The sequence below is a fragment of the Narcine bancroftii genome, chromosome 3, assembly GCF_036971445.1.
Source record: "Narcine bancroftii isolate sNarBan1 chromosome 3, sNarBan1.hap1, whole genome shotgun sequence".
Classification (NCBI taxonomy): Eukaryota; Metazoa; Chordata; class Chondrichthyes; order Torpediniformes; family Narcinidae; genus Narcine; species Narcine bancroftii.
The window spans coordinates 313390704-313650443 of NC_091471.1; the positions used below are offsets into that span (position 1 = coordinate 313390704).

Here is a 259740-nt window from a genome sequence, read left to right on the forward strand (position 1 = left end):
GCGCTATTTGCCTTGGCGAGTCGGTTGTCTATCTCATTGTCGATCCTTGCATCTGATGAAATGGTGCAGCCGAGATAGGTAAACTGGTTGACCGTTTTGAGTTTTGTGTGCCCGATGGAGATGTGGGGGGGCTGGTAGTCATGGTGGGGAGCTGGCTGATGGAGGACCTCAGTTTTCTTCAGGCTGACTTCCAGGCCAAACATTTTGGCAGTTTCCGCAAAGCAGGACGTCAAGCGCTGAAGAGCTGGCTCTGAATGGGCAACTCCAAAAACTGTACAAAGAACCAAAATGGCTAAATGGAGGTTAGACTCCATGAAAGATTTGAATTTGATGGGAATCTGGAGGACATTAAATCTGACAGAAAAAGACTTTTTTTTCACCCAGACATGATCCTTTTTCTAGAATCGACTTTTGCTTAACGTCAGCCCAATTACAGGGTAGATTTATACATGCAGAGTATAAGAGCAGGATTTTGTCTGATCATTCCTCATTGTTAAGTAGAACTACACAATCCTTCGTATCGACATCTAAAATCCGGAAAGCTCCAAACACCAGCAAGTGGGGAGTGAGATGGAAGCGCGAGTCAGGCGGGCGAGGGATGGGGGGAAAATGGCAGCATGACTGGAAGGGAGTAGGGGTGGATACAGCAGCACAATTTGGGTGGGCGTAAATCTGGCTTTCCGAAATCCAGAAAAATCTGAAATTCGAAACACAGTGAAACCCCCCCGCCCCCCCCCCCCACCCTCCCCACAAGGGTTCTGGATAAAGGATTGTATACCTGCATATCTTCTGGTTTGCATAATGTAGAGACCCCTTATCGGTGAACATTTAATGGGATGTTATTGAAGCAACCAATGTTGGAAATGCTCAAAGAAGCTGTTGGCCTGAAACGCTTAGCTGTAATTCAGGTCGTGCCCAGAGGATCAGTGAGAGCTCAGACCAATGCTGACTCAAACTGAGACCCTCGAGCTATTGTAATAGTGCCTGGACACCAAAAGATGGAATCCAATGATCCACAAAAGCCCAAGGAATTGTCACTGCAGAGATACCAATGATAGAAATTTCATCCTGTCACCTGGTAGTTCAGTCCTCACACGTGAGCAGATAAGTACATTGTCAAGATGGCGGAAGTGGACCTTCCAAGCCACAAGGTCCACGTGCTGGAAATGGGAATCCAAAACAACAAAATCCCCCAGATTGAATTTCATGTGCCTGGAGACTTTAAGGCTTTGACCCAGCAAGCGAGTCTTTGCCCATAATCCAACATTCTGTTTAACACGAAGCCAGCTAAAATGTTCCTTAACCAGTTTGATTGATGCTCTTTTCAAGAAAGAGATAGATTGTGAAGAGAAAATTTCCTACCTCACAGCCACCCACACAAACGGCCTAGTCCTTCCTGTTGGGGGAAAAAAAAATCACAGACCAACTTTTCACCCAGTTCATCCAGGGTCCCATCTTGAAGATGGAGACCAGAGTTGATCTGGTTACACCAGATGAAATCAGGATCAGTGTGTCGTGCATGAGCCATGGCAGTGAAATCGATGGCAGGAGTTGCATGTAATGTCACAACTGGATAGGGCAACAGCGACAGCATTTGCCTTTCCTCAGATGTGTGTGTGTCCAATGAAAATTGTAGGATGAAGTCCAAGCGCTGAATCTCTCTGGGCAAGTAGAGATGTGTGCTTGCACTTGCAGTATGGAGAAGAGGATGGTGCTCTGTACAAATGGTCAAAGGATGACCTTCCAATAAAAAGATAAAATTTTGGATGGAGATTGGGATTCATGAGGGAATTACAAAGAAACTTATTTCCAAATTGTATCTTCGACATCAAGAGGAATCTCCAAATCCAGACTTGAATAAATCAAAAGAAAGATGGGAATTAGATTTGGGAACTGAAATTGACCCATTTTGCTGGTCTGACATTTGTTGGGACAGTAATTAATGTTTTCGATAGATTAGTTAATGATAAATTTCTTCATCAATTATATTTAATGCCACATCAATTAATTTATTCCAAATATTTCACATTTATGTTTTAAATGTGGCACAGACATTGGTACGTTTATAGATTCTCTGTGATCATGTCTCAAGGTGACATCATTTTGGAAAGATGTGGGCAATTTTTTGGAACAAATTATAAAACTGTTTACCATTAACACCCGAGCTTTTACTTTTGGGAAATGTATATGATTCGGAAGCCTAATTCAAGTTCTCAAAAAACCAATTAATTATTTTAATAAATCGCATTGGCAGGGCCAGGAGATAAAAAGCAATTCCATGGAAATCTGAATCCCATCTTAAAATTGACTGTGGGGAAATGCAAACTTGTATTTCCTTAGCAAAGGTGACTTATAATATTAGAACTGGGAACGATACATACTTCAAACTATGGAAACCATATTTAGATATGGGTTTGGATATCTAATGTTTTCACTTCTCCACCCCACCACCACTTTTCATTAATCTTAATGGTTGAACCTTATCATGTTGGTTTAATTCTACTATTTTATTAATATCCTGCCTTTCGTTTTGGGAGGGAATAGTTATCACAGTAGCTTTGCACCTAGATGTGTATTTTTTTTAACTTTTTACTCTTCTCACTTTTATGTACAGTACAATATTTATTTTTTGATCAATGTAAGTATCATTTGGATACAATTATATTATTATATTGTACCATATACAAAACTATAAATATTTTTTTAAACTGAAATGTTTCACTGCGAGATAGATAGCTAAGAGTTCTTGCCCAAATATTCTATACTTTACCAGTTTCCATTTGCCCACAGACTAGTTGTTTTAACACTGCTCCAACAGCACTGACAGATGCATCTGTGGTAAGAGAGCAAGGCCTTGGGCATTTGATGTACAAGCTTAGTGGCATTTGGAAAGCATACACAGCATCGTCTCCCAAAGTTAAGGTATTTTTGGAAAAAGACATCAGATCCTTTGAGTCGTTCAGCAAGAGGTAATAGAGATGCTGCGGCATTCACCAGGAAACAGCAATAAAAATTCCTCATGCCTAAAAACCATCACAACTGGCCAAACATAATGGGGGGAGGAAATTCTCAAATTCCACATACTTTACATTCATCAGGCAAAATACCATGTTGCATAAATCTCAGTCCCAAAAATACAAGATCAGTAGCACCAGAAACACTTTCCTGGGATTGATCATGATGCCACATTCCTCAAGCCTCGGAAACAATGAGATAAGGTGGCTCTTGTGCTCCTCTTCAACCACACTTACAACCAGAATCTCCTCGATCAACACAAGCACCAAAAAAACCCAAGGCCAGTGAGTTCGTGATCCATGAACCACTGGAATGTCTGAGCTGCATTCCATAGACCGAATGGTATTCTCAGAAACTCAAACATTCTGAACGGGAGCATCTCCGGTGAGTCTGGAGACTCAAATGGAATCTAATAGTGAGCACGTACTAGATCTATTTTGGAAAATGCATATTGGCCGTGGAGGTTTGCTGAGAAGTCTTGTAAATTTGGAATATTCTATCAGTAAGGCATGGTGGAATTGTTCAGGGCACGATCATCTCTGCAACGCCGCCAATCCCTAGTTTTTTTCAGAACCATATATAACCGTGAAGCCGAGCAGCTTTCAGATCTATGGACTACGCACAACTCTGGCCATTCCAATTTTGCGATTTTAAGATAATCCAGGTGTATTACGAGCCTGCGTCTCATAGACACTGTCTTTATATGGTGGCTTATTGTCACCGTTATGATGTGGTCACGAGGTGAGGGAACACTTGAGCAAGGCTTGGAAAGGGCAGGACCCAGCTTGAAGGCTCGTCAGGCAGCAGATGGCATTGGAAGGACAACAAATGAAGTTCACTTGCATTCAAGAGCTGCAGTCCACACAACATCATTTTTTTTCCAAATACATCACTGAAAAATGTGACAAGAAACCACTCCCAAAATGGAATTTGCCACATTTACAACTGAAAAACCACTAAAAACGATTGTGAGACTGAAATGAAATACGAGTGACCTCTGGCCATGTTTGAATAAGAGAATCATTTGTAGCTGAAAGAACACATGACATATTAGAAAGTCTATGTTCCTCAGGCATTAGAGGGACCAGCACCGCTCCAAAGTGACAGATAGTTTTGGAGTTTTACATAGAGATGCCAAACTAATAACCTACTCTAACAACCGCCTAGAATTTTTACATTTTTCTCAGTTGCCTTCAATAATGTCTCTCAAATGAGAACAAGATCACAGACAAAGGACAGAACCAGGCCACTAGGCCCATCGAGTCTGCTCCATAAACTGACACTAAGCTACTCTACACTCCTTCCAATTTCCAGCCTTTTCCCCATATCCCTTCATGCCCTCGCTAACGACAAACTTGTCTATTTCTTGTTTAAATACTCCCAATGATCTGGCATCCACTGCTGTATGCGGCAGCGAGTTCCACAGGTCCATGACCCTCTGGCTAAAGAAGTTCTTCCTAATCTCTGTTTCATATGATTAACCTCTAATTTTCTTGTCCTCGATTCACCCACCAAGGGAGACATCCATGCCCCATAGAGCCCTCATCAACACCTCTTTACTCTTGTACACTACTCCTCTTGAAATGAATGCCAACATAGCATTCGCTTTCTTCATTACCAATATCACCTGGTCATTCACTTTTAGGTTTCCTTGCACAAGGACACCCAGGTCCCTTTGCACATCCAAGGTCTGAATTTTCATCCCATCCAAATAGTATGCTTCCTGTTTATTTCCACTGCCAAAGGTGTTCAATCTCATCTGCCATAATTTTGCCCAGTTTCCTAATCTGTCTGTATCTTTCTGCAACTTTACGGTTTCTACATTTCCTACTCTGTCATCTATCTTGGTGACCTTTGAAAATTTGGCCACAAAACCATTTAAACCACAATCCAAATCATTCATTTCTTTTTCCTTGGAATATATCTATCCTTCATTCCTTTTATTCCTGCCACATGACATTCCAGAATCGATCATTTCTGAACCTAAACATGTTTATTGTGATGAACGTCTTCTAATAAATGTTCTGGGTTTAATTTTTAAAAATCTTGTTGTCGTTCCTTTTCATCACCTCTTTGCAAGTTGAATTCACAAAATGTTCCAAATATTTTTTTCAGAAATAATTCTGTGGTACAGAGGATTACTAATCTTTCCTAGAGGTTAAAAGCTGCATTTTGTTTTTCTGGTCTCAATTGAACATTGTCCAAGGTGAAGGCTGATTAAAATGGATTCAGTAATGATGGCCTTCAAATTTTGCATTATTGTTGTGGCTACACAGCTTGAATTATAAATTGCTGTTTCTACAGGGAATTAACTAATGGAAATGTTCTAAATACATTCATTGGAGATAGATCTCTGTGAAAAGTTTACTGCCCATCGGCAACAATCCTTGAAAACAGGTGAATCATCCCACAACAGTGGAGCTCAGGAATAGGCCATTTGGCAAACATTGTCTGTGGTGAACAAGAAGCACATTTAAATTAATCCCATCTGTCAGCACATGGTCCATAAACATCACCCATTCCCTCTTGTTCATGTGCCCAACCAAATGCCTCTTAAATCGTGGCGATTTCACCATTATCCTGGCAGCGTGGGCCAGACCCCCACCGCACTGTACAAAAACCTGCCTCACTTCTCTCCTTTACCCCTCTCAAGTTCAATATAGACTTCGTAGTATTTTTACATTTCCCATGGGGGCAGGGGAAGAAGACATCGACCATCTCCAGGACTACAATAATTGTATAAATTTCAACCAAGTCATCTCTCAGCCTCCAATCCTCCAGAGAAAACTATCCAAATTTGTCCAACCTCTCCTCAGAGCCAATGCTCTAACCCAAGCAACCTCCTGATAAACTCCTTTTGGCATACAGCAACTAGAATTGCAGAAAACACTTGAAATGTGGCCTAACTACATTTATACTTCATGCCCTGCTCAATGAAGAATACTTTCTTTAACACCCTACACTTGTGTTGCCACTTTCAAGGAGCTAGCGCTTGCACCCCAAGATCCCTCTTTGCAACACGACTACAAGTCCTCTCAAAGTGCAAGACACTTGTCCAGATTAAACTCCATCTGCCATTTCTTTGCCCACATTTATAAGTCATCTGGTTTGGAAGGGAGAATACGAGGGGAACTGGGTGAATCAGCAGGAGAGAGAGTGAAACCTGGTTGGGGGGGTGGGGGGTGATGGTCAGGTTACAAGAACTTGGAAAATTCCATATTCATACCATCGAGTATTAAACTACAGAAATGCAATAAGAGATGGTTCCTCTGGATTTGACCTCACCCTGACAATGGAGGAGGCAGAAGACAAGGGTCAGTGTAGGAATGGAATGGAACTTAAAACGGCTTGTCACCATGAGCCAAGATGGCCATTGTGATTAACGTCCAGGTGCTCAGCCAATCTGTCATTTACTCTGCATTGGGTTTCCTGCCATAGGGGGTACGGACATGGTTGGAGGAGGGGCATGTGAAACTTTACCCTGCATGAAAATGGCTGTTTAGGTCCCTGGATGGAGGTGACTGATGCAAATTGCAGGAGAAAATCCCCGAGGACAGGGAGGAATGTGTGGGGAGAGATGAGTGAACTAGAACGTCAGGATGAAAGCAGTTCCTGGCAAAAGTAGAAAATGGGGAGGGGAAGGTGGGACTTGTTGGAATCTAGGGGTTAAAACATTATGAAAGAAATGATTAATTAATAAGTTTATATTTACTGCTTGGTTCAGGGAAAAAGAGGAATGTGATTAAGTGGCAATCACAGCATGGAGCAAAGTTGGCTGAGCAAAATGGTCTGCTCCCAAATACAGGGAGAGGAAATGCATAAAACGATTTAGGAGGAATGCTCAAACTGAAGGAGGTGGTGAGTAGCACAGGAGACACAGGCCAGACCAGAACAAAGAATGGCCTGCAAGAAACAAAGGGAATGGAAAACCAGTCTAGGAGGAAGATTAAGGCATGAGGAGGTGTTAAAGAGAACAGCAGAAATTGGCCAGACAAGAACAGAATGGTGATTAGAAATATCTGGGGATGAATTAATTTCTGATCAACACAAACAACAGGATAGTCTGGCCTGGAGGATTAAGATGGGAGTGCTACACCCCAGATATCTGCAAAACAGGAGATGACTTGTGATAACCCTTATGCAAAAAGATCTAGCAAAGGAAGACAACTTTTGTTCTGTATGATAATGAAATCTAGCAAAGGAAGCCAACTTTTGTTCTGTATGATAAGGTTGACCTATATAAACTGAACCAACTGGACAATAGGGGTCAGTCTTGGGGAGTAGCTCACTGTGCAGGTGACCTATGAACTAATGAGTGACCCAGAGCTCTGTTAAGTTTTATTCTTGTGCTGTGTAATAAATTGACTGTTGAACCGAATACCTTCTCCTATCACTTCATTCAAAGAACACGCTGGACTCAGACTACACATAGACTAAATTAAGAGTAAGGTAAAGCCAGAGTCCGACAGACTCCATCATGTCGAAGGTGGGAGAAATGATAAAGTTACTGGGGATTGCATGTGGTAATTAGGAGTCTGTCATTAGTTGAAAGATCTTACTGCAAAATTCATCACCAACGAGTAGGAAAGCAGCTTCAGTCTATTCTCCCTCTCAGAAAAATTTAGTTAATAAACAAAACAATCTTTTAGCACAGCCAGGGGAAAAAGGGCTCTTAATTTAGTTTTACAATCAATAGACTGAAGTTACCCACCATAAATGACACAAAATTCAATTCTAGATTCACGTCTGGTGGAAGTATAAGAGCCAGTGGCTTACCTAATCAGATTAGCCTTATTCTGAGTATCCATATCAACTTTCACACCATCAATCGCAAGCCCCAGTTGTTGATCCCCAACTATTTTCTATCCTTACCCACTTTGCAACCACACCTACCTGAAATTGGAACAAACAACAGCTAATTTGTCCATGTATAAATCATATACAAAATAATTTACCCACATTTTCACATCACTGTAGCCACTGAGGGATAACTTCTTCCCATCAGGAAACTGCACCAGCCACTACAGGGTGCTATTTACCTTGGTGTTACTGACTCTTTCCAATGTTACTTGCAGACATAATGACATATTTAACATGCACGATACTTCTTTTCTTACTGACCAGAACAATAAAGCATTGTGTACAAAAGAGAAAAGCTCAAGTCAACCAGGAGATACAAACTCCTGACTGCAATGTTGCTGTGCTCATTATTGAAGTCTCACACTGCTTACTACAGATATTCAAAGTCAAGAAATGACAGAATATTACAGCACGGTACAAGCCCTTTGGCCCACGATGTTATGTTGATCTAGATATTTCTGACAAAAAAATAATACCGTGTAGCAGCTACTGCTGTAGATGCTACTAAATAAAGGCAAACACACACAAAGGTAGTCAACTTAATAGTACTTTATTGCAGACATGCACAGACCTTTTATACCCTGCCTGTTAATGAGCTCGTTAGTGAACACCTTCCGGTCCACAGAACCAGCAGGTTAAAGCTACGAGCCATTAGCGCCCTGAGCCTTTAGGCAGGTGCTTCATCTGATCCACTCGCTGTACTTTGGTGCCCAGCACTGTTAGCCCGCGATGTGTCAAGTAAGTCTGTGAACTGACGGACGCGGTTTATAATACCGCACTGTGCGCCTGCTACAACCTTGTTTTTCTTTCACCCATGTATGCCTGTCTAGGAGTCTCTTAAATGCTCCTTACGTGATATTGTAATGGATAAATATATTTGGAGAATTTGGTAAGATTTGAAATTTAGTGTAGGTTACATACATACACACACATTTTAAAACAGATCTTATTTGAAAGACTGAAGAAAGATTGAAGCTCTCTGGAGAATATTATGCACATTCACAAGTAGGTGTTAATCGAACTGATGTCATAAAATGAATGACCATTGTTTGGAAATGGAGCCAGGATGACCACAAGTACCTTTCTGCAGGGTGCTTACAGGAAAGTCACACCCCGGTTCTGTTTATCTAACAGCTTGAGCAGAAGAAAGAACTCCTGTTGTTTGGAGTAAGAGGAATGGGACTCTGTGGTAGCTTGAAGAAAGAAGTTACCATCTGGAAAACCCTGACGGGGCAAGTTTCATCAGTGAGATATTGAGGTGACTAATGGTGGTACCTCAGTTGTGGAGATCCTGGAACAACAAATCTCTCTCTAAAATCCCTACAAGAACCGTCCTGAGTGGTAAACATTTACCTTTCAAGCACCAAAGCCTGGTGAAATTTATATACAACATAAGAATTGCGTGCATCCAGAGAACTTGGAAGAAGGAGAAGTGAGATTGAACTGTGAACCAAAGAAGGCAAATACGATACACTCAAGGAGTGATTAACCCCCATCTTTGGGTTCCCACGGACAGAGTCCCATCCACCCTCCTGAGCCAAATGGTCGCCCTTGCCGAGGGACACAGGCCTTGTCTGCACAATGACAGGCTGCAGACATTGCATGAGTCCCTCTGCCATTCGGGTGTCACCAGGTTGTACTATGTCATTAAGTCCCAGAACCTGCCATATACCATCAGGGACGTCAGGGACATGACTGAGTCGTGCTGGGTCTGCATGGAGTATCAAACCCATTTCTTCTGTATGCCACAGGCCCATGTTGTATAGGGCACTCGGCCCTTTGAGCATCTTGGCATGGACTTCAAAAGGCCCCTGCCTTCCAGGAACCGAAACGTCTACTTCCTCACGGTAGTGAACGAGTACTCAGGCTTCACTTTCGCTATCCCTTGAACAGACACCTCTACGGCCACCGTCAGCAGGGCCCTGGGGCAGATCTTCACCATGTTTGGCTACACCGCTTTCATCCACAGTGACTGGGGGTCTAGTTTCATGAGTGACGAGCTGCGAAAGTACCTGACAGCGAAGGGTATCGCGACCAGACGCATGACAAGTTATAACCTAAGAGGTAATGGGCAAGTTGAACACAAAAATGGGATGCTCTGGAAGGAAATCCTCCTGGCTCTCGTCGAAAGGGTGGGCCATTGAGTACTGTCAGGATGCCCAGACTGAGATGCCCCACATAATTCGGTCGATGCTGTGTACGGCTACCAATGAGACCCCTCATGAACCCCTCTCCATTACAAACACACACATGTGAATACACAAAAGTGCACACACATACAATCACACAGATGTAAACATGCATACATGCACACACTCACCCACTCGTGCACACACTCGCACACAGGCATGCCGGCTTATTGCACACATGCACCCACATGCACACATGCACACGCACGTTCATGTGCACACACAAATGGACATACACACACACACACACACACACACACACACACACACACACACACACACACACATGAACGTACGCCTGCATCCTCATGAACTCGTGCACAAACACATGTTTGCATGCACATGTACTCACTAATGCATTCACAGACTCTCACACACAATTGCAAAACCAAGATGAAAGTGGGAAAATGTTTTGGGCAGAAAAATAGATCAAAATGATTGGAAAATATTATATAAAGATAATGGTAGCCCACAAGTGCGGAGATCAGGCCAGCACAACACGCAGTAATAAACAGCGGCATAACTCACTAACGTGATCCCCAGCATTGGGAACCAGCGCGGTTGGAAGCTGGGGCAGTGCAAGACCGGCAGCCCTAAAATGGGGCTGGCCAGGCTGCCCAGCTAACAAAGCAACACCAGGCTGGGGAAGAAGGGGAGTCATATGCAAGAATGTTCCCGCGGGCGGGAATCCCATTTAAGTTATTATGCGGGAACTCCAACTGTATAAAAGTAGCCTTTCCAGCCTCAATAAAGGCAGAGGAGACTCTACAATCACCTATGTGAGTTGGGCCTTACAATCAACCTGGCCAAATGGTAGTTTGGACTGAGCACGATTGACTTCCTGGGTCACAGGATTACCAAAGACGGGGCCACAACACTATTCAGCAAGGTGGAGGCCATCCGCAAATCCCCGAGGCTCAGTATGACCAGAGGACTGCAGGAGTTCATGGGGATGGTGAACTTTTCTCAGAGGTTCATCCCTGCAGCTGTTCGAGTGATACGCCCACTTTTCACCCTGATGACTGGCAAGGCGAAAGACTTGACCTGGGACGACTCTGCACGAGTATTCGTGGAAGCTGCGCTCCAGTCCACCCAGGCCAAATGCACCCACAGCCCTCACAGTTGATACCTCAGGAACAGTGATTGGTGGAGTTCTGGAGCAGCAGATTGAAGGAAGTTCACGGGGATGGTGAACCTTTACAATCGTTTCATCTCTGGAGTCGCGCGCACTATGTTCAAATAGTTTAAAATTGACTTGGTTGAAACGCAACCAGCTGCCCTAAAACGATACCCAAGAGTCAGATAATCTCCTTCCAATGGAAACACTGTAGGTAATCTCAGCATAAGCCCTTGGCGCCATATGCGCTGTCTTGGATTCTTTGCCTGGTTCTTTTTCTCTCGGCAGGGACCCAGATCATCCTCGTATGAGGGACCACAATGGGAAAGAGTTCGGGCTCAAGGGTCCCAAGGTGCACTGGTGCTCCGTCCGATGTCCCAGTGACCTTGTGGCCACTTACACCATACATAGTGATCTTCCCAGTGAGAGATTACCGACTCCGCCAATGTTACACTTTAGTCCTGTCAAGGTACAAGAAGTCCAACCAAACCACAAAGTCCAACACACAGAGAATTGATTCGAGTCCTACTAGTGGGAATGAGCAGTAATTAGGGTTGGGTCGACAAGGTCACCTCCCCAGTACTGTTGAACCTCATTCAAAGTACAAGGTTACTGAATACAATATTGAAGACATTTTGGTGCATTTGATTAAGTGACCATTTCTTCGAGGGGATTGTTTCAAGCTGAGGTGTTACAGTGTTTTCTTATTTCTAAAGACAGGAAAATGGTTATCATAGAATTGGCTTTCTAGAATGAAAAGATATGGATTTGTGGCAGATATGATCAAAAGGGGCCTTTAAGACAGTGTGAGCTTAGCACTTGGCACATGTCAATGTTGCTTCCCCAGTGATCATGATTTTGAACAGGGTTAGTTAAATTAAAGACACTGGAGCAAAGTCATTAGGGCCTTTGCTCTGCTCCCTCTGCAGGCTTTTGATGTTTCCACATTCTCTTTGACAAGCTTGTTGTGCCATCAGTTGTTTTTGGGTGGGAACCCGTTTATGAATGGGCTGCGTCTGACAGCTGGTTATGTGTAACAGCAGGGAATAGTGTTATTTGTGCAGAAGACCAGGGGCTGGCTTTATTTATGGAAGAGGTGATAATCATTTAAAAGTCTGCTCTATCTTTCAGAATAGGGTTATCATAACATCTTAACTCTTCTACCCAGCACATTCACTTCATTACATTGTCAACCAATACCACAGATCGGGTGGACAGTCAGAACCTTTGTCCTCACAATAATGAGGTTCCATTCTAGAGGGCACAGCATGAAGATGAGAGAGGGGGAGAGGATGGAAAGTTTAAAAGAGATGTGCAGGCAGAGTTTTGATTTTGCGCAGAGCATGAACTACCAGACATAGAGGTAAAAGCAGATATGACACCTGCACTCGGTTTTATAAAGTTAACATTCCATATTTTATTAAAAATAGGCATTTTAGACAATTATACACTTTCTATGCAGAGATGATGGGCACCATAATGTTGATGTTCTCGGGCAGGCGATGGAGATGCCCAAGGATGGGGCATTGGAGATGCCCAAGGATGGTTCTTCATTGAAGACAGCAGCACATTCTCCAGGTCACTGCCACCCGGTTCAAGATGTTTCTAAGGAGGATCCGCCATGGTCTTATCGGCGTATCCTCCTCCCATGCAATGCGAACTGGATGTTCTCTGGGGTGACAGTGACCTGAACTCCCTGAGTCTTTCAGGACGATTGTGAAATCTTCGTCGTCTTCTTCTATTATCGTATCCATTTTTCTAGTGGGGTGGTGAGATGGGAAATATATTGGGGTAATTTTATTTTTTTGAAGCATAATTAGATGCGAGAGTCGTTGAATATAGCTGAAAATCAATCAGATAATCCGATCACTTGCCCACTGCATGATGTTTATATAGTGAATGGGGATTGTGATGTCACTCAAACCAACCAATGAAAACCCAAAGAAAATCTCCTTTTAAGTTGTAAAAGCTGCCTGATGTTGATCTATTATTAATTATATGATTATAAGTTGAGGAAACCCCCAAAGAAAATCTCCTTTTAAGGTGTAAAAGCTGCCTGACCTTACAGTTCTACACGACAAGTTACTAGACTTTAGACATGGTACAGATATTCAAAGATGCACCATTCCTAGAACCATCTCACAATGACACACTGAAGCAGGCAGCCTGGCCCTTCTAGTCCAGGCTGAACACTTTCTCTCTTTCTTAATATTTATTTAAAATCCCAGAACAGAACATGAATTACTCCATGTGTGGTTCCGCTGTTTAAGAAAGGGTCCAAATGTAATCCTGGGAATTATAGGCCCGTGAGTCTGACGTCTGTGGTGGGCAAGTTGATGGAAAGTGTTCTGAGTGTTAGAAATAGAAGTACCTTTAAAAAAATTGCTCGAGACAAAAATTGAGAACAAAGAACATTTATTTTACAACAATGCAAAGTTGGGTGCTTCCCCTTACCCTGGGAATACACACATACACTGGGGCTCACCCAACTTTTATACAGTTTATTTCAGTATAGGAATACCCTCTCCCTTACATTCTTCTGCCTCCTGCTGGAGAGGTTTGGCATTAGGCAATCCTTCCTGCCTACGTGCAGTTTCAGTATACTTGGAGGACCAGGGTGTTAGAAATTAAAGTACCTTTAAAGAAATTGCTCGAGACAAAAATTGAGAACAAAGAACATTTATTTTACAACAATGCAAAGTTGGGTGCTTCCCCTTACCCTGGGAATACACACATACACTGGGGCTCACCCAACTTTTATACAGTTGATTTCAGTACAGGAATACCCTCCCCCTTACATTCTTCTGCCTCCTGCTGGAGAGGTTTGGCATTAGGCAATCCTGCCTGCCTACGTGCAATTTCAGTATACTTGGAGAACCAGGGGGGGTATCCTGTCGGTGCCCCTTCATGTTATTGTCCTTATTCACACCTTCCTGATTCTCGGGGCTACAGTCTCTTGATATGCAGAGTTGACTCATCCTGTCTAGGGTTGGCTAATTTAACATGTATAAATCTGTGTAAGGTTAGCTAATTAGATATGTAGGACTTGGTACTTCTGTCCAGGGCTAGGAGACCCTTATCTGATCCAGACTACCTCAACTTCCTACATTCTATTGTACCTTACCATTCCTTATCTTAGTCTTATGGTCTTGTCACAAAGACTAGAAGATTCTTATGTTAATCGTGCTGACTCTGCTTTCCTGCATCCTAAGCCCCAAGCTTATCCTGTTTGTACTGGTTACAGCCATTTACTGATGGACTTTAGTTTCTTCCATGTTCATAATTTTAGATCAATTTTCCCATCTCTCACAATCCTCACTTTTCTTTTAGATCAGTAATACTAATAAGGTGTTGTTTTACCCAGCTGGTCAATAACCGAAATGTAACACCTGTGTAAAGTCTTTAGGTAGGGGAGCACCATGAAGGTCAGAGTAGCGAGTCCAGCTGCTTATTAGGGTTGCGAGTATCAGGCTCCAGTTCTCAGTAAAGAGTCTAGCCATCCCACATCAGTCCGAAGTTGCCACGTCTGAACATGGGCATGGGCAGATTCACGTTGAAACATTGAAGCAGTGTCTTTTAACCACCCGACTTTTGTAAGCATTGTCCTGACGAAGTCTGTGAGAGACACTGCCTTCAGCAGCGAACAAGTAGCAGTAGTCAGGCGGTTCCGTTGAATTGTGGCTAGTATCTGATGTCCTCTTCAGCCCCGAACCCTAGGGCCACCGATCTCCGAAGGCTGTTTGGAGCCTGATATTAAAGTGTCAAGCAGCTCACGTTGTTGGAAACTGGTGCTCCCCTTCACGGGGTGATGAAAAGAGACCAAGCTGGGGGGGATTGTTTCTTGTGATTTAACTGTGTGTTGCAGCTTGTCTGCTAACATTAGCAGATGTATCATTGAACTTGTGAGTTGCAGCCTGTCTGTGTACATTAGTATATGTATTAACTCTCTCTCTCTGCTACATGTACAATCCTGACTACCATTCTGTCTGTCTTTGTCCCACCATGTCCTTTGTGCTATCGCCTCAAAACTCCTGTCTTTAATACCTGTGTAGGCTAAGATACAAATTAGATGTACTCCACTAAAGCTGTTCAGTTCCCCTGGTCTGTATTGGAATCCCTTGTTAACCCATATCCCACTATGACTATACATTAAATCCATGCCCTGTCTACATTCTAAAGGAGCACAATTGTAACCTCTGCTGCCCCTATTCCAGGGGGACTTAAAACATAGCGAGTAATGAAGTGACATAAACAGTTAACAAACAATACCCCAATAAATGAATAAACAGTTAAAAAAAATAAACAGTTAAAAATACAACAATAAATGTATAAACAGTTAAAAAAATACAACAATAAATGTAACATTACGGCACTTTGTCACGGCGCAGTGTAAGTTTCAGGTCTGAAGGATGAGGAACTGCACGCCAGGTTGAGGGTTGAATCTGTGTGTCGTGATGTTGTGGTTCAGAAGCTGGTTTAATTCTTTGAATGTGGGTCCAGCCTTTCTCTCTTGTTCTTACTGCGGTGTCTGTAATTAAAAGTACACAGAAGGGACCATCCCAGGCAGGTTTTAGTTGATCCTCTTGCCATGCTTTTACATATAACCAATCACTAGATTTTAATAAAATGAATAACAATCTGACTTTCCTTTGTGTTAGTGTAAAAATTGTAAAATGAAACACAAACCATATTTGCATGGGTTTTGAATATGTTAGACCTTATTAAAATGCAGTTGGAGCTGCTTGTCTGTATGGGGCACAACCCTCCAATTTGTTAGAGTGAGTACATAACAGACATTGCAGCACAAGAGCCCCTGCAAGAGAACTTGAAACATATTCAACCTTTAGTTCTGCCTTAAGTAAAATGCCTTGTGCCACAGCTCACAGGAGCTGGCCTTATTTAAAACAGTCTGTAAAACAGGCACCAAAAAAAGTTAAAAGATGTTCTTATGAAGATTGCACACACAATCATTTAAGTACAGGCTAGTTTCTATTATATTCCACTTAAAAGTTCTGCTGCATGAATCCTGGAGCTTGTGGAGTCATTATTGAATCAAGAAATATTGGTGCCATGCCAATCTCATTCTAACATGCCAATTTCTCCAGTCCTTAAGTCAAGATGTACTGAATAGCATCTGGTACAAGATCTGTGAGTTCTTAATGATATTATTATTCTTATGCACCCAATTGTTCTGAACGATGCCACCAATTTAAATCATATTCCACCTATTGCAGTACTCACACAGCACCATAGACCAGTTCGCAGGTTTATTTCTCCATTAAGCATGATGCTGAACCAAGCCACGAAAGACCCCAACAATGAAGACGCTGTTTACATCCGGTACCGCACGGATGGCAGTCTCTTCAATCTGAGGCGCCTGCAAGCTCACACCAAGACACAAGAGAAACTTGTCCGTGAACTACTCTTTGCAGATGATGCCGCTTTAGTTGCCCATTCAGAGCCAGCTCTTCAGCGCTTGACGTCCTGCTTTGCGGAAACTGCCAAAATGTTTGGCCTGGAAGTCAGCCTGAAGAAAACTGAGGTCCTCCATCAGCCAGCTCCCCACCATGACTACCAGCCCCCCCACATCTCCATCGGGCACACAAAACTCAAAACGGTCAACCAGTTTACCTATCTCGGCTGCACCATTTCATCAGATGCAAGGATCGACAATGAGATAGACAACAGACTCGCCAAGGCAAATAGCGCCTTTGGAAGACTACACAAAAGAGTCTTGAAAAACAACCAACTGAAAAACCTCATAAAGATAAGCGTATACAGAGCCGTTGTCATACCTACACTCCTGTTCGGCTCCGAATCATGGGTCCTCTACCAGCACCACCTACGGCTCCTAGAACGCTTCCACCAGCGTTGTCTCCGCTCCATCCTCAACATCCATTGGAGCGCTTACACCCCTAATGTTGAAGTACTCGAGATGGCAGAGGTCGACAGCATCGAGTCCACACTGCTGAAGATCCAGCTGCTCTGGATGGGTCACGTCTCCAGAATGGAGGACCATCGCCTTCCCAAGATCGTGTTATATGGCGAGCTCTCCACTGGCCACCGTGACAGAGGTGCACCAAAGAAAAGGTACAAGGACTGCCTAAAGAAATCTCTTGGTGCCTGCCACATTGACCACCGCCAGTGGGCTAATAACGCCTCAAACCGTGCATCTTGGCGCCTCACAGTTTGGCGGGCAGCAACCTCCTTTGAAGAAGACCGCAGAGCCCACCTCACTGACAAAAGGCAAAGGAGGAAAAACCCAACACCCAACCCCAACCAACCAATTTTCCCTTGCAACCGCTGCAATCGTGTCTGCCTGTCCCGCATCGGACTTGTCAGCCACAAACGAGCCTGCAGCTGACGTGGACTTTTTACCCCCTCCATAAATCTTCGTCCGCGAAGCCAAGCCAAAGAAAAAAAAAGCTGAATCCAGTTGCGCAGGGTTTACCTCCGTGATTATTTACAATGTAACTTCCGCACTACCGGATTTAAATATAAACCTGATGAATGGGGGAAAGTTATCATGAATTAAATAACAGCGGCAATACAGAGAAATTGTGCCGAGGCATTAATTTCACTCCGGAGGAAAATGCACCAGAGAAATGAATGATTAAACTTATAGGAATCCCCATAGGAATCCCCAGAGGTATCTTTATTCTCCAGAGGTGGGTGATCTTTCAAATCACGGACCTTGACTGCTGAATGTGTAGAAGAAATACCTCTAACTGCAAGACAAGAGCCTGAAGCCTCAATTTCAAGTGCCACAGTGCACTTAAAGGGACATGCACACTCCCCTTTCAACTGGCTGATCCAGCCACTTTACACATCAGATCCTTTCTTTATCTCACATACACTTAAAGTTAAGATGTATAGAACTCACCCTATTTGCGCAAACATTTCTCCCTGCAAATGTTATAACATCACTCAACTCTCAGGTACTCCCTGTGCAAAATCACATTTGAATACAATTTATTTCATAAATTGGAATTAACTGGTAGTTAAATTCGCTAATTCTACAGTATTGAAAAACGATCATTTATGACATTTAATTTTTAGCATGAATTTTAATCAATATTGGTCAGTGACTGAAGTGGGAAGTCATGATTTATGAAATTATCTCTGGTCTCTTCTCTCCCACTCCCGACGCTTCTCCCAACATTCAGGAGCTGGCACACAGTCCCTGCCTTTTCCATGTTACTCATCTACTATTCCTTTAACTGCTTGCATCAAAATGTTAGCCTTTGCTTTCTGCTTATCCTCAGATGTCTGGACAAATGCTTTTTGTGTGATCTGTAGAAGCTGGGTTATTCCCTGCTCATGCCAATTTTCTGTCTTTTGTAATTTTCTCCTAATGTCTGGGGCTGAGTTGGTAACAAAACCTGTTAGTACCAATTGTTCCCCTGCTGGGGATTCTATGTCGAGACCCCCATATTGTATATATATTTGGTCCCAAAAATTGGTCTAACTGTTCGGCACATCCCTGGGGATCTTCTATCAGGGAGGTCAGTTCTTTCTTAAAGTTACGCACTTCAGTACTGGTCAGGGGCACATTTACGAAACCGAGACCCTCTCCCATGGGAACTTCCCGCCGTGGTCTCATCCAATTGGTTTCTGGCTTATTAGGTCTGGGTTCCTGCTCCCTGGGAAATGAATCAAAGGGTTCTGCCCTTTCTTCCTGAAGAGTCTCACGCTGTTCTGAATTAAAGTTACCTCTCTCTCCTGCCAACAGAGGTGGTAATCGAGTGCTTTGTGAGCAAGTTATCATACCACTCCTGCTCTCTTCTCTCTTCTCTAGTGGTGGGGGAGGTGGGGAAGGTGCAGAAGGGTAGGTCATAGGAGGGGAAGGAAAGATAGGAGCCGGCATAGGAGGAACATAGGGTGGAGGGAGGGAATGTAACACATCCCAACCCTGTGATTCAGGGACAAGAGGTTCCTCCTCTCTCTTATCCCTGAATTCTTTCTCATTCAAAACCAGCTGTTCAATGGATCCCTTGAGCCAGCAGGCTGCATATTCCCTGCTCTCAACATTGTCTTTCTGGTTTTGATAGAGCCATAGGTTCAAAGCTTTACACATCCATTCATCCTCGGATCCGAATTTTGGCCAGTACACGGAGCTCCCTTTAACCAGGTATTTAACCCATTCAATACAACAATACCTGACCATCGTCAGTTTCTCTTTACCACGGGTCTTTCCTGTGCCCCACTCAGATAACATCAACCCAAGCGGGCTGTACGTAGCTATCTGGTGTTCACATCCTGTACCAGGACTCTCCTCTTTGCTACCCATTATTCCCATGCTTATAAACAAGTAAAATACTCTTACCGAGTTCTAGTAGTACTGCTCTAGTGCGCTTCCTTCCATCGTTTGTTCTCAATGCCTCTTCTCGGATATCACTCGCTTCTTCCACTGACCAGCCACCCGTCGCCCGTGAGTCCAGCTGAATCAGCCGGGGTGCACCTACTCTCGTCGTCGGGGCACTCTGTCAGTGGAGGGAGTGTGATCCCGGACGAACCCCCATTTGTTAGAAATTAAAGTACCTTTAAAGAAATTGCTCGAGACAAAAATTGAGAACAAAGAACATTTATTACTACAACAATGCAAAGTTGGGTGCTTCCCCTTACCCTGGGAATACACACATACACTGGGGCTCACCCAACTTTTATACAGTCAATTTCAGTATCAGAGTGCCCTCCCCCTTACATTCTTCTGCCCCCTGGATGGGTTTGGCATAGGCAATCCTTCCTGCCTACGTGCAGTTTCAGTACACTTGGAGGACCAGGGGGTATCCTGTGGGTGCCCCATCATGTCATTGTCCTTATTCACACCTTCCTGATTCTCTGGGCTACAGTCTCTTGATATGCAGAGTTGACTCATTCTATCTAGGGTTGGCTAATTTCATATGTATAAATCTGTGTAAGGTTAGCTAATTAGAAATGTATGACTTGGTACTTCTGTCCAGGGCTAGGAGACCCTTATCTGATCCAGACTACCTCAACTTCCTACATTCTATTGTACCTTACCATTCCTTATCTTAGTCCTATGGTCTTGTCACAAAGACTAGAAGATTCTTATGTTAATTGTGCTGACTCTGCTTTCCTGCATCCTAAGCCCCAAGCTTATCCTGTTTGAACTGGTTACAGCCATTTACTGATGAACTTTAGTTTCTTCCATGTTCATAATTTTAGATCAATTTTCCCATCTCTCACACTCTGGTGAGTGGAGTGTGTAATAGTTTGAAACTTGAACCTCTCTATTTCAGAAGACAATTTACTGTCATGTAATTAAAAGGTGTCATATCACACAAAATTGCTTTTTTCCTGCTGAGAGGCAGACAGATTCGCCATTGGCAGAAATTGCCTGAAATGCCTCTTGCACTCAGAGAAAGAAGCAAGAGTCGTCTTCTCCCCCCAACCTCCACCCTGAAACCTGGGCCAAGACACTGAGGGTTTGTGGATTCTCTTTCAATGCTCACAGACCAATCCAAGTCATTGGCAATGTGAGCTCCTGTTTTTAACCTCTGACATGATTAGGAACCATTTAACATCCAATAGTATCCCGTCTGATACCTGATACCCTTTTAGCCAGTTTGGAACCAGCCTCTAGCAATCCATGACCTAATGTGAGTCCCATGACTGCTTTCTCCAGAAGCTCAAAGCCTGCGTGGGTTCCTCTCCTCAAATTACCAACAGCCTGTCACCTATGTGGGACCTTCAGCTGCAGAAACCCTCAATGGTCTGCTTCCATGGACCTTGACCATTGGATTGAATCCTCTGCTTCTCAGTTGTTGATGGTGTGTGGTCTTCCTGTTTTCTGATGCCCTGTGTTAGACCTCCGCTTCCCCAGAGATCGTGGTGGTGAGGAAATCTAACACATCTAAATAAAAATGTTACAACTTAGAGGAGAATCTCGCATGTGTAGAAGGACGGAAAGAGCATTATTACAAATTGAAGCCTAATATTTGAATATTCAGGTGTCAAATTTGCAAAAGCATAGAGTATATATTTCTCAAGCTATATGTAATTTTTTTCAAAAGGAATATAACTTTAAATTTTTGCATGTCATCTTGGCATCCCAAAAAATATATCTGATTTCCAAATAAGTGCAATATATTTCCTCATCTCCGCTAACACTTATTTAACAAATTTCAATTGATATATTAATAGTTTTAATTTGGGCCTTGTTCCTTCAATATTTCCCAATAAAATTAAGGTTGAATTTTGCGAAAAAATAACTCCTGTAACTTGTTCCAAAAAATTTGTAATTCTCCCCAAAAAGATCTTGCATTAGGACAAAGCTAAATTGAATGCAAGAAAAACATTGATTTGATAATTCTGATTTTATTCTATTCAATTTCTCTAGTGTAAGAAGTAACTGTAGAAGAAAAACCAGTTGTGAATTCCTTCCTCACTGCTGCAGTGTGGAACTCTGGTCAATGGATCCAAAATGCTGAGTTGAAGAAAATTAATACAACTCCCCAATATCATGTGATCTCTTGCCAAATCAGCTTCTTGTAGAGCTTTTCAAATCCAACTGCTTGAGTCACCTGACTCCAGGTGCAGCTTTCAGATAAAATCCTTGCTGACATCTGCTACATGACTGATGTAAAAATAATTATACTGAACTAATTTATATCTTACATTGAGATCCTTATATGGATCTGCCCATATTTGCCAATCGATTACAATGTTCAGATCCATTTCCCACCTTTGTCTCGACTTAAGAATTCCTCATTTAAAAGTTCCTACTTGTAATAAAGAGGACATCATGGAAGTAAATTTTTTAACAATTCCTCTTTGTAAGGAATTTCTATTTCAGTACAACATGGTTGTTCCTAACTTATCCTTCAAATATGCTCTTCATTGGAAATACCAAAAAAGATTGCTATGAGTTATATGATATTTATTTCTCAGTTGCTCAAAGGACATTAATTGGCCCCTTTCATAACAATCTTCAACATTCATAATCCCCTTACAAAACTAGATATCCAGAAATTGACGCTCCTTTGAAAATGATCCGAGGATTTTAAATCAAAGTTATTCTGGGTGATGTACATCCACTTACACCAAATTCATCATTTATTTTATTCCATATATGTTTCAAAAATGGTGTATCTCTACCACCAACCATTAATTTCAATTCCCACTTGTATATAAATTCTTCTACTTTTCTCTCTCTTATTTTATGGTAATTTTTCCCTTTCAAAGTAAGAAGCAAGATATCTCATTTGAGCTGCTCGATAACAATTTTTTTTAAATTAGGAAGCTGTGGTCCTTTCAAGGCAGAATTTTCACTGGGTCACATAACATGGGATTCAATTGGAAATTAATGGAGAAAATTCTTAGAGATAGTACTTATAAACATCTGGATAGATAGGGTCTGATCAGGAGCACTCAACATGGATTTGTGGGAGGAAGGTCATGTTTGACCAATCTGATTGAATTTTTTGAAGAGGTGACTAGGAATGTGGATGAGGGTAGCGCAGTGGATGTTGTCTATATGGACTTCAGTAAGGCCTTCGATAAGGTACCACATGGAAGGTTAGTTAGGAAGGTGCAGTCTTTAGGTATAAATTTTAAGATAGTCAAATGGATTGAACATTGGCTGAAAGGGAGAGGCCAGAGAGTGGTAGTGGATAATTGTCTGTCAGGTTGGAGGCCGGTGACCAGTGGTGTGCCTCAAGGATCTGTATTGGGCCCATTGTTGTTCGTTATATACATTAATGATCTAGATGATGGGGTGGTAAATTGGATTAGTAAATATGCAGACGATACTAAGATAGGTGGAATAGTGGATAATGAAGAAGGTTTTCAAGGATTGCAGAGGGATTTGGGCTGCTTAGAAAAGTGGGCTGAAAAATGGCAGATGGAATTTAATGCTGATAAGTGTGAGGTGCTTCATTTTGGTAAGAAGAATCAGAATAGGACATACGTGGTAAATGGGAGAACATTGAGGAATACAGAAGAGCAGAAAGATTTAGGAGTAACGGTACATCGTTCCCTGAAGGTAGAAACTCACGTGAATAGGGTGGTGAAGAAGGCTTTTAGTATGCTGGTATTTATCAATCATTGCATGGAATATAGGAGTTGGGAGGTGATGTTGAGATTGTATAAGACGTTGGTGCGGCCTAATTTGGAGTTCTGTGTGCAGTTCTGGTCGCCTAATTATAGGAAGGATATAAACAGAGTGGAGAGAGTGCAGAGAAGGTTTACCAGAATGTTACCTGGGTTTAAGCATCTAGAGTATAGGGAGAGATTGGACTATTTAGGTCTTTATTTTTTGGAGTGTAGAAGGTTGAGAGGGGATTTGATAGAAGTATTTAAGATTATGAAAGGGATAGACAGAGTGGATGTGGATAGACTATTTCCGTTAAGAGGAGGAAAGATTAAAACAAGAGGACATGAGTTAAGAATTAAGGGGCAGAGGTTTAGAGGTAACATGAGGGGGAACTTCTTTACTCAGAGAGTGGTAGCCGTGTGGAATGATCTTCCGGGAGAAATAGTGGCGGAGGAGTCAATTGTATTATTTAAGAAAAGGTTGGACAGGTATATGGATGAGAAGAAGATGGAGGGTTATGGGCATTGTGCAGGGAGGTGGGACTAGAAAGGGGTGTTTGGTTCGGTGCGGACTAGAAGGGCCTAATGGCCTGTTTCCGTGCTGTAGTTGTTATGTTTTATGTTAGTACGTCCCACAGTGTAAACTTGTTGTGTGAGTAAATTATACAGTGTGACCTTGTTTTGTGAGTGATTCCCACCATGTAAACTTGTTATGTGTCTGAGTTTCACAGTGTAACCTTGTAATTTTGCTAAATTCGATATTATAAAAGTTATATTAGTGAGTTCCTCAGTGCAAATTTTTTAGGTGAGTGTGTTCCACAGTGTGAGTGAGTCCCACCATTTGAGCTTGTAATATATGAGTTTCAAAGTGTGATGTTGTAATGGAAGTGAATTCCACTGTGTCAACCCGTCTAGTTAGTGAACCTCAGAGTGTAACAATGGTATAGAGTGAGTTTGACAGTGTGACATTGTTATGTGTTAGATTCCCACCATGTAAACTTGTTATGTAGTAAGTGAGTTTCACAGTGTTACCTTTTAACTTCGCTAAATTCGATACTGAAAATGTTATGTTAGTGAGATCTTCAGTGTAACCTATTTAGGTGAGTGAGTTCCACAGTATAACCGTGTTATGTGAGTGAGTTCCACAGTGTAAACGTCATGTGAGTGAGTTCCACAGTATAATCTTGTTTAGTTAGTGAAACCCATATTCTAAACTATATGTTAGTGTGTCCCACAGTGTAAACATGTTGTGTGAGTAATTTACACAGTGTGACCTTGTTTTGTGAGCGATTCCCACCATGTAAACTTGTTATTTGTCTGAGTTTCACAGTGTAACCTTGTAATTTTGCTAAATTCGATATTGAACATGTTATGTTAGTGAGTTCCTCAATGAAACATGTTTAGGTGAGTGTGTTCCACAGTGTAACCGTGTTATTTTGGAGAGTTCCACAGTATAATTTTGGGTACTTAGGGCATCCCATATTGTAAACTTTATGTTAGTGAGTCCCACAGTGTAAATTTGTTATGTGAGTAATTTTCACAGTGTGACCTTATTATGTGCGTCCCACAAATTGACCTTATTATGTGAGAAATTCCCACAGAGTAAACTTGTAATGTCAGTGAGTTTGAAAGTGTGACATTGTTATGGAAGAGATTTCCACAGTGTCAACCTTTCTACTTAGTGAGTCTCAGGGTGTAACATTGGTATGGAGTGTGTTCGACAGTGTGACATTTTATGTGTGAGATTCCCAAGGTGTAAATTTATTATGTGGGTGAGTTTCACGGTGTAACCTTGTAATTTTGCTAAATTCAGTATTGAAAATGTTATGTTAGTGAGTTCCTCAGTGCAACTTTTTTAGGTGAGTGTGTTCAACAGTGTGAGTGAGACTCACCATTTGACCTTGTAGTGTCAGTGAGTTTGAAAGTGTGACATTGTTATGGAAGTGAATTCCACAGTGTCAACCTGTCTAGTTAGTGGGCCTCAGAGTGTAACATTGGTATAGAGTGAGTTTGACAGTGTGACATTGTTATGTGTGAGAGTCCCACCATGTAAACTTGTTATGTATCTGAGTTTCACAGTGTTACCTTTTAATTTCGCTAAATTCGATTTTGAAAATGTGATGTTAATGAGTTCCTCAGTGTAACCTTTTTAGGTGAGTGAGTCCCACGGTATAAACTTGTTATGGGAGTCACTTACACAGTGTGACCTTATTATGTGCGTCCCACAAATTCACCTTATTATGTGAGAGATTCCCATAGTGCAAACTTGTTATGTGAGTGAGTTTGAAAGTGTAACATTGTTATCGAAGTGATTTCCATAGTGTCAACCTTTCTACTTAGTGAGTATCAGGGTGTAACATTGGTATGGAGTGTGTTCGACAGTGTGACATTGTTATATGTGAGATTCCCACCGTGTAAACTTGTTATGTGTGTGAGTTTCACAGTGTTACCTTGTATTTCGCTAAATTCGACATTGAAAATGATATGTTAGTGAATTCCTCAGTGTAACCTTTTTAGGTGAGTGAGTCCCACACTGTAAACTCTCCGCTGTAGCATTTCACATCTGGCATCTGGCACGAATTCCATTCCACATCTGGTATCTGTCCAGAAGATCATTCTACTCTGGCATCTCGCCGCTGTACCATTACACATCCAGCATCTATCATGAAGTCCATTCCACATCCGGATTCTCACAGAAGGACCATTCCACCTCCGGCATCTGGCAGGTGGACCATTCCACATCTGGCATCTGGCAGGTGGACCATTCCACATATGGCATCTGGCAGGCAGACCATGCCACATTTGGGCTTTTGCAGGTGGACAATTCCACCTCCGGGATCTGGCAAGCATACAATTCCACATTTGGCATCTGGCACGAATTATATTGTACATCCAGAGTCTCACATGAGGAACATTCCACCTCCGGCATCTGGCATATGTACCATTCCACATCCGGAATGTGTCAGAGGAACATTCCACATCCAGCATCTTCCAGGTGGACAATTCCACATCCATCATCTGTTAGGCTGAGCAGTCCAATTCAAGCAAATGGCAGGTAGATGATACCAGATTCAGCATCTTACAGGCAGACCATTCCACATCCAGCATCTGGAAGGTAGTCAATTCTAAATGCGACATCTCGCTGGCAGACCAGTCCACATCTGGCATCTATCAGGCAGACTAGTCAATATCTGGTATCAAGTGGGTGGGCAATGCCACATCTGGCATCTGGCAGGCTGACCACTCCACATCGTGCATCTGGGAAAAAAAAGAAAACCATTCTACATCTGGCATCTGGCAGCAAACCATTCCCCATCCTGCAACTGGCAGGTGGTCTATCACACTCCAGCATCAGCCAGGCAGACCATTCCATATCCAGCATCTGGCAGAGGACCATTCCACATCCTGCAACTGACAAGCATACCATTTCACATCCGGCATCTGGCACGAATTTCATTCCATATCCGGCATCCGTCCAAAAGATCATTCTACATCCGGCATCTCGCCGCTGTACCTTTACACGTCCGGCATCTGGTACAAAGTCCATTCCACATCCGGATTCTCACAGAAGGACCATTCCACCTTCGGCATCTCGCAGGTGGAACATTCCACATCTGGCGTCTCGCAGGTGGACAATTATACCTCCGACATCTTGCAGGTGGACAATTCCACATCTAGCATCTGGCACGAATTATATTGTACATCCACATTCTCACATGAGGACCATCTGGCAGATGTACCATTCCACATCCGGAATATGTCAGAGGAACATTCCACATCCAGCATCTTCCAGATGGACAATTCCACATCCATCATCTGTTAGGCTGAGCAGTCCATGTCCAGTAAATGGCAGGAAGATGATACCAGATTCAGCATCTTACTGGCAGACCATTCCACATCTAGCATCTGGCAGGTAGTCAATTCTAAATCCGGCATCTCACTGGCAGACCAGTCCAAATCTGGCATCTGGCAGGCCAACCACTCCACATTCAGTATCTGGCAGGAGTACCATTCCACATCTGGCATTTGGCAGCAAAAAAATCCACATCCGGCGATTGACAGTATAAATTTGTTATGTGAGTGAGTTCCACAGTGTAAACTTGTCATATGAGAGAGTTGCACAGTATAATTTTGTTTACTTAGTGTAACCATTTTTCCAAACTATATGTTAGTGTGTCCCACAGTGTAAAATTCTGTGAGTAATTTACATAGTGTGAGCTTGTTATGTGAGTGATTCCCACCATGTAAACTTGTTATGTGTCTGATTTTCACAGTGTAACCTTGTAATTTCGCAAAATTCGACATTGAAAATGTGATGTTAGTGAGTTCTTCAGTGTAACCTTTTTAGGTGAGTGAGTTCCACAGTATAACCTTGTTATGTGAGTGAGTTCCACAGTGTAACCGTGTTATGTGATTCAGTTCCACACTGTAAATTTGTCATGTGAGAGAGTTTCACAGTCCAATTTTGTTCACTTAGGGAATCCCATATTGTAAACTTCATGTAAGTGAGTCCCACAGTGTTAACTTGATTTGTGAATCATTTACACAGTGTGACCTTATTGTGAGTGATTCCCACCATGCAAACTTGTTATGTGTCTGAGTTTCACAGTGTAACCTTGTAATTTTGCTAAATTCGATATTGAAAAAGTTATGTTAGTGAGTCCCACAGTGTAAATTTGTTGTGTGAGTAATTTACACAGTGTGACCTTATTATGTGAGTCCCACAAATTGACCTTATTATGTGAGAGATTCCTAGAGTGTAAACTTGTTATGTGAGTGAGTTTGAAAGTGTGACATTGTTATCGAAGTGATTTCCATAGTGTCAACCTTTCTACTTTGTGAGTCTCAGGGTCTAACATTGGTATAGAGTGTGTTCGACAGTGTGACATTGTTATATGTGCAATGCCCACCGTGTAAACTTGTTATGTGTGTGAGTTTCACAGTGTTACCTTGTATTTCGCTAAATTCGACATTGAAAATGTAATGTTAGCGAATTCCTCAGTGTAACCTTTTTAGGTGAGTGAGTCGCACACTGTAAACTCGCCGCTGTACCTTTACACATCCAGCATCTGTCATGAAGTCCATTCCACATCCGGATTCTCACAGAAGGACCATTCCACCTCCGGCATCTGGCAGGTGGACCATTCCACATCTGGCATCTGGCAGGTGGACCATTCCACATCTGGCAGCTGGCAGGCAGACCATTCCAGATTTGGGCTTTTGCAGGTGGACAATTCCACCTCCGGGATCCGGCAAGCATACAATTCCACATCTGGCATCTGGCACGAATTATATTGTACATCCAGAGTCTCACGTGTGGAACATTCCACCTCCGTCATCTGGCAGATGTACCATTCCACATCCGGAATGTGTCAGAGGAACATTCCACATCCAGCATCTTCCAGGTAGACAATTCCACATCCATCATCTATTAGGCTGAGCAGTCCAATTCCAGCAAATGGCAGGAAGATGATACCAGATTCAGCATCTTACAGGCAGACCATTCCAAATCCAGCATCTGGAAGGTAGTCAAATCTAAATGAGGCATCTGGCTGGCAGACCAGTCCACATCTGGCATCTATCAGGCAGACTAGTCAATAACTGGCATCAAGTGTGTGGACAATGCTAGATCATGCATCTGGCAGGCCGACCACTCCACATCCTGCATCTGGGAAAAAAAAACCATACCACATCTGGCATCTGGCAGCAAACCATTCCGCATCGTGCAACTGGCAGGTGGTCTATTCCACTCCAGCATCAGCCAGGCAGACCATTCCATATCCAGCATCTGGCAGAGGACCATTCCACATCCTGCAACTGACAAGCATACCATTTCACATCTGGCATCTGGCACGAATTTCATTCCACATCCGGCATCTGTCCAGAAGATCATTCTACATCCGGCATCTCGCCGCTGTACCATTACACGTCCGGCATCTGGTACAAAGTCCATTCCACATCCGGATTCTCACAGAAGGGCCATTCCACCTCCGGCATCTGGCAGGTGTACAATTCAACATCTGGCTTCTCGCAGGTGGACAATTATACCTCCGACATCTTGCAGGTGCACAATTCCACATCTAGCAACTAGCATGAATTATATTGTACTACCACATTCTCACATGAGGACCATCTGTCAGATTAACCATTACACATCCGGAATGTGTCAGAGGAACATTCCACATCCAGCATCTTCCATATGGAAATTCCACATCTGGCATCTGTTAGGCTGAGCAGTCCATGTCCAGCAAATGGCAGGAAGATGATACCAGATTCAGCATCTTACAGGCAGACCATTCCATATCCAGCATCTGGCAGAGGACCATTCCACATCCTGCAACTGACAAGCATACCATTTCACATCTGGCATCAGGCACGAATTTCATTCCACATCCGGCATCTGTCCAGAAGATCATTCTACATCCGGCATCTCGCCGCTGTACCATTACACGTCCGGCATCTGGTACAAAGTCCATTCCACATCCGAATTCTCACAGAAGGACCATTCTACCTACGGCATCTAGCATTTGGACCATTCCACATCTGGCGTCTCGCAGGTGGACAATTATACCTCTGACATCTTGCAGGTGGACAATTCCACATCTGGCATCTGGCATGAATTATATTGCACTTCCACATTCTCACATGAGGACCATCTGGCAGATGTACCATTCCACATCCGGAACGTGTCAGAGGAAAATTCCACATCCAGCATCTACCAGATGGACAATTCCACATCTGGCATCTGTTAGGCTGAGCAGTCCATGTCCAGCAAATGGCAGGAAGATGATACCAGATTCAGCATCTTACAGGCAGACCATTCCACATCTGGCATTTGGCTGCAAACAAATCCACATCCGGCGATTGACAGTATAAATTTGTTATGTGAGTGAGTTCCACAGTGTCAACCTGTCTAGTTAGTGAGCCTCAGAGTGTAACATTGGTATAGAGTGAGTATAACTGTGTGACATTGTTATGTGTGAGATTCCCACAGTGTAAACTTGTTATGTGGGTGAGTTTCACAGTGTTACCTTGTAATTTTGCTAAATTCGATATTGAACATGTTATGTTAGTGAGTTCCTCAATGAAACATGTTTAGGTGAGTGTGTTCCACAGTGTAACCGTGTTATTTTGGAGAGTTCCACAGTGTAAATTTGTTATGTGAGTAATTTTCACAGTGTGACCTTATTATGTGAGTCCCACAAATTGACCTTATTATGTGAGAAATTCCCACAGAGTAAACTTGTAATGTCAGTGAGTTTGAAAGTGTGACATTGTTATGGAAGTGATTTCCACAGTGTCAATCTTTCTACTTAGTGAGTCTCAGGGTGTAACATTGGTATGGAGTGCGTTCGACAGTGTGACATTTTATGTGTGAGATTCCCAAGGTGTAAATTTGTTATGTGGGTGAATTTCACAGTGTAACCTTGTAATTTTGCTAAATTCAGTATTGAAAATGTTATGTTAGTGAGTTCCTCAGTGCAACTTTTTTAGGTGAGTGTGTTCCACAGTGTGAGTGAGTCTCACCATTTGACCTTGTAATATGAGAGAGTTTCAAAGTGTGACGATGTTATGGAAGTGAATTCCACAGTGTCAGCCTGTCTAGTTAGTGGGCCTCAGAGTGTAACATTGGTATAGAGTGAGTTTGACAGTGTGACATTGTTATGTGTGAGAGTCCCACCATGTAAACTTGTTATGTGTCTGAGGTTCACAGTGTTACCTTTTAATTTTGCTAAATTCGATATTGAAAATGTGATGTTAATGAGTACCTCAGTGTAACCTTTTTAGGTGAGTGAGTCCCACGGAATAAACTTGTTATGGGAGTCACTTACACAGTGTGACCTTATTATGTGAGTCCCAAAATTTGACCTTGTTGTGTGAGAGATTCCCACCATGTAAACTTGTTATGTGTCTGCGTTTCACAGTGTAACCTTGTAATTTTGCTAAAATCGATATTGAAAATGTTATGTTAGTGAATTCCTCAGTGTAACCTTTTTAGGTGAGTGAATCCCACAATGTAAACTCGGCGCTGTACAATTTCACATCTGGCATCTGGCACGAATTCCATTCCACATCCGGTATCTGTCCAGAAGATCATTCTACTCTGGCATCTCGCCGCTGTACCATTACACATCCAGCATCTGTCATGAAGTCCATTCCACATCCGGATTCTCACAGAAGGACTATTCTACCTCTGGCATCTGGCAGGTGCACCATTCCACATCTGGCATCTGGCAGGTGCACCATTCCACATCTGGCATCTGGCAGGCAGACCATTCCACATTTGGGCTTTTGCAGGTGGACAATTCAACCTCAGGGATCTGGCAAGCATACAATTCCACATCTGGCATCTGGCACGAATTATATTGTACATCCAGAGTCTCACATGAGGAACATTCCACCTCCGGCTTCTGGCAGATGTACCATTCCACATCCGGAATGTGTCAGAGGAACATTCCACATCCAGCATCTTCCAGGTGGACAATTCCACATCCATCATCTGTTAGGCAGAGCAGTCCAATTCCAGCAAATGGCAATAAGATGATACCAGATTCAGCATCTTACAGGCAGACCATTCCACATCCAGCATTTGGCAGGTAGTCAATTCTAAATGCGACATCTCGCTGGCAGACCAGTCCACATCTGGCATCCCTCAGGCAGACTAGTCAATATCTGGTATCAAGTGGGTGGACAATGCCACATCTGGCATCTGGCAGGCCGACCACTCCACATCCTGCATCTGGAAAAAAAACCATTCTACATCTGGCATCTGGCAGCAAACCATTCCCCATCCTGCAACTGGCAGGTGGTCTATTCCACTCCAGCATCAGCCAGGCAGACCATTCCATATCCAGAATCTGGCAGAGGACCATTCCACATCCTGCAACTGACAAGCATACCATTTCACATCTGGCGTCTGCCACGAATTTCATTCCACATGCGGCATCAGTCCAGAAGATCATTCTACATCCGGCATCTCGCCGCTGTACCATTACACGTCCGGCATCTGGTACAAAGACCATTCCACATCCAGATTCTCACAGAAGGAACATTCCACCTCCGGCATCTAGCATTTGGACCATTCCACATCTGGCATCTCGCAGGTGGACAATTATACCTCCGACATCTTGCAGGTGGACAATTCCACATCTAGCATCTGGCACGAATTATATTGTACTACCACATTCTCACATGAGGACCATCTGTCAGATTAACCATTACACATCCGGAATGTGTCAGAGGAACATTCCACATCCAGCATCTTCCATATGGAAATTCCACATCTGGCATCTGTTAGGCTGAGCAGTCCATGTCCAGCAAATGGCAGGAAGATGATACCAGATTCAGCATCTTACAGGCAGACCATTCCATATCCAGCATCTGGCAGAGGACCATTCCACATCCTGCAACTGACAAGCATACCATTTCACATCTGGCATCAGGCACGAATTTCATTCCACATCCGGCATCTGTCCAGAAGATCATTCTACATCCGGCATCTCGCCGCTGTACCATTACACGTCCGGCATCTGGTACAAAGTCCATTCCACATCCGAATTCTCACAGAAGGACCATTCTACCTACGGCATCTAGCATTTGGACCATTCCACATCTGGCGTCTCGCAGGTGGACAATTATACCTCTGACATCTTGCAGGTGGACAATTCCACATCTGGCATCTGGCATGAATTATATTGCACTTCCACATTCTCACATGAGGACCATCTGGCAGATGTACCATTCCACATCCGGAACGTGTCAGAGGAAAATTCCACATCCAGCATCTACCAGATGGACAATTCCACATCTGGCATCTGTTAGGCTGAGCAGTCCATGTCCAGCAAATGGCAGGAAGATGATACCAGATTCAGCATCTTACAGGCAGACCATTCCACATCTGGCATTTGGCTGCAAACAAATCCACATCCGGCGATTGACAGTATAAATTTGTTATGTGAGTGAGTTCCACAGTGTCAACCTGTCTAGTTAGTGAGCCTCAGAGTGTAACATTGGTATAGAGTGAGTATAACTGTGTGACATTGTTATGTGTGAGATTCCCACAGTGTAAACTTGTTATGTGGGTGAGTTTCACAGTGTTACCTTGTAATTTTGCTAAATTCGATATTGAACATGTTATGTTAGTGAGTTCCTCAATGAAACATGTTTAGGTGAGTGTGTTCCACAGTGTAACCGTGTTATTTTGGAGAGTTCCACAGTGTAAATTTGTTATGTGAGTAATTTTCACAGTGTGACCTTATTATGTGAGTCCCACAAATTGACCTTATTATGTGAGAAATTCCCACAGAGTAAACTTGTAATGTCAGTGAGTTTGAAAGTGTGACATTGTTATGGAAGTGATTTCCACAGTGTCAATCTTTCTACTTAGTGAGTCTCAGGGTGTAACATTGGTATGGAGTGCGTTCGACAGTGTGACATTTTATGTGTGAGATTCCCAAGGTGTAAATTTGTTATGTGGGTGAATTTCACAGTGTAACCTTGTAATTTTGCTAAATTCAGTATTGAAAATGTTATGTTAGTGAGTTCCTCAGTGCAACTTTTTTAGGTGAGTGTGTTCCACAGTGTGAGTGAGTCTCACCATTTGACCTTGTAATATGAGAGAGTTTCAAAGTGTGACGATGTTATGGAAGTGAATTCCACAGTGTCAGCCTGTCTAGTTAGTGGGCCTCAGAGTGTAACATTGGTATAGAGTGAGTTTGACAGTGTGACATTGTTATGTGTGAGAGTCCCACCATGTAAACTTGTTATGTGTCTGAGGTTCACAGTGTTACCTTTTAATTTTGCTAAATTCGATATTGAAAATGTGATGTTAATGAGTACCTCAGTGTAACCTTTTTAGGTGAGTGAGTCCCACGGAATAAACTTGTTATGGGAGTCACTTACACAGTGTGACCTTATTATGTGAGTCCCAAAATTTGACCTTGTTGTGTGAGAGATTCCCACCATGTAAACTTGTTATGTGTCTGCGTTTCACAGTGTAACCTTGTAATTTTGCTAAAATCGATATTGAAAATGTTATGTTAGTGAATTCCTCAGTGTAACCTTTTTAGGTGAGTGAATCCCACAATGTAAACTCGGCGCTGTACAATTTCACATCTGGCATCTGGCACGAATTCCATTCCACATCCGGTATCTGTCCAGAAGATCATTCTACTCTGGCATCTCGCCGCTGTACCATTACACATCCAGCATCTGTCATGAAGTCCATTCCACATCCGGATTCTCACAGAAGGACTATTCTACCTCTGGCATCTGGCAGGTGCACCATTCCACATCTGGCATCTGGCAGGTGCACCATTCCACATCTGGCATCTGGCAGGCAGACCATTCCACATTTGGGCTTTTGCAGGTGGACAATTCAACCTCAGGGATCTGGCAAGCATACAATTCCACATCTGGCATCTGGCACGAATTATATTGTACATCCAGAGTCTCACATGAGGAACATTCCACCTCCGGCTTCTGGCAGATGTACCATTCCACATCCGGAATGTGTCAGAGGAACATTCCACATCCAGCATCTTCCAGGTGGACAATTCCACATCCATCATCTGTTAGGCAGAGCAGTCCAATTCCAGCAAATGGCAATAAGATGATACCAGATTCAGCATCTTACAGGCAGACCATTCCACATCCAGCATTTGGCAGGTAGTCAATTCTAAATGCGACATCTCGCTGGCAGACCAGTCCACATCTGGCATCCCTCAGGCAGACTAGTCAATATCTGGTATCAAGTGGGTGGACAATGCCACATCTGGCATCTGGCAGGCCGACCACTCCACATCCTGCATCTGGAAAAAAAACCATTCTACATCTGGCATCTGGCAGCAAACCATTCCCCATCCTGCAACTGGCAGGTGGTCTATTCCACTCCAGCATCAGCCAGGCAGACCATTCCATATCCAGAATCTGGCAGAGGACCATTCCACATCCTGCAACTGACAAGCATACCATTTCACATCTGGCGTCTGCCACGAATTTCATTCCACATGCGGCATCAGTCCAGAAGATCATTCTACATCCGGCATCTCGCCGCTGTACCATTACACGTCCGGCATCTGGTACAAAGACCATTCCACATCCAGATTCTCACAGAAGGAACATTCCACCTCCGGCATCTAGCATTTGGACCATTCCACATCTGGCATCTCGCAGGTGGACAATTATACCTCCGACATCTTGCAGGTGGACAATTCCACATCTAGCATCTGGCACGAATTATATTGTACATCCACATTCTCACAGGAGGCCCATCTGGCAGATGTACCATTCCAAATCCGGAATGTGTCAGAGGAACATTCGACATCCAGCATCTTCCAGATGGACAATTCCACCTCCGGCATCTGTTAGGCAGAGCAGTCCATGTCCAGCAAATGGCAGGAAGATGATACCAGATTCAGCATCTTACAGGCAGACCATTCCACATCTAGCATCTGACAGGTAGTCTATTCTAAATCCGGCATCTCACTGGCAGACCAGTCCATATCTGGCATCTTGCAGGCCAACCACTCCACATTCAGTATCTGGCAGGAGTACCATTCCACATCTGGCATTTGGCAGCAAACAAATCCACATGCGGCGATTGACAGTATAAATTTGTTATGTGAGTGAGTTCCACAGTAACCGTGTTATGTGAGTCAGTTCCACAGTGTAAAAGTCATGTGAGAGAGTTTCACAGTACAATTTTGTTTACTTAGTGCAACCTATATTCCAAAATATGTTAGTGTGTCCCACAGTGTAAACTTGTTGTGTGAGTAATTTAGACAGTGTGACCTTATTATGTGAGTGATTCCCACCATGTAAACTTGTTATGTGTCTGAGTTTCACAGTCTAACCTTGTAATTTTGCTAAATTCGATATTGAAAATGTGATGTTAATGAGTTCCTCAGTGTAACCTTTTTAGGTGAGTGAGTTCTACAGTGTGAGTGTGTCCCACCATTTGACCTTGTTATATGAGAGAGTTTCAAAGTGTGACGATGTTATGGAAGTGAATTCCACAGTGTCAGCCTGTCTAGTTAGTGTGCCTCAGAGTGTAACATTGGAATAGAGTGAGTTTGACAGTGTGACATTGTTAAGTGTGAGAGTCCCACCGTGTAAACTTGTTATTTGTCTGAGTTTCACAGTGTTACCTTTTAATTTCGCTAAATTCGATATTGAAAATGTGATGTTAATGAGTTCCTCAGTGTAACCTTTTTAGGTGAATGAGTTCCACACTGTAAACTTGTCATGTGAGAGAGTTTCACAGTACAATTTTGTTCACTTAGGGAATCCCATATTGTAAATTTCATGTAAGTGAATCCCACAGTGTTAACTTGATTTGTGAATCATTTACACAGTGTGACCTTATTGTAAGTGATTCCCACCATGTAAACAGGTTATGTTTCTGAGTTTCACAGTGTAACCTTGTAATTTTGCTAAATTCGATATTGAAAAAGTTATGTTAGTGAGTTCCTCAGTGCAACGTTTTTAGGTGAGTCATTTCCACAGTGTAAAGGTCATGTGAGAGATTTGCACAGTATAATTTTGTTTACTTTGTGAAACCCATATTCTAAACTATATGTTAGTGTGTCCCACAGTGTAAACTTGTTATGTAATTTACAAAGTGTGACCTTGTTATGTCAGTGATTCCCACCATGTAAACTTGTTATGTGTCTGAGTTTCACAGTGTAACCTTGTAATTTTGCTAAATTCGATATTGAAAAAGTTATGTTAGTGAGTTCCTCAGTGCAACGTTTTTAGGTGAGTCATTTCCAGAGTGTAAACGTCATGTGAGAGATTTGCACAGTATAATTTTGTTTACTTTGTGAAACCCATATTTTAAACTATATGTTAGTGTGTCCCACAGTGTAAACTTGTTATGTAATTTACAAAATGTGACCTTGTTATGTGAGTGAGACCACCGTTTGACCTAGTTATATGAGAGAGTTTGAAACTGTGACGTTGTTATGGAAGTGAATTCCACAGTGTCAACCTGTCTAGTTAGTGAGCCTCAGAGTGTAACATTGGTACAGAGTGAGTATGACAGTGTGACATTGTTATGTGTGAGATTCCCACCGTGTAAACTTGTTATGTAAGTGAGTTTCACAGTGTTACCTTTTAATTTCGCTAAATTGTATATTGAAAATGTGATGTTAGTAAGTTCCTCAGTGCAACTTTTTTGGGTGAGTGAGTTCCACCGTGTAAACTTGTCAAGTGAGAGAGTTGCACAGTATAATTTTGGGTACTTAGTGAATCCCATATTGTAAACTTTATGTTAGTGAGTCCCACAGTGTAAATGTGTTATGTGAGTGAGTTTGAAAGTGTGACATTGTTATGGAAGTAAATTCCACTGTGTCAACCTGTCTAGTTAGTGAGCCTCAGAGTGTAACATAGATGTGGTGTGAGTTTGACTGTGTGACATTGTTATGTGTGAGAGTCCCACCGTGTAAACTTGTTATGTGTCTGAGTTTCATAGTGTAACCTTGTAATTTTGCTAAATTTGATCTTGAAAATGTTATGTTAGTGCGTTCCTCAGTGCAACCTTGTTATGTGAGTGAGTTCCACAGTGTAACTATGTCATGTGAGAGAGTTGCACAGTATAATTTTGTTAACTTAGTGAAATCCATATTCTAAATTATATGTTAGTGTGTCCCACAGTGTAAACTTGTGTGAGTAATTTACACAGTGTGACCTTGTTATGTCAGTGATTCTCACCATGTAAACTTGCTATGTGTCTGAGTTTCACAGTGTAACCTTGTAATTTTGCTAAATTCGATATTGTAAATCTTATGTTAGTGAGTTCCTCAGTGCAACTTTTTTAGGTGAGTGTGTTCCACAGTGTGAATGAGTCCCACCATTTGAACTTGTTATATGAGAGAGTTTGAAAGTGTGACATTGTTATGGAAGTAAATTCCACTGTGTCAACCTGTCTAGTTAGTGAGCCTCAGAGTGTAACATAGGTATGGAGTGAGTTTGACTGTTTGACATTGTTATGTGTGAGATTCCCACCGTGTAAACTTGTTATGTGTCTGAGTTTCACAGTGTTACCTTTTAATTTCGCTAAATTCGATATTGAAAATGTGATGTTAATGAGTTCCTCAGTGTAACCTTTTTAGGTGAATGAGTTCCACACTGTATACTTGTCATGTGAGAGAGTTTCACAGTACAATTTTGTTCACTTAGGGAATCCCATATTGTAAATTTCATGTAAGTGAATCCCACAGTGTTAACTTGTTGTGCGAGTAATTTACACAGTGTGACCTTGTTATGTCAGTGATTCTCACCATGTAAATTTGTTATGTTTCTGAGTTTCACAGTGTAACCTTGTAATTTTGCTAAATTCGATATTGAAAAAGTTATGTGAGTGAGTTCCTCAGTGCAACTTTTTTAGGTGAGTGTGTTCCACAGTGTGAATGAGTCCCACCATTTGAACTTGTTATATGAGAGAGTTTGAAACTGTGACATTGTTATGGAAGTAAATTCCACTGTGTCAATCTGTCTAGTTAGTGAGCCTCAGAGTGTAACATAGGTATGGAGTGAGTTTGACTGTGTGACAATGTTATGTGTGAGATTCCCACCGTGTAAACTTATGTGTCTGAGTTTCACAGTGTAACCTTGTAATTTTGCTAAATTCGATATTGTAAATCTTATGTTGGTGAGTTCCTCAGTCCAACTTTTTTAGGTGAGTGTGTTCCACAGTGTGAGTGAGTCCCACCATTTGAACTTGTTATATGAGAGAGTTTGAAAGTGTGACATTGTTATGGAAGTAAATTCCACTGTGTCATCCTGTCTAGTTAGTGAGGCTCAGAGTGTAACATCGATATGGAGTGAGTTTGACTGTGTGACATTGTTATGTGTGAGATTCCCACCATGTAAACTTGTTATGTGTCTGAGTTTTACAGTGTAACCTTGTAATTTTGCTAAATTTGATCTTGAAAATTTTATGTTAGTGCGTTACTCAGTGCAACCTTGTTATGTGAGTGAGTTCCACAGTGTAACTATGTCATGTGAGAGAGTTGCACAGTACAATTTTGTTCACTTAGGGAATCCCATATTCTAAACTATATGTTAGTGTATCCCACAGTGCAAACTTGTGTGAGTAATTTATACTGTGTGACCTTGTTATGTGAGTGATTCCCACCATGTAAACCGTTTATATGTCTGAGTTTCACAGTGTAACCTTGTAATTTTGCTAAATTCGATATTGTAAATCTTATGTTAGTGAGTTCCTCAGTGCTACTTTTTTATGTGAGTGTGTTCCACAGTGTGAGTGAGTCCCACCATTTAAACTTGTTATATGAGAGAGTTTGAAAGTGTGACATTGTTATGGAAGTAAATTCCACTGTGTCAACCTGTCTAGTTAGTGAGCCTCAGAGTGTAAAATAGATATGGAGTGAGTTTGACTGTGTGACATTGTTATGTGTGAGATTCCCACCGTGTAAACTGGTTATGTGTCTGAGTTTCATAGTGTAACCTTGTAATTTTGCTAAATTTTATATTGTAAATGTTATGTTAGTGCGTTCCTCAGTGCAACCTTGTTATGTGAGTGAGTTCCACAGTGTAACTATGTCATGTGAGAGAGTTGCACAGAATAATTTTGTTAACTTAGTGAAATCCATTTTCTAAATTATATGTTAGTGTGTCCCACAGCGTAAACTTGATGTGTGAGTAATTTAAACAGTTTGACCTTGTTATGTGAGTGATTCGCACCATGTAAACTGTTTATATGTCTGAGTTTCACAGTGTAACCTTGTAATTTTGCTAAATTCGATATTGTAAATCTTATGTTAGTGAGTTCCTCAGTCCAACTTTTTTAGGTTAGTGTGTTCCACAGTGTGAGTGAGTCCCACCATTTGAACTTGTTATATGAGAGAGTTTGAAAGTGTGACATTGTTATGGAAGTAAATTCCACTGTGTCAACCTGTCTAGTTAGTGAGGCTCAGAGTGTAACATCGATATGGAGTGAGTTTGACTGTGTGACATTGTTATGTGTGAGATTCCCACCGTCTAAACTTGTTATGTGTCTGAGTTTCACAGTGTAACCTTGTAATTCTGCTAAATTAGATCTTGAAAATGTTATGTTAGTGCGTTCCTAAGTACAAACTTGTTATGTGAGTGAGTTCCACAGTACAATTTTGTTCACTTAGGGAATCCCATATTCTAAACTATATGTTAGTGTATCCCACAGTGTAAACTTGTGTGAGTAATTTATACTGTGTGACCTTGTTATGTGAGTGATTCCCACCATGTAAACTGTTTATGTGTCTGAGTTTCACAGTGTAACGTTGTAATTTTGCTAAATTCGATATTGTAAATCTTATGTTAGTGAGTTCCTCAGTGCAACTTTTTTAGGTGAGTGTGTTCCACAGTGTGAGTGAGTACCACAATCTGAACTTGTTATATGAGAGTGTTTGAAAGTGTGACATTGTTATGGAAGTAAATTCCACTGAGTCAACCTGTCTAGTTAGTGAGCCTCAGAGTGTAAAATAGATATGGAGTGAGTTTGACTGTGTGACATTGTTATGTGTGAGATTCCCACCGTGTAAACTTGTTATGTGTCTGAGTTTCACAGTGTAACCTTGTAATTTTGCTTAATTTGATATTTAAAATGTTATGTTAGTGCGTTCCTCAGTGCAACCTTGTTATGTGAGTGAGTTCCACAGTGTAACTATGTCATGTGAGAGAGTTGCACAGTATAATTTTGTTAACTGAGTGAAATCCATATTCTAAATTATATGTTAGTGTGTCCCACAGCGTAAACTTGATGTGAGAGTAATTTAAACAGTTTGACCTTGTTATGTGAGTGATTCGCACCATGTAAACTTGTTGTGTCTGAGTTTCACAGTGTAACCTTGTAATTTTACTAAATTCGATATTGAAACAGTTATTTTAGTGAGTTCCTCAGTGCAACTTTTTTGGTGAGTGTGTATCACAGTGTGAGTGAATCCCACCATTTGAACTTGTTATATGAGAGAGTTTGAAAGTGTGACGTTGTTATGGAAGTGAATTCCACCGTGTCAACCTGTCTAGTTCGTCAGCCTCAGAGTGTGACATTGGTATAGCGTGAGGTTGACGGTGTGACATTGTTATGTGTGAGATTCCCACCGTATAAACTTGTTATGTAAGTGAGTTTCACAGTACAACCTTGTAATTTCGCTAAATTCGATATTGAAAATGTGACGTCAGTGAGTTCCTCAGTGCAACTTATTTAGGTGAGTGTGTTCCACAGTGTAACCGTGTTATTTTGGAGAGTTCCACAGTGTAAATTTGTTATGTGAGTAATTTTCACAGTGTGACCTTATTATGTGAGTCCCACAAATTGACCTTATTATGTGAGAAATTCCCACAGAGTAAACTTGTAATGTCAGTGAGTTTGAAAGTGTTACATTGTTATGGAAGTGATTTCCACAGTGTCAACCTTTCTACTTAGTGAGTCTCAGGGTGTAACATTGGTATGGAGTGCGTTCGACAGTGTGACATTTTATGTGTGAGATTCCCAAGGTGTAAATTTGTTATGTGGGTGAATTTCACAGTGTAACCTTGTAATTTTGCTAAATTCAGTATTGAAAATGTTATGTTAGTGAGTTCCTCAGTGCAACTTTTTTAGGTGAGTGTGTTCCACAGTGTGAGTGAGTCTCACCATTTGACCTTGTAATATGAGAGAGTTTCAAAGTGTGACGATGTTATGGAAGTGAATTCCACAGTGTCAGCCTGTCTAGTTAGTGGGCCTCAGAGTGTAACATTGGTATAGAGTGAGTTTGACAGTGTGACATTGTTATGTGTGAGAGTCCCACCATGTAAACTTGTTATGTGTCTGAGTTTCACAGTGTTACCTTTTAATTTTGCTAAATTCGATATTGAAAATGTGATGTTAATGAGTACCTCAGTGTAACCTTTTTAGGTGAGTGAGTCCCACGGAATAAACTTGTTATGGGAGTCACTTACACAGTGTGACCTTATTATGTGAGTCCCAAAATTTGACCTTGTTGTGTGAGAGATTCCCACCATGTAAACTTGTTATGTGTCTGAGTTTCACAGTGTAACCTTGTAATTTTGCTAAAATCGATATTGAAAATGTTATGTTAGTGAATTCCTCAGTGTAACCTTTTTAGGTGAGTGAATCCCACAATGTAAACTCGGCGCTGTACAATTTCACATCTGGCATCTGGCACGAATTCCATTCCACATCCGGTATCTGTCCAGAAGATCATTCTACTCTGGCATCTCGCCGCTGTACCATTACACATCCAGCATCTGTCATGAAGTCCATTCCACATCCGGATTCTCACAGAAGGACTATTCTACCTCTGGCATCTGGCAGGTGCACCATTCCACATCTGGCATCTGGCAGGTGGACCATTCCACATCTGGCATCTGGCAGGCAGACCATTCCACATTTGGGCTTTTGCAGGTGGACAATTCAACCTCAGGGATCTGGCAAGCATACAATTCCACATCTGGCATCTGGCACGAATTATATTGTACATCCAGAGTCTCACATGAGGAACATTCCACCTCCGGCTTCTGGCAGATGTACCATTCCACATCCGGAATGTGTCAGAGGAACATTCCACATCCAGCATCTTCCAGGTGGACAATTCCACATCCATCATCTGTTAGGCAGAGCAGTCCAATTCCAGCAAATGGCAATAAGATGATACCAGATTCAGCATCTTACAGGCAGACCATTCCACATCCAGCATTTGGCAGGTAGTCAATTCTAAATGCGACATCTCGCTGGCAGACCAGTCCACATCTGGCATCCCTCAGGCAGACTAGTCAATATCTGGTATCAAGTGGGTGGACAATGCCACATCTGGCATCTGGCAGGCCGACCACTCCACATCCTGCATCTGGAAAAAAAAACCATTCTACATCTGGCATCTGGCAGCAAACCATTCCCCATCCTGCAACTGGCAGGTGGTCTATTCCACTCCAGCATCAGCCAGGCAGACCATTCCATATCCAGAATCTGGCAGAGGACCATTCCACATCCTGCAACTGACAAGCATACCATTTCACATCTGGCGTCTGCCACGAATTTCATTCCACATGCGGCATCAGTCCAGAAGATCATTCTACATCCGGCATCTCGCCGCTGTACCATTACACGTCCGGCATCTGGTACAAAGACCATTCCACATCCAGATTCTCACAGAAGGAACATTCCACCTCCGGCATCTAGCATTTGGACCATTCCACATCTGGCATCTCGCAGGTGGACAATTATACCTCCGACATCTTGCAGGTGGACAATTCCACATCTAGCATCTGGCACGAATTATATTGTACATCCACATTCTCACAGGAGGCCCATCTGGCAGATGTACCATTCCAAATCCGGAATGTGTCAGAGGAACATTCGACATCCAGCATCTTCCAGATGGACAATTCCACCTCCGGCATCTGTTAGGCAGAGCAGTCCATGTCCAGCAAATGGCAGGAAGATGATACCAGATTCAGCATCTTACAGGCAGACCATTCCACATCTAGCATCTGACAGGTAGTCTATTCTAAATCCGGCATGTCACTGGCAGACCAGTCCATATCTGGCATCTGGCAGGCCAACCACTCCACATTCAGTATCTGGCAGGAGTACCATTCCACATCTGGCATTTGGCAGCAAACATATCCACATGCGGCGATTGACAGTATAAATTTGTTATGTGAGTGAGTTCCACAGTAACCGTGTTATGTGAGTCAGTTCCACAGTGTAAAAGTCATGTGAGAGAGTTTCACAGTACAATTTTGTTTACTTAGTGCAACCTATATTCCAAAATATGTTAGTGTGTCCCACAGTGTAAACTTGTTGTGTGAGTAATTTAGACAGTGTGACCTTATTATGTGAGTGATTCCCACCATGTAAACTTGTTATGTGTCTGAGTTTCACAGTCTAACCTTGTAATTTTGCTAAATTCGATATTGAAAATGTGATGTTAATGAGTTCCTCAGTGTAACCTTTTTAGGTGAGTGAGTTCTACAGTGTGAGTGTGTCCCACCATTTGACCTTGTTATATGAGAGAGTTTCAAAGTGTGACGATGTTATGGAAGTGAATGCCACAGTGTCAGCCTGTCTAGTTAGTGTGCCTCAGAGTGTAACATTGGAATAGAGTGAGTTTGACAGTGTGACATTGTTATGTGTGAGAGTCCCACCGTGTAAACTTGTTATTTGTCTGAGTTTCACAGTGTTACCTTTTAATTTCGCTAAATTCGATATTGAAAATGTGATGTTAATGAGTTCCTCAGTGTAACCTTTTTAGGTGAATGAGTTCCACACTGTAAACTTGTCATGTGAGAGAGTTTCACAGTACAATTTTGTTCACTTAGGGAATCCCATATTGTAAATTTCATGTAAGTGAATCCCACAGTGTTAACTTGATTTGTGAATCATTTACACAGTGTGACCTTATTGTAAGTGATTCCGACCATGTAAACAGGTTATGTTTCTGAGTTTCACAGTGTAACCTTGTAATTTTGCTAAATTCGATATTGAAAAAGTTATGTTAGTGAGTTCCTCAGTGCAACGTTTTTAGGTGAGTCATTTCCAGAGTGTAAACGTCATGTGAGAGATTTGCACAGTATAATTTTGTTTACTTTGTGAAACCCATATTCTAAACTATATGTTAGTGTGTCCCACAGTGTAAACTTGTTATGTAATTTACAAAGTGTGACCTTGTTATGTCAGTGATTCCCACCATGTAAACTTGTTATGTGTCTGAGTTTCACAGTGTAACCTTGTAATTTTGCTAAATTCGATATTGAAAAAGTTGTTAGTGAGTTCCTCAGTGCAACGTTTTTAGGTGAGTCATTTCCAGAGTGTAAACGTCATGTGAGAGATTTGCACAGTATAATTTTGTTTACTTTATGAAACCCATATTCTAAACTATATGTTAGTGTGTCCCACAGTGTAAACTTGTTATGTAATTTACAAAATGTGACCTTGTTATGTGAGTGAGACCACCGTTTGACCTAGTTATATGAGAGAGTTTGAAACTGTGACGTTGTTATGGAAGTGAATTCCACAGTGTCAACCTGTCTAGTTAGTGAGCCTCAGAGTGTAACATTGGTACAGAGTGAGTATGACAGTGTGACATTGTTATGTGTGAGATTCCCACCGTGTAAACTTGTTATGTAAGTGAGTTTCACAGTGTTACCTTTTAATTTCACTAAATTGTATATTGAAAATGTGATGTTAGTAAGTTCCTCAGTGCAACTTTTTTGGGTGAGTGAGTTCCACCGTGTAAACTTGTCAAGTGAGAGAGTTGCACAGTATAATTTTGGGTACTTAGTGAATCCCATATTGTAAACTTTATGTTAGTGAGTCCCACAGTGTAAATGTGTTATGTGAGTGAGTTTGAAAGTGTGACATTGTTATGGAAGTAAATTCCACTGTGTCAACCTGTCTAGTTAGTGAGCCTCAGAGTGTAACATAGATGTGGTGTGAGTTTGACTGTGTGACATTGTTATGTGTGAGAGTCCCACCGTGTAAACTTGTTATGTGTCTGAGTTTCATAGTGTAACCTTGTAATTTTGCTAAATTTGATCTTGAAAATGTTATGTTAGTGCGTTCCTCAGTGCAACCTTGTTATGTGAGTGAGTTCCACAGTGTAACTATGTCATGTGAGAGAGTTGCACAGTATAATTTTGTTAACTTAGTGAAATCCATATTCTAAATTATATGTTAGTGTGTCCCACAGTGTAAACTTGTTGTGTGAGTAATTTACACAGTGTGACCTTGTTATGTCAGTGATTCTCACCATGTAAACTTGCTATGTGTCTGAGTTTCACAGTGTAACCTTGTAATTTTGCTAAATTCGATATTGTAAATCTTATGTTAGTGAGTTCCTCAGTGCAACTTTTTTAGGTGAGTGTGTTCCACAGTGTGAGTGAGTCCCACCATTTGAACTTGTTATATGAGAGAGTTTGAAAGTGTGACATTGTTATGGAAGTAAATTCCACTGTGTCAACCTGTCTAGTTAGTGAGCCTCAGAGTGTAACATAGGTATGGAGTGAGTTTGACTGTTTGACATTGTTATGTGTGAGATTCCCACCGTGTAAACTTGTTATGTGTCTGAGTTTCACAGTGTTACCTTTTAATTTCGCTAAATTCGATATTGAAAATGTGATGTTAATGAGTTCCTCAGTGTAACCTTTTTAGGTGAATGAGTTCCACACTGTATACTTGTCATGTGAGAGAGTTTCACAGTACAATTTTGTTCACTTAGGGAATCCCATATTGTAAATTTCATGTAAGTGAATCCCACAGTGTTAACTTGTTGTGCGAGTAATTTACACAGTGTGACCTTGTTATGTCAGTGATTCTCACCATGTAAATTTGTTATGTTTCTGAGTTTCACAGTGTAACCTTGTAATTTTGCTAAATTCGATATTGAAAAAGTTATGTGAGTGAGTTCCTCAGTGCAACTTTTTTAGGTGAGTGTGTTCCACAGTGTGAATGAGTCCCACCATTTGAACTTGTTATATGAGAGAGTTTGAAACTGTGACATTGTTATGGAAGTAAATTCCACTGTGTCAATCTGTCTAGTTAGTGAGCCTCAGAGTGTAACATAGGTATGGAGTGAGTTTGACTGTGTGACATTGTTATGTGTGAGATTCCCACCGTGTAAACTTATGTGTCTGAGTTTCACAGTGTAACCTTGTAATTTTGCTAAATTCGATATTGTAAATCTTATGTTGGTGAGTTCCTCAGTCCAACTTTTTTAGGTGAGTGTGTTCCACAGTGTGAGTGAGTCCCACCATTTGAACTTGTTATATGAGAGAGTTTGAAAGTGTGACATTGTTATGGAAGTAAATTCCACTGTGTCATCCTGTCTAGTTAGTGAGGCTCAGAGTGTAACATCGATATGGAGTGAGTTTGACTGTGTGACATTGTTATGTGTGAGATTCCCACCATGTAAACTTGTTATGTGTCTGAGTTTTACAGTGTAACCTTGTAATTTTGCTAAATTTGATCTTGAAAATTTTATGTTAGTGCGTTACTCAGTGCAACCTTGTTATGTGAGTGAGTTCCACAGTGTAACTATGTCATGTGAGAGAGTTGCACAGTACAATTTTGTTCACTTAGGGAATCCCATATTCTAAACTATATGTTAGTGTATCCCACAGTGCAAACTTGTGTGAGTAATTTATACTGTGTGACCTTGTTATGTGAGTGATTCCCACCATGTAAACCGTTTATATGTCTGAGTTTCACAGTGTAACCTTGTAATTTTGCTAAATTCGATATTGTAAATCTTATGTTAGTGAGTTCCTCAGTGCTACTTTTTTATGTGAGTGTGTTCCACAGTGTGAGTGAGTCCCACCATTTGAACTTGTTATATGAGAGAGTTTGAAAGTGTGACATGGTTATGGAAGTAAATTCCACTGTGTCAACCTGTCTAGTTAGTGAGCCTCAGAGTGTAAAATAGATATGGAGTGAGTTTGACTGTGTGACATTGTTATGTGTGAGATTCCCACCGTGTAAACTGGTTATGTGTCTGAGTTTCATAGTGTAACCTTGTAATTTTGCTAAATTTGATATTGTAAATGTTATGTTAGTGCGTTCCTCAGTGCAACCTTGTTATGTGAGTGAGTTCCACAGTGTAACTATGTCATGTGAGAGAGTTGCACAGAATAATTTTGTTAACTTAGTGAAATCCATTTTCTAAATTATATGTTAGTGTGTCCCACAGCGTAAACTTGATGTGTGAGTAATTTAAACAGTTTGACCTTGTTATGTGAGTGATTCGCACCATGTAAACTGTTTATATGTCTGAGTTTCACAGTGTAACCTTGTAATTTTGCTAAATTCGATATTGTAAATCTTATGTTAGTGAGTTCCTCAGTCCAACTTTTTTAGGTTAGTGTGTTCCACAGTGTGAGTGAGTCCCACCATTTGAACTTGTTATATGAGAGAGTTTGAAAGTGTGACATTGTTATGGAAGTAAATTCCACTGTGTCAACCTGTCTAGTTAGTGAGGCTCAGAGTGTAACATCGATATGGAGTGAGTTTGACTGTGTGACATTGTTATGTGTGAGATTCCCACCGTCTAAACTTGTTATGTGTCTGAGTTTCACAGTGTAACCTTGTAATTCTGCTAAATTAGATCTTGAAAATGTTATGTTAGTGCGTTCCTAAGTACAAACTTGTTATGTGAGTGAGTTCCACAGTATAATTTTGTTCACTTAGGGAATCCCATATTCTAAACTATATGTTAGTGTATCCCACAGTGTAAACTTGTGTGAGTAATTTATACTGTGTGACCTTGTTATGTGAGTGATTCCCACCATGTAAACTGTTTATGTGTCTGAGTTTCACAGTGTAACGTTGTAATTTTGCTAAATTCGATATTGTAAATCTTATGTTAGTGAGTTCCTCAGTGCAACTTTTTTAGGTGAGTGTGTTCCACAGTGTGAGTGAGTACCACAATCTGAACTTGTTATATGAGAGTGTTTGAAAGTGTGACATTGTTATGGAAGTAAATTCCACTGAGTCAACCTGTCTAGTTAGTGAGCCTCAGAGTGTAAAATAGATATGGAGTGAGTTTGACTGTGTGACATTGTTATGTGTGAGATTCCCACCGTGTAAACTTGTTATGTGTCTGAGTTTCACAGTGTAACCTTGTAATTTTGCTTAATTTGATATTTAAAATGTTATGTTAGTGCGTTCCTCAGTGCAACCTTGTTATGTGAGTGAGTTCCACAGTGTAACTATGTCATGTGAGAGAGTTGCACAGTATAATTTTGTTAACTGAGTGAAATCCATATTCTAAATTATATGTTAGTGTGTCCCACAGCGTAAACTTGATGTGAGAGTAATTTAAACAGTTTGACCTTGTTATGTGAGTGATTCGCACCATGTAAACTTGTTGTGTCTGAGTTTCACAGTGTAACCTTGTAATTTTACTAAATTCGATATTGAAAAAGTTATTTTAGTGAGTTCCTCAGTGCAACTTTTTTGGTGAGTGTGTATCACAGTGTGAGTGAATCCCACCATTTGAACTTGTTATATGAGAGAGTTTGAAAGTGTGACGTTGTTATGGAAGTGAATTCCACCGTGTCAACCTGTCTAGTTCGTCAGCCTCAGAGTGTGACATTGGTATAGCGTGAGGTTGACGGTGTGACATTGTTATGTGTGAGATTCCCACCGTATAAACTTGTTATGTAAGTGAGTTTCACAGTACAACCTTGTAATTTCGCTAAATTCGATATTGAAAATGTGACGTCAGTGAGTTCCTCAGTGCAACTTATTTAGGTGAGTGAGTTCCACAGTGTAAACTTGTTATCTGAGTCATTTATACAGTGTAACCTTATTATGTGAGTCCCAAAATTTGTCCTTGTCATGCAAGAGATTCCCACCGTATAAAATTGTTATGTGTCTGAGTATCACAGGGTAACCTGGTAATTTTGCTAAATTCGATATTGAAAATGTATGTCAGTGAGTTCCTCAGTGTAACCTTTTTAGGTGAGTGTGTTACACAGTATAACCGTGTTATGTGATTGAGTTCCACAGTTTAACCATGTTATGTGAGTCAGTTCCACAGTGTAAACTCTCATGCGAGAGAGTTGCACAGTATACTTCTGTTTACTTAGTGAAACCCTTATTCTAAACTATATGTTAGTGTGTCCCACAGTGTAAACTTGTTGTGTGTGTAATTTAAACAGTGTGACCTTGTTATGTCAGTGATTCCCACCATGTAAACTTGTTATGTGTCTGAGTTTCACAGTGTAACCTTGTAATTTTGCTAAATTCGATATTGAAAATGTTATGTTAGTGAGTTCCTCAGTGCAACTTTTTTAGGTGAGTGAGTCCCACAGTGTGAGTGAGTCCCACCATTTGAACTTGTTATATGAGAGAGTTTGAAAGTGTGACATTGTTATGGAAGTAAATTCCACTGTGTCAACCTGTCTAGTTAGTGAGCCTCAGAGTGTAACATAGATGTGGTGTGAGTTTGACTGTGTGACATTGTTATGTGTGAGAGTCCCACCGTGTAAACTTGTTATGTGTCTGAGTTTCATAGTGTAACCTTGTAATTTTGCTAAATTTGATGTTGAAAATGTTATGTTAGTGCGTTCCTCAGTGCAACCTTGTTATGTGAGTGAGTTCCACAGTGTAACTATGTCATGTGAGAGAGTTGCACAGTATAATTTTGTTAACTTAGTGAAAACCATATTCTAAATTATATGTTAGTGTGTCCCACAGTGTAAACTTGTTGTGTGAGTAATTTACACAGTGTAACCTTGTTATGTCAGTGATTCCCACCATGTAAACTTGTTATGTGTCTCAGTTTCACAGTGTAACCTTGTAATTTTGCTAAATTTGATATTGTAAATCTTATGTCAGTGAGTTCCTCAGTGTAACCTTTTTAGGTGAGTGTGTTACACAGTATAACCTTGTTATGTGATTGAGTTCCACAGTTTAAGCATGTTATGTGAGTCAGTTCCACAGTGTAAACTCTCGTGAGAGAGTTGCACAGTATACTTCTGTTTACTTAGTGAAACCCTTATTCTAAACTATATGTTAGTGTGTCCCACAGTGTAAACTTCTTGTGCGAGTAATTAACATAATGTGTCCTTGTTATGTGAGTGATTTCCACCATGTATACTTGTTATGTTTCTGAGTTTCACAGTGTAACCTTGTAATTTTGCTAAATTCGACATTGAAAATGTTATATTAATGAGTCCCTCAGTGCAACTTTTTTAGGTGAGTGATTTCCACAGTGTAAACTTGATTTGTGCGTCATTTGCACAGTGTGACCTTATTATGTGAGTCCCAAAATTTAACCTTATTTCCTTAGTTAAACACATATTCTAAACTATATGTGAGTGTGTCCCACAGTGTAAACTTCTTGTGTGATTAATTTACACAGTGTGATCTTGTTTTGAGAGTGATTCCCACCATGTAAACTTGTTATGTGTCTGAGTTTCACAGTGTAACCTTGTAATTTTGCGAAATTCGATATTATAAAAGTTATGTTAGTGAGTTCCTCAGTGCAAATTTTTTAGGTGAGTGTGTTCCACAGTGTGAGTGTGTCCCTCCATTTGACCTTGTAATATGAGAGAGTTTTAAAGTGTGACGATGTTATGGAAGTGAATTCCACAGTGTCAGCCTGTCTAGTTAGTGAGCCTCAGAGTGTAACATTGGTATAGAGTGAGTTTGACAGTGTGACATTGTTATGTGTGAGATTCCCACCGTGTAAATTTGTTATTTGTCTGAGTTTCACAGTATAACCTTGTAATTTTGCGAAATTCGATATTATAAAAGTTATGTTAGTGAGTTCCTCAGTGCAAATTTTTTAGGTGAGTGTGTTCCACAGTGTGAGTGTGTCCCTCCATTTGACCTTGTAATATGAGAGAGTTTCAAAGTGTGACGATGTTATGAAAGTGAATTCCACAATGTCAGCCTGTCTAGTTAGTGAGCCTCAGAGTGTAACATTGGTATAGAGTGAGTTTGACAGTGTGACATTGTTATGTGTGAGATTCCCACCGTGTAAATTTGTTATTTGTCTGAGTTTCACAGTGTAACCTTGTAATTTTGCTAAATTCGATATTGAAAATGTTATATTAATGAGTCCATCAGTGCAACTTTTTTAGGTGAGTGAGTTCCACAGTGTAAACTTGATTTGTGCGTCATTTACGCAGTGTGACCTTATTATGTGATTCCCAAAAATTAACCTTGTTTTCTTAGTTAAACACATATTCTAAACTATATGTGAGTGTGTCCCACAGTTTAAACTTATGTGAGTAATTTACACAGTGTGACCTTGTTATGTCAGTGATTCCCACCATATGAACTTGTTATGTGTCTGAGTTTCACTGTGTAACCTTGTAATTTTGCTAAATTCGATATTGAAAATGTTATGTCAGTGAGTTCCTCAGTGAAACTTTTTTAGGTGAGAGTGATCCACAGTGTGAGTGAGTCCCACCATTTGACCTTGTTATATGAGAGAATTTGAAATTGTGACGTTGTTATGTAAGTGAATTTCACAGTGTCAACCCGTCTAGTTAGTGAGCCTCAGGGTGTAACAATGGTATAGAGTGAGTTTGACAGGGTGACATTGTTATGTGTGAGATTCCCACTGTGTCAACTTGTTATGTAGTAAGTGAGTTTCAGAGTGTTACCTTTTAATTTCGCTAAATTTGATATTGAAAATGTTATGTTAGTGAGTTCTTCAGTGCAACTTTTTTAGGTGAGTGAATTCCACAGTGTAAACTTGTCATGTAAGAGAGATGCACAGTATAATTTTGTTCACTTAGTGAATCCCATATTGTAAACTTCATGTTAGTGAGTCCCACAGTGTAAACTTGTTTTGTTAGTAAATTCCACAGTGTGACCTTGTTTTGTGAGTGATTCCCACCATGTAAATTTGTTATGTGTCTGAGTTTCACAGTGTAACCTTGTAATTTTGCTATATTCGATGTTGAAAATGTCATGTTAGTGAGTTCCTCAGTGTAACCTTTTTAGGTGAGTGAGTTCCATAGTGTAAACGTCTTGTTAGAGAGTTGCATAGTATAATTTTGTTTACTTTGTGAAACCCAAATTCTAAAGTACATGTTAGTGTGTCCCACAGTGTAAACTTGTAGTGTGAGTAATTTACACAGTGTAACCTTGTTATGTGAGTGATTTCCACCATTTAAACTTGTCATGTGTCTGAGTTTTACAGTGTAACCTTGTAATTTTGCTAAATTCGATATTGAAAATGTTATATTAATGAGTCCCTCAGTGCAACTTTTTTAGGTGAGTGAGTTCCACAGTGTAAACTTGATTTGTGCGTCATTTACACAGTGTGACCTTATTATGTGAGTCCCAAAATTTAACCTTGCTTCCTTAGTTAAACACATATTCTAAACTATATGTGTGTGTGTCCCACAGAGTAAACTTGTTGTGTGAGTAATTTACACAGTGTGACCTTGTTTTGAGAGTGATTCCCACCATGTAAACTTGTTATGTGTCTGAGTTTCACAGTGTAACCTTATAATTTTGCTAAATTCGATATTATAAAAGTTATGTTAGTGTGTTCCTCAGTGCAAATATTTTAGGTGAGTGTGTTCCACAGTGTGAGTATGTCCCACGATTTGACCTTGTAATATGAGAGAGTTTCAAATTGTGATGATGTTATGGAAGTGAATTCCACAGTGTCAGCCTATCTAGTTACTGAGCCTCAGAGTGTAACATTGGTCTAGAGTGAGTTTGACAGTGTGACATTGTATTGTGTGAGATTCCCACCATGTAAACCTGTTCTGTCGTAAGTGAGTTTCACAGTGTTACCTTTTAATTTCGCTAAATTCGATATTGAAAATGTGATGTTCCTCAGTGTAATCTTTTTAGGTGAGTGAGTCCCACAGTGTGACCTTATTATGTGAGTCAGTTCCACAGTGTAAACTTGTCAAGTGAGAGAGTTGCACAGTATAATTTTGGGTACTTAGGGAATCCCATATTGTAAAGTTTATGTTAGTGAGTCCCACAGTGGAAATTTGTTATGCGAGTAATTTACACAGTGTGACCTTGTTGTGTGAGAGATTCCCACCGTGTAAACTTGTTATGTGTCTGAGTTTCACAGTGTAACCTTGTAATTTTCCTAAATTCGATGTTGAAAAAGTTATGTGAGTTCCTCATTACAACTTTTTTAAGTGAGTGAGTTCCACAGTGTAAACTTGTTATGTGAGTCAATTCCACACTGTAACATTGTCATGTGAGAGATTTGCACAGTATAAGTTTGTTCACTTAGAGAATCCCATATTGTAAACTTCATGTTAGTGTGTCCCACAGTGTAAACTTGTTGTGTGAGTAATTTACACAGTGTAACCTTGTTTTGTGAGTGATTCCCACCGTGTAAACTTGTCATGTGTCTGAGTTTCACAGTGTAACCTTGTAATTTTGCAAATTCGATATTGAATATGTTATGTTAGTGAGTTCCTCAATGAAACATGTTTAGGTGAGTGTTTTCCACAGTGTAACCGTGTTATTTTGGAGAGTTCCACAGTATAATTTTGGGTACTTAAGGAATCCCATATTGTAAACTGTATGTTAGTGAGTCCCACAGTGTAAATTTGTTATGTGATTAATTTACACAGTGTGACCTTATTATGTGAGTCCCACAAATTGACCGTATTATGTGAGAGATTCCCACAGTGTAAACTTTTTGTGTGAGTGAGTTTGAAAGTTTGACATTGTTATGGAAGTGAATTCCACAGTGACAACCTATCTAGTTAGTGAGCCTCAGGGTGTATCATTGGTATGGAGTGTGTTCGACAGTGTGACATTCTTATGTGTGAGATCCCCATCGTGAAAATTTGTTATATGCATGAGATTCACAGTGTAACCTTATACTTTTTCTAAATTCGAGATTGAAAATGTGATGTTAGGGAGTTCCTCAGTGTAACTGTTTTATGTGAGTGAGTTCCACATTGTAACATTGTCATGTGAGAGATTTGCACAGTATAATTTTGTTCACTTAGTGAATCCCACATTGTAAACTTCATGTTAGTGAGTCCCACAGTGTAAACTTGTTCAGTGTGTCATTTACAGTGTCACCTTATTATGTGAGTCTCAAAACTTGACCTTGCTTACGTAGTGAAACCCATATTCTAAACTATATGTTAGTGTGTCCCACAGTGTAAACTTTTTGTGTGAGTAAATTACACAGTGTGACCTTGTTTTGTGAGTGATTCCCACCATGTAAACCTATTATGTGTCTGAGTTTCACAGTGTAACCTTGTAATTTTGCTAAATTCGATATTATAAAAGTTATGTTAGTGAGTTCCTCAGTGCAAATTTTTTAGGTGAGTGTGTTCCACAGTGTGAGTGTGTCCCACCATTTGACCTTGTAATATGAGAGAGTTTCAAAGTGTGACGATGTTATGGAAGTGAATTCCACAGTGTCAGCCTGTCTAGTTAGTGAGCCTCAGAGTGTAACATTGGTATAGAGTGAGTTTGACAGTGTGACATTGTTATGTGTAAGATTCCCACCGTGTAAATTTGTTATGTGTCTGAGTTTCACAGTGTTACCTTTTAATTACCCTAAATTCGATATTGAAAATGTGATGTTAGAGAGTTCCTCAGTGTACCCTTTTTAGGTGAGTGAGTCCCACAGTGTATACTTGTTATGTCAGTCAGCTCCACAGTGTAACTGTGTTATGTGAATCAGTTCCACACTGTAACATTGTCATGTGAGAGAGTTGCACAGTATAATTTTGTTCACTTAGTGAATCCCACATTGTAAACTTCAAGTTAGTGTGTCCCACAGTGTAAACTTGTTGTGTGAGTAATTTACACAGTGTGACCTTGTTTTAAGAGTGATTCCCACCATGTAAACTTGTTCTGTAGTAAGTGAGTTTCACAGTGTAACCTTATAATTTTGCTAAATTCGATATTGAAAAAGTTATGTTAGTGAGTTCCTCAGTGCAACCTTTTTAGGTGAGTGAATTCCACAGTGTAAACGTCATGTGAGAGAGTTGCACATAATAATTTTGTTCACTTATGAATCCCATATTGTAAACTTCATGTTAGTGAGTCGCACAGTGTAAACTTGTTCTGCGTGTCATTTACACAGTGTCACCTTATTATGTGAGTCTCAAAATTTGTCCTTGCTTACTTAGTGAAACCCATATTCTAAACTATATGTTAGTGTGTCCCACAGCGTAAACTTGTTGAGTGAGTAATTTACACAGTGTGACCTTGTTTTGTGAGTGATACCCACCATGTAAACCTGTTATGTGTCTGAGTTTCACAGTATAACCTTGTAATTTTGCTAAATTCGATATTGAAAATGTTATATTAATGAGTCCCTCAGTGCAACTTTTTTAGGTGAGTGAGTTCCACACTGTAAGCTTGATTTGTGCGTCATTTACACAGTGTGACCTTATTATGTGAGTCCCAAAATTTAACCTTGCTTCCTTAGTTAAACACATATTCTAAACTATATGTGAGTGTGTCCCACAGAGTAAACTTGTTGTGTGAGTAATTTACACAGTGTGACCTTGTTTTGTAAGTGATTCCCACCATGTAAACTTGTTATGTGTCTGAGCTTCACAGTGTAACCTTATAATTTTGCTAAATTCGATATTATAAAAGTTATGTTAGTGTGTTCCTCAGTGCAAATTTTTTAGGTGAGTGTGTTCCACAGTGTGAGTATGTCCCACCATTTGACCTTGTAATATGAGAGAGTTTCAAAGTGTGATGATGTTATGGAAGTGAATTCCACAGTGTCAGCCTGTCTAGTGAGTGAGCCTCAGAGTGTAACATTGGTCTAGAGTGAGTTTGACTGTGTGACATTGTAATGTGTGAGATTCCCACCGTGTAAACGTGTTCTGTAGTAAGTGAGTTTCACAGTGTTACCTTTTAATTTCGCTAAATTCGATATTGAAAATGTGATGTTCCTCCATGTAATCTTTTTAGGTGAGTGAGTCCCACAGTGTGACCTTATTATGTGAGTACCAAAATTTGACCCTGTTGTGTGAGAGATTCCCACCGTGTAAACTTGTTATGTGTCTGAGTTTAACAGTGTAACCTTGTAATTTTTCTAAATTCGATATTGAAAATGTTATGTTAGTCAGTTCCTCAGTGTAACCTTTTTCGGTGAGTGAGTTCCACAGTATAACCTTGTTATGTGAGTCAGTTCGACAGTGTAAACTTGTCAAGTGAGAGAGTTGCACAGTATAATTTTGGGTACTTAGGGAATCCCATATTGTAAACTTTATGTTAGTGAATCCCACAGTGGAAATTTGTTATGCGAGTAATTTACACAGACTGACCTTATTATGTGCGTCCCACAAATTCACCTTATTATGTGAGAGATTCCCACAGTGTAAACTTGTTTTGTTAGTGAGTTTGAAAGTGTGACATTGTTATCGAAGTGATTTCCATCGTGTCAACATTTCTACTTAGTGAGTATCAGGGTGTAACATTGGTATGGAGTGTGTTCGACATTGTGACATTGTTATGTGTGAGATTCCCACCGTGTAAACTTGTTATGTGGGTGAGTTTCACAGTGTTACCTTGTAATTTTGCTAAATTCGATATTGAAAGAGTTATGTTAGTGAGTTCCTCAGTGCAACTTTTTTAGGTGAGCGAGTTCCACAGTATAAACTTGATTTGTGCGTCATTTACACAGTGTGACCTTATTATGTGATTCTCAAAATTTGACCCTGTTTCTTTAGTGAAACCCATATTCTAAACTATATGTTAGTGTGTCCCACAGCGTAAACTTGTTGAGTGAGTAATTTACACAGTGTGACCTTGTTATGTGAGTGATTTCCTCCATGAAAAGTTGTTATGTGTCAGAGTTTCACAGTGTAACCTTGTAATTTTGCTAAATTTGATATTGAATATGTTATGTTAGTGAGTTCCTCAATGAAACGTGTTCAGGTGTGTGTGTTCCACAGTGTAACCGTGTTATTTTGGAGAGTTCCACAGTATAATTTTGGGTACTTAAGGAATCCCATATTGTAAACTTTATGTTAGTGAGTCCCACAGTGTAAATTTGTTATGTGATTAATTTACACAGTGTGACCTTATTATGTGAGTCCCACAAATTGACCTTATCATGTGAGTCCCACAAATTGACCTTATTATGTGAGAGATTCCCACAGTGTAAACTTTTTGTGTGAGTGAGTTTGAAAGTTTGACATTGTTATGGAAGTGAATTCCACAGTGACAACCTGTCTAGTTAGTGAGCCTCAGAGTGTAACATTGGTATAGAGTGAGTTTGACAGTGTGACATTGTTATGTGTAAGATTCCCACCGTGTAAATTTGTTATGTGTCTGAGTTTCACAGTGTTACCTTTTAATTTCCCTAAATTCGATATTGAAAATGTGATGTTAGGGAGTTCCTCAGTGTACCCTTTTTAGGTGAGTGTTTCCCACAGTGTATACTTGTTATGTCAGTCAGCTCCACATTGTAACTGTGTTATGTGAATCAGTTCCACACTGTAACATTGTCATGTGAGAGAGTTGCACAGTATAATTTTGTTCACTTAGTGAATCCCACATTGTAAACTTCATGTTAGTGTGTCCCACTGTGTAAGCTTGTTGTGTGAGTAATTTACACAGTGTGACCTTGTTTTGTGAGTGATTCCCACCGTGTAAACTTGTTCAGTAGTAAGTGAGTTTCACAGTGTAACCTTTTAATTTCGCTAAATTTGATATTGAAAATGTGATGTTAGTGAATTCCTCAGTGTAACCTTTTTAGGTGAGTGAGTTCCACAGTGTGACCTTATTATGTTTGTCCCAATATTTAACCTTGTTGTGTGAGAGATTCCCACCGTGTAAACTTGTTATGTGTCTGAGTTTAACAGTGTAACCTTGTAATTTTGCTAAATTCGACATTGAAAATATTATATTAATGAGTCCCTCAGTGCAACTTTTTTAGGTGAGTGAGTTCCACAGTGTAAACTTGATTTGCGCGTCATTTCCACAGTGTGACCTTATTATGAGAGTCCCAAAATTTAATCTAGCTTCCTTAGTTAAACACATATTCTAAACTATATGTGAGTGTGTCCCACAGTGTAAACTTGTTGTGTGAGTAATTTACACAGTGTGACCTTGTTTTGAGAGTGATTCCCACCATGTAAACTTGTTATGTGTCTGAGTTTCACAGTGTAACCTTGTAATTTTGCTAAATTCGATATTGAAAAAGTTATGTTAGTGAGTTCCTCAGTGCAAATTTTTAGGTGAGTGTGTTCCACAGTGTGAGTGTGTCCCTCCATTTGACCTTGTAATATGAGAGAGTTTCAAAGTGTGACGATGTTATGGAAGTTAATTCCACAGTGTCAGCCTGTCTAGTTAGTGAGCCTTAGAGTGTAACATTGGTATAGAGTGAGTTTGACAGTGTGACATTGTTATCTGTGAGATTCCCACCGTGTAAATTTGTTATTTGTCTGAGTTTCACAGCGTAATATGGTAATTTTGCTAAATTCGATATTGAAAATGTTATATTAATGAGTCCATCAGTGCAAATTTTTTAGGTGAGTGAGTTCCACAGTGTAAACTTGATTTGTGCGTCATTTACGCAGTGTGATCTTATTATGTGAGTCCCAAAATTTAACCTTGTTTTCTTAGTTAAACACATATTCTAAACTATATGTGAGTGTGTTCCACAGTGTAAACTTGTTGTCTGAGTAATTTACACAGTGAGAGCTTGTTTTCAGAGTGATTCCCACCATGTAAACTTGTTATGTGTCTGAGTTTCACAGTGTTACCTTGTAATTTTGCTAAATTTGATATTATAAAAGTTATGTTAGTGAGTTCCTCAGTGCAAATTTTTTAGGTGAGTGTGTTCCACAGTGTGAGTGTGTCCCTCCATTTGACCTTGTAATATGAGAGAGTTTCAAAGTGTGATGATATTATGGAAGTGAATTCCACAGTGTCAGCCTGTCTAGTTAGTGAGCCTCAGAGTGTAACATTGGTATAGAGTGAATTTGACAGTGTGACATTGTTATGTGTGAGATTCCCACCGTGTAAATTTGTTATTTGTCTGAGTTTCACAGTGTAACCTTGTAATTTTGCTAAATTCGATATTGAAAATGTTATATTAATGAGTCCATCATTGCAACTTTTTTAGGTGAGTGAGTTCCACAGTGTAAACTTGATTTGTGCGTCATTTACGCAGTGTGACCTTATTATGTGAGTCGCAAAATTTAACCTTGTTTTCTTAGTTAAACACATATTCTAAACTATATGTGAGTGTGTTCCACAGTATAAACTAGTTGTCTGAGTAATTTACACAGTGAGACCTTGTTTTGAGAGTGATTCCCACCATGTAAACTTGTTATGTGTCTGAGTTTCACAGTGTAACTTTGTAAATTTGCTCCATTCGATGTTGAAAAAGTTATGTGAGTTCCTCAGTGGAACATTTTTAGGTGAGTCAGCTCCACAGTGTAACTGTGTTATGTGAGTCAGTTCCACACTGTAACATTGTCATGTGAGAGAGTTGCACAGTATAAGTTTGTTCACTTAAAGAATCCCATATTGTAAACTTCATGTTAGTGTGTCCCACAGTGTAAACTTGTTGTGTGAGTAATTTACACAGTGTGACCTTGTCTTGTAAGTGATTCCCACCATGTAAACTTGTTATGTGTCTGAGTTTCACAGTGTAACCTTGTAATTTTGCTAAATTCGATATTGAAAATGTTATGTTAGTGAGTTCCTCAGTGCAACTTTTTTAGGTGAGTGAGTCCCACATTGTGAGTGAGTCCCACCATTTGACCTTGTTATATGAGAGAGTTTGAAAGTGTGACATTGTTATGGAAGTAAATTCCACTGTGTCAACCTGTCTAGTTAGTGAGCCTCAGAGTGTAACATAGATGTGGTGTGAGTTTGACTGTGTGACATTGTTATGTGTGAGAGTCCCACCGTGTAAACTTGTTATGTGTCTGAGTTTCATAGTGTAACCTTGTAATTTTGCTAAATTTGATATTGAAAATGTTATGTTAGTGCGTTCCTCAGTGCAACCTTGTTATGTGAGTGAGTTCCACAGTGTAACTATGTCATGTGAGAGAGTTGCACAGTATAATTTTGTTAACTTAGTGAAATCCATATTCTAAATTATATGTTAGTGTGTCCCACAGTGTAAACTTGTTGTGTGAGTAATTTACACAGTGTAACCTTGTTATGTCAGTGATTCCCACCATGTAAACTTGTTATGTGTCTCAGTTTCACAGTGTAACCTTGTAATTTTGCTAAATTTGATATTGTAAATCTTATGTCAGTGAGTTCCTCAGTGTAACCTTTTTAGGTGAGTGTGTTACACAGTATAACCTTGTTATGTGATTGAGTTCCACAGTTTAAGCATGTTATGTGAGTCAGTTCCACAGTGTAAACTCTCGTGACAGAGTTGCACAGTATACTTCTGTTTACTTAGTGAAACCCTTATTCTAAACTATATGTTAGTGTGTCCCACAGTGTAAACTTCTTGTGCGAGTAATTAACATAATGTGTCCTTGTTATGTGAGTGATTTCCACCATGTATACTTGTTATGTTTCTGAGTTTCACAGTGTAACCTTGTAATTTTGCTAAATTCGACATTGAAAATGTTATATTAATGAGTCCCTCAGTGCAACTTTTTTAGGTGAGTGAGTTCCACAGTGTAAACTTGATTTGTGCGTCATTTGCACAGTGTGACCTTATTATGTGAGTCCCAAAATTTAACCTTATTTCCTTAGTTAAACACATATTCTAAACTATATGTGAGTGTGTCCCACAGTGTAAACTTGTTGTGTGATTAATTTACACAGTGTGATCTTGTTTTGAGAGTGATTCCCACCATGTAAACTTGTTATGTGTCTGAGTTTCACAGTGTAACCTTGTAATTTTGCGAAATTCGATATTATAAAAGTTATGTTAGTGAGTACCTCAGTGCAAATTTTTTAGGTGAGTGTGTTCCACAGTGTGAGTGTGTCCCTCCATTTGACCTTGTAATATGAGAGAGTTTCAAAGTGTGACGATGTTATGGAAGTGAATTCCAGTGTCAGCCTGTCTAGTTAGTGAGCCTCAGAGTGTAACATTGGTATAGAGTGAGTTTGACAGTGTGACATTGTTATGTGTGAGATTCCCACCGTGTAAATTTGTTATTTGTCTGAGTTTCACAGTGTAACCTTGTAATTTTGCGAAATTCGATATTATAAAAGTTATGTTAGTGAGTTCCTCAGTGCAAATTTTTTAGGTGAGTGTGTTCCACAGTGTGAGTGTGTCCTTCCATTTGACCTTGTAATATGAGAGAGTTTCAAAGTGTGACGATGTTATGGAAGTGAATACCACAGTGTCAGCCTGTCTAGTTAGTGAGCCTCAGAGTGTAACATTGGTATAGAGTGAGTTTGACAGTGTGACATTGTTATGTGTGAGATTCCCACCGTGTAAATTTGTTATTTGTCTGAGTTTCACAGTGTAACCTTGTAATTTTGCTAAATTCGATATTGAAAATGTTATATTAATGAGTCCATCAGTGCAACTTTTTTAGGTGAGTGAGTTCCACAGTGTAAACTTGATTTGTGCGTCATTTACGCAGTGTGACCTTATTATGTGAGTCCCAAAATTTAACCTTGGTTCCTTAGTTAAACACATATTCTAAACTATATGTGAGTGTGTCCCACAGTGTAAACTTGTTGTGTGAGTAATTTACACCGAGTGATCTTGTTTTGAGAGTGATTCCCACCATGTAAACTTGTTATGTGTCTGAGTTTCACAGTGTACCCTTGTAATTTTGCTCCATTCGATGTTGAAAAAGTTATGTGAGTTCCTCAGTGTACCCTTTTTAGGTGAGTGAGTCCCACAGTGTATACTTGTTATGTCAGTCAGCTCCACAGTGTATCTGTGTTATGTGAATCAGTTCCACACTGTAACATTGTCATGTGAGAGAGTTGCACAGTATAAGTTTGTTCACTTAGTGAATCTCACATTGTAAACTTCATGTTAGTGATTCCCACCATGTAAACTTGTTATGTGTCTGAGTTTCACAGTGTACCCTTGTAATTTTGCTCCATTCGATGTTGAAAAAGTTATGTGAGTTCCTCAGTGTACCCTTTTTAGGTGAGTGAGTCCCACAGTGTATACTTGTTATGTCAGTCAGCTCCACAGTGTATCTGTGTTATGTGAATCAGTTCCACACTGTAACATTGTCATGTGAGAGAGTTGCACAGTATAAGTTTGTTCACTTAGTGAATCCCACATTGTAAACTTCATGTTAGTGATTCCCACCATGTAAACTTGTTATGTGTCTGAGTTTCACAGTGTAACCTTATAATTTTGCTAAATTCGATATTGAAAAAGTTATGTAAGTGAGTTCCTCAGTGCAACATTTTTAGGTGAGTGTGTTCCACAGTGAGTGTGAGTCCCACCATTTGACCTTGTAATATGAGAGAGTTTTAAAGTGAGATGTTGTTATGGAAGTGAATTCCACAGTGTCAACCTGTCTAGTTAGTGAGCCTCAGAGTGTAACATTGGTATAGAGTGAGTTTGACTGTGTGACATTGTAACGTGTGAGATTCCCACCGTGTAAACTTTTTCTTTAGTAAGTGAGTTTCACAGTGTTACCTTTTAATTTCGCTAAATTCGATATTGAAAATGTGATGTTAGTGAGTTCCTCAGTGTAACCTTGTTGTGTGAGTGATTCCCACCATGTAAACTTGTTATGTGTCTGAGTTTAAAGGTGTAACCTTGTAATTTTGCTTAATTCGATATTGAAAATGTTATGTTAGTCAGTTCCTCAGTGTAACCTTTTTCGGTGAGTGAGTTCCACAGTATAACCTTGTTATGTGAGTGAATTCCACAGTGTAACCGTGTTATGTGAGTCATTTTCACAGTGTAAACTTGTCATATGAGAGAGTTGCACAGTATAATTTTGTTTACTAAGTGAAACCCATATTCTAAACTATATGTTAGTGTGTCCCACAGTTTAAACTTCTGTGAGTAATTTACACAGTGTGACCTTGTTATGTGAGTGATTCCCACCATGTAAACTTGTTATGTGTCTGAGTTTCACTGTGTAACCTTGAAATTTTGCAAAATTCGATATTGTTTGTTCGTGAGTACCTCAGTGCAAATTTTTTAGGTGAGTGAGTTCCACAGTGTAACCGTCATGTGAGAGAGATGCACAGTATAAATTTGTTTACTTTGTGAAACCCATATTCTAAACTATATGTTAGTGTGTCCCACAGTGTAAACTTGTTATGTAATTTACACAGTGTGACCTTGTTTTGTGAGTGTTCCCGCCATGTAAACTTGTTATGTGTCTGAGTTTCACAGTGTAATCTTGTAATTTTGCTAAATTCGATATTGAAAATGTTTGTTCGTGATTTCCACAGTGGAACTTTTTTAGGTGAGTGAGTTCCACCGTGTAAACTTGTTATGTGAGTGAGTTTGAAAGTGTGACATTGTTATCGAAGTGATTTCCATAGTGTCAACCTTTCTACTTAGATAGTATCAGGGTGTAACATTGGTATGGAGTGTGTTCGACAGTGTGACATTGTTATGTGTGAGATTCCCACAGTGTAAACTTGTTATGTGGGTGAGTTTCACAGTGTAACCTTGTATTTTCGCTAAATTCAATATTGAAAATATTATGTTAGTGAGTTCCTAAGTGTAACCTTTTTAGGTGAGTAATTTACACAGTGTGACCTTGTTATGTCAGTGATTCCCACCATATGAACTTGTAATGTGTCTGAGTTTCACTGTGTAACCTTGTAATTTTGCTAAATTCGATATTGAAAATGTTATGTCAGTGAGTTCCTCAGTGAAACTTTTTTAGGTGAGTGTGATCCACAGTGTGAGTGAGTCCCACCATTTGACCTTGTTATATGAGAGAATTTGAAAGTGTGACGTTGTTATGTAAGTGAATTTCACAGTGTCAACCCGTCTAGTTAGTGAGCCTCAGGGTGTAACAATGGTATAGAGTGAGTTTGACAGGGTGACATTGTTATGTGTGAGATTCCCACTGTGTCAACTTGTTTTGTTAGTAAATTCCACAGTGTGACCTTGTTTTGTGAGTGATTCCCACCATGTAAATTTGTTATGTGTCTGAGTTTCACAGTGTAACCTTGTAATTTTGCTATATTCGATGTTGAAAATGTCATGTTAGTGAGTTCCTCAGTGTAACCTTTTTAGGTGAGTGAGTTCCATAGTGTAAACGTCTTGTTAGAGAGTTGCAGAGTATAATTTTGTTTACTTTGTGAAACCCAAATTCTAAAGTACATGTTAGTGTGTCCCACAGTGTAAACTTGTAGTGTGAGTAATTTACACAGTGTAACCTTGTTATGTGAGTGATTTCCACCATTTAAACTTGTCATGTGTCTGAGTTTTACAGTGTAACCTTGTAATTTTGCTAAATTCGATATTGAAAATGTTATATTAATGAGTCCCTCAGTGCAACTTTTTTAGGTGAGTGAGTTCCACAGTGTAAACTTGATTTGTGCGTCATTTACACAGTGTGACCTTATTATGTGAGTCCCAAAATTTAACCTTGCTTCCTTAGTTAAACACATATTCTAAACTATATGTGTGTGTGTCCCACAGAGTAAACTTGTTGTGTGAGTAATTTACACAGTGTGACCTTGTTTTGAGAGTGATTCCCACCATGTAAACTTGTTATGTGTCTGAGTTTCACAGTGTAACCTTATAATTTTGCTAATTTCGATATTATAAAAGTTATGTTAGTGTGTTCCTCAGTGCAAATATTTTAGGTGAGTGTGTTCCACAGTGTGAGTATGTCCCACGATTTGACCTTGTAATATGAGAGAGTTTCAAAGTGTGACGATGTTATGGAAGTTAATTCCACAGTGTCAGCCTGTCTAGTTAGTGAGCCTTAGAGTGTAACATTGGTATAGAGTGAATTTGACAGTGTGACATTGTTATCTGTGAGATTCCCACCGTGTAAATTTGTTATTTGTCTGAGTTTCACAGCGTAATATGGTAATTTTGCTAAATTCGATATTGAAAATGTTATATTAATGAGTCCATCAGTGCAAATTTTTTAGGTGAGTGAGTTCCACAGTGTAAACTTGATTTGTGCGTCATTTACGCAGTGTGATCTTATTATGTGAGTCCCAAAATTTAACCTTGTTTTCTTAGTTAAACACATATTCTAAACTATATGTGAGTGTGTTCCACAGTGTAAACTTGTTGTCTGAGTAATTTACACAGTGAGAGCTTGTTTTCAGAGTGATTCCCACCATGTAAACTTGTTATGTGTCTGAGTTTCACAGTGTTACCTTGTAATTTTGCTAAATTTGATATTATAAAAGTTATGTTAGTGAGTTCCTCAGTGCAAATTTTTTAGGTGAGTGTGTTCCACAGTGTGAGTTTGTCCCTCCATTTGACCTTGTAATATGAGAGAGTTTCAAAGTGTGATGATATTATGGAAGTGAATTCCACAGTGTCAGCCTGTCTAGTTAGTGAGCCTCAGAGTGTAACATTGGTATAGAGTGAATTTGACAGTGTGACATTGTTATGTGTGAGATTCCCACTGTGTCAACTTGTTATGTAGTAAGTGAGTTTCAGAGTGTTACCTTTTAATTTCGCTAAATTCGATATTGAAAATGTTATGTTAGTGAGTTCTTCAGTGCAACTTTTTTAGGTGAGTGAATTCCACAGTGTAAACTTGTCATGTAAGAGAGATGCACAGTATAATTTTGTTCACTTAGTGAATCCCATATTGTAAACTTCATGTTAGTGAGTCCCACAGTGTAAACTTGTTTTGTTAGTAAATTCCACAGTGTGACCTTGTTTTGTGAGTGATTCCCACCATGTAAATTTGTTATGTGTCTGAGTTTCACAGTGTAACCTTGTAATTTTGCTAAATTCGATATTGAAAATGTTATATTAATGAGTCCATCATTGCAACTTTTTTAGGTGAGTGAGTTCCACAGTGTAAACTTGATTTGTGCGTCATTGACGCAGTGTGACCTTATTATGTGAGTCGCAAAATTTAACCTTGTTTTCTTAGTTAAACACATGTTCTAAACTATATGTGAGTGTGTTCCACAGTATAAACTAGTTGTCTGAGTAATTTACACAGTGAGACCTTGTTTTGAGAGTGATTCCCACCATGTAAACTTGTTATGTGTCTGAGTTTCACAGTGTAACTTTGTAAATTTGCTCCATTCGATGTTGAAAAAGTTATGTGAGTTCCTCAGTGGAACATTTTTAGGTGAGTCAGCTCCACAGTGTAACTGTGTTATGTGAGTCAGTTCCACACTGTAACATTGTCATGTGAGAGAGTTGCACAGTATAAGTTTGTTCACTTAGAGAATCCCATATTGTAAACTTCATGTTAGTGTGTCCCACAGTGTAAACTTGTTGTGTGAGTAATTTACACAGTGTGACCTTGTCTTGTAAGTGATGCCCACCATGTAAACCTGTTATGTGTCTGAGTTTCACAGTGTAACCTTGTAATTTTGCTAAATTCGATATTATAAAAGTTATGTTACTGAGTTCCTCAGTGCAAATTATTTAGGTGAGTGTGTTCCACAGTGTGAGTGTGTCCCACCATTTGACCTTGTAATATGAGAGAGTTTCAAAGTGTGACGCTGTTATGGAAGTGAATTCCACAGTGTCAGCCTGTCTAGTTACTGAGCCTCAGAGTGTAACATTGGTATAGAGTGAGTTTAACAGTGTGACATTGTTATGTGTGAGATTCCCACCGTGTAAATTTGTTATTTGTCTGAGTTTCACAGTGTAACCTTGTAATTTTGCGAAATTCGATATTATAAAAGTTATGTTAGTGAGTTCCTCAGTGCAAATATTTTAGGTGAGTGTGTTCCACAGTGTGAGTGTGTCCCTCCATTTGACCTTGTAATATGAGAGAGTTTCAAAGTGTGACGATGTTATGGAAGTGAATACCACAGTGTCAGCCTGTCTAGTTAGTGAGCCTCAGAGTGTAACATTGGTATAGAGTGAGTTTGACAGTGTGACATTGTTATGTGTGAGATTCCCACCGTGTAAATTTGTTATTTGTCTGAGTTTCACAGTGTAACCTTGTAATTTTGCTAAATTCGATATTGAAAATGTTATATTAATGAGTCCATCAGTGCAACTTTTTTAGGTGAGTGAGTTCCACAGTGTAAACTTGATTTGTGCGTCATTTACGCAGTGTGACCTTATTATGTGAGTCCCAAAATTTAACCTTGGTTCCTTAGTTAAACACATATTCTAAACTATATGTGAGTGTGTCCCACAGTGTAAACTTGTTGTGTGAGTAATTTACACAGAGTGATCTTGTTTTGAGAGTGATTCCCACCATGTAAACTTGTTATGTGTCTGAGTTTCACAGTGTACCCTTGTAATTTTGCTCCATTCGATGTTGAAAAAGTTATGTGAGTTCCTCAGTGTACCCTTTTTAGGTGAGTGAGTCCCACAGTGTATACTTGTTATGTCAGTCAGCTCCACAGTGTATCTGTGTTATGTGAATCAGTTCCACACTGTAACATTGTCATGTGAGAGAGTTGCACAGTATAAGTTTGTTCACTTAGTGAATCCCACATTGTAAACTTCATGTTAGTGATTCCCACCATGTAAACTTGTTATGTGTCTGAGTTACACAGTGTAACCTTATAATTTTGCTAAATTCGATATTGAAAAAGTTATGTAAGTGAGTTCCTCAGTGCAACATTTTTAGGTGAGTGTGTTCCACAGTGAGTGTGAGTCCCACCATTTGACCTTGTAATATGAGAGAGTTTTAAAGTGAGATGTTGTTATGGAAGTGAATTCCACAGTGTCAACCTGTCTAGTTAGTGAGCCTCAGAGTGTAACATTGGTATAGAGTGAGTTTGACTGTGTGACATTGTAACGTGTGAGATTCCCACCGTGTAAACTTTTTCTTTAGTAAGTGAGTTTCACAGTGTTACCTTTTAATTTCGCTAAATTCGATATTGAAAATGTGATGTTAGTGAGTTCCTCAGTGTAACCTTGTTGTGTGAGTGATTCCCACCATGTAAACTTGTTATGTGTCTGAGTTTAAAGGTGTAACCTTGTAATTTTGCTTAATTCGATATTGAAAATGTTATGTTAGTCAGTTCCTCAGTGTAACCTTTTTCGGTGAGTGAGTTCCACAGTATAACCTTGTTATGTGAGTCATTTTCACAGTGTAAACTTGTCATATGAGAGAGTTGCACAGTATAATTTTGTTTACTAAGTGAAACCCATATTCTAAACTATATGTTAGTGTGTCCCACAGTTTAAACTTCTGTGAGTAATTTACACAGTGTGACCTTGTTATGTGAGTGATTCCCACCATGTAAACTTGTTATGTGTCTGAGTTTCACTGTGTAACCTTGAAATTTTGCAAAATTCGATATTGTTTGTTCGTGAGTACCTCAGTGCAAATTTTTTAGGTGAGTGAGTTCCACAGTGTAACCGTCATGTGAGAGAGATGCACAGTATAAATTTGTTTACTTTGTGAAACCCATATTCTAAACTATATGTTAGTGTGTCCCACAGTGTAAACTTGTTATGTAATTTACACAGTGTGACCTTGTTTTGTGAGTGTTCCCGCCATGTAAACTTGTTATGTGTCTGAGTTTCACAGTGTAATCTTGTAATTTTGCTAAATTCGATATTGAAAATGTTTGTTCGTGATTTCCACAGTGGAACTTTTTTAGGTGAGTGGGTTCCACCGTGTAAACTTGTTATGTGAGTGAGTTTGAAAGTGTGACATTGTTATCGAAGTGATTTCCATAGTGTCAACCTTTCTACTTAGATAGTATCAGGGTGTAACATTGGTATGGAGTGTGTTCGACAGTGTGACATTGTTATGTGTGAGATTCCCACAGTGTAAACTTGTTATGTGGGTGAGTTTCACAGTGTAACCTTGTATTTTCGCTAAATTCAATATTGAAAATATTATGTTAGTGAGTTCCTAAGTGTAACCTTTTTAGGTGAGTAATTTACACAGTGTGACCTTGTTATGTCAGTGATTCCCACCATATGAACTTGTAATGTGTCTGAGTTTCACTGTGTAACCTTGTAATTTTGCTAAATTCGATATTGAAAATGTTATGTCAGTGAGTTCCTCAGTGAAACTTTTTTAGGTGAGTGTGATCCACAGTGTGAGTGAGTCCCACCATTTGACCTTGTTATATGAGAGAATTTGAAAGTGTGACGTTGTTATGTAAGTGAATTTCACAGTGTCAACCCGTCTAGTTAGTGAGCCTCAGGGTGTAACAATGGTATAGAGTGAGTTTGACAGGGTGACATTGTTATGTGTGAGATTCCCACTGTGTCAACTTGTTTTGTTAGTAAATTCCACAGTGTGACCTTGTTTTGTGAGTGATTCCCACCATGTAAATTTGTTATGTGTCTGAGTTTCACAGTGTAACCTTGTAATTTTGCTATATTCGATGTTGAAAATGTCATGTTAGTGAGTTCCTCAGTGTAACCTTTTTAGGTGAGTGAGTTCCATAGTGTAAACGTCTTGTTAGAGAGTTGCATAGTATAATTTTGTTTACTTTGTGAAACCCAAATTCTAAAGTACATGTTAGTGTGTCCCACAGTGTAAACTTGTAGTGTGAGTAATTTACACAGTGTAACCTTGTTATGTCAGTGATTTCCACCATTTAAACTTGTCATGTGTCTGAGTTTTACAGTGTAACCTTGTAATTTTGCTAAATTCGATATTGAAAATGTTATATTAATGAGTCCCTCAGTGCACCTTTTTTAGGTGAGTGAGGTCCACAGTGTAAACTTGATTTGTGCGTCATTTACACAGTGTGACCTTATTATGTGAGTCCCAAAATTTAACCTTGCTTCCTTAGTTAAACACATATTCTAAACTATATGTGTGTGTGTCCCACAGAGTAAACTTGTTGTGTGAGTAATTTACACAGTGTGACCTTGTTTTGAGAGTGATTCCCACCATGTAAACTTGTTATGTGTCTGAGTTTCACAGTGTAACCTTATAATTTTGCTAAATTCGATATTATAAAAGTTATGTTAGTGTGTTCCTCAGTGCAAATATTTTAGGTGAGTGTGTTCCACAGTGTGAGTATGTCCCACGATTTGACCTTGTAATATGAGAGAGTTTCAAAGTGTGACGATGTTATGGAAGTTAATTCCACAGTGTCAGCCTGTCTAGTTAGTGAGCCTTAGAGTGTAACATTGGTATAGAGTGAATTTGACAGTGTGACATTGTTATCTGTGAGATTCCCACCGTGTAAATTTGTTATTTGTCTGAGTTTCACAGCGTAATATGGTAATTTTGCTAAATTCGATATTGAAAATGTTATATTAATGAGTCCATCAGTGCAAATTTTTTAGGTGAGTGAGTTCCACAGTGTAAACTTGATTTGTGCGTCATTTACGCAGTGTGATCTTATTATGTGAGTCCCAAAATTTAACCTTGTTTTCTTAGTTAAACACATATTCTAAACTATATGTGAGTGTGTTCCACAGTGTAAACTTGTTGTCTGAGTAATTTACACAGTGAGAGCTTGTTTTCAGAGTGATTCCCACCATGTAAACTTGTTATGTGTCTGAGTTTCACAGTGTTACCTTGTAATTTTGCTAAATTTGATATTATAAAAGTTATGTTAGTGAGTTCCTCAGTGCAAATTTTTTAGGTGAGTGTGTTCCACAGTGTGAGTGTGTCCCTCCATTTGACCTTGTAATATGAGAGAGTTTCAAAGTGTGATGATATTATGGAAGTGAATTCCACAGTGTCAGCCTGTCTAGTTAGTGAGCCTCAGAGTGTAACATTGGTATAGAGTGAATTTGACAGTGTGACATTGTTATGTGTGAGATTCCCACTGTGTCAACTTGTTATGTAGTAAGTGAGTTTCAGAGTGTTACCTTTTAATTTCGCTAAATTCGATATTGAAAATGTTATGTTAGTGAGTTCTTCAGTGCAACTTTTTTAGGTGAGTGAATTCCACAGTGTAAACTTGTCATGTAAGAGAGATGCACAGTATAATTTTGTTCACTTAGTGAATCCCATATTGTAAACTTCATGTTAGTGAGTCCCACAGTGTAAACTTGTTGTGTGCGTAATTTGCACAGTGTGACCTTGTTTTGTGAGTGATTCCCACCATTTAAACTTGTTATGTTTCTGAATTTCACAGTGTAACCTTGTAATTTTGCTAAATTCGATATTGAAAATGTTATATTAATGAGTCCATCATTGCAACTTTTTTAGGTGAGTGAGTTCCACAGTGTAAACTTGATTTGTGCGTCATTGACGCAGTGTGACCTTATTATGTGAGTCGCAAAATTTAACCTTGTTTTCTTAGTTAAACACATTTTCTAAACTATATGTGAGTGTGTTCCACAGTATAAACTAGTTGTCTGAGTAATTTACACAGTGAGACCTTGTTTTGAGAGTGATTCCCACCATGTAAACTTGTTATGTGTCTGAGTTTCACAGTGTAACTTTGTAATTTTGCTCCATTCGATGTTGAAAAAGTTATGTGAGTTCCTCAGTGGAACATTTTTAGGTGAGTCAGCTCCACAGTGTAACTGTGTTATGTGAGTCAGTTCCACACTGTAACATTGTCATGTGAGAGAGTTGCACAGTATAAGTTTGTTCACTTAGAGAATCCCATATTGTAAACTTCATGTTAGTGTGTCCCACAGTGTAAACTTGTTGTGTGAGTAATTTACACAGTGTGACCTTGTCTTGTAAGTGATTCCCACCATGTAAACCTGTTATGTGTCTGAGTTTCACAGTGTAACCTTGTAATTTTGCTAAATTCGATATTATAAAAGTTATGTTACTGAGTTCCTCAGTGCAAATTATTTAGGTGAGTGTGTTCCACAGTGTGAGTGTGTCCCACCATTTGACCTTGTAATATGAGAGAGTTTCAAAGTGTGACGCTGTTATGGAAGTGAATTCCACAGTGTCAGCCTGTCTAGTTACTGAGCCTCAGAGTGTAACATTGGTATAGAGTGAGTTTAACAGTGTGACATTGTTATGTGTGAGATTCCCACCGTGTAAATTTGTTATGTGTCTGAGTTTCACAGTGTTACCTTTTAATTTCCCTAAATTCGATATTGAAAATGTGATGTTAGAGAGTTCCTCAGTGTACCCTTTTTAGGTGAGTGAGTCCCACAGTGTATACTTGTTATGTCAGTCAGCTCCACAGTGTAACTGTGTTATGTGAATCAGTTCCACACTGTAACATTGTCATGTGAGAGAGTTGCACAGTATAATTTTGTTCACTTAGTGAATCCCACATTGTAAACTTCATGTTAGTGTGTCCCACAGTGTAAACTTGTTGTGTGAGTAATTTACACAGTGTGACCTTGTTTTGTGAGTGATTCCCACCGTGTAAACTTGTTCTGTAGTAAGTGAGTTTCACAGTGTAACCTTTTAATTTCGCTAAATTTGATATTGAAAATGTGATGTTAGTGAGTTCCTCAGTGTAACCTTTTTAGGTGAGTGAGTTCCACAGTGTGACCTTATTATGTGAGTCCCAAAATTTAACCTTGTTGTGTGAGAGATTCCCACCATGTATACTTGTTATTTGTCTGAGTTTCACAGTGTAACCTTGTAATTTTGCTAAATTCGACATTGAAAATGTTATATTAATGAGTCCCTCAGTGCAACATTTTTAGGTGAGTGAGTTCCACAGTGTAAACTTGATTTGTGCGTCATTTATGCAGTGTGATCTTATTATGTGAGTCCCAAAATTTAAACTTATTGCCTTAGTTAAACACATATTCTAAACTATATGTGAGTGTGTCCCACAGTGTAAACTTGTGTGAGTAATTTACACAGTGTGACCTTGTTTTGTGAGTGATTCCCACAATGTAAACTTGTAATGTGTCTGAGTTTCACAGTGTAACCTTGTAATTTTGGTTCATTCGATGTTGAAAAAGTTATGTGAGTTTCTCAGGGCAACCTTTTTAGGTGAGTGAGTTCCACAGTGTAAACTTGTTATGTCAGTCAGCTCCACAGTGTAACTGTGTTATGTGAGTCAGTTCCACACTGTAACATTGTCATGTGAGAGAGTTGCACAGTATAAGTTTGTTCACTTAGTGAATCCCATATTGTAAACTTCATGTTAGTGAGTCCCACAGTGTAAACTTGTTCTGTGTGTCATTCACACAGTGTCACCTTATTATGTGAGTCTCAAAATTTGAACTTGCTTACTTAGTGAAACTCATATTCTAAACGAAATGTTAGTGTGTCCCACAGTGAAACCTGTTGTGTGAGTAAATTACACAGTGTGACCTTGTTTTGAGAGTGATTCCCACCATGTAAACTTGTTATGTGCCTGAATTTCACAGTTTCACCTTGTAATTTTGCTAAATTCGATATTGAAAAAGTGATGTAAGTGAATTCCTTAGTGCAACATTTTTAGGTGGGTGTGTTCCACAGTGAGAGTGAGTCCCACCATTTGACTTTGTAATATGAGAGAGTTTTAAAGTGTGACGTTGTAATGGAAGTGAATTCCACAGTGTCAACCCGTCTAGTTAGTGAGCCTCAGGGTGTAACAATGGTATAGAGTGAGTTTGACAGGGTGACATTGTATTGTGTGAGATTACCACTGTGTCAACTTGTTATGTAGTAAGTGAGTTTCAGAGTGTTACCTTTTAATTTTGCTAAATTCGATATTATAAAAGTTATGTTAGTGTGTTCCTCAGTGCAAATATTTTAGGTGAGTGTGTTCCACAGTGTGAGTATGTCCCACGATTTGACCTTGTAATATGAGAGAGTTTCAAATTGTGATGATGTTATGGAAGTGAATTCCACAGTGTCAGCCTATCTAGTTACTGAGCCTCAGAGTGTAACATTGGTCTAGAGTGAGTTTGACAGTGTGACATTGTATTGTGTGAGATTCCCACCGTGTAAACCTGTTCTGTCGTAAGTGAGTTTCACAGTGTTACCTTTTAATTTCGCTAAATTCGATATTGAAAATGTGATGTTCCTCAGTGTAATCTTTTTAGGTGAGTGAGTCCCACAGTGTGACCTTATTATGTGAGTCAGTTCCACAGTGTAAACTTGTCAAGTGAGAGAGTTGCACAGTATAATTTTGGGTACTTAGGGAATCCCATATTGTAAAGTTTATGTTAGTGAGTCCCACAGTGGAAATTTGTTATGCGAGTAATTTACACAGTGTGACCTTGTTGTGTGAGAGATTCCCACCGTGTAAACTTGTTATGTGTCTGAGTTTCACAGTGTAACCTTGTAATTTTCCTAAATTCGATGTTGAAAAAGTTATGTGAGTTCCTCATTACATCTTTTTTAAGTGAGTGAGTTCCACAGTGTAAACTTGTTATGTGAGTCAGTTCCACACTGTAACATTGTCATGTGAGACATTTGCACAGTATAAGTTTGTTCACTTAGAGAATCCCATATTGTAAACTTCATGTTAGTGTGTCCCACAGTGTAAACTTGTTGTGTGAGTAATTTACACAGTGTAACCTTGTTTTGTGAGTGATTCCCACCGTGTAAACTTGTCATGTGTCTGAGTTTCACAGTGTAACCTTGTAATTTTGCTAAATTCGATATTGAATATGTTATGTTAGTGAGTTCCTCAATGAAACATGTTTAGGTGAGTGTTTTCCACAGTGTAACCGTGTTATTTTGGAGAGTTCCACAGTATAATTTTGGGTACTTAAGGAATCCCATATTGTAAACTGTATGTTAGTGAGTCCCACAGTGTAAATTTGTTATGTGATTAATTTACACAGTGTGACCTTATTATGTGAGTCCCACAAATTGACCGTATTATGTGAGAGATTCCCACAGTGTAAACTTTTTGTGTGAGTGAGTTTGAAAGTTTGACATTGTTATGGAAGTGAATTCCACAGTGACAACCTATCTAGTTAGTGAGCCTCAGGGTGTATCATTGGTATGGAGTGTGTTCGACAGTGTGACATTCTTATGTGTGAGATCCCCATCGTGAAAATTTGTTATATGCATGAGATTCACAGTGTAACCTTATACTTGTTCTAAATTCGAGATTGAAAATGTGATGTTAGGGAGTTCCTCAGTGTAACTGTTTTATGTGAGTGAGTTCCACATTGTAACATTGTCATGTGAGAGATTTGCACAGTATAATTTTGTTCACTTAGTGAATCCCACATTGTAAACTTCATGTTAGTGAGTCCCACAGTGTAAACTTGTTCAGTGTGTCATTTACAGTGTCACCTTATTATGTGAGTCTCAAAACTTGACCTTGCTTACGTAGTGAAACCCATATTCTAAACTATATGTTAGTGTGTCCCACAGTGTAAACTTTTTGTGTGAGTAAATTACACAGTGTGACCATGTTTTGTGAGTGATTCCCACCATGTAAACCTATTATGTGTCTGAGTTTCACAGTGTAACCTTGTAATTTTGCTAAATTCGATATTATAAAAGTTATGTTAGTGAGTTCCTCAGTGCAAATTTTTTAGGTGAGTGTGTTCCACAGTGTGAGTGTGTCCCACCATTTGACCTTGTAATATGAGAGAGTTTCAAAGTGTGACGATGTTATGGAAGTGAATTCCACAGTGTCAGCCTGTCTAGTTAGTGAGCCTCAGAGTGTAACATTGGTATAGAGTGAGTTTGACAGTGTGACATTGTTATGTGTAAGATTCCCACCGTGTAAATTTGTTATGTGTCTGAGTTTCACAGTGTTACCTTTTAATTACCCTAAATTCGATATTGAAAATGTGATGTTAGAGAGTTCCTCAGTGTACCCTTTTTAGGTGAGTGAGTCCCACAGTGTATACTTGTTATGTCAGTCAGCTCCACAGTGTAACTGTGTTATGTGAATCAGTTCCACACTGTAACATTGTCATGTGAGAGAGTTGCACAGTATAATTTTGTTCACTTAGTGAATCCCACATTGTAAACTTCAAGTTAGTGTGTCCCACAGTGTAAACTTGTTGTGTGAGTAATTTACACAGTGTGACCTTGTTTTAAGAGTGATTCCCACCATGTAAACTTGTTCTGTAGTAAGTGAGTTTCACAGTGTAACATTATAATTTTGCTAAATTCGATATTGAAAAAGTTATGTTAGTGAGTTCCTCAGTGCAACCTTTTTAGGTGAGTGAATTCCACAGTGTAAACGTCATGTGAGAGAGTTGCACATAATAATTTTGTTCACTTATGAATCCCATATTGTAAACTTCATGTTAGTGAGTCGCACAGTGTAAACTTGTTCTGCGTGTCATTTACACAGTGTCACCTTATTATGTGAGTCTCAAAATTTGACCTTGCTTACTTAGTGAAACCCATATTCTAAACTATATGTTAGTGTGTCCCACAGTGTAAACTTGTGTGAGTAAATTACACAGTGTGACCTTGTTTTGTGAGTGATACCCACCATGTAAACCTGTTATGTGTCTGAGTTTCACAGTATAACCTTGTAATTTTGCTAAATTCGATATTGAAAATGTTATATTAATGAGTCCCTCAGTGCAACTTTTTTAGGTGAGTGAGTTCCACACTGTAAGCTTGATTTGTGCGTCATTTACACAGTGTGACCTTATTATGTGAGTCCCAAAATTTAACCTTGCTTCCTTAGTTAAACACATATTCTAAACTATATGTGAGTGTGTCCCACAGAGTAAACTTGTTGTGTGAGTAATTTACACAGTGTGACCTTGTTTTGTAAGTGATTCCCACCATGTAAACTTGTTATGTGTCTGAGCTTCACAGTGTAACCTTATAATTTTGCTAAATTCGATATTATAAAAGTTATGTTAGTGTGTTCCTCAGTGCAAATTTTTTAGGTGAGTGTGTTCCACAGTGTGAGTATGTCCCACCATTTGACCTTGTAATATGAGAGAGTTTCAAAGTGTGATGATGTTATGGAAGTGAATTCCACAGTGTCAGCCTGTCTAGTGAGTGAGCCTCAGAGTGTAACATTGGTCTAGAGTGAGTTTGACTGTGTGACATTGTAATGTGTGAGATTCCCACCGTGTAAACGTGTTCTGTAGTAAGTGAGTTTCACAGTGTTACCTTTTAATTTCGCTAAATTCGATATTGAAAATGTGATGTTCCTCCATGTAATCTTTTTAGGTGAGTGAGTCCCACAGTGTGACCTTATTATGTGAGTACCAAAATTTGACCCTGTTGTGTGAGAGATTCCCACCGTGTAAACTTGTTATGTGTCTGAGTTTAACAGTGTAACCTTGTAATTTTTCTAAATTCGATATTGAAAATGTTATGTTAGTCAGTTCCTCAGTGTAACCTTTTTCGGTGAGTGAGTTCCACAGTATAACCTTGTTATGTGAGTCAGTTCGACAGTGTAAACTTGTCAAGTGAGAGAGTTGCACAGTATAATTTTGGGTACTTAGGGAATCCCATATTGTAAACTTTATGTTAGTGAATCCCACAGTGGAAATTTGTTATGCGAGTAATTTACACAGACTGACCTTATTATGTGCGTCCCACAAATTCACCTTATTATGTGAGAGATTCCCACAGTGTAAACTTGTTTTGTTAGTGAGTTTGAAAGTGTGACATTGTTATCGAAGTGATTTCCATCGTGTCAACATTTCTACTTAGTGAGTATCAGGGTGTAACATTGGTATGGAGTGTGTTCGACATTGTGACATTGTTATGTGTGAGATTCCCACCGTGTAAACTTGTTATGTGGGTGAGTTTCACAGTGTTACCTTGTAATTTTGCTAAATTCGATATTGAAAGAGTTATGTTAGTGAGTTCCTCAGTGCAACTTTTTTAGGTGAGCGAGTTCCACAGTATAAACTTGATTTGTGCGTCATTTACACAGTGTGACCTTATTATGTGATTCTCAAAATTTGACCCTGTTTCTTTAGTGAAACCCATATTCTAAACTATATGTTAGTGTGTCCCACAGCGTAAACTTGTTGAGTGAGTAATTTACACAGTGTGACCTTGTTATGTGAGTGATTTCCTCCATGAAAAGTTGTTATGTGTCAGAGTTTCACAGTGTAACCTTGTAATTTTGCTAAATTTGATATTGAATATGTTATGTTAGTGAGTTCCTCAATGAAACGTGTTCAGGTGTGTGTGTTCCACAGTGTAACCGTGTTATTTTGGAGAGTTCCACAGTATAATTTTGGGTACTTAAGGAATCCCATATTGTAAACTTTATGTTAGTGAGTCCCACAGTGTAAATTTGTTATGTGATTAATTTACACAGTGTGACCTTATTATGTGAGTCCCACAAATTGACCTTATCATGTGAGTCCCACAAATTGACCTTATTATGTGAGAGATTCCCACAGTGTAAACTTTTTGTGTGAGTGAGTTTGAAAGTTTGACATTGTTATGGAAGTGAATTCCACAGTGACAACCTGTCTAGTTAGTGAGCCTCAGAGTGTAACATTGGTATAGAGTGAGTTTGACAGTGTGACATTGTTATGTGTAAGATTCCCACCGTGTAAATTTGTTATGTGTCTGAGTTTCACAGTGTTACCTTTTAATATCCCTAAATTCGATATTGAAAATGTGATGTTAGGGAGTTCCTCAGTGTACCCTTTTTAGGTGAGTGTTTCCCACAGTGTATACTTGTTATGTCAGTCAGCTCCACATTGTAACTGTGTTATGTGAATCAGTTCCACACTGTAACATTGTCATGTGAGAGAGGTGCACAGTATAATTTTGTTCACTTAGTGAATCCCACATTGTAAACTTCATGTTAGTGTGTCCCACTGTGTAAGCTTGTTGTGTGAGTAATTTACACAGTGTGACCTTGTTTTGTGAGTGATTCCCACCGTGTAAACTTGTTCAGTAGTAAGTGAGTTTCACAGTGTAACCTTTTAATTTCGCTAAATTTGATATTGAAAATGTGATGTTAGTGAGTTCCTCAGTGTAACCTTTTTAGGTGAGTGAGTTCCACAGTGTGACCTTATTATGTTTGTCCCAATATTTAACCTTGTTGTGTGAGAGATTCCCACCGTGTAAACTTGTTATGTGTCTGAGTTTAACAGTGTAACCTTGTAATTTTGCTAAATTCGACATTGAAAATGTTATATTAATGAGTCCCTCAGTGCAACTTTTTTAGGTGAGTGAGTTCCACAGTGTAAACTTGATTTGCGCGTCATTTCCACAGTGTGACCTTATTATGAGAGTCCCAAAATTTAATCTAGCTTCCTTAGTTAAACACATATTCTAAACTATATGTGAGTGTGTCCCACAGTGTAAACTTGTTGTGTGAGTAATTTACACAGTGTGACCTTGTTTTGAGAGTGATTCCCACCATGTAAACTTGTTATGTGTCTGAGTTTCACAGTGTAACCTTGTAATTTTTCTAAATTCGATATTGAAAAAGTTATGTTAGTGAGTTCCTCAGTGCAAATTTTTAGGTGAGTGTGTTCCACAGTGTGAGTGTGTCCCTCCATTTGACCTTGTAATATGAGAGAGTTTCAAAGTGTGACGATGTTATGGAAGTTAATTCCACAGTGTCAGCCTGTCTAGTTAGTGAGCCTTAGAGTGTAACATTGGTATAGAGTGAGTTTGACAGTGTGACATTGTTATCTGTGAGATTCCCACCGTGTAAATTTGTTATTTGTCTGAGTTTCACAGCGTAATATGGTAATTTTGCTAAATTCGATATTGAAAATGTTATATTAATGAGTCCATCAGTGCAAATTTTTTAGGTGAGTGAGTTCCACAGTGTAAACTTGATTTGTGCGTCATTTACGCAGTGTGATCTTATTATGTGAGTCCCAAAATTTAACCTTGTTTTCTTAGTTAAACACATATTCTAAACTATATGTGAGTGTGTTCCACAGTGTAAACTTGTTGTCTGAGTAATTTACACAGTGAGAGCTTGTTTTCAGAGTGATTCCCACCATGTAAACTTGTTATGTGTCTGAGTTTCACAGTGTTACCTTGTAATTTTGCTAAATTTGATATTATAAAAGTTATGTTAGTGAGTTCCTCAGTGCAAATTTTTTAGGTGAGTGTGTTCCACAGTGTGAGTGTGTCCCTCCATTTGACCTTGTAATATGAGAGAGTTTCAAAGTGTGATGATATTATGGAAGTGAATTCCACAGTGTCAGCCTGTCTAGTTAGTGAGCCTCAGAGTGTAACATTGGTATAGAGTGAATTTGACAGTGTGACATTGTTATGTGTGAGATTCCCACCGTGTAAATTTGTTATTTGTCTGAGTTTCACAGTGTAACCTTGTAATTTTGCTAAATTCGATATTGAAAATGTTATATTAATGAATCCATCATTGCAACTTTTTTAGGTGAGTGAGTTCCACAGTGTAAACTTGATTTGTGCGTCATTTACGCAGTGTGACCTTATTATGTGAGTCGCAAAATTTAACCTTGTTTTCTTAGTTAAACACATATTCTAAACTATATGTGAGTGTGTTCCACAGTATAAACTAGTTGTCTGAGTAATTTACACAGTGAGACCTTGTTTTGAGAGTGATTCCCACCATGTAAACTTGTTATGTGTCTGAGTTTCACAGTGTAACTTTGTAAATTTGCTCCATTCGATGTTGAAAAAGTTATGTGAGTTCCTCAGTGGAACATTTTTAGGTGAGTCAGCTCCACAGTGTAACTGTGTTATGTGAGTCAGTTCCACACTGTAACATTGTCATGTGAGAGAGTTGCACAGTATAAGTTTGTTCACTTAAAGAATCCCATATTGTAAACTTCATGTTAGTGTGTCCCACAGTGTAAACTTGTTGTGTGAGTAATTTACACAGTGTGACCTTGTCTTGTAAGTGATTCCCACCATGTAAACTTGTTATGTGTCTGAGTTTCACAGTGTAACCTTGTAATTTTGCTAAATTCGATATTGAAAATGTTATGTTAGTGAGTTCCTCAGTGCAACTTTTTTAGGTGAGTGTGTTCCACAGTGTGAGTGTGTCCCTCCATTTGACCTTGTAATATGAGAGAGTTTCAAAGTGTGACGATGTTATGGAAGTGAATACCACAGTGTCAGCCTGTCTAGTTAGTGAGCCTCAGAGTGTAACATTGGTATAGAGTGAGTTTGACAGTGTGACATTGTTATGTGTGAGATTCCCACCGTGTAAATTTGTTATTTGTCTGAGTTTCACAGTGTAATCTTGTAATTTTGCTAAATTCGATATTGAAAATGTTATATTAATGAGTCCATCAGTGCAACTTTTTTAGGTGAGTGAGTTCCACAGTGTAAACTTGATTTGTGCGTCATTTACGCAGTGTGACCTTATTATGTGAGTCCCAAAATTTAACCTTGGTTCCTTAGTTAAACACATATTCTAAACTATATGTGAGTGTGTCCCACAGTGTAAACTTGTTGTGTGAGTAATTTACACAGAGTGATCTTGTTTTGAGAGTGATTCCCACCATGTAAACTTGTTATGTGTCTGAGTTTCACAGTGTACCCTTGTAATTTTGCTCCATTCGATGTTGAAAAAGTTATGTGAGTTCCTCAGTGTACCCTTTTTAGGTGAGTGAGTCCCACAGTGTATACTTGTTATGTCAGTCAGCTCCACAGTGTATCTGTGTTATGTGAATCAGTTCCACACTGTAACATTGTCATGTGAGAGATTTGCACAGTATAAGTTTGTTCACTTAGTGAATCCCACATTGTAAACTTCATGTTAGTGATTCCCACCATGTAAACTTGTTATGTGTCTGAGTTTCACAGTGTAACCTTATAATTTTGCTAAATTCGATATTGAAAAAGTTATGTAAGTGAGTTCCTCAGTGCAACATTTTTAGGTGAGTGTGTTCCACAGTGAGTGTGAGTCCCACCATTTGACCTTGTAATATGAGAGAGTTTTAAAGTGAGATGTTGTTATGGAAGTGAATTCCACAATGTCAACCTGTCTAGTTAGTGAGCCTCAGAGTGTAACATTGGTTTAGAGTGAGTTTGACTGTGTGACATTGTAACGTGTGAGATTCCCACCGTGTAAACTTTTTCTTTCGTAAGTGAGTTTCACAGTGTTACCTTTTAATTTCGCTAAATTCGATATTGAAAATGTGATGTTAGTGAGTTCCTCAGTGTAACCTTGTTGTGTGAGTGATTCCCACCATGTAAACTTGTTATGTGTCTGAGTTTAAAGGTGTAACCTTGTAATTTTGCTTAATTCGATATTGAAAATGTTATGTTAGTCAGTTCCTCAGTGTAACCTTTTTCGGTGAGTGAGTTCCACAGTATAACCTTGTTATGTGAGTGAATTCCACAGTGTAACCGTATTATGTGAGTCATTTTCACAGTGTAAACTTGTCATATGAGAGAGTTGCACAGTATAATTTTGTTTACTAAGTGAAACCCATATTCTAAACTATATGTTAGTGTGTCCCACAGTTTAAACTTCTGTGAGTAATTTACACAGTGTGACCTTGTTATGTGAGTGATTCCCACCATGTAAACTTGTTATGTGTCTGAGTTTCACTGTGTAACCTTGAAATTTTGCAAAATTCGATATTGTTTGTTCGTGAGTACCTCAGTGCAAATTTTTTAGGTGAGTGAGTTCCACAGTGTAACCGTCATGTGAGAGAGATGCACAGTATAAATTTGTTTACTTTGTGAAACCCATATTCTAAACTATATGTTAGTGTGTCCCACAGTGTAAACTTGTTATGTAATTTACACAGTGTGACCTTGTTTTGTGAGTGTTCCCGCCATGTAAACTTGTTATGTGTCTGAGTTTCACAGTGTAATCTTGTAATTTTGCTAAATTCGATATTGAAAATGTTTGTTCGTGATTTCCACAGTGGAACTTTTTTAGGTGAGTGAGTTCCACCGTGTAAACTTGTTATGTGAGTGAGTTTGAAAGTGTGACATTGTTATCGAAGTGATTTCCATAGTGTCAACCTTTCTACTTAGATAGTATCAGGGTGTAACATTGGTATGGAGTGTGTTCGACAGTGTGACATTGTTGTGTGAGATTCCCACAGTGTAAACTTGTTATGTGGGTGAGTTTCACAGTGTAACCTTGTATTTTCGCTAAATTCAATATTGAAAATATTATGTTAGTGAGTTCCTAAGTGTAACCTTTTTAGGTGAGTAATTTACACAGTGTGACCTTGTTATGTCAGTGATTCCCACCATATGAACTTGTTATGTGTCTGAGTTTCACTGTGTAACCTTGTAATTTTGCTAAATTCGATATTGAAAATGTTATGTCAGTGAGTTCCTCAGTGAAACTTTTTTAGGTGAGTGTGATCCACAGTGTGAGTGAGTCCCACCATTTGACCTTGTTATATGAGAGAATTTGAAAGTGTGACGTTGTTATGTAAGTGAATTTCACAGTGTCAACCCGTCTAGTTAGTGAGCCTCAGGGTGTAACAATGGTATAGAGTGAGTTTGACAGGGTGACATTGTTATGTGTGAGATTCCCACTGTGTCAACTTGTTATGTAGTAAGTGAGTTTCAGAGTGTTACCTTTTAATTTCGCTAAATTCGATATTGAAAATGTTATGTTAGTGAGTTCTTCAGTGCAACTTTTTTAGGTGAGTGAATTCCACAGTGTAAACTTGTCATGTAAGAGAGATGCACAGTATAATTTTGTTCACTTAGTGAATCCCATATTGTAAACTTCATGTTAGTGAGTTCCACAGTGTAAACTTGTTTTGTTAGTAAATTCCACAGTGTGACCTTGTTTTGTGAGTGATTCCCACCATGTAAACTTGTTCAGTAGTAAGTGAGTTTCACAGTGTAACCTTGTAATTTTGCTAAATTCGATATTGAAAATGTTATATTAATGAGTCCATCATTGCAACTTTTTTAGGTGAGTGAGTTCCACAGTGTAAACTTGATTTGTGCGTCATTGACGCAGTGTGACCTTATTATGTGAGTCGCAAAATTTAACCTTGTTTTCTTAGTTAAACACATGTTCTAAACTATATGTGAGTGTGTTCCACAGTATAAACTAGTTGTCTGAGTAATTTACACAGTGAGACCTTGTTTTGAGAGTGATTCCCACCATGTAAACTTGTTATGTGTCTGAGTTTCACAGTGTAACTTTGTAATTTTGCTCCATTCGATGTTGAAAAAGTTATGTGAGTTCCTCAGTGGAACATTTTTAGGTGAGTCAGCTCCACAGTGTAACTGTGTTATGTGAGTCAGTTCCACACTGTAACATTGTCATGTGAGAGAGTTGCACGGTATAAGTTTGTTCACTTAGAGAATCCCATATTGTAAACTTCATGTTAGTGTGTCCCACAGTGTAAACTTGTTGTGTGAGTAATTTACACAGTGTGACCTTGTCTTGTAAGTGATTCCCACCATGTAAACCTGTTATGTGTCTGAGTTTCACAGTGTAACCTTGTAATTTTGCTAAATTCGATATTATAAAAGTTATGTTACTGAGTTCCTCAGTGCAAATTATTTAGGTGAGTGTGTTCCACAGTGTGAGTGTGTCCCACCATTTGACCTTGTAATATGAGAGAGTTTCAAAGTGTGACGCTGTTATGGAAGTGAATTCCACAGTGTCAGCCTGTCTAGTTACTGAGCCTCAGAGTGTAACATTGGTATAGAGTGAGTTTAACAGTGTGACATTGTTATGTGTGAGATTCCCACCGTGTAAATTTGTTATGTGTCTGAGTTTCACAGTGTTACCTTTTAATTTCCCTAAATTCGATATTGAAAATGTGATGTTAGAGAGTTCCTCAGTGTACCCTTTTTAGGTGAGTGAGTCCCACAGTGTATACTTGTTATGTCAGTCAGCTCCACAGTGTAACTGTGTTATGTGAATCAGTTCCACACTGTAACATTGTCATGTGAGAGCGTTGCACAGTATAATTTTGTTCACTTAGTGAATCCCACATTGTAAACTTCATGTTAGTGTGTCCCACAGTGTAAACTTGTTGTGTGAGTAATTTACACAGTGTGACCTTGTTTTGTGAGTGATTCCCACCGTGTAAACTTGTTCTGTAGTAAGTGAGTTTCACAGTGTAACCTTTTAATTTCGCTAAATTTGATATTGAAAATGTGATGTTAGTGAGTTCCTCAGTGTAACCTTTTTAGGTGAGTGAGTTCCACAGTGTGACCTTATTATGTGAGTCCCAAAATTTAACCTTGTTGTGTGAGAGATTCCCACCATGTATACTTGTTATTTGTCTGAGTTTCACAGTGTAACCTTGTAATTTTGCTAAATTCGACATTGAAAATGTTATATTAATGAGTCCCTCAGTGCAACTTTTTTAGGTGAGTGAGTTCCACAGTGTAAACTTGATTTGTGCGTCATTTACGCAGTGTGATCTTATTATGTGAGTCCCAAAATTTAACCTTATTGCCTTAGTTAAACACATATTCTAAACTATATGTGAGTGTGTCCCACAGTGTAAACTTGTGTGAGTAATTTACACAGTGTGACCTTGTTTTGAGAGTGATTCCCACAATGTAAACTTGTTATGTGTCTGAGTTTCACAGTGTAACCTTGTAATTTTGGTTCATTCGATGTTGAAAAAGTTATGTGAGTTTCTCAGGGCAACCTTTTTAGGTGAGTGAGTTCCACAGTGTAAACTTGTTATGTCAGTCAGCTCCACAGTGTAACTGTGTTATGTGAGTCAGTTCCACACTGTAACATTGTCATGTGAGAGAGTTGCACAGTATAAGTTTGTTCACTTAGTGAATCCCATATTGTAAACTTCATGTTAGTGAGTCCCACAGTGTAAACTTGTTCTGTGTGTCATTCACACAGTGTCACCTTATTATGTGAGTCTCAAAATTTGAACTTGCTTACTTAGTGAAACTCATATTCTAAACGAAATGTTAGTGTGTCCCACAGTGAAACCTGTTGTGTGAGTAAATTACACAGTGTGACCTTGTTTTGAGAGTGATTCCCACCATGTAAACTTGTTATGTGCCTGAATTTCACAGTTTCACCTTGTAATTTTGCTAAATTCGATATTGAAAAAGTGATGTAAGTGAATTCCTTAGTGCAACATTTTTAGGTGGGTGTGTTCCACAGTGAGAGTGAGTCCCACCATTTGACTATGTAATATGAGAGAGTTTTAAAGTGTGACGTTGTAATGGAAGTGAATTCCACAGTGTCAACCTGTCTAGTTAGTGAGCCTACGAGTGTAACATTGGTATAGAGTGAGTTTGACTGTGTGACATTGTAATGTGTGTGTTTCCCACCGTTTCAACTTGTTCTGTAGTAAGTGAATTTCACAGTGTTATATTTTAATTACGCTAAATTCGATATTGAAAATGTGATGTTAGAGAGTTCCTCAGTGTACCCTTTTTAGGTGAGTGAGTTCCACAGTGTATACTTGTTATGTCAGTCAGCTCCACAGTGTAACTGTGTTATGTGAGTCAGTTCCACACTGTAACATTGTCATGTGAGAGAGTTGCACAGTATAAGTTTGTTCACTTAGTGAATCCCATATTGTAAACTTCATGTTAGTGTGTCCCACAGTGTAAACTTGTTGTGTGAGTAATTTACACAGTGTGACCTTGTTTTGTGAGTGATGCCCACCATGTAAACTTGTTATGTGTCTGAATTTCACAGTGTAACCTTGTAATTTTGCTAAATTCGATATTGAAAAAGTTATGGAAGTGAGTTCCTCAGTGCAACATTTTTAGGTGGGTGTGTTCCACAGTGAGAGTGAGTCCCACCATTTGACCTTGTAATATGAGAGAGTTTTAAAGTGTGACGTTGTTATGGAAGTCACTTCCACAGTGTCAACCTGTCTAGTTAGTGAGCCTCAGAGTGTAACATTGGTATAGAGTGAGTTTGACTGTGTGACATTGTAATGTGTGTGTTTCCCACCGTATAAACTTGTTCTGTAGTAAGTGAGTTTCACAGTGTAACCTTGTAATTTTGCTAAATTCGATATTGAAAAAGTTATGTTAGTGAGTTCCTCAGTGCAACTTTTTTAGATGAGTGAATTCCACAGTGTAAACTTGTTATGTGAGTCTGTTCCACAGTGTAAACTTGTCATGTGAGAGATTTGCACAGTATAATTTTGTTCACTTAGTTAATCCCATATTGTAAACTTCATGTTAGTGAGTCCCACAGTGTAAACTTGTTCAGTGTGTCATTTACACAGTGTCACCTTATTATGTGAGTCTCAAAATTTGACCTTGCTTACTTAGTGGAATCCATATTCTAAACTATATGTTAGTGTGTCCCACAGTGTAAACTTGTTGTGTGAGTAATTTACACAGTCTGACCTTGTTTTGTGAGTGATTCCCACCATGTAAACTTGTTATGTGTCTGAGTTTCACAGTGTAACCTTGTAATTTTGATAAATTCGATATTATAAAAGTTATGTTAGTGAGTTCCTCAGTGCAACTTTTTTAGGTGTGTGAGTTCCACAGTGTAAACTTGATTTGTGCGTCATTTACACAGTGTGACCTTATTATGTGAGTCCCAAAATTTAATCTTGCTTCCTTAGTTAAACACATATTCTAAACTATATGTGAGTGTGTCCCACAGTGTAAACTTGTTGTGTGAGTAATTTACACAGTGTGACCTTGGTTTGTGAGTGATTCCCACCATGTAAACTGTGTTTCACAGTGTAACCTTGTAATTTTGCTAAATTCGATATTATAAAAGTTATGTTAGTGAGTTCCTCAGTGCAAATTTTTTAGGTGAGTGAGTTCCACAATGTGAGTGTGTCCCACCATTTGACCTTGTAATATGAGAGAGTTTCAAAGTGTGACGATGTTATGGAAGTGAATTCCACAGTGTCAGCCTGTCTAGTTAGTGAGACTCAGAGTGTAACATTGGTATAGAGTGAGTTTGACCGTGTGACATTTTTATGTGTGAGATTCCCACCGTGTAAATTTGTTATGTGAGTTTCACAGTGTTACCTTTTAATTTCCCTAAATTCGATATTTAAAACGTGATGTTAGAGAGTTCCTCAATGTACACTTTTTAGGTGAGTGAGTCCCACAGTGTATACTTGTTATGTCAGTCAGCTCCACAGTGTAACTGTGTTATGTGAATCAGTTCCACACTGTAACATTGTCATGTGAGAGAGTTGCACAGTATAATTTTGTTCACTTAGTGAATCCCACATTGTAAACTTCATGTTAGTGTGTCCCACAGTGTAAACTTGTTGTGTGAGTAATTTACACAGTGTGACCTTGGTTTGTGAGTGATTCCCACCATGTAAACTTGTTATGTGTCTGAATTTCACAGTGTAACCTTGAAATTTTGCTAAATTCGATATTGAAAAAGTTATGCAAGTGAGTTCCTCAGTGCAACATTTTTAGGTGAGTGTGTTCCACAGTGAGAGTGAGTCCCACCATTTGACCTTGTAATATGAGAGAGTTTTAAAGTGAGACGTTGTTATGGAAGTGAATTCCACAGTGTCAACCTGTCTAGTTAGTGAGCCTCAGAGTGTAACATTGGTATAGAGTGAGTTTGACTGTGTGACATTGTAATGTGTGAGATTCCCACCGTGTAAACTTTTTCTTTAGTAAGTGAGTTTCACAGTGTTACCTTTTAATTTCGCTAAATTCGATATTGAAAATGTGATGTTAGTGAGTTCCTCAGTGTAACCTTGTTGTGTGAGAGATTCCCACCGTGTAAACTTGTTATGTGTCTGAGTTTAACAGTGTAACCTTGTAATTTTTCTAAATTCGATATTGAAAATGTTATGTTAGTCAGTTCCTCAGTGTAACCTTTTTCGGTGAGTGAGTTCCACAGTATAACCTTGTTATGTGAGTGAATTCCAAAGTGTAAATGTGTTATGTGAGTCAGTTCCACAGTGTAAACTTGTCAATGGAGAGAGTTGCACAGTTTAATTTTGTTTACTTAGTGAAACCCATATTCTAAAGAATATGTTAGTGTGTCCCACAGTGTAAGCTTGTAGTGTGAGTAATTTACACAGTGTAACCTTGTCATGTGAGTGATTTCCACCATGTAAACTTGTCATGTGTCTGAGTTTTACAGTGTAACCTTGTAATTTTGCTAAATTCGATATTGAAAATGTGATGTTCCTCAGTGTAATCTTTTTAGGTGAGTGAGTCCCACAGTGTGACCTTATTATGTGAGTACCAAAATTTGAGCCTGTTGTGTGAGAGATTCCCACCGTGTAAACTTGTTATGTGTCTGAGTTTAACAGTGTAACCTTGTAATTTTTCTAAATTCGATATTGAAAATGTTATGTTAGTCAGTTCCTCAGTGTAACCTTTTTCGGTGAGTGAGTTCCACAGTGTAAACGTCATGTGAGAGATTTGCACAGTATAATTTTGGGTACTTAGGGAATCCCATATTGTAAACTTTATGTTAGTGAGTCCCACAATTTAAATTTGTTTTGTGAGGGAGTTTGAAAGTGTGACATTGGTATGGAAGTAAATTCCACTGTGTCAACCTTTCTACTTAGTGAGTATCAGGGTGTAACATTGGTATGGAGTGTGTTCGACAGTGTGACATTGTTATGTGTGAGATTCCCACCATGTAAACTTTTCATGTGTCTGAGTTTCACAGTGTAACCTTGTAATTTTGCTAAATTCGATATTGAAAATGTTATATTAATGAGTCCCTCAGTGCAACTTTTTTAGGTGAGTGAGTTCCACAGTGTAAACTTGATTTGTGCGTCATTTACACAGTGTGACCTTATTATGTGAGTCCCAAAATTTAACCTTGCTTCCTTAGTTAAACACATATTCTAAACTATATGTGAGTGTGTCCCACAGAGTAAAGTTGTTGTGTGAGTAATTTACACAGTGTGACCTTGTTTTGAGAGTGATTCCCACCATGTAAACTTGTTATGTGTCTGAGTTTCACAGTGTAACCTTATAATTTTGCTAAATTCGATATTATAAAAGTTATGTTAGTGTGTTCCTCAGTGCAAATTTTTTAGGTGAGTGTGTTCCACAGTGTGTATATGTCTCACCATTTGACCTTGTAATATGAGAGAGTTTCAAAGTGTGACGATGTTATGGAACTGAATTCCACAGTGTCAGCCTGTCTAGTTAGTGAGCCTCAGAATGTAACATTGGTATAGAGTGAGTTTGACTGTGTGACATTGTAATGTGTGAGATTCCCACCGTGTAAACGTGTTCTGTAGTAAGTGAGTTTCACAGTGTTACCTTTTAATTTCGCTAAATTCGATATTGAAAATGTGATGTTCCTCAGTGTAATCTTTTTAGGTGAGTGAGTCCCACAGTGTGACCTTATTATGTGAGTACCAAAATTTGAGCCTGTTGTGTGAGAAATTCCCACCGTGTAAACTTGTTATGTGTCTGAGTTTAACAGTGTAACCTTGTAATTTTTCTAAATTCAATATTGAAAAAGTTATGTTAGTGAGTTCCTCAGTGCAACTTTTTTAGATGAGTGAATTCCACAGTGTAAACTTGTTATGTGAGTCTGTTCCACAGTGTAAACTTGTCATGTGAGAGATTTGCACAGTATAATTTTGTTCACTTAGTTAATCCCATATTGTAAACTTCATGTTAGTGAGTCCCACAGTGTAAACTTGTTCAGTGTGTCATTTACACAGTGTCACCTTATTATGTGAGTCTCAAAATTTGACCTTGCTTACTTAGTGGAATCCATATTCTAAACTATATGTTAGTGTGTCCCACAGTGTAAACTTGTTGTGTGAGTAATTTACACAGTGTGACCTTGTTTTGTGAGTGATGCCCACCATGTAAACTTGTTATGTGTCTGAATTTCACAGTGTAACCTTGTAATTTTGCTAAATTCGATATTGAAAAAGTTATGGAAGTGAGTTCCACAGTGCAACATTTTTAGGTGGGTGTGTTCCACAGTGAGAGTGAGTCCCTCCATTTGACCTTGTAATATGAGAGAGTTTCAAAGTGTGATGATATTATGGAAGTGAATTCCACAGTGTCAGCCTGTCTAGTTAGTGAGCCTCAGAGTGTAACATTGGTATAGAGTGAATTTGACAGAGTGACATTGTTATGTGTGAGATTCCCACCGTGTAAATTTGTTATTTGTCTGAGTTTCACAGTGTAACCTTGTAATTTTGCTAAATTCGATATTGAAAATGTTATATTAATGAGTCCATCATTGCAACTTTTTAAGGTGAGTGAGTTCCACAGTGTAAACTTGATTTGTGCGTCATTTACGCAGTGTGACCTTATTATGTGAGTCGCAAAATTTAACCTTGTTTTCTTAGTTAAACACATATTCTAAACTATATGTGAGTGTGTTCCACAGTATAAACTAGTTGTCTGAGTAATTTACACAGTGAGACCTTGTTTTGAGAGTGATTCCCACCATGTAAACTTGTTATGTGTCTGAGTTTCACAGTGTAACTTTGTAAATTTGCTCCATTCGATGTTGAAAAAGTTATGTGAGTTCCTCAGTGGAACATTTTTAGGTGAGTCAGCTCCACAGTGTAACTGTGTTATGTGAGTCAGTTCCACACTGTAACATTGTCATGTGAGAGAGTTGCACAGTATAAGTTTGTTCACTTAAAGAATCCCATATTGTAAACTTCATGTTAGTGTGTCCCACAGTGTAAACTTGTTGTGTGAGTAATTTACACAGTGTGACCTTGTCTTGTAAGTGATTCCCACCATGTAAACTTGTTATGTGTCTGAGTTTCACAGTGTAACCTTGTAATTTTGCTAAATTCGATATTGAAAATGTTATGTTAGTGAGTTCCTCAGTGCAACTTTTTTAGGTGAGTGTGTTCCACAGTGTGAGTGTGTCCCTCCATTTGACCTTGTAATATGAGAGAGTTTCAAAGTGTGACGATGTTATGGAAGTGAATACCACAGTGTCAGCCTGTCTAGTTAGTGAGCCTCAGAGTGTAACATTGGTATAGAGTGAGTTTGACAGTGTGACATTGTTATGTGTGAGATTCCCACCGTGTAAATTTGTTATTTGTCTGAGTTTCACAGTGTAACCTTGTAATTTTGCTAAATTCGATATTGAAAATGTTATATTAATGAGTCCATCAGTGCAACTTTTTTAGGTGAGTGAGTTCCACAGTGTAAACTTGATTTGTGCGTCATTTACGCAGTGTGACCTTATTATGTGAGTCCCAAAATTTAACCTTGGTTCCTTAGTTAAACACATATTCTAAACTATATGTGAGTGTGTCCCACAGTGTAAACTTGTTGTGTGAGTAATTTACACAGAGTGATCTTGTTTTGAGAGTGATTCCCACCATGTAAACTTGTTATGTGTCTGAGTTTCACAGTGTACCCTTGTAATTTTGCTCCATTCGATGTTGAAAAAGTTATGTGAGTTCCTCAGTGTACCCTTTTTAGGTGAGTGAGTCCCACAGTGTATACTTGTTATGTCAGTCAGCTCCACAGTGTATCTGTGTTATGTGAATCAGTTCCACACTGTAACATTGTCATGTGAGAGATTTGCACAGTATAAGTTTGTTCACTTAGTGAATCCCACATTGTAAACTTCATGTTAGTGATTCCCACCATGTAAACTTGTTATGTGTCTGAGTTTCACAGTGTAACCTTATAATTTTGCTAAATTCGATATTGAAAAAGTTATGTAAGTGAGTTCCTCAGTGCAACATTTTTAGGTGAGTGTGTTCCACAGTGAGTGTGAGTCCCACCATTTGACCTTGTAATATGAGAGAGTTTTAAAGTGAGATGTTGTTATGGAAGTGAATTCCACAATGTCAACCTGTCTAGTTAGTGAGCCTCAGAGTGTAACATTGGTTTAGAGTGAGTTTGACTGTGTGACATTGTAACGTGTGAGATTCCCACCGTGTAAACTTTTTCTTTCGTAAGTGAGTTTCACAGTGTTACCTTTTAATTTCGCTAAATTCGATATTGAAAATGTGATGTTAGTGAGTTCCTCAGTGTAACCTTGTTGTGTGAGTGATTCCCACCATGTAAACTTGTTATGTGTCTGAGTTTAAAGGTGTAACCTTGTAATTTTGCTTAATTCGATATTGAAAATGTTATGTTAGTCAGTTCCTCAGTGTAACCTTTTTCGGTGAGTGAGTTCCACAGTATAACCTTGTTATGTGAGTGAATTCCACAGTGTAACCGTATTATGTGAGTCATTTTCACAGTGTAAACTTGTCATATGAGAGAGTTGCACAGTATAATTTTGTTTACTAAGTGAAACCCATATTCTAAACTATATGTTAGTGTGTCCCACAGTTTAAACTTCTGTGAGTAATTTACACAGTGTGACCTTGTTATGTGAGTGATTCCCACCATGTAAACTTGTTATGTGTCTGAGTTTCACTGTGTAACCTTGAAATTTTGCAAAATTCGATATTGTTTGTTCGTGAGTACCTCAGTGCAAATTTTTTAGGTGAGTGAGTTCCACAGTGTAACCGTCATGTGAGAGAGATGCACAGTATAAATTTGTTTACTTTGTGAAACCCATATTCTAAACTATATGTTAGTGTGTCCCACAGTGTAAACTTGTTATGTAATTTACACAGTGTGACCTTGTTTTGTGAGTGTTCCCGCCATGTAAACTTGTTATGTGTCTGAGTTTCACAGTGTAATCTTGTAATTTTGCTAAATTCGATATTGAAAATGTTTGTTCGTGATTTCCACAGTGGAACTTTTTTAGGTGAGTGAGTTCCACCGTGTAAACTTGTTATGTGAGTGAGTTTGAAAGTGTGACATTGTTATCGAAGTGATTTCCATAGTGTCAACCTTTCTACTTAGATAGTATCAGGGTGTAACATTGGTATGGAGTGTGTTCGACAGTGTGACATTGTTGTGTGAGATTCCCACAGTGTAAACTTGTTATGTGGGTGAGTTTCACAGTGTAACCTTGTATTTTCGCTAAATTCAATATTGAAAATATTATGTTAGTGAGTTCCTAAGTGTAACCTTTTTAGGTGAGTAATTTACACAGTGTGACCTTGTTATGTCAGTGATTCCCACCATATGAACTTGTTATGTGTCTGAGTTTCACTGTGTAACCTTGTAATTTTGCTAAATTCGATATTGAAAATGTTATGTCAGTGAGTTCCTCAGTGAAACTTTTTTAGGTGAGTGTGATCCACAGTGTGAGTGAGTCCCACCATTTGACCTTGTTATATGAGAGAATTTGAAAGTGTGACGTTGTTATGTAAGTGAATTTCACAGTGTCAACCCGTCTAGTTAGTGAGCCTCAGGGTGTAACAATGGTATAGAGTGAGTTTGACAGGGTGACATTGTTATGTGTGAGATTCCCACTGTGTCAACTTGTTATGTAGTAAGTGAGTTTCAGAGTGTTACCTTTTAATTTCGCTAAATTCGATATTGAAAATGTTATGTTAGTGAGTTCTTCAGTGCAACTTTTTTAGGTGAGTGAATTCCACAGTGTAAACTTGTCATGTAAGAGAGATGCACAGTATAATTTTGTTCACTTAGTGAATCCCATATTGTAAACTTCATGTTAGTGAGTTCCACAGTGTAAACTTGTTTTGTTAGTAAATTCCACAGTGTGACCTTGTTTTGTGAGTGATTCCCACCATGTAAACTTGTTCAGTAGTAAGTGAGTTTCACAGTGTAACCTTGTAATTTTGCTAAATTCGATATTGAAAATGTTATATTAATGAGTCCATCATTGCAACTTTTTTAGGTGAGTGAGTTCCACAGTGTAAACTTGATTTGTGCGTCATTGACGCAGTGTGACCTTATTATGTGAGTCGCAAAATTTAACCTTGTTTTCTTAGTTAAACACATGTTCTAAACTATATGTGAGTGTGTTCCACAGTATAAACTAGTTGTCTGAGTAATTTACACAGTGAGACCTTGTTTTGAGAGTGATTCCCACCATGTAAACTTGTTATGTGTCTGAGTTTCACAGTGTAACTTTGTAATTTTGCTCCATTCGATGTTGAAAAAGTTATGTGAGTTCCTCAGTGGAACATTTTTAGGTGAGTCAGCTCCACAGTGTAACTGTGTTATGTGAGTCAGTTCCACACTGTAACATTGTCATGTGAGAGAGTTGCACGGTATAAGTTTGTTCACTTAGAGAATCCCATATTGTAAACTTCATGTTAGTGTGTCCCACAGTGTAAACTTGTTGTGTGAGTAATTTACACAGTGTGACCTTGTCTTGTAAGTGATTCCCACCATGTAAACCTGTTATGTGTCTGAGTTTCACAGTGTAACCTTGTAATTTTGCTAAATTCGATATTATAAAAGTTATGTTACTGAGTTCCTCAGTGCAAATTATTTAGGTGAGTGTGTTCCACAGTGTGAGTGTGTCCCACCATTTGACCTTGTAATATGAGAGAGTTTCAAAGTGTGACGCTGTTATGGAAGTGAATTCCACAGTGTCAGCCTGTCTAGTTACTGAGCCTCAGAGTGTAACATTGGTATAGAGTGAGTTTAACAGTGTGACATTGTTATGTGTGAGATTCCCACCGTGTAAATTTGTTATGTGTCTGAGTTTCACAGTGTTACCTTTTAATTTCCCTAAATTCGATATTGAAAATGTGATGTTAGAGAGTTCCTCAGTGTACCCTTTTTAGGTGAGTGAGTCCCACAGTGTATACTTGTTATGTCAGTCAGCTCCACAGTGTAACTGTGTTATGTGAATCAGTTCCACACTGTAACATTGTCATGTGAGAGCGTTGCACAGTATAATTTTGTTCACTTAGTGAATCCCACATTGTAAACTTCATGTTAGTGTGTCCCACAGTGTAAACTTGTTGTGTGAGTAATTTACACAGTGTGACCTTGTTTTGTGAGTGATTCCCACCGTGTAAACTTGTTCTGTAGTAAGTGAGTTTCACAGTGTAACCTTTTAATTTCGCTAAATTTGATATTGAAAATGTGATGTTAGTGAGTTCCTCAGTGTAACCTTTTTAGGTGAGTGAGTTCCACAGTGTGACCTTATTATGTGAGTCCCAAAATTTAACCTTGTTGTGTGAGAGATTCCCACCATGTATACTTGTTATTTGTCTGAGTTTCACAGTGTAACCTTGTAATTTTGCTAAATTCGACATTGAAAATGTTATATTAATGAGTCCCTCAGTGCAACTTTTTTAGGTGAGTGAGTTCCACAGTGTAAACTTGATTTGTGCGTCATTTACGCAGTGTGATCTTATTATGTGAGTCCCAAAATTTAACCTTATTGCCTTAGTTAAACACATATTCTAAACTATATGTGAGTGTGTCCCACAGTGTAAACTTGTGTGAGTAATTTACACAGTGTGACCTTGTTTTGAGAGTGATTCCCACAATGTAAACTTGTTATGTGTCTGAGTTTCACAGTGTAACCTTGTAATTTTGGTTCATTCGATGTTGAAAAAGTTATGTGAGTTTCTCAGGGCAACCTTTTTAGGTGAGTGAGTTCCACAGTGTAAACTTGTTATGTCAGTCAGCTCCACAGTGTAACTGTGTTATGTGAGTCAGTTCCACACTGTAACATTGTCATGTGAGAGAGTTGCACAGTATAAGTTTGTTCACTTAGTGAATCCCATATTGTAAACTTCATGTTAGTGTGTCCCACAGTGTAAACTTGTTGTGTGAGTAATTTACACAGTGTGACCTTGTTTTGTGAGTGATGCCCACCATGTAAACTTGTTATGTGTCTGAATTTCACAGTGTAACCTTGTAATTTTGCTAAATTCGATATTGAAAAAGTTATGGAAGTGAGTTCCTCAGTGCAACATTTTTAGGTGGGTGTGTTCCACAGTGAGAGTGAGTCCCACCATTTGACCTTGTAATATGAGAGAGTTTTAAAGTGTGACGTTGTTATGGAAGTCACTTCCACAGTGTCAACCTGTCTAGTTAGTGAGCCTCAGAGTGTAACATTGGTATAGAGTGAGTTTGACTGTGTGACATTGTAATGTGTGTGTTTCCCACCGTATAAACTTGTTCTGTAGTAAGTGAGTTTCACAGTGTAACCTTGTAATTTTGCTAAATTCGATATTGAAAAAGTTATGTTAGTGAGTTCCTCAGTGCAACTTTTTTAGATGAGTGAATTCCACAGTGTAAACTTGTTATGTGAGTCTGTTCCACAGTGTAAACTTGTCATGTGAGAGATTTGCACAGTATAATTTTGTTCACTTAGTTAATCCCATATTGTAAACTTCATGTTAGTGAGTCCCACAGTGTAAACTTGTTCAGTGTGTCATTTACACAGTGTCACCTTATTATGTGAGTCTCAAAATTTGACCTTGCTTACTTAGTGGAATCCATATTCTAAACTATATGTTAGTGTGTCCCACAGTGTAAACTTGTTGTGTGAGTAATTTACACAGTCTGACCTTGTTTTGTGAGTGATTCCCACCATGTAAACTTGTTATGTGTCTGAGTTTCACAGTGTAACCTTGTAATTTTGATAAATTCGATATTATAAAAGTTATGTTAGTGAGTTCCTCAGTGCAACTTTTTTAGGTGTGTGAGTTCCACAGTGTAAACTTGATTTGTGCGTCATTTACACAGTGTGACCTTATTATGTGAGTCCCAAAATTTAATCTTGCTTCCTTAGTTAAACACATATTCTAAACTATATGTGAGTGTGTCCCACAGTGTAAACTTGTTGTGTGAGTAATTTACACAGTGTGACCTTGGTTTGTGAGTGATTCCCACCATGTAAACTGTGTTTCACAGTGTAACCTTGTAATTTTGCTAAATTCGATATTATAAAAGTTATGTTAGTGAGTTCCTCAGTGCAAATTTTTTAGGTGAGTGAGTTCCACAATGTGAGTGTGTCCCACCATTTGACCTTGTAATATGAGAGAGTTTCAAAGTGTGACGATGTTATGGAAGTGAATTCCACAGTGTCAGCCTGTCTAGTTAGTGAGACTCAGAGTGTAACATTGGTATAGAGTGAGTTTGACCGTGTGACATTTTTATGTGTGAGATTCCCACCGTGTAAATTTGTTATGTGAGTTTCACAGTGTTACCTTTTAATTTCCCTAAATTCGATATTTAAAACGTGATGTTAGAGAGTTCCTCAATGTACACTTTTTAGGTGAGTGAGTCCCACAGTGTATACTTGTTATGTCAGTCAGCTCCACAGTGTAACTGTGTTATGTGAATCAGTTCCACACTGTAACATTGTCATGTGAGAGAGTTGCACAGTATAATTTTGTTCACTTAGTGAATCCCACATTGTAAACTTCATGTTAGTGTGTCCCACAGTGTAAACTTGTTGTGTGAGTAATTTACACAGTGTGACCTTGGTTTGTGAGTGATTCCCACCATGTAAACTTGTTATGTGTCTGAATTTCACAGTGTAACCTTGAAATTTTGCTAAATTCGATATTGAAAAAGTTATGCAAGTGAGTTCCTCAGTGCAACATTTTTAGGTGAGTGTGTTCCACAGTGAGAGTGAGTCCCACCATTTGACCTTGTAATATGAGAGAGTTTTAAAGTGAGACGTTGTTATGGAAGTGAATTCCACAGTGTCAACCTGTCTAGTTAGTGAGCCTCAGAGTGTAACATTGGTATAGAGTGAGTTTGACTGTGTGACATTGTAATGTGTGAGATTCCCACCGTGTAAACTTTTTCTTTAGTAAGTGAGTTTCACAGTGTTACCTTTTAATTTCGCTAAATTCGATATTGAAAATGTGATGTTAGTGAGTTCCTCAGTGTAACCTTGTTGTGTGAGAGATTCCCACCGTGTAAACTTGTTATGTGTCTGAGTTTAACAGTGTAACCTTGTAATTTTTCTAAATTCGATATTGAAAATGTTATGTTAGTCAGTTCCTCAGTGTAACCTTTTTCGGTGAGTGAGTTCCACAGTATAACCTTGTTATGTGAGTGAATTCCAAAGTGTAAATGTGTTATGTGAGTCAGTTCCACAGTGTAAACTTGTCAATGGAGAGAGTTGCACAGTTTAATTTTGTTTACTTAGTGAAACCCATATTCTAAAGAATATGTTAGTGTGTCCCACAGTGTAAGCTTGTAGTGTGAGTAATTTACACAGTGTAACCTTGTCATGTGAGTGATTTCCACCATGTAAACTTGTCATGTGTCTGAGTTTTACAGTGTAACCTTGTAATTTTGCTAAATTCGATATTGAAAATGTGATGTTCCTCAGTGTAATCTTTTTAGGTGAGTGAGTCCCACAGTGTGACCTTATTATGTGAGTACCAAAATTTGAGCCTGTTGTGTGAGAGATTCCCACCGTGTAAACTTGTTATGTGTCTGAGTTTAACAGTGTAACCTTGTAATTTTTCTAAATTCGATATTGAAAATGTTATGTTAGTCAGTTCCTCAGTGTAACCTTTTTCGGTGAGTGAGTTCCACAGTGTAAACGTCATGTGAGAGATTTGCACAGTATAATTTTGGGTACTTAGGGAATCCCATATTGTAAACTTTATGTTAGTGAGTCCCACAATTTAAATTTGTTTTGTGAGGGAGTTTGAAAGTGTGACATTGGTATGGAAGTAAATTCCACTGTGTCAACCTTTCTACTTAGTGAGTATCAGGGTGTAACATTGGTATGGAGTGTGTTCGACAGTGTGACATTGTTATGTGTGAGATTCCCACCATGTAAACTTTTCATGTGTCTGAGTTTCACAGTGTAACCTTGTAATTTTGCTAAATTCGATATTGAAAATGTTATATTAATGAGTCCCTCAGTGCAACTTTTTTAGGTGAGTGAGTTCCACAGTGTAAACTTGATTTGTGCGTCATTTACACAGTGTGACCTTATTATGTGAGTCCCAAAATTTAACCTTGCTTCCTTAGTTAAACACATATTCTAAACTATATGTGAGTGTGTCCCACAGAGTAAAGTTGTTGTGTGAGTAATTTACACAGTGTGACCTTGTTTTGAGAGTGATTCCCACCATGTAAACTTGTTATGTGTCTGAGTTTCACAGTGTAACCTTATAATTTTGCTAAATTCGATATTATAAAAGTTATGTTAGTGTGTTCCTCAGTGCAAATTTTTTAGGTGAGTGTGTTCCACAGTGTGTATATGTCTCACCATTTGACCTTGTAATATGAGAGAGTTTCAAAGTGTGACGATGTTATGGAACTGAATTCCACAGTGTCAGCCTGTCTAGTTAGTGAGCCTCAGAATGTAACATTGGTATAGAGTGAGTTTGACTGTGTGACATTGTAATGTGTGAGATTCCCACCGTGTAAACGTGTTCTGTAGTAAGTGAGTTTCACAGTGTTACCTTTTAATTTCGCTAAATTCGATATTGAAAATGTGATGTTCCTCAGTGTAATCTTTTTAGGTGAGTGAGTCCCACAGTGTGACCTTATTATGTGAGTACCAAAATTTGAGCCTGTTGTGTGAGAAATTCCCACCGTGTAAACTTGTTATGTGTCTGAGTTTAACAGTGTAACCTTGTAATTTTTCTAAATTCAATATTGAAAAAGTTATGTTAGTGAGTTCCTCAGTGCAACTTTTTTAGATGAGTGAATTCCACAGTGTAAACTTGTTATGTGAGTCTGTTCCACAGTGTAAACTTGTCATGTGAGAGATTTGCACAGTATAATTTTGTTCACTTAGTTAATCCCATATTGTAAACTTCATGTTAGTGAGTCCCACAGTGTAAACTTGTTCAGTGTGTCATTTACACAGTGTCACCTTATTATGTGAGTCTCAAAATTTGACCTTGCTTACTTAGTGGAATCCATATTCTAAACTATATGTTAGTGTGTCCCACAGTGTAAACTTGTTGTGTGAGTAATTTACACAGTGTGACCTTGTTTTGTGAGTGATGCCCACCATGTAAACTTGTTATGTGTCTGAATTTCACAGTGTAACCTTGTAATTTTGCTAAATTCGATATTGAAAAAGTTATGGAAGTGAGTTCCACAGTGCAACATTTTTAGGTGGGTGTGTTCCACAGTGAGAGTGAGTCCCTCCATTTGACCTTGTAATATGAGAGAGTTTCAAAGTGTGATGATATTATGGAAGTGAATTCCACAGTGTCAGCCTGTCTAGTTAGTGAGCCTCAGAGTGTAACATTGGTATAGAGTGAATTTGACAGAGTGACATTGTTATGTGTGAGATTCCCACCGTGTAAATTTGTTATTTGTCTGAGTTTCACAGTGTAACCTTGTAATTTTGCTAAATTCGATATTGAAAATGTTATATTAATGAGTCCATCATTGCAACTTTTTAAGGTGAGTGAGTTCCACAGTGTAAACTTGATTTGTGCGTCATTTACGCAGTGTGACCTTATTATGTGAGTCGCAAAATTTAACCTTGTTTTCTTAGTTAAACACATATTCTAAACTATATGTGAGTGTGTTCCACAGTATAAACTAGTTGTCTGAGTAATTTACACAGTGAGACCTTGTTTTGAGAGTGATTCCCACCATGTAAACTTGTTATGTGTCTGAGTTTCACAGTGTAACTTTGTAAATTTGCTCCATTCGATGTTGAAAAAGTTATGTGAGTTCCTCAGTGGAACATTTTTAGGTGAGTCAGCTCCACAGTGTAACTGTGTTATGTGAGTCAGTTCCACACTGTAACATTGTCATGTGAGAGAGTTGCACAGTATAAGTTTGTTCACTTAAAGAATCCCATATTGTAAACTTCATGTTAGTGTGTCCCACAGTGTAAACTTGTTGTGTGAGTAATTTACACAGTGTGACCTTGTCTTGTAAGTGATTCCCACCATGTAAACTTGTTATGTGTCTGAGTTTCACAGTGTAACCTTGTAATTTTGCTAAATTCGATATTGAAAATGTTATGTTAGTGAGTTCCTCAGTGCAACTTTTTTAGGTGAGTGTGTTCCACAGTGTGAGTGTGTCCCTCCATTTGACCTTGTAATATGAGAGAGTTTCAAAGTGTGACGATGTTATGGAAGTGAATACCACAGTGTCAGCCTGTCTAGTTAGTGAGCCTCAGAGTGTAACATTGGTATAGAGTGAGTTTGACAGTGTGACATTGTTATGTGTGAGATTCCCACCGTGTAAATTTGTTATTTGTCTGAGTTTCACAGTGTAACCTTGTAATTTTGCTAAATTCGATATTGAAAATGTTATATTAATGAGTCCATCAGTGCAACTTTTTTAGGTGAGTGAGTTCCACAGTGTAAACTTGATTTGTGCGTCATTTACGCAGTGTGACCTTATTATGTGAGTCCCAAAATTTAACCTTGGTTCCTTAGTTAAACACATATTCTAAACTATATGTGAGTGTGTCCCACAGTGTAAACTTGTTGTGTGAGTAATTTACACAGAGTGATCTTGTTTTGAGAGTGATTCCCACCATGTAAACTTGTTATGTGTCTGAGTTTCACAGTGTACCCTTGTAATTTTGCTCCATTCGATGTTGAAAAAGTTATGTGAGTTCCTCAGTGTACCCTTTTTAGGTGAGTGAGTCCCACAGTGTATACTTGTTATGTCAGTCAGCTCCACAGTGTATCTGTGTTATGTGAATCAGTTCCACACTGTAACATTGTCATGTGAGAGAGTTGCACAGTATAAGTTTGTTCACTTAGTGAATCCCATATTGTAAACTTCATGTTAGTGAGTCCCACAGTGTAAACTTGTTCTGTGTGTCATTCACACAGTGTCACCTTATTATGTGAGTCTCAAAATTTGAACTTGCTTACTTAGTGAAACTCATATTCTAAACGAAATGTTAGTGTGTCCCACAGTGAAACCTGTTGTGTGAGTAAATTACACAGTGTGACCTTGTTTTGAGAGTGATTCCCACCATGTAAACTTGTTATGTGCCTGAATTTCACAGTTTCACCTTGTAATTTTGCTAAATTCGATATTGAAAAAGTGATGTAAGTGAATTCCTTAGTGCAACATTTTTAGGTGGGTGTGTTCCACAGTGAGAGTGAGTCCCACCATTTGACTATGTAATATGAGAGAGTTTTAAAGTGTGATGTTGTAATGGAAGTGAATTCCACAGTGTCAACCTGTCTAGTTAGTGAGCCTACGAGTGTAACATTGGTATAGAGTGAGTTTGACTGTGTGACATTGTAATGTGTGTGTTTCCCACCGTTTCAACTTGTTCTGTAGTAAGTGAATTTCACAGTGTTATATTTTAATTTCGCTAAATTCGATATTGAAAATGTGATGTTAGAGAGTTCCTCAGTGTACCCTTTTTAGGTGAGTGAGTTCCACAGTGTATACTTGTTATGTCAGTCAGCTCCACAGTGTAACTGTGTTATGTGAGTCAGTTCCACACTGTAACATTGTCATGTGAGAGAGTTGCACAGTATAAGTTTGTTCACTTAGTGAATCCCATATTGTAAACTTCATGTTAGTGTGTCCCACAGTGTAAACTTGTTGTGTGAGTAATTTACACAGTGTGACCTTGTTTTGTGAGTGATGCCCACCATGTAAACTTGTTATGTGTCTGAATTTCACAGTGTAACCTTGTAATTTTGCTAAATTCGATATTGAAAAAGTTATGGAAGTGAGTTCCTCAGTGCAACATTTTTAGGTGGGTGTGTTCCACAGTGAGAGTGAGTCCCACCATTTGACCTTGTAATATGAGAGAGTTTTAAAGTGTGACGTTGTTATGGAAGTCACTTCCACAGTGTCAACCTGTCTAGTTAGTGAGCCTCAGAGTGTAACATTGGTATAGAGTGAGTTTGACTGTGTGACATTGTAATGTGTGTGTTTCCCACCGTATAAACTTGTTCTGTAGTAAGTGAGTTTCACAGTGTAACCTTGTAATTTTGCTAAATTCGATATTGAAAAAGTTATGTTAGTGAGTTCCTCAGTGCAACTTTTTTAGATGAGTGAATTCCACAGTGTAAACTTGTTATGTGAGTCTGTTCCACAGTGTAAACTTGTCATGTGAGAGATTTGCACAGTATAATTTTGTTCACTTAGTTAATCCCATATTGTAAACTTCATGTTAGTGAGTCCCACAGTGTAAACTTGTTCAGTGTGTCATTTACACAGTGTCACCTTATTATGTGAGTCTCAAAATTTGACCTTGCTTACTTAGTGAAATCCATATTCTAAACTATATGTTAGTGTGTCCCACAGTGTAAACTTGTTGTGTGAGTAATTTACACAGTCTGACCTTGTTTTGTGAGTGATTCCCACCATGTAAACTTGTTATGTGTCTGAGTTTCACAGTGTAACCTTGTAATTTTGATAAATTCGATATTATAAAAGTTATGTTAGTGAGTTCCTCAGTGCAACTTTTTTAGGTGTGTGAGTTCCACAGTGTAAACTTGATTTGTGCGTCATTTACACAGTGTGACCTTATTATGTGAGTCCCAAAATTTAATCTTGCTTCCTTAGTTAAACACATATTCTAAACTATATGTGAGTGTGTCCCACAGTGTAAACTTGTTGTGTGAGTAATTTACACAGTGTGACCTTGGTTTGTGAGTGATTCCCACCATGTAAACTGTGTTTCACAGTGTAACCTTGTAATTTTGCTAAATTCGATATTATAAAAGTTATGTTAGTGAGTTCCTCAGTGCAAATTTTTTAGGTGAGTGAGTTCCACAATGTGAGTGTGTCCCACCATTTGACCTTGTAATATGAGAGAGTTTCAAAGTGTGACGATGTTATGGAAGTGAATTCCACAGTGTCAGCCTGTCTAGTTAGTGAGACTCAGAGTGTAACATTGGTATAGAGTGAGTTTGACCGTGTGACATTTTTATGTGTGAGATTCCCACCGTGTAAATTTGTTATGTGAGTTTCACAGTGTTACCTTTTAATTTCCCTAAATTCGATATTTAAAACGTGATGTTAGAGAGTTCCTCAATGTACACTTTTTAGGTGAGTGAGTCCCACAGTGTATACTTGTTATGTCAGTCAGCTCCACAGTGTAACTGTGTTATGTGAATCAGTTCCACACTGTAACATTGTCATGTGAGAGAGTTGCACAGTATAATTTTGTTCACTTAGTGAATCCCACATTGTAAACTTCATGTTAGTGTGTCCCACAGTGTAAACTTGTTGTGTGAGTAATTTACACAGTGTGACCTTGGTTTGTGAGTGATTCCCACCATGTAAACTTGTTATGTGTCTGAATTTCACAGTGTAACCTTGAAATTTTGCTAAATTCGATATTGAAAAAGTTATGCAAGTGAGTTCCTCAGTGCAACATTTTTAGGTGAGTGTGTTCCACAGTGAGAGTGAGTCCCACCATTTGACCTTGTAATATGAGAGAGTTTTAAAGTGAGACGTTGTTATGGAAGTGAATTCCACAGTGTCAACCTGTCTAGTTAGTGAGCCTCAGAGTGTAACATTGGTATAGAGTGAGTTTGACTGTGTGACATTGTAATGTGTGAGATTCCCACCGTGTAAACTTTTTCTTTAGTAAGTGAGTTTCACAGTGTTACCTTTTAATTTCGCTAAATTCGATATTGAAAATGTGATGTTAGTGAGTTCCTCAGTGTAACCTTGTTGTGTGAGAGATTCCCACCGTGTAAACTTGTTATGTGTCTGAGTTTAACAGTGTAACCTTGTAATTTTTCTAAATTCGATATTGAAAATGTTATGTTAGTCAGTTCCTCAGTGTAACCTTTTTCGGTGAGTGAGTTCCACAGTATAACCTTGTTATGTGAGTGAATTCCAAAGTGTAAACGTGTTATGTGAGTCAGTTCCACAGTGTAAACTTGTCAATGGAGAGAGTTGCACAGTTTAATTTTGTTTACTTAGTGAAACCCATATTCTAAAGAATATGTTAGTGTGTCCCACAGTGTAAGCTTGTAGTGTGAGTAATTTACACAGTGTAACCTTGTCATGTGAGTGATTTCCACCATGTAAACTTGTCATGTGTCTGAGTTTTACAGTGTAACCTTGTAATTTTGCTAAATTCGATATTGAAAATGTGATGTTCCTCAGTGTAATCTTTTTAGGTGAGTGAGTCCCACAGTGTGACCTTATTATGTGAGTACCAAAATTTGAGCCTGTTGTGTGAGAGATTCCCACCGTGTAAACTTGTTATGTGTCTGAGTTTAACAGTGTAACCTTGTAATTTTTCTAAATTCGATATTGAAAATGTTATGTTAGTCAGTTCCTCAGTGTAACCTTTTTCGGTGAGTGAGTTCCACAGTGTAAACGTCATGTGAGAGATTTGCACAGTATAATTTTGGGTACTTAGGGAATCCCATATTGTAAACTTTATGTTAGTGAGTCCCACAGTTTAAATTTGTTTTGTGAGGGAGTTTGAAAGTGTGACATTGGTATGGAAGTAAATTCCACTGTGTCAACCTTTCTACTTAGTGAGTATCAGGGTGTAACATTGGTATGGAGTGTGTTCGACAGTGTGACATTGTTATGTGTGAGATTCCCACCATGTAAACTTTTCATGTGTCTGAGTTTCACAGTGTAACCTTGTAATTTTGCTAAATTCGATATTGAAAATGTTATATTAATGAGTCCCTCAGTGCAACTTTTTTAGGTGAGTGAGTTCCACAGTGTAAACTTGATTTGTGCGTCATTTACACAGTGTGACCTTATTATGTGAGTCCCAAAATTTAACCTTGCTTCCTTAGTTAAACACATATTCTAAACTATATGTGAGTGTGTCCCACAGAGTAAAGTTGTTGTGTGAGTAATTTACACAGTGTGACCTTGTTTTGAGAGTGATTCCCACCATGTAAACTTGTTATGTGTCTGAGTTTCACAGTGTAACCTTATAATTTTGCTAAATTCGATATTATAAAAGTTATGTTAGTGTGTTCCTCAGTGCAAATTTTTTAGGTGAGTGTGTTCCACAGTGTGTATATGTCTCACCATTTGACCTTGTAATATGAGAGAGTTTCAAAGTGTGACGATGTTATGGAACTGAATTCCACAGTGTCAGCCTGTCTAGTTAGTGAGCCTCAGAATGTAACATTGGTATAGAGTGAGTTTGACTGTGTGACATTGTAATGTGTGAGATTCCCACCGTGTAAACGTGTTCTGTAGTAAGTGAGTTTCACAGTGTTACCTTTTAATTTCGCTAAATTCGATATTGAAAATGTGATGTTCCTCAGTGTAATCTTTTTAGGTGAGTGAGTCCCACAGTGTGACCTTATTATGTGAGTACCAAAATTTGAGCCTGTTGTGTGAGAAATTCCCACCGTGTAAACTTGTTATGTGTCTGAGTTTAACAGTGTAACCTTGTAATTTTTCTAAATTCAATATTGAAAAAGTTATGTTAGTGAGTTCCTCAGTGCAACTTTTTTAGATGAGTGAATTCCACAGTGTAAACTTGTTATGTGAGTCTGTTCCACAGTGTAAACTTGTCATGTGAGAGATTTGCACAGTATAATTTTGTTCACTTAGTTAATCCCATATTGTAAACTTCATGTTAGTGAGTCCCACAGTGTAAACTTGTTCAGTGTGTCATTTACACAGTGTCACCTTATTATGTGAGTCTCAAAATTTGACCTTGCTTACTTAGTGGAATCCATATTCTAAACTATATGTTAGTGTGTCCCACAGTGTAAACTTGTTGTGTGAGTAATTTACACAGTCTGACCTTGTTTTGTGAGTGATTCCCACCATGTAAACTTGTTATGTGTCTGAGTTTCACAGTGTAACCTTGTAATTTTGATAAATTCGATATTATAAAATTTATGTTAGTGAGTTCCTCAGTGCAACTTTTTTAGGTGTGTGAGTTCCACAGTGTAAACTTGATTTGTGCGTCATTTACACAGTGTGACCTTATTATGTGAGTCCCAAAATTTAATCTTGCTTCCTTAGTTAAACACATATTCTAAACTATATGTGAGTGTGTCCCACAGTGTAAACTTGTTGTGTGAGTAATTTACACAGTGTGACCTTGGTTTGTGAGTGATTCCCACCATGTAAACTGTGTTTCACAGTGTAACCTTGTAATTTTGCTAAATTCGATATTATAAAAGTTATGTTAGTGAGTTCCTCAGTGCAAATTTTTTAGGTGAGTGAGTTCCACAATGTGAGTGTGTCCCACCATTTGACCTTGTAATATGAGAGAGTTTCAAAGTGTGACGATGTTATGGAAGTGAATTCCACAGTGTCAGCCTGTCTAGTTAGTGAGACTCAGAGTGTAACATTGGTATAGAGTGAGTTTGACCGTGTGACATTGTTATGTGTGAGATTCCCACCGTGTAAATTTGTTATGTGAGTTTCACAGTGTTACCTTTTAATTTCCCTAAATTCGATATTTAAAACGTGATGTTAGAGAGTTCCTCAATGTACACTTTTTAGGTGAGTGAGTCCCTCAGTGTATACTTGTTATGTCAGTCAGCTCCACAGTGTAACTGTGTTATGTGAATCAGTTCCACACTGTAACATTGTCATGTGAGAGAGTTGCACAGTATAATTTTGTTCACTTAGTGAATCCCACATTGTAAACTTCATGTTAGTGTGTCCCACAGTGTAAACTTGTTGTGTGAGTAATTTACACAGTGTGACCTTGGTTTGTGAGTGATTCCCACCATGTAAACTTGTTATGTGTCTGAATTTCACAGTGTAAACTTGAAATTTTGCTAAATTCGATATTGAAAAAGTTATGCAAGTGAGTTCCTCAGTGCAACATTTTTAGGTGAGTGTGTTCCACAGTGAGAGTGAGTCCCACCATTTGACCTTGTAATATGAGAGAGTTTTAAAGTGAGACGTTGTTATGGAAGTGAATTCCACAGTGTCAACCTGTCTAGTTAGTGAGCCTCAGAGTGTAACATTGGTATAGAGTGAGTTTGACTGTGTGACATTGTAATGTGTGAGATTCCCACCGTGTAAACTTTTTCTTTAGTAAGTGAGTTTCACAGTGTTACCTTTTAATTTCGCTAAATTCGATATTGAAAATGTGATGTTAGTGAGTTCCTCAGTGTAACCTTGTTGTGTGAGAGATTCCCACCGTGTAAACTTGTTATGTGTCTGAGTTTAACAGTGTAACCTTGTAATTTTTCTAAATTCGATATTGAAAATGTTATGTTAGTCAGTTCCTCAGTGTAACCTTTTTCGGTGAGTGAGTTCCACAGTATAACCTTGTTATGTGAGTGAATTCCAAAGTGTAAACGTGTTATGTGAGTCAGTTCCACAGTGTAAACTTGTCAATGGAGAGAGTTGCACAGTTTAATTTTGTTTACTTAGTGAAACCCATATTCTAAAGAATATGTTAGTGTGTCCCACAGTGTAAGCTTGTAGTGTGAGTAATTTACACAGTGTAACCTTGTCATGTGAGTGATTTCCACCATGTAAACTTGTCATGTGTCTGAGTTTTACAGTGTAACCTTGTAATTTTGCTAAATTCGATATTGAAAATGTGATGTTCCTCAGTGTAATCTTTTTAGGTGAGTGAGTCCCACAGTGTGACCTTATTATGTGAGTACCAAAATTTGAGCCTGTTGTGTGAGAAATTCCCACCGTGTAAACTTGTTATGTGTCTGAGTTTAACAGTGTAACCTTGTAATTTTTCTAAATTCGATATTGAAAATGTTATGTTAGTCAGTTCCTCAGTGTAACCTTTTTCGGTGAGTGAGTTCCACAGTGTAAACGTCATGTGAGAGATTTGCACAGTATAATTTTGGGTACTTAGGGAATCCCATATTGTAAACTTTATGTTAGTGAGTCCCACAGTTTAAATTTGTTTTGTGAGGGAGTTTGAAAGTGTGACATTGGTATGGAAGTAAATTCCACTGTGTCAACCTTTCTACTTAGTGAGTATCAGGGTGTAACATTGGTATGGAGTGTGTTCGACAGTGTGACATTGTTATGTGTGAGATTCCCACCATGTAAACTTTTCATGTGTCTGAGTTTCACAGTGTAACCTTGTAATTTTGCTAAATTCGATATTGAAAATGTTATATTAATGAGTCCCTCAGTGCAACTTTTTTAGGTGAGTGAGTTCCACAGTGTAAACTTGATTTGTGCGTCATTTACACAGTGTGACCTTATTATGTGAGTCCCAAAATTTAACCTTGCTTCCTTAGTTAAACACATATTCTAAACTATATGTGAGTGTGTCCCACAGAGTAAAGTTGTTGTGTGAGTAATTTACACAGTGTGACCTTGTTTTGAGAGTGATTCCCACCATGTAAACTTGTTATGTGTCTGAGTTTCACAGTGTAACCTTATAATTTTGCTAAATTCGATATTATAAAAGTTATGTTAGTGTGTTCCTCAGTGCAAATTTTTTAGGTGAGTGTGTTCCACAGTGTGTATATGTCTCACCATTTGACCTTGTAATATGAGAGAGTTTCAAAGTGTGACGATGTTATGGAACTGAATTCCACAGTGTCAGCCTGTCTAGTTAGTGAGCCTCAGAATGTAACATTGGTATAGAGTGAGTTTGACTGTGTGACATTGTAATGTGTGAGATTCCCACCGTGTAAACGTGTTCTGTAGTAAGTGAGTTTCACAGTGTTACCTTTTAATTTCGCTAAATTCGATATTGAAAATGTGATGTTCCTCAGTGTAATCTTTTTAGGTGAGTGAGTCCCACAGTGTGACCTTATTATGTGAGTACCAAAATTTGAGCCTGTTGTGTGAGAGATTCCCACAGTGTAAACTTGTTATGTGTCTGAGTTTAACAGTGTAACCTTGTAATTTTTCTAAATTCGATATTGAAAATGTTATGTTAGTCAGTTCCTCAGTGTAACCTTTTTCGGTGAGTGAGTTCCACAGTGTAAACGTCATGTGAGAGATTTGCACAGTATAATTTTGGGTACTTAGGGAATCCCATATTGTAAACTTTATGTTAGTGAGTCCCACAGTTTAAATTTGTTTTGTGAGGGAGTTTGAAAGTGTGACATTGTTATGGAAGTAAATTCCACTGTGTCAACCTTTCTACTTAGTGAGTATCAGGGTGTAACATTGGTATGGAGTGTGTTCGACAGTGTGACATTGTTATGTGTGAGATTCCCACCATGTAAACTTTTCATGTGTCTGAGTTTCACAGTGTAACCTTGTAATTTTGCTAAATTCGATATTGAAAATGTTATATTAATGAGTCCCTCAGTGCAACTTTTTTAGGTGAGTGAGTTCCACAGTGTAAACTTGATTTGTGCGTCATTTACACAGTGTGACCTTATTATGTGAATCTCAAAATTTGACCTTGTTTCCTTAGTGAAACCCATATTCTAAACTATATGTTAGTGTGTCCCACAGCGTAAACTTGTTGAGTGAGTAATTTACACAGTGTGACCTTGTTTTGTGAGTGATTCCCACCATGTAAACTTGTTATGTGTCTGAGTTTCACAGTGTAACCTTGTAATTTTGCTAAATTTGATATTGAAAATGTTATGTTAGTGCGTTCCTCAGTGCAACCTTGTTATGTGAGTGAGTTCCACAGTGTAACTATGTCATGTGAGAGAGTTGCACAGTATAAACTTGTCATGTGAGAGAGTTGCACAGTATAATTTTGGGTACTTAAGGAATCCCATATTGTAAACTTTATGTTAGTGAGTCCCACAGTGTAAATTTGTTATGTGATTAATTTACACAGTGTGACCTTATTATGTGAGCCCCACAAATTGACCGTATTATGTGAGAGATTCCCATAGTGTAAACTTTTTGTGTGAGTGAGTTTGAAAGTTTGACATTGTTATGGAAGTGAATTCCACAGTGACAACCTGTCTAGTTAGTGAGCCTCAGGGTGTATCATTGGTATGGAGTGTGTTCGAAAGTGTGACATTCTTATGTGTGAGATTCCCATCGTGAAAATTTGTTATATGCATGAGATTCACAGTGTAACCTTATACTTTTTCTAAATTCGAGATTGAAAATGTGATGTTAGGGAGTTCCTTAGTGTAACTGCGTTATGTGAGTGAGTTGCACAGTGTAACATTGTCATGTGAGAGATTTGCACAGTATAATTTTGTTCACTTAGTGAATCCCACATTGTAAACTTCATGTTAGTGTGTCCCACAGTGTAAACTTGTTGTGTGAGTAATTTACGCAGTGTGACCTTGTTTTGTGAGCGATTCCCACCATGTAAACTTGTTATATGTCATAGTTTCACAGTGTAACCTTGTAATTTTGCTAAATTTGATATTGAAAATGTTCTGTTAGTGAGTTGTTCAGGGCAACTTTTTTAGGTGAGTGAGTTCCACAGTGTAAACTTGTTATGTGAGTAATTTACACCGTGTGACCTTATTGTGTGAGTGAACATAGGAACGTAGGAAGTAGGAACAGGTATTGGCCCAAAATGGTCCATCGAGCCTGCTCCGCCATTCAATACGATCATTGCTGATCTAATATATGACCTAACTCCACCTACCTGCCTTCTCCCCATATCCCCTAATTCCTCTATCATGTCAAAATCTATATTTAAATATGTTTAATGAGGCAGCCTCAACTACTTCCCTGGTTAGAGAATTCCAAACAGTCACTACTATTTGGAAAATCTATTTTTCCTCATCTCTGTCCTAAATCTACTCCCCCGAATCTTGAGACTGTGTCCTCTGGTTTTAGTTTCCCCGGCCATCTCAAAAAACCTTCCAACATCTATCCTATCCATACCTTCATAATCCTATGTTTCTATAAGATCTCCTCTCATTCTTCTGAACTTGAGCGAATACAACCCTAGATGATTTACTCTTTCATTATAACTACTCTTTGCAGACGATGCCGCTTTAGTTGCCCATTCAGAGCCAGCTCTGCAGCGCTTGACGTCCTGCTTTGCGGAAACTGCCAAAATGTTTGGCCTGGAAGGCAGCCTGAAGAAAACTGAGGTCCTCCATCAGCCAGCTCCCCACCATGACTACCAGCCCCCCCACATCTCCATCGGGCACACAAAACTCAAAACGGTCAACCAGTTTACCTATCTCGGCTGCACCATTTCATCAGATGCAAGGATCGACAATGAGATAGACAACAGACTCGCCAAGGCAAATAGCGCCTTTGGAAGACTACACAAAAGAGTCTTGAAAAACAACCAACTGAAAAACCTCATAAAGATAAGCGTATACAGAGCCGTTGTCATACCTACACTCCTGTTCGGCTCCGAATCATGGGTCCTCTACCGGAACCACCTACGGCTCCTAGAACGCTTCCACCAGCGTTGTCTCCGCTCCATCCTCAACATCCATTGGAGCGCTTTCATCCCTAACATCGAAGTACTCGAGATGGCAGAGGTCGACAGCATCGAGTCCACGCTGCTGAAGATCCAGCTACGCTGGATGGGTCACGTCTCCAGAATGGAGGACCATCGCCTTCCCAAGATCGTGTTATATGGCGAGCTCTCCACTGGCTACCGTGACAGAGGTGCACCAAAGAAAAGGTACAAGGACTGCCTAAAGAAATCTCTTGGTGCCTGCCACATTGACCACCGCCAGTGGGCTGATAACGCCTCAAACCGTGCATCTTGGCGCCTCACAGTTTGGCGGGCAGCAACCTCCTTTGAAGAAGACCGCAGAGCCCACCTCACTGACAAAAGGCAAAGGAGGAAAAAGCCAACACCCAATCCCAACCAACCAATTTTCCCCTGCAACCGCTGCAACCGTGTCTGCCTGTCCCGCATCGGACTTGTCAGCCACAAACGAGCCTGCAGCTGACGTGGAATTTTTTACCCACTCCATAAATCTTCGTCCGCGAAGCCAAGCCAAAGAAAGATAAGTCAACCCCTTCATCCCAGGGATCAATCTAGTAAACCTCCTCTGGACCGTCTCCAAAGCCAGTTTCTCCTTCCTCAAATATGAAGACCAGAACTGGACACAGTACTCTAGGTGTGGTCTCACCAGTACCTTATACAGTTGCAACATTACCTCCCTACTCCTGAATTCAATTCCTCTCGCGATGAAGGCCAACATTCCATTTGTCTTCTTAATAACCTGCTGCACCTGCAACCTAACTTTTTGCGATTCATGCACAAGCACTCCCAAGTCCCTCTGCACAACAGCATGCTGTAGTTTTTCACCCTTTAAATAATATTCAGCTCTTTTATTTTTCTTGCCAAAGTGGATAACCTCACACTTACTAACATTGTACTCCATCTGTCAGACCTTTGCCCACTCATCCAGCTTAACTATATCCCTCTGCAGACTCTCCACATCCTCATTACAATTTGCTCTTCCACTCAATTTGGTGTCATCCGCAAACTTGGCTACACCACATTTTGTCCCCTCCTCCAAGTCATCAATGTAAATGATGAACAGTTATGGGCCTAACACCGACCCCTGCGGCACCCCACTTACCACTCTCTGCCAACCTGAAAAACTCCCATTTGTCCCGACTCTCTGCCTTCTGTCAGACAACCAATTTTCAATCCAGGCCAATATACTTCCCCGGACTCTACTTTCCTGTAACTTACTGATAAGTCTCTTGTGCGGCACCTTATCAAACGCTTTCTGGAAATCCAAATATACAACATCAACCTGTTCCCCTCTATCCACCGCAACCATTATATCCTCAAAGAATCCTAACAAGTTTGTCAAACAAGATATTCCCTTTCTAAAACCATGCTGCGTCTGCCTAATTGAACCCTTACGTTCCAAAAGTTTCACTATTTAATTTTAATGACGGCTTCAAGCATTTTTCCAATTACAGATGTCAAGCTAATTGGCCGATAATTTCCAGTCTTCTGCCAACATCCCTTCTTAAAAATTGGCGTGACATTTGCTGTCTTCCAGTCTGCCGGGACCTGCCCAGAATCCAAGGAATTTTGGTATATGCCCACCAATGCATCAACTATAACTTCTGCCATTTCCTTCAGAACCCTTGGACCAAGTGATTTGTCTGGCTTTAGTCCCATTAGTTTCTCCATCACTACTTCCTTTGTAACAACTATTTTATCAGGGCCCTCCCCAACATTCGCATCCTTAACTCCGCACTTGGGCATGCTGGACGTGTCTTCCACCGTGAAGACTGAAACAAAATATTTGTTTAATGCCTCGGCCATTTCCTCATTTTTTGCTACCAGTTTTCCTTTCACATCCTTCAAGGGTCCTATGTTAACTCTGGCCACCCTCTTCCATTTTATATATTTATAAAATTTTTTGCTTTCTGTTTTTATATTTTGTGCCAATTTACTTTCATAACCTTTTTTCCCATTTCTTATTACCCACTTTGTAACCCCTTGTTGTCTCTTAAAGTTTTCCCAATCTTCCAGTTTCCCACTGCTCTTTGCAGCTTTGTACATCTGCGCCTTCAATTTTATACTCTCCTTTATTTCCTTTGTTAACCACGGTTGATTTTTCCCTCTCTTGCTGCCCTTTTTCCTGACCGGAATAGTCAGGATCAGGTGTGGAACAGGTAGGGAACAGTGGGGAACAGGTGCGGAATAGATGGGGAACTGATGGGGAAAAGTGGGGACTTCCTGGGAAAGTATCGAACAGGTGGGGAACAGTGAGGAACCATGGAGAACACTGCAGGGCAGTGGGGAACAGAGAAGAATAGTGGGGAGCAGGGGGAACAGTGGAACTGATTTGAAACAGTGGGGAACCGTGGGTAACAGATGGGAAACTGCTGATAGAACATTGGGATTGGTGGGGAACAGTGGGGAAATGTTGGGGAAAAGGTGAAGAACAATGGGGTTCAGTGAAGAACTGTGGGGAACAAATGTGAAACAGTGTTCTGTGGGAAAAATGGGGAACTTCTCTAAAACAGTGGGGTACAGTGAAGAACTGTGGGGAACATGAGGAACAGATGTGGAGCAGTAGGGAACAGTAGGAAAAATGGGGAACAGTTCGGGAACAGCTAGAGAACAGTGTGGAACAGTTTAGGAACAGCTGGAGAACAGAGGGGAACAGATGGGGAACCATGGGGAGCAGGTGGGAAACTGCTTGGAAACAGTTGGGATTGGTGGGGAAGAGCAGGAAACAGTTGGGGAACAGGTGAAGAACAGTGGAGTACAGTGATGAACTGTGGGGAACAGATCTGGAACAGTAGGGAAGAGTGGGGAAAAGGGGAACTGCTGGAAAACAAACGGGAACTATGGGGAGGAGGGAGAACAGAGTGGAACAGATGGTGAACAGTGGAGAATGGGGGAACAGTGGAGGAAAGTGTGGGAAACAGCTGGGTAACGTGTGGAATAGGTTGAAAACAGTGGGAAAAGGTGAGGGACAGTGGGAAACAGTTTAGAACATATGGGGAACTAATGAGAACTGTGGGGTTCAGTGGGGAACAGTGGAGAAATGGTGGGAAACTGCTGGGGAACATGTGTCGAACAGGTTGGGAATAGTGGGAAACAGGTGGGGGAAAGGTTAGGGAGAGCGTTAAACAGTTTAGAACAGATGGGGGACTGAGGGGGAACTGTGGGGATCAGAGGGGAACAGTGGAGAAATGTTGGGAAATTGCTCGGGAACATGTGCTGAACAGGTCAGGAACAGTGTGTAACAGATGGGGAACAGTGGGCAACCATGGGTAACAGTTGGGAAACTGCTAGGAAACAGTTGGGATTGGTGGAGAACAGGGGGTAAATGTAAGGAACAGTGGGGAACAGTTGTGGAAGAGTGGAGAACATGTGTGAAACCGTGGGGAACAGTGGGATAAATGGGGAACAATGGGGAACAGTGGGATACATTGGGGAAAATGGGCAACAGGGTGGAACAGATGTGGAACAGTGGGGAACTGTGGGGAACAGTTGTCGAACAGTGAGGAACTGAGAGGGAAGAGTGGGAAATATGCTAAAATTGGGCAACAGTGCAATGCAGATGGGGAACTGTGGGGAACATTAGGAAAAATGGGCAACATTGCGGAAGAGATGGGGAAGAGTGTGAAACAGTAAGTGGGGAACAGATGTGGAACAGTGAAGAACAGGTGTAGAACAGTGAGGAACAATGGGATAAATGGGGAACTGTTCGGGAAGAGCTGGAGAACGGTGGGGAACAGTTTGGGAAGAGCTGGAGAACAGTGCGGAACAGTTCGGTAACAGTGGGTAACAGATGGGGAACACTTGTGGAACAGTAAGTTACAGTGGGAAAAATGGGGAACAGAGGGGAACAAAGGGGAAACGTACGGAACACTTCGGGAACAGCTGTCAAACAGACAGGAACAGTGGGGAGCAGGGGGAACACTGTGGAACAGATGATGAAGAGTGGAGAATGGGGTAACAGTGGTGAAAAGTGGGGAACTGGTGTTAAGTAGCTGGGGAACAGCTGGAAAACAGGTGTGGAACTGGTGGGGAACAGTGGGGAAAAGGTGAGGGACAGTGGGAAACAGTTCAGAACAGATGGGGAACTGATGTGGAACTGTGGGGATCAGTGGGGAACAGTGGAAAAATTATGGGAGACTGCTGGGCAACATGTGTCGAACAGGTGTGAAACACTGGGGAACAGTGGGTAACTGATTAGGAAAGATTGGGGAACATTGCAAAAATTGCGCAACAGTGCAGAACAGTTGGGGAACAGTGGTGAATATTAGGAAAAATGGGAAACAGTGCAAAACAGAGGGTAAAAGTCAGTGGGGAACAGTTGTGAAACAGTGGAGAACAGGTTTGAAACAATGTTGATCAAGTGTTGGGAGAAATAGAGAACAGGGTGGAACCGTGGGGAATGATACAGAAAAATTGGGAACAGGGGAATATTGGGGAGCGGGGTGCAACAATGAGGAAAGGGCAACAGCTGGAAAAGAGTGGGGAACACTTCAGAACAGAGGGTAACAAACGGGTGCAGGGGGAACAGATGGGGAAATGATGAGAAACAGTGGGGACCCGTGGGTAACAGGAGGGAAGCTGCTGGGAAACAGTTGGAATTGATGGGGAAGAGCAGGAAACAGTTAGGGAACAGGTGGAAAACAGTGGGGTACAGTGGTGAACTGTGGGAAACAGATCTGGAACAAAAGGGTACAGTGGGAAAAAGGAGAACTGCTGGAAAACAGCTGCCAAACTATTGGGGAGCAGTGAGAACAGTGTAGAACAGATGGTGAACAGTGGAGAATGGGGGAAGAGTGGTGAAAATTGGGGAACAGATTGGGAATGAGATGAACAGTGGGGAACTATGGGGAACAGTGGTGAAAAGTGCGGAACTGGTGGGAAACAGCTGGGGAACAGTGGGGAAAAGTTGAGGGACAGTGGGAAACAGTTTAGAACAGATGGGGAACTGATGTGGAACTGTGGAGATCAGTGGGGAACAGTGGAGAAATGGTGGGAAATTGCTGGGGAACGTGTCAAACAAGTCAGGAACAGTGAGAAAAAAATGGGGAACAGTGGGGACAGGTGAAAGATGGTGGGAAACAGTTTAGAACGGATGGGAAACTGAGGGGAAGAGATGTGGAATAGGGGAGAACAGGTGTGAAACAAAAGGGAACAATGGGATAAATGGGGAACAGTTCGGGAAGAACTGGAGAACAGTGGGGAACAGTTCGGGAAAAGCTGGAGAACAGTGGGTAACAGATGTGGAACAGTGGGGAACAGGTGGGAAACTGATAGGGAAGTGTGGGGAATATTGCAAAATTGGGCAACAGTGCAGGACAGATGGGGAACAGTGGTGAACATTAGGTAAAATGGGCAACAGTGTGGAACAGATGGGGAACAGTGGGGATAAGTAAGGAACATTGGGAAACAGTTGTGGAACAGTGGAGAACAGATGGGGAACAGGGGGAAACATTGGGGAAAATGGCCAATAGGGCAGAACAGAGGGGAACACTGAGGATCAATGGAGAAAACTAGGGAACTGTGGGGAACACTGTAGAATAATGGTAAATGGAGGGAAATATTCGGGAGCCAGGGGGAAACAATGAGGAATGTTAAACTGAAGGGGATCAGTGAGGAACTGTGGTGAACTTCTATGGAAGAGTGGGGAACATTGCGAAAATTGGGCAACTGTGCAGAACAGATGGGGAACTGTGGTGAAAAGTAAGGAACAGTGGGGAACAGTTGTGGAATGGTGGAGAACAGGTGTGAAACAGTGGGGAACATTGGGATAAATGGGGGACAGGGTGGAACAGTGGAGAACCGTGGGGAACACTGCAGAATAATGGGGAATGGAGGGGAATATTGGGAAGTGGGGGGAAATATTGATGAATGTTAAACAGATGGGGATCTGTGGGGAACAGAGGGTAAAAGTGGGGAACTGTGTGGAACATTTTGGAACAGTTGTGTAACAGTAGGAAAAAGGGAAAACAGTGGGGAACAGTTTGGGAACAGCTGGAGAACAGAGGGGAACAGATGGGGAACCATGGAGAACAGGTGGGAAACTGCTTGGAAACAGTTGGGATTGGTGGGGAAGAGCAGGAAACAGTTGGGGAACAGGTGAAGAACAGTGGAGTACAGTGATGAACTGTGGGGAACAGATCTGGAACATTAAAGTACCATGGGGAAAAGAGGAACTGCTGGAAAACAAACGGGAACTATGGGAAGGAGGGAGAAAAGTGTGGAACAGATTGTGAACAGTGGAGAATGGGGGAACAGTGGGGAACAGTGGTGGAAAGTGTGGAAAACAACTGGGTAACATGGGTGGAACAGGTGGATAACAGTGGGAAAAGGTGAGGGACTGTGGGAAACAGTTTAGAACAGATGGGGAACTGATGAGAACTGTGGAGTTCACTGGGGAACAGTGGAGAAATGGTGGGAAACTGCTGGGGAGCATGTGTCGAATGGGTCGGGAACATTGTGTAACAGATGAGGAATAGTGGGCAACCATGGGTAACAGTTGGGAAACTGCTAGGAAACAGTTGGGATTGGTAGAGAACAGGGGGAAAATGTAAGGAACAGTGGGGAACAGTTGTGGAAGAGTGGAGAACAGGTGTGAAACCGTGGGGAACAGTGGGATAAATGGGGAACAGTGGGAAACATTGGGGAAAATGGGCAACAGACCGGAACAGTGAGGAACTGTGGGGAATATTGTGGAAAATGGGCAACAGGGCAGAACAGATGTGGAACAGTGGGGAACAGGTAGGGAAGAGTGGGAAAATTGCTAAAATTCGGCAACAGTGCAGAACAGATGGTGAACATTGTGAATAATTAGGAAAAATGGGCAACATTGCGGAACAAATGCGGAAAAGTAAGCAGGGAACAGATGTGGAACAGTGGAGAATGGGTGTGAAACAGAAGGGAACAATGGGATAAATGGGGAACAGTTTGGGAAGAGCTGGAGAACAGTGGGGAACAAGTGATAATCTGCTGGGAAACAGTTGTGTTTGGTGTGGAAGAGTCGGGAACAGTTGGGAAACAGGTGAAGAGCAGTGGGGTAGAGTGATGCAATGTGGGGAACAGATGTTGAAGAGTAGGATGCAGTGGGAAAATGGGGAACATTGGGGAACAAAAGGGAACAGTAGGAAACAAAGGGGGACAGTGCGGAACAGTTTGGGAACTGGTGCCAAACAGACAGGAACAGTGGGGAGCAGGGGTAATAGTGTGGAACAGTTGGTGAAGAGTGGAGAATGGGGGAACAGTGATGAAGAGTGGGGAACTGATGTTAAGCAGCTGGGGAACAGTTGGGAAACACGTGTGGAACGGGTGGTAAAAATGGTGAAAAGGTTTAGGACAGTGGGAAACAGTTTAGAATAGATGGGGAACTGATGTGGAACTGTGAGGATCAGTAGGGAAAAGTGGAGAAATGGTGGAGAACTGCTGGGAAACGTGTTGGACAGATGGGGAACACTGAAGAACAGATGTGGAATAGTGGAGAATGGTGGTATAAATTGGGAACAAAATAGAAAAGTAGGGAAGTGTGTGGAACAGTGGGAATCTGATAGGGAAGATTCATGAATATTGCAAAAATTGGGCAACACTGCAGAACAGTTGGGGAACAGTGGTGTACATTAGGAAAAATGGGCAACAGTGTAGAACAGATGGGCAACAGTGTGGAACAGGTGATCAAGAGTGGGGAAAAGTACAGTGGGAACAATGTGGAACCTTGGGGAACCCTGCAGAAAAATGGGGTACAGGGGAATATTGGGGAGCAGGATGGAACAATGTGGAAAGGAGAAGAGATGGGAAAGAGTGGGGAACACTGCAGAAAACAGGGGAACAAAAGGGAGCAGGGGGAACAGATGGGGAACCATGGGAAACTGCTGGGAGAAAGTTGGGATTGGTGGGGAACAGTGGTGAAAAGTTGGGGAACAGGTGAAGAACAGTGGGGTACAGTGAAGAACTGTGGGGAACAGATGTGGAAGAGTAGGGAACAGTGGGGAAGAAAGGGGAACAGTGGGGAATAGATGGGTAACAGCTGGAATACAGATTGGAACAGTTTGGGAAGAGCTGGAAAACAGAGGGGAACAGATGGGGAACTGATGGGGAACAGTGGGGAACCATGGGGAACAGGTGGGAAACTGCTGGGACACAGTTGGGATTGGTGGGCAACAGTGGGGAAATGACAGGAACAGTGGGGAACACGTGTGAAACAGTGGGGAACAGTGGGATAAATGGGGAACAGTGGGAACAGGTGGGAAATTTGGGAAACATTGGGGAAAATGTGCAAAAGGGCAGAACAGTGGGGAACAGAAGGAAAAAATGGGGAACTGTGTGGAACAGTTGCTAAAATTGGGCAACGGTGCAGAACAGATGGGGAACAGAGGTGAAAGTAGGAAAATGGGTAAAGGTGTGGAACAGATGGGGAACAGTCGGGATAGGTAAGGAACATTGCGGAACAGTTGTGGAACAGTGGAGAACAGGTGTGAAACAGTGGGGAACAGTGGTATAAATGGGGAACATCGGGGACATTGATGAAAATGGACAACAGGGTGGAACAGATGCAGATCAGTGGGGAAAAGTAGGAAACATGGGGAACACTGGAGAATAATGGGGAATGGAGGGGAATATTGGAGAGAAGGGCAGAAACATTGAGGAATGCTAAACTGATGGGGAACAGTGGGAAAAAGTGGACAATTGGTGGAGAACTGCAGGGGACATGTGTCGAACAGGTGGGGAACAGTGAAAATTGATGGGGAACAGATGGCTAACAGTGGAAATCATTGGGGAATATGGGCAACAGGGCAGAACAGTGGGGAACAGAAGGCAAAAGTGGGGAACTATGTGAAACAGTTCTGGAACAGTGGGGAACTGATAGAGAAGAATGGGAAAATTGCTAAAATTGGGCAACAGTGCAGAACAGATGGGGAACAGTGGAGAACATTAGGAAAATGGGTAACAGTGCAGAACAAGTGGGGAAAAGTAAGGAACAGTGGGGAACAGTTATGGAACAGTGGAGAAGAGGTGTGAAACAGTGGGGAACATTGGGATAAATGGAACATTGGGGACATTGGTGAAAATGGACAACAGGGCGATACAGATGGGGATCAGTGGGAAAAAATAGGGAACAGTGTGGAACCGTGGGGAACACTGCAGAATAATGGGGAATGGAGGGGAATATTGGAGAGCAGGGAGGAAACACTGAGGAATGTCAAACAGGTGGGGAACAATGGAGTGAAAATTGATGGGGAACAGTGGGGAACAGATGGGGAACAGTGGGGAACTGTGGAGAACTTATAGGGAAGAGTGGGGAACATTGCGAAAATTGGGCAACAGTGCAGAACAGATGGGGAAAAGTGGGGAAAAGTAAGGAACAGTGGAGAACAGGTGTGAAACAGTGGGGGACACTGATCAAGAGTGGGAAAAAGTAGGGAACCTAGTGGGGAAAATGGGGTACAGGGGAATATTGCGGGGCAGGGTGGAACAATGAGGAAAGGGGTACAGATGGAAAAGAGTGGGAAATACTCAGAACAGAGGGGAACAAAAGGGAGCAGGGGAACTGTTATGAAACAGTGGGGAACCATGGGTAACAGGTGGAAAACTGCTGGGAGAAAGTTGGGAGTGGTGGGAACAGTGGGAAATAGATGGGGAACAGGTGTAGGACAGTGGGAAACAGATATGGAACAGTACGAAAAATGGGGAACAGTGGGGATCAGAGGGGAATAGTGGGGAACAGATGGGGAAAAGGTGAGGGACAGTGGGAAACAGTTCAGAACAGATGGGGAACTGATGTGGAACGGGGGGATCAGTGGGGAACAGTGGAGAAATGGTGGGAAACTGCTGGGGAACATGGGTTGAACAGGTTGTGAACAGAGAGGAACAGATGGGGAATAGTGGGCAGCGTGGGTTGGAAAACTGCTGCGAAACAGTTGGGATTGGTCGGGAACAGTGGGGAAATGTAAGGAACAGTGGGGAACAGTTGTAGAACAGTGGAGAACAGGTGTGAAACAGAGGGCAACAGTGGGATAAATGGGGAACAGTGGGGAACATTTGGGTAAATGGGCAATAGGGCAGACAGTGGGGAACAGAAGGGAAAAGTGGGTTACTCTGGGGAACAGTTGTGGAACAGTGGGGAACTGATAGAGTACAATGGGGAAATTGCTAATATTGGGCAACTGTGCAGAACAGATGGGGAACAGTGGTGAACATTAGGAAAAATGGGTAAAAGTGTGGGACAGATGGGGTACAGGGGATAAGTAAGGAACATTAGGTAACATTCATGGAACATTGGAGAACAGGTTTGAAACTGTGGGGAACAGTGGTATAAATTGTGGACAGTGGGGAACATTGGGGAAAATGGGGACAGGGGGAACAGATGTGGATCAGTGGGGAAAAGTAGGGAACAGTGTGGAACCATGGGGAACACTACAGAATAGTGGGGAATGGAGGGGAATGTTGGAGAGCAGGGGGAAAACACTGAGGAATGTTAAAGTGATGGGGAACAGTGGGGAAAAGTGTAGAAATAGTGGAGAGCTGCTGGGGATAGGTTGCACAGGTAGGGAACAGTGAGAATAGATGGGGAACAGATGGGGAACAGTGAGGAACTGTGGGGAATTTATAGGGAAGAGTGGGGAATATTGAGAAAATTGGGCAACAGTGCAGAACAAATGGGGAAAAGTGGGGAAAAGTAAGGAACAGTGGGGAACAGTTGTGAAACAGGTGTGAAACAGGTGTGAAACAGTGTGATAAATGGGGAAAAGAGTGGAACAGTGGGGAAAATTGGGGAACCGTGGTGAACACTGCAGAATAATGGGGAATGGAAGGGAATAATGGGAAGCAGGAGGGAAACAATGAGGAATGTTAAACAGATGGGGAACAGTGGGGAACACTGCAGAGCAGTGGAAAACAGTGGGAAACAGTGGTATTAATGGGTAACGGTGGGTAACAGAGGGAAAAAATGGGGAACTGTGTGGAACAGTGAGGAACCTGTGGAACAGTGTGCAACTGATTAGGGAAGATTGGGGAACATGGCAAAAATTGTGCAGCTGTGCAGAACAGATGGGGAACAGTGGGGAGCAGTGATCAAGCATGGGGAAAAGTAGTGAGCAGTGGGGAACACTGCAGAAAAATTGGGAACAGGGGAATATTGGGGGGCTGGGTGGATAAATGAAGAAAGGTGGACAAGATGGGAAAGAGTGGGGAACACTGCAGAACAGAGGGGAACAAAAGGGAGCGGGGGGTGCAGTTGTGGAACTGATGGGAAACAGTGGGGAACCATGGGTAACAGCTGGGAAACTGCTGTGAGAAAGTTGGGATTGGTGGGGAACAGTGGGGAACAGTTGGGGAACAGGTGAAGAACAGTGGGGTACAGTGAAGAACTGTGGGTAACAGTGGGGAACACATGTGAAAGAGTAGGGAACAGTAGAAAAATGGGGAACAGTGGGGAACAAATGGTAACAGTGGGGAAATGTAGGGAACAGTGGGGAACAGTGGAGAACAGGTGTGAAACATGGGGAACAATGGAATAAATGGGGTACAGTTAGGGAACAGCTGGAAAACAGTGGCGAACAGTTCTGGAACAGCTGGAGAACAGTGTGGAAGTTTGGGAAAAGCTGGAGAACAGAGGAGAACAGATAAGGAACTGATGGGGAACAGTGAGAACATGGGGAACAGGTGGGAAACTGCTGGGAAACAGATGGGATTGGAGGGGAAGAGTAGGATACAGTTGGGGAACAGGTGAAAAACAGTGGAGTTCAGTGATGAACTGTGGGGAACAGATCTGGAACAGCAAGAAAACAAAGGGGAACTGTGAGGAGCAGGGAGAACACCGTGGAACAGATGGTGAACAGTGGAGAATGGGGAAACAGTGGGGAAAATGGGCAACAGGGCGGAACAGATGTAGAACATTAGGGAACAGAGGAGAAAAGTGGGGAACTGTGGTGAACATTAGTGAAACAGTGGGGAACTGATAGGGAAGAAAATTGCTAACATTGGCGACAGTGCAGAACAGATGAGGAACAGTGGGGGAAAGTAAGCGGGGAACAGATGTGTAACAGTGGAGAACCGTATGAATAATAGGGAACAGTTTGGGAACAGCTGGAGAACAGTGGGGTACAGATGGGGAACAGTGAGGAACTGGTGGGAAGCAGCTGGGGAACTCTAGGGACAAGGTGATGTACAGTCGGGAAAAGGTAAGGGACAGTGGGGAACAGTGGGGAAATGGTGGAGAACTGCTGAGGAACATGTGTCGAACAGCTGGGGATAGTGGAAACAGATGGGGAACTGATAGGGAAGAGTGGGGGTCATTGCGAAAATTGGGCAACATTGAGGAGCAGATGGGAACAGTGGTGAAAAGTAAGGAAAAGTGGGGAACAGATGGGGAACAGTGGGGAACATATGGGAAAATGGGCAACAGGGCAGAACAAATGCGGAACAGTGGGGAACAGTGATCAAGAGTGCGGAAAAGTAGGGAACAGTGTGGAACCTTGGGAACACTGCAGAAAAATGGGGAACAGGGGAATATTGGGGAGCCGGGTGGAACAATGAGGAAAGGGGAACAGATGGGAAAGAGTGGGGAACACTGCAGAATGGAGGGGAACAAAAGGGAGTGTGGGAACTGATGGGGAACTCATGGGAAACAGTGGGGAACCATGGGTAACAGGTGGGAAACTGCTGGGAAACAATTGGGATTGGTGGGGAAGACTTGGGAACAGATGAAGAAGAGTGGGGTACAGCAGTGAACAGTAAGAAAAATGGTGAACAGATGTGGAACAGCAGGGAACAGTAAGAAAAATGGGGAACAGTGGAGAACAGTTCGGAAACAACTGCGGGGAACATTTTGGGAAAAGCTGGAGAACAGATGGGGAACAGTGTGGAACAGATGGTGAGCAGTGGAGAATGGAGGTACAGTGGGGAAAAGTGGGAAACAGATAGGGAAATTAGGTGAATAGTTGGGAACCATGGGGAACAGTGGTGAAAAGTATGGAACTGGTGGGAAACAGCTGGGTAACAGTGGAGAAAATGTAAGGGACAGTAGGAAACTGTTTAGAACAGATGGGGAACTGTGGTGGAACTGTGGGAATCAGTGGGGAAATGGTGGGAAACTGCTGGAGACATATGTCAAACAGGTCGGGAACAGTGAGGAACAGATGGGAAACAGTGGGGAACCGTAGGTAACAGGTGGGAAACTGCTGGGAAACAGTTGGTATTAGCTCAAACAGTGGGGAAATGTAGAGAACAGTTGTGGAACAGTGGAGAACAGGTGTGAAACATGGGGAACAGTGGAATAAATGCGGTACCGTTTAGGAACAGCTGTAGAACAGTGGTGAACAGTTTGGGAACAGCTGGAGAACAGTGGCGAACAATTCGGGAACACCTGGAGAACAGTGGTGAACAGTTTGGAAACAGCTGGAGAATAGTGGGGAACAGTTTGGGAACAGCTGGAGAACAGTGGGGAACGTTTGGGAACAGCTGGAGAATAGTGGGGAACAGTTTGGGAACAGCTGGAGAACAGTGGGGAACAGTTTGGGAACAGCTGGAGAACAGTGGGGAGCAGATAGGGAACAGTGAGGAACAGGTGGGAAAGTGATGGGAAATGGTTGGGATTGATTTGGAAGAGTGGAGAACAGGTGAAGAACAGTGGGGTACAGAGGGAAAATGGGGAATAGTGGGGAACTGATAGGGAAGAGTGGGGAACAGTAGGGAAAAAAGGGGAGCAGTTTGGAACAGTATGGGAACAGTTGGAAAACAGTGGAACAGTGGGGAGCAGGGGCAACAATGTGGAACAGGGTGAACAGTGGAGAAATGGGGAAACAGTGGTGAAAAGTGGGGAACTGGTGGGAAGCAGCTGGGGAACAGTGGGGAACATGTGGAATACAGTTGGAACAGTGGGAAAAAGGTGAGGAACAGTGGGAAACAGTTTAGAACAGATGGAACAAGTCTTCCACACCAATCCCAATGGAATTGGAAAACAGGTTGGAAACTGCTGGGAAACATTTGGGATTGGTGGGGAGGAATGGTAAACAGTTGGAGAACAAGTGAAGAACAGAGGAGTAAAGTGATGAACTGTGGGGAACAGATTTGGACAGTAGAGTACAGTGGGAAAAATGGGGAACAGTGGGGGACAAAGAGAAACTGTGGGGAATAACGGGGAACAGTGCAGAACAGTTCGGGAACACCTGGAAAACAGGTGAACTGTGGGGAGCAGGAGGAAAAGTGGAGAATGGGGGAATAGTGGTGAAAATTGGGGAACTGTTGGGAAGCAGCTGGGGAACAGTGGGGAACATGTGGAATACAGTTGAAAACAGTGAGAAAAAGGTGATGGACAGTGGGAAACAATTTAGAACAGATGGGGAACTGATGTGGAACTGTAGTGATCAGTGGGGAACATTGGGGAAAATGGGCAAAAGGGCAGAACAGATACGGAACAGTGGGGAACTGTGAGGAACAGTGGAGAACAGGTATGAAAGTGGGGAACAGTGGAATAAGTGGGGAACAGTGGGCAACCGTGGGTAACAGTTGGGAAACTGCTGGGAAACAGTTGGGATTGGTAGGGAACAGTGTGGAAATGTAAGGAACAGTGGGGAACAGTTGTGGAACAGTGGAGAACAGGTGTGAACAGTGGGGAACAGTGGGATAAGAGGGGAAAAGATGGGGAACAGTGGGAAATATTAGGTAAAATGGGCAACAGATTGGAACAAATGCAGAACAGTGGACAATGGTGGGGAACAGTTGTGGAACAGTGGGGAACTGATAGGGAAGAGTGGGAAAATTGCTAAAATTGGCCAATAGCACAGAACAGATGGGGAACAGTGGTGAACATCAGGACAAATGGACAAAATTGCAGAACAGATGGGGAAAAGTGCAGAAATGGAAGCGGGGAACAGATGTGGAACAGTGGAGAATGGGTGTGAAACAGAAAGGAACAATGGGATAAATGGGGAACAGTTTGGGAAGAGCTGGAGAACAGTGGGGAACAGTTTGGGAACAGCTGGAGAACAGTGGATAACAGATGTGGAATAGGAAGGAAACTTATAGGGAAGTGTGGGGAATACTGCGACAATTGGGCAACAGTGCAGAACAGATGGGCAACAGTGGTGAACAGATTGGGAATAGTGGGGATAAGTAAGGAACAGTGGGGGACAGTTGTGGAACAGTGGAGAACAGATGGAGAACAACGGGGAACATTTGGGAAAAGGATCAATAGGGCAGAACAGTGGAGAACACTGATCAGTGGGGAAAAGTTGTGAACAGTGTGGAACCGTGCAGAACACTAGAATAATGGTAAATGGAAGGGAATATTCGGGAACAAGGGGGAAACAATGAGGAATGTTAAATTGATGGGGAACAGATGGGCAACAGTGAGGAACTTTGGGGAACTTCTAGGGAAGAGTCAAGGAACAATGCAAAAATTGGGCAACAGTGCAGAACAGATGGGGAACAGTGGTGAACATAGGAAAAATGGGCAACAGTGTGGAGCAGATGGGGAACAGTGGGGAAAAGTAATTGGGGAACAGTTGTGGAACAGTGGAGAACAGGTGTGAAACAATAGGGAACAGTGGCATAAATGGTGAACAGATGGGGAACAAAGTGGAAAAGTGGAGAACAGTAGTGAACAGTTCAGGAAGAGCTGGTGAATAGAGGGGAACAGTTCAGGAACAGTGGGGAACAGATGGGGAACTGTGGGGAACAGATTAGAAGAGTAGGATACAGTGGGAAAATGGAGAAGAGTGGGGAAGAAAGGGGAACATTAAGGAGCAAACGGGAACACTGCGGAACAGTTCAGGAACGGTTGGAAAACAGGGGAACAGTGGCGAGCAGGGGAACAGCGTGGAACAGATGGTGAGCAGTGGAGAATGGGGGAACAGCGGTAAAAAGTGGGGAACTGGTCAGAAGCAGCTGGGGAACAGTGGGGAACAGGTGGAGTACAGTGAGGGAAAGGTGAGGGACGGTGGGAAACAGTTTAGAACAGATGGGGAACTGATGTGAAACTGTGGGGATCAGTGGGGAACAGTGGAGAAATGGTGGAGAACTGTTGGGGAACATGTGTCGAACGGGTGGGGAACAGTGAAGATCTGATGGGGAACAGATGTGGAAATGTGGGGAACCGTGAGAAACTGATAGGGAAGAATGGGGAACATTGCTAAAAATGAGCAACAGTGCAGACAGATTGTGAACGGTGGATAACGGCGAACAGTGGGTAACAGACAAGAAATTTGGGTAACAGTTCGGGAAAAGTGAGGAGCATTGGGGAACAGTGGGGAACAGAAGGGAACAATTCGGAACGGGGAAAGAGATGGAAAACACTGCGGAACATTGGGGAACAGTGGCAAACAGAGGGGAACAGTGGAGAGTAGTGGTGAACAGTAGGAAAACATTCGGGATTAAGATAACAAAGGAAGGATGGAGGTTAAGGTATAAGGTAGAATAGGGAATATATGTGAGGGTCATTCTCTGAAATGCATTTACATAGTGAACAAGGTAGATGAGGTTAGAGCATGGATTGGCACTTGGAATCATGATGTTGTGGCAATTAGAGACCTGGTTACAGGAGGGTCAGGACTGGCAACTAAATATTCCAGAATATAAATGTTTTAGATGTGAGAACAGGGGATAAAAAAGGGGGAGGAGTTGCTCTGCTTGTTAAGGAGGACATTACTGCCATGAGATGGCAGGATGGTTTGGAGGGATCATCCAGTGAGGCTGTTTGGGTGGAATTGAGGGGAGGAGGAGGCATGAGGGTACTAATAGGAGTATATTATAGACCACCAAATGGGCCAAGAAAATTGGAAGAACAAATTTGTAAGGAGATAGCATATATGTGTAATAAACATAAGGTAGTGATCATGGGAGATTTTAACTTCCCTCATATTAATTGGGATACCCATACAGTAAGAGAGATGGATGGGCTAGAGATTTTCAAATGTGTGCAAGATAGTTTTATTAATCAATATGTAGAGGAACCGACTCGGGATGGTGTAATACTGGATCTCCTGTTAGGGAACGAGATAGGTCCGGTGTCTGACGTTAATGTTGGAGAACAAATTGGGTCTCGTGATCACAACTCTATTAGTTTTAGGGAAGAGCAAATAAGGGCCTAAAGTTGAGGTTCTGGATTGGAGAAAGGCAAATTTCGAAGGAATGAGAATAGCTTTGGGGAGTATTGAGTGGGACATGATTTTTTTCAGGAAAGGATGTAAATGAAAAATGGAGAATATTTAAAGAAGATATTTTGAGAGTATAGAGTAGATATGTCTCAGTGAGGATCAAAGGAAAGGCTGGAAGTCATAGGGAGCTTTGGTTTTCGAGGAATATTAGAAATTTGGTTAGGAGAAAGAGGGAGGTGTATAAGAGGATTAAATAGCAGGGTGATGAGAAATTGAAAGAGGACTACAAGGAGTGTAGAAAGAAATTAGAAAGGCCAAAAATAGGCATGAAAAGGCTTTGGCAGACAGAGTAAAAATAAATCCAAAGGATTTCTATAGGTACATTAAAAGTAAAAGTTTAGTGAGGGATAGAATTGGACCCCTTGTAGATAGGGAGGGTAGGCTATGTGAAAGATCAGAGGAGATGGGAGAAATTTGAAATGATTTCTTTTCCTCGGTATTCACTAGGGAAAACATATTGTACCAGTTGAAGTAAAGAAAAATGTAAGCCTTGAAATTATAGATTTATAATTATAGACCTGTGAGTCTGACGTCTGTGGTGGGTAAGTTGATGGAAAGTGTTCTGAGGGATGGCATTTACAAATATTTGGTTTTGTCAAGGGTAGATCATGCTTAACAACCCTTAAAGAGTTTTTCGAGGGGGTTACAAAAAAGATTGATGAAGGGACTTTAGTAAAGCTTTTGACAAAGTTCCCCACAGGAGGTTAGGAAAAAAGGTGGAGGCATTAGGTATAAATAAGGAGTTAGTGAAATGGATTCAGCAATGGTTGGATGGCAGGTGTCAGAGAGTACTGGTAGAAAATTGTTTGTCAAATTGGAGGCCGTTGACTAGTGGAGTTCCTCAGGGATCAGTCCTGGGTCTACTCTTGTTTGTTATATATATTAATGATCTGGAAGAAGGGGTGGTAAATTGGATAAATAAGTTTGCAGATGATACAAAGATTGGTGGTATTGTGGACAGTGAGGAAGATTATTGAATTCAAGAGTTGGGGTGTTACGATGAAATTGTACAAAGCATTGGTGAGGCCAAGTTTGGAATAATGTGTGCAGTTTTGGTCACCAAATTATAGGAAGGATATAAACAAAATTGAGAGAGTGCAGAGAAGGTTCACGAGAATGTTGACAGGATGTCAGGGTTTGAGTTACAGAGAAAGGTTGAGCAGCCTGGGGCTTTTATCTCTGGACCATAGAAGATTGAGTGGGGATTTGATGGAGGTGTTCAAGATTTTAAAAGGGACAGAGAGAGTCAATGTGGATAGGCTTTTTCAATTAACAGTGGGGGATATTCAAAGCAGCGGCCATGGTTTGAGATTGCAGTGGGTACATAATAAGGGAAACATGAGGGGAAATTTCTTCACGCAAAGAGTGGTTGTGATGTGGAATAAGCTTCCGGCAGAGGTGGTTGAGGCAAGGAACATTTACATTTAAGAAAAGATTGGTTAATTACCTGGAGGGGAGAGGATTGGAGGGGTATGGACAAGGTGCGGGTCAATAGGACTAGGAGGGTGGGGATTTGTTCCGGCATGGACTGGTAGGGCCAAACTGGCCCGTTCTGTGCTGTATATGGTTATATGGTATATGGGAACCGCTGGAGACAGTGGAGAGGTGGAGAACAGTGGGGAACAGTAGGCAACAGAGCAGAACTGTGGAGAACTGTGGGGAATAGTAGGGAACAGTGGTGATCAGATGACAAATAGTAGGGAAAATGGGCAACAGTGGGGAAGAGGGGAACAGCTTGGGAACAGTGTGGAATAGTGAAGAACAGTTGGGAAGAGTGTGAGCAGCGGGAACAGATGGCGAACAGTGGAGAACGGGGGAACATTGGGTAACAGTGGACAGAAGTCGGGAACAGTGGGGAACAGCTGGGGAACATTAGGGAACCGTGGGGAACATTGCAGAGCAGTGGTGAACATAGGGGTATAGTGTGGAACAGGGGTAAACAATGAGGAAAGGGGAACAGATGGGGAACAGTGGAGAACACTGCAGAACAGTGAGGAACAGAGAAGAATAGTGGGGAGCAGGGGGGAACAGTGGGGAACAGAAGGGGAAGAGTGTGAAGAATGGGGAAGAATTGGGAACAGATGAGGAACAGTTGGGGAACAAATGGGGAATGGTGGAAACCATTGGGAAAAGTGGGGAAAGTGGGTTGTGGAGTGGGGTAAAGGTGGGATAATACTGTGGAACCATGTGCAATAGTGGGGAACTGTGGGGAGCAGGTGTGTAACAGGTGGGGAGCAGTGGGGAACATTGGGGGTACATGTGAGGGACAGTGGAAAACAATGGGGAACAGTGAAGAATTGTGGAGAACAGTGGGAAACAGTGAGGAATTGTGGTGAAAATTAGGAACTGTTGAAAACAGTGGGGATCACTGGGGAACAGTGGGGAACATTGTAGGGCTGTGGTGAACATAGGGGAACAGATGGTTAACAGTGGAGAACACTGCAGAACAGTGGGCAACAGAGAGGAATAGTGGGGAGCAGGGGGGAATATTTGTGGAACAAATGAGGAATGGTGGAAAACATTTGGAAAAGTGGGGAGAGTGGGTTGTGGAGAACTCTAGGGTAAAGGTGGGAAAATACTGTGGAACCATGTGCAATAGTGGGGAACAGGTGTGAAACAGTGGAGAACAGTGTGAAAAAAGGGGAACAGATGGAGAATAGTAGTGGAGATTTGTAAAAAAATGGGCAGCAGTGCGGAAAAGATGGAGAACAGTGTGGAAACGTGGGGCACACTACAGAACAATGGGGAATGGATGGGAATATTGGGGAAAGGGGGAACAATGAGGAAAGAGGAATGGTGGGGAACACTGCAGAACAGAGGAGAACAGAGGGACACATTAGGGAGCAGGGGGAACTGATGGAGAACAGTAGGGGACAGTGGGAAGCAGATTGGGAACTGATGGGGAAATTAGTGGACCCATGGGGATCAGTGGAGAATAATGATGAACACTGTGGAACAGTGGAGAACAGTGAAGAACTCTGGGGAAGGATGAGGAACCGTGGAGTACCGAGGGGCACATTGGGGAGCAGTGGGATAAATGGGTATCAGTGGGGAAAAGATGGGGAACAGTGAGTAACGTGGAGGAAAATGGGCAACAGGGCGGAACAGTGGGGAACTGTGAGGAATGGTGGGGAAAAGTAGGGAACGGTGTGGAACTGTGGGGAAGACTGCAAAATAATGGGGAATTGAGGAGCAGGGGGAACAATGAGTAAAGGGGAACTGATGGGAAACAGCGGGGAAAACTGCAGAACAGATGTGGAAAATTAGGGAACAGATGGAAGAATGCAGATAGTGGGGAACTGCTGGGAAACAGTTGGGATTGGTGGGGAAGAATGGGGAACAGTTGGAGAAGTGGTGAAGAACAGTGGGGTACAGAGAGAAAAATGGGGAACAGTGGGGAACAAAGGGGAACTGTGGGGAACAGTTTGGGAACAGTGGAGAATGGGGGAACAGTGGGGAAAAGTGGGGAACAGAATGGGAAATGAGGTGAACAGTGGGGAACCATAGGGAACAGGGGTGACAAGTGGGGAACTGGTGGGAAACAGCTGGGGAACAGGTGTGGAACAGTGGGGAAAAGGTGAGGGACAGTGGGAAACAGTTTAGAGCAGATGGGGAACTGATGTGGATCTGTGGGGATCAGTGAGGAAGAGTGGAGAAATGGTGGGGAACTGCTGGTAAATGTGTCAAACAGGTGGGGAAGTGAGGAACAGTGAGAACAGAGGGGAATAGTGGGGAGAAGGGGGGAACAATGAGGAAAGGTGAACAGATGGGGAACACTGCAGAACACTGGAGGACAGAGGGGAACAGTGGGAAAAATGGGGAACAGTTGTGGGACAGTGGGGAACAGTGGAACAAGTGGGTATCTGATAGGGGATAGTGGGGAAAAATGAGAAAATTGGGCAACAGTGCGGAACATTTGGGGACCAGTGGTGAACATTAGGAAAAATGGGCAACAATGCGGAACAGTGGGGAACAGTGGAGAACATTGAGGAACAGTGGAAACAGAGGGGAACAGTGGAGAGTAGTGGCAAACAGTTCGGGAACAGCTGGAGAACATTGAAAAACTGTTGGGAACCGTAGGCAACAGAGTGGAACAGTAGAGACCTGTGGGGAGTAATCGGGAACAGTGGTGATCAGACGATGAACAGTGAGAAAAATGGAGAACAGTGGGAAACAGAGGGGAACAGTGAAGAACAGATGGGGAACAGTGGAGAATGGGTGGAACATTGGGTAACAGTGGACAAAAGTGGGGAAACGATGGGGAACAGTGGGGAACACTGCAGAACAGTGGAGAAAAAAGGGGAATTATTGTGAGCATTGAATAACTGTGGGGAACAGATAGCGAACAGTGGAGAATGGGAAAAAGTGGGGAACAGGTTGGGAACTGTAAGGTAAAACATCATGAGATGGGAATGTGTAAGGAGTTACCCTGTACAGGGCTGTAACAAGATGTGAATGCATCCTTGTACTTACAAGATAAGAGAGACATTGATGGATTGAGAGGCAGGAAGCTAGCAGGGAAAGGATAGCAACAGTTTTAGTCATTGGACAAGTAATGATATGATGATGTTCTAAGCACGTATCCAAGGGTATAAAAAATCACCATTTTGCTGATAACGGCAGAATGCATTCTCCGACTAACATGGTTAGTTGCAAGTGTTACAATCCGGTAATAAAGAACAAAGAACCCTGATTTCGACTCAGTCTGGTGTTTGTCTCACTCATTCATGAACAAAGCAGACCTAACAGAACTGAGGTGATCAGTGGGGAACTGATGGGAAACTGCTGGTGAAGAGTGAGGATCAGGTGTAGAACTGGTGGGGAACAGGTGAGGAATAGATGGTGAACTGATGGGGAACAGTGGAGAAATGGGGGACTGCTAAGGAACATGTGTAAAAAGGTAGGGAACAGTGAGGAACAGATGGGGAACAGTGGGGATCCTTGGGAACCACTGCTGTACAGTAGGGAACAGAGAGGAATAGTGGGGAGCAGAGGGGAAAATAAGTAAAGGTGAACAGATGGGGAACACTGCAGAAGAGTGGAGAACAGTGGGGAACAGTGGGAAATGTGGGGAACTGATAGGGAAGAATGGGGAACAGTGGGAAAATTGGGCAACAGTGCGGAACAGATGGGGGACAGTGGTGAATATTAGCAAAATTGGGCAACAGTACGGAACAGATGGGGAACAGTGGGGAAACGTAAGGAACAGTGGGGAACACTGTGGAATAGGGGAGAACATTGGGGAACAGTGGGGAAAAGTGGCAAACATAGGGGAACAGTGATGAGTAGTGGCAAACAGTTCAGGAACTGCTAGAGAACAGTGAAGAATTGTGGGGAACCATAGGCCACAGAGTGGAACAGTGGAGAACTGTGGGGAATAGTCGGGAATAGTGGTGATCAGATAACGAACAGTGTGAAAAATGGGCAACATTGCGGAACAGTTTGTGTACAGCTTGGAAACAGTGTGGAACAGTGAAGACCTTTGGGGAACAGTGGGGAACAGATGGTGAACAGTAGAGAATGGGTAGAACATTGAGTAACAGTGGACAAAAGTGGGGAAATGATGGGGAACAGTGGGGAACACTGCAGAACAGTGGGGAAAAGAGGAGAATTATTGGGGAGCAGTGGATAACTGTGGGGAACAGATAGTGATCAGTGGAGAATGGGGAAAAGTGGGGAACAGATTGGGAACTGAGGTGAACAGTGGGGAACTGGTGGGAAACTGCTGGTGAATAGAGAGGATCAGGTGTGGAACAAGTGGGGAACAGGTGGGGAATAGATGGGGAAAAGATGGGGAAAAGTGGAGAAATGGTTGGGGACTGCTGGGGAACTGTGGGGACTTGTGGGGTACATGTGTCAAACAGGTGGGGAACAGTGAGGAACACATGGGGAAAACTGGGGAACCATGGAGAACACTGCAGAGCAGTGGGGAACAGAGGGAATTAGTGGGAAGCAGGGGAGAACAATGAGTAAACGGGAACAGATGGGAAACTGGAGAACACTGCAGAAGCGTGGGGAACAACGAAGAATAGAGGGGAGCAGGGGGGAACTGTGGGTATCAGTGGTGAATGGGGGAACAGTGGGGAAAAGTGTGAAACTGAGGAATAGTGGGAAGAATGGGGAAGAGTTGGGAACATATGTGGAACATTTAGGGAACTGATGGGGAATGGTGGGAACCATTTGGAAAAGTGGGAACAGTGAATTGTGGAGAACAGTGGGGCAAAGGTGGGGAAATACTGTGGAAGCATGTGCAATAGTGGGGAACTGTGGGGAGCAGGTGTGTAACAGATGGGGAACATTGGGGACTTGTGGGGAACATGTGTCAAACAGATGGGGAACAATGAGGAACACTGGGGAACCATGGAAAACACTGCAGATCAGTGGGGAACAGAGAGGAATAGTGGGGAGAAGGGGAAACTGTGGGGAAGAGATGGGATAAAGTGTAAAACAGTGGGGAACAGTGGTGAACACTGGGGAACAGTTGAGGACAGTGGGGAACAGTGGGTAAGTCTGGATATCAGTGGGGAAGAGATGCTGATCAGTGGAGAACTGTGGGAAAGTGTGTGGAAAAGTGGGCCACAGATGGAAAACAGAGGAGTATCTGATGGGCAACAATGGGAAACATGGGGTACAGTGGGTAACAATTGGGATCTGTGGGGAACAGTCGTGAACAGTGGGGAACTGTTATGGAACAGTAGGGAAAAGTGGGAGAAATAGGGAACATTGGGGAACAGTGGTGAACAGTTCGGGAACAGCTGGAGAAAAGTGGGGAACAGTGAAGAACTGTGGAGGACAGTGGGGAACAGAGGGGAAGAATGAGTAACAGTGGTGACAATGGGGAACCGTGGGGAACAGGTTGGAAACTGCAGGGAATCAGTTGGGATTGGTGGGGAAGAGTAGAGAACAGTTGGGGAATAGATGAAGAACAGTGGGATACAGAGGGGAAAATGGGGACCAGTGGGGAACAAAGGGGAATTGTGGGGAACAAAGGGAATCTGTGTGGAACAGTTCGGGAACACCTAGAAAACAGAGGGGAACATTGGGGAGCAGGGGGAATAGATGGGAAACAATGGGCAACAGTGGGGAAGAATGATGAAAAAGGGGACTCACTGAGGAGCAGTGTAGGACAGCTGGCGAGCAGTGGAGAACAGGAGGGTAACATGGGGAAAAGTGAGGAACAATGGGGAACAGTTGGTGAAGAGAGGGAAAAAGTTGGGAACATAAGGGAACAGTTGGGGAACAGAGGGGAACAATGAGGAAGAAGGGGAACTAATGGGGAACAGTGGGGAACACTGCAGAACAGTGGAGAACAGAGGGGAATATTGGGAACAGTGGATAACTGTGGGGAACAGATAGTGAACAGTGGAGAATGGGGAAAAGATTGGGAACTGAGGTGAACAGTGGGGAATAGTAGGGAACTGGGGGGAAACTGCTGGTAAATAGTGTGGATCAGATGTGGAACAAGTGGGGAACAGGTGGGTACCAGGTGAGAAATAGATGGGGAATTGATGGGGAACAGTAAGGAACAGTGGAGAAATGGTGGGGAACTGCTGGGGAACAGTGGTGACTTGTGGGAAACTGAGGTGAACAGTGGGGAACTGGTGGGAATCTGCTGGTGAATAGTGAGGAACAGATTGGGAACAGGTGAGGAAAAGATGGGAAACTGATGGGGGTGTTGGGAACAGATGGGGAACAGTTAGGGAATAGGTGTGCAAAGGTGGGAAACATTGGGAAAAATGGGGAACATTGTGTTGTGGAGAGCAGTGGGGTAAAGGTGGGAAAATACTGTGGAACCATGTGCAATAGTGAGGAACTGTGGGGAGAAAGGTGGGGAAATGTGGGGAACAGTTCGGGAACAGCTGGAGAAAAGTGGGGAACAGTAAAGACCTGTGGGAGACAGTGGGTAACAGAGGGGAAGAATGAAGAACAGAGGGTAACAGTGGAGAACCGTGGGGAACAGGTGGGAAACTGCTAGGAAACAGTTGGGATTGGTGGGGAAGAGTGGGGAACAGTTGGGGAAGAGGTGAAGAACAGTGGGGAAAAGTTGGGCCAGTGTGGAAGAAAGGGGAACTGTGGGGAACAAAGGGAAACTATGTAGAACAGTTCAGGAATAGGTGGAAAACAGAGGGGAACAGTGGGGAGCAGGGGGAACATATGGAGAACTGATGGAGAACAGTGGAGAATATTGGGGAACAGAGGGGAATAGTGGATAGTAGTGGCAAACAGTTTGGGTACAGCTGGAGAACAGTAAAGAACTGTGGGGAACCGTAGGCAACAGAGCAGAACAGTGGAGAACTGTGGGGAATAGACGGTAACAGTGGTGATCAGATGACGGACAGTGGTAAAAATGGGGAACAGTTTGGGAATAGCTTTGAAATATTGTAGAACAGTGAAGAACTGTGGGGAACAGTGAGGAACAGATGGTGAACAGTGAAAAACAGGTGGAACATTGGTTAACAGTGGACAAAAGTGGGGGAAATGATAGGGAACAGTGGGGAACACTGCGGAACAGTGGGGAAAAGTGGGGAATTATTGGGGATCAGTGGATAACTGTGGGTAACAGAGAGCAAACAGTGGAGAATGGGGAAAAGTGGGAAACAGATTGGGAACTAAATTGAAGTGTGGGGAACTGGTGGAAAACTAGTGAGGTGTAGAACAGGTGGGGAACAGGTGAGGAATGGATAGTGAACTGATGGGGAACAGTAGGGAGCACTGCAGAAATGGTGGGGGACTGCTGGGAAACAGTGGGGACTTGTGGGGTACTTGTGTCAAACAGGTTGGGAAGAGTGAGGAACAGATGGGGAAACTGGGGAACCGTGGAGAACACTGCAGAGCAGTGGGGAACGGAGGGGATTAGTGGGGAGCAGAGGCAAACAATGAGGAAAGGGGAACAAATGGGGAACAGTGGAAAACAGTTCAGAAGCGTGGGGAACAGCGAGGAATAGAGGGGAGCAGGGGGAAACAGTGGGGAACAGTTGGGAAACAGTGGGAAATGGAGGGAACAGTGAGGAACAGTGGGGAAAATGGGAAACTGTGGGGAACACAGCAGAACAATGCGGAAGAGGGGAATATTGGGGAGTGGGGGGAACAATGAGGAAAGGGAAACACTGGGGAACACTGCAGAACAGATGAGAACAGAGGGAAACAGAAGGAAGCAGGGGAACAATGGGGAACAGTGGGGAACCATGGGGAACTGATAGGGAAGTGTTGAGAATATTGTGAAAATTGGGCAACAGTGCAGAACAGATGGGGAACAGTGGGGAAAAGTAAGGAACAGTGGGGGACAGTTGTGGAACAGTGGAGAACAGGTGTGAAACAGTGGGGAACAGTGGGATAAATGGGGACAGAGGGGAAAGTTGGGAACTGTGTGGAACAGTGGGGAACAGTTGGGAACTGATTAGGGAAGATTAGGGAACATTGTGAAAATTGGCCAACAGTACAGAACAGTTGGGGAACAGTGGTTAACATTATGAAAAATGGGCAACAGTGCGGAACAGATGGCGAACAGTGGGGAAAAGTAAGTGTGGAACAGTGGGGAACACTGCATAAAAATGGGGAAAAGGGAAATATTGGAGAGCAGGGTGGAACAATGAGGAAAGGGGAACAGTTGGGAAAGAGTGGGGAACACTGCAGAACAGATGGGGACAAAAGGGAGGAGAGGAAACTGATGGGAAACAATGGGGAACCGTGTGTAACAGGTGGGAAACTGCTGGGAGAAAGTTGGGATTGGTGGGGAAAAGATGTGAAACACATGAAGAACAGAGGAGTACAGTGAAGAACTATGGGGAACAGATTTGGAACAGTTGAACAGATATGGACAAAGGGGAACAGTGGTGGACAGATGGGGAAAAGTGGGGAACAGTTCGGGAACATATTGAGAACAGAGGTAAACAGTGAAGAACTGTGGGGTTCAAAGGTGGAATAGTAGGGAACAGTGGGTAACTAAGGGGAACAGTGGCGAACAGGTGTGGAACTTTGGGAACACCTGGAGAACAGTGTGGAGCAGTTTGGGAACAGCTGGAGAACAGAGGGGAACAGAAGGGGAACTGATGGGGAACCATGGGAAACAGGTGCGAAACTGGTGGGAGAAAGTTGGGATTGGTGGCGAACAGTGGGGAAAAGATGTGGAACACATGAAGAACAGAGGAGTACAGTGAAGAACCATGGGGAACAGATTTGGAACAGTGGAACAGTGGGGGACAAAGGGGAACAGTGGTGGACAGATGGGGAAAAGTGGGGAACAGTTCGGGAACATATTGAGAACAGAGGTAAACAGTGAAGAACTGTGGGGTTCAAAGGTGGAATAGTAGGGAACAGTGGGTAACTAAGGGGAACAGTGGCGAACAGGTGTGGAACTTTGGGAACACCTGGAGAACAGTGTGGAGCAGTTTGGGAACAGCTGGAGAACAGAGGGGAACAGAAGGGGAACTGATGGGGAACCATGGGGAACAGGTGGGAAACTGCTTGGAAAGAGTTGGGATTGGTGAGGAAGAGAGGAAGCAGTTGGGGAACAGGTGGAAAAGAGTGGGGTACAGTGATGAACTGTGGGGAACAGATCTGGAACAGTAGCGTACAGTGGGGAAAAGTGTGCAATAGATTGGGAAAGAGGTGAACAGTGGGGAACCATGGGGAACAGTGGTGAAAAGAGCGGAACTGGTGGGAAACAGCTGGGGAACAGTGGGAAAAAGTTGGGACAGTGGGAAACAGTTTAGAACAGATGGGGAACTGATGTGGGACTGTCGGGATCAGTGAGGAATAGTGGAGAAATGGTGGGAAACTGCTGAGGAACATGTGTCGAACAGGTCGTGAACAGTGAAGAACTGATGGGGAACCTTGGGCAATAGTGGCTAACATTTGAGATTATTGGGGAACAGTGGGAAAATGTAAGGAACAGTGGGGAACAGTTGTGGAACAGTGGAGAACAGGGGGGTAACAGTGGATAATGTGGGTAATAATTGGGGAACAGTGAGGAACAATGGGGAACTGTTGGGGATCAGTGGGGAACAGAGGAAAAAAGTCGGGAACAGAGGGGAACAGTTGTGGAACAGTGGAGATCAAGTGGGAAACAGTGGGATAAATGGGGAACAGTACGGAGCATTGGGAAAAATGGGGAACAGGTTGGAACAGATGTAGAACAGTGGAGAAAAGTAGGGAACAATGTAGAAACCCAGGGTACACTGCAGAATAATTGGGAACAGAGGAATTACTGGGGAGTGGGGGAACAATGAGGAAAGGGGAAAAGATGGGGAACATTACAGAACTGAGGGGAACAAAAGGGAGCAGGGGGAACTGATGGGGAACTGATGGGAAACAGTGGAAAACAGCTGGGAAACAGTTGTGATTTGTGGGGAACAGTGGGGAAAAGTTGGGGAACAGGTGAAGAACAGTGGAGAACAAGTGCGAAACAGTGGCAAACAGAGGGATACATGGGGAACAGATGGGGAACAGTGGGATAAATGGGGAACAGTGGGGAACAGATGGGGAACAGTGGGGAATATTGGGGGAAATGGGCAACAGGTTGGAACAGATGCAGAACAGTGGATAAGAGTGGAGGAAAGTAGGGTACAGTGTGGAACCCTGGGGTACACTGCAGAAAAATGAGGAATGGAGGGATTATTGGGGAGTGGGGGGAACAATGAGGAAAGGGGAACAGATGGGGAATAGTGGGGAACACTGCAGAACAGAGGGGAAAAAAGGGGAACAGATGGGTAACATTGGGGAACAGTTCGGAAACAGCTTGAGAATAGTGGGGAACATATGGGGAAGTGACGGTGAATAGTGGGGAACCATGTGGAACAGGTACAAAAATGCTGGGAAACAGATGTGATTGGTGGGGTACAGGTGAAGAACAGTGGGGTACTGTGAAGAACTGTGGGGACCAGATGTGGAACAGTAGGGTACAGTGGGAAAAGTGGGGAACAAAGGGGTACAGTGCGGAACAGTTCAGGAACAGCTGAAAAATAGAGAGGAACAGTGGGGAGCAGGGGTAATAGTGTGGAACAGATGGAAAAGAGAAGGGGAAGTGATGGGGAAAAGTGAGGACCCATGGGGACCAGGTGGGTAAATGCTGGGAAACAGTGGGGAACAGTGGAGAACCATTTGGGAACAATGAAGAACTGTGGGGAACTGTGGAGAACAGGGGGGGAAAAGTGGGGAACAGTTAGAACAGTGGGGAACATAGAGTCACATTGGAGAAGAGTGGGGAACACTGGGAAAATGTTGAAAACAGTGGGAGCTGTGGGTAATTCTGGGGGGGGCAGTGGGGAACAAATGGTGAACAGTGGAGAACTGTGGAAAACAGTGTGGAAAAGTGGGGCACAGATGGGAAAGAGTTGAGCATTTCGTGGGCAACAATGTGGTACAGTGGGTTACGGTGGGGGGATTGTTGGGGAATATGGGGAACATTGGGGAACAGATGGTGACTGATGTGGAATATAGGGGAACAGTCGGGAACATTGTTGAACAGATGTTGAACAGTAGGGAATAGTGGGAAAATGGGAAAAAGTGAGGAAAAAGAGGAACTGTGGGGAACTGTCTGGAATTGAGGGTAACAGGTGTGAAACAGTAGAGAACAGTGGGAAAAATGGGAAACAGTGCGGAACAGATGGGGAAGAGTATGGAACAGTGGGGTATACTGCAGAACAATGGGCAACGGAGGGGAATATTGGGGAGCAGGGGGGACAATGAGGAAAGGGGAACAGTGGGGAACACTGAAGGAGAGATGAGAACAGAGGGGAACTAAAGGGAGCAGGGGGAACAATGGGGAACTGATGGGGAACAATGGGGAACCGTGGGGAAAAGGTCGGAAACTGCTAGGAAGCAGTTGGGATTGGTGGGGAACAGTGGGAAACAGTTGGAGAACAGGTGAAGAACTGTGGGGAACAGATGTGGAACAGTAGGGTACAATGGGGAAAATTGGGGAACAAAGGGGAACAGTGGGGAACAGTTCGGGGACAGCTGGAAAACAGAGGGGAACAGTGGGGAACAGGGGGAACGGTGTGGAACAGATGGAAAAGAGATGGTGTAGTTATGGGGAACAGTAAAGACCCATGTGGACCAGGTGTGAAACTGCTAGGAAATGGTGGGGAACAGTGGGGAACTGATTAGGCAACATTGGGAAAATTGGGCAACAGTGCAGAACAGAGAGGAAAAGTAAGTGGGGAACAGTTGTGGAACAGTGGAGAACACAGCAGACAAATGGAGAACAGGGGAATAATGGGGAGCAGCTGGAACAATGAGGAAAGGGGAACAGATGGGAAAGAGTGGGGAACACTTTAGAACAGAGGGGAACAAAAGGGAGCAGGGGGATCAGATAGGGAACTGATGTGAAACAGTGGAGAACCGTAGGTAACAGGTGGGAAACGGCTGGGAGAAAGTCAGGATTGGTGGGGAACAGTGGGGAACAGTTGGAGAACAGGTGAAAACAGTGGGGTACAGTGAAGAACTGAGGGGAACAGTGGGGAACAGACGTGGAATATTATAGAACAGTACGAAAATGGGGAACAGTGGGGAACAAAGCGGAACAGTGGCAAACAGATGGGGAACAGTGGGGAACCATGGGGAACAGTTGGGAAACAGCTGGGAATCACTTGGGATTGGTGGAGAACAGTGGGGAACAGGTGAAGAACAGTGGGGTACAGTGAAGAACTGTTTGGAACAGTGGGGAACAGATGTGGAAGAGTAGGGAACAGTAGGAAAAATGGGGAACAAAGGGGAACAGTGGCGAACAGATGGGGAAGAGTTCGGGAACAGCTGGAGAACAGTGTGAAAGAGTATGGGAACAGCTGGAGAACAGAGGGGAACCATGGGGAATAGGTGGGAACTGCTGGAAAACAGTTGGGATTGGTAGGGAATAGTAGGAAACAGTTGGGGAACAAGTGAAAAACAGTGGGGTACAGTGATGAACTGTTGGAACAGATCTGGAACAGAAGGGTATAGTGCGAAAAGAGGACCTTCTGGAAAACAGAGGGGAACTGTGGAGAGCAGGGAGAACAGTATGGAACAGTAGGGAATAGTTAAAGAACAGTGGAGAACAGGTGTGAAACAGTGGGGAACAGTGGGATAAATGGGGAAAATGGGCAACAGAGCGGACAGATGCAGAACAGTGGGGAACACTGTGGAACAGTGGGGAAAGTAGGGAACAATGTGGAACCGTGGGGAACACTGCAGAATAATATGGAATGGAGGGGAATATTGGAGATAAGGGGAAAACAATGAGTAATGTTAAACTAATCTGGAACAGTGGGTAACAGTGGAGAAATGGAGGAGAACTGCTGGGGAATATGTATCGAACAGTTGGGAAACAGTGAAAACAGATGCGGAACAGTGCGGTAAAGTAAGTGGGGAACAGTTGTGGAACATTGGAGAACAGGTGTGAAACAGTGGGGAGCAGCTGGAGAACAGTGGGGAACAGTTCAGGAACAGCTGGAGAACATTGGAAAGAGATGGGGAACAGTGGGGGACACTGCAGAACAGAGGTGAACAAAAGGGAGCAGTAGTAACAGATGGAGAATTGCTGGGAAACAGTGGGGAACTGTGGGTAACATGGGGGTAACTGGTGTGAAACAGTTGGGATTGGTGTGGAACAGTGTGTAAATGTTGGGGAACAGGTGAAGAACAGTGGGGAACAATGACGAAATGTGGGGAACAGATGTGGTACAGTAGAGAACATGGGGAACAGCTGGAAATCAGAGGGGAACAGAGGGGAGCAGGGGGAACAGTGGGGAACAGATTGGGAAATGAGGTGAACAGTGGGGAACCATGGGAAACAGTGGTGAAAAGCAGGGAACAGGTGGGAAACACCTGGGGAACTGTGGGTAATGTGGGAAACTGTTGGGAAACATTTTGGTGTGGAACAGTGTGGAAAAGTTAGGGAACAGGTGAAGAACAGTGGGCTACAGTGAAGAACTGTGGGGAAGAGATGTGGAACAGTAGGGAACAGTAGGAAAAATGGGGAACAGTTTGGGAACAGCTGGAGAACAGTTTTGGAACAGAGAGGGACAGATGGGGTACTGATGGTGAACAGTGGAGAACCATAGGGAACAGGTGGGAAACAGTTGGAATTGGTGGGGAAGAGTACAGTACAGTGGTAAAATGGGGAACAGCTGGAAAACAGAGATGAATCGTGGGAATCAGGGGGAACAGTGTGGAACAGATGGTGAACAGTGGAAAATGGGGGAACAGTTTGTAAAAGTGGGAAACAGGTTGGGAATTGAGGTGTACAGAGGGGAAGCATGGGGAACAGTGGTAAAAAGCAGGGAACTGGTGGTAAATAGGTGGGGAACAGTGGGAAACAGTTTAGAATAGATGTGGAACTGTGGGGATCAGTGGGGAACAGTGGGAAAATGGTGAAGAACTGGTGGGGAACAGTGCAGAACAGATCATAATAGAGGGGAACAGTTGGGAGCAGGGGGAACAGATGAGGAACAGTGGGAAACAGATTGGGAATAGGGTGGACCCATGGGGAACAGTGGAGAACAATGCTGAACACTGTCGAACAGTGGGACACCATAGAGGACAGTGAAGAACTGTGGGGAACAATAGGGAACAGTGGGGAACAGGGGGCACAGTGGGGAGCAGTGTAGAACAGGTGGCGAACAGTGGAGAACAGAGCAGGTAACAGTGGGTAAATGCGGGGAACAGTGATGAACAATTGGGAACAGTTGGGGAACAGGGGGGAACAGAGGAAAAAAGTCGGTAACATTGTACAACAGGTGTGGAACAGTGGGTAAGAGTTGGATAAATGGGATCAGTGGGGAACAGTGGGAAACTGTGGGGAACAGGTGAGACATTCCTGGGAAACAGTTGGGATTGGTGGGGAACATTAGGGAACATTTGGAGAACAGGTAAATAAATGTGGGGTACAGTGAAGACCTATGGGGAACATATGTGGAACAGTAGTGTATAGTGGGAAAAATGGGGATCAGTGGGGAATAAAGGGGAAAAGTGCTGAACAGTTCAGGAACAGCTTGAAAACAGAGGGGAATAGTGGGTAGAAGGGGAATCAATGTGAAACAGATGGTGAAGAGTTACAAAATGTGGGGAACAGAGTGGAACAGATGTTGAACACTGAAGAATGGGGAGAAAAGTGAAGTACAGATGGAAAATAGATGGGGAAGTGATGGGGAACATTGACGAGCCTTGGGGAGCAGATGGGAAACTGCTGGGAAAAAGTGGGGATGAGTGGGGAACAGTAGAGAACTGTTAGGGAACAGTGGAGAACAGTGGGGAACAGTCGGAACAGTGGGGAACAGAGGAGAACAGTGGTGAACACTGGTTAACATGGAAGATCAATGAGGAAATTGGAACTGATGAGGAACAGTGTGGACGCATGGGGAACCACGCTGAACACTGTGGAACAGTGGGGCACAGTGAAGAACTGTGGAGAACAGTGGGGAAGAATGGGAAATCATGGGGAACAGGTGGGAAACTGATGGCAATAAGTTGGGATTGGTGGGGAAGAGTGGGGAACAGTTGGGGAAGAGGTGAAGAACAGTGGGGTACAGTGATGAACTGTGGGGAACAGATCTGGAAGAGTAGGGTTCTGAGGAAAAAAAGGGGAACTGAAGGAAAACAGAGGGGAACAGCGGGGAGCAGGGGAAGAGTGTGAAACAGATGGTGAACAGTGGAGGACAAGTGTGAAACAGTGGCGAACAGATGGGGAACAGTGGGGAACAGTGGGATAAATGGGGAACAGAGGGGAACAAAGGGGAACTGTGGGGAACAAAGCAAAACTATGTTGAACAGTTTGGGAACAGCTGGAAAACAGGGGAACAGTGGGGAGCAGGGGGAACAGTGTGGAACAGATGGTGAACAGTGGAGAATGGGTAAACGGAGAAAAATGGGGAACAGAATGGGAAATGAGGTGATCAGTGGGAAACCATAGGGAACAGTGGTGACAAGTGGGGAACTGGTTGGAAATAGCTGGGGAACAGTGGGGAACAGGTGTGGAATATATGGGAAACAGTGAGGAAAACGTGAGGCACCCTGGGAAACAGTTTAGAGCAGATGGGGAACTGATGTGGATATGTGGGGAACAGTGAGGAACAGATGGGGAACAATGGGGATTCATGGGGACCACTGCTGAACAGTAAGGAACAGAGGGGAATAGTGTGGAGCGGGGGGAACAATGAGGAAAGGTGAACAGATGGGGAACACTGCAAAAAATGGACAACACAGGGGAACAGTGGGTAAAATGGGGTAGATTGTGGAACAGTGGGGAACAGTTAGAAAAGTGGGGAAGAGTAGGGAACTGATAGGGAATATTTTGGAACATTGTGAAAATTGGGAAACAGTGCAGAACAGATGGGGACCAGTGGTGAACATTAGGAAAAATGGGCAACAGTGTGGAACAGATGGGGAACAGTGGGAAACAGAGTTGAACAGTGGAGAGTAGCGGCAAACAGTTCAGAAGCAGCTGGAGGACAGTGGAGAACAGTGAAGAACCGTAGGCAACAGAGCAGAACAATGGAGAACTTTGGGGAATAGTCTGTAACAGTGGTGATCAGATGATGAACAGTAGGGAAAATGGGGAAGAGTGGGGTACAGAGGGGAACAGTTCGGGAACAGCTTAGAAACAGTGTGGAACAGTGAAGAACTGTGGGGAACAGATGGCAAACAGTGGAGAATGGGGAACAGTTTGGGAACTGAGGTGAACTCTGGGGAACTGCAGGGAAACTGCAGGTGAATAGTGAGGATCAGGTATGGAACAAGTGAGGTACAGGTGAGGAATAGATGGTGAACTGATAGGGAACAATAGGAAACAGTAGAGAAATGGTGGGGACTGCTGGGGAACATGTTTTGAACAGATGGGGACCAGTCAGGAACAAATAGTGAACAGTGGAGAATGGGGAAAAGTGGGGAACACGGGGGAACTGAGGTGAACAGTGGGGAACTGGTGGGAAACAACTAGTGAATAGTGAGGATCAGGTGTGGAACAAGTGGGGAACAGATGGGAAATAGGTAAGGAATTGATGGTGACTGATGGGGAACAGTAGGGAACAGTGGAGAAATGGTGGGGGACTGCTGCGGAACAGTGTGGACGTGTGGAACATGGGTCGAACAGGTGGGGAACAGCGAGGAACAGATGGGGAAAACTGGGGAACTGTGGAGAACACTGCAGAGCAGTGGGGAACAGAGGGGATTAGTGGGGAGCAGGGGCAAACAATGAGCAAAGGGGATCAGATGGGGAACAGTGGAGAACACTGCAGAACCATGGCGAACAGAGAGGAATAGTGGGGAGCAGGGGGCAACAGTGGGGAAGAGATTGGGAATAGTGGAGAATAGCGGAACAGTGGGGAAAAGTGAGGAAATGTGGGGAAGAGTGCGAACAATGAGGAAGAGTTGGGAACAATGGGGAACAGTTAGGAAACTGATGGGGAATGGTGGAAAACATTGGGAAAAGTGGGAACAGTGCATTGTGGAGAACAGTGGGGTAAAGATGAGGTAATACTGTGGAACCATGTGCAATAGTGGGGAACTCTAGGAAGCAGGTGTGTAACAGGTGAGGAACAGTGAGGAAATTTGGGGAAAACTGGGGGAATGGGTGGGATGCTGCTCGGCAACAGTGGGGACTTGTGGGTAACATGTGACAAACAGATGGGGAACAGTGAGGAACATATGGGGAACACTGAGGAATGGTGATGAACACTGCAGAGGAGTGGGGAACAGAGGGGAATAGTGGGGACCAGGGGGGAACAGATGGTGAACAGTGGAGAATGGGGGAAAGTGGGGAACAGATTAGGAAATGAGGTGAACAGTGTGGACCAATGGGGAACTGTGGGCAACAATGATGAACACTGGAACAGTGGTGCACAGTGGGGAACAGTGAAGAACTGTGGGAAGCAGTGTGGAACAGATGGCGAACAGTGGAGAAAGTGGAGAGCATTGGGTAAGAGTGGACAAAAGTGGGGAACAGTTAAGAAACACCTGGGGAACATTAGGGAACAATGAGGAAAGGGGAGAACTGATGGGGAACAGTGGGGAACACTGCAGAACAGTGGAGAACAGAGGGGAATATTGGGAACAGTGGAAAATTGTTGGGAACAGATAGTGAACAGTGGAGCTTGGGGAAAAGTGTGGAACAAATTGAGAACTGAGGTGAACAGTGGGGACTTGTGGGGAACATGTGTCCAACAGGTGGGGAAGAGTGAGGAACAGATGGTGAAAATTGGGGAACCATGGAGAACACTGCAGAGCAGAGACAAACAGAGGGGAATAGTGGGGAGCAGGGGCAAACAATGAGGAAGCAGGAACAGATGGGGAACAGTGGAGAACACTGCAGAACTGTGGGGAACAGAGAGAAATAGTGGGGAGCAGGTGGAAACGGATGGGGAACAGTGAGGAACACTGGCAAAGAGTTGAGGACAGTGAAGACCAGTGGGTAATTCTGGAGATCAGTAGGGGACAGATGGTGATCAGTGGAGAAGTGTAGGAAACAGTGTGGAAAATTGGAGCACAGGGCGGAACAGATGCAGATCAGTGTGAAAATTGGAGCACAGATGGTCAATAATGGAAACATGGGGTACAGTGGGTAACAGTGGGGATCTGTGGGGAACAGATGTGGAACAGGAGGGAAAAGTAGGAGAAATGGGGAACATTGGGGAACAGAGGGGAACAGTTAGGGAACAGATGGGGAAAGGTGGGAATCAGAGAAAAGTGGGGAAGAGTGTGTTATGGAGAACAGTGGGGTAAAGGTGAGAAAATACTGTGGAACCATGTGTAATAGTGGGGAACTGTGGGGAGCAGGTGTATAACAGATGGGGGAAAAGTGGGGAACATGTGGGAAACTGCTGGAGAACAGTGGGGACTTGTGGGGAACATGTGTCAAACAGATGGGGAACAGTACAGAACAGATGGGGAACACTGGGGAACCGTGGAAAACACTGCAGATCAATTGGGAACAGAGGGGAATAGTGGGGAGCAGGGGCAAACAATGAGGAAAGGGGATCAGATGGGGAACAGTGGAGAACAGGTGGAACATTGGGTAACAGTGGACAAAAGTGGGGAAATGATAGGGAACATTGGGGAACACTGCAGAACAGTGGAGAAAAGAGGGGAATTATTGGGGATCAGAGGATAACTGGGGAACAGATAGCAAACAGTGGAGAATGGGGAAATGTGGGGAACAGATTGGGAACTGAGGTGAACAGTGGGGAACTGCTGTTGTCTAGTGAGGAACAAGTGTGGAAAATCTAGGAAACAGGTGAGGAATAGAGGGGGAACATGGGAAAAAAAGTAGGGAACAGTGGAGAAATGGTGGGGAACAGTGGGGACTTGTGGGGAACATGTGTCAAACAGTGAAGAACAGATAGGGAATAATGGGAACCATGGAAATCACTGCAAATCTGTGGGGAACAGAGGTGAATAGTGGGGAGCAGTGGGGAACAGTGAGGAACAGTGGAGAATACTGGGGAACAGTTGAGGACAGTGGCGAGCAGTGGGTAATTCTGGGATCAGTTGGTAACAGATGGGGATCAGAGGAGCATCTGATGGGCAACAATGGGAAACTGGGGTACAATGGTTAACAGTTGGGATCTGTGGGGAACAGTCAGGAACATTGGGGAATCAATGTGCAACAGTAGGAAAAAGTGGGAGAAATTGGGGACATTGGGGAACAGAGGGAAATACTGGGGAACAGAGGAGAACGGTGGTCAACAGTGGAATCGTTGGGGATCCGCTGGAGAAAAGTGAAGAACAGTGAAGAACTGTGGGGCACAGTGGGAAACTGCTGGGAAAGTTGGAATTGGTGGGGAAGAGTGGGGAACTGTTGGGGAAGAGGTGAAGAACAGTGGGATACAGTGGGGAAAATGGGGACCAGTGGGGAACAAAGGAGAACTGTGGGGAACAAAGGGAATCTGTGTGGAACAGTTTGGGAACAGTGGGGAGCAGGGGGAACAGTGTGGAACAGATGGTGAAGAGTGGAGAATGGGGGAACAGTGGTGAAACGTGGGGAACAGTATGGGCAATGAGGTGAACAGTGGGGAACTATAGGGAACAGTGTTTACAACAGGGAAACTGGCGTGGAAAAGGTGGGGAACAGTGGGGAAAAGGTGAGGCACAGTGGGAAACAGTTTAGAGCAGAAGGGAAACTGATGTGAATCTGTGGGGATCAGTGAGGAACAGTGGAGAAATGGTGGGGAATTGCTGGGAACATGTGTCGAACAGGTGGAGAACAGTAAGGAACAGATGGGGAACAGTGGGGATCCGTGGGGACCACTGCTGAACAGTGGAGAACAGAGGGGAACAGTGGGTAAAATGGGGAACAGATGTGGAACAGTGGGGAACAGTGTGGAACAGTGATCAAGAGTGGGGAAAAGTAGGGAACAGTGTGGAACCATGGGGAACACTACAGAAACATGGGGAACAGGGGAATATTGGGGAGCAGGGTGGATCTATGGGGAAAGGGGAACAGATGGAAAAGAGTGGGGAATACTCAGAACAGAGGGGAACAAAAGGGAGCAGGGGCAACAGTTGGCAAACTGAGGGGAAACAGTGGGGAACCTCGGGAGACAGGTGGGAAACTGCTGAGAGAAAGTTGTGATTGGTGGGGAACAGTGGGGAAAAGTTGGGGAACAGGTGAAGAACAGTGGGCATCAGTGGGGAACAAAGGGGAACAGTGGCGAATTGATGGGGAACAGCTGGAAAACAGTTTGAAACAGTTTGGGAAGAGCTGGAGAACAGGGGGTAACAGATGGGGAACTGATGGGGAACAGTGGGGAACCATGGGGAACAGTTGGGAAACTGCTGGGACTCAGTTGGGATTGGTGGGCAACAGTGGAGAAATGTCAGGAACAGTGGGGAACAGTTGCGGAACAATGGAGAACAGGTGTGAAACAGTGGGGAACAGTGAGATAAATGGGGAACAGAGGGGAACAGATGGGGAACAGTGATAAACATTGGGGAAAATGGGCAAAAGGGCGGAAAGTGGGGAACTGTGGAGAACAGTTGCGGAACAGTGGGGAACTGATAGAGAAGAATGGGAAAATTGCTAAAATTGGGCAACAATGCAGAAGAGATGTGGAACTGGAGAACTTTAGGAAAAATGGGTAAAAGTGTGGAACAGATGGGGAATAGTGGGGATAAGTAAGGAACATTGGGGAACAGATAAGAACAGGTGTGAAACAGTGGGAAACTGTGGTATAAATAGGGAACTGTGGGGAACATTGGGCAACAGGGCAGAACAGATGAGGATCAGTGGGGAAAAGTAGGGAACAGTGTGGAACCGTGGGGAAAACTGCAGAATAATGGGGAATGGAGGGGAATTGGAGAGGAAGGGGAAAACACTGAGGAATGTTAAGCTGATGGGGAACAGTGGGTCACAGTGGAGAAATGGTGGAGAACTGCTGGGGACATGTGTTGAACAGGTGGGAAACAGTAAGAATATATGGGGAATAGTGGGGAACAGATGGGGAACAGTGAGGAACTGTCGGGAACTTATAGGGAAGAGTGGGGAACATTGCAAAAATTGGCAACAGTGCGGACCAAATGGGGAAAAGTGGGGAAAAGTAAAGAACAGATGGGGAACAGTGGGGATAAGTAAGAAACAGTGGGTAACAGGTGTGGAGCAGTGGAGAACAGGTGTGAAACAATGAGAAACTGTGGGATAAATGGGGAACAGGGTGGAACACAGGGGAAAATTGGGGAACTGTGGGGAACACTGCAGAATAATTGGGAATGGAGGGAATAATGGGAAGCAGGAGGGAAACAATGAGGAATGTTAAACAGATGGGGAACAATGGGGAACACTGCAGAGCAGAGGAGAACAGTGGGGAACAGTGGGTAAAAGTGGGGATCAGTGGGGAACAGAGGGGAAAAGTGGGGAACTGTATGGAACAGTGAGGAACTGTTGTGGAACAGTGTGCAACTGATTAGGGAAGATTGGGGAACATGGGAAAAATTGGGCAAGTGTGCAGAACAGATGGGGAACAGTGGGGAACAGCAATCAAACATGGGGAAAAGTAGTGAACAGTGGGGAACACTGCAGAAAAATTGGGAACAGGGGAATATTGGGGGACAGGGTGGATCAATGAGGAAAGCTGGACAAGATGGGAAAGAGTGGGGAACACTGCAGAACAGAGGGGAAAAGTGGGGAACCATGGGTAACAGGTGGGAAACTGCTGTGAGAAAGTTGAGATTGGTGGGGAACAGTGGGGAAAAGTTTGGGAACAGGTGAAGAACAGTGGGGAAAAGTTGGGGAAGAGGTGAAGAACAGTGGGGTTCAGTGAAGAACTGTGGGTAACAGTGGGGAACACATGTGAAAGAGTAGGGAACAGTAGGAAAAATGGGGAACAGTGGGGAACAAAGGGTAACAGTGGGGAACAGTTGGGGAACACCTGGGGAACATTGGGGAAGAGAGGGAAACAATGAGGAATGTTCAACAGATGGGGAACAATGGGGAAAACTGAAGAACAGTGGAGAACAGAGGGGAACAGTGGGTTAAATGGGGATCAGTGGGGAACAGAGGGGAAAAGTGAGGAACTGTATGGAACAGTGAGGAACTGTTGTGGAACCGTGGGAACTGATAGAGGATAGTGGGGAATATTGTGAAAATTGTGCAACAGTGCAGGAACATTGGTGAACATTAGGAAAAAATGGGCAACAGTGTGGAAAAAATGGGGAACAGTTGTGGAACAGTGGAGAACAGGTGCAAAACAGTGGGGAACAGTGGAATAAATGGGGAACATTGGAGAACAGCTGGGGAATAGTGGGTAACATTGGGGAAAATAGGCAACAGGGCGGAGCAGATGCAGATCAGTGTGGACCATGGGGAATAGTGCAGGAAAATGGGGAATGGAGGCGAATATTGGGGAGCAGGTTGGAAATAATGAGGAAAGTTAAACAGATGTGTTACAGTGGGTAACAGTGGAGAACAGTAGAGAACAGAGGGGAACAGTGGGTTAAATGGGGAACAGTGGGGAACAGAGTGGAAATGTGGGGAAATATAAGTGCAGAACAGATGTGGAACAGTGGAGAAAAGGTGTGAAACAATGAGAAACAGTGTGGAACAGTGATCAAGAGTGGAGAAAAGTAGGGAACAGTGTGGAACCGTGGGAAACACTCCAGGAAAATGGGGAAGAGGGGAATATTGGGGAGCAGGGTGGACCAAAGGTGGAAGGGGAAGAGATGGGAAAGAGTGGGGAATACTTCAGAACAAAGTGGAACAAAAGGGAGCAGGGGGTACTGATAGGAAACAGTGGGGAATCATGTGTAACAGGTGGGAATCTGCTGGGAGAAAGTTAGGATTCATGGGGAACAGTGGGGAAAAGTTGGGGAACAGGTGAATAACAGTGGGGTACAGTGAAGGACTGTGGGGAAACAGTGGGGAACAGATGTGGCAGAGAAGGGAACAGTAGGAAAAATGGGGAAGAGCGGCGAACAGATGGGAAACAGTTCTGGAACAGCTGGAGAACACTGTGGAACAGTTTGGGAACAGCTGGAGAACAGAGGGAAACAGATGGGGAGCTGATGGGGAAACATGTGGAACAGGTAGGAAAATGCTGGGAAACAGTTGGGATTGGTGGGGAAGAGTAGGATACAGTTGGGGAACAGTTGGAAAACAATACAGTACAGTGGGAAAAAAGGTGAACTGCAGGAAAAGTGGGGAACTATGGGGAGCAGGGAGAACAGAATGGAACAGATGGTGAACAATGGAGAATGGGGGTACGTTGGGGAAAAGTGGGGAGATGGTAGGAAACTGCTGGGGAACAGTGGTGAACAGGTGGGGAACAGTGGGGAAAAGGTGAGGGATAGTGGGAAACAGTTTAGAACAGGTGCAGAACTGATGTGGAACTCTGGGGATCAGTGGGGAACTTTGGGGAAATGGTGGACAACTGCTGGGAAACATGAGTCGAACAGGTCGGGAACAGTGACAAACAGATGGGGAACAGTGGGGAACAGATGGGGAAAAGGTGAGGAACAGTGTGAAACAGTTTAGAACAGATGTGGAACTGTGGGGATCAGAGGGGAACAGTGCAGAAATGGTGGGAAACTTCTGGGGAACATGTGTCGAACAGTGAGCAACAGATGGGGAACGGTTATGCAACCATGGGTAACAGTTGGGAAACTGCTGGGAAACAGTTGGGATTGTTGGGGATCAGTGTGGAACAGTAAGAAACCATGGGGAACTGTTGTGGAACAGTGGAGAACAGGTGTGCAGCAGTGGGAAACAGATGCGGAACAGTGGGAAACAGAGGGGAAAAGTGGGAAACTGTGGGGAACATTTGTGGAACAGTGGGGAACTGATAGGAAAGAATCAGAAAATTGCTAAAATTGTGCAACAGCGGGGAACAGTGGTGACCATTAGGAAAATGGGCAACATAGCAGAACAAGTGGGGAACAATGGGATAAATGGGGAACAGTTTGGGAAGAGCTGGAGAATGGTATGGAACAGTTCAGGAATAGCAGGAGAATAGTGGGGAACAGTGGGTAATAGATGGGGAACAGGTGGTAATCTGCTGGAAAACAGTTGGGATTGGTGGGGAAGAGTGGGGGACAGTTGGGGAATTAAGAATTTAAGAATTATTTTCCAGAACTCGATAGACTCATCATCAGGACCCATGGATTTGAGGGTAGCTAATGTTACCCCACTATTTATAAAGGGGGGTAGAGAAAAAGCGGTGAGCCTTACATCAGTAGTTGGCAAAATGATGGAATCCATAATTAAGGATGTAATAGCGGAGCATATGACTAGCAGAGAAGTGATCAGACGGAGTCAACATGGATTTACAAAAGGTAAATCATGCTTGACAAATCTATTGGAATTCTTTGAGATGGTGACAGGTAAAATAAATGGGGGAGAGCCAGTGGATGTGGTGTAACTGGACTTCCAAAAGGCCTTCGATAAGGTCCTGCATAAACAACTGGCTTACAAAATCAAAGCTCATGGGATTGGGGGCAAAGTATTGATGTGGATTGAGAACTGGCTGGCAGTTAGAAGACAGAGAGTTGGGATAAATGGCTCATTTTCTGAGTGGCATGCGGTGACCAGTGGGGTGCCACAGGGATCTGTACTGGGACCCCAGCTGTTCACAATTTACATTAATGATCTGGATGAGGGGATTAGATGTAATAACTCCAAATTTGCAGATGACACTAAGCTGGTGGAAACAGCTGGGGAACAGTGGGAAACAGCTGGGGAACAGTGGGAAACAGCTGGGGAACAGTGGGAAACAGGTGTGGAACAGGTGGGGAACCATCGGGAACAGTGGGGAAAAGGTAAGGGACAGTGGGAAAGTGGTGAAAAGTGGGGGACACTCGGGACCAGTGGGTAACAGTTGTAAAATAGATTTGAGGAATGGAAGGAACAGTGAGGAACAGGTGAGGAACTGTGAGAAACAGTTTAGAACAGATGGGGAACTGATGAGGAACAGTGGGGAACAGTGGAAAAATGCTGGGGAACAGACAGGAACAGAGGGGAATAGTGAGAAACAGGCAGTAAAATGTGGAAAGGGGAAAAGATGGAGAACAATGAGGAACACTGTCAACAAGTGGAGAAAAGTGGGGTGTAGGGGGAATAGTGGGGAACAAATGGGGAGCAGTGGAGAATGGGGGAACAGATGGGAAAGAGATGGAGGAGTGATGGGGAACAATGAGGAACCAGAGGGACCAGGTGGGAAATTGCTGGGAAGCAGTGGGGTTTGGTGGGCAACAGTGGGGAACAGGTGAAGAACAGTGTCAAAGTGTGGGGAACAGTGGGGAACATGTGGAAAAATGGGGAATAGTGGGAACAGTGTGGAACATAAAGTCAAAGTGGGGAACAGTGATGAAATGTGGGGAACAGAGGTGAACACTGGGTAACAGTTGAGGCAATTGGGAAGCAGTGGAGAACAGTGGAGAACAATTCAGGAACAACTAGAGAACAGTGGGGAGCAGTTTGAGAACAGCTAAAGAACAGATGAGGAACATTGTGGAACCATGGGGAACAGGTGGGAAACTGCTGGGAAACAGTTGGGATTGGTGAAGAGGAGTAGGAAACTGTTGGGGAACAGGTGAAGAACAGTGGGGTACAGTGATGAACTGTGGGGAACAGATCTGGGACAGTAGGGAACAATGGGAAAAATGGGGAACAGCTGGAAAACAGTGGAACAGTGGGAAACAGAGAACTGTGGGGAACAGATTATGAACAGTGGAGAATGGGAAGCAGTGGGGAAAAGTGGGGAACAGATTGGGAAATTAGGTGAACAGTGGGGAACCATGGGGAACAGTGGTGAAAAGTTTGGAACTGGTGGGAAACAGCTGGGGAACAGTGGGGAACAGTGCAGAAATGGTGGGAAACTGCTGGGGAACATGAGTCAAACAGGTTGGGAACAGTGAGGAACAGATGGGGAACAGTGGGGAACCGTGGTAACAGGTGGGAAACTGCTCGGAAGCAATTGGTATTAGTGGGGAACAGTGGGGAAATGTAGGGAACAGTGGGGAACAGTTGTGGAACAGTGGAGAACAAATGTGAAACATGGGGAACTGTGTAATAAATGCAGTACAGTTAGGGAACAGCTGGAGAACAGTGATGAACAGTTCGGGAAAAGCTGGAGAACAGTGGGGAACAGGTGAGAAACTGCTGGAAAACAGTTGGGATTGGTTGGGAAGAGTGGGGAACAGGTGAAGAACATTGGGTACAGTGATGAACTCTGGGGAACAGTTTGGAACAGTAGGGAACAGTGGGGAAAATGGGGAACAATTTTTTTGTGGAACAGGGGGGAGAGTGTGAAAAAGATGGTGAACAGTGGAGAATGGGGGAACAGTGGTGAAAAGTGGTAACTGATGGGAAGCAGCTGGGGAACCATGGGCAACAGATAGGGAAGATAGGGTGAAATCCAAAATTTGGGCAACAGTGGAGAACAGATGGAGAACAGTGGTGAAAAGTGGGTAACTGTTGGGAAACAGCTGGAAACAGTGGGGAACAGGTGAAGTATAGTGGAGAAATGTTCAATAACTGCTGACGAAGGTGGGGAATAGATGGGGAACAGGGGGAGCTATCCAAAAATTGGGCAACAGTGCAGAACAGATGGGGAACAGTGGTGAACATTAGGAAAAATGGGTAAGAGTGCGGAGCAGATTGGAACAATGCGGAACAGATGAGGAACAGTGGGGAAAAGTAAAGAACAGTGAAGAGCAGGTGGAGTACAGTGGGGAAAAGGTGAGGGACAGTGGGAAACAGTTTAGAAGAGATGGGGAACTGATGTGGAACTGTGGGGATCAGTGGAGAAATAGTGGAGAACTGCTGGGGAACATGTGTCGAATGGGTGGGGAACAGTGAAGGTCAGATGGGGAATATGTGGAAAAGTGGGGAACCGTGGCGACTGATAGAGAAGAGTGGGGAACATTGCTAAAGATGGCCAACAGTGTGGAACAGATGGGGAACAGTGGGGAATAGTAAGGAAGAGTGGGGAACAGTGGAAAACAAGTGTGAAACAGTTTATAACAGATTGGAAACTGATGTGGAACTGTGGGGATCAGTGGGGAACAGTGGAGAAATGGTGGAGAACTGCTGGGGAACATGTGTCGATTGGGTGGGGAACAGTGAAGATCAGATGGGGAACAGATGTGGAAATGTGGGGAACCGTGGGGAACTGATAGGGAAGAGTGGGGAACATTGCTAAAAATGGGCAACAGTGTGGAACAGATGGGGAACAGTGGAAAACGGGGGAACAGTGGGTAACAGAGGAGAAATATGGGGAACAGTTTGGGAACTGATGGGGAACAGTGGGGAGCAGTGTGGAACAGATGGAGAACAGGGGTGAACAGTAGGCAACAGGACAAATGTGGGGAACAGCTGGGTATCAGTGAGGAACACTGCAGAACAGTGGAGAACAGAGGGGAACAGTTGGGAGCAGGGCGAACAGATGGGGAACAGTATGAGGCAGATTGGGAACTGATGGGGAATAGTGTGGACCCATGGGAACAGTTGGGAACCATGCTGAACGCGGTGGAAGAGGTGGGCACCGAGGGGTACAGTGAAGAACAGTGGGGATCAGTGGAATAAATTGGGAAAAGTGGGGAACTGATGGGGAACAGTGGAAAACATTGGGGAAAATGGGCAACAGTTTGGAACAGATGCAGAACAGTGGGGAAAAGTAGGGAACAGCGTGGAACTGTGGGGAAATGGCATAATAATGGGGAACGGAGGGGAATATTGGGGAGCAGGGGGAACAATGAGGAAAGGGAACAATGGAGAACATTGCAGAACAGATAAGAACAGGGGAACTGTAGGGAGCAGGGGATACAGATGGGGAACTGACGGGGAACAGTGGAAAACATTGGGGAAAATGGGCAACAGTTTGGAACAGATGCAGAACAGTGGGGAAAAGTAGGGAACAGCGTGGAACTGTGGGGAAATGGCATAATAATGGGGAACGGAGGGGAATATTGGGGAGCAGGGGGAACAATGAGGAAAGGGAACAATGGAGAACATTGCAGAACAGATAAGAACAGGGGAACTGTAGGGAGCAGGGGATACAGATGGGGAACTGACGGGGAACAGGGGGCATAGTGGGGAGCAGTGTAGAACAGGTGGTGAACATTGGAGAACAGGGGGGATTGACATTGAGTAAATGTGGGGAATAGTTGGGGAGCAGTGGGGAACATAGGGAAAAATCGGGAACAGTTGTGGAACAGTGGAGAACAGGTGTGGAACAGTGGAGAACAGTAGGATATATGGGGAACAGATGGGGAATAGAGGGGAATATTGAGGGAAATGGGCAACAGGTCAGAACAGAAGTGGAACAGATGCAGAACCCTGCCGAAGAGATGAGAGAGGGAACAGTAGGGAGCAGGGGGAACTGATGGGGAACCATGGGAAGCTGATTGGGAAGAGTTGGGGAAGAGAGTGGACCCATGGGGAACAGTGGAGGACAATGCTGAACCCTGTGGAACAGTGGGGTACAGTGAAAACTCTGGAGAACAGATGGGCACAATGAGGAGGAGTGGAGACCAGGTGGCGAACAGTGGAGAACAGGGGGGTTAACAGTGGGTAAATGTGGGGAACAGTGGAGAACAGGGGGGTTAACAGTGGGTAAATGTGGGGAACAGGTGGGGAACAGTGGAGAACAGGGGGGTTAACAGTGGGTAAATGTGGGGAACAGGTGGAAAAAAATCAGGAACAGGTGTGGAACAGTGGGAAACAGTGGGATAAATTGGGATTAGTGGGGAACATTGGGGAAATGGGCAACAGGGCACAAGATATGAAGAACTGTGAGGAACAGTGAGGAACAGTGGGGAAAAGTAGGGAAGACTGAGGAACTGTGGGGAACACTGCGGCATAATGAGGAATGAAGGGGAATATTGGGGAGCAGGGTAGAACAATTAGGGGAACAGTGGGGAACACTGAAGAACAGAGGGGAACAAAAGGGAACAAAGGGAAGCAGGGGAACAGATGGGAAACAGTGGGGAACCATGGGTAACAGGTGGGAAACAGCTGGGAGAAAGTTGGGATTGGTGGGTAACAGTTGGGAACTGTGGGTAACAGGTGGGAAACTGCTGGGAAACAATTGGGATTGGTACGGAACAGTGGGGACCATTTGTTGAACAGTAGGGAACAGTACGGAAAATGGGAACCAGATGAGTAACAGTGGGGAACAGCTGGAGAACAGTGGGGAACAATTTGGGAACAGCTGGAAAACAGTTGAGAACAGATGGGAAACTGTGGATAATGGGGGAACAGATGGGGAATGGTTATGGAATTGATGGGGAACTTTGGAACCATTGGGAAAAGTAGGGAACAGTGTGTTGTGGAGACAGTGGGGTAAAGGTGGGAAAATACTGTGGAATCATGTGCAACTGTGGGGAACATTGGGGGAACAGGGGGGAACATTTGTGAAACAAGTTAGGGACAGTGGCAAACAGTGGGGAACAGTGAAGAATTGTGGAGAACAGTGGGAAAAAGTGGGCAGAAGTAGGCAAGTGAGGGTAAACAGGTGGGGAATAGTGGAGTATAGTGGGGAACAGTGCAGCAATGGTAAGGAATTGCTGAGAAAGAGTGGGGAACAGTTGGGGAAGTGTTAGGGAACAGCGCAGAACTCTGGGGAACGGTGAGGAACAGTGGGGAATGGTGGAGAAAGTGAGGAACTGTGGGGATCACTGGGAAATAGTGGGAAGCAGTGGCGAATAATGCAGAACAATGGGGGAAATGGGGAACAGTAGGAAACAGTGAGGAACAGTGGGTAACAGTTTGGAACAGTGAGGAGCAGTGGGAAAAGATGGGCAACTGTGATGAACTGTGTGGAAAACGGTAGAACACTGGGGGCCAGATGAGAGTGGGGAAGAGTAGGCAACCATGCAGAACAGTGGAGAACAGTGTGAGGATCAGTGGGTAAAAGTGAGGAAAAGATGGGAACAGTGGATAACAGTGTGGAACCGTGGGGAACATTGCAGAACAGAGAGGAAAATGGTGAATAGTGGGGAACAGTCAGTAACAGTGAAAAACAGTGGGGAAACATTGGGAACAGTGCGGAAGAGTGAGTAACAGTAAGGAACAGTGGTGAAAATGAGGAACAGTGGGGAGCAGTGGCGAATAGATGGGGAACTGAAGGGCAACAGTGCAGAACCATGGGGAACAATGCAGAACAATGGGGAAAAGTGAGGAACGCTGGTGAAAATGAGAAACTATGGGAAACAGTGGGGAACACTTTGGAACAGTGGGGAGCAGTGACAAATAGATGAGGAACAGGCGGAACAGGTGGGGAACAGTGGAGAACAGAGGGGAATTATTGGGGAGCAATGGATAACTGGGGAAACAGATAGCAAACAGTGGAGAATGGGAAAAGGGGAACAGATTGGGAAGTGAGGTGAACAGTGGTGAACACTGCGGGAACTGGTGGGAAACTGCTGGTGAGTAGTGAAGATCAGGTGTGGAACAAGTAGGGAACACGGGGAACATTGGGGAACAGGTGAGGAATAGATGGGGAGCTGATGGGGAACAGTAGGGAACAATGGAGAATGGTGGAGAACTGCTAGAGAACAGTGGGGACTTGTGGGGAACATGTGTCGAACAGGTGGGGAACAGATGAGGGACAGTGGGGAACAGTGAAGAACTGTGGAGAACAGTGGGAAACAGTGTGGAACAGTGGGCAGAAGTAGTCAAGTGAAGATAACATGGGGAATAGTGGGAAACAGTTGGGGAACAGAGAGGAAATGGTGGTGAACTGCTTAGTAACAGTGTGGAACAGTTGGGGAACTGTTAGAGTACAGTGAAGAACACTGGGAAAAAGTGGGGAATGGTGGTGAATGTGAGAAACTAGGGATCAATGGGGAACAGTTGGGAGAGGTGGCGAATAGATGGGGAACTGAAGGGCCACAGCGCGGAAACATGGGGAAGAATGCAGAACAATGGGGGAAATGGTGAACACTTTGGAACAGATTCAGAACAGTGGGGAACAGTGAAGATCAGTGGGGAACAGTGAGGAAAATATGGATAACAGTGGATAACAGTGCAGAACAGAGGGGAAAATGTTGAACAGTGCGGAACAGTGAGGAACGGTGGTGAAAATTATGAGCTGTAGGGAACAGTGGGGAGGGGTGGCGAATAGATGGGGAACTGATGAGCAACAGTGGGGAAACATGGGGAAGAATGCAGAACAATTGGGGAAATGGGAAAGAGTGGGGAACAGTGTGGAAAAGTGGGGAACAGTGAGGAGCAGAGGGAAGTTATGGGCAACAGTGAGGAACTATGTGGAAAATGGTAGAACACTGGGGGACAGTTGTGAACAGTGGGTAACAATGCAGAACAGTGGAGAACCGTTGAGGATCAGTGGGGAACAGTGGCAAAATTGGGTAACAGTGAGGAACTGTGAAAATCAGTGGGGAACACTGGGGAAAAGTGGGGAATGGAGGCAAGCAGTGAGGATCATTGGGGAACAGTGCAGAAAAGATGGTGAACAGTGGGGATTGATGGGGAACAGTTGGGGAACAGGTAAATAACAGTAGGGTACAGTGTGAAAATTGGGGACCAGTGGGGAAAAAGGGGAACAGTGGGGAACAAAGGGGAACTGTGCAGAACAGTTTGGGAACAGCTGGAAAACAGAGAGGAGCAGGGGGAACAGTGTGGAACAGTGTGGAACAGATGGTGAACAGTGGGGAATGGGGAAACAGTGGGGTAAATTGGGGAACTGTGGTGAAAAGTGGGGAACTGGTAGAAAACAACTGGGGAACAGTGGGTAACCGGTGGGGAACAGTGGGGATCCATGTGGACCACTGGTGAGCAGAGGTGAACAGAGGGGAATAGTGGAGAGCAGGGGGAACAATGAGGAAAGGTGAACAGATTGGGAACACTGCAGTACAGTGGAAAACAGAGGGGAACAGTGGGTAAAATGGGAAACAGAAAAGTGGGAAAATTTGGGGAACAGTCTGGAACAGTAGTGGAACAATGGGGAAAAGTGGGGAACAGTGCAGAACAGATGGGGAACAGTGGTGAACATTAGGAAAAATGGGCAACAGTGCGAAGCAGATGGGAAACAGTAGCGAAAAGTAAGGAATATTGGGGAACTGTGGAACAGTGGAGAACATTGGGGAAGAGAGGGGCACAGTGGGGAACAGTGGCAAACAGTAGGAAACAGTTTGGGAAGAGCTGGAGAACAGTGGAGAAGTGGAGAACAGTGAAGAACTGTGGGGAACAGTAGGCAACAGAGCGGAAAAGTGGAGAACTGTGGGGAATAGTCGGGAACAGTGGTGATCAGATGGCGAACAGTGGGAAAAATGGGGAACAGAGGGGAACAGTTCAGGAACAGCTTGGTAACAGTGTGGAACAGTGAAGAACTGTGGGGAACAGATGATGAAGAGTGGAGAAAGGGTGGAACATTGGGTAAGAGTGGACAAATGTGGGCAACAGTTGGGGAACACATGGGGAACTTTGGGGAACAGGGAAACAATGAGGAAGAGGGGGTACAGTGGGAAAACTGTGGAACAGTGGAGAACTGAGGGGAATTATTGGGGAGCAGTGGATAACTGTGGGGAACAGATAGCGAACAGAGGAGAATGCAGAAAAGTGGGGAACAGATTGGGAACTGAGGTGAACAGTGGGGTGCAGTCGCGAATAGATGGGGAACTGAATCATGGGGAAGGATGAAGAACAATGGGGGAGATGGGGAACATTGGGGAACAGTGAGGAGTAGTGGGAAAGTATGGGCAACAATGAGGAACTGTGTGGAAAAGTGTAGAACACTGGAGGATAGTTGAGAACAGTTCATAACAGTAGGGAACTGTGTGAGGATTAGTGGGGAAGAGTGGCAAAAATTGGGTAACAGTGAGTAACTGTGAGAAACAGTGGTGAAAACTGGAGAAAAGTGGGGAATGGAGGCGAGCAGTGGGGATCAGTGGGAAACAGTAGGGAACCATGGGGAACAATGAGGAACAGTCAGGAATGGTGGTGAAAATGAAGAACTGTGGGAAACAGTGGGGATCACTGGGGAACAGTGGGGAGCAGTGGGGAAGAATGAGGAACAGTGAGTGAAATTGGGACAGTGGGGAACAGTGAGGAACTGTGGGCAAAAAAGAGGAGAACACTGGGGACAGTTCAGAACAGTGGGGAATAATGCTGTAGACTGGGGAAGTGTGGAGCACAGTGAGGAACAGTTCAGAACAGTGGGGAATAATGCTGTATACTGGGGAAGTGTGGAGCACAGTGAGGAACAGTGAAGAACAGTGGGGGACAATGGGAAACAGAGGGGAATAATGAGGAACAGAGGGGAACCGTGTGGAGCAGTGTGGAACAGATGGCGAACAGTGGAGAACAGGGGTGAACAGTAGGTAACTGGATAAATGTGGGGAACAGCTAGGGAACATTGGTGAACTATGGGGAACAGTCAGGAATAGGTGTGAAATAGAGGGATAAATGGCGAACAGTGGGGAACACTGAGAAAAATTGGTAATGCAGAACAGATGGGGAACAATGAAGAAAAATAGGGAATGGAGGGGAATATTAGGGAGCAGGGGGGAACAATGAGGAAAGGAGAACAGATGGGGAACACTGCAGAACCGTGGAGAAAATAAGGGAACAGAATGGAGCACGGGGAACAGATGGGGAACAGTAGAGAACTGTGGATTACAGGTGTGAAAGTGCTGGGAAATGGTGGGGAACAGAGGAGAACTTTTGGGGAAGAGTGAAGAACTGTGGAGAACTGGAAAACTGTGAAGAATAGTGGGGAACTGTGAGGAACATGAGAGTCACAGTGGTGAACACTGCAGAACAATGGGGAACAGAGCGGAACACCGTAGAACAGATGGGAACAGTAGGGAGCAGGGGAAAGCTGAATGGGAAATGATAAGGAACTGTAGGGATTGGTGGGGAACAGTTGGGAACCACATAAGAACAATGGGGTAAAGTGAAGAACTGCGGGGGACAGTGGGGAACATAATGTCACAGTGAGAAATTGTGGGGAACAGTGATGAATACTGGGGAACAGTTGAGGACAGTGGGGAGCATTGGGTAATTCTTGGGAGAAATGGGGTACAGATGGTGAACAGTGGAGAACTGTGGGAAACAGTGTGGAAAAGTGGGGCACAGATGGAAAACAGGAGCATCTGATGAGGAACAATGGGAAATGGGGTACAATGGGTAACAGTTGGGATCTATGGGGAAGAGTCGGGAACCGTGGGGCAAGTGGGGAACAGAAGGGAACAGTGGGGAACAGAGGTGAACAGTTCGGGAACAGCTGGAGAAAAGTGGGGAACAGTGAAGAACTGTGGGGGACAGTGGGAAACAGAGGGGAAGAATGAGTAACAGTGGGTGGGTAACAGAGGGTAACAGAGGAGAGCAGGTGGAGAACAGTTGAGAACAGGGGGTATAGAAGTCAAAAATGTGTGACAGGTGGGGAACAGTGAAGAACAGTGGAAACACTTGGGGAACAGTGGTGTATTGTAGGCAACAGAGGGAAAATTGAGGAATGGAAGGAAGAGATGGGGAACTGTGGGGATCACAGAGGAACAGTGGAGAACAGTGGGAAACAGAGTCAAATAGTGGGGAGCAGTGGGGACCAGATAGCGGACTGTAGAGAACAGGGGAACGATGTGGAACATATTGGGAAATGAGGGGAACAGTGGGAAACAGGTTAAGAACAGTGGGGTACAGTGGGAAAAATGAGGAACTGTGGGGAACATTTCAGAAACAGCTGGAGAAAAGTGGGGAACAGTGAGGACCTGTGGGGAACATGTGGAAAACTGCTGGGAAACGATGAGGAACAGTGGAGAACCATTGGGGAAGAGTGAAGAACTGTGGAGAACTGTGAAGAATAGTGGGGAACTGTGGGGAACATAGAGTCACAGTGGTGAACACTGGAGAACACTGCAGAACAATGGGAAACAGAGCGGAACACTGCAGAACAGATGGGAACAGTAGGGAGCAGGGGAAAGCTGAATGGGAAATGATGAGGAACTGTGTGGAGCCTTGGGGAACAGTGGGGAACAATGCTGAACACTGTGGAACACTGGGGCACAGTGGGGATCAGTGAAGAACTGTGGGGAACAATAAAAAAAATTGGGGGAAATGAGGAACAGTGGGGAACCGGGAGCACAGTGTGGAACAGTGGGGAACAGTGGAGAACAGGGGTGTAACAGTGGGTAATAGATGGGGAACAGTGATGAACAGTGAGATAAATTCAGGAACTGTGGGGAACAGTTGTGGAAAAGTGGAAAACAGATGTGAAACAGTGGGGAAAAGTGGGATAAATGTGGAACAGTGGGGAACATTGGGAAAGAAGGGCAACAGGTTGGAACAGATGCAGAACAGTGGGGAACAGTGAAGAAATGTGGAGGAACAGTGGGGAACAGAGGGGAAGAATGAGTAACAGTGGGGAATAGAGGGTAAAAGGGGAGAGTAGTGGGGAACATATGGTGAACATTGGAGAACGTTGGGAGCAGTGGTAAAATGTGTGGGGAACAGTGAGGATTAGTGGGGAACACGGGAAGAAGTTGCGGAACAGTGGTGTATTGAGGGCAACAGCGGGAAAAATTTGAGGAATAAAAGGAAGGGATGGGGAACAGTTGGGAACCATGTTGAACTGTGGTGAAAAGTTTGGAACTGGTGGGAAACAGCAGGCAGAACAGTGGGGAACAGGAGTGGAACAGGTGAGGAACAATGGGAAACAGTTTAGAACTGATGAGGAACAGTTGGGAAGAGTGGAGAATGGTGGGGAACTGTTCGGGAACTGTGGGAACACTGCTGAACTATGGGAAACAGAGGGGAAGACTGCAGAGCAGTGGGGAACAGAGGGGAATAGTGGGGAGCAGGGGGTACAATGTGGAAAGGGGAACAGATGAAAAACAGTGGGGGACACTGTCGAAAAGTGGAGAACAGTGGGGTGTAGGGGGAACAGTGGGGAAAAATGGGAAGCAGTGGAGAATGGGGGAACAGATGGAAAAGAGATGGGGGTATGATGGGAAACAGTGAGGAACCATGGGGACCAGATGGGAAATTGCTGGGAAACAGTGGGGAAACATTAAGGAACAGGTGAAGAACAGTGGAGAAACATTAAGGAACAGGTGAAGAACAGTGGGGAACTGTGGGGAACAGTAGGAAACATGTGGAAAAGTGGGGAATAGTGTAGAACATAGAGTCAAAGTGGGGAACAGTAAGGAACTGTAGGGAACAGTGGTGAACACTGGTTAACAGTTGAGGCAATTGGGGAGCAGTGGGTAATTCTGGGGAGCAGTGGGGAATGGATGGTGAACAGTGGAGAACTGTGGGAAACAGTGTGGAAAAGTGGGGCACAGTTGGGAAACAGATGAGCTTCTGATGGTCAACAATGGGGAACCTTGTGGTACATTGGGGAACAGTGGGGGAACAGTTGGTGAACAGTGCAGAACATTGTTCCCAACTGTTCCCCATCTGTTCTTTTTTCCTCATTGATCCCCCTGCTCCCCACTCTTCCCCTCCGATCCCCATTGTTCTGCAGTGTTCCCCACGGATCCACGCTGTTCCGCACTTTTTCCCATTTTTCCCAATGTTTCCCACTATTCCCCAAAGTTCTTCATTGTTTCCCACTGTTCTCCACCTGTCCTCCTCTGTTCCCCACCGTTCACCACTTTTCCCCTCTGTTCCCCATTTTACTCACTGTTCCCCATCTGTTCCCAAATGTTCCCCATTTATCCCTATGGTCCCCACTATTTGACATCCGTTCCTGACTTTTCCCCACAGTTCCCCTCTTTTCCCCCTCTGTTATCCAATGTTCCCCAGCTGTTCCCCAACTGGGGGAAGAATGAGGAACAGTGGGGAACAGAGGGGCACATTGGGGAGCAGTGTAGAACAGGTGGCAAACTGTGGAGAACAAAAAGGTAACAGTGGGTATATATGGGTAACAGGTGGGGAACTGTTAGGAACAGGTGGGAAACTGCTGGGAAACACGGGATTGGTGGGGAACAGTGGGGAAAATTTGGGGAACAAGTGAAGAACAGTGCAGTACAGTGAACTGTGGGGAACAGATGTGGAACAGTAGGGAACAGTATGAAAAATGGGGAACAAAGGGGAATAGAGTGGAACAGTAGTGAACAGTTCGGGAACATCTGGAGAACAGTGGGGAATAGATGGGGAACTGTGGGGAACTGATGGGAAACAGTTGGGATTGTAGAGTGGGGAACTGTTGGGGAACAGGTGAAGAACAGTGGGGTACAGTGAAGAACTGTGGGGAACAGATGTGTAATAGTAGGGTACAGTGGGAAAAATGGGGAACAGTGGGGAACAAAGGGGAAAACTGCTGAACAGTTTGGGAACAGCTGGAAAACTGAGGGGAACAGTGGGGAGCAGGGGGAGCTGTGTTGAACAGATGGTGAGTATGGGGGAACAGTGTAGTACAGATTCGGAAGTGATGGGGAACAGTGAGGACCTGTGGGGACCAGGTGGGAAATGGCTGGGAAACAGTGGGAATTGGAGGGGAACAGTGGAGAACCGTTGGGGAACAGTGATGAACTGTGGAGAACAGTGGGGAACTGTGGGGAATAGTCGAAACAGTGGGGAACATAGAGTCACAGTGGGGAACAGTGGGGAACACTGGGGAACTGTTGAGGACAGTGCAGAATATTGGGGAATATGGGGAACGGTGGGGAACAGATGGGGGACTGATGTAGAATATAGAGGAACATTGGGGAACAGTCAGGAACGGTGGTGAAGAGATGGAGAACAGTGGGAAACAGTGGTGAAAAGTGGGGAACAGTGGGTAACAGTTGTGAAACAGATTTGAGGAATGGAAGGAACAGTGGGAAACAGGTGAGGAACAGTTTAGAACAGATGGGGAAATGATGAGGAACACTGGGGAACAGTGAAGAAATGCTGGGTAACAGCCGGTAACACTGCAGAGCAGTGGGGAACAGAGGGGAATAGTGGGGAACAGGTGGTACAATGTGGAAAGGGGAAAAGATGGAGAACAGTGAGGAACACTGTCGAAATGTGGAGAAAAGTGGGGAGCAGGGTGAACAGTGGGGAACAAATGGGGAGCTGTGGAGAATGGGGGAACAGTGGGGAACAGATGGAAAAGAGATAGGGGAGTGATGGGGAATAGTGAGGATCTGTGGGACCAGGTGGGAAATTGTTGGGAAACAATGGAGATTGGTGGTCAACAGTGGGGAACCATTGGGGAACAGGTGAAGAACAGTGGGAAACGTGGAAAAGTGGGTAATAGTGGGAACAGTGTGGAACATAGAGTCAAAGTGGGGAACAGTGATGAAATGTGGGGAACAGTGGTGAACACTGGGTAACAGTTAAGGCGATTGGAGAGCAGTGGGTAATTCTGCGGAGCAGTGGGAAATAGATGGTGAAAACTGGAGAACTGTGGGAAAGAACGGAAAAGTGGGGCATAGTTGGGAAACAGATGAGCTTCTGATGGACAACAATGGGGAACATCGGGTACATTGAGGGGGACATTTGGGGAACACTGCGGAACATTGTCCCCCACAGTTCCCCATCAGTGCTCCTTTCCTCATTGTTCCCACCTGTTCCCCACTATTCCCCTCCAATCCCCATTGTTCTGCAGTGTTCGCCACGGATCCACACTGTTCTGTTCTTCTTCCCATTTTTCCCATATTCCCCACTGTTCCCCATCTGTTCCCCACAGTTCTTCACTTTTTCCCACTGTTCTCCATCTGTCCCCACTGTTCCATACTGTTCCCCACTTTTCCCTATTTTCCCCACTGTTCTGCATTATTCCCACTGTTCCCCACTTTTTCCCTCCGTTCCCCACTGTTCCACATTTTACCCACTGTTCCCTATCTGTTCCGCACTGTTGCCCATTTTTCCCAATATTCCCCACTGTTCCCCATTTTTCCTCTTCTGTTTTGCACTGTGCCCCTCTGTTCCCCAGTTCCCCAGCTGTTCCCCAATTGGATGAAGAATCAGGAACAGTGGGGAACAGAGGGGCACAGTGGGGAGCAGTGGGGAACAGTGGCATACAGTGGAGAACAGGCAGGTAACAGTGGGTAACAAGTGGGGAACAGTGCTGAACACTGGGGAACACTGCAGAACAATGGGATACAAGGGGAATATTGGGGAACAGCAGGGGAACAATGAGGAAAGGGGAACAGATGGGGAACACTGCAGAATTGATGAGAACAGAGGGGAACAGTAGATAGCAGGGGGAATAGATGGGGAACCGATGGGGAAGATTGGGGAGCATTGCGAAAATTGGGCAACAGTGCGAACAGTGGGGATAAGTAAGTGTGGAACAGTTGTGGAAACAGGTGTTAAACAGTGGGGAACAGTGGAATAAATGGGGAACAGTTCGGGAACAGAAGGGGAACAGTTGGGAAACGGCTGGGAAACAGCTGGGATTGGTTGGGAAGAGTGCAGAATAGTTGGGTAACTGGTGAAGAACAGTGGGGTACAGTGATGAACTTTGGGCAACAGATTGGAACAGTAGGGTACAGTGGGAAAAATGGGAAACAGTGGGGAACAAAGGGGAACAGTAGGGAATCGAGGGGAACAGTGCGGAACAATTTGGGAACAGCTGGAAAACAGACGAACAGTGCAGAGCAGGGGGAACGGTGGGGAAAACGTGAGGGACAGTGGGGAATGGTGGGGAACTGATAGGGAAGAAAGGGTAACATTATGAAAATTGGGCAACAATGCAGAGCAGATGGGAACAGTGGGGAAAAGTAAGGAACACTGGGGAACAGATGGGAAACAGTGGGGAACAAAGAGGAACAGTAGGGAATCGAGGGGAACAGTGCGGAACAATTTGGGAACAGCTGGAAAACAGATGAACCGTGCAGAGCAGGAGGAACGGTGGGGAAAACGTGAGGGACAGTGGGGAATGGTGGGGAACTGATAGGGAAGAGAGGGTAACATTATGAAAATTGGGCAACAATGCAGAGCAGATGGGAACAGTGGGGAAAAGTAAGGAACACCGGGGAACAGATGGGGAACAGTGGGGAACATTGGGGGAAATGGGCAACAGGGCAGAATAGATGGGGAACAGTGGTCAAGATTGGGAAAAGTAGGGAACAGTGTTGAACCATGGGAACACTGCAGAAAAATGGGAAACGGGAATATTGGGAAGCAGGTGGAACAATGAGGAAATGGGAACAGATGGGAAAGAGTGGGAAACACTGCAGAACAGAGAGGAACAAAAGGGAGTGGTGGAACATATGGGGATCTGATGGGAAACAGTTGGGATTGCTGGGGAAGTGGGGAAAAGTTTGGGAACAGGTGAATAACAGTGAAGTACAGTGAAAAACTCTGTGGAACAGTGGGGAACAGAAGAGGAACAGTTGGAAAAATGGGGAACAGTCAGGAACAAAGTGGAACTGTTAGGAACAGATGGTAAACAGTTGGGAAGTGTTCGGGAACAGCTGGAGAACGTGGGGAACAGCTGGGTAACTGTAGGGAACATGTGGGATACAGCTGGGAAATAGTTGGGATTGGTGGGGAAGAGTAGGGAACAGTTGGGTAACAGGTGAAGAATAGTGGGGTACAGAGGGAAAATGGGGAATAATGGGGAACTGATAGGGAAGAGTGGGGAACTGTAGGGAAAAAAGGCAAACAGTGCAGAACAGTTTGGGAACTGCTGGAAAATGGGAACAGTGGGGAGCAGGGGGAACAATGAGGAACAGATGGTGAACAGTGGAGAAATGGTGGAACAGTGGTGAAAAGTGGGGAACTGGTGGGAAACAGGTGTGGAACAGTTGGGGAACAGTGGGGAAAAGGTGAGGGACAATGGAAAACAGTTTCGAACAGATGGGGAACATGTTGAACTGTGGGGATCAGTGGGGAACAGTGGAGAAATGGTGGGAAACTGCTGGGGAACATGTGTCAAACAGGTGGGGAACAGTGGGGAAAAGTAAGGAACAGTGGAGAACAGGTGTGAAACAGTGGGGAACATTGTGATAAATGGGGAACAGATGGGGACATTGGGGAAAATGGGCAACAGGGAAGAACAGATGCAGAACAGTGGGGAAAAGTAGGGAACATATGGAACAGTGGGGAACACTGCAGAATAATGGGGAATGGATGGAATATTGGAGAGCAGGGAGGAAAAAATGAGGAATGTTAAACAGAAGTGGAAAACAGAGGTTAACAGTCAGTAAAATGGGGAACATTGGGAAACAGAGGAGAAAAGTAGGGTACTTTATGGAACAGTGGGGAACAGTTGTGGAACTGCGGAGAATTGATAGAGAAGAGTGGGCAACATTGTAAAAATTTGGGGACAGTACAGAACAGATGGGGAACAGTGGTGAACATTAGGAAAAATGGGCAACAGTGCGGAACAGATGCGGAACAGTGTGGAAAAGTAAGTGGAGAACAGTTGTGGAACAGTGGAAAACAGGCGTGAAACAGTGGAATTAATGAGGAACAGTTCGGGAACAGTTGGAGAACAGTGGGGAACAGTTCTGGAACAGCTGGAGAACAGTGGGGAACAGTTCAGGAACCGCTAGAGAACAGTGGGGAACAGTTCAGGAACAGCTGAAGAACAATGGGGAACAGTTCGGGAACAGCTAGAGAACAGTGGGGAACAGTACCGCAACAGTTGGAGAACAGTGGGGAACAGTTCAGGAACAGTTGGAGAACAGTGGGGAACAGTTCGGGAACAGCTAGAGAATCGTGAGGAACAGTTTGGGAACAGTTGGAGAACATTGGGGAACAGTTCAGGAACAGCTGGAGAACAGTGGGGAACAGTTCGGGAACAGCTAGAGAACATTGGGGAACAGTTCGGGAACAGCTGAAGAACAGTGGGGAACAGATGGGGAACAGTGGGCAGCAGGTGGGAAACAGTTGGGATTGATTGGGAAGAGTGGGGAACAGTTGGGGAACAGGTGAATAACAGTGGGGTAGAGTGATGAACTGTGGGGAACAGATTGGAACAGTAGGGTACAGTGGGAAAATGGGGAACAGCTGGAAAACAGGTGAACAGTGGTGAAAAATGGGGAAATGGTGGGAAGCAGGTGGGGAACAGTGGAGAAATATTGGAGAACTTCTGAGGAACATGTGTCGAACAGGTGGGGAACTGTGGGGAACTGACAGGGAAGAGTGGAGAACATTTCAAAAATAGGGCAACAGTGCGGATAAGATGGGGAACAGTGGTGAAAAGTATGGAACGGTGGGGAACAGATGGGGAACAGTGGGGAATATTGGGTAAAATGGGCAACAGGGCAGAACACATGCAAAACAGTGGGGAACAGTGATCAAGAGTGGGGAAAAGAAGGGAACTGTGTGGAACCTTGGGAACACTGCAGAAAAATGCGGAACAGGGGAATATTGGGGAGCGGGGTGGAACACTGAGGAAAGGGGAACAGATGGAAAGAAGTGGGAAAAAGTAAAGAATAGTGGAGAACAGTAGTGGAACAGTGTTGAAAAGGTGTGAAATGGGGGAACAGTGGGATTATGGTGAACAGTGGGGAATATTGGGGAAAATGGGCAACAGGGTGGAACAGATGCGGAACAGTGGGGAAAAGTAGGGAACCGTGGGGAACACTGCAGAAACATGAGGAACAAGCGAATATTGGGGAGCAGGGTGGAACAATGAGGAAAGGGGAACACATGGGAAAGAGTGGTGAACAGTGCAAAACAGAGGGGAACAAAAGAGAGCAGGGGTAACCGATGGGGAACTGATGGGAAGCAGTGGGGACTGTGGGTAACAGGTGGGAAACTGCTGGGAGAAAGTTGGGGAACAGTGCGGAAAAGTTGGGGAACAGGTGAAGAACAGTAGGGTACAGTGAATAACTGTGGGGAACAGATGTGGAAGAGTTGGAAAATTGGGTAGCATTGGGGAACCATGGGGAACAGTGGGTATCAAAGGGAAACAGTGCAGAACATTTCGGGAACAGCTACAAAACAGACGGGAACAGTGGGGAGCAGGGGGAATAGTGTGGAACAGATGGTGAATAGTGGATAATGGGGAATAGTGGTGAAAAATGGGGAACAGGTGGGAAACTGCTGGGAAACATTGGGATTTGTGGGGAAGAGTGGGGAACAGGTGAAGAACTGTGGGGAACAGTGATGAACTGTGGGGAACAGTTGTGGAACAGTAGGTTACAGTGGGAAAAATGGGGAACAGAGGGGAACAAAGGGGAACCATGCGGTACACTTCAGGAACAGCTGCCAAACGGACAGGAACAGTGGGGAGCAGGGGGAACACTGTGGAACAGATGGTGAAGAGTAGAGAATGGGGTAACAGTGGTGAAAAGTGGTGTTAAGTAGCTGGGGAATAGCTGGGAAACAGGTGTGGAACTGGTGGGGAACAGTGGGGAATAGGTGAGGGGCAGTGGGAAACAGTTTAGAACAGATGGGGAACTGATGTGGAACTGTGGGGATCGGTGGGGAACAGTGGAGAAATGGTAGACAACTGCTGGGGAACATGTGTCGAACACGTGGGGAACAGTGAGGAACAGGTGGGGAACTGTGGGGAACAGATGGGGAATAGGTGAGGGACAGTAGGATACAGTTTAGAACAAATGGGGAACTGATGGGGATCAGTGGGAAACAGTGGACAAATGGTGGGAAACACTGGGGAATATGTGTCGAACAGGTCGGGAACAGTGAGGAACAGGTGGGGAACTGGGGAACAGATGGGGAATAAGTGAGGGACAGTGGGAAACAGTTTAGAACAAATGGGGAACTGATGTGGAACTGTGGGGATCAGTGGGGAACAGTGGACAAATGGTGGGAAACACTGGGGAATATATGTCGAACAGGTTGGGAACAGTGAGGAACAGATGTGCAACAGTGGGAAACAGTGGGGAAAATGGGCAACAGGGTGGAACAGATGCAGAACATCAGGGAACAGAGGAGAAAAGTGGGGAACTGTGGGGAACATTAGTGAAACAGTGGGGAACTGATAGGGAAGAAAATTGCTAACATTGGCAACAGTGCAGAACAGATGGGGAACAGTAGGGAAAAGTAAGCAGGGAACTGATGTGGAACAGTAGGGAACAGTAGGAAAAATGGGGAACAGTTGAGGAACACCTGGAGAACAGTGAGGAACTGGTGGGAAGCAGCTGGGGAACTCTAGGGACAAGGTGAAGTACAGTGGGGAAAAGGTGAGGGACAGTGGGGATCAGTAGGGAACAGTGGGGAAATGGTGGAAAACTGCTGAGGAACATGTGTCGAACAGCTGGGGATAGTGGGGACAGATGGGGAACTGATAAGGAAGAGTGGGGGACATTGTGAAAATTGGGCAACATTGCGGAGCAGATGGCAACAGTGGTGAAAAGTAAGGAAAAGTGGGGAACAGATGGGGAACAGTGGGGAACATTGGGGAAAATGGGCAACAGGGCAGAACAAATGCGTAACACTGGGGAACAGTGATCAAGAGTGCGGAAAAGTAGGGAAGAGTGTGGAACCTTGGGAACGCTACAGAGAAATGGGGAACAGGGGAATATTGGGGAGCCGGGTGGAACAATGAGGAAAGGGGAACAGATGGGAAAGAGTGGGGAACACTGCAGAATGGAGGGGAACAAAAGGGAGTGGGGGAACTGATGGAGAACTCATGGAAAACAGTGGGGAACCATGGGTTACAGGTGGGAAACTGCTGGGAAACAATTGGGATTGGTGGGGAAGACTTAGGAACAGATGAAGAAGAGTGGGGTACAGCAGGGAACAGTAAGAAAAATGGTGAACAGATGTGGAACAGCAGGGAACAGTAAGAAAAATGGTGAACAGATGTGGAACAGCAGGGAACAGTAAGAAAAATGGGGAAGAGTGGAGAACAGTTCGGAAACAACTTGGGGGAACAGTTCGGGAAAAGCTGGAGAACAGATGGGGAACAGTGTGGAACCATGGGGAACAGGTTGGAAATGGCTGGGAAAGAGTTGGGATTGGTGGGGAAGGGTAGGAAACAGGTGAAGAACAGTGGGGTACAGTGATGAACTGTAGGGACCAGATCTGGGACAGTAGGGTACAGTGGGAAAAATGGGGAACAGCTGAAAAACATAGTGGAACAGTGGGGAACAGGGAGAACAGTGTGGAACAGATGGTGAGCAGTGGAGAATGGAGGTACAGTGGGGAAAAGTGGGAAACAGATTGGGAAATTAGGTGAATAGTTGGGAACCATGGGGAACAGTGGTGAAAAGTAGGGAACTGGTGGGAATCAGCTGGGAAACAATTGGGATTGGTGGCGAAGACTTGGGAACAGATGAAGAAGAATGGGGTACAGCAGTGAACAGTAAGAAAAATGGGGAACAGTGGAGAACAGTTCGGAAACAACTGGGGGGAACATTTTGGGAAAAGCTGGAGAACAGATGGGGAACAGTGTGGAACCATGGGGAACAGGTTGGAAATGGCTGGGAAAGAGTTGGGATTGGTGGGGAAGGGTAGGAAACAGGTGAAGAACAGTGGGGTACAGTGATGAACTGTAGGGACCAGATCTGGGACAGTAGGGTACAGTGGGAAAAATGGGGAACAGCTGAAAAACATAGTGGAACAGTGGGGAACAGGGAGAACAGTGTGGAACAGATGGTGAGCAGTGGAGAATGGAGGTACAGTGGGGAAAAGTGGGAAACAGATTGGGAAATTAGGTGAATAGTTGGGAACCATGGGGAACAGTGGTGAAAAGTAGGGAACTGGTGGGAAACAGCTGGATAACAGTGGAGAAAATGTGAGGGACAGTAGGAAACTGTTTAGAACAGATGGGGAACTGTGGTGGAACTGTGGGAATCAGTGGGGAAATGGTGGGAAACTGCTGGAGACATATATCAAACAGGTCGTGAACAGTGAGGTACAGATGGGGAACAGTGGGGAACCGTGGGTAACAGGTGGAAAACTGCTGGGAAACAGTTGGTATTAGCTCAACAGTGGGGAAATGTAGGGAACAGTGGGGAACAGTTGTGGAACAGTGGAGAACAGGTGTGAAACATCGGGAGCAGTGGAATAAATGCGGTACAGTTTGGGAACAGCTGGAGAAGTGGGGAACAGTTTGGGAACAGCTGGAGAACAGTGGGGAACAGTTTGGGATCAGCTGGAGAACAGTGGGGAACAGTTTGGGAACAGCTGGAGAACAGTGGGGAACAGTTTGGGAACAGCTGGAGAACAGTGGGGAACAGTTTGGGAACAGCTGGAGAACAGTGGGGAACAGTTTGGGAACAGCTGGAGAACAGTGGGGAACAGTTTGGGAACAGCTGGAGAACAGTGGGGAACAGTTTGGGAACAGCTGGAGAACAGTGGGGAACAGTTTGGGATCAGCTGGAGAACAGTGGGGAACAGTTTGGGAACAGCTGGAGAACAGTGGGGAACAGTTTGGGAACAGCTGGAGAACAGTGGGGAACAGTTCAGGAACAGCTGGAGAACAGTGGGGAGCAGATGGGGAACAGTGAGGAACAGGTGGGAAAGTGATGGGAAACGGTTGGGATTGATTTGGAAGAGTGGAGAACAGGTGAAGAACAGTTGGGTACAGAGGGAAAATGGGGAAGAGTGGGGAACTGATAGGGAAGAGTGGGGAACTGATAGGGAAGAGTGGGGAACTGATAGGGAAGAGTGGGGAACTGATAGGGAAGAGTGGGGAACTGATAGGGAAGAGTGGGGAACATATAGGGTAGAGTGGGGAACTGATAGGGAAGAGTGGAGAACTGATAGGGAAGAGTGGGGAACTGAGGGAATAGTGGGGAACTGATAGGGAAGAGTGGGGAACTGATAGGGAAGAGTGGAGAACTGATAGGGAAGAGTGGGGAACTGAGGGAAGAGTGGGGAACAGTAGGGAAAAAAAGGGGAGCAGTTCGGAACAGTATGGGAACAGTTGGAAAACAGTGGAACAGTGGGGAGCAGGGGGAACAATGTGGAACAGGGTGAACAGTGGAGAAATGGGGAAACAGTGGTGAAAAGTGGGGAACTGGTGGGAAGCAGCTGGGGAACAGTGGGAAACAGGTGGAATACAGTTGGAACAGTGGGAAAAAGGTGAGGGACAGTGGGAAATTGTTTAGAACAGATGGGGAACTGATGTGGAACTGTGGGAAACTGGTTGAAAACTGCTGGGAAACATTTGGGATTGGTGGGGAGGAGTGGTAAACAGTTGGAGAACAAATGAAGAATAGTAGTGTAGAGGTGAGGGAAGGCATTGAAAGAGAAATTAGAAAAGCGTGCAATAAGGGAACAGCTGTCATCATGGGAGACTTTAATTTGCATATAGATTGTACTAGTCAAATTGGTAAAAATACAGAGGAGGTTATCTACTGTTCTCCATAACGGGACAGTTATCTAGACCAATATGTCGAGGAACCAACTCGGGAGCAGACCATTTTAGATTGGATATTAAGCAATAATAAGGGGCTAATCAGCAATCTTGTTGTGCGAGGCCCTTTGGGTAGGAGTGATCATAATATGATCGAATTCTCACTCGACATGGAGAGTGATGAAATTAAAACCGAGACTAAGGTCCTGAATTTAAATAAAGGGAATTATGATGGTATGAGATGGAAGTTGAGTAAGATTGATTGGGTGGTGTTTATGGGGGAGTTGACTGTGGATAGACAATGGAAAGCATTCACAGATCTAATGGAGAAATTGCAAAAATCGTTTATACCGGTTTGGCATAAAAATAAACCAAGAAAGGTAACTCAACCGTGGATAACAAAGGAAATTAGAGACAGCATTGGGTCCAAAGAGAGAGCATATCAATTGGCCAAAAAAAGTACCGCAACCGAAGACTGGGAACAGTTCAAGATGCAGCAAAGGAGGACAAAGGGATTAATCAAGAGGGCAAAAATAAATGACGAAAGTAAGCTTGCGGCAAACATAAAAACCAACTGCAAAAGCTTTTATAGATATGTCAAGAGGAAAAGATTGGTGAAATCCAGAGTAGGTCCCCTGCAGTCAGAATCAGGGGAATATATAATGGGGAATAAGGAAATGGCAGACCAATTAAATTCTTACTTTAGATCCGTTTTTACAAGAGAGGATACAATAACCTCCCAAGGATGTTGGGAAACATAGAAACTAATGCAAGGGAGGAACTGAAATAAATCAGTATCTCTAAGGACATGGTCTTGGGGAAATTGAAGGGATTGAAGGCAGATAAATCCCAAGGGCCTGATAATCTACATCCTAGGGTACTCAAGGAAGTGGCCATTCAGATAGCAGATGCTTTAAGAATTATTTTCCAGAGCTCGATAGACTCAGGATCAGTACCCATGGATTGGAGAGTAGCTAATGTTACCCCACTATTTAAAAAGGGGGGGTAGAGAAAAAGCGGGGAATTATCGGCCGGTGAGCCTTACATCAGTAGTGGGCAAAATGATGGAATCCATTATTAAGGATGTAATAGCGGAGCATATGACTAGCAGAGAAGGGATCGGACAGAGTCAACATGGATTTACAAAAGGTAAATCGTGCTTGACAAATCTAATGGAATTCTTTGAGATGGTGACAGGTAAAATAGATGGGGAGAGCCAGTGGATGTGGTGTACCTGGACTTCCAAAAGGCCTTCGATAAGGTCCCGCATAAACGACTGGCTTCCAAAATCAAGGCTCATGGGATTGGTGGCAAAGTATTGATGTGGATTGAGAACTGGCTGGCAAGTAGAAGACAGAGAGTTGGGATAAATGGCTCATTTTCTGAGTGGCAGGCGGTGACCAGTGGGGTGCCACAGGGATCTGTACTGGGACCCCAGCTGTTCACAATTTACATTAATGATCTGGATGAGGGGATTGGATGTAATATCTCCAAATTTGCAGATGACACTAAGCTAGGAGGGGTTGCGTGCACGGAAGAGGGCATCAGGAAGCTCCAGTGTGATTTGGATAAATTGAGGGACTGGGCAGATACATGGCAAATGCACTGCAACGTGGATAAATGTGAGGTTATCCACTTGGGTAATACAAACCGGAGGGCAGATTACTATTTGAATGGCAATAGATTAAGAGATGGGGAAGTGCAGAGAGACCTAGGGGTACTTGTACATCAGTCTCTGAAGGCGAACATGCAGGTACAGCAGGCGGTTAAAAAGGCAAATGGTATGTTGGCCTTCATATCAAGAGGGTTTGAGTATAGGAACAAGGATACCTTACTGCAGCTGTACAGGGCCTTGGTGAGACCCCACCTGGAGTATTGTGTGCAGTTTTGGTCACCTTATCTAAGGAAGGATGTTCTTGCAGTGGAGGGAGTGCAAAGGCGATTCACCAGGCTGATACCTGGAATGGCAGGAATGACTTATGAGGAAATATTGCGCAAATTGGGATTTACTCGCTGGAGTTTAGAAGATTGAGAGGGGATCTCATAGAGACATATAAAATTCTGGCAGGACTGGACAGAATGGATGCAGATGGGATGTTTCCAATGGTGGGGGAGTCCAGAACCCGGGGCCATGGTTTGAGGATAATAGGCAAACCATTTAGGACCGTGATGAGGAGGAATTTCTTTACCCAGAGGATGGTGAAACTGTGGAATTCATTGCCACAGAGGGCAGTGGAGGCAGGTTCATTAAATATATTTAAGAGGGAATTAGATATATTTCTTCAGTATAAGGGTATTAAAGGTTAAGGAGAGAAGGCGTGGACAGGGTACTGAACTTTAAGATCAGCCATGAACTCGTTGAATGGCGGAGCAGGCTCGAAGGGTCGAATGACCTACTCCTGCTCCTATCTTCTATGTTTCTATGTGATAAACTGTAAGGAACAGATTGGGATATTAGGGTACAGTGGGAAAAATAGGCGAACATTGAGGAATAGGGGGAAGAGTGTGGTGAACAGTGGAGATGGTGAACAGTGGAGAATGGGGTAACAGAGGTGAAATGTGGGTAACTACTGGGAAGCAGCTGGGGAAAAGTGGGGAACAGGTGGAGTTGGTGGAGAAATGGTCGATAACTGCTGAGGAACATGTGTCGAACAGGTGGAGAACAGTGGAGAACCATGAGGAACTGATAGGGAATAGTGCGGTGAATTCCAAAAAAATAGGTAACAGTGCCAATCAGATGGGGAACAGTGGTAAAAATTAAGAAAACTGGGTAACAGTGGGGAGCAGATGGGGAACAGTGCGGAACAGATGGGGAACAGTGGGTAATTAATGCGGAACAGGTAGGAAACTGATAGGGAATTGTGGTGAATATTGCAACAATTGGGCAACAGTGCAGAACAGATGGGCAACAGTTGTGAACATTAGGCAAAATGGGCAACAGTGTGGAACAGATTGTGAACAGTGGGAATAAGTAAGGAACAGTGGGGAACAGTTGTGGAACAGTGGAGAACAGATGGGGAACAACGGGGAACATTGGGGAAAAGAATCAATAGGGCGGAACAGTGAGGAACACTGAGGATCAGTGGGGAAAAGTTGTGAACAGTGTGGAACCATGGGGAACACTGTAGAATAATGGTAAATGGAATATTCGGGAACAAGGGGGAAACAATGAGGAATGTTAAATTGATGGGGAACTGATGGGCAACAGTGTAGAATTTTGGGGAACTTCTAGGGAAGAATCGGGAACATTGTGAAAATTGGGCAACAGTGCAGAACAGATGGGGAACAGTGATGAACATAGGAAAAATTGGCAACAGTGCGGAGCAGATGGGGAACAGTGGGGAAAAGTAATTGGGAACAGTTGTGGAACAGTGGAGAACAGGTGTGAAACAGTAGGGAACAGTGGCATAAATGGTGAACAGATGGGGAGCAAAGTGCAAAAGTGGAGAATAATAGTGAAAAGTTCGGGAACACCTTGTGAACAGTGGGGAACAGTTCAGGAACAGTGGGGAACAGATGGTGAACTGTGGGGAACAGATTAGAACAGTAGCAAACAGTGGGGAAAATGGGGTAGAGTGGGGAAAAAAGGGGAACATTAAGGAGCAAACGGGAACACTGCGGAACAGTTCAGGAACAGTTGGAAAACAGGGGAACAGTGGCGAGCAGGGGAACAGCGTGGAACAGATGGTGAGCAGTGGAGAATGGGGGAACAGTGGTGAAAAGTGGGGAACTGGTCAGAAGCAGCTGGGGAACAGTGGGGAACAGGTGGAGTACAGTGAGGAAAAGGTGAGGACAGTGGGAAACAGTTTAGAACAGATGGGGAACTGATGTGAAACTGTGGGGATCAGTGGGGATCAGTGGGGAACAGTGGAGAACTGCTGGGGAACATGTGTCGAACAGGTGGGGAATGGTGAAAATCAGATGGGGAACAGATGTGGAAATGTGGGGAACCATGAGAAACTGATAGGGAAGAATGGGGAACATTGCTAAAAATGGGCAACAGTGCAGACAGATTGTGAACAGTGGATAACGGGGAACAGTGGGTAACAGACAAGAAATTTGGGTAACAGTTCGGGAAAAGTGAGGAGCATTGGGGAACAGTGGGGAACAGAAGGGAACAATTTGGAACGGGGAAACAGGTGGGAAACACTGCGGAACATTGGAGAACAGTGGCAAACAGAGGGGAACAGTGGAGAGTAGTGGTGAACAGTAGGAAAACATTCGGGATTAAGATAACAAAGGAAGGATGGAGGTTAAGGTATAAGGTAGAATAGGGAATATATCTGAGGGTCATTCTCTGAAATGCGTTTACATAGTGAACAAGGTAGATGAGGTTAGAGCATGGATTGGCACTTGGAATCATGATGTTGTGGCAATTAGTGAGACCTGGTTACAGGAAGGTCAGGACTGGCAACTAAATATTCCAGAATATAAATGTTTTAGATGTGATAGAACAGGGGGTAAAAAAGGGGGAGGAGTTGCTCTGCTTGTTAAGGAGGACATTACTGCCATGAGGTGGCAGGATGGTTTGGTGGGATCATCCAGTGAAGCTGTTTGGGAGGAATTGAGGGGAGGAGGAGGCATGAGGGTACTAATAGGAGTGTATTATAGACCACCAAATGGGCCAAGAAAATTGGAAGAACAAATTTGTAAGGAGATAGCATATATGTGTAATAAACATAAGGTAGTGATCATGGGAGATTTTAACCTCCCTCACATTGATTGGGATACCCATGCAGTAAGAGGGCTGGATGGGCTAGAGATTTTCAAATGTGTGCAAGATAGTTTTATTAATCAATATGTAGAGGAACCAACTCGGGATGGTGTAATACTGGATCTCCTGTTAGGGAACGAGATAGGGAACTGGTTGGAAGCATCTGGGGAACAGTGGGGAATGGGGTAACAGTGGTGAAAAGTGGGGAACTGGTGGGAAGCATCTGGGGAACAGTGGGGAACAGATGGTGAAAGGTGGGGAACAGTGGGAAAAAGGTGAGGGACAGTGGGGTACAGTTTAGAACAGATGGGGAACTGATGTGGAACTGTGGGGATCAGTGGGAACAGTGGAGAAATGGTGGGGAACTGCTAAGGAACGTGTAGAACAGTTGGCGAACAGTGAGGAACAAATGGGGAACAGTAGGGAACCGTGGGGAACATATAGGGAAGAGTGGGGAACATTGCGAAAATTGGGCAAGAGTGCAGAACAGATGCAGAACAGTGGTGAACATTAGGAAAATTGGGCAACAGTGTGGAACAGATGGAGAACAGTGAGGAAAAGGAAGGAACAGTAGGGAACAGTTAAAGAACAGTGGAGAACAGGTGGGGAACAGTGGGATAAATGGGGAAAATGGGCAACAGAGAGGACAGATGCAGAACAGTGGGGAACACTGAGGAAAGTAGGGAACAATATGGAACCATGGGGAACACTGCAGAATAATGGGGAATGGAGGGGAATATTGGGGATCAGGGGGAAACAATGAGTAATGTTAAACTGATCTGGAACAGTGGGTAACAGTGGAGAAATGGTGGAGAACTGCTGGGGAACAGTTGGGAAACAGTGAAAACAGATGGGGAACAGTGCGGTAAAGTAAGTGGGGAACAGTTATGGAACATTGGAGAACAGGTGTGAAACAGTGGGGAACAGCTGGAGAACAGTGGGGAACAGTTCAGGAACAGCTGGAGAACATTGATAAGAGATGGGGAACAGTGGTGGACACTGCAGAACAGAGGTGAACAAAAGGAAGCAGTGGTAACAGATGGAGAATTGTTGGGAAACAGTGGGGAACTCTAGATAACATGGGGGTAACTGGTGTGAAACAGTTGTGGAACAGTGTCTAAAAGTTGGGGAACAGGTGAAAAACAGTGGGGAACAATGACGAAATGTTGGGAACAGATGTGGTACAGGAGAGAACATGGGGAACAGCTGGAAATCAGAGGGGAAGAGTGGGAAGCAGGGGCAACAGTGGGGAACAGATTGGGAAATGAGGTGAACAGTGGGGAACCATGAGAAACAGTGAAAAAGCGGGAAACTGCTGGGAAACATTTGGGACTGGTGTGGAACAGTGTGGAAAAGTTAGGGAACAGGTGAAGAACAGTGGGCTACAGTGAAGAACTGTGGGGAAGAGATGGGGAACAGTAGGTAAAATGGGGAACAGTTCGGAAACAGCTGGAGAACAGTTTGGGAACAGCCGGAGAACAGAGAGGGACAGATGGGATACTGATGGTGAACAGTGGAGAACCATAGGGAACAGGTGGGAAACTGATGGAAAACAGTTAGAATTGGTGGGGAAGAGTACAGTACAGTGGTAAAATGGGGAACGGCTGGAAAACAGAGAGGAACCGTGGGAATCAGGGAGATCACTGTGAAACAGATGGTGAACAGTGGAAAATGGGGGAACAGTTTGGAAAAGTGGGAAACAGGTTGGGAATTGAGGTGTACAGAGGGGAACCATGGGGAACAGTGGTGAAAAGCAGGGAACTGGTGGGAAACAGCTGGGGAACAGTGGGAAACAGTTTAGAACAGATGGAGAATTGATGTGGAACTGTGTGGATCAGTGGGGAACAGTGGGAAAATGGTGGAGAACTGGTGGGGAACTTGCGTCAAACAGGTTGGGAACAGTGCAGAACAGATCAGAATAGAGGGGAACAGTTGGGAGCAGGGGGAACAGGTGAGGAACAGTGGGAAACAGATTGGCAATAGGGTGGACCCATGGGGAACAGTGGAGAACAATGCTGAACACTGTTGAACAGTGGGACACCATAGGGAACAGTGAAGAACTGTGGGGAACAATGGGGAACAGTGGGGAATAGGGGGCACAGTGGGGAGCAGTGTAGAACAGGTGGAGAACAGAGCAAGTAACAGTGGGTAAATGTGGGGAACAGGTGGGGAACAGTGAGGAACAATTGGGAACAATTGAGGAACAGCGGGGAACAGAGGGAAAAAGTCGGTAACATTGTACAACAGGTGTGGAACAGTGGGTAAGAGTTAGATAAATGGGATCAGTGGGGAATAAAGGGGAACTGATCGGGAACAGTGGGAAACTGTGGGGAACAGGTGGGGTACTCCTGGGAAACAGTTGGGATTGGTGGGGAACATTAGGAGAACAGGTAAAGAACAGTGGGGTAGAGTGAAGACCTATGGGGAACATATGTGAAACAGTAGGGTATAGTTGGAAAAATGGGGATCAGTGGGGAATAAAGGGGAAAAGTGCTGAACATTTCGGGAACAGCTGGAAAACAGAGGGTAATAGTGTGGAGAAGGGGAATCAATGTGAAACAGATGGTGAACAGTTAAGAACTGTGGGGAACAGTGTGGAACAGATGTTGAACACTGGAGAATGGGGAGAAAAGTGGATACAGATGGGAAATAGATGGGGAAGTGATGGGGAACATTGACGAGCCATTGGTAACAGATTAGAAACAGTAGGGATGAGTGGGGGACAGTAGAGAACTGTTGGGGAACAGTGGAGACCAGTGGGAAACAGTGGGGAACATAGAATCACAGAGGGGAACAGTGATGAACACTGATTGTCATTGAAGAACAATTAGGAAATTGGAACTGATGAGGAACAGTGTGGACCCATGGGGAACAGTGGGGAACCACACTGAACACTGTGGAACAGTGGGGCACAGTGGGGAACAGTGAGGAACAGTGGGGAAGAATGAGGAACAGTGGGGAATCATGGGAAACAGGTGAGGAACTGATGGCAATAAGTTGGGATTGGTGGGGAAGAGTGGGGAACAGTTGGGGAAGAGGTGAAGAACAGTGGGGTACAGTGATGAACTGTGGGGAACAGATCTGGAAGAGTAGGGTACTGAGGGAAAAAAGGGGAACTGCAAGAAAACAGAGGGGAACAGCGGGGAGCAGGGGGAAGAGTGTGAAACAGATGGTGAACAATGGAGAACAAGTGTGAAAGTGGCGAACAGATGGGGAACAGTGGGATAAATGGGGAACAGAGGGGAACAAAGGAGAACTGTGGGGAACAAAGGGAAACTGTGTTGAACAGTTTGGGAACAGTGGGGAGCAGGGGGAACAGTGGGGAACAGATGGTGAACAGTGGAGAATGGATAAACAGTGGAGTAAAATGGGGAACAGAATGGAAAATGAGGTGATCAGTGGGAAACCATAGGGAACAGTGGTGACAAGTGGGGATCTGGTTGGAAACAGCTGGGGAACAGTGGGGAACAGGTGTGGAATAGATGGGAAACAGTTATATGGATGTGGATATGTGGGGATCAGTGAGGAACAGTGGAGAAAAAGTGGAGAACTGCTGGGAAACAAGTGTCAAACTGGTGGGGAACAATGATGAAAAGATGGGGAACAGTGGGGATTCATGGGGACCACTGCTGAACAGTGGGGAACAGAGGGGAATAGTGTGGAGCAGGGGGAACAATGAGGAAAGGTGAACAGATGGTGAACACTGCGGAAAAATGGAGAACAGAGGGGAATAGTGGGTAAAATGGGGAAGATTGTGGAACAATGGGGAACAGTTAGAAAAGTGGGGAAGAGTGGGGAACTGATAGGAAATATTTTGGAACATTGTGAAAATTGGGCAACAGTGCAGAACAGATGGGGACCAGTGGTGATCATTAGGAAAAATGGACAACAGTGCGGAACAGATGGGGACCCGTGGTGAACATTAGGAAAAATGGGCAACAGTGTGGAACAGATGGGAACAGTGGGAAACAGAGTTGAACAGTGGAGAGTAGCAGCAAACAGTTCAGAAACAGCTGGAGAACAGTGGAGAACTTTGGGGTATAGTCGGGAACAGTGGTGATCAGATGATGAACAGTAGGGAAAATGGGGAAGAGTGGGGTACAGAGGGGAACAGTTCGGAAACAGCTTAGAAACAGTGTGGATCAGTGAAGAACTGAGGGGAACAGATGGCAAACAGTGGAGAATGGGTGGAACATTGGGAAACAGTGGACAAAATTGGGGAAACGATGGGGAATAATGGGGAACTGTGGAACAGTGGAGAAATGAGTGGAATTATTGGGGAGCAGTGGATAACAGTGGGGAACAGATAGCAAACAGTGGAGAACGGGGAACAGTTTGGGAACTGGGGTGAACTCTGGGGAACTGGAGGGAAACTGCAGGTGAATAGTGAGGATCAGGTATGGAACAAGTGGGGTACAGGTGAGGAATAGATGGTGAACTGATGGGGAACAGTAGGAAACAGTGGAGAATTGGTGGGGACTGCTGGGGAACATGTGTCGAACAGGTGGGGACCAGTCAGGAACAGATGGGGAACAGTGGAGAATGGGGATAAGTTGGGAACCGATTGGGAACTGAGGGGAACACGGGGGAAACTGCTTGTGAATAGTGAGGATCAGGTGTGGAACAAGTGGGTAACAGATGGGAAACAGGTGAGAAAGAGATGGTAAACTGATGGGGAACAGTAGGAAAAGTGGAGAAATGGTGGGGGGCTGCTGGGGAACAGTGGGGACGTGTGGAACACGTGTCGAACAGGTGGGGAACAGTGAGGAACAGATGGGGAAAACTGGGGAACCGTGGAGAACACTGCAGATGAGTGGGGAACAGAGGAGATCAGTTGGGAGCAGGGGCAAACAATGAGGAAACGGGAGCAGAGGGGAACAGTGGAGAACACTGCAGAATCGTAGTGAACAGAGAATAATGGGGATCAGGGGGAAACACTGGGGAAGAGTTTGGGAACAGTGGAGAATAGTGGAACAGTGGGGAAAAGTGAGGAAATGTGGGTAACAGTGGAAAGAATGGGGAAGAGTTGGGAACAATGGGGAACAGTTCGGGAACTGGTGGGAAACATTGGGAAAAGTGGGAAGAGTGCATTGTTGAGAACATTGGGGTAAAGATGAGGTAATACTGTGGAACCACGTGCAATAGTCGGGAACTGTAGTGAGCAGGTGTGTAACAGGTGGGGAACAGTGGGGAAAATTGGAGGAACAGGTGGGAAACTGCTAGGGAACAGTGCGGACTTGTGGGTAACATGTGACAAATGGATGGGGAACAGTGAGGAACAGATGGGGAACACTGGGGAACCGTGAAGAACACTGCAGAGCAGTGGAGAACAGAGGGGAATAGTGGGGAGCAGGGGCGAACAGTGGGGAACAGATGGGGAACTGTGGAGAACTGCAGAACAGTGGGGAAAAGAGAGAAATAGTGGGGACCAGGGGCCCACTGTGGGGAACAGTGGGGAACAGATGGTAAAAATCAGAACAGTGGTGAACAATGTGGAACAGTTGAGGACAGTGGGGAGCAGTGGATAATTCTGGGGATCAGTGGGGACAAATGATGATCAGTGGAGAATTGGGGAACAGTGGTGAAAAGTGGGGAACAGATTGGGAAATGAGGTGAACAGTGGGGAACTGGTGGGAAACAGCTGGAGAACAGGTGTGAAACATGCGGGAACATATGGGGAAAAGGTGAGGGACAGTGGGAAACAGTTTAGAACAAATAGGGAACTGATGTGGAACTGTGGTGATCTGTGGGGAACAGTGGAAAAATGGTTTGGAATTGCTGGGGAACATGTGTCAAACAGGTGGGGAACAGTGAGGAACAGATGGGGAACAGTGGAGACCACTGCTGAACAGTGGGGAGCAGGGGGAAACAGTGAGAAAAGATGAACAGTGGGTAAAATGGGGAAGAGTGGGGAACATTGGGAAATATGGGGAACAATGGTAAACACTGCAAAACATTGGGGGTAATGGGGAACGGGGGAAAAATGAGTGACTGATGCGGAATATGGAAAAACATTGGGGAACAGTCAGGAATGATGGTGAGCAGTTGTGGAAGAGTGGGGACCAGTGGGAAAAATGTGAAGCATTAGGGAAAAGTGGGGAACAGTGGGAAAATGCGGAACAGTGTGCAAATGTGGGGAACACTGCAGAACAATGGGGAATGGATGGGAATATTGGGGAACAGGGGGGAACAACAAGGAAAGAGGAACAGTGGGGAACACTGCAGAACAATGGGGAACAGTAGGGAGCAGGGGGAATAAATGGGGAACTGATGGGCAACAGTGGGAAGCAGATTGGGAACTGATGGGGAACAAAGTGGACCCATGGGGAACAGTGGAGAACAATGCTGAACAGTATGGAACAGTGGGGCACAGTGAAGAACTCTGGGGAAGAATGAGGAACAGTGGGGAATAGAAGGGCACATTGGGCAGCAGTGTAGAACAGGTGGTGAATAGTGGAGAACAGGGGTGTAACAGTAGGTAAATGTGGGGAACAGGTGGGAAACAGTGAAGAACAATTGGGAACAGTTGGGGAACAAAGGGAAAAAATCGGGAACAGTGTAGAACAGGTGTGGAACAGTGGGGTACTGGTGGTGAATAGTGAGGATCAGTGGGAAACAGTGAGGAACAGTGGGGATCAGTGAATAACACGGGAACAGTGTGTAATAGGGGGCAGCTGGAGAACAGTAGGGAACACTGATGAACTGTGGGGAACAGATGGGGAAACGGTGGGGAACAGGTGAGGAACAAGTGGGGAACAGGTGAGAAATGGTGGGGAACTGTTGGGGAACAGTGAGGTCTTGTGAGGAACATGTGTCAAACAGATGAGGAACAGATGAGGAACACTGGGGAACCGTGGAGAACTCTGCAGAGCAATGGGGAAAAGAGCAAAATAGTGGGGAGCAGTGGGGAGCAGATGGGGAACAGTGGAAAATGGGGTGAACAGTGGGGAACAGTGGGTAAAAGTGAGGAACTGTGGGGAACAGTGAGGAACTGTGCGGAACAGTGGAAAGAATGTGGAAGTGTTGGGAATAGATGGGGAAGAGTTGGGACTAGATGGGGAACAGTTAGGGAACTGATATGGAATGGTGGGAGCCATTGGGAAAAGTGGGGAACAGTGTATTATTGAGAACAGTGGGCTAAAGTTGGGAAAATACTGTGGAACCATTGCAATAGTGGGGATCTGTAGGGAGCAGGTGTTAACAGGTGGGGAACATTTGGGGAACAGTGGCAAACAGTGGGGAACAGTGAAGATTGTGGAGAATAGTGGGGAACAGTGAAGAATTGTGGACAACAGTGGCAAACAGTGTGGAAAAGTGGGCAGAAGTAGGCAAGTGAGGGTAACAGATGGCAAATAGTGGGAAACAGTTGGGGAACAGTGGAATATAGTAGTGAACAGTGCGGAAATGGTGTGGAACTGCTGCAGAACAGTGTGGAACAGTGGGGAGCAGTTGGGGAATAGGTTGGAAAAAGTGCGGAACACTGGGGAACAGAGGCGAATAGATAGGGAACTGAAGGGCAACAGTGGGGAACCATGGGGAAGAATGCAGAACAATGGGCAAAATGGGGAACAGATGCGGAACAGTGGGAAACAGTGAGGAACACTGGGGAACAGTGAGGAACTGTGGATAAAAGTGGAAAATACTGGGGGACAGTTGAGAACAGTTTGTAACAGTGCAGAACAGTGGAGACCAGTGTAAGGATCAGTGATGAACAGTGGCAAACATTGGGTAACATTGGGGAACTGTGAGAAAAGTGGGGATCACTGGGGAACAGTGGGGAGCACTGGTGAATTGATGAAGAACTGAAGGGTAACAGTGGGGATCCATGGGGAAAATTGTGGGGAACAGTGGGGAACGGTTGTTAGAATGAGGAACTGTGGGGAACAATGGGGATGACTGGGGAACAGTGGGGAGTAGTGGGGAACTGTGAGCAACTGTGCAGGAGAAGTGGAGAAAACTGGGGAAAGTTGAGAACAGTGGGGAACAGTATGGAACAGGGGGAACCATTGGAGAATAGTGGGGAACACAGAAGAACTGTGGGGAACAGTGGGAAACAGATTGGAACTGATGGCGAACAGTGTGGTCCCATGGGGAATAGTGAGGAACAATGCTGAACACTGGGGAAGAGTGGAGCACAGTGGGGAACAGTGAAAAACTGTAGGGAACATGAGGGGAGCAGTGAGGAACAATGGGGAACAGAGGGGTATAATGAGGAACAGTGGAGAGCAGAGTAGAACAGATGGTGAATAGAGGAGAACAGGAGTGAACAGTAGGTAACAGTGGACAAATGTGGGTAACAGTTGGGGATCAGGTGAGGAACTGTTGGGGAACAGTTTGGGAACAGCTGGGAATCAGTGGGGAACAGATGGACTGATGTGGAATATAGGGGTATCATTCGGGAACAGTCGGGTAAGGTGGTGAACAGATGTGGAACATTAGGGAACAATGGGAAAAATGGGAAACAGTGGGGAACAGTCAGGAACAGTGAGGAACAGAGGAACAAGGGAACAGTGGGGAACATTGTGAAACAGTGGAGAACACTGTAGACGGTTGAGAACATTAGGGTACAGTCAAGAACCATGGGGAACAGATGGGGAACTGTGGGCAACAGATTGGGAACTGATGGGGAACAGTGGTGAAAAGTGGTGAACTGGTGGGAAACAGTTGGGATTGGTGGGGAACAGTTGGTGAACAGATGGAGAAGAGTTGGGTACAGTGAACATCCGTGGGGAACAAATGGGGGACAGTGGGGAACAGTGAGGAATAGAGGAGAACAATGAGGAACTGTGCAGGAGAAGTGGAGAACACTGGGGAAAGTTGAGAACAGTGGGGAACAGCATGGAATAGGGGGGCAGCTGGAGAACAGTGGGGAACACTGAAGAACTGTGGAGAACAGATGGGGAACAGTGAGGAACAGTGGGGAACAGTGAGGAACTGTGCAAGAGAAGTGGAGAAGACTGGGGACAGTTGAGAACAGCGGTGAACAGTGTGGAACAGGAGGGGAGCAGCTGGAGAACAGTGAAGAACTGTGGGAAGCAGATTGGGAACTGATGGGAAACTGAGGGTGAATAGTGTGGTCCCATGGGGAACAGTGGGGAACAATGCTGAACACTGGGGAAGAGTGGAGCACAGTGGGGAACAGTGAAGAATTGTGGGGAACAATGGGGATCAGATGTGGAACAGTAGGGAACAAAGGGGAACAGTGGGGAACAGATGGGGAACAGTTCGGGAACAGCTGGGGAACAGTGGGGAACTATTGGGGAACAGTGTGGAACATTGGGGAATATGAAAAACATTTGGAAACAGTGCAGTACATTGGGTAAAATGGAGAAGAGTGGGGAACAGATGGAGGACTGATGCAGAATATAGGGGAACATTGGGGGACAGTCGGGAACGGTGGTGAATAGATGTGGAAAGGTGGGAAAAATGGGAAACAGTGGGGAAAAGTGGGGAACTGTCGGGAACAATGAGGAACAGGGGGAAATAATGGGGATCACAGCGGAAATGTGGAGATCATGGGATAGTTGAGAACAGTGAAGAACTGTGGGGAACAGAGGGAAGCAGATGGGGTACTGATGGGGAACAGTGTGGACCCATGAGGAACAGTGGTGAAAAGTGGGGACCTGGTGGGAAACAGTTAGGATTGGTGGGGAACAGTGGGGAAGAGGTGAGGAAAAGTGTGGTACAGTGAAGAATTGTGGGGAACAGATGTGGAACAGTAGGGAACAGTGGGAAAAGTAGGAAACAAAGGGGAACAGAGGGGAATAGAGGGGAGCAGTGAGGAACAGATAGTGAACTGTGGAGAATGGGGGAAGAGTGGAGAAAAGTGGGTAACTGTTGGGTAATGAGGGGAACAGTGGAGAACATTGGGGAATATAGGGAAGAGTGCGGAACAAATGGGGGACTGATGTGGAATATAGGGGAATATGTGGAACAGTGGCAAAAATGGGAAAGTTGGAAAAAAGTGGGGAACAGTTGGGAACAGTGGGGGACAGTATGGAACTGAGAGGAACAATGGGTAACAGTGGCGAGCCCTGTGGAACAGATAGCAAACAGTGGAGAGCAGGAGGAACAGTGGGCAACAGAGGACAAATGTGGGTAACAGGTGGGAACAGTAATGAGCAGTGGGGAACAGTTGGGGGACAGTGTGGACTGAGAGGAACAATGGGGAACACTGGGGAGCAATGTGGAACAGATGGCGAACAGTGGAGAGTGGGGGAACAGTGGGTAACAGAGGACAAATGTGGGTGACAGGTGGGAACAGTGAGGAGCAGTGGGGAACAGTTGAGGAACAAGGTGAACAGATGGAGTACAGTGGGGAACACTGCAGAACTGTGGAGAACATTGGGAACAGAGGAGAAGAGAGGGGAACAGTGGAGAGTAGTGGCGAACAGTAGAAAACAATTCGGGAACAGGTGAAGGACAGTGTGGTACAGTGAAGAATTGTGGGGAACAGATGTGGAACAGTAGGGAAAATGGGCAACAAAGGGGAACAGTGGGGAAACAGATGGGGAGCAGTCCATGAAAAGCTGGAGAATAATGAAGAACAATGGGGAACAATAGGCAACAGAGCAGAACAGTGGGGAATAGTTGGGAACAGCGGTAATCAGATGGCGAACAGTGGAAAAAATGGGGAACAGTGGGGAACAGAGGGGCATAGTTCAGGTACAGCTTGGGAACAGTGTGCATCAGTGTCGAACTGTGGAGAACAGTGGCAAGCAGATTGGGAACGGTGGGGAATGGGGCAACATTGGGTAACTGTGGACAAAAGTGGGGAACAGGCGGGGAACAGTTAGAAAAGATTGGGAAACAGTGCAGAACATTGAGGAAAATGGGGAAGAGTGGGGAACAGAGGGGAACAGTTTGTGTACAGCTTGGGAACAGTGTGGAACAGTGAAGAATGGTGGGGAAGAGAGGGGAAGAATGAGTAACAGTGGGGAAGAGAGGGTAACAGGGGAGAGCAGTGGGGAACATATGGCAAACATTGGAGAACATGGGGAACAGTGGTAAAAAGTGTGTGACAGGTGGGGAACAGTGGGGAACACTTGGGAAAAGTTGGGGAACAGAGAGGGCAACGGTGGGGAAAATTGAGAAATGGAAGGAAGGGATGGGGAACAGTGCAGGTCCCTGCGCAACAGTGGAGAAAAGTGGGCAACAGCGGGGAATAGTGGGGAGCAGATAGGGAACTGTGGAGAATGAGGGAACAGTGGGGAACAGATTGGGATATGAGGGGAACAGTGGGGCTACATGGAGAACAGTGGAAAAAAGTGGGTAACTGATGGGTAATGAGGGGAAAAGTGCAGAACATTGGGGAATAGGGGGAACAGTGGGGAACTGATGTGGAATATAGGGGAATAGTGGAGAACAGTCAGCAATGGTGGTGAACAGATGTGGAACAGTGACAAAAATGGGAAACAGTGGGGAAAAGTGGGGAACTAAAGGGAACAGTGGGGAACACTTTGGAAAAAGTTAGGGAACAGTGGTGCATAGAGGGCAACAGCAGGGAAAATTGAAGAATGGAATGAACTGATGGGGAACAGTGGAGATGTCTGCAGAAGTGGAGAACAGTGGGCAACAGAGGGGAATAGTGGGGAGCAGTGGGGAACAGGTGGGGTCAGTGGGGAACAGCTAGAGAACTGTGGGGAACAGAGCAGAACATTAGGGAATATGGGGGACATTGGGAAACATTGCAGAATACTGGGGAAATGGAAACAGTGGGGAACAGATGGGGGACTGATGAGGAATATAGGGGGACATTGGGGAACAGTCGGGTACGGTGGTGAACAGATGTGGAACAGTGTGAAAAATTGGAAACAGTGGGGAAAAGTGGGAACAGTTGGGGACAGTGAGGAACAGGTGTGAATAAATGGAGAAAGTGGGAAAAATGGGGAACAGTGGGGAACAGATGGAGAACAGTGTAGAACCGTAGGGAACACAACAGAAGAATAGGGAACAGAGGGGAATATTGGGGAGCAGGGGGAACAATGAGGAAAGGGGCACAGATGGGGAGCAGTGGGGAACACTGCAGAACAGATGAGAACAGAGGGGAACAAAAGGGACCAGGGGGATCTGATGGGGAACAGTGCTTGTCATGATAATGAATATGTATGAGATGTACCGGAAGTCACGTGGTATGAGAGAGAGATAAGAGCACAAGCAGGAGAACAAAGGAAACTGGAGAATAAAGACTCGGAGAAGTTTACCTGATAAAACTTGTGCTTGATGTTTTATTAACTTCACATTTCGGGCCACAAATGTGACATTGGCGACAAGGATGAAAGAAGCTTGTAGAAAATTAAAGACTAAAGAAGATTACAGAGGATTACAGACAACTTCAAGGTGATAAGTATTTTCTCTTTAACTCAGTACTTTTGGGGCTGGAATATTTCCTCATGGCTGGAGCAGACGGTGACTTTCTAACACATAGTGGAATTGCTCATTTTGACCCAACGGGTGATGCAAGCACTGTAAGTGTGAAGTGGAAGGCATGGCTGGAAGAATTTGAATCCTACGCTGAGAGTCGTGGCCTATTTCTAGATACTGGTACAGTTGAACAAAAAGCGCAGAGAAGGGCGTTACTTCTTTTCACTGCAGGACCCGCAGTTCGGGAAACATTTAAGACACTTTTGAATACTGGAAGAAAGGATGAATACCGGAAAGCGGTAGATGCATTAAATGCACACTATGTAGTAACACCGAATGCTACATTTCAACGCCATTTGTTTCGAAGAACGATACAAGAAGATGGCCAGACAATTGCTCAGTACGTGACGAGACTATGCCAGCTAGCTGTTGGATGCAATTACAAGCCAGCTGATTTGGACAACCAATTATTGGATCAAGTCGTACAGCACTGCAGATCAGATAAACTCAGAAGACGTCTACTGGAAAGGGGGAGTGAGTTGGAACTCACCGATGCTTTAACCATTGCTGCTGCATTAGAGGCTGTTGAAGGGCAATTTCATACCATGACCCTGAAAGACAACTCAAGCCAGCAAGTTAAGAGGCTCTCACATAGCCATAACCAGCCAAGATATACGTCGACACAGGACGTAGAGTGTTATAGATGTGGAAACCGAGGTCACTTTGGAAAAGACCCATATTGCCCGGCCAAAGGCAAAGTTTGCAGAAAGTGTGGAGGTAAAGACCACTTTGCAAACAAGTGCAAAAGCAAGTCCAATGCAGACCAGAAGAGGAAGAGTACAACTTCCAAAGGCAAAGCCTGGGGGAAAGGAAAGTATCCTGGAAAGAAAGATACCATTCGCCAGATAGACGGTGACGATGATGATACCCATGAGGAACAGAGTTGTTACCAATTTACGTTGAATGAAGTACATCATGAGAAGGTCCCAGTGATCATTGATGGAGTGACAGTGCAGGTCATTGTAGATTCAGGCAGTGACAGTAATGTGATTGATCGACATTTATGGGAGAAGTTGAAAAGGAAAAAGATCATCTGTACCTCAAAGAAGTGTTCCAAGAAACTGTATCCATACACAACAACCAAGCCATTGCAGACCATTGGATGTTTTACTGCAACTGTTGAAGCTGGAGATAAGTATACCGAAGCAGAGTTTATGGTCATAGAAGAGAGGGGAGAACCATTGCTGAGTAGAAGCACAACGCAAGACCTGGCAATACTTCATATTGGAGCTTGTGTCAATTCAATTCAGTCATACGAGGATATGAAGCAAGAATTCCCCGCAGTCTTCCAAGGAGTAGGAAAGCTGAAAGGTCGACAATTGAAGCTAGCGGTAGATGAAACGGTCAAAACCAAGGCACAACCAATGCACCGAACTCCGTTTGGACTTTGTGGGAAAGTCGAAGCCAAAATTAAAGAATTGATCGAACAAGACATTATAGAACCGGTGGAACATTCGACACAATGGGTCAGCCCAGTAGTGATTGTGCCCAAACCAAAGGGTGACATAAGACTATGTGTTGACATGAGAATGGCCAATGAAGATATAATTAGAGAACGACACCCTATACCAACAGTGGAGGAAATACTTCAAGAACTAACTACCAGCAAGGTATTCTCAAAAATTGATCTGAAATGGGGCTATCATCAATTAGAGCTGGATCCAGGTTCCCGAGATGTAACAACATTTGTGACTCACTGTAACATAACATAACAATTTACAGCACGGAAACAGGCCATTAGGCCCTACTAGTCCGCACCGAACCAAACACCCCACTCTAGTCCCACCTCCCTGCACAATGCCCATAACCCTCCATCATCTTCTCATCCATATACCTGTCCAACCTTTTCTTAAATAATACAATTGACTCCGCCGCCACTATTTCTCCCGGAAGCTCATTCCACATGTCTACCACTCTGTGGATTGTATCGTTACAAGAGGCTATCATTTGGAATTAATGCAGCTTCGGAGATCTACCAGTATGAAATCCATCGAGTGATTCAAGGCATTCCTGGAGTTGCCAACATTTCTGACGACATCATAGTCCATGCACCAACGATGGAAGAGCATGACAAACGGTTGAGGCATGTACTATCTAGACTACAGGAGGCAGGCTTTACCGTGAATGGAAACAAGTGCAGTTCGGTGTGTCAGAGATGGACTTCATGGGACACAAACTTACACGGGAAGGACTAAACCCTGCAGAGGCCAAGGTGAAAGCTATTGTAGAGGCACGTGCACCTCAGAACGCAACAGAGGTGAGGAGTTTCTTGGGATTGGTCAATTTTTTTGCAAACTTCATTCCTAATTTCGCTACAGTGGCAGAACCACTAAGGAAACTAACCAGGAAAGGTGTACCATTTCATTTTGGATCTGAGCAGAAGAAAGCATTCACAGTGCTGAAGCAAAGCCTGACAGATGCAAAAACTCTTGGATATTACGATCCGGCGGCATCAACCAAAGTCATAGCGGATGCCAGCCCAGTTGGTTTAGGAGCCGTGTTGGTTTATGCATGATGGAGGACCAAGAATCATTGCCTATGCCAGCAAATCGTTATCAGATGTGGAAGGAAGATACTCTCAGACAGAGAAAGAAGCACTCAGACTTGTATGGGCCTGTGAGAGGTTCCATGCATATTTATACGGCATTGAATTTGAACTCATCACAGATCATAAGCCATTAGAGGTGATCTATGCACCTAGATCCAAACCATGTGCCAGAATAGAGAGATGGGTACTCAGACTACAACCCTACAAATATAAAGTGATCCACATTGCAGGGAAAACAAACATTGCAGATCCGCTGTCCAGATTGGTGAAAGATGGTGGTCCACAATCCAAGTCAGAATTGGGAACAGAAACAGAGAGCTTTGTACGCTTCGTAGCTATTCAGTCGACACCGAAAGCTGTGACTACGAAGGAAGTCGAGAGAATCCGAACGTGATCCAGAACTCATGGAAGTAAGAGAATGCATACAGAGTGGACAATGGGACAAGTGTACTCACAAGGCTTACATTCCCATTAGAGACGAACTTTGTTGCATCGGACAGTGTGTATTAAGAGGTTGCAGATTGGTGATACTGCAAAGATTGAGACCGAAGATCGTATCCTTAGCGCATGAAGGACACCTAGGTATTGTTGGTACCAAGCAAAACCTCAGGACCAAGGTATGGTGGCCAGGTTGTGATAAGGACGCAGAGAAATTTGTTAAAACTTTTCACGGATGTCAAATCATAAGCAGGAGTAATCCGCCAGAACCGATCTGGAGTACGCAACTCCCGACAGGACCATGGATCGACGTAGCTGTTGATTTTCTTGGACCTTTTCCGACGGGTGAATCAATTATGGTAATGATAGATTACTACAGCAGATACTATGAGTACGTGGTGTTGAAGTCCACAACCACTGAAAAAACAATACAAGCGTTAGCGGAGATATTCGCAAGATATGGATTACCTGTTACATTATACTCTGACAACGGTCCACAATTCATTTCAGAGACATTTGCGGAATACATGAGGACCACAGGTATCCACCATCATAAAGTAACTCCGAAATGGCCGCAAGCCAACGGGGAAGTAGAGAGACAAAATCAGTCCATTGAAAAACGATTGAGGATTGCACACGCAGAAGGACAAAATTGGCGAGAAGCATTGCTATCTTATGTGGCTGTCTATCGAGCAACGCCTCATGCAACCACTGGAAAAAGTCCTGCAGAAGCATTTTTTGGGAGAAAAATCCACACAAAAATGCCAGAAATAAAGGAAATCGAGACAACCAGGAGATGAGGGACCACGATGCTGAAAAGAACGGTGCAGCAAAGCTGTACACAGATTCGAAACGTGGAGCTAGGTACTCAGACATCATGCCAGGAGATAATGTTCTAGTGGGGCATGAAACTGGTGGTAAGCTAGACACACCTTATTACCATCAACCCTATACTGTCGTATCCAGAAGTGGCAGTATGGTGACAGTCAAGTCTCCAACTGGAGTCCTGTATAAGAGAAATGTATCAGGTGTAAAAAGGTACCAGTCCAGAGATACATCGAGCGAAGAGGTTGAAAGGCCAATACGAGATGCTGAAACTGAGAGACCTGATGATGTTCCAGAGGCAGTTACCAGCACTCCTGATGAAGTGACTAGAGCGCCAGAAACACCCGAAGCCGTGGCGAGCAGTATTTTCGACGGTGAGAGTGAACAACCGAGAAGCGACGACAATATCACAAGCAGGCCGAAACGAAACTGGAAAGTGCCCAAACCATACGAAGACTTTGTGCCATAGTTTTAATAAGAACTTTGGGACAGTATTTTAATCTTATATCATAAAGTGCATGTATGAGTGCTGTAGGAAGTAAATTTTATGTAGTTGAGTTATAGTATTACCATTAGTTACGATGTTTGTATGTTTCCGAGGGATATTGGTAAGTGAAGGTAAAGTTTATTTCTGATTAAAGGAGGGATGTCATGATAATGAATATGTATGAGATGTACCGGAAGTCACGTGGTATGAGAGAGAGATAAGAGCACAAGCAGGAGAACAAAGGAAACTGGAGAATAAAGACTCGGAGAAGTTTACCTGATAAAACTTGTGTTTGATGTTTTATTAACTACACATTTCGGGCCACAAATGTGACAGTGCTGAACATTGGGAAATACATGGAAGAGTGTGGAAAAGATGGAGGACTGATGTGGATAAGAGAGGAACAATGGGGAACATCTAGAAAAGGGTGGGGAACAGTGTGAAACATTGGGGAATATGGGGAACAGTGGGAAACAGATGGGGGACTGATGTGGAATATAGGATAACATTGGGGAACAGTCAGGAATGGTGGTGAACAGATGTGGAACAGTGGGAAAAATGGGAAACAGTGGGGATCTGTGGGAAAAATGGGGAACAGTGAGGTAAAAATGGAGAACTGGGGAAAATTGGGAAAAAAAGGGCAAAAGTGAGGAATAGTTGGGGAAAAGTGTGGAACCATTGGGAACATTGCAGAACAATTGGGAACAGAAGACAATATTGGGGAGCAGGGGGAACAATGAGGAAATAGTAACAGATGGGGAAAGTGGGGAACACTGCAAAACAGATGACAACAGAGGGGAACAAAAGGGAGCAGGTGGGAAACTGCTTGAAAACAGTTGGGATCGGTGGGGAACAGTGCAGAACAGTTAGGGAACAGGTGAAGAAGTGAGGTACAGTGAAGAATTGTGGGGAACAGATGGGGAACACTGGGAAAAATGGGGAACAATGGGAATCAGTGGGGAACAGTTCGGCGACAGCTGGAGAACAGTGAAAAACTGTGGCGAACATACGTCAAACAGTAAGTAACAGTGTGGAACAGTAAGTAACAGTGTGGAACAGTGAGGAACAGTTGTGAAAATGAGGAATTGTGGGAAACAGTGGGAATTACTGGGGAACGGTGGGGAAAAGTTGGGGAACAGGTGAAGAACTGAAGGGCAACAGTGTGGAAGAATGCAGAACAGTAGGGGAAATGGGGAACAGTGTGGTACAGTGGGGAACAGTGGGGAACAGTGAGGAACTGTGGACAGTTGAGAACAGTGGGGAACCGTGTGGAACAGGGGGGACAGCTGGAGAACAGTGGGAAACAGTTTAGAACTGATGGGGAACATTGGGGAATGTGGGGAACAGATGGGGCACTGACGTGGAACATAGGGGAACACTGGAGAACAGTTGGAAACCTTGGTGAACAGATGTGGAACAAAATGGGAGAAATGGGATACAGTGGGGAAAAGTGGGAACAGTAGGGAACAGGTGTGAAACAGTGGAGAACAGTGGAAATAATGGGGAACAGTGGGAAAAATGGGAAACAGTGCGGAACCGATGGGAAACAGTAGGGAACCGTGGGGAACATATAGGGAAGAGTGCGGAACATTGCAGGACAATAGGAAATGGAGGGGAATATTGGGGAGCAGGGGAGAACAATGAGGAAAGGGGAACAGATGGGGAACACTGCAGAATCAATGAGAATAGAGGGTAGAGGGTAACAAAAGGGAATGGTGCAACTGATGGGAAACAGTGGGGTCAGATGGGGACTGAAGGGGAACAGTGGGAAACCGTGGGGAACAGTTGGGAAACTGCTGGGGAACATTTGGGATTGGTGGGGAACAGGTGAAGAACAGTGGGATACAATGTGGAAAAGGGGGGAACAGCTAGAGAACAGTGGTGAGCAGTGTGGAACAGAAGGCGAACAGTGGAGAGCGGTGGGGGCAAACAGTGGGTAACTGAGGACAAATGTGGGAACAGTGAGGAGCAATGGGGAACAGCTGGAGAACAGTGAGGAACCATGGGGAACAGGTGGGAAACCTGGGAAACAGTTGGGATTGGTGGGGAATAGTGCGCACAGTTGGAGAACAGGTGAATAAGAGTGGGGTACAGTGAAGAACTGTGGGGAATGGATGTGGAACAGTAGGGTACAGTGGGAAAAATGGGGAACAGTGGGGAACAAAGGGGAGCAGTGCTGAACAGTTCGGGAACAGCTGGAAAACTGAGGGGAACAGTGGGAAGCAGGGGAACAGTGTGAAACAGATGGTGAACAGTGGAGAATGGGGGGAACAGTGGGGTACAGATGGAAAAGAGATGGAGAAGAGTGAGGACCCATGAGGAACAGGTGGGAAACAGCTGAGAAACAGTAGGGATTGGTGGGTAACAGTGGAGAACCATTGGGGAACAGTGAAGAACTGTGGGGAACAGATGGGAAACAGATGAGCATCAGATGGGCAACAATGGGGAACAATGGGGTACAGAGGGTAACAGTGGGGGGACTGTTGGGGAACAGTGTGGAACATTGGGGAATATGGGGAATATTGGGAAACGGTGCAGAACATTGGGGAAAATGGGGAACAATTGGGAACAGATGGGGGACAGATGTCGAATATAGGCAAACATTGGGGAACAGTTGGGAACATTGTCGAACAGATGTGGAACAATGGCAAAGATAGGAAAAGTGAGTAACAGGTTTAAAACAGTTGTGGAACAGATGGGGAACAGTGTGGAACCATGGAAAACTGGTGGGAAACTGCTAGAAAACTGTTGGGATTGGTGGGGAACAGTGGGGAAAAGTTGGTGAACAGATGAAGAACAGTGTGGTACAGTGAAGAACTGTGGGGAACAGATGTGGAAGAGCTGGAGATCAGTGGGAACAGGGAAAAACTGTGTGGAACTGATAGGGTACATTGGGGAACAGTGCAGAACATTGGGAAATATGGGGAACAGTGGGGAACAGATGGGGGACTGATGCGGAATATAGGGGAAGAATGAGGAACAGTCGTGAACAGTGGGAAACAGTGGAGAATAGTGGGAAAAATGGGCAACAGAGCGGAACAGATGGGGAAAAGTGTGGAACCGTGGGCAGCACAACAGGACAATGGGGAATGGATGTTAATATTGGGGAGCAGGGGGGAATATTGCTGAACAGAGGGGAACAAAAGGGAGCGGTGGAACTGATGGGGAACAGTGGACATCCATGGGCAACAGGTGGGAAACTGCTGGGAAACACTTGAGATTGGTGAGGAACAGTGGGGAAAAGTCAGGGAACAGGTGAAGAACAGTGGGGAACAGTGGTGAACTGTGGGGAACAGATGTGGAACAGTGGGGATTAGTAGGAAAAATGGGGAACAGTGGGGAATAGCTGGAGAACAGTGGGACACTGATGGGGAACAGTGGGGAAACGTGGGGAAGAGGTGGGAAACTGCTGGGAAGCAGTTGGGATTGGTGGAAACATTGGGGAACAGGTGAGGAACAGTGGGGAACAGTGAAAAGCTGTGGGGAACAGATGTGGAACAGTTGAGTACAGTGGGAAAATGGGGTACAGTGAGGAAAATTGGGAAAAATGGGCAACAGTGGGGGACAGTTTGGAAACAGCGGGAGAACAGTGGGGAACAGTGAAAAACTGTGGGACCAGATGTGGAACAGTAGGGAAGAGTGAAAAAATGGGTAACTGTGGGGAACAGATGGGGTACAGCTGGAGTACAGTGGGGAACAGTGAAGAACTGTGGGGGAACAGTGGGGAACAGAGGGGAAGAATGAGTCAGTGGGGAACAGAGGGTAACAGGGGAGAGCAGTGGGGAACATTTGGCGAATATTGGAGAATGTGGGGAACAGTGGTAAAAAGTGTGTGACAGGTGGGGAACAGTGGGGAACACGGACAAAAGTTGGGGAACTGTACTCTATGGAGGGCAACAGTGGGGAAAATTGAGGAATGGAAGGAAGGGATGGTGAACAATGGAGATCTCTGTGGAACAGTGAGCAACAGAGGGGAATAGTGGGGAACAGATAGCAAACTGTGGAGAATGGGAGAACAGTGGAGAAAAGTGGGGAACAGATTGGGAAATGAGGGGAACAGTGGGGAACCATGGTGAACAGTGGTGAAAAGTGGGGAACTAGAGGGAAACAGCAGGTTGAACAGTGGGGAATAGGTGTGGAATAGGTGAGGAACAGTGGGAAACAGTTTAGAACAGATAGGGAACTGATGGGGAACTCTGCGGACTTGTGGGGAACTGTTGGAAGGGCAGGAAGGTACCATATATACAGATTTGGAGTGGTACACACATTTGGGAAAATTTGGAAAGAATGAAGGATGACAACAGCAAGAGGAAAAGAACTGACTCATGAGCAACTAATTGAAAATACTTTGGAAGCATTAATCAAACTAGAAAGAATTGCCACAGTACATGTACCAGGACATCAGAAGGGAAACTCACCAGAAGCACGAGGAAATCGGATGGCTGATGAACTGGCCCGACAAGCAGCACGATCAGGAACAGTGCATTCACATGATGGCTCTGATACCTCTCAGAGAAGGGCTGAAGAAGGTCCTATCTTTTCCCTCCCTGAAGAAGAACAAATGGAAAAGATGGGAGCAAAAAAGACGGAAAATGCTGGCTCCCCGATGGAAGACAACTGTTAAATAAAGAAATCACCCCGCAGATACTAGGGGAACTGCACTCACGCTCCCACTGGGGAGCGCAAGCACTGTGTGATGCATTCTTACGAACTTATGCCTGCAGAGGAGTCTATATCCTTGCAAGACAGACAGTGAACCGCTGTGTGTTCTGTTTAAAGGTTAATAAGAAAGTTATGAAAGCTATGCCTGGAGGAGGACAACCTTTACCAATCTGGCCATTTCAGCGGATACGTGGATTTCACCGAACTCCCTAAGGTCCAGCGATGGAAATTTCTACTAGTAGTAGTGGACCACTTCACGTGATGGGTGGAAGCGTTCCCCACCGTCAATGCCACTGCACAAGCATATAATTCTGGAACAAATTGAACTCCGAAATGGAACAGCCGAATCCATCAATTCAGATCGCGGAAAGCACTTCGCTTCTAAAATTCACAGCCTGGTCTGTGAAACCTTAGGTATAAAATGGAAGCTGCATACACCAAGGCATCCAGAGTGGAACAAATGAATGCCACTTTAAAAATGCAAATTACAAAACTAAAAGAATAGACTAAATTACCTTGGACCAAGTGCTTAACAATAGCTCTTTTCAGAATTCAGCCAGCCCCATGACAAAACATTAAATATCCCCTTACGAGATGTTATTTGGACTCCCATATTTGGGGGGGATAGAAGGAATACCTACAGTCAAAAATAATGATGTGTTTTTAAGGAACTATTTACTGCTAGTCTCTCATTCTCTTGTAGATTATAAAGCTAAGGGTCTGCTGGTGCAGAGCCCTCCTCTAGATTTCCCTATCCACTCTGTGAATGCTGGTGACTGGGTCCTGATCAATTCGTGGAAAGAAGAAAAGCTTCAGCCCCAGTGGAATGGACTATATCTAGTACTATTGACCACAGAAAAAGCAGACTAAACAATGGAAAAGTGATGGACACATGCTAAAAGTTAAATAAATGGGACCCAACAGTATCAGATAGATGTTTTCACTGTCAGAAGGAAATGGGAACAACAGTACATTTCAATTTGGGCATGTGAGAAAGTGGAAAAGTTTTGGGAAGATCTAAATCAGGTATTAAATAAAATCACAAAAAATAACATAGCAAAAAATCCAGAGATCTTACTTCTAAGTAATATAAGAAGTAAAGAATGTGGCCTCAATTTGGATGAAGTGCAAAAAAGATTTATTATGATAGTCTTAGCTGAAGCAAAAAAATGTACAATGTCAACCTGGAAATCAGAAGATCGCCTAAGAATACAGCAATGGTACATTGCCCATTCAGAGCCAGCTCTTCAGCGCTTGACGTCCTGCTTTGCGGAAACTGCCAAAATGTTTGGCCTGGAAGTCAGCCTGAAGAAAACTGAGGTCCTCCATCAGCCAGCTCCCCACCATGACTACCAGCCCCCCCACATCTCCATCGGGCACACAAAACTCAAAACGGTCAACCAGTTTACCTATCTCGGCTGCACCATTTCATCAGATGCAAGGATCGACAATGAGATAGACAACAGACTCGCCAAGGCAAATAGCGCCTTTGGAAGACTACACAAAAGAGTCTGGAAAAACAACCAACTGAAAAACCTCACAAAGATAAGCGTATACAGAGCCGTTGTCATACCCACACTCCTGTTCGGCTCTGAATCATGGGTCCTCTACCGGCACCACCTACGGCTCCTAGAACGCTTCCACCAGCGTTGTCTCCGCTCCATTCTCAACATCCATTGGAGCGCTTACACCCCTAACGTCGAAGTACTCGAGATGGCAGAGGTCGACAGCATCGAGTCGACGCTGCTGAAGATCCAGCTGCGCTGGATGGGTCATGTCTCCAGAATGGAGGACCATCGCCTTCCCAAGATCGTGTTATATGGCGAGCTCTCCATTGGCCACCGTGACAGAGGTGCACCAAAGAAAAGGTACAAGGACTGCCTAAAGAAATCTCTTGGTGCCTGCCACATTGACCACCGCCAGTGGGCTGATAACGCCTCAAACCGTGCATCTTGGCGCCTCACAGTTTGGCGGGCAGCAACCTCCTTTGAAGAAGACCGCAGAGCCCACCTCACTGACAAAAGGCAAAGGAGGAAAAACCCAACACCCAACCCCAACCAACCAATTTTCCCTTGCAACCGCTGCAATCGTGTCTGCCTGTCCCGCATCGGACTTGTCAGCCACAAACGAGCCTGCAGCTGACGTGGACTTTTTACCCCCTCCATAAATCTTCGTCCGCGAAGCCAAGCCAAAGAAGACATGGAAATGAATAAATGTATTCCATTGGAAAAATAACATATAATTTAATAAATATCATCAGTTTTTGAACAAATTTGGGAACCGTACATGGAACACAACAGAGAGGTCCTACCGCGGACCTCTACCCCCTAAAATGACAGAATGAGAAGAAGATGAAATAAACTGACCCAGTCTGTAAAAGTAGATGACACAATTTTCTTGCTTATTTCATTGTGTGATGACATTTTTTAATGGGTTTATTGTATTGTATATGTTGAATGTTTAGTGGGTGGGGAGGGGGTGGGAAGGAGGGAGGGAAGGGAGGGGGGAAAAGGGGAAAAATGACACTGTATATATTCAAGAGGAAAATGTTTGTGTGTATTTTGGTCAATATGGATCATAGTGTGAAAAATAAAAACTTTAAAAAAAAGAATAAAGGGACCATTGGATCCACCACCAGCCAAAGAAGTAAGGAAAGAGGAGTAAAAAGGAACAGAAAAGAAAACTACAATAATGAAACTTTTACGTTTACTATTTCAATTCGACATACATATAACTTTGTGTGTTGAACCTTAAAATTCTTTTATCTCTCTATGTACTAATTATGCTAAGAACCAAAATCAAACAGATTGTTGGGTATGTGTGAAAATGCCACACCATGGCAAGTCAGGAGTCCCCTTAGTAGCAGTCCCTCTCTCCCTACATGTATTATTTGATATATATACCTTGTCCAGCAACAGTGATCCAACCACTGAAGATAAATAAAAAGGGTGGTCGATACGACCAAAACCAACAAAGTCACCAACTACTCAGTCTGGAGTGTTGCTTCCTTTTGAGGAACCAACTAGGAGTTTCCAATTGCATGCAGAATTGGACCGTCACACGACTGCGAATCCCGCACCCTGTAAATGGCACATATTGGGTGTGTGTATGTTAAATTTATTCATAGTTACCTGGGGAAAAGGAATGTTGGAATCAGACAAAAGGATTTAAATTGACCCATACACTTAAAGGTTGGAGTGGATGCCTACCTGGCCTACTTAATTCCCCATGTCCCTGATCTTAACCAGCTATCTGTATTAGGCTCATCCCATGGGAAAAAACAAAAGGGTGACTGAAGGCGATCGTCTCATGTGGATGTTTTTCCCAACATTTGGAGCCGCATGAAGGGCGGTTGAAATTCAAGAATGAGCAGCCACCCTAGATGAACTAGTAAATGATACGAACCTGGTGCTTGGGGAAGTCCAATCCCAAGTCTGGGCAATAAATACAGAAATGGCCACCATGCAACTTACAGTCCTCCAAAAATGCATGGCCCTTGATTTTATTTTGACAGAGAAAGGGCTTTAATTGGTTCTGAATGTTACACATACATCCTGGATGAATCAGCTAATATCTCGGATTTGGTGGTCCATATTAAAAAGTGTAGAGAGAAGATCCAGGAGACTAGAGATAAATATAAAAAAGGAGGTGATTGGACATGGGGAGATTGGAATTTCGGAGGTTGGGTGCCATGGTTAATGCACTCTGCTATATCTGGCTGAATGATTCTAGTGGGCTTATTGATTGGATCAGCCATCCTACGATGTTTTATCATGAGATCCATTTGCTCAGCTATTGGAGCGAAGCAGGTGGTATTAAAAAAATCCCATGGCAGATGAACAACGACAAATTCAACTCGTACAATTTGAGGAAACAAAAGGTGAACAATAATGCAGTTTAATCAGAAATACATGATAACGAGAAAAAAGGAGGAATTGTGAAAAATGGTTGAATATGATTAAACTCGCACCATTCTGTGAAAAATGATGGAATGCAAAGTATGTAGATAAGAGCTTGAGAGTAGACAGTACTAGCCAGTGGGCCCCTTCTTATCTCAAGCCCCAAGGATGCAAGGAACTGGTTCAGGTTGGTACAGTGACCTAAGGTAGTCTATAGCTAGTACTGCGATTGCCTAATAGAGACATGAACAGGCAATGTATGGATTGATGGAAGGGAGAAGGAGAATGTTGTAATATATTGGGATTCTGAATGGAAGAAGGTAAATGAAGGTGGGGTGATGTTGAGCGCGGGACTGTAGAAAAGAGTGATGATTCTGAACTTCCGGTATGTCTCCAGACCAGGGACACCCGACTCTGCAGACTCGAAATAAAGATGAACCTGTTCTTCAAAACTTTGTCTCCAGAGAAAGGATTGTGAACACTTTATATTTCACGGTGGGGAATGGATGGTGAACAGTGGAGTACTGTGGGAAACAGTGTGGAAAAGTGGGGAACAGTTGGAAAACAGATGAGCTTCTGATGGTCAACAATGGGGAACCATGGGGTACGTTGGGGAACAGTGCAGAACATTGTTCCCCACAGTTCTCCTTTCCACATTATACCCCCTGCTCCCCATTATTCCCCTCTGATCCCAATTGTTCTAGTGTTCCCCCCGGTTCCACACTGTTCTCTAGCTGTCCCCCCGGTTCCATACTGTTCCCCACGGTTCCCAAATTTTCCCCACTGTTATGCATTATTCCCACTGTTCCCCACTTTTGCCCTCTGTTCCCCATTTAACCCACTGTTCCCCATCAACTGTTCCACACTGTTGCCCATTTTTCCCAATGTTCTCCACTGTTCCCCATATATACCTCTGTTCCCCAGTGGTTCACACCTGTTCCTGACTATTCCCCACAGTTCCCCACTTTTCCCCTCTGTTCTCCACTGTGCCCCTCTGTTCACCAGCTGTTCCCCATCTGGCGGAAGAATGAGGAGCAGTGGGGAACAGAGAGGCACAGTGGATAACAGGTGACGAACAGTGGAAAACAAGCGAGTAACAGTGGACAAATGTTGGTAACAGATGGGGAACAGCTGGGAACAGAGGGAAAAAGTCGGGAACAGTGGGGAATAGTGGTGGAACAGTGGGGAACAGTGGGATAAATGTGGAATGGGGACAGCTGGAGAATAGAGGGGAACAGGGTGGAACAGATGCAGAATATTGGGGAAAAATAGTGAACAGTGTGGAGCAGGGGGTTCAAATGGAGAACACTATGGAACAGTGGGGAACAGTGAAGAACTAAGGGGAAGAATGAGGAACAGAGTGGCACAGTGGGGAGCAGTGTAGAACAGGGGGGAAGATTGGGGAAAATGGGCAACAGGGCAGAAACATAGAAACATAGAAGATAGGAGCAAGAGTAGGTCATTCGGCCCTTCGAGCCTTCTCCACCATTCAATGAGATCATGGCTGATCTTAAAGTTCAGTACCCCGTCCCCGCCTTCTCTCGTAACCCCTAATTCCCTTATACTGAAGAAATATATCTAATTCCCTCTTAAATATATTCAATGAACCTGCCTCTACTGCTCTGTGTGGCAATGAATTCCACAGATTCACCACGCTCTGGGTAAAGAAATTCCTCCTCATCTCGGTTCTAAATGGTTTGCTTATTATCCTCGAACCATGGCCCCGGGTTCTGGACACCCCCACCATTGGAAACATCCCTTCCGCATCCATTCTGTCCAGTCCTGCCAGAATTTTATATGTCTCTATGAGATCCCCTCTCAATCTTCTAAACTCTAGCGAGTACAATCCCAAATTGTGCAATCTTTCCTCAGAAGTTATTCCTGTCATTCCAGGTATCAGCCTGGTGAATCGCCTTTGCACTCCCTCCATTGCAAGAACATCCTTCTTCAGATAAGGCGACCAAACCTGCACACAATACTCCAGGTGTGCTCTCACCAGGGCTCTGTACAACTGCAGTAAGGTATCCTTATTCCTATACTCAAATCCTCTTGATATGAAGGCCAACATACCATTTTCTTTTTTAACCGCCTGCTGTACCTGCATGCTCGCCTTCAGTGACTGGTGCACAAGAACCCCTAGATCTCTCTGCACTTCCCCATCTCCCAATCTATTGCCATTCAAATAGTAATCTGCCCTCCGGTTTGTATTACCAAAGTGGATAAGCTCACATTTATCCACATTGTAGTGCATTTGTCATGTATCTACCCAGTCCCCCAATTTATCCAAATCACACTAGAGCTTCCTGACCCCCTCTTCAGTGCACACAACCCCTCCTAGCTTAGTGTCGTCTGCAAATTTGGAGAAATTACATCCAATCCCCTCATCTAAATCATTAATGTAAATTGTGAACAGCTGGGGTCCCAGTACAGATCCCTGTGGCACCCCACTGGTCACCGCCTGCCACTCAGAAAATGAGCTGTTTATCCCAACTCTCTGTCTTCTATCTGCCAGCCAGTTCTCAATCCACATCAATACCTTGCCCCCAATCCCATGAGCCTTGATTTTGCATGCCAGTCATTTATGTGGAACCTTATCAAGGCCTTTTGGAAATCCAGGTACACCACATCCACTGGCTCTCCCCCATCTATTTTACCTGTCACCATCTCAAAGAATTCCAATAGATTTGTCAAGCACGATTTACCTTTTGTAAATCCATGTTGACTCCGTCCGATCCCTTCTCTGCTAGTCATATGCTCCGCTATTACATCCTTAATAATGGATTCCATCATTCTGCCCACTACTGATGTAAGGCTCACCAGCCTATAATTCCCCACTTTTTCTCTACCCGCCTTTTTAAATAGTAGCGTAACATTAGCTACCCTCCAATCCATGGGAACTGATCCTGAGTCTATCGAGTTCTGGAAAATTATTTTTAAAGCATCTGAATGTCCACTTCTTTAAGTACCCTAGGATGTAGATTATCAGGCCCTTGGGATTTATCGGCCTTCAATCCCTTCAATTTTCCCAAGACCATGTCCTTAGAGATACTGATTTCTTTCAGTTCCTCCCTTGCATTAGTGTCTATGTTTCCCAACATCCTTGCGAGGTTATTGTATCCTCTCTTGTTAAAACAGATCTAAAGTAAGAATTTAATTGGTCTGCCATTTCCTTATTCCCCATTATATATTCCCCTGGTTCTGCCTGCAAGGGACCTACTCTGGATTTCACCAATCTTTTCCTCTTGACATATCTATAAAAGCTTTTGCAGTTGGTTTTTATGTTTGCCGCAAGCTTACTTTCATAATTTATTTTTGCCCTCTTGATTAATCCCTTTCTCCTCCTTTGCTGCATCTTGAACTGTTCCCAGTCTTCGGATTTGGTACTTTTTTTGGCCAATTGATATGTTCTCCCTTTGGACCCAATGCTGTCTCTAATTTCCTTTGTTATCAACGGTTGAGTCACCTTTCTTGGTTTACTTTTATGTCAAATCGGTATAAATGATTTCTGCAATTCTTCCATTAGATCTTTGAATGCTTTCCATTGTCTATCCACCGTCACCCCCCCCCCCCCCCACCCACCATAAACCACCCAATCAATCTTACTCAACTCCCGTCTCATACCATCATAATTCACTTTATTGAAATTCAGGACTTTAGTCTCGGTGATAATTTCTTCACTCTCCATGTCGAGTGAGAATTCGATCATGGTGTGATCGCTCCTACCCAAAGGGCCGCGTACAACAAGATTGCTGATTAGGCCATTTTCATTGCATAATACCCAGTCTAAAATGGCCTGCTCCCGAGTTGGTTCCTCGACATATTGGTCTAGATAACCGTCCCGTAAACATTCAAGGAATTCCTCCTCCTCAGTATTTTTACTAATTTGACTAGTCCAATCGATATGTAAATTAAAGTCTCCCATAATGACAGCTGTTCCCTTATTGCATGTTTCTCTAATTTCCCTTATTATCACCTCTACATTACTATTTGGAGGCCGATATACCACCCCCACTAACATTTTTCACCCCTTGCTATTCCTCAGTTCTACCCATATAAATTCCGTATCTTCCGAGTTAATATCCTTCCTGTCAATTGTGTCGGTTCCTTCTCTCACCATCAAAGCTACCCCACCCCCTTTTCTTTCTTGTCTACCCCTCCAAAATATTGTATACCCCGGGATGTTAAGCTCCCAGTCTTGCCCACCTTGCAGCCATGTTTTGTAATCCCAATCAAATCGTATTTGTTTGTCTCAATTTCCACACCCAATTCATCTACCTTGTTCCGAATGCTTCTTGCATTAAGATATAAAGCCTTCAGATTTGCTTTTTTCACCCTCCTTGCTCTTTCTGATTTTTCCTTACACTGCCTAACCCAACTTTTCCTATTTTATCTTTCCTGTCCTTTGCTTATCATACAGGTTCCCATCCCAGTGCCAAAGTAGTTTAAACCGCATCCGACGGCTGCACCAAACCTAACTGCCAATATATTGACCCCTTTTGGGTTTAGGTGTAACCCATCCTTTTTGTAAAGGTCATGCCTTCCCCAAAAGAGACCCCAATGGTCCAAGAAGCCAAAACCCTATCTTTTACACCAGCCCCTCAGCCACACATTCATTTGGCTTAACCTTCCATTTTTGTCCTCACTTGCACTTGGCAGAACAGATGCAGAACAGTGGGGGAAAGTAGGGAACAGTGTGGAACAGGGGGGACAGCTGTAGAACTGTGGGGACAGATGGGGAACAGAGTGAACCCATGGGGAACAGTGGGTAATTCCTGGGAGCAGTTGGGAACAGATGGTGAACACTGGAGAACTGTGCGAAACAGTGTGGAAAAATGGAGCATAGATTGGAAAGAAGAGCATCTGATGGGCAACAATGGGGAACCATGGGGTATTGTTGGTAACAGTTGGGATCTGTGGGGAACAGTGGGGAAGAGATGTGGAACAGAAGGGAAAAGTGGGAGAAATGGAGAACAGTAGGGAACAGAGGGTAACAGTGGGGAACAGTTCGGGAACAGCTGGAGAAAAGTGGGGAACAGTGAAGAACTGTGGGGAACGGAGGGGAACACAGGGTAACGGGGAGAGCAATGGGGAACAAAAGGCGAACATTGGAGAAAGTGTGCAACATTGTTCAAAAGTGTGTGATAGGTGGGGAACAGTTGGGGAACAATGGTGTATTGAGGGCAACAGTGGGAAAAATTGATAAATGGATGGAAGAGATGGGGTAAAGTGAGGATCACTGAGGAACAGTGGAGAAATGGGGTGAATAGTGGGGAGCAGTGGGGAACAGATAGCGAACTGTGGAGAATGGGGGAACAGTAGGGAAAATATTGGGAAATTAGTGGAACAGTGGGGAACCATGGGGAAAAGTGGGGAACTGGTGGGAAATAGCTGAGGAACAATGGGAAACTGATGGGAAACAGTGGGGAACCGTGGGAGACAGCTTTAACGATGATGTATGGCGCACTGAGACAGAAACTGTGACACCGAATTCAGATCAATGAGAAGGTTTATCAGTGATGAAGGATAAACTGTGTCAGATACTTTGAAAACCAGGTTCACAGTGGGGAGGAGGTTTATTGGTGATGTATGGTAGACTGAGACGGATACTGTGAAACTGGGTTCACATTAGTGAGATGGTTTAACGTTGAGGTTCAATGAACTGTGACAGGTACTGTGACACCAGTTTCACAGTGTGGATGAGGTTTAAACGTGACACGAGATATATTGTTGCAGATACAGTGACACAGAGTTAACAGTGGGGAGAAATTCTCATGGTGATTTTCTGGAGACTGAGGGAAATATTATTTCACCAGGTTCACAGTATGAAGAAGGTTTAACAGTGATGTATGTTTGACTGAGGTAGATAATGTGACACCATTTTCATAGTGGGAAGAAGGTTTAATGCTGATATTTGGTAGACTGAGGCTTATACTGTGACACCGGGTACACAGTGGGGAGAGGATTTCACGGTGTTTTACAGGAGTCTGAGGTAGATACTGTTACACCGGATTCATAGTGGGGAGGTTCATCAGTGACACATGATAAACTGTCAGATACTGTGACACCAGGTTCACAGTGGGAAGGAGGTTTAACGGTTTTATACGATACACTGTTGCAGATACAGTGATACCGGTTTTACAGTAGTGAGAAGGTTTAATTGTGACATACGATAAACTGTAGCAGGTTCTGTGACACCAGGTGCACAGTGGGGATTAGGTTTAACATTGATTTAATGTAGACTGAGACCGATTACTGTGACACCGGGTTCACAACATTGAGAAAGGTAATGTACGATAAACTGTGTCAGATACTGTGAAAACCTGGTTCACAGTGGGGAGAAGGTTTATCAGTGATACAAAATAAACTCTGGCATGTACTTTTATACCGGGTTCACAGTGGGTAGAAGGTTTAACAGTGATGTACGGTAGACTGAAACGGATACTGTGAAACTGGGTTCACATTAGTGAGATGGTTTAACATTGAGGTTCAACGAACTGTGGTAGGTACTGTGACACCAGGTTCACAGTGTGGACGAGGTTTAAACGTGAAACGCGATACATTGTTGCAGATACAGTGACACAGAGTTAACAGTGGGGAGACATTTTAATGGTGATGTTCGGTAGACTGAGGCATATACTGTGACTCCGGGTACACAGTGGGTAGAAGGTTCAACGGTGATTTACGGGAGTCTGAGACAGATACCGTGACACCGGGTTCACAATGGGAAAAAGTTTATAGGGTGATGAAAAATAAGCTGTGGCAGATAAACTGACACCAGGTTCACAGTGGTGAGTGGTTTAATGGTGATGACGGAAGACAGAGGCAGATACTGTGACACCAAATTGACAATGAGGAGAACGCTTTTCTGTGATGTACAATAAAGTGTGTAAGATACTGTGACCCCAGGGTCACAGTTGGGAGAAGGTTTAACTATGGTGTATGGTAGACTGAGGCAGATTCTGTGACACTAGGTATACAGGGGGTGGAGGATAAACAATGATGTACAGAAAACTGTGGCACATAAAGTGACACTGATTTCACTGTTGGGAGAATGTTTAATGTTGGGATACAATAGACAGAGGCAGATACGCTGACACCAGCTTCACAGCGGGGAGATTGTTCAATGGTGATGTACGATAGACTGAGATAGATACTAAGACAATGGGGGTTCACAGTAGGAAAAAGGTTTAACAATAATGTACTATAACCTATGTCAGATACTGTGACAGCAGGTTCACATTGGGGAGAATGTTTAATGTGCTGTACGGTAGACTTTGGCAGATATTGTGACACTGAGGTCACAGTAGTGAAAAGGTATTTTAACGGTGATGTACGCTAGACTAGGGCAGTACTGTGACACCAGGTTGACAGTGGGGAGAAGGTTTAACGGTTATGTACAGTAGATGTTGGCAGATACAATAACACTGGCCTTACAGTGGGAAGAAGGTTTACTGGTGATGTAAGGGAAACTGAGGCAGATTCTGTAACACCGGGTTCACAATGGGGTGAATGTATAACAGTGGTGTACAAAAAACTGGGGCAGACAAAGTGACACTGGTTTCACAGTTGGAAGAATGTTTGATGGTGATGTATATTAGACGTATGCAGATACTCAGACACCAGCTTCAAAGTGGGGAGCAAGTTTAACAGTGATGTACGGTTGACTGAGGCAGATACTGTGAAACCAGATTCACAGGGGGAGAAGCTTAAACGATGATGAATGGTAGACTGAGTCTGATACTGTGATACAAGGTTCACAGGATGAAAAGGTTTAACAGTAATGTACGATAAACTGTGTCAGATACTGTGACACCAGGTTCACAGTGGGGAGAAGGTTTAATGGCAATGTATGGTCATTTGAGATAAATACCATGACACCAGGCCCACAGTGGGGATGAGGTTTAACTGTGATGTACGGTAGACTGAGGCAGATACTGTGACACCATGTTCATAGTGGGGAGAATGTTTAATGGGTGTACAACAAACTGTGGCAGATGCTGTAACACCAGGCTCACAGTGGGTAGAAGGTTTACTGGTGATGTAAGGTAGACTTTGGCAGATACTGTGACACCAAGTTCACAGTAGTGGAAAGCTTTAACAGTGATGTACTATAAACTGTGGAAGATACATTGACACCAGTTTCACAGTTTGGAGAATGTTTTACAATGAAGTACAGTAGACTGAGGCAGAAACAATGACACCAGGTTCACAGTGGGGAGAAGGTTTACTGGTGGTGTCAGGGAAACTGACGCAGATAGTGTGACACTGGGTTGACAGTGGGGAGAATGTTTAACAGTGCTGTACAGTAAACTATGACAGACAAAGTGACACTGGTTTCACTGTTAAGAAAATGTCTAATGGTGGGATATGATAGACGTAGGCAGATACTCTGACAGTGGGTAGATTTTTTAATGGTGATGTACGGTAGACTGAGACAGATACTTTGACATCAGGCTCATATTGGGGAGAAGGTTTAACGGTGATGTACGTTAGAGTGAGGCAGATACTCTGACACCAGGCTCATTGTGTTGTTCATTTCCCTTATTTACATCTAATTTATATGCTAGATTTTTTTGTGGCAACTTGATGATGGGGTGGTGAATTGGATTAGTAAATATGCAGACGATACTAAGATAGGTGGAATAGTGGATAATGAAGAAGGTTTTCAAGGATTGCAGAGGGATTTGGGCTGCTTAGAAAAGTGGGCTGAAAAATGGCAGATGGAATTTAATGCTGATAAGTGTGAGGTGCTTCATTTTGCTAAGAAGAATCAGAACAGGACACATGTGGTAAATGGGAGAGCATTGATGAATACAGAAAAGCAGAAAGATTTAGGAGTAACGGTACATTGTTCCCTGAAGGTAGAAACTCACGTGAATAGGGTGGTGAAGAAGGCTTTTAGTATGCTGGCCTTTATCAATCATTGCATGGAATATAGGAGTTGGGAGGTGATGTTGAGATTGTATAAGACGTTGGTGCGGCCTAATTTGGAGTTCTGTGTGCAGTTCTGGTCGCCTAATTATAGGAAGGATATAAACAGAGTGGAGAGAGTGCAGAGAAGGTTTACCAGAATGTTGCCTGGGTTTAAGCATCTGGAGTATGGGGAGAGATTGGACAGATTGGGTCTTTATTCTTTGGAGCGTAGAAGGTTGAGAGGGGATTTGATAGAAGTATTTAAGATTATGAAAGGGATAGACAGAATGGATGTGGATAGACTATTTCCGTTAAGAGGAGGAAAGTTTAAAACAAGAGGACATGAGTTAAGAATTAAGGGGCAGAGGTTTAGAGGTAACATGAGGGGGAAATTCTTTACTCAGAGAGTGGTAGCCGTGTGGAATGATCTTCCGGGAGAAATAGTGGCGGCGGAGTCAATTGTATTATTTAAGAAAAGGTTGGACAGGTATATGGATGAGAAGAAGATGGAGGGTTATGGGCATTGTGCAGGGAGGTGGGATTAGAAAGGGGTGTTTGGTTCGGTGCGGACTAGAAGGGCCTAATGGCCTGTTTCCGTGCTGTAATTGTTATGTTATGTTATATGTTATGTTAACATGGCAAATATTGAGAATTGAGAACATCTGATTTGATAGAGGTATTCAAAAGTATAAGGGGAAGAAGTGAGATCGATGGTAATATTCAAGGAAATGTTGGCAAGATATATGGACAGAATAGGTGTGGAGGGTTATGGGCATTGTGCAGGGAGGTGGGACTAGAGAGGGGTGTTTGGTTCGGTGTGGACTAGAAGGGCCTAATGGCCTGTTTCCGTGCTGTAATTGTTATGTTATGTTATATGTTATGTTAACATGGCAAATATTGAGAATTGAGAACATCTGATTTGATAGAGGTATTCAAAAGTATAAGGGGAAGAAGTGAGATCGATGGTAATATTCAAGGAAATGTTGGCAAGATATATGGACAGAATAGGTGTGGAGGGTTATGGGCATTGTGCAGGGAGGTGGGACTAGAGAGGGGTGTTTGGTTCGGTGTGGACTAGAAGGGCCTAATGGCCTGTTTCCGTGCTGTAATTGTTATGTTATGTTAACTTCCAAACATTCCATAAACTTCTTTTCTAATCAGATTTTGTTCATTTAAATAGGTCTCTTAAGTATTCTGCACAAAATTAAATTCGTTACTTGGGTTTGGTTCAATGGCACTTCAGTCTGCTTCATTATTTTTTTAGACCCTCGTTTTGTGCTTTCTGCTTTGCCCAGCAGATTCACCAAATAGGCATCCAACTCTGTCTTCTCAGCTTGACCCAACATCTCCTCTGTAAACTTAAGCAAACCAGGAGACCAAAGTTAAAATTTTCATATTTGCATTTTCAAAAACAAAAATGGCGCTGTGACCTGTAGTTTCACATCTTAATCCCACTTGCTAAACTTGCAAGCAACTGCACCTCATCCTACAGCTGGAAAATTGCAATAGAACTGGTTGGTTAAAGCAAAGATACCTCCCAGTCACCCCATTAAAGGCCTCCAAGTTAACAACAGGTTGCAACCCGTCAGTTCAATACAAAGATCTGTATCAGGAAGATTAACGGGCTTTAAAAAAAATAATTTCCACTATTGAAAGAAAACTCATCAGGGAACACCAGGCTCTTGTTGAACAATTCCTGTTGTATTCCTCAAAATGGTTTGATCTTGATTTCAAGCAGAGTCATTTGGTGAGATTGTTGGTCCAGAACAAACTCTGCCCACACACTCCCTTAAATACCTGCAAAGTCCTGGCTCAGCTCTGCTCCATGCTAAAGCTATCAGAGCTTTACTGAAGAGGTAACTGACTTCAGATGCTGGTACGTTGAGTCAAAAACACCCTAATACTTCCCTGAAAAACACACCTCTCTCTGAAAACCATCAAGAACCTTCCTGAACTGTAATCATTGATATTTAGAGCACCAAAATCTGGTGAACTTAAATTCTGTGCACAGTATCAGAATGGCCTGCAACCAGTGAACTTGGAGGAATGAGACTGTGAACTAAAGAACTTTTCTGAACTTACACACACATTACACACATGTGCACTTAGAATTAGAAGGGGGTTAAGTTAGATAAAGTAAGTTGAAGTAGTAAAATAGTGATAAGTTAAAGTGTAATTCCATTTTCATGTTTAAAAATAATTAAAATCAACTTTTGTTTAAGTAACCATTTTTCAGGTGAATATCTATTTCTGCTGGGTTTTGAGATCCTCTGGTCTCGTAACACAGCACCAAGCTTCTGAACAACCTTAATTCTTAAAGTTATGATAATAGTCCATTAATGGACCCTTGAATCTTTTGAAAGTTATTATTTTACTCCAATTTTTTTTTAATATCGACAAGACATAATATCATTTAACCGTTGTGTATGTGTTGTTGGAGAATTGTCTTTCCATTCAATCAGAATTAGAGTTTTGGATGCCGTATTTGAGAAAAGATGTGCTGGTGTTGGAGGAGGTTCAAAGATGATTTACTTGAATATCAGGAATGATAGGGTTAGTTTATTAGGAACAATTGTTGACTCTTCGACTGTACTAGTTGGAGTACAGAAGGATAAGGGGGACCTCAGAGGCATTTCAAATGCTGGAAGATATGGCAAAGATGCTTCCCATGGTAGGTGACTCTACGACAAGAGAGCATAATTACAGGATAAAAGGGTGATAAAACAGATGTGGAAAAATTGATTTTGTCAATGGGTTGTGAATCTGTGAACTGAGATCATTGGGTATATTTAAGGCAGAGATTGACAGGTATTTGATTAATCAAGGAATCAAGGGTTATGGGTAGAAAGTTGGGCAGTGGGGCTGAGTGGCAGAATGGTGGAACAGACTCGATGGGCCTACTTCTGCTCCTAGACCTTGTGATCTAAATCCTGTGGAAGACCTAGACAACCCTCCTCTTGTATTCCATTCATAGAAAACAGTCTACATGGTGGTTTTATGTCATGTGAACCCATTTCCGATTGAATGCCATGTTACAAGTGACCCAATGCAAATTCTGCATTGACAGGACTACAGCTTCCTGATTTTAAAAATTGTTATCGAGCAGCTCAAATGAGATTTCTTGCTTCCTTTTTTGAAAGAGAAACATTGACATCAAATAAAATAGGAGAGAGAAAAGCAGAAGAATTTATCTACAAGTGGGATTTGATATTAATGGTTGGTGATAAAGATACACCATTTTGAAACATTTGTTTAATATATGGAATAAAATAAATGATGAAATTGGTCTAAGTGAATGTACATCACCCAGAATGGCTTTGATTCAAAATCGTCGTATCTTTTTCAAAGGATCATAAATTTCTGGATAGCTGGTTTTGTTTCGTAAGGGGATTATAAATTTGGAAGATTGTTATGAAAAGGGGTCAACTAATGTCATCAGAGCAACTGATAAATTATTATCATATAACTCATAGCAATCTTTTTTGCTATTTCCAACTACGAGCATATTTGAAGGATAAGTTCGGACCAACCATGTTATACTGAAATAGAAATTCTTCCTAGAGGAATTGTTAAAAAATTTACTTCGATAATGGCCTCTTCATTACAAGTACGAACTTTTAAATGAGGAGTTCTTAAGTCGAGACAAAGGTGGGAAATGGATCTGAATATTGTAATTGATTGGCAAATATGGGCATATCCATGTAAGGATCTCCATGTAAGACATAAATTAGTTCAGTTTAATTCTTTTTACATCAGTAATGTAGCAGATGTCACCAAGGATTTTATCTGAAGCTGCTCTTGGAGTAAGGTGACTCAGGCAGTTGGATATGAAAAGCTCTATAGGAAGATAATTTGGCCACAGAGATCACGTGATCCAAGGGAGTTGTATTAATTCACTTCAACTCAGCATTTTGGATCTATTGACCAGAGTTCCACACTGCAGCAGTGATGAAGGAATTCACAACTAGTTTTTTTCTTCTACAGTTACTTCTTACACCAGAGAAATTGAATAGAATAATATCAGAATTATCAGATCAATGTTTTAGGGGTGGTGAAGATGTAGCAACTTCCTTGCATTCAACCTAGCTTTGTCCTTATGCAAGATCTTTTTGGGGAGAATTACAAATTTTTTGGAACAAGTTATAGGAGTTGTTTTTCTTCAAAATCCAACCTTACCTTTATTAGGAAATATTGAAGGAACAAGGATCAAATTTAAACTATTAAAGTATCAATTGAAATTTGTTAAATTAATGTTAGCGGTGATGAGGAAATGTATTTCACTTTCTCGGAAATCAGATATATTTTTAGGGATGCCAAGATGACATGCAAAATTTCAAAGTTTTATGTCTTTGGAAAAAATTACATTAGTTTGAGAAATATATACTCTATGTTTTTGCAAATTTGGCACCTGAATATTCAAATATTAGACTTCAATTTATAATAATGCCCTTTCCATCCTTCTAGACATACGAGATTCTCCTCTAAGTTGTAAAATGTTTATTTAGATGTGTTGGATTTCCTCGCCACCACAAACTCTGGGGAAGCGGAGAACTAACACAGGGCACCAGAAAACAGGAAGACCACACACAATCAACATCTGAGAAGCAGAGGATTCAATCCACAGGTCAGTGACCATGGAACCAGACCAATGAGGGGTTCTGCTGCTGAAGGACCCACATAGGTGATAGGCTATTGGAAATTAGAGGAGAGGAACCCAAGCAGGTTGTGGGCTTCTGGAGAAAGCAGTCAAGGAACTCACACCAGGCCGTGGATTGCTAGAGACTGGTTCGAAACTGGCTAAAAGAGTATCAGGTATCAGACTTGTGATATGAGTGGGTGCTAATCCTCAACATTCATTGGAGCGCTTTCATCCCTAACGTCGAAGTACTCGAGATGGCAGAGGTCGACAGCATCGAGTCCACACTGCTGAAGATCCAGCTGCGCTGGGTGGGTCACACCTCCAGAATGGAGGACCATCACCTTCCCAAGATTGTGTTATATGGCGAGCTCTCCACTGGCCACCATGACAGAGGTGCACCAAAGAAAAGGTACAAGGACTGCCTAAAGAAATCTCTTGGTGCCTGCCACATTGACCACTGCCAGTGGGCTGATATCGCCTCAAACCATGCATCTTGGCGCCTCACAGTTCGGCGGGCATCAAACTCCTTTGAAGAAGACCGCAGAGCCCACCTCACTGACAAAAGGCAAAGGAGGAAAAACCCAACACCCAACCCCAACCAACCAATTTTCCCCTGCGACCATGTCTGCCTGTCCCGCATCGGACTTGTCAGCCACAAACAAGCCTGCAGCTGACATGGGCATTTACCCCCTCCATAAATCTTCGTCCGCGAAGCCAAGCCAAAGAAGAATTGGTTCCTAATCGTGTCAGAGGTTCAAAACAGGAGCACGCATTGCCAATGACTTGGATTAGTCTATGAGCATTGAAAGAGAATCCACAAGCCCTCAGTGACTTGGCCCAGGGATTAGGGTGGGGGGGGGGGTGGAAGAGGGGAAGGGGGAGAGCACGACTCTCTTTTGCTTCTTTCTCTGACTGCAAAAGGCATTTCAGGCAATTTCTGCCAATGGCGAATCTGTCTGCCTCACAGCAGGAAAAAAGCAATTTTGTGTGATATGACACTTTTTAATTACATGACAGTAAATTGTCTCCTGAAATAGAGAGAGAGGTTCAAGTTTCAAACTATTACAAACTCAACTTGCCAGAGCTACCTGGATTATATCTCATCCCCCTTTTCCTTTGCAAGGACACCATTGATTTTATCACAACTCCTATGCTCCATCTGACCAGTGACAGATTATATATTTAAAAATTGTATATTGACATGTTTTTGAAAGAGATGGATTGTAGGAGTTGTGTAGGTCACAAACACAAACACTTCACAAAACAGCTCATACTTAAAATGCAAGTTTTAATGGTTCTTGAGATACTAAGAACAATGGAATGTTTGCTTTATTAAAACCTGAAGAATTTGTGAAGGAAGGAAAGACTGCTGGTCAAACGGAGAGACCATCTGTTGATTAGGTGTATTTTTTAAAATTGAAACTAAGTCAATAGAGTGCTGAGAGATGGCAGCGGTTTGAATAAGCAAGTTCTTGATTCAAGTTCCTGCGCAGACAGGCTGGAGTCCGTTGGCTCATGATTCATCCTTTTGAAGAGACATAGTGGACTTCAAAGGAAGAAATGGTGGCACATGTCATGTGATGAGACATTTTGGAGAAACATTACAAACGAGATGCAGAAGTTGTTGTCCATCCTGTAGGGAAGAGAGGATTGAACATACAGTCATCAGAGATGGTACAGTTACATAGTCTTCTCCTTTGACCAGGAGTAACAAGTGGATTTTAAGGAGAAAGACCACTTCTGTCTCTTTGAGATCAAGAGGGCAGCCTCGTTGTGTCCATGGAAATGGCCACTTTTGAAGAATAAAGTAAAAGTGATCTTGTATTTGCAACATAACCATTTTTAAATGGTGACTGAGTTCAGTCCTTGACTGGGTTTATGGAATCATTGTGGAAGAAAATAGCCACTCCACTCTCTCTTTGAAAAGAGAACAGATTCATCATGTGGAAGAGATTCGGAAACCTCCTGCAAGAGAGGAAAATAAACTCTCACAGAGTAAGTTTCAGAGCAATGTTTCTTCATCCAAGAAATTCAGACGAGTTTGAAAGAGGACCGATGACGATGTTTCCAAATACTTCAGTAGCTTTTGAGCCACAATTTCCATGGACAAGGTGTCAAACGACTCAAATCCAGATACAACCCTTCACAAAGCTCAAGTCAACCAGGAGATACAAACTCCTGACTCCAATGTTGCTGTGCACATTTGCTACATTATTGAAGTCTCACATTGCTTACAGCAGATATTCAAAGTCAAGCAATAACTGAAATAACAGAATATTACAGGACGGTACAAGCCCTTTGGCCCAAAATGTTGTGCTGATCTAGATATTTCTAACAAAAAAAATAATGCCCTGTAGCGGCTACTGCGGTAGATGTTACTAAATAAAGGCAAACACACACAATGGTAGTCAACTCAAGACTGGTTTATTGCAGACATACACAGACCTTTTATTTTCTGCCTGTTAATGAGCTCGTTAGTGAATACCTTCTGGTCCACAGGACCAACAGGTTAAAGCTACGAGCCATTAGCGCCCCGCACCTTTAGGCAGGGGCTTCAACTGATCCACTTGCTGTACTTTGGCACCCAGCTCTGTTAGCCCGCGATCTGTCAATTAAGTCTATGAACTGACGGTGGCGGTTCACAATACCGCGCTGTGCACTCGCTATATCACACCCCCCAAAATCGTCACTATAACTTAAAATGCCAGATACGCTTGATTTAGGCAGACGTCCATGTCGCCTGGGTTGATGGCACTGAACTGATGAAGTAGGGTCGTATGGCGGGTTTAAGTCTGTCCATGCTGAATAGCTGTGGATGCCCCCCGATGTCCAATGTATATACCACTCCATATCTCTTAATGAAACAAAATGGTCCTTCATGTGGTTTTAATAAGGGTGCCTGTGGAACCTGTCTTCGTATGAATACGAATTCAGTGTTTAATAGTGATTGGGGCACTTGTTGGCTAGGTTTGCCATGCCAGTTGGTGGAGGATGGTTTGCTGTTAGCAATACCCTTGCGGAGTTGTTAAAGGATGTCCATGTCTGAATTGCTTCTAAAGTGAATATCTCCTGGAACCATAAGGGCCGGACGAAACATCAATTCTCCAGATGATGCAGACAGATTTTCTTTTGTTAATACTCCTAATAGAACCTAATGTAGTTCATCGACTCAGTTGAGACCAGTGCGTCGGGCCTTCAGTGAAGATTTAAGTTGATGATGGAAACGTTCCACCAGGCCATTGGACTGCAGATGGTACGCAGTAGTGTGGTGCAACTGTGTACCAAAAAAATGAGACAAGGAAGCCCATAATGCCAAAGTGAACTGTGGTCCACGGTTATGTGTGTCGGCACATCCAATTTAAGATGAATGTTTTAGCATATGCCTCAGTGTTACTGACTGGTAATGGAATGGCCTCTGGCCAGCGTGTGAAGTGGTCAACTACCGTGAGAATATCCCTCGTGTCCTGTGATACTGGTAATGGTCCAACCACATCCACATGCTCTAATCTTCTGCGTATTGTCAGGAAAGACTGCAGGGGTGCCTTGGTGTGGTGCGGAATTTTCAGATTGGCAGGATATACACGATCGGGTCCATTGAGTGACGTCTTTTTTCAGCCCATGTCACATGTACTTATTTGACATTACTTTGACTGAAGTCCAGATGGATGGGTGTGATAAATTGTGAATGTCATGTTGTGGTGCCACCTGTTGAATGTCGAGTCCAGTGATAGCTATACTGTGTGCCTGTATATCCGGATCCGCAGATTGTGCCGCAGCCAGTTCAGCAATGTTGACTCCACCTTGAATATGGCACACACTTGATCTAGAGAGCACATCTGCGACCAGATTGTCCCTTCCTGAAATATGACGTATGTCCGTAGTAAACTCCGAAATGTAGGACAAATGTAGTTGTTGTCTTGCCAACCAAAGATCTGTGAATTTGCTCAAGGTGAAAATTAGAAGTTTATGGTCTGTGAATATGGTGAAATGTCGACCTTACAAGATATAACGAAAGTGCCTTATAGACAGATAAAGTGCTAATAGCTCTCAATCAAAGGTGCTGTATTTAATTTCTGCTGGTCTTAGATGACGACTCAAGAAGGCAAGGGGCTGATAATGGCCATTGACGTATGTTCCAGATCTGCACTCACAGCTGTTCCTGAGGCATCAATGCAGTTTCAGGATTTGGATGCGCAAGCATTGCTGCTTTGGCTAATAATTATTTGGCGGACATAAATGCAACCTCTGCCTCTGAGGTCTAGTAATGTTTTTGTTTGGAGCAGAGATGATGTCAAACAGGGGTTGCAGGATGTCAGCAATCCCAGGAATAAATCTGTGATTAAAAAATTATCATTCCCAAAACCTTTTCCAGCCGTTTGACAGTGACAGGTCTGGAGATTTTATGGATGTCGTCTACCTTGCCTGATAATGGAGATATGCCGTCTGCTGTAATTTTATGCCTTAAGAATTCTATGGTTCACTTGCCAAATTGACACTTCTCAAGATTAATTGTCAGTCCAAAGTCTTGGAGCCATTGGAAAAGGCAGCACAAATGGAGGCGGTGACCTTGCTCATTTTGACTGCTACAAGGAAGTCGTCCAAATAAATAAGCGCAAAGTCTAAATCTCTGCCAAGAGCGTCCATAAGCAACTGAAAAGTTTGCATGGCATTCATACCAAATGGCATTCTGAGGAATTCATAAAGACCAAACGGCGTAATAATTGCTGTCTTGGTCATATCATTCTCATGAATTGGTATCAGATAATATCCCTTAACCAAATCAATCTTTGAAAGTATGCGGCAATGATGTAGATGGGCGGCGAAATGCTGTATGTGTGGAATTGGGTATCTGTCAGGTGTTGTGTCATCATGAAGCCTACAGTAGTTGCCGCAGTGTCTCCATCTGCCTGTCTCCTTGACTACCATATGCAAAGGTGAGGTCCAAGGGCTCTTTGAGCATCGGATGATACCCAATTCTTCCATTGCTTTAAATTCTGCCACAATTTATCAAGCACCAGACGCTGAGCCCTGACATGGGCCAGTGGGCCTGATGTGTCTATGTAATGAGACCCACCATGGACTATTCTTGAGGCATTGGAGTTCAGGGTGAGAATATGGGGAAATTCAGGGAGTAGACCAGTATATGCATCCATGTGTAACGTATGTACTCCGAGCTGTGAAACTCTCCCCTTGATGCATGCCAGTGGATATGTCTGAAAGATGGTGATGTGAACTAGTTTACTCTGCTTTATGTCTACCAATAAGTTGTGGGAACATAAAAAATCCACAGCCAAAATAGGTTGAGCGACAGAAGTGAGGACACAATTCCAATGTAACGTGGTTCCACCTATTCCGACTCATCTAGTGCCAAAACTTGGAATGGCAGTTTCATTCGCCCCTCTCAGGGTCAAGTGCTGTTTTTTGAGTCCTTTCAAAATAGGTCGGCAAACTAAGTTCAGCACCTGTGTCTACAAGAAATTTGTGCTTACCTGCATCGTCCTGAAGATACAATAGGCCTGTATATATGCCAGCTTCCAGCGCTCTTGTTTTCCGACTTCTTTTTGTAGTAGGTACATGCTGGATGCACTTATGGGCATAGTTTCCCCAGTGGCGATGGTAAAATCACCACTCTCGATGTACATCAGCATGTTCCTCTTTCTTGGTTTGGACTGCAGATACTGGAGTTTGGTAGGATGCGGGAGATGCTTCTGCAACAGAAACAGGATGTATTGGGGCAGACTCTTGTGTCGGAGTACGATAGAGCCTGTCAGCCTCTTGAGCCACGTCATGGAGATGGTGAAAATCCATGTTACCAATGTGTATGGCCACGTGAGCGGGAATTTTTGACAGAAATAAGGTTTAAAAAAGCAGACAATGGGAAGGACCATCTGACAACGCCAGCATCTCATTCATCAGGTATGATGGATTCTTGTCAGTTTGGCCTCCCACGTTCAAATCCACGCTCATCAAGTAAGTTCCAATGTGTCAAGAAGAAACTACCGGAACCTGGTGCCCTGGTCTTCTGCTGGAGGATGAGCAGAAAACTTGCTTACTGGCAATGCAGTGGCCACGCCCAATGTAATCACGACTTGCCAAAATTTTGTGTCTTCCGCCATTATACCCCAAAAATGAAACTGGGTTTCAGCTTGAAGAAACCAAATTTGTGGCTGATGTGTCCAGAAAGGAGGCAAATGAAGCCCAACTGCATTAACTGTCATGGCGGCAGCAGTTGTTCCTGCTGTTGAAATGTCCTCCTTTTCCATAATGATTCAAATTCATTAAATCTTAACTTTGGGATCACCAATGTGTAGCAGCTACTAAATAAGGGCAAACACAAACAAAGGTAGTCAACTCAAGACTGGTTTATTGCAGACATACAGATCTTTTATTCCCTGCACGTTAATGAGCTCATTGGCGAACAACTGCTGGTCCATAGGACCATCACGTTAAAGCTATCAGCTTTATAGCCCTGGGCCTTCATCTGATCCACTGGCTGTACTTTGGCGTCCAGCACTGTTAGCCCACAATGTGTCAGGTAAGTCTGTGAACTGACGGTGGCGCCCTCTACAACCTGTTTTTCTTTCACCCATGTATGCCTGTCTAAGAGTCTCTTAAATGCTCCTTACGTGATATTGTAATGAATAAATACATTTGGAGAATTTGGTAATATTTGCGATTTTGGTAAGATTTAGTGTAGGTTACATACATACATACATACCTTTTAAAACAGATCTTATTTGAAACATTGAAGATTTATGCACATACACAAGTAGGTGTTAACCGAACTGATGTCATAAAATGAATGACCATTGTTTGGAAATGGAGCCAGGATGGCTGCAAGTACCTTTCTGCAGGGTGCTTACAGGAAAGTCACTCCTGGGTTTTGTTTATCTAACAACAGCTTGAGCAGAAGAAAGAACTCCTGTTGTTTGGAATAAGAGGAATGGAACTCTGTGGTAGCTTAAAGAAAGAAGTTACCATCTGGAAAACCCTGACGGGGCAAGTTTGATCAGCGAGACATTGAGGTGACTCATGGTGGTACCTCAGTTGTGGAAATCCTGGAACAACAAATCACTCTCTGCAAACCCTACAAGAACCTTTACCTGAGCGGTAAACATTTACCTTTCGAGCACCAAAACCTGGTGAAATTTATACATGATCAATTCTGTGCACAGCAGAAGAATTGCCTGGATCCAGAGAACTTGGAAGTAGGAGAAGAGAGATTGAACTGTGAAACAAAGACCTTTTCATAAAATTTAAACACATTACAAACATGTGTGCTTAGAATTAGGAGGGGGTTAATTTGGGTTAGTTAAGTTAAAAGTTTCATTCTATTTTCATGTTTAAAGTTGATTAAAAAGAACTTCTGTTTTAAAAACCACATGTCCTGGTGAATGTCTATTGCTGCTGGGTTTTGGGGTCCTTTGGACTTGTAACAATATCTTCTTAGATAATGACAATTTGGCCTGTTCAAAGTAGGAAATGGCTTCTACTAGCAGGAGTTTCTATTTGAGAAAAAATATTGATAGGTGGCTGGCCACATGTTTCCTAAAAATTAATACCCTCTCCCTCCCTAAACAACATTCAGCCCCGTGACATCTTTCTGCATTGCATTACTGGGACCACCAAGGACCTGACCCATTTCCCATCTCTCCTTGCAATGCCAATATGGCAGCTCCCATTAAGAACAGACAAATCACATTTTAATTCAGCAAGCAAGATGAAAATCATCCTGACATCCTGCTTAAAAAGAAGGGGAAACAAACCTTCCTAATTTTGTCACTTCATTTTAATTTTGATTCACATGGGGCATTAGTAAAAAGTGTCCCATCCATTTTGTCACCAAATTATGAGTAGAATCATGATCGCTGTTCATGAAAACCCAAAACCTTCAATGTTACACAGATAATCTAGGAAGAATTCTGTAACAAAAGTAAATAAAACATTGAAATAATTTCCCCCTTATAAACACAGACATTGTAGTGCCAAGCAACGGGGCAAGCAAAAAAGGCCAAATCTCTGCAACACTCAGACAGTCCAAGATGGCACAGACACCCCTTCATTGCCAAGAAGGAGCCCGCGTCTAGCACCATGTGCGGGCTGAGGAGTCCTTCACTTCGTGTAGCGGCCAGCCGGCCGGAGAGTGACGTAATGATGCAAGTCTGCTGGAAGTCAAAGGGTACGTCAACAGAAGTGGCCAGGCCAGCAAGCACATGTGGGGAATTTAAACCAGTAAATCCAGTCTTTGTTTTACACTACCTTGTGTGGACGTCTCTTTATTTGGTAGCGCTGCCGCAGCGGATGCTACATGGTGATAACTTCTTACTTGCTGCAACCAAATAGGTCTGCAAGATACACCAACCAAAATAGAAAACATGACCAGAAATTCAGAGATCATAAATTTAAAAGGTGGTGAAATCTTTACGCTGTATTGTTAACACCAAAGTCCCTCTATTTTTCAAGGCATTCGGACAAGTAACTGAGAAACATTACATTTTAAACACATGGTGTAAGGGATACTTGAATGTGAGGAGTCAAGCAAGTGCTAAATAAGGATGAAGTATAATGGGTTAACTTAAGGATAAGGGATACTGGAATGTGAGGAATCAAGCAAGTGCTCATTAGAAATGAAGTTTTATGGGTTAAATCAGGGTGAAGGGATGCTGGAATGGGAGGAAGGGTTAGGAAGGGTTATAAAAGTATAATAAAATAAGTATCTTCAAAACAGGATAGCAAGTAAATAGCTTTAGCAAGTCTTGGGGATTGGTTAATGAGTAAAGAACAAATTCATGATATTTCCTGGCTAACAAGTTTGCAGATAGGCACATAAACTGATAAGAAGTTAGAATCCACGTGGGTGGAACTACCTAATGCTAAACCAATGCAGGAGGCAGAAGAATGTTAGGGGGAAGGTATCTCTGTACTGAAATGAAATGTATAAAAGTTGGGTCTGCCTCAGTATCTGTGTGTATTCCCAGGGTAAGGGGAAGCACCCAACTTTGCATTGTTGTAATAGTATAATAAAGATCTTTGTTCTCAATTTTGTCTCGAGCAAATTCTGTGAAGATACTTCTGCTTCCCACACGGTAAGTCAGGATCAGAAGGGGAGGAACATTATTGTTCAAGTGACACAACTTTAAAAAATATCATCTATCTTGATGAAGAATGTGATCCTACATCAGGAAAAACGGATGGAATCAGACACATTCTATGAGCATTGGGAAGCAAAGAAAAATGGATTGGTTTTCCATCCCTTCCGAAGCGACCCGACTTGCGACCGTCATGGAGCCCGAATGATCAGTCAGATACCAAAACGGTCGCAAGTCGGAGATTTCCCCCGTGTGAGGAGCCCTGAAGTCTAAGAGCCTATTTTTAACATCAAATGATTTTCCAAATGAGAACAGAGACATGTGCGGATTGAGTTTGTAACTCAGTGTCTCGGGGTCCATCGGCTGGGGGCAGCCATCTTAATTTCTGTGCGCATGCGCGAGTCATCAGTTCGCGCTTGCGCTAAGCTTTCGCTTTGTGGCCGTCATTTGGCACATGTGTATCAGCCGCACATGCGCAAACCGAACGCCAAGTGGCGAACCCATCGCGCATGCGCCAACCAAAGACGTTCCAATCTCCTTCTTACCCCTCTCCCGCCCCCTCCCGCTGCCAGTTACCCCGCGGCCTCCGGCCTCGCACCGACGCCTCAGCTCCACCCAAACACCCTGTCGGTACCAGCCTCTCACGGGTGGGTCCCATCGGGCTGTGGGTCGCCCGCTTTCCCTGGACCGCGCGGCTGAGGAAGATCCTGGCGCCGCCGCTAATTTCTTCCCGTTAGACCCGCTGTGACGCGACGGACCCCGAGCAGAAGACGCCACCGCCAACTTCCCGCCTCCTCACAGCAAGAGCCAATCAGCACGCGAACACGCCCATCAATCTAACCCTACTTCAGCTTCCAATTCAATAGCGGCCTCACCGAATCAGCCCATTGGCTTGTGCAACTGAAGCAACCAATCAGCGAGCGATACAACACAGCCACACCCAATCAGCATCGCAAGACAGAAAAGAGAGGCAGTCGAAGGAGCAGGAGACCCTTCGGCCCTTCCACTTACTACTACCCCAACTATCAAATCATTGGGAAACACAGGATCACTTTGTGCTGGCTCCTGGATTCCTCTGATCTCAAGAAATACATTGTACCCCAACTACAAGGGAGACTATTTATTATCAATCACTCCTTCATCTTTATTACTGCTTCCAATTTAATAGAGGACATAAGTGTTGTGTCAGCCAGCTGGACCGCCTCGGGGAACCTCATGGAGCAAGCAATCATGGTGAGAAGGCCCCGTGGGAGGCCGGTAGTGACCCTACAATGTCAATGTAGACGTGGCTGAAACTATGTGGTGCTGACTTGAATGTCTGGGGGTGATGCCTTCACGTATGTCTGCATTTTGGTCATCTGGCAGAGTGTGCAGGTCTTGGCCCAGTGACAATCTGTTTCCGGAGTCTCTGCAAGACAAACCTACTGACCACCATTTTGACAGGACTGATGGCTGGGTGCGTTAGGTTGTGCATCTCATCAAAAACTGTCATCTCCATGCTGCCGGCATGATGAGGCAGGGTTTGCCATTGAAATGTCGCAGAGGAATGTCTACTTATCAGGGTCGATGGCAACATCCTCCAGCCTGAGCCTTGAAACTGCTGTGCTGCATGCAAGGATCTCAGGGTCTTCCTGCCATCACCTGCCTAGGGCGAAATAGTCTATTCCCTGGGACAGGGCCTGGACAGACTTGATTGCGAGGTGAGGTAGTGCGTCACCCACGATGTGTTGAATGTCTGTCGTGAACTCAGACTCATATGAGAGGAGTCGCTGCTGCCTGGCCGACCACGGGTCCAACACTTTATTGAAGGCAAAAGTTAACGGCTTCTGGTCCATGAAGACTCTGAATTGTCTACCGTCCAAAAAATACCTGAGTGCCTGACAGCCAGGTACAGCACCAATTGCTCTCAACCAAAGGTGCTGTAGTTGAGTTCAGGTGGCCAGAGGTGTCTGCTAAAGAAGGCCAGGGGCTGCCATTGCCCTTCGATGAATTGCTCCAGTGTGCCTCGTACTGGTGTGCTGGAAGCATCTACTGTGAGAATTTGGGTGTTTCTAGCCTGGTGTGTACCAGAAGGGTGGTGTTGGCCAGTGCGTCCTTGGCCTTCAGGAACCCCTCCAAATCCTCATTGTCCCAGGTAATGTCTTTACCTTTCTCCACAAGATGCGGGCCACTAACGATATGAATCGTTGATAAAAATTAATCGTACCGGTGAATTCCTGCAACCCCTTCACTGTGGGGGGAGGTTTGTGGAAGTACAGAACAGCCTCTACCTTTTTAAGCAGGGGTTTAGTTATGTGCCTATTGATTTGACGCCCCAAGAAGTTGAAAGTTTCCAGCCTGAACTGGCACTAAGCAAGATTTATAGTTAGTCCAAATTCCTGCAGACGGGCGCACAGTCACCTTAGATGGTCTCTGTTTAGCTTCATTGCCACCACTTTGACACCTTGTGGTTACTGCCACCCTCTGCTGTTGGAGAATATCCTCCTTGGTCTCAGTCCCTCAATGTGACTAAGAACCCCTGAAAAGCACCTAATGTTTGGCCTTCATCACCACTCCTGGCAAGGCATTCCTGGCTCCCACAACTCTGGGTAGATACCCCTGATATCTACCCTAAACCTTCCTCCCTTTGCTTTGGGCAAATTTCATCATGTTTGCTACCCCCATCTGGATTTCAGGCAGACCAAAGGGCATCTTTCACCGAGTTTCTGGTCTTCCAGCAGCTCTGGATGCTCTGCTCAGGGAACCACCCCTATGTATCCCATCGAATCCTAGACTCTCTATGTCAGCAATTCTCTGCTGACCATTGCCTGATGCCCTTTTGGTCAAAATTGTTTGTCAATGAAACCATTCCCAGGAAGGTGATGTGGCAAAGTCCTGCTGACTGGGACATTGTGTGGTACCAGGGCCAGACAAATCTTTCGCAACACCTGAACCAGGTAGAACCTCAGCACATAGCAGCTTTTGGTGCCCTTGCTCTTTGGTTCCACGCACAGCCACACACAATCATGGCCATGCCGGTTACACTCTTGCCCCCATTGATTGATGACGAACATGGTCCTTCTCCAGACTCTACCCATTTTGGACCCCCACATGAAGAGGAAGACTGTTTTGGGAATTGCCAGGGTGAAGGTGTGGGGATGGGCCACACCTGCCCCACGTGCAGCAGTACCGAGAGTTCCTTGCACCTTGCACCTTGCACCTGGCACCTGGTTATCAGATTTTCGCCGATTGATAGAGTTGGGCATCTCTGTGGTTCTCGCTGTCTCCTGGATATGGGGGTGTCTGTACTGCTCCTGGTCTCCTGGAGCTGGGGGTCTCCAAAGTGCTCACCATCTCCTTGAGTTGGTGTATTTTTCTCCACCAGCCCCACATGACAACCAAGACCCCTGGATGGAGGGCAGAGGCACAGAGAGATCAGAGCGAACACGGGTAGTTTCAACAAGTTGGGGTCAATCCAGGTGCCTGGTAACGGGAGGAAACCAAGGGGGAAGGAGGATGCAGGTCATTCGATAGCAGGACATTGCGAGAGAGTGGATTCCTCGGACTCTTGAGGAGGGAAGGCGCTGGTTGATCCATCGGTTTAGGGGGGGAAGGGTATAGACATGGCAGCTGACTGGAATTGTCAGCGGGGTACTGAGACCTGGTGGAGGAGGGGAAGGAGGGTGCAGTTGTATTCCGACGAGAGGGTGCTAAGGGAGAGGCAACATGGGTGGAACCTCAAGACAAGGGTCCCCTGATTGTTTGCAGGAATGGGATTTGTGAAAAGACTCATAGATATCCAGCACAGAGCATCTTTGTCACCCTGCCATCAGGAAGGAGATGTGGAGGTATAAAAGCAGAGCAGCCAGGCAGGGAAATAGCTTCTTCTCACAGGCCGTGAGATTGACAAGGCAACATGAGCTGGATGGGAGCAAAGAATGAAAAAGGGGAGAGGAATATGGACTGATTACAACAGCCTAGCCAGCAGGAGAGAGGGGCCGAAGGGCCTGTTTGTGTGTTGTCTATCTGGACCAGCCTTTTGTGTTCAAGCTTTAAAAAGCCAACCCATTTTTTAATTTAATAACAATGGTACAGAATGAATCAAGAGACAAGACGTCTGTCCAGCAGCGAGCATCGAAGGCACTTCCTGAAATGGAGGCTCTGGAACCACAGGGAGGTTCTGGCTGCAATGAGGCCTTGCTTCTTCTGCAAGGAGGAGAGGAGAGGCAGGGGAAATGCAGGGGAACAGGTGGTGAGGGAGGGGATAGGGATGCCTTCCTCCATTCACCTCCCATTTCCTCTACTCCGTAGCCCTCCTCATTCCCCTGCCCGTTCCCCTCCCCAACCCCTCAACACCTGGACTGGTCCCAACATCCGAAGCGAGGCAACGACTGCACACTTGTAATAGGTTGTCGGGGCGCCGGTAGCAGGTTCTCCACCTCCCCCGACTGAGACATTGGTTGGAGTCTAGAAGTTCTTCTTCTTGCTGAGAGATATTTCCACCCCTCAGAGAGTCTCAAATCTCAGCAGTGGGACCATGGCTTATATTACCCAAAAGTTTGTTTACTTATAGCTTATCTCTTTGAATAACTGATTTAATTATCTTCAAGGTCTCCTGACAGTCTGTGACCAACAAAAGACAACTGCATCTCTGGGCCTCATGGTGGAATTTAGATCATGTCTTCTGATTCACATGTATACATTCTTGCATAAGCTGGTCGAAATCCTCCATTACAATTCCATAGAATGAATTTGTGATGTGATTTATAACCACTCTCTAACCTTGTTATGTGAGTGAGTCCCACATTCTGAACTTGTTATATCAGTGAGATCGACACTGAAAATGTTATGAGAGTGAGTTCCACAGTATAATCTTGTTTTCTTAGTGAATCCCACATTGTTAACGTTATGTTAGTGAGTCCCACAGTGTAAACTTGTTATGTGAGTTATTTTCGCAGTGTGACCTGGTGATGTGACTGTGTCCCACAGTTTGACATTGTTGTGTCAGTGAGTTCGATATTGAAAATGTAATGTTAGTGAGTTCCAGAGTGTAACCTGGTTATTACACTAACCTTGCTCTGTGAATCAGTTTAAAGTGTTACATTGTTATGGAAGTGAATTCCTCAGTGTCGTCCTTGTTTAGTTAATGAGTCTCAGAGTGTAACATTGGTATGTGAGTGAGTTCGACAGTATGACCTTGTTATGTGCAAGATTCCCACAGTGTAAACTTGTTATGTGAGTGAGTTCCACAGTATAAACTTGCTATGTAGTGAGTTCCACAGAAACTGTAGAAGAAAAACTAGTTGTGAATTCCTTCTTCACTGCTGCAATGTGGAACGCTGGTCAATCGTTCCAGACTGTTGAGTTGAAGTGAATGAATAAACTCCCCTGGATCACGTGATCTCTATTGCCAAATCAGCTTCCTGTAGATCTTTTCAAATCCAACTGCCTGAGTCACCTGACTCCAGGTGCTGCTTTCAGATAAAATCCTTGCTGACATCTGATAAATGATTGATGTATAAAGAATTATACTGAACCAATTTATTTCTTACATTGAGATCCTTATATGGATCTGCCCATATTAGCCAATCATATACAATATTCAGATCCATTACCCACCTTTATCTTGACTCATGAACTCCTCATTTAAAAGTTCCTACTTATAATAAACAGGACATCAGAGAAGTAAATTTTTTAACAATTCGTCTTTATAAGGAATTTCTATTTCAGTACAACATAGTTGGTCCAAACTTATCCTTCAAATATGCTCTTCATTGGAAATAGAAAAAAAGATTGCTATGAGTTATACGATATTTATTTCTCAATTGCTCAAAGGACATTAATTGACCCCTTTCATAACAATCTTCCACGTTTATAATCTCCTTACGAAACCAACTATCCAGAAATTGATGATCCTTTGAAAAAGAAATGCGGATTTTGAATCAAAGCTATTCTGGGTGATGTACATCCACTTACACCAATTTCATCATTTATTTTATTCCATATATTAATCAAATGTTTCAACAATGGTGTATCTTTATCACCAACCATTAATTTCAATTCCCACTTTTATATAAATTCTTCTGCTTTTCACTCTCCTATTTTATTTGATTCTATTTTAACCCTTTCAAAAAAGAACCAAGAAATCTCATTTGAGCTGCTCGATACTAATTTTTTAAATGAGGAAGCTGTAATTCTGTCAATGTAGAATTTGCATTGAGAGAAACGCAGCGGTCTTTAGCGATCTTATTGAATTGGTTAAAATGGCATAACATGAGAGCAAATATTCCGGAGGAGTGTGGGCCACGTAACATGGGATTCACTCGGAAATGGGTTCACATAACATAAAACCATGATGCAGAAGAGGTTGTCTTGGTCTTCCGCATGATATAAATCACAAGATATAGGAGCAGAAGTAGGTCCATCGAGTCTATTCCACCATTCTTCCACTCAGCCCCACTGCCCAACTTTCTCCCCTTAACCCATAATTACTTGACTAATCAAATACCTGTCAATTTCTTCCTTAAATAAACCCAATGACCTCAGTTCCACAGATTCACGACCCACTGACAAAATTTGTTTTAAATCGACACCCTTTTATCCTGAAATTATGCTCTCTTGTTCTAGAATTCCCTACCATGGGAAACATCTTTGCCATATGTACTCTGCTCAGGCCATCCAGCATTTGAAATGCCTCTGAGGTCCCCCTTATCCTTCTGTACTCCAACTAGTACAGTCAAAGTGTCAACAAATGTTCCTCATACACTAACCCTTTCATTCCTGATATCATTCCAGTAAATCATCTCTGAACCTTCCCCAACACCAGCACATCTTTTCTCAAATACGGCACCCAAAACTCTAAATCTGATTGAATGGAAAGGTAATTCTCCAACGACACATAAACAACAATTAAATGATATTATGTCTGTTGAAATTTACAAAAAATTATTAAAGAGTCAAATAATAACTTTCAAAAGATGCCGGAGCCCATTTATGGACAATTATCATAACCTGAAGCTTGGTGCTGTGTTACGAGAACAGAGGATCCCCAAACCCAGCAGCAATAGATATTCACCAAGACAAATGGTTACATAAACAAGAGTTGATTTTAATTATCTTTAAACATGAAAACAGAATTACACTTTAACTGATCACTATTTTACTACTTGAATTTACTTTATCTAACTTAGCCCCCTTCTAATTCTAAGTGCACGTGTGTGTAATATGTCTGTAAGTTCAGAAAAGTTATTAGGTTCACAGTTCAATCTCACTTCTCATTCCTCCAAGTTCACTGGTTGCAGGCCATTCTTATACTGTGTATAGAATTTAACATATATAAAGTTCACCAGGCTTTGGTGCTCTAAAGGTGAATGATTACCACTCGGAAGGTTCTTGTTGGTTTTCAGAGAGAGTTGTTCAGGGAAGCATTAGTGTTTTTTTTGACAACGTACCAGCATCTGAAGTCCGTTATCTCTTCAGAAAAGCTCTGATAGCTTAAGAATGGAGCAGAGCTGAGCCGGGACTTTTCAGGTATTTAAGGGAGTGTGTAGGCAGGGTTTGTTCTGGACCAACAATCTCACCAAATGACTCTGCTTGAAATCAAGATTCAAACCATTTTGAGGAATACAACAGGAATGGTTCAACAAGAACCTGGTGTTCTCTGATGAGTTTTCTTTCAATAGTGGAAATGATTTTTTTTTAAAAGCCCGTTAATTTTCCTGATACAGATCTTTGTGTTTAACTTTCAGGTTGCTATCTGTTGTTAACTTGGAGGCCTTTAATGGGGTGACTGGGTGGAATCTTTGCTTTAACCAAGCAGTTCTATGCAATTTTCCAGCTGTAGGATGAGGTGCAGTTCCTTGCAAGTTTAGCAAGTGGGATTATGATGTAAAACTGCAAGTCACAGCGCCATTTTTGTTTTTGAAAATGCAAATATGAAAATTTTAACTTTGGTCTCCTTGGTTTGCTTAAGTTTACAGAGGGGATGTTGGGTCAAGCTGAGAAGACAGTGTTGGATGATTTGGCGAATCTGCAGGGCAAAACAGAAAGTACAAAACAAGGGACTGAAAAAATAATGAAGCAGACTGAAGAGCTGTTGCAACCAAACCCAAGTAAAGAATTTAATTTTGTGCAGCGTACTTTAGAGACCAAACAATTTCGGCTTTTAGTGGTGACCTATTTAAATGAACAAAATCTTATTAGAATTGAAGTTTATGGAATGTTCAGAAGTTGCCACAAAAAGAAATGAGCATATAAATTAGATATTGTAATTAAGATAAATGAACAATACAATGAGCATGGTGTCACAGTATCTTCCTCACTCTACCATACATTACCGTTAAAATTTCTCCCCAATATGAACCGATGTCAAAGTATATACCAGAATTTATCATACCACACTGTTAAACCTTCTCCGCATTGTGAATCCGGTGTCACAGTATCTGCCTCAGTCCTCCGTACATCACCATTAAACCTCTCCCCAATGTGAACCTGGTGTCACTTTATCTGCCACAGTTTATTTTACATCACCATTAAACCTCCTTCTTACTGTGAACCCAGTGTCACAATATCTTCCTCAGTCATCAATACATCAGCATTAAACCTCTACCCACTGTGAATCTGGTGTCACTTTATCTGCCACAGTTTATTTTTTTAATCACCATTAAACCATATTCCCACAGTAAACCTAGTTTCACAGTGTCTGCCGCAGTTTATTGTATATCATTTTTAAACCATCTCATTACTGAAAATGCGGAGTAACAGTATCTGACTCAGTCTACCGTACATCAACGTTAAACCTTATACCCACTGTGCACCTGGTGTCACAGTATCTGACACAGTTTATAGTATATCACTGTTAAACCTTCTCACTACTGTAAACTCGGTGTCACTGTATCTGCCAAAGTCTACTGTACATGAACGTTAAATTTTCTCCCCACTGTGAACCTGGTGTCACAGTATCTGACACAGTTTATCGGACATTACTGTTCAACGTTCTCACTGCTGTGAACCCAGTGTCACAATAACTGTCTCAGTCTCCCGTACATCATCGATGAACCTTCTCCAACTGTGAACATGGTGTCACTGTATCTGCCTCAGTCTTCCGTACATGACCATTAAATTTTCTCCCAACTGTGAACCTGGTGTCACTGTATCTGCCTCAGTCCTACCATACGTCACTGTTAAACCTTCTATCTTCTGTACACCTGGTGTCACATTATCTACCTCAACATACCATACATCACCGTTAAACCTTCTCCCCACTGTACTCCTGGTGTCACATTATCTACCTCAACATACCATACATCACCGTTAAACCTTATTCCCATGTGAACCTGGTGTTACAGTATCTGACACATTTCATAGTATATGACTGTTAAACCTTCCCACGAATGTAAATCCTATTATAAAATAATGCTCCCCTTCTAAATCTCGCAGTATTCTAATCCCCACCTATTTAAAATATTCCAAAAAAAAGAGAAAAATCAATCCCCAAACGAGCTACTCAAAAGTAGTAGCTACCTAAAAATCTGGGTGTGGTAAAGTCCACAAGTGGCAGGTGACTAAAGGACTCAGTGTCACCCACTCCCCCAGTCAGACTTTCACAAAGTATTGAAACAAAAACATTCAACCCAGTGATTCCAGTCCCAATGATTGTTCCGGATCTTCAATATCGAGAAGACTTTGCGTCAATTCAACTTTTTCATATTCTTTCCATATTTTCCAATCTTCCCATTTCCATTACCATTGACCCTTCTCTTCGGTGACATTGGTGACGATCGCCCATTTCCTTGCATGCATCATGGTCATTTTCAAAAAACTGAGATTGAAAATTCCCATAAAAAGCTTTCAATACTGCCGAGTAGTGAAAAGCAAATTTATATCCCTTTCTCCACAATACTTTTTAAGCCGAATTAAATTCTCAGCATCTTCTGATAATTTCTTGACTCAGATCTGCATTAAAAAAAAACCCTATTATTTTGAACCATCGTTGGAGCCTGATTTTGCCGTGCTTTCTGCACCGCCAATTGGAATATCATCTTCCTGTCTTGATATTTAAAACAGCAAATAAAAACTGCTGGTGGTAATTGGCCTGGAAATGGTTTCTTCCTTAACACTCTATTTGCTCGATCTAATTCCAGTCCATCCGGAAAGAATTCCCAGCCCAACACTTCCAGGATCCATTTCTTAAAAAACTTCACCGGATCCGAACCTTCCATATCTTCCAGAAGACCAACTATCTTAACATTATTTATTCGACTTTGGTTTTCCAATGAGTCAAATTTCTTCAATAATTCCTTCTTCTGAATCCCCCAATCTACAAAAGGATCTTCCACTTTTTCCATTTTTTATCTATGACGCTCCACTTGACTCTTGCATTCAAGAAACCCTCCTCAATCTTTTTAAAATGATCTTGCACAGTATCCACTGATCGTGTCCATCTCGTAACATCACTCTTAACTGCATTAATATCTTCCAGAAAAGTTACTTCTTCACAAACAGAGTTCATTTTAGTTTTCATTTCCGAAAATCCTTGAGTCATCTGATGAGACATCTGCATTGACATATTTGACATATCGTCCATGAGCTGAGCAATCCCTTCCAGAATTGGAAACACAGAATCCAGTCCAGGATCGATCACCTCCCTTGAGGCCGACCTTCTTTTCCCTCAGTCCTGAGTTCTTCAAACTCTAATGAAGTTGCGCTTTCTTCTTCCTCCAAAGCAGTAGGTCCTCTTCCAGTGCGGCTGCAGGTCTGGACACCCAACGACAGTGTGCCAACCGCATCAGCTCACCGTCGCTTGGGCTCCCCCACAGCCCACACCTTCTCCAAAGGTCCGTGGACCCTTGACGCATTGCGCTTGCCCGGTAGGTCTACCCATACGCAGGTGCGTCATCCCCGGACCACCAGGCAATGCTGTGGGCTCGCGGGCCTGTCATGCGCCCGGGTTCACGAATACACGATTCGAAATTGGGCAAACTCAATGCTAAACTGGCGTAATACTTAGCTGGGCAGGAGTTCTCTGAGGCTTGGAGACTCCAGTCGACAATTCTGTTGCTTCAACTTGATAGGTAGGCCTCAATTCTTTAACACTTTTGTAAGGTAATTTCTTCTGTAACTGAGTTTTCGATTTTTTTCACATTTGCAGCCGTTTTGATAGTTCACTATTCCAACGTCTATGAACAGTATTTTAATCACTTTTACAACTTTAAAAATTGACCATTTTATAGTCTAACTGGGGAAGGTGGCTTTTTGTCACAGTAGCTGACACAGTTTGGAGTAAATCACTGTTAAAGCTTCACATTACTCTGAATGCTGTCTCACAGTTTCTGCCTCAGTCTACCGTTCATCAACATTAAACCTCCTCCCCCTGTTAACTTGGTGTGAAAGTTACTTTTTTAAGTTTACCACACATCACCATTAAACCTTCTACCCACTGTAAACCTGGTGTCACAGTATCTGACATCACTGTTAAACCTTCTCACCACTGTGAAAACTTTCTCACAGTTTCTACCTCAGTTTAATGTACATCTACTTTAAACCTTCTCCCCCTGTGAAGCTGGTGTTACAGTATCTGCCTCAGTTTCCCATAGATTACCAGTAAATCTTCTCCCCATTGTGAGACCAGTTTTACTGTATCTGCCACAGTTTATCGTACATCACTATTATACCTTCTCATTACTGTGAAATCGGTGTTACAGTGTCTGCCAAAGTCTACCGTACATCACCAGTAAACCTTCTCCCCAATGTGAGCTTGGTGTTACTGTATCTACCACAATTTCTTGTAAATCACCGTTAAACATTCTCCCTTTTGTGAACCTGGTGTCACTATATTCGCCAAAGGTTATCGTACAGCTCTGTTAAACATATTCCCCACTATTAACCCGGTGTCACAGTAACTGCCTCAGTTACCCATACATCACCAATAAACCTTCTTCCCAGTCTGAGCCCAGTATCAACGTATCTACGTAGTCTCCCTTACATCACCATTAACCTCTTCCCCATTGTCAACCAGGTTTCACAGTATCTGCCACAGTTTATTGTAGATCATTTTTAAACCTTCTCACTACTGTAAACCCAGAGTCACCTTATTCTACTGTACATCTCTGTTAAACCTTCTCAGTACTGTAAACACGGTGTCACACTATCTACCAAAGTCTACGGTATATCACCGTTAAATATTCTCCCCATTGTGAACCTGGTGTAACAGAATCTGATACAGTTTATTGAACATTACTGTTAAACCCGCTGGATAAGTTCCAGATAGCAAAAGAGTAGTTCTCGCATCTGCAGGAACTGGGGATCATTCGACGCTCCGACAGTCCTTGGGCTTCACTGCTCCACCTGGTCACGAAAGCCTCCTGTGGCTGGCATCTCTGCAGAGATTATCGATGGCTTAATGACATGACAATACCTGACCGTTACCCCATCCCTCACATTCAGGACTTTACAGCCAATCTGCATGGCGCGAGGGTATTCACCAAGGTCGACCTGGTGTGCGTGCATCATCAAATCCCATTGCACCCGAGGACATCCCCAAAATGACCATCATCACCCCCTTCGGCTTGTTCAAATTTCTACGCATGCCTTTTGGGCTCAAGAAAACCGCCCAGAGCTTCCAGCACCTCATGGATAAGGTGCACAGGGATTTTAATTTTGTGTTCATTTATCTGGATGACATTCTTGTCGCCAGCAGAGACTGGGCACAACACAAGTCTCACCTGCACACCCTCTTCTCCCGACTGCCTAAATTCGGCCTAATGATCAACCCAGCCAAATGCCAGTTTGGAAAAGAGTCCATGCAGTTCCCGAGCCATCACGACCGAAGGAGCTACACCAGCTGCTATGAAGGTCACTGTAATCAGAGAGTTTCCACGCCCAGACAACCTCAAGGAGCTACAAGAGTTTGCAGGTATGGTCAACTTCTATAACCGATTCATTCCAGCCGTTGCACACATCATGCAGCCACTCTTCGCCCTTATCGCGGCCAAGAACAAGATACGCCTGGACTCCAGAGGCGACGAAAGTTGCCCTCGTGAAGACTACCCTACTCGTCCCCCCACACACCGACCTTCCTATGTTGCTCTCCGTCGATGCCTCTGCCACCTCCGTTGGTGCCATCCTGCAGCAGCAGGTTAATGGACAGTGAAAACCACTGGAATTCTTTAGCCAACTTCATCGTCCGCCAGAACACGTATAGTGCTTTCAACCATGAGTTGCTGGGCATGTACCTTGCTGTGCCTCATTTGCACTATTTCTTGGAGAGGAGGCCTTTCACCATTTATACCTACCCCAAACCCCTCACTCAGGCTCTCGCTATGGCTAGAGATCCCTGGTCGGCCTGCCAACAGCGTCACCTGTCCTTTGTGTTGGAGTTCACCGTCAACATTTGGCACAAGGCGGGGAAAGACAATGTGGTCGCTGACACGCTGCCTGACTATGACCAGCTTGCCCTGGATCAGAAGTCCGATGATGAGATGCAAGCCTTCAGGACGGCCATCACGGGCCAGCAGTTCCAGGTCCTCCCGATTCTTCTCAGTGATTATACCATCCTGTGCGATGTCTTCATGAGCACCCCATGACCAGTTGTTCCCCAGCAGTGGTGCAGGCATGTCTTCCACCATATCCACGACCTTTCCCACTGTTCCATCAGGTCCAAGGTTCATATGGTGGCAGAATGCTTCATTTGGCACGGGCTTCGAAAGCAGATTGCAGACTGGGCCAGAACCTGCACCCATTGCCAGCTTTCCAAGGTACACAGGAACACCAGAGTGCCTGTGCAGGATTTTGAACACGTCCGAGAATGGTTCAGCCACATACATGTGGACATTGTCAGCCCTTTACCCGTTTCCCGAAGTAACCGTTAACTTTTCACGGTGGTAGACTGCACCACTCATTTGCCTGAGGTTATCCAGAAGCCTCCACAGACTCCTGCTCCCGAGCACTTTTGACCGGTTGTATTGCCTGGTTCGGCATGCTGACCCACCTCACCAGCAAACGTGGCACGCAGTTCACCTCTGCACTCTGGGCACAGCTCACCAACAGACTGGGACTGGTCGAACGATTGCATTGCCACCTGAATTCGGCACTTATGGCCCGCCTCACCGGCCCCAACTGGGTGGATGACCGGCCTTGGGCATCTACTTGACACCCAAAAAGGTCTGCAGGCGTTATCGGCTGAGCTGGTCTATGGTGCACCACTAGCCCTGCCTGGTGAGTTTATCAATGCACCTCACAACTTGCAACAGGCACCGCATGGTTTACTTACCATCTCCGGGCCCAGTTGGAGTCCTTCACACCCCCACCACCGCCCAGACATGGCACACGCGCCTCTTACCAGCCCAGTGAGCTGTATTCCTCAGAGTATGTTTTTATCAGATGAGACCCTTCACAGCACCCCTTCAAAGACTGTATGAAGGGCTGTACAGAGTCATCCAGCATTCAGGATCCACCTTCACACCAGACATTAATGTAAGAGGGAACTGTTTACTGTGGACAGATTAAAGCCAGCACACCTCAACCCCAATGAGCCAGTGGTCGCGGCTCAACCCAAGAAGCGAGGCTGCCCGACAAAAAAGGCCATTGGCACCAGTTCTGGGGGGGCTGTGTGGCGGCATGCCATTAGGCATGTGATCCAGCCCCTCATGTCATGCATGCGGTGGGGCAGCCGTCCAAAATGGCACCGTCGCGGGTTTCTCCCCTACCTCGGCACCAGGCTCAGAAGCCTGTGAACTGCGGCTCACGTGACCCCCCGGTACGCTTCTCAGCCAAGTCTGGGCTGGGAGCATAAGACCAGCCATGCAAACCTGAATAAAGGAATTTTTGCTCACTGAACTCAACCTGTCTGGTTGTAGCTGCCGCTACAGTAGTATCTTAGTTTCTTTTCCTTTCTTTTCTTTTTTATATATTATCAACATATATTTGTAAGCTCTGTAACATTGTGATTTGATTTTAATTGTTATAACTTTCATATATATGTTGATTTAAATAAAATATTCAATGAAAAAAAATTCTTCAAGAATTGTGCAGAAGAAAATTTGGATGGGATGAAACTATCCCAGAATCCATCGCACAAGATTGGAGAAATTGGATTGAGTGTCTTCAAATACTTGGACGTTTGAAGTCAACAGACTTTGGAGTGGCCACGTTTGCTGTTACACCATTTTGCTGATGTAGTGAAAGTGATTTTGATCCTGTCAGTTACTGAGTCCTGTGAAAACCAAGTGTGAGTACATGGTGGATTTGTAATGGGAAAAGCCAGAGTGGCTCCATTAAAGTCAGTCACCAGACCTTGAATGGAATTGACTGCTGCTACTACGGTGAGCAAAATGGACACTATGTTAAGCAGAGAATTACAGATGGAGTTAGCAGATTCTGAGTTTTGGCCTGATAGTACATCAGTGCTTAAATATATTAATAATGAAATCATGAGGTTTCATATCTTTGTGACTTACAGAGAGAATGAAAACCTGGACAACAACAAATGTCAGATTTACCACAGGCCAGAGTTTCACCTGATGAATTCCCTTTTACATACGTGATAGTTGATTATTTTGGTCCTTTTATATCCCAAGATCTTCCCATGATCTTCCAGTTTAGAGTGTAGTGTTACCAATGAAATTGCTGGGTCTGTCAAACATATCAGGACATCATCTGCAAATAGATTAATCTCATCTTCTTCCTGGTTTATTTACCCACGATCCTTTAATGTCTGGATCTCAGTGAATATCTTCCACCAACGGTTCTCGAATCAAAATGAAGAGAGCTGGAGATAATGGGCATCCCTGCCCACTAGACCTGGTTAATGGGAATGCTGAGGACATTTGTCCATTAGGTACAACCCTAACTTTGGGCTTATAATATAATACCCTGATCTAATTTATAAAATTGGACTATTGTCTGATTATTTTAAACCCTTTTCTGTTTATTTAATAAATACATAAAAGCCCTTCAGGTCTGTAATATTTCAATATTATCTATCTATTATAAAAGCCCTCTCTGCTCAGCAAGTTTCTGCCATTAAATACTGGGCCAAAATAACAAATTAAATCTTGCTTTGGATCCTGTTTTTATTGGATCATTTGATCCAAGATAGACCTTTGCTCCAACTATGAACTTTACGGCCTGTGTGAAGAGGGGATAACAGAGCCAGTTCCTTGTTACTAGTTGTAATTCCCCAACTTCTGCTGGGAATGTAATAAATGGAAAGAGTATAGCATTTGGATCAGGCTTGCTTTAGATAATTTTGGAAAAATCAGTGAATCGCCCTTCATGGGCCATGACAGAATTACAGTTTTCCAAAAAAGTTCTACGATATTACCATTTTCCAAATTTGACACATAATCCATGATTGAAAAACTGATTGAGAATTTTGGCCAATTTAGGAACTGTTTTGGGCTAAATGGTTTTTCATTGGGCAACCCTATGATAGATAACCATCTTTTTCCACCATCCTTGTTGGATGTAGATTTCAAGGATGGTATAGAATAGGTATTCAAAGTTTCAATGACCCCTTTATTTCAGTTAATTTTGCCACGTTCTAACAATTATCAACTAAATTTTGAACTTAGTTATCACTCTTTTTTGACATTGAAAAATTAGACATTTTCTTCAATCTAAGATTTTGGATTTTCCGTGAATTTCTAAGACTAATATTCTTCATCTATTTTTTTAAATTTACGGCTTTATGTTCATGGTGGATTAATAGCATGTATTTATAATAATGTATTGGGTTTAAAATCCAAGATTAAGAGCAGTTGTGAATGAGATTTAAATATAAAATTTCCAGAAGTAGCTTGGTATTCTATTCTCAATTGTATTAATGACTCTTCACTTTATGCTAGGCATTGATTTTTACAATTTAAGGTGGTACAGGAATACATATGTCCAAACTGAAACTATCTCGCTTGTATGCAGATGTTGATTCACTATGTGAGAAATTTAAAATTTTCCAAGTCTCTTTAATTCCTCTGTTTTGGGAACGCCCAAACTTAGAGAAATTCAGGAAAGGCATTTTTCAAACTTTATCAATGGTTCTTAAGATCAATTTTGAACTTGTCCGTTAAATTGCTCTGTTTGGTTTTTCTCGTGATCCAGATAAACCATCGTCGGCAGCTCAGAAAAAATTTTGAGCTTTTGCTACGTTAATAGCCAGATGAGCAATGTTATTGAAATGGAAAGATGATTCTTCCCCGACTCATACACTGTGATTACATGATGTAATGTCCTTTTAAGTTTAGAGACAATCATATCTTATATTAAAGATAGAAAGTTCCAATCGATGAAATAATGGGGCACATTCCTAGAATTTTTCTACAATTGGAGGAACTAAATGTGTGGTTTGGCCATTCATCGCCTGTTCTCTGGGGGCTACCAGTGGTTCTACACTATTCTTCTTTTCTTCATTACATAAGATAACTTTGATTAGAGGGAGAGGTTGGATTAGACCTAATTTTTAGGTTTTTTTCGTTTTAGCAGTTAATTTTTTTTCTTTTTCCCTTCTATTTAATTTATTTCAGTTAATGGGTTTGACGGTGTTCTATAGATTATTTCTGATCAATTGTTTTTGAGGTTAATGAAACAGTTTGCCATTGTGTTCAAGATGGTTAAAGGAGAGAAAGAGTAAACACTCTTTATTCTGAATAAGATGGTATCTAAAGGATGACATGGTTGGTGTGGAAACACCAACACCTTTACAGCACCAATGGTTGGGACCGGACCTGGGTTCGGGTCCTGCACTGTCTATAAAGAGTTTGAAAGTCTTCCCTGTATCTGCGTGGGTTTTCCTCAGGGGCTCTGGTTTCCTCCATCCATTCAAAATGTGCAGGGGGTGTAGGTCAATGGGGTGTAAATTGGGCAGCATGGCTTTAGGGCATGAGATGTTCTGCTACCGTGCTGTATGTCTAAGTTAAAAATTAACCGAATATGCAATATAAACGTAACTCATTTTATGGCATCGCGCGCTCATGTGCCTTCTCATAACATTTACTGGGTGATCTCTAAAATTTCTTGATTGATCAAGAACAGTCTCTACTCCTTTCTGAAACCTCTCATGCCTGGGTTCATCCCGATATCCATGTGTGTGTCCTCTCACCAAATTGTTTAAGAATCAGTGACCATAACTAAATCTTTCAGGTTCACATCCTTCCTCCCAGTTTTGTAGTGGAGTCTAATTCTTTGAATGATATTGCCATTACATGTACAATATAGATGTTGTATTTAAAATATAAAACAATCCACATCAATCATCAAGCTGCCATTTACACCTACCTGAGGGATGTGAGAGGACATCAGTACCCAGAGGAAACCCATGGTGTCAAAATTGTAAGGTTTGGAGTAGAGTGGATGAAAAACCAGAAGGCAATTGATGCGTAATGTTGTCTTCTGTTCAATGGATGAGCCTGGCTCGACATTTATCTCGATGCAGTTTTTTTGGAAGTTTATTTAAGAATTTTACAGAACCAAGAAAAAATACAAAGTTTAATCTAAAACTACCCTCTACTACCTCCCTCCTCCCCCTTCTAATCTATCCCAGCCCCTATAACCCTCACCCCTACGAAGCTTATATTAAAAAACTCAATAGCATCGTCTCATAACAGACTGTTATGGTGTGACATCCATTTACATCTTGCAACACGTATAAGGCTTTTACTTAACATCTCAACCCATACATTCCAAATACCAACTTCACATCTTTATAAAAAAAGAATAATTATTTTGCAAATTATGCGTTATTTTCTCTAAGTAAATACATGATTGAATTTCATTGTTCATCTATAAATTCTCAATTCGACATCATTTTTCCAAGTTGCAGCTATACATTTTCTAGCCACTGCTAATTCTAAACGAATATATGCAATTTGATGTTTCTCCAAGCGTAAATTTGCCATAATTGTATTCATGTATCCCAGTAATCATACCCATGGATCCACATATAAATCTATTTGAAAAGAACTCGCAAAAATGTAATCACTTTTTACCAAAAGGGATTCAACTTTAAACATTCCCACGCTGAGTATAAAAAAAGTACCTGTCTGATCACCAAATCAAAAACACAAATCTGACCCACTAAATCCATATTTTGTCAGTTTTTCAGGAGTTCAATATAACTGATGCAGAAAGTTATAACTAACTAAACTATATCGTACATTAATTAATTTCATAACACTAACCAAACACATGTAAGACCACTCATCCACAGAAATAGGAACACATAAATCCTTCTCCCATTTATCCTTTATTTTAAATATATCTACCTTTTTCATCTTTTCTTGTAATAACACATCATTTCGGAAACAAATCCCTTTTTTCCCCTTATCAACAATTAATCTCTCAAATTTCATTTGACCAGGTTATACTAAAATTTCTACCAAAGCATTCTAATAATAAATCTTGTACTTGATAGTAAGCAAATAAAGTATTTTGTGATATTCCAAATTTCTCTCTGTCTATTAAACCAAAGAAGTGAATCTACTTCAAAACAGTCCTCCAATCATATCACTTCTTTTGATTCCCAATCTTTCAAATAAGAATTATTCATAGAAAATGAAATTGTCTGATTCTGATATAATGGTGTCTTAGCTGAAATCTTACCTTTCGATCCTATAAACTGATTCCATTTATACCATACTCCTATCAAATGTTTCAATACTGTCAGTTGATACTACTGCAAAAGCAGAGGATTCCATTTATATATAAAATAATGTATTGTTCTTTCTTGTATTTGATCCATCTCCACATTCACCCACATCGGAGGTTGGTCAATATCAAACAATCTATTCATAAACTTTAATTGTGCTACTTGATAATAATTTTGAAAATGTGGAATTGATGACCTCCCAAAACATACCTCCATGTCAACTTTTGCATAGAGACTCTAGACAACTTACCTTTCAATAGAAAGAAACAATCTGCTTTATTTAATTCCTGAAAGAACTTTCCCGGTATAACACTCAGAATAGATTGAAACAAATACTGAATGTGTGGATATATACTCATTTTAATACAATTTACCTGTGTTAACAGTGACTCCTTCCATCTATTTAAATCAAACTTAATCTTATTTAATAATGGTACATAATTTAAGCTGTATAAATTTTGATACTCTTTATCCATTATTATGCCCAAATAATTTTATTTGACCATTTAAACTTCATAAGTTGTTTACAATCTGAATAATCTCCATCTGATATTAGTAATATCTCACTTTACTTTATAGCCTGACATTACCCCGTATCTTTTCAACAAATTTTCTAATGGTTCGAAAGAATTCTTAGGTTGAGACAAATATATCAACACATCATCTGCAAACAGATTAATTTTATACTCTTGCCCACCAATTGTAATTCCCTTAATATTCATTTCTTGCCTAATTGCTTGGTTCTATAACTAATGCAAATAAGGCTAGTGACAGCGGACGACCCTGTCTAGTGGATCTAAACAAATTGAATGCCTGCAAAATCTGTCCATTTGTCACCACCCGAGCAGGAGTATTAGTATATAATGCCTTAACCCAACTGGTAAAGAGTGGTCCAAATTTATATTTTTCTAACACCTTAAATAAAAATTCCACTCCACACTGTGGAAAGCCGTTTCCATGTCTAGCGCTAATATCATTGTCTGGTTGAGTTGTCTTGAAGCATTAATTATTGTAATTAATTTAGTAATATTATCAGCTGAATACCTGTCCTTGATAAATCCTGCTTGATCCACATGTACTAATTGCGGTAAAAGGTTAGCCAATCTGTTTGCTAAAACCTTTGCTACAATTTTGTAATCTACATTCAATATTATTATTTATTAATATTAGTCTGTATGACACAACTTTTAATGGATCTCTGTCTTTCTTTGGGATGAGTGTTATTAATGCCCTTGAAAACGATTCTGGAAATAAACCTGTATCAGTGGCGAGCTTCAGTACATCAGAATATTCCGGAAATAACAAATCATAAAAATTTCTCTAAAATTCCAATGTAAATCCATCTTCTCCAGGGGATTTTCCACTTATCATAGATTGTAACGCCTCCTTAAGTTCCAAATCAGTAAATGAACCATCCAAAGTCTTAATATCCTCTTCCTCTAATAAAGGTAAATTTAAATTCGACAAAAAACAATCAATCTGCTCCATATCCGAATTCCCTTCAGATAAAGTCCCGATAAAATGTACAAAATTCATCATTAATATCCTGTGGTTTATGTTATCTCTGAATTTCTCCTAACTGCATTCTAGGCACTTGTTCAGTTTCCAATTGCTAAGTTAAAACCGTATGTGCTCTCTCCCTCAACTCATAGTAGAGCTGTTTCCATCATTGAATTATTTTTTCACAATTGTATTATAACAAAGCTTCAATTTGGACAACTGTATTTTATTATCCTCAGTTGAATTTTTCTGAAATGTCTTCTCTAATGTTGCAATTTCTTTCTCTAAGTCCTGAATTTCTGCTATATATTGTTTCTTCACTTTTGCTGTGTAAGTAATAGTTTGACCTCGTAAATATCTTTTTTAAAGTATCCCATAACATAAACTTACTTTGAACTGATCCCTCATTCGTTTCTAAAAAAACCTAATCTGATCTCTTACAAGCGTAATAATTTCAGGTTTTTTTTAACAACATTTCATTAAATCACCAACAATAACAAGTTTCCACCATCTCAGCGATACTACGTGAAATTAACAATAATGAGTGATCTGATAGAATCCTACTCTTATACTCAGCCTGTCTGATTCGACCCTGCAAATGGGCTGATACCAAAAAAAAACTATTCTTGAAACCGAATCATGACGTGCAGAATAAAAAAGGAAAAATCCTTTTCGGTCGGATTCCTCCGTTCCCATATTTCCACTAAATTTAAATCCCCCATCAACTCAGTTATTCTTTTCGCCATTTTGGTTTTTTTTTTCACAATTTTTCGAGATTTAATCAACAACGGATCCAAACAACAATTAAAATCTCCTCCAACCATAATATTCTCATTGATTGATTCAAATATAAAAATGCATCAGGAACAAAGTGAACATCATCTTCATTCAGTCCGTAAGAATTCATCCATGTCCAAGCCTCTGAAAATAGTTTCCAATTAACCTTCAAAACCCTCTCTACATGAGCAGAAAAAGATTCTAAAAAGGCACCTTTTTATGTATCTCCCGATAGTTTTTACCTGGCCCACCAGGAGTCACTCTTTTCACTTTTGTACATGGCTTTTCATTGTTTGAGAAGATTTTATAATTTGCAATGTTTTCCTGGGAATTTTAACAGCTCTTGGCTAATATTGTGAACTCCGAGTTGCGCACATATTGAAATATGAAAATAAAGTATCTATTTTGAGGAACAGAAGGAAAGGACACTGCTGGTGACACATCTCAAAGAGCAAAGGTGCAGGAAGGGGGAACATTGCAGAGTGCGTCGAAAGAACCAAACACTTGTTGATCCAAACCAAGACTTTTATTAACTAAAAGACTGGAGCATATCATAAGTGGGTCGACCAGTCCAGAATGACCTGGTCTGGCTAGGAGAAATCCTTTAAGACCTGCCAGTAGGTGTGGCTACACTCTCAGCCAATCACAGTCATCCTACACTACACTCTGGACAGATAAACATTGGTGTTAGAATCTGTACTATCAGGGGGAACGACCAGAAGGCAATTGCTGTGTTATGTGGCTTTCTGCAGGTGTGCAGAAATGCTGGGAAACAATTCTGGGGGCCATCTGTTTTTCTTCACCCGTTACAGAGCAGCAGGTAGCTGGGAGAAAACAGCAAGGCTGCAGAGAGACAGATAGATTAGGAGAATGGAAAAAGAAGAGGCCAGTGAATTCCAAAGTAGGAAAATGTTTGGTCATGAACTTTGGGAGAAGGAATAAAAGGGCAGATTATTATTGGATAGGGTGAACATTCAAAATTCTGGGGGAGATGGACCTTGGCATCGCCGTGCAGGATGCCCCATAGGTTAACTTCCATGTTGGTGGTCAATCAGCTGATTGGAATGCTGGTATTCATATCGCAAATAATAGGATATAAGAGCAGGGATGTGATGTTGAGGCTTAAGAAGGCACTGGCGAGGCAGCACCTGCAGTAGCGGAGAGAGTTTTTGGCTCCTTATTGAAGAAAGAATGTGCTGGCATTGCAGAAGATTCACAAGAATGATTCCTGGAATGAAGGGATTAATATATGAGGAAGGTTTGATGGATCTTGGACTATACTCCTTGGTGTTCAGAAGAATGATGAGTGGTAGGGGTCCTCAGAAGCACTTCGAATGTTGAGAAGCCTGGATACAGTAGATGTGGTAAAATTATCTCCCATGTTAGAGGAGTCAAGGACGAGAGAGCACAACTTCAGGGTTGAAGGATTCCCACTAAAAACAGAGGTGCAGAGGGATTTCTTGACACACAGACTGCAGAACCTCTTGAATTTTTTAACTGGTGGCTGCAGTGACCAAATCATTGGGTGCATTTAATGCACTTCAACTCTGTCTGCTGCAACAGGGTGGATCTCCCAGTGGCCACCCATTTCAATGCTTACATGGCTGACCGTGGACTCAAGCACATTTAGATTCTGATGAAAACAATTCATTAAATCAGTAAAAGTTCAACCACAGCAACTGCTGGAATATAAGTTATACAAAACTGCTGGAAAAAGCAGGTCAGGAAGCAGAGAAACCAAGAACTGGAGAAGTAAGAAAACAAGTGTATTTGAATTGACAGGCTGGAGAAAACACAGAATAGGTGTTGGGAAATTTGCAAAGAAAGTCCTGGCCAAATAATGTAAGAAGCAGCCAAGTGGAACCACAAGATGCCCCTGTTATGCAATTTTCCCAGGTGGCACATTTTTGTGGCCTTGTCTTGAGATGTGCATCTATATGTTGTGGTTAAAAACCCACCGTTAAGCTGGAGGAGCTCAGCCCGGATTTTCAGTGTCCATAGGAGATCAAGATATATTCCCAACATTTCAGTCCTGAGCCCTTCTTCAAGGAATGAGCCAGATACAGGAACTCTTAGAAAAGGCACTTTCAGGTGGCCAAATGCCCCACTTGTAAAGCCCCATATAATGGCAATATGGGATGCCGGAAGGCCACCTGAATGCGCAGGATGCGCCTGCCAAATGAACTTGGTAACCCTCCTCCGAGAGGTATAATCGGCACAACACCGAAATGCTGTGGTGCCGGGTGGAGGTGTTTGTTGAGTTTACCATTTTTGTTTTTGTTCTGCGGTGTTCAAGTGTGGAGGGTATTTGCAATGTGATTTGTCCGTTCCATGGTTTACATCTAGTTTAAACATAATGTGAAATGTTTACATTGCTATATGGAACTCAGATATTTATGAAGCAATAAGATTTCTCAAAAAATGATTTTTATTACATTTTTGACAAGCACACAAGTCTCATTTATATGCAACCATTACTTCATGAGAACACATAACATGCCAGGCAGTAGGCTCATGTTGTCGCATTGGGTGGGGAGGGTGGAGGGGGGAACAAGTTGTGGAAATTAGGAGCTAGGTGGCAGGGTCATACCCTTACAGGATGGACAAAATGGCAGAATGGATGGCCTGGTGCCCATGGGCCTGCTGATTGTGACAATCTGTGCTAATGGGTGCAGGACCATCTGCTTCAACCAACGTCCGCTCTGACAGAAAGTCTTCCTTGTTAATCTCACATATATTGTGCAGGACACAGCGAGCAAACACAACACCTGGGACTAAGGTGGTAGAGATATCCAGACGCTTGGACAGGCACCACCGGCAGCCATTTAGACGGCAATATGCATGTTCCACCACTATCCTTGCAGAATTAAGGGCCTTGTTAAATCTTTGCTGATCCAGATCCAGTCCTTGGTGCTGTGTGAACCCCTTCATCAGCCAATTTCGTAGTGGATATGCCAGATCACCCACAAGATGCGCTGGAACCTCTACGCTTTTGTCCATTAACATTCTTGGACACCTGCAGGCACAACAATGGAGAATGTTGTTAATTCATACACATGACCGTTGACACAATAAGCATACATAAGATTGACACATGGAGCTTTGTAGGGTGAACACTCACGTCAGGTGGGAAGTGGTATCCACCCTGGTCCTCTTCCTTTCTATACAGAGGAGAGTTGGCAAGCACTGAGGCATCATGGGTACTGCCCTGCCAACAAAAACATCTGAGAAGCTGTAACGTGAATGGAAAGCACAGTGAAGTTATAGACATTGAGATGTGATGTGATAAAGACCAATAAAGGCTTAGCTCACCAGAATCTGTGGTCGACCACCGCTTGCAGAACCACCCAATGCCAGCCTTTGCGATTGTAGTAGGCTGCAACATGCAAGCTGGGGGCAATAATGGGAAGATGTGATCCATCAATGGCACTGGCACACATTGGGTATCCCCTTTGCACCAAGCTGTCATTGGTCTCCTGGAGACGTGTTCCAATGGGCAGGGACATGAGACGTTTACCGAGGAACTTCGTCAAGGCGGCCGTCACCTCCTGCACCACCATGCACACGGTGCTGATGCCTATTCCAAAGATGGAACTGATGGATCGATACTCACAAGGGGTGGCATACCAGCGCAGAGCCACAGCTAATCGAAATCCAGGCTCCATGGTTGCTGCGCCTGGTCTATGCGGCTTCAAGTGAGGTTCTTAGAGTTCCAGCATGAAGTGAAAGGTGCCATGCGACATACGAAAGTGTTTCCTCCATTCAGCAACATCAAATTTGGTGAGGTCCTTACTCCAGAACTCAGCGCTCTGGGATCAGTTCAACCTCCAGAGAGACCCATGTGTCACTGACAAGCATCATTCACCTTCGTCTGTGAACAATGGTGGGCGAAACCTCTGGGCAGAAACAATTTCAAGCTGGCACTGGAAGGTGTTGTTAAGGTTACTGAACGCTTACTGTAGCTTTTGACAATTCACATCTGATAGGTAATAGACTCAATCAGCTGTGTTTGGACGGGAAACCAATATATGAATGGGCTGCCTTTTGGCAGCTCATTGACTCGATCGATATTCAGTTAGCGCTACTGTGTTAAAAATATTAAGGAAGACATCACAGATTTTGGAGGTTGGGACCCTGTTGGGAAGAATTGATCATTGATCCCTGTCTGGAAGATTTGCTGGCCTAAAGACTTGTATTTTCTCACCCACTCTGGAAGCCTGTGAGTGAGTAAAACCTATACTGGTTGTATTTTCATCGGAATTTATAGCTATCCTATAAACACAAACTTCTCCATGTCCGCCACAAGAGCGGGGATCTCCCAGTGGCCACCTGCTTCAATTCCCCATCCCATTCTCTTGCTGACAGCCTGTTCATGGTCTTGTCGTGGCTGCAAAAGGTGGTGCTACTGAAATGAAGCACCTCCACACAGCATGAAGTGAACCAGTAATTGCCTTTATATGAACCTCTCGTGCTGCTTTTAGGGGACGACCTCATTCCTCTCTGGGGTGCGCTGGTCTAGGGGAGTGATGTCAGTGCGTTGCGGAGTTGCTGCAACCAGGATGTGGCGACATCTCCCAGGCAACATGTGTCACCAAACGCATGCTTCTCGTGAGAAGGGAAGGGGCCTATGCCATCTTGTACCAACTGACTGGGACAGCGATTCGGCCCGCCTGACCACATGGTCGCTCGGCCTGCTATGAAAAACCTCATCCCTATCACATCCAATTAACACCTTTTGTTGGGCTGGATTTGTCCCCTAACCAGAATTCTGAGCCTTTCTGAGATTTCCTGCTTCTGGGTTATTCTGTTTATTCCTTGAAGAAGGGCTCAGGCCTGAATGCTGGAAAGAATAGCTGAGTTCCTTCAGCATGTCGGTGTGTTTGTAACTATAATCACAGCGTCTGCAGACTTCTGTGTTTCACTCATCTTTATTTGTAATACAAAGAACTGATGTTGGCAGTGGTGGTGGGGAGAGTGGGGGGTGGGGAACCACCTGATGGCATCCTCATTAGTACCTGGACCTACCACTTTGTGTCAGCCTATCCCAACAACTGGGAGCTACAACCCTGCGACAGTTCCCATAGAATTAGAGGACTAACAGTAGATCTGTGTGGAAAGAAGAACCTTAGCTGCTTCTTGCCCTTTCGTGTAAGACTTTATTCGTAATAAATGATCGACCACAAAAAACCCTGTTCCAAGTCTCTTTCAGCCCTTAGTATCATGTCCATACATTCCCATCATTGAACATTTTACATGCGCTCTCTGTTTGCACTCGGATGGTGAGTGGGAGCAGTTCCTTTGGTGCTTCAACCTTCTCCCGACCCTTGCAGAGAAGCTGTTCTTCATCCTGCTGATGCTGGTTCTGATCCTCCTTTCTCTTCCTTGATGGGAGCAGCTGAGAGATGCTGTGGGCTGGGTCAAAGGGCTTCTCCAGGATTTGGCATGGCCTCTTCAGACAAGGATCCTGCTAGATCACACTGATGGGGAAGAGGGAGACTCCAGTGATCCTCTCTGTTGCTCTGAGGGTCCTGTGGATTGACTCCAATCCATTTCTCTGCAAGGACCCTCTCATCCAGTTTAGTTTGTACTTGCGTGATGTTTCAAGGTCCCTCGGCCTGACGGAGATTGCCGATTCTATCGCATCTGCTGATTCCAAACGACCTTAGTTCCTCCGACCTGTCGGGTCAGTCCGATTTAATGTTTCTCATCTTTTGTTTGATTTTTTAAGACTGTGTAGTGGATGTGTGTGGGGTATAAGTGCATGGGTGCTTGTGGGTGGGTATATGTGTGAGCGTGTGTAAGAAGGGGTGTGAGGGACAGTGTGTGTGTGTGTGTGTGTGTGTGTGTGTGTGTGTGTGAGGGAGTGGGAGTGTCTGTTGGCATTTGGGTGTGCGTGGTAGTGTGTGTGTGCGTGCATGTATGTGGGGGTTTTATTTACAGTGAAAAAGTAAATACAGAATATTTACAATATATACAGAATATATACAGAAGAGTGAACAAATATATACAAATATATCAACGATCAAATATATACAGAACATATGTAGAAAGCACAACATCGACGTCAAATGAAAAGAACTCGACAAAATTATCTCACTTATCGAACACGTCCCTGATATAAAAGCATATCTACCAATTTGCCCCGAAATAGTTGGGGTTGTGTGTGGGATTTGGGATGTGTGTGTGG

The 259740-nt window shown here is 43.0% G+C and overlaps 1 protein-coding gene and 2 long non-coding RNA genes across 3 annotated transcripts; 1 reads left to right on the top strand and 2 right to left on the bottom strand.

Annotated features, from left to right (window-relative positions):
* Positions 1–15138: 15138 nt before the first annotated feature.
* Positions 15139–232385, bottom strand: LOC138759068 (uncharacterized). Its single transcript, XR_011354626.1, has 4 exons — positions 232297–232385; positions 230829–230914; positions 204875–205003; positions 15139–15709 (listed from the first exon to the last, which is right to left on the bottom strand). It is a non-coding gene; the product is annotated as an uncharacterized lncRNA (long non-coding RNA).
* On the bottom strand, positions 218229–232299 carry LOC138759067 (endophilin-B1-like). The gene is made up of 3 exons (XM_069928930.1): positions 232235–232299; positions 228059–228277; positions 218229–219288 (listed from the first exon to the last, which is right to left on the bottom strand). The coding sequence occupies exons 2-3, from the start codon at positions 228215–228217 to the stop codon at positions 219103–219105; spliced, it is 345 nt and encodes a 114-aa protein (XP_069785031.1). The 5' UTR covers positions 228218–228277; positions 232235–232299; the 3' UTR covers positions 218229–219102.
* Positions 232386–232388: 3 nt separating the features above from the next.
* LOC138759069 (uncharacterized) lies at positions 232389–239932 on the top strand. The gene is made up of 2 exons (XR_011354627.1): positions 232389–233792; positions 239610–239932. It is a non-coding gene; the product is annotated as an uncharacterized lncRNA (long non-coding RNA).
* Positions 239933–259740: the final 19808 nt, after the last annotated feature.

What these genes read in the sequence shown, in the direction of transcription:
- LOC138759067 (XM_069928930.1), bottom strand. Translation starts at nt 228,217, where the DNA reads ATGCTGATGTACATCGAGAGTGGTGATTTTACCATCGCCACTGGGGAA. An exon ending in GTATCTTCAGGACGATGCAG is followed by an intron (nt 219,289 to 228,058) that starts GTAAGCACAAAT and finishes GGTTTGCTTAAG; the next exon opens with TTTACAGAGGAGATGTTGGG.